This window comes from Cupressus sempervirens, chromosome 3, assembly GCF_028749045.1.
Source record: "Cupressus sempervirens isolate cs-2001-9-10 chromosome 3, ASM2874904v1, whole genome shotgun sequence".
NCBI classification, from domain to species: Eukaryota; Viridiplantae; Streptophyta; class Pinopsida; order Cupressales; family Cupressaceae; genus Cupressus; species Cupressus sempervirens.
In genome coordinates this window covers 819007294-819295651 of record NC_143120.1, presented here as the reverse complement: position 1 = coordinate 819295651, position 288358 = coordinate 819007294, and the positions used below count along the sequence as shown (strand labels likewise).

The window sequence follows — 288358 nt, the reverse complement described above, 5'->3', positions numbered from 1 at the left end:
ACAGCTCATTGAAATGTTGCAAGACCATTACATAGACAAAATGCTAAAAAAAAATATACAAAAGTACCCCATGGGCACATGAATCTGGTTTTGTCTTGGTCTTTAGGAGCAATGCTGATTTGATTATAGCCACTATACCCATTTAGAAAAGAGAAATACTTCTTGTTAGCTAGAGTGTCTAGAACTTGGTCTATGAATGGTAAAGGAAAGTGATGCTTTTTAATAGCCTTGTTCAATTCTCTATAATCTACACAAATTCTCCATTTTCCTCCCTTTTTAGGCACTATTACCATGGCTGAAACCCATCTACTATCAAATATAAAATAAATCAAACCAACATCAAGCAATTTTTGCAATTCAGTTTTAACTATTTCTCTAAGGCTTGGATTTATCCTTCTCTGGAGTTGATAGAGTGGTAAAAACCCTTCATTGATGTATATCCTATGAGTGCACAATGTAGGACTCAACCCTTTCATATCACCATAGTCCCATGAAAAGACCTTTTCATGCCTTTGAAGCAACTCTTGTAACTATTCCATTTGTGTGGGTGTTAATTTTGGATTAATATGGAGATTATGACCTTAAAATAGTTCAACAATAGTGGTAGACTCTATCATAGAAGCTTTAGAGATTGGACTTTCTTCCAATTCGCCTGGTAAGAGTTGATGAAGAATATCAGGTTCTTTGAGCAGAGTACAATTCTCACCACATTCCTCATATGTGATTAATTCCAACACAGAACTTTCAGATACATTTTTTTCTACCACACAACTATTAGTAAGAATAATTTTAAGTATTGAATCTTCCTCCTACATCTTTAGAAAGGGTTTTATATGTAATACCATGAGCTATTCTATATAATTTAATTCTTCTTCTTCATCCCCTAAATATGGCAAAACAGATGTGCTCAAATTTGGTAATGGTTGTACTAGAAAGTATAGATCAAATTTCTTTATTTCTTAGCCATTGGATATGGTCATATTCCCTGATCGACAACTTATATTTGCATTAGCTATAGCTAACCATGGTCGACCTAGTATGATAGGGTAACCAAATAGATTAACTTTGGGGGACAAAATCATGAAGTCTACAGGATAGTCTAGAGAGTTTAAGGTTACAACTATGTTTTCTATCATCCCATTAGAGGTGATAGTAGAACTGGTTGCAAGTTGTAGAATTGTTGGAGTAGCCCTTAATCCCTCTATTTTAAGCTTCTTCATAGTGTCTTTGGTCATGAAATTTATAACAGTTCCAAGATCTATTATAGCATGTTTAACCAACTAAACATTTATACTAACATCTACAACTAGACTACCTATATCAAAATATTTTGGTGTGATTAGTTTTCCTAACATAATGTCAGCCAATTGTCCCACAATATGGATTATGGTGGGGTCCTTTTTATTCCTTCTAGGCTTTTTCAAGCAGGCTTCTCTAATGGCTTTTTCATATATTGGAACATCTTTAATGAATTAGAAGAGTGGTATTTGGACGTGCATGTTCTTCAACTGATCAATAATATCAAAAGGTTGTTCCTTTGTTTGTATAGGTTTCCTTTGTATAAGATTTTTTGGAAAAGGAGGTAAAGGAGGCTCCACTGCTAATTGAGCTTGGGTTGAAATAGTAACATTCATTGGGTCAACCACTTTAGCAACTAAGGAATCTAATGCTAGATGAGTATTTAGTATTTCAGTTATAAGAGGTGATTTAGGTGTTGGTAAAGTTGTACCAGATCTCAAATGTATGTCTACAATATTCAGAGTGTAAGTAGGATATTGTTGAGCATCATCACAATACATGGGTTGCTATGGCTATTGGCTACTTTGATTTGGCTAAGGTTGTGTAGGTAATTGTGTCTATTTTTGAGGTCCAAGATTTGTAGGTGGTGGCATTAAAGTAGGTTATTGAATTGGAGGTGGTAATTGTGGAGCATTGGTATTTTGATTAGGCCACTATTGAGATCCCCTTCATTAGTTTGTAGACTACCAATAATTCCCTTGTGGTTGTTTCCATTCATTTTGCTAGTTTTTCCAATAGTTTTTTTGGTTCTACCATTAGTTATTCTATTGGTTAGGCTAGGATGGTTGGGAATTCTAAGGCCATTGGGGTTGTTGCAGATTGTTTTGTCTAGCATTATTACAATTAGGTTGGTATTGTGGAGGACCTTGGGAATTATAGTTTTTCCATTGATTACCATATGAATTTTAATTTTGCAAAGCGTCCTAAGGCATACCTTGATGTTGGGCCCATGGCTGGTGTTGAGCAATAAAAAATACTTTCTCATCATCTCCATCTATCACGAGGTACTCAGTTGGAATATGTTGGTTCTCCATGCTTGCAACCAATTTGCATTAGCAATCCTTCTTTTTCTTCCAACACGGAAGTCATTATTTAGCTACTTGTAATTTATCTTTTGCATGCTTCTTCTTTGTAGCCATTGTGTCCAGATGTGTAGCGACATCATTTATAATGTCTTGCTTCAAATCTGACAATAGATTAGATATCTCGAGCTTTGAAATACCTTGACTAATTCCTTTAGTGACTGTAGAATGAGGTCCTTGGCCTTTCTTCATAGTTGACCTTGAATATTTTTGAAAAATCTTCTTGAGGTCATCCTAGGAAGCTTGATATACATCACCACTAGCCATCAGGTCCAATGCTTCTGGATAGTCATCATTCACACCTCTCAAAAAGATTAGCATTTGTGAATCCTTAGATAACACATGCTAAGGGTTTTTATACAATGTATACAAGAAATGTGAAACATAGTCTTCTAATGTTTCTTCCTCCTTTTGTGATATCCTAAAGACATCATCTCCTCTTGAACCAAATGCTTTGCAATACTCCTTATATTTATCTACAAAAAAAGTTTGCATTTCATTCCAAGTTCTTATTGTACTAGCTCCTAAGCTGATAAACCATCATAAAGATGACTCTTTTAATGTTGTTAATTTGAGCTTATGGGCATCACTATTGTAGTCAAGACTATGAAAGAGTATATGAAACTCAAACAAGAAAGTATCAGGGTCTTTAGTTGCAAGGCCATAGAACTTTGGGAGAATAGTTGGAGGTATGTTTCTAAAATTAGCATTGGTTACAAGGCTTGGAAGAGGGAATGGAAAAGTAGGTTGTGCCATTACTAGAGGTATTAGATTTTGAGTTTTCTATTAAAAAGGAACATTGGGTATTGGGTTATTAATAACTGGTGGATTCAAGGCAGTGTTATCAAGGAAATTGGCCAAAATTTCAGCAAAAGGTTGAAGACCACTTGTATCTATAAGTTTTTCTCTTGAAGATGATTCTATAGGAAAAATAGGGCTTACATCTTCAAAATGTAACTCAACTTCTTCTTCTTCAATTTCTTTATTCAAATTAACAGACTCACATGGAAGAAATCTGCCATACTCATCTCATTGTCTTCCTCTTCGATGCATGCAATTGAGTACTTCACACTGGTGAAGAAATATTTAAAACTAGAAATTTCTAAAAAATTGATCTAAGAACTATGACACAAGAATGCTCCTAGCTTGACACCATCCCCAACAACGATACCAAAAATGATCTGCCTCACAACAGGTGTATAATAATCATGCTCTAGGCCATGGTTAGGAATAATGTATTCAATCTAAGGATTATTTTTCTCACTATGAGGGGCATTTAATCTTTTCAACCCAAGGACGTATACTTGAAATGGTTGGCACAGTATGTGCACTGGGTCTCTTAATGAGTCATTATGCTTATGTTGTAGGAAAGTAAAATGTAAGGAAAATAACCTACACTATTGCTGTAGGAAATTAACTCACTTAACTACAAAAAATACTAGAAATGTAACAAAATGTTAAAATCTATTTCAACTCAATTCATCTACTATAACTATTCTCACAAATGTTGTAGGAACATTCACAAAGTATGATACTATAGGAAGCAACTTACAACTTCTACATGCAATACTAGAAATGCTTGAAAATAAATTTGTACTACTCTAATCTAATCTAATTCACCTCCCAAGTGGGCCCCCTTGGTTGGCTTCTTCTAATCTACTAACATAGAATACAAGCCAAAAAATATTTCATTATGTTTCAAAAATTTAGTACATTGGAACAATACATAGAACTATAAAAGAAACAACTCACTACAAAAGTTAATAGTTCTTTGTCATAAACATTCTCCTTTTAACTAAACTAACACACATTTTTTGATCCCTATAAATAGAATATGGACATTTATTCAAAAATAGAAAAGTACACAACCTAGCTATAAATCTACAAGAGAGAAAGAAGGAAAATAATAACTTGAGGTAGGAATAGAAGATAACAACTTAAAGTAGGAATAATAAAGTTTGGATGACCACTTTGACATAGCAATAAACATAGAGAATATAGAAAGTCTTCACGGCCCCTTTATACTTGTAGCCATGTCCTTTGGTAATATTATGACTTTTCCACCATGGCTAAACTTCAGTTCCCTTCTCCTTGAATGCTATTGGCTATCTTCAACATTCATCTTTGAATTATACCAATCATCTTTAGCTTTATTGCTAAAAAGTTAGTTATAATGAAGAGATATTTGCAAATAAGTATTATCAAATTAAATTCAAATAGAAGAACACTCATTCGAATAATTATATGAACTATTGCATCATGTATATGATATTGGAAAAAGATGACATACTATCTACCCATAGGTTAACCACTGGTTTAGTTAAACATAAGTTCACAAATGTTTTGATGAAAATGAAATAGAGTATTTAACAAAGTGTTTAAAAACTATCATTAAATAGACCCAATAATTAGCCTCAATAAGTTGTATTAGATCAAAGCTCTATTGTTACTCTCTAACAATTGTATTAGTTTAGGATAAATCCTTTGGATTAAGGTTGATCTAAAAGTTATTTGAAAATTGTTTAACTAGGTGGAATTCTAGGTGAATGGACTGAAGTTCTCTAACAAGGCTCACTTCTAACAGGGTGATTGGAATCCCTTAACCAGGTCACATTTAATAGTATGTATTGTAACCTTTAACTGGGTTGGCCCTTCACAGGGCATCACTTCAGAAGAGTGAAAAGGAATAACATGTTACTAGTGGTTTTTCCGAAATCGTGTTTCCATGTTAAATCATTGTGTCAAGTGTGTTGATGAATATTTTACATTATATGTTTACATTTCTATAAGTTGATTTAGTAGTAACCTACAAGATATAGTGATAAGCTTGGATGCATGCACAAAGATGTATGTTTTATGAATTCACTAAGCCAAGTGAAAAATTTTATTTATACATCTAGACCTTGAATAACTAATTCACCCCCCACTTAGTTATTCTAAAGAATTCTAATAGGTTGAGTGATCCTTCATGTGTTGACTAAAATTGATATTTGTTGATGCTTAGTAACTTCTTTAACAAAGTTTGTCTATGATTGGTTCTTAGTGTGATCCAACTTATGTATTTAATTTGGATAATGAATTTAATGTAAGGATCTTGTCTTGGGTGTTGATATCTCTAATTCTTGTTGTCTATTAGTGTCAAACACTTATTCACATATAAGGAAGAGTTAGATGGTAATCACTATGACCAAGCTAGTCTATATAAGTTATGTCATGTAAAGATTTATAAATAATCATGTATGTGTTGAGCTCTATAGGAGCTAAGAAAGTCTTTGGTCATCGAGTATTTTCATTATAGGTTGAGTATATAGATTTTGAGTTATATAGAATGAGTGAAGTATAATTAAGGCTGAGCAAAATAATGAAGAATATTTATAACTGAGCATCAAAAATAGTGTGTTGAGTAACACAAAGTGAACATGAAAGTCTAGAATGATATAATTTTTAAGGAAAACCACTTCAAGCTTACAAGGACATGACATTTAATGATCCTAGAGTTTTTTTTAATAGAGGTTGTTACATATTTTGACATGGATCACTGATCCCTATGAGGAATTAACAACCAATTAGATGAAGAGGAAAAATAAGAAACATGTAGAAGACTCCACAAAAGTTTTTAAATAGGAAGATCAAAACCCTTATTTTATGTAGAGGAGTAAGGTAATGTAGAAGAGATAGTAAAATGTGTGAAGGAAGAGAAGAACATAAGTTTTGGATGCCACATGCATGAGAGAATTGTGAAGAATAGAGCATAATGATCTTATGAAGTGATAAAGGACTAAACAAAGCTATATCAAATCAAAGATTAGAAAGAGGAGATCTATAATAAAAATTTATAGTGTAGACCAAAGGATTATGTACTGAGTCTATTTTAATAGATTAAATTATGGAAAATCTCTTAACATAGTGGTTTTAATAGACCTTTGTAAATCTCCTTACAAAGTCCTTACTTCATTATAAGTGAAAAATCCTTTAATAAGGTAAGATCTAATAGTCTTAAATGTCTTTAGTAGGGTAGGACCCTAATAGGGTAGATCATCAGAAGTGATCAAAATTTTAACCCTAACAGGTCAACTCTATTACTGTAGTAGTGAAGATTTATGGGTGTCATCTCCACCCTAGTTTTACCTTCACCTTCGAGGATTTTTGGGTAACCAAACATTTTGTGTTATGTGTTTACATTTCATGGATTTCATTGATAATTAGATCTACTTATTATGAAATTTTATTTACAAGTTATGTTAAGCATAAACTAGATCTGAGAAGGTCAATATTGTAAATGTAGTAAAGTTTTTTTAAGGATTAAAGTTTTATAGATCCTAATTCACCATTTGCCCCCCGCCCCCCCCCCCCCCCCCCCCCCCCCCACCCCCCACAACTGTATTAGTTTAGGATAAATCCTTTGGATTAAGGTTGACCTAAAAGTCATTTGAAAATTGTTTAACGAAGTGGAATTCTAGGTGAATGGACTGAAGTTCTCTAACAAGGCTCACTTCTAACAGGGTGATTGGAATCCCTTAACCAGGTCACATTTAATAGTATGTATTGTAACCTTTAACTGGGTTGGCCCTTCACAGGGAATCACTTTAGAAGAGTGAAAAGGAATAGCATGTTACTAGTAGTTTTTCCCAAATCGGGCTTCCATGTTAAATCATTGTGTCAGGTGTGTTGATGAATATTTTACATTATATGTTTACATTTCTATAAGTTGATTTAGTAGTAACCTACAAGATATAGTGATAAGCTTGGATGCATGCACAAAGATGTATGTTTTATGAATTCACTAAGCCAAGTGAAAAATTTTATTTTTGCATCTAGACCTTGAATAACTAATTCACCCTCCACTTAGTTATTCTAAATAATTCTAATAGGTTGAGTGATCCTTCATGTGTTGACTGAAATTGATATTTGTTGATGCTTAGTAACTTCTTTGAAAAAGTTTGTCTATGATTGGTTCTTAGTGTGATCCAACTTATGTATTTAATTTTGATAATGAATTTAATGTAAGGATCTTGTCTTGGGTGTTGATATCTCTAATTCTTGTTGTCTATTAGTGTCAAACACTTATTCACATATAAGGAAGAGTTAGATGGTAATCACTATGACCAAGCTAGTCTATATAGGTTGCGTCATGTAAAGATTTATAAATAATCATGTATGTGTTGAGCTCTATAGGAGCTAAGAAAGTCTTTGGTCATCGAGTATTTTCATTATAGGTTGAGTATATAGATTTTGAGTTATATAGAATGAGTGAAGTATAATTAAGGTTGAGCAAAATAATGAAGAATATTTATAACTGAGCATCAAAAATAGTGTGTTGAGTAACACAAAGTGAACATGAAAGCCTAGAATGATATAATTTTTGAGGAAAACCACTTCAAGCTTACAAGGACATGACATTTAATGATCCTAGAGTTTTTTTTAATAGAGGTTGTTACATATTTTGACATGGATCACTGATCCCTATGAGGAATTAACAACCAATTAGATGAAGAGGAAAAATAAGAAACATGTAGAAGACTCCACAAAAGTTTTTAATAAGGAAGATCAAAACCCTTATTTTATGTAGAGGAGTAACGTAATGTAGAAGAGATAGTAAAATGTGTGAAGGAAGAGAAGAACATAAGTTTTGGATGCCACATGCATGAGAGAATTGTGAAGAATAGAGCATAATGATCTTATGAAGTGATAAAGGACTAAACAAAGCTATATCAAATCAAAGATTAGAAAGAGGAGATCTATAATAAAAATTTATAGTGTAGACCAAAGGATTATGTACTGAGTCTATTTTAATAGATTAAATTATGAAAAATCTCTTAACATAGTGGTTTTAATAGACCTTTGTAAATCTCCTTACAAAGTCCTTACTTCATTATAAGTGAAAAATCCTTTAATAAGGTAAGATCTAATAGCTTAAATGCCTTTAGTAGGGTAGGAACCTAATAGGGTAGATCATCAGAAGTGATCAAAATTTTAACCCTAACAGGTCAAATCTATTACTATAGTAGTGAAGATTTATGGGTGTCATCTCCACCCTAGTTTTACCTTCACCTTCGAGGATTTTGGGTAACCAAACATTTTGTGTTATGTGTTTACATTTCATGGATTTCATTGATAATTAGATATACTTATTACAAAATTTTATTTACAAGTTATGTTAAGCATAAACTAGATATGAGAAGGTCAATATGGTGAATGCAGTAAAGTTTTTTTAAGGATAAAAGTTTTATAGATCCTAATTCACCATCTGCCCCCCCCGCCCATCTTAGTATCTTAGTTTGCCAATTAAAATTCTAAAAATTGGTATCAAAGAGTTGGTTCTCTTGAAGGAAGTCTAACAGCTTGTGAGTTTAGATCATGGAGATGAAGGCTTATACATTGGGAAGGTTATTGATAATCAAGTGATTGACATCTAGCTCATACTACATCAACTTGATATAGCAAGAGAGGACAAAGGAAATACCTTAGAAAGATAAAGGATATGATCATTCAACATAATGACACACTTTACAAAGAAGTTGATACACAAGGATTCTTTGACACTTGAAATTCTAATGAGAGTGATGCAACCATTGCATATCTCCTAGAGAAGAACATTATCCTAAATGAAGAAGTCAAAGGAATGAAAAGAGAGCATGAAATATAGTTAGTAAGGCTATGTAAAGTGGTCAAAGAGAAGAAGAAAGATGAAGAAGACAAATTTTTAGCTTTGGAAGACAAAAGACAACTTACCATTAGACTTGAAGAAAGGTCATTTGATGTGAAAAATCTTACAAACACTCTACTACACATGATGAATCAATTGATTCTTGCAAATTAGGAATTAAATATAAAATACATTGAGATAGAAAATTATGAGATCACAAAATATCCTCTTGAGAAATGAGTTATGATCTAAGAAAGAACTTGTGGAAAGAATGAAAAAGCCCACTGAATTATTAAGGTACTTTGAATCTAACTTATGAAATTACCTAGCTCATTTGGCAGAAGTTTAGGAATAGGACATACAAGGAAACATTCACCTACTAAAGAAAGAGAGTAATACAAGAGAGGAGAGATGAGGAATGTAAAGTCAAAAGATAAACCTACATGTTGTCATTATGGTAAACTTTGACACACTACAAACATTTGTAGAAGTAAGACCGATATGAAAAGACCTAATCCTAAGTTTATTGGGTATTGCTTTTACTCCAAGAATCAAGGACATCAAATACATGAGTGTAAAAAAAGAATAAAAAATGCACCCACTAGACCTAGATTTGAGGGATATTGTTACAGTTGTTGAAATTTTGGACATAGAGCATATAAATGTAGATCATAGGAAAAAACCTACTAGAAAAACATGAATGCACCTAAAAGAATTTGTTCTAATTGTCACAATATTGGACATGTGGAAAGAACTATGGGACCCAAGCACCAACACCAAATAAATAATAGAACAAGGATGAAAGAAAATTTGATTTTGATTAGACAAAGAAGGAGATGAACCAAATATGGAAGAAAAAGGTAGAAGAAGGAAATAGTGGAGAAAACGAAGTTAAGGTCACCGAATCCAATGGAGAAGGTGATCACACCATCTCAAACTAACAACAAACTATATATTTAAATTTTTATCTTACATCATTTCCTAACAGAAAATGTGCCAAAATTTCATATCAACATGGAAAAATATGCATAAGAATAGATCTATGGAAAGAATAGTGCAAAAGAATCATTTATACAATAAGTGTAAAACATTAGTAAAATTATCTATATTGACCAAGTATTGCAATATGGACCAAGTACTCCAATGCAACATTGATGTATAGGTTGACTAAGATGAACTTGATCAAATTCCACCTAACAACAATAATAAAAATTTAATTAATGGATATCCTAACTTGAATAAATGGAGGTATACATCAATAATTTGAAGATACTTTACACACCTTTCATTCAAATTTTGAGAGCATACAACAATTTGAGAAATTTATAAAGCTAGTTTAAGGAAATTGGGAGCAAACTACCAGTGAAATAAAAATTTAGTTTTAATTTTTAGTTGTGCCAAATAGTTTGTAAATAATTTTTTTAGAACCCTAACATGAAAATATGGCTTCTCCATCATCTACAATGAAGAACCAACAAGTGGAGGTAAGAAATGTTCAATTGGTCATGAGTGATGCTTTTCCTCTACCTAAATTTCATGTTATTCAAGACATTACTATGAAATGAGATTCAATGCATGTATTATCATTGATACCACCTAAGGCACTTATGATAGATGAGGTATGTTACATGTGCAAAATTGGCAAAGTTGGTAATTATGAAATTTGTGTTATGTGTGAGAAATTATTTGATGAAGGTATACTGAAGGATAAGTTAAAAATTGTTGAGAGGAAAGGGTTAACTTATGGCCTATATTTTCCAAGGAAATTTAAGATTAAATCATTTAATGTTGTTCTGAGTAGAATTCATGACAAGAAGGATTAGAAAATAGACCTATCAAGATTTTGAAGAAATTAATTAATATTATTATAAGGTATCCAACAATGGATAAAAAGAAGACCATGTGTTTCCTAAGTCCATAAGAAATTGAGGATAATGAAAAAATTGAATGGAATGGACAAGGATTTTATATTGCAAACATTATAGATCTAGTGATTTAGTTTGCAATGATAATCATCTCTCACAAATCTTATCAGTCAAGTAGACTAAATAGTGTGCCTTATATGGAAGTCAAACAAGCATGAAAGATTGTGATGAAGAATCAAAAATATGATCTTGCCAAGTTGCAAATGTCACAGTTGGAAGAGAACCTAACATTAATCAAGAAGGAAATAAACTTGATATGTAAGTTTGGATTATTAATTATGTACATTTTCTTCTTTGTTCATAATTATTTTCCTATTATTGGAGATCTAGTTTCAGAGCAACGCAACCTTATTATAGAATAGATTAGTGATTACATAACATAGTTGGGAGAAAATTTTGAAAATATTATGGATAAGTACTTTGAGGAATTCAAACAAAAGATGAGAAAGAGAATGGGAATCCCAACATCTTTACTGATGAAGCATTACAATAATGTATATTTTCTAGTAGATATTGATAATACATTTGTATAGGTAGTTAATCATAGGAAAGCATGGCTTAAACCTTTTGATTATGAAGTTGAAGGTAATAATATGAGTGCAAGAATTGATGCACTACTTAAGAACAAACTTGAGATAGATGTTGAACCATTTTATAAGTATGAGGAAGTAAAGGTTAGAATTATAATTGATATCAAAATTGCTTGTATAGATAAGAAGAGAAAGAAAACAATTGAAGACCTAGAAGAGAAGCTAGGAAAATAGAAGAAAGGAAAATTATCTTTAATGCAGACTCCAGGTCTTGGATAGAATGAAGAAAATAATAGTGGTGATGAGGAAGAAGAAGAAAGTGTAGAGGAAAAGGGAAAAGTCCTAGCACCAGTCCCCCAACCAAAAAAGAAGGCTTAAATGGTAAAAATCACAAATCTTAAGGTGAAGATGTGTTATGAGCCCTAGTTAACATTTGACTATTGTTAACCATATTTTCCTCTCACCAAAAATTTAAATTCAAATACTTAAGCCCACCCAATGGTCACTTTCCATATTTAAGTATTCAAAATGCCATGGAAATACGAAAGTAAATGAAATCAAATCTTTCATGATCTATGGTGGGCACTTTCCTGCTTTCTCAAAATGCACTACCTTTACCTAATGTGGGCAAGGGCCTTTATGCCACGTAGCCCCTGCTAACGTTCAAACCTCATTGTGCCATGAAAGTTCTTTGTTGTTACAAGTAGTTAGACCTATTGTAGAGTTGTCAGTGTTCCTCATGCACATTTTGAATTTCCTACAATGCCATTGGTTCGTATTTCAATGATATTAATACTTCATAGTTCAGGCGTTGTGATCATTCATTTAGCAAAGATCAAGGGTAGGCACAGTATAATGAAGATTTTTCATGATCATTGATCTTTTGAAGATCAATGATCAACACTTTCATGCATTATGAAGATGCAAGGATGTTAAGGAATGTGGGAAAGTGCCTCATTGTTGCTTGTCTTTGTGAGGTCAAGTTGATTTCATAAGCCGCAGGGTGAGGCCAGGTGGGGCCAGGTCATGCTAAGGTGTATGCTAAGTGGTTCATGGGCCCATAAGTATTAAGGGCAGGCACAATATAATGAATATTTTTCATGATCGTTGATCTTATGGAGATCAACGATCAACGCTTTCTAGTATTATGAAGATGCAAGCTAATTAAAAAATGCAGGAAAGCACCTAAAGGAAACATGTCCTTATGGGCTTGGCTAAGGCATTAATAGTTAAGGCTGATGGTTATGTGACATTGCGGTTAAGTTGGGAAGGTGGCTCAGTTAATTGAGAAGATGTGGTCAACCATGTGGAAACTTTACAGGGTGGCAAAATGAAATGAAATTATTGACCCGCATGGCCCATTTTGGTTGCAATATTTAGTTGACTTTTGACATTGCTGAATGATGAGCCAAAAATGAAGGAAATCAAGTTTTCTTGCATGATTTGATCCTCACGATCAATTCCAACTAGTCTTGAGTGAATGTTGAACCTTGTAAATAGTAGGAGAACACTCCACCACCCTAGTTTATCCATCTACTTGGTCAGAATGGTTTAATGTTGTTATTTCTATTAGGGCCCTATTTCAACAAAATATCATATTTCATTGTATTTGAATCTATGCCCAGATTAGATTTTCTCCAGATCTCTAAAGACACTTAATGGTAGTGGTTGTGGAGTAACTTCAGTTAGAGAAAATCTTAGTTATGCCTAAGCTATAAAGGTAATTTTTGTAGATTTTTTTGAGGGTGACTCTTCTCTATTTTCTCTGATATTGCTTTGCAATTTCAATGTAAATCCCCTTTGCCTCTAAATTGTATAACATTCTTATCTCCTTTAGCTATTGATTGAAGTACAAGAACTATTTGCCTCTCATTGGTATATTGTAGATATCTACAATCTTGCATGACTATATCTCTTTTGGCCTATGAATGGTATAGAAGTGAATCCTCTCCTTCCTTGTGTCATTCATTTGGGTTTTTCTGATCTCCATGTGATTGTTAGATTAAAATAAGTCTGGACGTGTATTTTTTTGGTGTTATGATGGTTCAATAGTGCATGTATGGGCAGAGATTGGTTTGAACACTCTATTTTTGGTGCATCACCCCACTTAGGTTAGAATAGGTAGATTTGCTTCTATGCATTCCTTCTCCCTTTTCCTCTCCAAGAGTAATTAGGTGCACCCTGATAGTAAAGGAAGCCAACCTTCTCCAGAGACTCAACCTCATAGTTCAAGTCCCATAGCTTGGAGGTTGTTTCCATGTTTCACAAGGTTGTCCATAGGTAAAAACTTTGGACAAGGGTGCAAACTTTTGTAACAAAAAATATATAAAATATACTTTAAATATACATTTATATATTATTTTCAAACTTTTTGAATCCCAAATATCATATATTAATAAGATAAGAATGTATATGGTTGTGAATTAATGTTACCTATATCAAATAACTATAAATGCTAGGAAAAATAGTAAATAAACACAAAATTAAATGAACTACATTATCTAAATTAAACAAATTATTCAATAAATATACCAAAACTATACAAAAATTTAAAAAGGTTTAAATAAACAACTAATTAAAACTGAACCCTATACATTTATAAACTTTTGAAGGGACATAACTACTCTAACCAACTTGTATAAATGAGTAGGGAGGATGCCACGTAAGGAGGATGGAGATAGTTTTTTTTATGAATGTTGGTGGAAGATCAGAGCATAGAGATCGTACAAGTTTATTGGGACATGGACAAGTTAGGAAAATTGCAATAATGCATACAAATACATAATGCATGTTAAAGACCCTGTTACTAAGGTATGACAAGATTCCACATAGATTAGGCATTGGACAGTACAATGTAGAGGTGGCCAATATGCATGTGTTCAAAAGAAAGGGATGAGATTTATAAATTAAGTTAAAACATAGTACTAAGAGCCATAATCTATAAGGAACATTTGTCATATAGCTAGGAAAGAAGAAACTTTGGTATTAAGGTATTAGTTTAAGCATCAATGTACACCAAGTATTCATCAAGTATTTCTTGTACCGAGCCCATTAAGGTAACTATTTTAGTTAAGCTTCTATTCATATATTTGTAATATATTATTCATCAACACTTATATATTAATGGATATATTGGAGGTATTATCTCTCTCTCTCTCTCTCTCTCTCTCTCTCTCTCTCTCTCTCTCTCTTCTCTCTCTCTCTCTCTCTCTCTCTCTCTCTCTCTCTCTCTCTCTCTCTCTCTCTCTCTCTCTCTCTCTCTCTCTCTCTCTATAAATATGTGTGTGTGTGTGTGTGTGTGTATAAATATATATGTATATATGTATAGGATAATGTTTAAAATAAATTAAGTATAATGTTCAATAATATGAGACTTAATGAATTAACATTATTATTTGTTAAGGTTTAATTGAGATATTTCAAGATAGGCATGAGATTCTAATGGATCTAATTAGTTAATTAAAAATCTTTAGTGCCAGTGTAGAAACTATGCTCATCTCTATATGAATGGTTGTATGCCAATATAGAGATTGAGGGTGTTTCTATATGAATTACTAGATGAGTAAATTGAATCTCATAGTGCCAGTATAGAAAGTGAAATCCTTATATGAATGGCTATCATGCTAGTACAAGGGATGAATAATATTATATGAATGGCTAGATGAGAAATTGTTAGAATATTTTAATGGTGTCAACACATGCATATGTGAACCTTAAAGGTGCACTCTAGAAAAGATAGTTGAATAGTTAAGGGTTAGGTAACATGGTCTAGAGATGTCTTTAAGGATGGCTTAGGATAGAGGGTAAAATAGTAAATATATTTTTTTATTGTATAAATTCTAACATTGGTTTTGCAGGTGTTAATGTCCTAGTTAGTGGAGACATTACAAGATGGTTACAAATAAATCAACAATGATGCCCGGCTCTCCTTCTGCACCACAAAGACCAAGGAATAGGGTGGAAACAACAGTAAGTGTTGAGCCAAAAATGAAGAGGAGTTGTGAAGATCACCAAACCTAGTGGAACCAATGCAAAAGAGAGGAAAGTGCTAGCTAATATAACCCAGACAAAGTGGAGAAGGCTAGTAAAGAAGAAATAAGTTGAAGAGGAAGATGCAGAGAGGACCAAGTTTGATGAACTTGGACATCACCGAGTCATTGTACCTACAAAGAAAAGAAATATTCATGAGGTATGTTCCAATAATAGAAGCTCTATTGGTCTATCAAGTTTTAGATTTGTGAAATATGATATATTGAGCAATGATGAAAAATCTAAGGTACGAGAAGCCATGATAGATATGATCGCTAACAATAAACTTTCTCCTATTAAATTGGAGAAAAAGATTCCAAGGAATTTGTATAGTGCACTAGAAAGAAGATGGATAGAAGCAAGAAGTTGTTTCTCAATTCCATGGAAGTTCACGAATTGAGATCATGGTCTTCTAGAAACGAGTACTCGTTTTAGGCTCGAGTGCTTGATTAAAAATATAAAAACTGGGCACCCATTTTTTATTTTCAAAAAATGGGTATAGAATTTTGAAAATATAAAAAATTAAATTTTTTAAACATGGATACCCATTTTTGAAAAGTAAAAAATAGGTACCCATTTTTTACTTTTAAAAAATGGGTGCCTATTTCTAAAAATTCAATTCTTTTTTTTGGGGGAGAATTTTATGTGCTAATTTGAAATTTTCAAAATGGGTACCCATTTTTTGAATTTAAATAATGGATTCCAATATCTTAGAACATTGGGCAAGATTTTTTCCTCCTACCTCAGATTTTGATTCGGGATAGGCTGAGAGACCAAGCCTATGTTTTGACCTCTCATGATTTAGCCAAGGCATTGAACTAGCAAATTCACGCCTTGCCATAATTTTTAGAGGGTCTTCCCAATCAAATTTTTCAATGAAACAAAAACCCATTAGAGCTCTCATCATCCTAATTTCAGAAATATTATTTTTATAGTGCTATGATTTTATTTACTATTTTTTCTTTATTTGTTAATGAAAGGTGGCACCTAAATGTAAAATAGTGAAGTTCACTAAAACTTTAATAACCTTTTTATTATATAATTTTTCTTAAATTAATTTATATGTCATCAATCTCCACACAATTTTTTTGAGGTTTAAAAAGAGAATTTTTGAAAAAAAAAAACTTTGTTCAAATGATGGTGTCCGTACATGAGACGTTTTGGAATTGACCTTTATAGCCAATTAATAATTAATAATAAAAAAATTATTCAATAAAAAATTAAGGGAAAATATTGTTGCCAATATTAGGTGTATTAGGTAACTCCCTTTAAAAGGATTTATGAAAATTCATTTATCTATGTCAAATTATAGTGTTTGTACATAAGTGTGGTATGGTCCTGAAATAGGCATTTTGAAAAAGTGGATTTTAGAGATTCATACCATAAATAAAATCTATCATATGGGTACACAAATAAATTACATATTCAAAAAGTAGATTCCTAACTCTAAAATTTTTTTTTTAGAAGTTTTTCTATATTCAATATCTAAATGAATCAAATTTTGACATCAATTGACAAGAAATTTCAAAAATAGGAAAAATACTTTCACTTTTTGTTATGATTAACCTCAGATAGAAATAATAATTACATGCAAATACAAATAATATCATAAAATAATAAATTGCAAAGAAGAGAACACAAGACACCAAGCTTTAACATGGTTCATGGTAACCCTGGGCTATGTCCACCAAACAAAAATCCCAATATTATTATGATCTAGTGATTACAACCTAATTACAATATGTAATCCCTTATAGCTCAATACCACTATAAGAAGCAAATTGCATATCACACATTATCTGATAGATACCTAACCCTAAGCCCTTTTATACAAGTATTTTTACCAATTTAGGGTTACAACACATTGATCACATGTTAGCCATACACTAGCCACAACATCGTCCATGACCCAATTTTTCTTCGAACTGTGATGTATAGCAATTCCCTAATTAGTCATCACAAACTAACAATCTCCCACTTGGGGACTAATTAGGCTCCATACTAAAATACACAAGATTACACCTAAATTATCAAAGAAATATAAAACAATTTTTTTGGAGAAGCATAGGAATTGATTTGTTCCTAAATTTAGAACATTCATGATTCTACAAAATGAGATTAAGGCTATTGTACAGAAAAATGAATTGCTATGGAAGAGTATTTTTGGATTAACTACTAAAGTAGTTGATAGGAGATAGAAGTGGAAATAGTGACCATTGATGATGATCAAAGTGATGAAGAAATATTAGGTGTATTGAGTCCACAAGGAAACATATCACATATTCATGACACCACACCTAACACTCCTACTAATGAACAAAATAAGACCTCAAAAGTAGAGGAAAAAGAAAAAGAAACCAATATAGAAACATCTACTATAGCTCAAGAATAACCACATGTGTTAAGTCCTCAAGATGAGGAAATAAGGAGACTGAACAAGATGGAGAAAAAATAGAGAATTTAGTGCCAAATGTTACCATTGTTGTTCCAGTTATTGAAGTGCAAGAAAGCTCAAGTGGTGACACCCCATCACCTACTCTTACTATAGCAGTGTCAAACAATAACCCTCCAAAGAAAAGTAAAGGGGAAGATATAAAGGGAAATTCTCTAGATAATACTGGTAGTAAAGATAAAGTAATTGATATACTAGAATGGGATCTATCTAATATCACTTTTGCACAAACTATCATCTTATAAGGCATATTAGTAAGAAAGAAGAAGCAAGCAAAGATGAAAAGAGAACAACAATAGAAACAAGTGTTACGTGACATTAAAGACATATTTGTTGATTCTTTTGATATTCAAACCATCAATGAGAAAGCCCCCATTATCTCTCTGTTAGTGGAAATTAATTAAAAATGTCAACACAAAAGATATTGAGACAAATGAGAAACTAATGGCTTTGTCTAAAAAGAAATTTGAAAAGAAAGTATTGGAAAAAGTTTCTACTACTATTGCAGTTAGAAAAGTTGAGATGCATGCACTTGTATAGAACATAGAGGAACTTGTAAAGAAAGCACAATATTCATACAATATACTTTTTGAAGTTCCTATATTTATGAATGAATTTTAAAAAAATATATAGAGGATTCCAGTTGACATGAACCAATTAGGAGGATCAATCTCTCAGCTAGATGAATCAAACTAAATGAACTATGACAAATTAATGCTTTCACAAGGGAAGTTGGTTAACATAAAAGTAAAGGATAGTAGAATGAGGGCCAAATTTATCTTTATACAATCAATGTTGATACTAGTTGTGGTTTCACATTGCATGCCCCATTTTGCTTAGAAATGGGGACTGCCAACTTTTTTTTTTTGGCTTTCCAGATCCCTAGTTTGGGCTTTGAGTCTTTTTTTAGGGTTTTACATAATGTCTTTGGTTGAATATGGGTATTTTCCTAAAATCCTAGGTTCTAGGATTAGAATTATAGGGGAGAAATTCATTTTGTGCAAATAAAGTGTGCACCTAGTGCATCTTCCCAAGTGCACTAGTGTGCTTCTCCCCAAGTGCACTAGTGTGCTAAACATCAAAGTAAAGCACTTTCTCTTGGAAAGTGCATAGCTGCACATCGCCACCCTTTCTCACCTTCATTTCTTCCCTTGAGCATCACTTCTCACACTTACACAAAAGTAATAGGTGTGATAATGTGCCTCCACTCTTTCGCTTCACCTACACACACTAACAGAAAACATGTTAAACACCAAAAATGCACACGTATTTAGGTGCACAATTGTAAATATTTATACCTTATAGAGACCCTTTTTGCACCTAAGTACCATAAGGGTACATATCAAGTGCACCCCATGAGGTTCTCTAGTACACACTCTCATATACTAAGGTTTACCAACAAAAAAAGGTGCATTTAGTGCACCTCAAAGGTGCCCTAGGTGCATTCCTTTTTGCATATCAGGGTTAATTTGAGGCTTTTTAATGTTTTTTTAGCACTTGAGGCCTCCATTTTTTATTTTTATCATCATTAGGATTTTTATTAATTAATTATTTTCAACTCTCCAGACTAATGTTTCCTTCTTTGTACAGATAAAAAAGGCATCCTTAACTTGTTGGGGTCATAAATTTTGACCTAGAGCTCAATTCAAAACTATTTACACCATTGGAAAGAAGAACTAAAACTCTAATTTTAGTTCCTAAAATAGGGAACCTCTGGCTAACAAATTTTAGGGACTGGTGAAAGTTTCAACTTGAAATTTTGAGCAGAAGACCTCCAAAAAAGCCAGTTAAGAATGCCTAGAAATTTTTGTTAAAAGATATGAAAAAGTTTTAAATATTTGATCATTTTAGATAATCTAGATCTCTTGCTCTCTCACTAGGAAGGATAGGGTAGTTGGAGAGAAAGAAAAGATCAAAGATACAAAGATTGGACACATAAGCTAGAATAGGTTCCTCATCATATGTAACTATTAATGACAAGATTCAACATAGATGCCTTGGGCTTTTAGATAGAAGAAGTAGGAGTTCAAATGTATGAAAGGTTTTGGATATAAAGAGGGTATAGATCATCAAAAATATCAAAGTAAGTACATAAAAGTGATCTAAAACTCCATTCGAGAAAAACCTAGAAACCATTTTCAAAACTGAGAACTTTGATTTTTTGGTCAATTAAGCACCTTGCACAAATTTCTCTGAGGTGTGCTAGTGTGATGCTATGCTAAGTGCATAAGTGAACTTTATCAATGATGTTCTAGAAGATTTTTAAGAATTTGTAGGTATAGTAGTTCACTATTTCTCTAGTTGACATGCTTATTGTGAGGTGCATTGATAGTTAATTGCTAATACTAAAATTAGAGCTTTCCATGCATTGAAAACACATTCTGATAGTAGCTTAACTTTGAAAGACACCTAGTGAAGATGGAGCTCCCACTCCTACGTCAACCAAAGTCTCTCCTTATTTTCTCATGTTTTCTTTGTTTTAAGACATGTAAAGGCTCATCCATCCATTTAATGATATAAATATGGATGGATTCCTACTTACCACCAGTGAGAGAGTCACTTTGTACATAATTATATTTGTTTTATCAGTGTAGATGCATATGTTTACAGAAAGAGATCTCTTAACCTCAACACAAATTGAAGACAAGATTTCTTTTAAATTTAGGAATGTAATATGTATTCCTAGCCACCATTATTTTGATGCAATAATGTATGTTGTTGGTGCTCGCATTTGGAGTGTAGTGATTCTTGCCTGAGTGTGTTATATTTTGTGAATGTATCTCCATGAAGTATAACTGAGCTAATGGTTTTATTGCATTGTTCTATTTGTATTATGTTTTAATTCTAGTGTTTGCTATAGGTCTACAAATTTTTCTTACGTACTTAGTTAGATAAGAGATCATCATATTATTCCAGCATAGCTTTTCATCTCACATGAGTGCACTTTCCATGGCCTTGTGATTTGATGAAAAGTGAAACATCTTATGGTTTGAATTCCCATCAATGATTGCATTAGTGAAATTAAGGAAGCACTACTCCTATTTTCATTGGTTACCCATCAATTATGTCCATTAGGAGTTTTACTTTCATGTGATTTTCTTAAACTTTTTGTTATCTTATCTTTTTTATTTTCTTTACTAACCCCCTTTATTAGAGTAGGAATTCATATAGTTGCATTGTTAAAACTACATTCATTACAAACAAAAAATACCAAAAAACATATCTCTTTTGTGGTTAATTTTGAAACAACAAGAAGATTGATTATTTGATCCAAAATTGGTTCAAATCAGCAAAGGCCTCCTCATGAAAAAACACATTTATATTCAACTGAGATGATTATAGTCGGTCACAAGATCACCCATAACCTTGGAGTTGATCTAAGATCAACTTTTCAAGAGAGGAGTTTGAAGGGATTTATGTCATTAAGCACTATGCAAAATGACAACCCAACAAAAGTGGCACTAGAAGGAGGGCCTAAAAACCATTTAGCTCAAAAAACTTAAGTTTTTGTTTGAAAATTCCACAAAAAAAAATTAAGTTTTTGAACTTTCTCAAAGTGCATAACTGCATAGGTGTGTTAAGCGCACGAGTGTGCCAGGTGCACTGGTGAGCCAAGTGTGTTAGTGCACTAAATTTTGAAGTGCACCATAGTTTTGTGAGAAAGTGTACTTCTATAGAGGTGTGCTTTTTCTAGAACTGATGCAAGCTAGAGGATCCTAATATAGAATCCCCATTTTAGTGAGCTTTAAGGTCTTTGCCAAGTGCACACAAGTTCCTCAAGCTTAGTCATTTTCACAAGCATCACAGTGATAAAGGGATACCAATAACTCCACCCACTCACATTACAAATTCCATCATCATCATCTTCTCTACATTCTACTTTACACATTTCCATCATTATGCACCATGTCTTTCTTCAATGCCCAAAGTTCACCTTTGAACCTAACTGGACTATTACATGACTTGCCCAAAAATCCTAAAAATTTTTTATGATGTTTCATCTATGGAGAATCACAAACAATAGAAGATCATATTAAAATTTTCAAGGAGATCCGTAATTGAAACTAGATTCAACATATGGACATGGTATGCCACCTTTTTCCTTACATTTTCGGTGAAATAGAAATTCAATTGGTACCTCAATCTGCCATTAGCATCAATAAGTGATTGGAACTCTTTTGAGAGAAAGTTTCTACAATAATTCAAGATCTATATTGATCCAACTCTCCTACATCATTAGTTAATTTCAATTAAGATGGATCCTCACAAGACTATTTCATAGTTTAAACATTGCTTCTATAGGATGTATCAAAGAATGGAGTTTTCATACATTGTACCACAAGAGGTTGTCATCCAAGTCTATTTTGGGATGATAAATTCATTAAATTCTATTTTTATAAGAAGGCTCCCACCCAGAGACATTGATACCATTGAAAAGTTCTTCAAAGAGGCTATTGCATTCATGAAATAGGTTACAACTACTCCAATGCCAACAATTACATATTCAGGGTATGAGTCTCAAAAGACTACTTTCCTTGAGTAGAAGGTAGCTACATCTATTGAAGGGTGAAAGTACAATGGTGTGTCACCTTTTAGGCTAACTTATTAGAACAATTGAATTTGAGTACTTCTATCTACAAATTATATTTTTTTTAGACATATGATCTAGATAAATTCATTTCCAATTACTAATGAAATAAATTTATTTTAGAAAAGTAGCGTTTAATAACTCTTACTATTTTTTATGATAATTTTTTAATTACATATGAACAATATTTTATAGAGCATAGAGTCAAGAATATTCTCATATAGATTTTGTAGTGTTTTAATTAGATATAGTATATTGTAATTAAAAAATTCTATAAGAATGCATTTTAACACTCAAAAAGATGTCAGTCTTCAAATTTTTTAAAAAAAATTCATATCATAAAAATATAAAAATTATATGATGGTCTAGAGGAGAGAGTCCTATTCTAGAATGTAATTTTTCTCCTAGTTAGAATAGATTTATTTCAAAAAATGTGGTGGGAGATGAAAACTATCAATTTTAGGTGAGTCAAAATTTCAATTATTATAAAAGAGAAAATATAGGTCTAAAGTAAATTTTTTTTTTGATTGTTATAGACATATATGTTATCTATAACATAGTTTGAGATAATAGGAAAATAAGTTTATTTCCATATTGTTTTGTGGTGGGAACTAGACCCCTAATTTTTGGCATTTTTCAGTAGATAAAAGATAATCTATTAAAATTAAGAAAATATATCAATTTTTATTCCAAATAATTATTAAAAATTATAATCCTAAACTTCATCCATTTCTACACATTCCATTAGTTTACTTCATTTTCAAATTCAAAACAACAATACCAATTTTATGTCATTGAAGGTGAATAGTTATACTTTTGTTAGCCTTTTCCTTTACAAAAGGGTGACACAGGTTTGCACTTTTACCCTTAAAGTAGAAAATAATATGGCTAGAGAATTTAAGGCCATGAAGGATATGATGTCTCTTTTATCCAATGAACTCATAAAAATAAAGTTGAATTCCCCAAGAAATCAAGGAAATCATCCAAGACAATTTTTTGCCCAAAATAATTATTCTCAAAATTAGAGTGGAAATTTTTTCCTTTATAGTAACATCAACAATGAGAATAATGGTATTATAGGGGTATGAGACCAAGTAAAAATGGATATAGGTACAATTATGATTCGGATGAGCCTCCCCAAATCATGGAGGAACAACCTTTGCAGTTTAGTGTAATGATGTTTGAATCATATGATAAGTCTACAGGAGGACATACTGATGAAGATGATCAAGAGGAGTTTTTATTCTCATTCAATGAAGAAATTCTTCCAACTATTAATGTTTCAATAAGTGTGGATATTCCAATATATTTTGACGATGCAAAATTTTTTGAAGTTCCAAAACTTCATGGAGTTGCAAAAAGTGATGGAAATGCAAAAAATCCTGAGTTTGGTGAGATTTTTGAATCATCATCAAGAAGAAGATACCAATTATTTCTATTATGATATTGATTCCCCATTGGGTAATGATAAGATACCTCCCTCAACACAAGATTTTTCATTAGAAGAGATGAGTAGAGTGCTCAATTTGGTCTCAAGATTGACCGAGGTAATGTTTATTTGTGGGTGTTCTATACATATATCAAACCATGCAATAACTAAGTCATGTAGAATCCATCCTTTTGGGTTCAATTCAAAAGAAATTTTTCTTGATTTCTTATTAGCTTGGGAGATCGCAATGGAGGGAAAGTATGATTTTGAACATGCTTCTTTGGGTTATGAGTCAGAAAACATCTTGATCAATGATATTAATGAACCTTCTAAGTTGAAAGGAAGGCTAATGATTGATTTTTGTAGTGTAAAGGAACCTAAAGTGTTTCCATGTGAGTGTAAATTTGTGTACCATGAGATAAGACCACCAAAGGAGACATAACAAAGTGTGACTGTACCCCTATGGTGGGAGACTCGCTAGATTAGGTGAAATTTTCCCATTATCCCTCTTTGTTCGATGATTTTCAATTTAAATATGATGCTAAAGGTAAGAGAACTTGTTTATGGATTAATCATGGTCATGGAGAGTTACCACAACTTTAGATTTTGTGTGACTTGTGCTCAAAATTTGAATTGAGATTGTTCAAATTTTATTTTTTTGAGTACAGAGATAAATAAGCTTTTCTTAGGGTTATATGGGGTCATTCATTAGTATTGCATATCATGAGAAATCTACTAACAACCACCCCACATTCTTATTATTTAGGGTTTTTTATAGAAAAGTTTTTATTTTTTTTCTTAGTCTTTATAGTCTTTCAAGTTAGGTGTTAGTTTTCTTTGAGTCAAGTCTTTTGTTTGGGTTTCATTTCTTTTTCTTTCAAAATTGCATGAGTCTGGGGTTTAGGTGCACTCAAGATTTTATCTTGATGTATCTCATTAAACCACTTTTTGTTTTTTTTTGTTTTGGGGAAGAGGTATTTCCTCTTCAAAATATTTTAATGATTTTGTTTCTTATACCAACTGAGGAACAAATGCTACTTATAGTAATTTGGGACTTTCGGTCTTGTATTCAAAATTGCAAATCATCAAGTTTTCAACACTTTGCAAAACTAAAGATTGACTATCTTAGGTATTTTCAAACCAAGGTCAATGATAGCAAGGGATAGTCTAAATCCTACCTGATCAAATAGAAGGGTCTTCTAGAAGGAATTGCTAAGGTTTTTGTTTAGGGTGAGAGTTGTTGAAGTTCTTAAAAGAGGGATGTAAGGGATGTTCACAAAAGATTGAATTTGACAAATGAAACAATGTCTTGCTCACATAGTCTAAGTAGGGTAAGATATAGAAGGAAAATAAAAAAGAAAGAAAGGTGTTAAAAATGAAGGATTCTACAAAGTCTAAGAAAGGTAATTTGACTATAGGTATATGCACTCTAAATAAGGTATCTAGTATCAAATCTATTGCTTCATCAAAGAATTAGATGGTGACATTATGAGCTACATGAAGCAAGTATTCAAAATATTACCCAAGACTTCAAATCAAAAAGTGATAACCTACTAAGAGCCCTCAAAACTTATTCTCTCATCTAGTCAAACAAATGATTTATAAATAGCTTTCAGGAAGATTCGTGAAAAATGGATTAGATGGGGTGAAAGATTGTTTCCAAATTGTCAAAAAAAATTGATAGATTGCATTCTGAGATTTTGAAGGAAATGGATACATTGAACACACACTAAACTTGGAGATTCGAGATTCAGAATTTTTGATTGTAAAGTGACTCAAAATACACTTGGAGTATTCAGGATTTAGTTGGTGTTTAACACATATCTGAGGAATTTTTTCTAATGAAAAAATCCCTTTGTTATTTCTTTCTTTTGTTGGGGCTATTTTTTGTGGTTTCAAAATGCACACCCCATTTTCCTTAGAAAAAGGGATCCCCTACTTTTATTTTTTGGCTTTTCGGATCCGTAGTCTAGGGTTTGAGTCTTTTTCTAGGGCTTTTCATGATGTCTTTGGTTGAATCAAGCTCTTTTCTTGAAAACCTATGATCTGGGATTAGAATTCTGGGGGAGGAGTTCATTTTATGAAAGTAAAGTGCACACCTAGTGCACCTCCCTAGGGGCACTAGTAAACTAAACATCAAAGAAAAGCACTTTCTCTTGGAAAGTGCATAGCTACACACGTCTAAGAGATGTGCACCTCCACCCTTTCTCCCCTTCATTTCTTCCTTCAAGCATCACTTCCTACACCTATGTAGCAACAAAAAGTACACTAATATGCCTTGCCTCCTTTGCTTAACCTACATGCACTAACAAAAAACATTTAAAAAAAAACAAATGTGAAGCTTAGGTGCACAACTACACATCTTTATACCTTTGAGAGACTCTTTTTGCACCTAAGTAGCATAAGGGTGGACACCAAGTACACCCCATGAGGAGCACTTGTGTGCACTCTCATATATTAAGGTTTGCTAACAAAAAAATGCGCACCTAGTGCACCTCAGAGGTGTACCAAGTGTGCCCTTTTTTGCATATCAGGGTTAAATTGAGGCTTTTTGATTTTTTTAGCACTTGATGCCTCTAGGTTGTATTTTTGTCATCATCAAGATTTTTCTTAATTGAGTATTTTCAACTCTCTAGGCTAACATTTTCTTCTTTGTGTAGGTGAAAAAGGCTTATTTAACTTGTTAGGGTCATAAATTTTGACCTAGAGCTCAAAATTCAAAACCATTTATAGCACTAGAAAGAAGAACTAAAAATATAATTTCAATCCTTAAATAAGGATCCTTTAGCTTCCCAATTTTAGTGATCAATGAAAGTTTCAACTTGAAATTTTGAGCAAAAGATCTCCGAAAAAGCTATTTAAGAATGCCTAGAAAATTTGTTTAAAAATATGAAAATAGTTTCAAACATATGATCAATTTAGATGGTTTGGATCACCTGGTCTCTTAGTGAGAAGGATAGGGTAGTTCGAGAGAAAGAAAAGATCAAAGATACAGAGATTGGACACATAAGACAGATTAGATTCCTCATCATACGCAACTATTAATGACAAGATTCAACATGAGTGTCTTGGGATTTTAGATAGAAGAAGTAGGAGTTCAAACATATGAAAGATTTTGGGTATAAATAGAGTATAAATGATAAAAAGGTTCAAAGTAAGTACACAAAATTGATCTAAAATTCCATTTGAGAAAAACCCAGAAATTGTTTTCAAAACTGAGAACTTCGATTTTTTGGTCAATTAAGCACCTTGCACAAATTTCTTTGAGGTGCACTAGTGCACTACTATGCTAGGTGCACAAGTGCACTTTTCAATGATGTTCTAGAAGATTTTTTAAGAATTTGTAGATGCATTATTGTGCTACTACACTAGGTGTACTTCTTCTAAGGTACACTGAAAATTAATTGCTAGTTCTAAATTAGAACTTTCCATGCATCAAAAATGCATTCTGAGAGTAGCTTAACTTTGACAAATGCCTAGTGAAGATGGAGCTCCTATTTAGCACTTCCAAGCACTCCTAAATCAACTAAAGTCTCTCCTTATTATTTTCTCATGTTTTCTTTTTTTTAAGACATGTAAAGGCTCATGCATCCATTTAATGATATAAATATGAATGGAGTCCTACTTAGCATCAATGAGAGACTCACTCTATACATAATTAGTTTTTTTTTACTAGTGTAGAAGCATATATTTATAGAAAGATATTTCTCTCTCTCAACACAAAATGAGGACAAGATTTCTCATAAATTCAAGAATTTAATATGTATTCTTGGCTGCCATTACTTTGATGCAATAATATATGCTTTTGGTGCTCAGATTTGGAGTGTAGTGATTCTTGCCTAAGTGTGCTATATTTTGTGAATGTATGTTCTTGAAGTATAATTGAGCCTATAGTTTAATTGCATTGTTATGGTTGTGCGATCTTTTAATTTTGGTGTTTTCTATAGGTCTAAAAATTCGTTGACATACTTAGTTCGAGAAGAGATCATTATATTGTTCCTTCATAGCTTTTCATCTCACATGAACGCACTTTCTGTGGCCTTGTGATTTGATGAAAAGTGAAAGATCTTATGGTTGGTGAATTCTCATTAATGATTGCATTAGTGGAATTAAGGAAGCACTGTGATGTAGAGGTAAACTCAAGGGAAGCAAAAAAAAAAGGAACCAGCACCAGTAAGAGATAGATAATAAAATTCTTCTAATTTATTTATCAAAAGAATAGTATATACACTTGCTCTCCTACAAATTTCTTCTCCTGATAACTTCATATCCAAAAAACTTGACTTGAACCTAAACCTAAAAAATCTATTTATACTTGCTAGAGTAGTCTACAGAACACTCTAGATTATTACAAAATAGGAAGAATAGCCTACAAAATACTCTAGATCAATATAGAATAGGGAAGAATGACCCTACACTGATCTAAATGAATCCCAAGAAAGGATCTTATCCTAATGAAAAAATCAGAATAAATTCCTCAAACTTTCTCGTATAGAAATAACATACAAAATATTTTATGTGGGTGCTCCTACACCACACTGCTCCTATTTTCATTGGTAACACACTAATGGTTGAGGGAGGGAGTCATAGTCACCTGCTAGTTAAGATCTACATGATACACCACTTCCCACCATTTCCTATTTAGTTTACAATATGTGTATATGCACATGCTTGGATTTTATGCAGACTACAAGTACTGGGTATCAAATTCCCTAAATTACCAGGATGAGTGTACCCTATTGCAATATCTCAATGGTAATAGAGGGGAGATAACTCTTGAGTCTAAATCCTATCCTTAAGCCATTGTCCTAGAAAGTAGGACAAGTACCTAAGTTGTTTACCCTTTTGAATTTGTCAAGTGACATTAAATTTGTGATTATAACACTTGAGTGTGAACTAGTTTTATGTGCTTTATAATGGGTTTTCATTTTTAGTTTTGTGGGTCTTTGGTGATTTTCTGTTATAATTAAATCAATTTAATGTAATAATTAATGATTTAATTTAATGGAAATTTTATGAAGGAAACTTGATATTTAATTATATTAAATAATTGAGAAATTAATTAAATTAAATAATTAAATTTAACTATTTAGTTAAAGTCTAATTCTGGGCATAATAATATTTATTTAATTTAATGATAATATATTTAGGAGTTCATTTTTAAATAATTGCTAAACATTATTATTACTTAAATTAATGAACTTAAATTAATAGATATTTTTATCAAAAATGTCTAAATAATTAATTAAGGAGATAAATAATTTTATTTTTTTGAAAAAAGGGGGTGAAAATTTATTCAATCAAAGACCAAATGACAGAGAAAATGACAAAGGACCACACACCACTACATATTCTTATCTTCCAAAATTAACTGCTCAAGGATCTCATAATACTTCAAAGGTAACTCATCCCTACCACTATGATCCCACCTAAGCACGTTTTCTAAAGCCCACTTTACCAAAAAAATTGTCACTTTATTCCATTCATAGGGGATATGACAAAAGGAGATAGAGTCCAAGGAACTACAAAGACTTAGAATTTGTCTAGCCAAAGAGGCAAGTTGTCAACTAATATTCTGTAAACTCTGATTATTTAGCATATCCAAAACAATCTAAGAATCAGACTCACAAATGATCTTCTTCCATGCTGAAGAGCATCCTCGCTCAATAGCAATCTTAATAGCAAGGGCTTCCATTAGATTATTGGAATATTGACCCTTGTAAATAGAGAAGAGAAAAACCTCACTGCCATCATTACCTCTAGCTATAGCCCCAATACTAGCATGGCCAGTGTTCCCCCAAGAAGAACCATCTGTATTAATATTCAAGATCCTAGCCAGGGAAGGAGTCCACCTCCCATATCGAAAAACTCATTGCTTACCCTAGCAAGGTCTTTTTCCAAGAGTGCATCCTCGATTATTATCCCTCAAGTTCAGATTCCTCACAATAACTTGATCACCAGGATCTATAAATTTAGATACAGATCACACTTTACAAAAAGTCTCATGAAGTCTACTAAGAATCATCCTCCACAATTGAGAGCTTCCTTATTTGGAGTCACAAAAAATTTTGGGATTCCTTTCCAGTCAAAAGGTTCCAAATAATGAAGATCAGCCCAATCGTCCAAGCAACCTGCAAGAAGGAAGTCTTCATTGGAGGTTTGCCCAAGCTTTCCAAAAAATCAATTAGAGAGGTACCATGAATACAACCATGACACCAAGCCTCCCACCATCTATGCCATATCTCTCTCAAAAAAGGGAAAAGAAAAGACAAGTGGGAGGTACACTCCTCATTGTGTGAACAAAGGGAGCAAACAAAATGTTCCTGAAAACCTCATTTGCAAAGGTTCCCCCAAGTGAGGCATTTCTTTTGAGCCAACAACCATAAGAAAAAAAATTACATTTGGGCCAAGAAAAGTTGCTCCAAACCTTCTTCCACTAGTGTACTTCAATTGGACCATGTAAGTTCCTATCAAGAATAGCATAAAATTGACCCATAGTAAATTTACCTTTTGGGCTAGGACTCCAAGCCAAAATGTCCCTCCCATTAAGGGAGCTACAAGGCATGTTCTTCAAAACTTTAGAAAGAAGGGAAAGATCCTCATTAGAGCTACCCATAGGCCATTCTTGGGGATCCTTCTAGCAATTCAACTCAACCTAACCCAAACAATTAACAGTCTTAAAATGCTCTACCTTAGACCATCCAGCATTGGTAAAATATGGAAAAGAGGTTGAAGCTAGGGAAAGAAAGAGAGAATGGGAGGGTGGCCATCCCAAGAGTCCTAACAAAATAGAGCATTCGAGACTCTATTACAAATCTAGAATAGACTAGCCTTAACTAGTTAGGCTCCCTTCTAAAGTGTGTCCCAAATACAAGAGCCTTTACCCACCAAAGCAAGTCGTGGCACATCCAAGCAATCAACACTAGGAAAGTACTTATGGGAAAACATCTTGGCCTAGTCATGATCCTAATTGTTACACCATTGCCAGTACAACTTGGGAGCTAAAGAAGTGACAACAAGAGCCATCGATCTAAGAGTAATGCCTCCAGCATGCTTTGGCATACACATAAACTCCCACTTGACCAGGCTTCACTGTGAGGAAAGAAGACTACTAGACTAAAGAAATTGTTGAGATAAAGCATCAAAGTCCCTCATGAAATTAGAGGGGGAGACCTGGACACAACACCTATAAATTGGGAGAGATTGCACCACAACCTTTAGAAGAACCACTCTCCCAGCTGAATATAACCATCTATAAGTCTAGTGACTAACCTTACTCCAAAATTTATCCCCTACCAGTAGTCCCTCCATTGAGAACCTAAAGAAAAAGGGACCCCATGGTACATCAAAGAAAGAGAACTAATTTGAAATCTAAAAATTATAGAAATCTTGCTCTGAATAAGTCAAGGATTATTAAAGAAATCATCATTAATTCTTTGACCTAAGGCTTTCAAATAGGTATCCAAAGCTTTCCCAATATTCATTGCCTCACTAATTCTAGCCATGCCCATCAGCTCGATGTCATCCACAAACTGAAGATGAAAATAGGAAGGGCAATGATTATTCTAGCTCCAACCTTGGATAAGACCCTACCTCACCTAAGATTTTAGAAATCTACCAAGACCCTTCACCATGATAATGAATAAGTAGGGAGATAAAGGGTCCCCTTGGTGAAGTCTTTGAGAGGCACCAATCAAATCTAAAGGTTATCCATTAATAAGAAATAAGGAGGATGAGGTCATGCAACTAAGAACCCAATTCACCCACTCCACATCAAACCCAAAAGTCAAAAGAAATTTCTATAAGAACTCCCAACTCACCTGATCATAAGCTTTAGCCATGTCAAGTTGAATGAACACAATTTTCTCCTTAGAAGTAGCCATAGAATGAGTTTCCTCCATTGCAATCACAACCCCATAAAGAATTTTTCTTCCTTCAACAAAGCCACCCTATTTAGCAGATATCAAGGAACCAAGGAATGCTTTGAGTCTCTCAATAATTAATTTGGTGATGATTTTGTAGAAAACATTACATAATGCTATAGGCCTAAATTGATCCAACCAATTAGCCTCATCCTTCCTAGGTATGAGAGCCAAGAAGGTAGATAGAAATATTTTAGCATCTATTTATTTCTATGTGATTCCTAGACCATGTCTAGGAGATCAAACTTTATTATCTCCCAAAACTCTTGAAAAAACTCAATCGAGAATGCATCTAGGTCTGGGGCCTTACATTTCTTCATATTGAACACAACATTCTCCAATTCAAGTCGAAAGATAGGACTTAAGAGAGCCTTATTCATCTCTATAGAGACAAGGTGGGGGATACAATCTAGGATGGCCCACTCCTTAGTCCTAGCTATAAGATCCTGCCTAGTAAAGAGATTGGAAAAGTAATTGACAACTTCTCTAGAAATTTCTTCCTGAGAGAAGATTCAAGCTCTGCCAATTGAGACAAGAAAGGAGAAAGAATTCCCTTGCCTCCAAGCCTTAACTGAGTTATGAAAGAAAGCAATGTTCCTATCCCCCTCCTAAAGCCAACCAACATGAGATTTCTACTTCCAAAAGATCTCCTCACAAAACTCCCACTCTTCTAGACCCTTAAGGGATAAGGCTTAAGCTTTACTCAGATCATGAGTCAACACTTGGTCCTAAATCTAGTGAGTAATACTATCCAACTTGGTCTAGGAAGCTTTCTTCTTAGCATGTACATTCCCAAAATATTGTTTATTCCATTTCTTAAGTTTGTACTTCACATGTTGAAGCCTCTTGCTAAAGGTAAACATGGTTGTCCCATGGGTAGACATCCTGTCATACCACCAATCTAACATAAGGTCTAGAAGAGATAGGTCTCTTAAGCACATTAACTAAAATTTGAAATAGGAATTTTTGGTGACCATATAGGAGGTGATGGAGAGCCTAATATGCTAGTGATTAGAGCCTCTCTAGTTAAGAATCTCAAAATTGATGATTTACTTGTTGTTCATCCAATAGCAGGACACCAAAAATCTATCAAGCCTCTCTAAGATAGCTTCAACCCCACATCTATGATTATTTTATGTGGACACACCATTGGTTGGCTCTACATCAATGAGGTTCAGGAACCAATCATATCCCTAAGTAGCTTTGAAGATGGGTCCAACTTGGCTATCCCGCCTCATTTCTCATCTAGGCTAGTAACAACATTAAAATCTCCAGCCATAATCCATGGGAGAAATTGGTCCAGGGTTCGGATGAATTTGATATGGGCCCATAAATGAAACTTTTCTAAAAATTAAGTAAGAGCACAAATATTAGATAAAAAACACCTTTCTCCAGTCTAAAAAGTAATCCACCATAAGGGGGAAACTTTCCTCAGGTTCTAGAAGCAAGCCACCCCCCCAAACTATTCAAAGCACCCAACCCCTGCCAATAGCCTTGGGGCTAGATACATGGAGCACAATTCTCCAAACCTTCCATTATAAGCTTAGTTTATGAATAAAAACCACATCAAGAGCATAAGATTCAATTAACTTGCTTAAAACCTTTTGTCTATGGATACTATTCAACCCCCTTATATTCCATGACAAAAAAATCTTTTATAGGGATGAGAGAAATTGGGATCAATGGGTTTCACAAGCCCAAACTCAACCAAAGTATCACCCATGATCTTCACCTTCTCTTGATCAGTCTTCTTACTACACTTTACCTTTTTATCTACAGTCCCCTTTTCGAAGGATTTTTTTTGAATGCCCAAAATAGGAGGAGCTTTAATACCCTTTACAAAATATAATGTCCCCCTATGAGTAATGGGTTCAAGAACACCCAAAGGTGATCCCTTTAGACCCTGTGACCCCCAAAGATCTCCAGAATCAAAACCTTGATGAGGCAAATTGATATCTAACTATCTAGCTTGTTGGACCTATGAAAATAATATTTGATTCTCCTTCCAGACATCTTTAACTTGTACCTCATGCTGACCTATAGCCTCAAAAGAGAGCTCAACTAGAATACCTTCCTCTTGGACCAAGTCACCAAGAGCATCAAACCTGTTAAAGATTCCCTAAGTCTATCTATTCATCCAAGGCCTCTTCCTAAATTTTCCTTTGTTACAAGACTTAACCCAAATAAATCCCTCACTATCAATAGGTCTATTAGATAAAGGATCCTTCCCCTTATCCTCCCTAGAGGCTCCTATAGGGAGTTATTCCTCAGGCATCTACGATGTAAGTGCCCATATTCATGAAAAAATTTGCATCTAAATGGAAAGGTCTCATAATCCAACCCTTGGATCTAGGAAGATGATCCCATACAAATCTCCATAGAATCTGGCAATGGATTATTTAAATCAACTTCTACACAAATATGGGCAAAAGAAGTTACCTTTTGATCTTGAGTCTATATAGCCAAACCCATAGGTTTTCCAAGAAGCAAAGAGATTGAGTGAAGAACATCCACCCTCTAGAATTCTAAAGGAAGTCTTGGCAAGTTAACCCACACCAAAACTCTCGAGGGAATATCCTTAGTAGAGTTGAAGCCCATTTGCCATGGCTTGATGAATAGCCCCACCTAGTTAAAGAAATAAAGGCCTCCATCAAACACCTTGTTGGTGTTTAAAAATACTAAACAACAAAATTCTCAACATCAAAATGATAATACTCATACAATCTAAGGGTTAGCCACTTCCTATTAACTACTTTATATGCAAATCATTTGGGCCAACTTCAACAAAATCAAGAATTTTTTCCTACTAGTTAGGCTCTACAAAAACAAGGTAGGTTCACCTAGGGGATGCCTTAGATAACCACTGTTATGTGATAATTATATTAGTTTCATTCTTATTCTCATCTCTAATTTCTAACACTTACACAATTTATCCAATTTTAGATACTTTTAGACTAATATGCATCCCTTATAAGTAGATTTGGTCCTAATTCTCCTTAAGTTTACAATTATTTCTAGGAATAGCAGCTACCTAAGATCAAAAAATAAAATATAAACAAGTGTTGAACAACATTATAACTTTAAAAAAAATGGAACATGAATGATTTTGATTTTGTGAATAATTTGATATGGAAAAGCAAAATTTACCCCAACCCACTCCTGATTCATGAGACCAATGTCTTATCCATTGGGAAAAAGACTATCTATTGGTAGGAGATCTAATTCAATTAACTTGTAAATGAATTAATCAATTGTAGTCACCTATTTCCATTCTTATGATTTATCTAGTTTATAAACTCATAAACCTCACTGATCTATTGAAGCATTTATATAATTCTTTGAATTAAAAGCAACAATAGTATTAGCATACAACCCATCTAGATTGCAGTCAATCAATTGAACCTTATTCAAATGACATCAAAGTAAACAAACTAGTAAAATGGAGATAGAAATTGATGACACAAATCTAACGCAAATACCCCTTTGTATTATCCTTTTAGATGACTAATATAATGACTAATAGAAATTCAATCAGAAGCCTTGAATATCTTACTAATGTTATCATTTGTATGTATTATCAAAGAGTACAATTTTGATAGTAAATTCAACACATCTACAAGCAACTAGACCAACTATATCTTTTTGAAAAAAAAAAAGATTATACAACTTTTTGGACCCTTTGTCCAGCCCTGGGATCTCACTTATATGATGTGAGATGCAATAAGCTTTAGGCTTAGAGAAATTGACAAGTGTACAAAAGAAAAAACTTAATATAATAGAAAGCTAACACATCAATATATACATTGGTAGGTCCCATTTCTCTTACATCATATCAAGCTACTGGCTCTTTTGATTTTCCACCACTATTTTGACTCTTCTAAATATGTAGCTACCAAGCTGGCTAGTGATGAATCTTATGGTAATGTTTGCAAACCAACTTCTACTTGTGGGTTTTCATTATTTTGATCTTGAACTGACAAAACCATCTTTTACCCTTAATTGATCTTCTATCATGTCCACATTTTGGGTCTCTAAGCCTATAACTAGAACTAATTGGTGACCTTCATCTTCCTCATCTTTTGGATCTAGTGCTATTGTGTCAATAATCCACACCTCATCCTCTTGTACCTCAGCATCATATATACTAACCTCTTCTAATTGCTCACCAAAAGCAATATTTATCATTCATCTATCAAATTGTGCATCATCTGGCTAGTTGAATTGTAGAATATCATTTTGCTTCTTAATTATATAGTCAGCCTCATTATCAATACTAACAAATTATTGTTTCAAAGAATCAAAAAATAACAAGACTTTCTCCAATTCCTCTATGATGGTGGCCCACCAAGCATGTCCTTTTTCATTTATAACCTTATTCATCCACAGATAGAATAGGTCATCCAATTCCTTAGCCCATTCATCCTTTTTTTTCAATTTATTCTTTCTATCCAAGGCATGAGGAAACAAATCAAATTTTTTATTCTTATATTTGCTTAAATAAGAAACAACCTTTAGTTGTAAAGCAACTCTTTTGTTATCAAAATCTAAAAAATCATTAGCAATATCATGTCTTCTTAATATGGTCATGGGATGACCTTATAACAGAATAACATAAAAAGGTAATTTCTTTCTTTCTCTTTCCTACTTATTAACAATAGGCTTCAAGGCTTCATCATAGGTTTTCAATTCTTCTCATATACTTATTACTTTTTCCAATTGATCATAAAATAGGGGCCATTCAATTTTAGCTACCAAGTATATTAGAGACTTTTTAAGTTTATACTCATCTTACACTTCCATCTCTACATGTAATGCCCAAAGTTTACATTTTTCTTCCTCAAAATATTCTACTGTATAATATTGAAGCCTCTGTGGGGTGTCTAGCATTTCTATAAGAGGAGTGGATTTAAAAGGCTCCACTGGAGGGTGAGGATATGTTATTTTTGGCCTAGTAGACATTCCCATAATTTTATTTTCCAATTCAATCCACTTTTGAACTTCTTTGTTGTATGTTTCTAAGAAAATTTCATACTTATTTTGTAATTCAAACATGGCCTTTACTTCCTTTTGAGTAGTGGCCAAAAGAAATTGAGATGAACCTACATTCTAGTGTGCAGCCTACACATGAGAACTATCAGCTACTCTCCTTACAAATATACTTCCCATCAAACTAGAATCATCTAGTTGTGATGAGGTGGCTCTTGATCCTCTCCTTAATGGCCATATGACTAAAGCAGCCTAGTCTTCACTAAAAGCAGTGCCCTAGAAGTCTTTCTTACTATGATCTTGTAAATCAAGTTTATTTTAAATAGAATTAAACACTAGAGCATCAATAATGTTCCAATTCGATAACAACAAAAGTTTTGATGCTCTGACCATCTATCTTCCTTGCTTAGGGCTTATACTCTAAAAATCCTTCATCATCTCCTCTTTTACTTGATTTTGCATGGAAGTTTCATCCATTTCTGGATGCTCTATTTTCAATTTATTACACCTTTCTTCAAATCTGCCCATATTACCCTGCCATGCAACTTGGAGAAAAGCCCTAGATTTAACAAAACTATCATTAAAAAAAAAAATTGATGACTAGCCTATTCTAACAAAGGGTCCAATTCCCTACTGCTATAATCTGCAACTATTAAGTCCAAAATTGGCATAGGAAGCTCTTGAGGGTTTCCCTCATCTATTTATGCATGGGTGATAAATACACCTCCTTGTAACCCTATTTGCTCAATCTACTCTCCAGTGAGCTATTCTTCTCCAATCCATAAAGGGAACTGAGTAGGTGAATATTCCTCAACTTGAGGATGTAGTTCCTTTATTATCTTCTACCTCTTGGGAGAAGGTTCACCAGGTCTCTCCTCTAGGACTGTACTGGTGGATCCCATTATTTTCTTGCCCATATCCATAGTGGCCTTTTTATTTTGAATTACATTATAGCTTGGTCTCTTTTGAACAATCATTTGACCAGTTCCTATATTAGGAGTGAAAGGTAACCTCCTCATGACCTCTTTCGCCTTATTAGGGTATGAATAAATAAAGAATTGTTTCTTCTCATTCATGGCTTCCATTATTTCAGGGAAAGTATTCGTGAGCTTATTTATTTTATTAGACTCTATATTAGCATTATCTAGAGGACTATATTTTTTTATCAAAACAATGAATGAATTCTAAAACCCTGGAATAGACCCTCCACCTTTCCTTTTTGGTTTCTTGTTCTTGAAATGAGAATTCATTCCTTATGATGTCCTCTAGATAATATGAGTCACATTTGACCTTTCCCAATTTAATTCTCATTCTCAAGGTTTGGTTATAAAACCCCTCAGTATCACAAAAGAAGAGATGAGAAACAACCATTTTGTATTGATCCAAAATTTTATGTACATAGAGCTAACCCCCTTTAGTAATTACAAACTAATGGTCCATAGTATAAGTAGGGAAAATTGACCCCAATTTCCTTTTCAATAGATACATCTCTTCCAATCCCCCTAACTGCCACAAAACATCAGCCATTCCTACCTTTAAATGTACTTGGTAGGGAAACACATGAGGGCTTCCTTTAAAATCATAAATTCTAAAAATAATAGAAATAGAGTATAGCATGATATCTCCCCAATTGTGCAAAACTTTCAAACCACTAGGATTGTCCATAGGCCTAATGAGATTCATTAGTGCCTTGGGGATTCTAGGATTGTCACTCAATATGAGGCATCTCAACTTAGAAGAAAAATACCTATCAAACTTTAAAAAGCTATCCTTATCTACCTCCAAGGTCATATCTACAGTCCATAACTAGATTGGTAGTGCTTCCCCATCCTCCTTCTTGTTCAACTCCATTTCTTTACCAAAATATGTTACTCCCTTAAATAAGAACATATGCATCAAAAGAGAATAATGGCTAGAAGTTTTCTCCACTTTCCCTTTTGCAATTCCAACCAAACCAATATGAATTTATTTAGCCAAATGAGAAGAAAAATAAAAAATAACATCTACACCAAAGGAAACAATTAGAACCATCATATACATTATGCTGATGAGCATGAAATTATGTTCGTCCTTGCCAAAAACATGAAATAGGGTCCTGTATATTTCTATAGCCCGAGAAGTGAAGAGATCCTTTTTAAACAATTCCTTAGAGGCTACAGTGATTACTGATAATGTTCCAATTGTGCCAATATCTTCCCTCAGTGTGCCTCCCCTAATCACATCCTTCTTTTCCTTGTATTCATTTTCTAATTCTTGCAGATTAATTGGCACATGATAATATGTTAATGGCTCTAGGCAAAAAACCTCTCTAATTTCCTCAAGACTCATTGAGACTAGAGGCACACCATCAGTTCTTCCCACCACCCTAATATCTTGGTCATAATTCTTTGCAATGGCTTCAAGAAAATCATAATCCATGAAAACACTTGAAACTACTAGTTTTCCCAAATAAAAATTCTAGACATTAGCATGCGGGGCAAACAAATTCCTCTCTAAAAACCACTTTTGAAACACAAAAATGACCAATTTGTGAAGATGTTGCATCCCTAACCCAATTACCTTTATCATATAGGCCATCTTGAATTTTAAGTCTAGGGTTTAAGGAAGTTAATTTCTTAACCTACACAGTCTGAATGGTGGACTCTAGGAGTAACTCTAACAAATCGTCATGAACATTTCTTTTCATATAATTCACTTGCCTAGGAAACACTTTCTTTGGAGGCATCCTAACTTTAATTCTCAGAAATTAAAATTCTATAGAGGTTATAGTGTCTAAGTACTTGCTTGTAAGCTTGTTCTTCTCTAAACTTCTACAATAGCTCATGAACAAATGGGAAACTACTTCATATTTTTGCTAGGCTTAACACAATATTCTCAGTAGGCTCTTGTGCTTAGAAAAATTGAAATCTTTGTTCATGTGACATTAGAACTAATGAAATCTCATGTATTATACTCTATTTTTCTCACACGTGAAGCTTACATTCCTCATAAATGCACAAAATGGAAAAATAGAGTGGCATCACCTTCTTATTTAATTTGCACCATTGATCTTTGAAAAATCCTACAATCCAGGGATAAAAATAGGGTTGAATCATCTTTCTTCTCAACACTCTAGCACTCAAACCAATGAAATGCTTCCACTTGTACCTTTCCTTCACTGTTGGTGCTTCAAAATGGACCCACTATCTTTTGAGGACATGTGTCGATGAATCGCTGCCTACCTATGAATAAAGAGTGAGAATATTGCCATAGCAAGGAAGCGATAATCCTTGATCTAATCTTAGTCTAATGGTAGGCATTATACTACATTCTCATTATGATAATGGTGGGTCCATCCTATTATAATTATGATATATTTTTCATTAGTCACATATTCGATTCTGAATGCTTACCAAGCTCATCACCTAGTCTATTGTTCACACCGAGCATTCAACAATTACCTTATAAAATTTGCAGGTAAATAGTTGATACCGAGCAAATAGTGATCACCGACCAGAATAGTGTTCTCTGAGTAGATAGTGATTACAAAGTAGAAAAGTGTTCTCCAAGTAGTTAGAGGTTATCAAGAAGAATAGTGTTCTCTGAGTAGTTAGTGATTACTGAGCAGAACAGTTGATATCGAGCAGTAATTAGTTATCGAGCAGAACAATGTTCTCCAAGTAGTTAGTGATTATCGAGCTTCGCATTATTTACCAAGCAGACAGTGCTCATCGAGTCATCAAAGGAATCAGTTTTTACCGAGTAAAACAAGGTAAATGAAGGAGTCAGTGTTTATCGAGTAAACAAGGTAAATGAAGGAATCAGTGTTTACTGAGTAAACATGGGAATCAGTATTTACCAAGTAAAGAAGGTTATCAATGGATTCAGTTTCTACCGAGTGACACACAATTCACCGAGTCACCAATGGTTACCAAGTTTCGAGCTACTTAGAATGATTAGTATGGACCATGCCTCTACTCTTACCAAGTACATGACGATGTAGAGTATTGAAGTGGATGTCGAGTATCAGAAGGTCACCGAGTCAGTTTGTGGAACCAAATTTTTCTACCACTTGGCCGACTCAGTATTGTTTGTTCACTTGTGTTTTGGCCAAAATTGCCAGTGTAAATATTGGAATGTTATATCATTTGAAACAATGAGATGCAAAAACAAAAAGAAAAGAAGGAATCATAGTTGAGTGTGATATGTTGCAGCAATTTGAGAAGAGGGAAAGTGAATCACCAACAGAACATAGGAATACAACAAGGTCAACATTGATGTAGAAAAGATATATTTGTCACATTAGGTGATTAGAGCACAAGGATCTTATTAGCAATCAGTTGCAATCAGATTCACTACTTCATCCTAATAGGTGAATCAGTTTTCTAAATCCTTTAACTAGGTAGACTTAATAGTCTTTTGAAAATCTCCTAATAGAGTGCATACTTCATTGTATGTTTGCAAATCCTTTAACAAGTTGGATCTAGCAATCCTATTTGCTCCTAACAAGGAAGATCATCAGAAGTGATCATTGTAAGCCTTAAATGACCAACTTTATACTACAGTATTGAACTTTTGTGGGTATCATCCCCACCCTAGTTTTACTTTCTAATTGGAAGGTTTTTGGGTCACCAAAATCTGTGTGTTCATGTGTTATAGATGTTTATCTTTTCATACATATAGTAGATTAGATGGATGAATGGTAAAAATATTATTATGTAGAAATTGAATTAAATTTTTAGAGATACTGATTTACCCCTCCCCTCTCAGTAACCTTGTTAGTCTTGATTATTTCTAGCAATTGGTATTAGAAATTTGTGGTTCTTATGATAAAAGTTTGACAACTTGAGTAAAGATCAAGGTCAATGGAGATATTTAGACTTGACAAATCTATTGAGAATGAAAAACTAGATCTAGAAATGGCCATGAATCAATTCAATGAAACAAAAGAGCATCTTTCTCAATCCCTGAAAAGAGGGAAGGAACTTGCAAGAAAAATGAATGATTATCAGTATGTTGAAGAAAGGATTGAAGAACTTTTACCATCATACAATTCAAATGAAGCTAATGAAGCAATCAAGGAACTCCTAGCAAAGAATGGTTCTCTGTAGGAAGAAGTAAGAAAGCTCAAAAGAGAACAAGAAGTCCAATCCATCAGGCTATGTGAAGTTTTGGAATAGAGAAACAAGGCAAATAAAGACTTAGAGGTAGGAAATAATCTATCCCTTCAGCATGAAGATCTTATAGGACAACTATCTAATGCAAATGAAGAAATTATGATTCTAAGATCTGAGAATGAAAGTTTGAGAAATGATTTAATCACTGAAAGACAAATCAATGTAAGTTTACAAAGTGATCTGAGATCTGAAAGACAAAACAATGAAAGTTTGAAAAATGACTTAAATGTTGAAAAACAAGTCAATGAAAGGATGATAAAATCTCAAGCAGATATGGATCAATTAAATTTGCAAAATGAGCAGACTCTTCATAGACAAAAAGGTAAAGCAGGCCTTGGATACAATGAAGAAGGTGAATCTTCAAAACAAGGTACTCAAAAGAATCAAAAACCTACTTGCAATCACTATGGAAAGTTAGGTCATACATCTAACAGATGTTGGAGCAATGGTAAAAGAAAATTCAATGGTCAATGCTACAATTGCAATCAACATGGTCACAAAGCAAACGAATGCAAGGAAAAACCAAAATTTGAGGGTAAATGTCACAAATGCAAGAAACAAGGTCACAAGGCATCTGAATGTAGATCAAAATCATTCAATCCAGCAGAATAGGTTATCAAAGCATTATTTGGTTGGGACTACAATACTTGGTGCAGATGTCACTATTGTGGAGAATATGGACACATTGGAATAAACTGTGCAAGGCATCACCTAAGGAAGAAAGATACTACTATAATATGTTATACATGTACCAAACTTGGTCATATATCCAAGAATTGCATGAATATAGGAAGAATTGAAGATGAAAAGAAAGTCAGAGCTAACAACATTCAAAAGCAGATGAGACAACAGTGGATTCCAAAATCTAATGAGCCAAAAAATTCAAATAATGGCTATGTCACTCACAAAGTGGGTGACTCCACCATTTCTAATTAGACTCATCAAGAAGGATCAGGGACTGCATCTTCAAGCAATATCCTAAGTAGTTCTAGAATATAGAAGTGCAAAAGACAAATTAGAATTTCAGATATTAGACATATTTAATTGTGATGCATCCACTGAGCAAGGTTGATTTCAGACTTAACCAAGCTAGGTCGGTAATGTGAAAGGTTTTAGTTTGTTTACTGAGTTGCAAGGTTTATTGAGTAAGTCGATGACTATCTGAAAAAACCCTAGGTCATCTCAGCTACCTTCGTACCTAAGCATTAATGGCAGATTTTTCATCAAAAGGGCAGAATTTGATCTCATTTTTCACTGCAAATTCAGAATATATAGAGCGAAGATTTTCCAAGAGTGCGAAAGAGAGTTCAAGAAATTTGAAGTGATTTTTAAATGAAAAATTTTTCAAACAAAATCATTCACTCACCAAGCAGCAATGGCATCCCCAAGCACCAGGAGCAGCAAGCCAAAAAGAGGTTCTAAAATGCTTGTGAAGGGAGTAGAATGGAAAGCACCCAGCTTCAAGCTCGTTCTCACCATAGCTAAATTGCTCGACCCCAATGGAGCTCAATCAAAAATTCCACCAAAGGTAGTACTTATAAATGACATTCATACTCATTTTAAATGCACTTTTTAAGAAATAGGGACACTAGACATGGATAATGCCCTAGGCAAGTTGTGTGTGAATGGAACCTTAAAACCTGAATTCAAACATCTAGAAACAAAAGGTTTGACCCATATCCTGCATTTGCCAAGGAACTTCCAAATGAAATGGATAAGATACATTTTAAGCTGTGTGCATAATGGTCAGTTGTGGTTGGAGCAGCCCATCTTGATAACAAAGAAAATGATTCATAAGATCACGGGTTTGCCAATGTTAAGCAAATAAAAAACCACTAAAACCCTAAGTCGGGATGAACTTCAGAGGTTAACCCTAGCCGAATGGGATGGCAGAGGATTGAAACCTAACAATGTATCTGATGCAGAGTTAAGGTTCAAAATCTATTTGATTGCATATAAGATGTATAGTTCCAGGAGATTGAACAGCGTGCCCTGTGAGGCTGTAGATTTAGCCTATAAGGTTGTGAAGAAAAATATGGAGTTTGACCTAGCAGATGTGCTGCTTAAACAATTTAATAAAAACATGGACAATATAAGGACCTCAAAAACCAACTCTTGTAAATTTGGTTCCTTTTTGGTTTGTTTATTTTTCTATGTACATAAATTTTTCCCTTCAAAAGGTATAGTTGTATGGAGGAAAGATATTCCAGTTTTATATCAACTAAATGAGTTTTTAGTAGAGATGGGTGAAAATTTTGATACCATTATGGATAATTATTTTGAAGAATTCAAGGAGAGGATGAATAATAGGTTCAGAATTCCTCCTAAGCTTGTTGAGGATTACAGAGATGATCTATGTTTCATAGTGGACTGTGACAAGGTTTACATCCAGGTAGTCAGACCCCGAGTTGCATGGGTAAAACGTCTTCCTTATGAGTTAAATATTGATGAAACCAAAGACATCATAGAGGAACTGGTAAATGAGCTAGTAGACCCAAGGCAACCAATTTTTGGAACCTATGAAGAAGCTAAGGCTAGAATTGAGCTTGAAATCAAGCTACCACAGGCCATAAGCAAGGGCAAGAGGAAAATAGAAAAATTGAAAACCTCTATCGGTCCTCTTATGCTCACCAAGGGAAAAGGTGAAGATGAAGAAGGTGAAGAAGAAGGAGGAGAAGAAGAAGGTGAAGAAGGAGAAAAAGAATCTACAAAGGAACAACTAAAGAAGAAAGGTAAGGTAATCATTACCAAACCTAAAAAGAAGCCTACTGTAGTATTCACCAGAAGAACTAGGAAAGGTAAGCAGGAACCTATACTAGTTAGGCCTGCACCCACTTTTGAGCAAAGGCTCAAATAGTTGGAGGAAGGAGCTAGCATCACAAATTTCAAAGCATTGAAATTTGAAACTAGAATTGATGCAGAGAAAATGCAGATTGAGGAACTGGTACTCAGCAAGATGGGTAAATGGAAATACTCCCCAGACCAGATTGCACCTCAAATCTCAAAAGAACTACTGGAGAGATTGCAACTGAGATGGGAGTTAGCCACCCAAATGGTAAAAGATATTTATGAGCAATCTCTAAGGAATCTCCAACCAAGTCTCACTGGAGCAGAAGTAAAAACTAAAATGAAAAACCATGAAGGTAAAATGATGATCAGATTCCACACTTGTTTGATTTTGATCAAAGACATTGAACATGTTGTAAATGATGCTACAAACATGTGGAAAAATATCTATCATCTACATAAGCCTAGTGTAGACCCAGTAAAAATCAAGGATGATGACAACGATAGTGATGATGAGCTTGATAACACTCCATCTGTCACAGTCTCACCAGGATAGCTACATGCACTAATGGAAGATAAGAAGGAAGAAGACAAGGAAGAATAAGCTGAAGAGGAAAATAAGGAGGAAGATGATCTGGTGAAAATTACAGCAGCAGTTATTGCATCACTTCCTCACTCTCCACCTAAAACTGTAGCATCATTAAGGTTGGAGTCAGCTTCAGAAGGTTTGGTCACATCTACATCAGATATATCATCAGCACTTGCCATATCTTAGCTCGAGGTATCATCAATGGAAGTGTCTACCACTTCATCTATCGAGTTGCATTCCTTTTCTTCAGTTACTGAGCAAGCCTTCTCAACTCCATCATCACCAACCGGAATAATAGTAAGTTTCACAATTTTATCAATTCTAATTTGTCCTACAATTTTTTCAGCAATATCTATATCTACTTCAAACCTAGTTAGTTCATATACTGCATCATTGAGTGTATCACCATTTGTGGCAAGTACTTTAGTTTTTGACCTGACATATACTCCTATTTGCACTCCACCCTCAAGTATCCCAGTTTTTGCTGCTAGTCCTTCCATCTCTACCATTGTGTCTATTCTCAAGGTCAAACCAGTCATCATAGAAGTCAAACAAAAGCAACCATTAAGACTTATGATCACTGGAAAGGAAATTCCTGAAAACATTGACCTAGACACTGAGATAGTAATTCCAAAGATTCACTATGAAAATGCTACCATTGAAGAAATGAGGTATGCTAGTCAACTAATTGAGATGAAGGCTACACAAAAGCAGCTAAGGTCTGAAAGGGATAAGGAATATAAAATAATCGAGAATGCCCAGAATATAATTACAGAGGCTATAGGTGTTAATGTAGATTCTACTCAACACATTTTGATCTAGTTATAAGAGGCAGTTAATAAATTCAATAAGGATACCTCTAGTTAGGAAAAGTTGATGGAGAAGGAAGAAAAAAAAATTTATAATAAGGTGCTTGAGCACATTGCTCAGCACATAGCAATGAAACAGGTTGAATTAACCTTAGTTTTGGCTAGTATTGAAAATTCTTCTAATAATGTAACATATCTTTTTGCTAAGCTTTGTGATGTTACCGAGTATACTAAGGAGATAAGAGAGCAATTAAATAAGATAGATGAGGATTTGAAGGCAGGCGCACAAAATCTGAAGCTTGACCCCAGTTCAACCTCATCTCAGCACCTCAGAATCAAATTTTTGTCAAAAAAGAAAGCAGAATTGCTAAGAGAAGAGTCAAGGATCTGATCTACATTGCTAGATATTCAGACTATGATCCTTCCCATCATGGACACAATGCAAAAGCACATTGCCCATTCAAAAACATTGATCCATGACAACAATTTCTCCATTGCAGATCATGTGATTGAACTTTCTGTAGAAGTTCAAATAGCTCTATCCACATGCAAAATACTACAAGAGAATTGGGACAAGACTCTACAACTCATTCTTCAAGTACATTCAGAATTTCTCTCACATTTTGGTGTTTCCATGTAAATACATTCTTTTTATTCTTTGGCATTATTGTCAAAAAGAGGGAGAAAGAGATACTCAGAAAGAGTTATTGGTGAGATAAATGTACAAAATAGATAAAAGTGAGATACTATTAATAAAAGTCATATAGCTCATATAAATACCTTGTGTATATTGTATGGGGGAGTCATATGTAAGGAAACTATGTATATTTAGCAGAATCAGGTGTCAGTATGTCAGATTTTGTATATAAGTTTTGGCTCATAAGTGTTTTTGTCACTAATGCCAAAGGAGGATATTGTTGGAATTATGATATATTTTTCATTAGTCACAACACTTATTTGATTCTGAATGCTTACCAAGCTCATCATCTAGTCTATGGTTCACACCGAGCATTCAACGGTTACCTTATAAAATCCGTAGGTAAACAGTTGATACCGAGCAGATAGTGATTACTGAGTAGAATAGTGTTCTCTGAGTAGATAGTGATTATCGAGCAGAACAGTGTTCTCTGAGTAGTTAGTGGTTACCAAGCAAAACAATGTTCTCTAAGAAGTTAGTGATTACTAAGCAGAACAGTTGATACCGAGCAGTCAGTAGTTACCGAGCACAACAGTTTTCTCCAAGCAGTTAGTGATTACCGAGCTTCCTAGCATTTACCAAGCAGACAGTGCTCACCAAGTCATCAAAGGAATCAGTGTTTACCGAGTAAAACAAGGTAAATGAAAGAGTCAATGTTTACCGAGTAAACAAGGTAAATTAAGGAATCAATGTTTACCAAGTAAACAAGGGAATCAGTATTTACCAAGTAAAGAAGGTTATCAATGGATTCAGTTTCTACCGAGTGACACAACATTCACCGAGTCACCAATGGTTACCGAGTTCCAAGCTACTTAGAATGATTAGTATGGACCATGCCTCTACTCTTACTAAGTGCATGACAATGCAGAGTATTGAACTGGATGCCAAGTATCAGAAGGTCACTGAGTTAGTTTGTGGAACCAAAGTTTTCTACCACCTGGCCAACTCAGTAATGTTTGTTCACTTGTGTTTTGGCCAACCTTGCCAGTGTAAATATTGGAATGGTATATATAATTTGAAACAATGAGATGCGAAAAAAAAAGAAAAGGAATCATAGTTGAGTGTGATATGTTGCAACAATTTGAGAAGAGGGAAAGCGAATCACCAACAGAACAGAGGAATACAACAAGGTCAACATTGATGCAGAAAATATATATTTGTCACACCAGATGATCAAAGCAGAAGGATCTTATCAGCAATTAGTTGCAATCAGATTCACTGCTTCATCCTAACAGGTGAATCAGTTTTCTAAATCCTTTAACCAGGTAGACTTAACAGTCTTTTGTAAATCTCCTAACAGAGTGCATACTTTATTGTATGTTTGCAAATCCTTTAACAAGGTGGATCTAGCAATCCTATTTTCTCCTAACAGGGTAGATCATCAGAAGTGATCATTGTAAGCCTTAAATGGCCAACTTTATACTACAGTATTGAAGTTTTGTGGGTATCATCCCCTCCACAGTTTTACTTTCTAATTGGAAGGTTTCTGGGTCACCAAAATCTATATGTTCATGTGTTATAGATGTTTATCTTTTCATGCATATAGTAGATTAGATGGATGAATGTTAAAAATATTATTATGCAAAAATTGAATTAAAGTTTTAGAGATACTGATTCACCCCTCCCCTCTCAGTAACCTTGTTAGTCTTGATTATTTCCAACACCTCCTATATTTTCCTTGTTCGCTATGTTGCTATGCATAAAAAGTGAGCAACTTTCAATAGTGAGGTAGCAACCATAATTGGTTCCCTTTTCATGAAGAGGAAGACATTCAATGTATCATATAATATAAATATGGTGGGCCCCATCTTTATCTGCTATACTCACTATGTCATTATATATAACCCTCGAGCAACTCACGATAGCGAGGTAGTGATTATTGTTGATCTCATCTTGATTGAATGATCTCAATTCTCTACCTGGTTTTTGACTTGGAAATGGGTCCACATTTCTTGGTGACACTAAGCTATCTTGACATGCTATCATACATATATTATTTTAATCCTTAGTGACATCACTTCTTCTTGATTTTTCCATGTTTCTTATTTTTAGGCAGATCACTACATCGCTACTAGAAAAGTGTGAAGCTTTTCTGATCATGACATAGCAACCTCTAGCGAATTCAAAGTTTTCGGTGTATAAATGCTTAGCAAGATGCCACCATGTCACAAAATTTGCACAGCTCATTTCTGATGAAGCATTCATTAGGGTCCACTTTTTTGAAACTATTTCTACATCATGACATTCTAATGAGTCGCTACATCACTAGCGATGAAAGCCATTAACTTTCTAGTCATGACATAGTGACTTCTAGTGATCCATCAAAGTTCAATGCTAGGAAAATTTTTAAACATGATAACCATAATTGATATGAATATCACAAAAATAAAAGCATACTTTTTGAAATATCTTTCTTGGGATCTTCATAGTCATTGCCACTTTCAAAAGAATGTTGTCCATTGTATTATCTGAGCAATCGCTATGTCACTACCAGTGAGGCATAACAATTTCCTAGTTGCAACATAGCGACCTCCAGTGAGAACTATATTCTGGTGACAAATAAAAGGTAACATGTCAATCATAACTACACCGATTAATATTGCTATCAGAAATAATGGTCATGTACATTCATGATACCACATGGGAATTCTGTGGTCACCATCAATTTTTAAAGGTTGCCACTTTCTTTGTATTCTAGTTAGTTGCTACATCGTCACTGGCTAGGTATATAGGATTTTTTGTAGCAACATAGTGACTCACCAGAAAAAATTAAGTTCTAGTGACACCTTTTGCAATTTTCTCCACATGCTCCTTTCTGACATTGATAACTCTGGGACAGAGCACATCACCAAATTTTTTTTAAATCAATGCACATTTCTAGTGCCAAACCTCACTTTACGATACCAGAACTCAATTTGTGATGGTCACTATGTTGCCATGATAAAAGACCTTGCATTTTGTTATAACTACAAAGTGACAACCATGGATCTAACCAAGATCAAAAAATGAGAAAGGATTTTGAAAAAGGTAACTTAGCGCAACAAGAATTAAGCGAGCAAGGAATATTTGCATTTAAAAGATTTCATGCTAGGATAATTTCAAAACTAAACAAGACCTAAGGTTTGACAAAGTTTTGAAAGGGTAACAAATTGTAAGGCCCAAAAACTAAAAACCCTAGCCTCTAACGATGGACTCAAATTTGATTATTATACCTAAAATGGGAAAAATTATCATGCAAAAAATTAGACCAACATGCCTTATTCCTATCCATCATACTTGAAAAGATAACCATAAAGTAATTATTAGCCACTAACAGAATCTCCATATCACCTTCTGGGTTCCATACCTAGTGCGCCCAAGAATCTAGCATAGGCAGAGAAAGGCAAAGGCCTAGAAATTTGCAAATAAGAGCATGATTTCTCTAGTATTTAACATCCTCTGAAACTTGCTGAGGTTGGATAACCAGAACTAGTAGGTCCTCAAATCTATGCAAACATTTGTTTACTTTTCTTAATCAAAACATCCCTTTTGGAGAGGAATCACCTTCTCTTGATAAGGGTTTACCATTTAGTTCCTTATCACTAGCATGCAACAAAGGAGATAGCTCACCCATCTCCAGTGGAAATAAGAGGAGAGGCTATACCTCCATCCCCCATTTCCCAACAAATCAAAACTAAGAAAGAGAGAAAGAAAATGGGGCAAGAGCCCCACATACGTAGACCGTCGTAGGCCTCCCACTGAGGACACATCAACCATGGTGAAAAATCAGCAAATGTCCACCCATGGGGTAGGAATATGCCAAGCTTCCTAAATGCCCATTACCTACCCAAGACAATGGAATAATGACCCCTAAAAGTAGAAAAAAGGCTCTTCCACGAGCATAAACAACCATCGCAGATTAGGCTCCCACATGCCATCCTTCCTTTACTTCCAAGAGATAAAGAAAAATATTTAATAAAGATGTTTTAATTAAATCACAAAAGGTTGTGCATGAATATTAAAATATAATAAATTAAAATATGTAAAGGGCATTTCATGTGATTGCACAATCAAAGCCCTAAATTTGGGGAAAAACTCTTTATCAGAAATTTAGATTTCAATTCTCCATAACCAGGTTTTGGAAAAGCAATTTTGGAGAAGAAGGGTTTCAAAAAAAAGGAAATTGTCTGTGTGCTTTATGCATTTTTCATCTTACCATTAAATCCAAGGAGGATCTTGTGGGTTTATTTGTATAGTGGTTCTCTATTCTTCAAATTCCTATCTTCTTCATGTCTAGATAAATCTATTTTCAAAATTTTAGATTTGGTTGAAACCCTTGTGTTGAAATTTACTATTTTACTATTCTTGATCACGTTTGCAAAGGAATTAATTAAATTGAAAACCCTTGTTGTATGTTTTAAATGTTCTTCATTATGATATTATTTGTACATGAGAACTAAGAATTTAGAAACCCTCATTTTGTTCTTTTTAGAGAATTATAATTTAATTGGGTACGGTTTGGAAATGATATCAAGATTTGAATTGAAAATATTGATTGATATTCATATTTCTTCCTATTGGATCTGTATAAGAAATTTCTTCAAAAAATATATATGTTAATAAAAATTACAATAGTAAAATATTTACTATGATAATTTTTATCACATATTTTATATTAAAAAAAGAAATTGTGAAATTGTGTTTCAAGGAGGGACAATGGTTAGTGATTTCAACCTTTAAAATGCCTCCCGTATGTTTGGGGTTAGTGATTTCATATCACTTTTTAAATTTTGTTTTAAGATTTGTTTAAATTAAATTAACTTAATAAATTTTAAATTATGTTGATTAAAATTGATGTTATTTAAATATACTAAATGTTATTGAATACTTAATATTAAAAGTTATTAACATTAATAAGATTATTGTTATTATTATTATATTAATGTTTCTTTTTTGTTAATTTAATAATAGTTAATATAATTTTAATAATAATATTTAATTGTGAAGTTGTAAATATATTTGGAAAGTAATTTTGAAAATGGTAATTGGTGAACTGATTATTTTAGTAAAACTAGGGTTATTTTGTGATAGTTGAATATTATATGAAAATGATTTTTGGTATTAGGAGAAATGTATTTCAACTTTTGATAATTTAAAAACCTTAGTAATTTTGATGCATTGGTAAAGAAAACTTGAACCTTACTATTAACTCAAACTATGTGCTTCCAAAACCAAACAAAACTATGAAACTACACTACTAGAATTGTATGTTTTCTTATGTGTTGGGATTGGAGTTGACTTAGTTGTTTGACTAAATATGAATGTTTACTAGAGGCATCAAGTTTGTGCTATGATGTCATGATGATGGTTTGTGTATGATCTTTTATACCCAACCTTGGTGATGTGTCATGTATTTCTACAATGAGTTTGATCTATTGGTGGTTATTGCTTTCTAGTGTTATTGTATGGAACTGAGGTGAATGGTGTGACTTTTTTGATATAGCCTTTGAGTCTTTGATCTATTATATTTAAATTTCTTGCTAGTTTCTTGTATAGTATTGAGGTGATTATGAGTTATGGTTTTTAGGTGATTTCATGGTTTTGTTTATGTATACTTGATTTGGATATATATTATTAGGATGATTGTGTTGGTGAAATTTGTGATTTTGATTAGTGATGTTTTCAGTACTTTCTAGTTGCTTATCTAAGAATTTATGTGTGCTTTATAGTTCTCTGAGACCTTCTTCTTTTACTAAGATTAGAGTAAGTTATATCTATGTCATGTTGGGAAGTGGCTGATAATGGAGGCCGGAGCCCTAAAGAGGTTGCCTAGGTAACCTATTGTAGGTTATTTTAATAAGTGATAACACTACATTAAATGACAGTAAAATAAATTATTAAGAGTCATTATTTTTCCTTGCCCATGCCTCAAGAGTTAGTACAGGCTAGGATGGGAATAGAGAGGGTCCTTGGTTGTGACCCTACTCCATTAGTATGCCTTGTCAATACAAAAGGATACTATTGTTGCATAGAGTCACTAGGGGGCAAAGTCTAGTCAGGCTGCTAGGGTAACCTTAGAGTTGGCTCATGCGATGAAACCTGCCCACTTACATAGTAGATTTCCTACTAGTCATTGTTACCTCTAGGTTTAGATGTCATTTGTGTCTTGGTAACTTTGAGTTAGATTGCTTCAAGGATTTCCTTGACCTAGATATTGGATTTAACTTTTTTTGTTTGATATCCTATTTGGGACTTGAGACTATCTCCTTAGTGTGGTAGGAGTGGACCATTTAGGTCTAATGAGGTCGAATCATAGTGCTTTTTACTTTTACCATTGAGATCTGAAAATTCAATGTCATTGTTGGAGTTCCATGTTCTAGATTATCTTTCATTCTATTATTATGTTCTCTGATGGATGGTTGTACTATTGTATTTTATTTGATTTCATATATCTTTTAAGATGATGTAATCTATTTTTATCATGTATATTCTCTTAGCCTTTCATACCCTGTGACTTGTACAATGGATGATTGTGTATTATGATTATTGTCAAGTGGCATTTGAGATAATTGTATATTATTTAAATGAATTTTTACTTGTAGTTATGCTTTAATGTGGATGTGTTATATATTGGTTTTTTTATTAATTAAAATTAAATGTTATTCAACATCATGGGACCCTTAAGAATTGTAATCTATTTTATGGTATGTGTTTATGTTTATGTTATTACTTCCATTATATTATATATGTTTTTGTTGTATATTATCTTTCAAAAAATGTTTGACAAACTTACTAAAAATTTAGGTTAATTTCTTGTGGGTTCACTAGCGGGGCATTACAATGAAAGTCTATAATGATACAAATTTTGAGGTAAACTATTTCAAGTTGACATGAACACAACATTTAATGATTGTAGAGTTTTTTATAGAGGTTGTTACACATTTTGACGTGGATCACCGATCCCTATGAGGAATAAACAACCAATCAAATGAAGAGACAAAAGGAGAATCATCTAGAAGACTCCTCAAAATTATTTAAATAGAAAGATCTAAGCCCTATTTTTATATAAAGGAGTGAACTATCATGGAAGTGATTGTGAAGTGTGCAAAGGAAGCAAAGAAGTTAAGTTTTGGATACCACATGCATAAGAGAGCTATTGAAGAAAAGTGTATAGTGACATTATGAAGTAATGAAGGATAGAGAAAAGATATATTAGATTCGATATCAAATCATAGATTGAAAATAGAAGATTTGTAATCAACAATTATACTGTAGACCAAACGATCAGATACTGAGTTAACATAATGAATTACGAAAAATATGTTAATTCTTTTAATATACCTTTATAAATCTCCAACATAGTCCTTACTTCATTGTAAGTGTAAAATACTTTAACAAGGTAAGACCTAATAGTTTTAAATTCCTTTAGCACGGTAGACCCCTCACATGGTAGATTATCAAAAGTGATAAAAAATATAATCTTGATAGGTTAACTTTGTTATTATAGTAGTGAAGATTTGAAAATGTCATCCCCACCCTAGGTTTACCTTCACCTTGGAGGGTATTTTGGTAACTAGATATTTTGTGCTATGTGTCTATGATGCATTGCTAATCTAGATGTACCTCAAAATGAGGTGATCTAGAAAACCAGCAAACAAAAACACAATAGAAAATGAATAAGAGAAATGAGATTTAGATTTAGGGAGACAATATTTCATAAATTTATATCAAAAGGTTTACATACAACATGCTTGGCTATACAACCTTCTAAGTTATTACCATTACAAAGAAAAATACATCTTTCAAATAAGAATAGATACCCATACCCAAATATGAACTTCTACATCAAGCTACTCCACCTAGGACTCCTCCACCCAAAAATAATAACTAAGACTCTACCCTAGATCCCTACTTATACTAATCTAAGCCACAAGTCAGTATAGAATGCTAAAAACTAAAATTAAATACTTGAAGAGCCACAAGTCAACCTCCAATAGTAATTAAATATCCAAAAATTGATGTCCCATAAAAATCTTGATATCTCCTAGCTCCGATTGAATTAGAACTCATCTATTGAACCGAAGGGTATTAATTTAGGTCCTCTACAACTCCTTAAATGTAGAAGGATTTTTCACCAAGGAAAAGTGTGCATCCATTCCAAAAGTCAAGAATAGAAAATTATTGTGCAGAATTGCTAAAAATTGATAATCTAGGAGAAGTGCCAAATCTCCCAACTTATGAGGAATTAGAACTTTCACCTTGGATCATAGATATTAACCTAGACCCTCTTCAATCCCTAAATTTAGAAGCCTATCATTCATTGATGAAAATTAGTTACATGGTCTACAATAGGCACCCAAAAACTAGAAAACACAATTTCAGCAAAATATAGTTTCAGCAGCAAGGTAAAAACTAAAAACATGCAGGATAGTAGTGCAACCTAGGATGCTCCTATGTTAGAAAACTAGGGTTGGAAGAAATAATTCTCTTGAATCATTAAGATGTCACAACCTAAGCTAAATCAAAATCATATTGAGAAATGTATGAAGCATATTCCATACAATTGTTCTTCCACTTCACTAGATATTCATAATAATCTTTTCCCCTCATGCTCTTACCAACTCTCTAGTCCAATATCTATTCAAATTCTTCAATCTGCTTCTTAGGATAATATTTTAATATAGAATCTTCATCATCAAACTCATGATACTTATAAAAATTAGCAATATTGAATATAAGAGATATATCCATGTCATTAGGTAACTAAACTTCATAAGCATTACTGATGTCAAACTTCTTCAAGATTTTAAAAGGTCGAAACTTCTTCATCTTTAGCTTACTGTATGTTCCAATAGGAAATCTTTGTTTCTTTAGATGAAACATCACCTCATTACCAACTTCAAAAACGTGATGTCTTGTAGACTTATCAACATTCTCCTTGTATTTCTCATTACTTTGTTCCAACTTTAGCTTCTCTTTCTTATGCAAAGACTCCATGAAAACAAAAAATTCTTCTCCAGTAGCACTTCTCTTTTCTTTAGTAGAAATATTTCTCAAATTTTATACTCCTCTAAGCTTCATTCCAATAACAATCTCGAAAGGTGTCTTCCATGTACTCCTATTCAAAGAATTATTATATGCAAATTCAGCTTGTGCCAATACCATCTCCCAATCACTTGGCTTTTTCCCAACTAAACATCTCAAAAAATTATCCAAGCTTCTATTCACAACCTCTATATATCAATCTATCTATGGACAGAATGTATAACTTCAATTCAATAGCCATCTTCTTCCACAAAGTCTTCCAAAAATAACCAACAAACTTACTATCTCTATCATAAATAATACTTCTTGGTAATCCATGCAATCTCACAATCTCTTCAAAGAAAAGTCCAACAACATACTTAGTATCTAATTTCTTCTTACATGGTAAAAAATGAGCCATCTCAAAAAAAATTTCCACTACATCAAATATGGAATCATACCCCTTCACTATGTTAGGTGATCCAAGAGAAAAATTCATACTAATGTCACTCCAAGTTTTCTTAAGAATAATAATAGGTGTATACAAACTGGTATTTTGACTCACTCCTTTTGCAACTTGAAAAAATCCACAACTCTTTACAAATTTCTAAAAATCCTTATACATTTGTGGCCAATAATAATTCTCTTCCAGCAAATTAAATATCTTATCAATTCCAAAATGTCCAACCAATCCACCACTATGCTTTTCCTTAATTAGATTCAACCTCATAGAGCTTCTAGGAATACACAAATGAATACCTTGGAACAACATACCTTCTTGAATGAAATACTCATCATACTTACTTATGTGATGTGTCAAATTTGGTGCTCTTCACTCTTAGCATGCCTTAAGAAAATCAAGATCAACATCTTACAACTTTTTCATTTTATCAAAACCAAGAATTTCAACCTTCATTTCAATAAACAAAGAATGTCTTCTACTCAATGCATTAGCAACTTTGTTAGCAACTCCACTCTTGTGCTTAGTGACAAATGTAAAAATTTGCAAGTACTCAACCCATTTCATATGTCTCTGATACAATTTATGTTGAATTCTGAAGTATTGTAAAGCTTTATGATTAGTATATAACACAAACTCCTTAGGAATCAAATAATGTCTCCACTTCTTCAAATTTAATAGAACAAATCTAAAAATCAGCCATCTTTGCTTCATCCATTCAAAAATTAAAATCCCATCCAACCAATCAACATACAAACTTAACTAAAAATTGCAATGCTCCATCTATAACTTATCATTAACATCATCCTTATACATTAAAACTAGATCAGCAATAATCTATAAACTCAGATCCATCATAGCAAAAGAATATAAATTCATAACATAGGAATCTTCCACAAAATCAATATAAAATGAATCCATATTAGAAACATGCAACAATAGCCCTATGTCATCCTTATTCATAACAATATATATTCATTCTTCCAATAGCATGTAAATCAGTAGCATCATCAAAATCCACATTACTAGTAACTTCCATATCCTTTAGTATCTCAATAGTAACATCTAAGTTCAAATCCATATTAGCAACAACAACATCATGTAAATCCACATCAATAACACCTCTAAAACCCTCAACCATATTACAAGCAAGTAAATCGATCTTCTTACCGCAAGCAACATCCAAATCAACATCATTCATAATATAATAAGCATATAATATAGCAATAGATAAGTCATTAATCACATCCATTTCAACATTAAAATTATTCTATATAACAACATCCAATTCCTTACTGACATAAGTGAAACACTCCTCTTTAGCAATCTCATTGTGCACAACTAGATGCTTCATAATTTCCATGTGAGATCTATCCATTTGCTCATGAAAACCAAAAGATACTTCCTCCATTTTAGTAAAATCATCATGTACTTCCATGATTTTTCTTCTTCTCTTCATAATCTCTTTAACTAGCCAAAAAACCTTCTTTCTAATCCTTATATGCCAACTCAAATTAGGCTTTTCCAGATCATCAATCCTTCCATGTAAATCATCCCAAAAAGAATCATACTCATCAAGATGTCTTCCACGATTTTGCACTAACTCAATAGCTTCTACTCTGATTGCAAGTTTCCTCACCATGTCCAATAACTCTAGATCAACATTTCTCATTCCTCAAATCATCATTACACATACAAATAATAATCAAATAGTGAGTCCTCTGCATGTGCAGGCCAAATCCGCAGAGCTGCCACCCTACACCAGATTGCCAACTAGCTAGGACTTCCAAAATAAAAACCCTTCTCTAATAAAATTTTCCCAACCAAGATCCTAGTACAAACTAGCTCTCACTTATACAATCTACTTGTACACTCAAGAACAACTAAGCTTTGATACCAACTAATTTAGTGCTAATCTAGATGTACCCCAAAATGAGGTGATCCAGAAAACCAGCCAATAAAAATATAGTGGAAAATGAACAAGAGGAGTGGGATTAAGATTTAGAGAGACAATATTCTATAAATTCATATCAATAGGTTTACATCCAATATGCCTAGTTATATGGCCTTCTAGGTTACAGCCGATATAGAGAAGAATACATCTTATAAAGAAGAATACATCTCCAAACCCAAATACAAACTTCTGCTTCAAGTTACTCCACCTAAGACTCTTCTACCCAAAAAAATTATCAAGTCTCTACCAAAGATCCCTAACTATATTAATCTAAGCCAAAATTCATCCCTTAATTCTAAAAATTAAAACTAAATACTTGAAGAGCCACAAGTCAGCCTCCAGAAACAATTAAATATCCACAAATTCATGTCTAAGAAGTATATGGATATCTCCTAGCTCTGATTGAATTATAATATGTTCTTTTAAAAAAAAGAATTAATTTAGGTCCTCTAAAACTCCTTAAATGATCAAGGTATTATTCAACAAGGAAATGTGTGCATCCATTTTGAAATTTAAGCACAAAAAATTGACACGTAGAACTGCTAGAAATTGATGCTCTAGGAGAATTGTCATATTTCCCAACTTATGAAGAATTATAACTTATGCCTTGGAGCATAGATATTAATCTAAGCCCTCTTCAGTATCTCAATAAATAATCCTCTAATTCATTGTGTAAAATTAGTTGCATGGTCTGCAACAGGCACCCAAAAACAAGAAAACATAGTTTCAACAAAACACAATTTTAGCAACAAGGTAAAAATTGAAAACATGCAGGATAGCAAAGCAACCCAGGCTGCTCCTACATCAGTTTAAATTTCATGTATGTGATTGAAATTTAGACCTAATTATTATAGAATTTTATCTACAAGTTATGTTAAGCATAAACTAGATATGAGAAGGTCAATATGGTGAATGTAGTATAGTTGTTTTGCAGGATAAAACTTTTATACATCTTGATGCACCCCCCTGCCATTATCTTAGTCTCCCAATAAACCTCCAATATTGGGATGTGTGTAGACAATTTTAAGTTCAACCTTTTATTATGTAATAATCTAGAATATTTTGTAAGCCATTTTGGCAAGCATAAATAGGGTTATTTAGGATTAGGTTAAGGGTCACTTAGCGAGTTTCAAGAAGATGATCATGGAAGAGTTAGTTTAGAGTTATACTAATAGAGATCATGGATCTATAAATCAAATATTTTCTATTCAATTGTAATGCAAAATGTCGTACATGTAGGCATGTAAGCTGATAATTTGGTGAATGAATAAAGTAGTTAATGTTTCTTCTCTCCTTGGTGTTTTTCTTTGTGTTGTTTTCCTTCATTGTGTTTAATTAGTGAGGTGGGATAGTTAGGTGTACCTTTGGCCCTAGATTTTTTATCCTCCTTGCATCAAATTTTTCCAATGGTAACTCTCCTAGATCCATCTAGGATTTGACAAAATTGAGGTCGAATATTACATCATACCCATCCACAACCTCCATGAAAAGAATGAGCCTACTTTCTCTTAAATCCATCGAAGTGCAATGTTTCATAGAATAATCCTCATTTCTTGATAGCTTAATATGAAGTATTTCCCCCCATTTTTGAGCCCTACTTAGAATTTTGAGAAACCTCTAGATTGGTAACTTTTGAAAACTCTTGAATTTTTCATAACCTTAATGAAACCATTAGCTCAAATTTATTCACAATAAAATTTGAATTATGGTTGTGACAATAATTACAAGATATGTCTTCAAAAATCCCATCCCTTTGGTAGTCAAGATCCACGTGTGTACCTTCATCCTTGTATTCCTCACATATTCACCTAAATTGATAAGTATCATACTTCCAATGGAGATTTGAAAGTTTCAGTATTATGTAATAAATATCCTCTATTTGATTAAATCTCACATAATCTCACAATATCTCCTTTAACATAGATTTTCCCTTTATAATTATCCCATCATACTCTTTCTAATGACCACAATTAGTAATAAAATAAGAGTAATTGTCATTTTTTTTGTTTGAACTCCAACTTGGGTTCATGCCTTGTCCAAATAAAATTACCATCCAAAATAGCCAATAAAATATATTAATTTTAACTTACTCATCGCAAACCATGTATAGGAGTCTTTTCCCTCTCAGTTAGAGTATGAATCTTAGTTGAGATTCCTTCAATTTTCATCTAGCATCATAAGCCTTTGACATGTAAACCCATGGTATCCATAGCATATATCACTAAATTTCCCTCTTTGTAAGTGTATTGTAGGTTGTAACAATCTAGCTTAGTGAGGAAGTGCAAAATGTCCCCCAAAATTCCTCTTTGTGCCCACCCTAGAGTAAAACTACCTTTAATTGATTCCACCATTAGCAAGCAATCTCCTTCAATATTGATGTAGTTCCATCACGGATTAGATTCCAACTAGAGCCCATAGAAAAGGGACATCACTTCAGCCACTTTATTCAATATATTTACCAACTCCTTGCCATAGGTGAAAAGCTATCTACCAACACAATTCCTAATGATACCGTCACCCATAGCATACCCATTTCTTGTTGCACTACTAGAATTGAGCTTCACTTTAGGGGGTTGGATAGTTTCCATTTTGTATTTATACATTTTATTTGTGTTGAATTATCAAACTCATTAACCATCTCTTAAAGGTGTCATTGGATAGCCACCTTCTACCTAGCTAGCCCTAGGGGTTCCTGTGGAATTTTCTACTTGGTGGTGTCCACATGCTCCCTCAACAATCTAATAATATTGTCCCTAAAAATATCCTCATTCATCTCCTCCTCCCTAAAGACCCAATTGTTCCTTTCCTTCTAGATCCCCTAGCACATGTGGGGAGGAACCATGTTCCATAAGATTCTTAGTAGGAGATGCATATAGGGGCATTCCTAGCTCAATATGAACTATTGTAGATCAAACTAAAAGATCTGCACAATTTGGATTTTTTTATAAATATGGTGCCATATCCTCCTATCAAATGAATAATGGATAAATATATGGTTTATATCATCTTCATCAACTTGACATAAGTAGCATCTATTAGGCATTTGAAATCCTCTTTCTATTAGGTTATCAATAGTTAAGATCTTACCATGCAAAGTAGCCCACCAAAAAAATGATTTCTGGTATCAATTAACTGCTCCAACATTTTTTTTAAATGGTGTAATGTTGTCATGATAAGATAACATGTTATAGGTTGAATTCGCCAAAAAAGACCCATCAAAGTTGTGATATTAAATAAAGCTATCATCTTCAAGTCTTAAAGTGGTTCTGTATAACTCTAGATGCTCTTTTAATATGGCTACTAAAGCTTCCAAATTTCTTTGGATGGCATCCAAAATTTTGTTTAATGTCTCAACATTTCCTTTAGTTGATGGAATTTTCTAAGGAAGAGGGGTTTTCCTCCTATCCACTTACCACACCAAAATCTAATTGCCCTCTTCTCACCACTCACCTCACCCCTTTGTTCAATATTTTATTGTTTTTATTCACATTGTGGGTAAGTGTAAGAAGTTGGGTCACAATTCTATAGAAGTGAATTCTGTAGAATGAGACATCTTCAGAAATAGGTACCCAATTTGTTAGAATCGAGTACCTATTATGGTTCAGGTGCCTGATCTGTGTTAAAACAAATTGGGTGCCTAATTTTTGAATAAGGATTGGGCACTTGAACTGTAATTTAAAGATTGAGCACCTAATTTTTTTAATTGGGTACCCAATTTGCAAAAAACATATAACCCATTCATTGGGGGGTTTTTTGTCATTTTCATGCTCACTATTGAATGGGAGCACAATTTATGCTTGGAAAAGGGAGCCCATTTTTTATTTTCTACTGACACCTGGCTATTTTTTTTACTCTATCGATTATTTTTCTTTTTATTATTATTATTTAATTTTATTGCTTTTAGTTTTTTCTCATTTTTTCATGTTTACCAATTTTCCATATGTAAAATTCTATATTTCCATTGCCAATAGTTTTATATTTAGATTATTGTTAATTTAAAATCTTCACAACTTAAAATGTCATCTATTTTTATAGTTAAATGTTCATTTAAGTTTTTGTTTTGTTGATGTTCATTTAAAATTTATTATTTTAGATGCTTTGATGTATTTAATTTATATGACGTGTAATTAAAGTTAAAGTGATTGTTGATTAGATAGATGCATTAGATGTTTAGATTGTTTAAACATTTATTTACATTGATGTTTTAGATTTATTTCAACTAAATAGTAATTGTAAATTAGTTTGTTCTACATATTAAATACATGTTTATGAAATATTTTTCTAACTCTAATATATTAACTTATTACCCTATTTTTATCCCTAATTCAACTATATAATCCAAATCCTAGGTAACTATAATCCCTAGAGTTGAACTATAATCCTAATTTGAATGCTAACCATGTAATCCAATTTTAACTAGAGCCATAGTAACATTGACCTTAATTTATGTACATCCTAACTGAACCGTACAGAATACACATAATCTAAATTCCTTACTTCAAACCTACATCTAACTCTAAACCCTAAATGCCTACCTCTAGATAATAAGTTAAGTTTCAAACCTTATATTCCTAACCCTACCATATAGACACTAAATTCTAAATGTAAATGTAAACCATGACATTAGCTACCCATATCCATACCCTAACACTAAACCTAACCAAGTTTTATGAATTCATACCCTAATACATTATTTTTAAAATTTAACCTTGTAACCCTAATCTTGTAGTTTAAGGTGATGTATGTATATTTGAATTAAATGTGAGTTTAATATTTTATGGAGATATATTAAATTTATAAATTGGTAAGTGTTGTAGTCTCTCAATTATTCACATATGTTCACATGTATGAATTGATAACATTATATGAAGAAATCAAGTTACAATTTATTTTAATTTTTAAATAGCAAATAATCAATCTTTTGTGTATTAAAATAAATTCCAAATGATATATCAGATAATAGATAGAACTAATTTACATTTATATCAAATGATCTAGAGCTATGTACATGTATATATGTATATCAAAACAACAATTTAGTTCATATTCAATATATTAAACTTAAAAATTTCCCCTATCACCTCAAATAGGCCCCTAGGACTTGGTAAGACAATATAGATCTATGAACCTTTATTTTTTTTGGTTTTTCTAATGTCACAAGTTGATCTTATTACCTATATTTTATATGTAACATAACAATGGAATGTTTTTTTTCACTTGATATATACTAAATAACTAACATGAAAGTTTTACTCAAAGGTACAATTAATTTCTTTTGGTGATAAGACTAGCAATCACACCTTTGCAATAGGTATGTCAAACATATATTGAAGGTCAACTAGAAGAAAACATTGATGAAGGTCAATTGCAAATGAAAAAAAACATTGGTGTATTCTTTTGTGTACATTTGTACAACCAAAGGATTAAAAAATCTCTAAAATTAGGAAGATCTAGTCATGCCCTATTACCATAAACCTTAACCTTATCAAACCCTATCACAAATATTAAATCATAATGGTAATCAAGGTACAAAATCTTAATACTAGAATCATGACATAGACGTAAACCATTATCCTAAGCCAAACCCTATTAAAAATTGTAACTTCCACTATAAAACTAACTACATTCCTAAGTCTAACCTCAACCTAACCACAACTATACAATAAAAATCTAAACCCTAAACATAAAACTAAGTATAATATGCCCCTTTCCTTAAAACCAAAATTTTAACTCTAAACCCTAGATTCATTTAATAAAATACCTCCAACATAAACATTATCCACACATAATTATATTTATTAAAAAAAAGACATATTACCATAAATATTTCTTTATTCAAAATGTCAACCCTTTTTCATAATTCTAAAAGTGAAATTATTTCCACTCTTCCTTGGAATAAATATTTATAAATTTATAGTTCTCATGTATTTTGAATAGAAATTTATAGAAAATTGATATAACTATTGTAACTATTATTAAAAACTTATTGCTTGAATCAAATTTCATAGTGAAAAACTACATGCATTATTCCTAATTTAAAAATACTTGTGAGCTTGCAATTGAGTGCATCAAGTTCTACCCTATTTATCTCATGTTAAATATCCTTGGCCCAATAAATGACAAATGATAAAAATTTAATGCACTAAATTGTAACCTTAATTCTAAATGGAAATTTTTTAATCAAAGCTATTAAATTCTAAATCTTGACCAACATATATTAATGCACAATCTAGTAAAACCTAATTTTGTAAATGTTAACACTTTAGAACACTTTAGTAAATTCTATGCATAATTATAACACTAACCTTTTTTTAAAATAATTCTAATCCTTCTAAGCCTAATCTCGACCATAGTCTAAATATAATTTGAATCATAATCCATATCCTAACCTTAACCTATACTTTATAGCTATGTATGTTTATGATGTACACAATGTCTTTTTAATCCAAATATATTGTCTCTGCTTTTTGATACTTTCAAGTAGTTAAAGATGTATTAGATGTAAATTTATATGGTTTTAAAGATGTATTTATATTGATATTTTAGATTTATTTTATTAAATAGTAATTTTGTGAATTTCTATGTTGTTTACATATATGTAGATTATATTTGATGGACCCATCCCACCCCCACCCCCACCTCCACCCTGACTCCCACGCGCTCCATCTCCACCCCCACCTCCACCCTCACCTCCATGACCACCTAGTCCTCCTCCACCACCTACCCATGATGATTTGTATGAGAGCATGTGGCCCATCCTGTGTGACCTCATGCAAGATAATTAGACTATTAGGTGTGAGGCCTATCCCTCCACCTACTTTGCCTTGCAGGTAAAATGCAAGGCATTTTACACTTTATTGAGCATTTAGATAGTAATATAGATAGCTTAAGACTATGGAGGAAAAACATGTGTGCCTTCTATTATGATGACCTATTTTATAAAGAGGTCCATCAATCTTAATTATTAAAATAATATTTTAAAAGATATTTTGCAAACCCTAAGACAAGTCTTGAGGTAAGTGAGAAGAAGCCTCACATATCTATTAGATGGTGCACGCATCCTCATATATCATAATACTTATGGGAGTGGTGGTGATGCTATTTGACCATCCACCACATGCAAATCATGAGGTGCCCATGTACTTTCTTAGGAAACTATGGTTGAAGTTTGAATTGGGTTTGAAACCCAATTATTTTAATATTCGATAATTTTAGGTGGTTGGTGGAGGAATGCCTTAGGCTAGGCCTAAGGAAAATCTCAATGATAGTATGAGGACTCGTAGACATTGTCAGCCTCTTATTCCTCTTCCTGCACTAGTTATCCAAACAACTCTCGTTCATCGAGTACTTGTTGTGGTGTCCACAACACACGCCCCATTCCTCACTAGGAATGGGGACCCCCTACTTTTTTTTTTGACTCCCAGACTCACAATTCGAGTCAAGAGAAGAATTTTTGTTTAAAAGTTGATTCAAAAAATCACAAAAAAAATCAAAAAATTGAAAATAACCACAAAATTTTTTAAAATTTTTTTTTAAAAATAAATAATAATAATTAAATTAAAAAAAAAAAAATCGAGTTGCCACACACTGGCACTGCCATATGTGCATGCACCACTACCCACTCTGCCATGTGTGTGCCACTGTGCTCCACCGTGCGTGCACACTATAGCATGCATCGCAATGAGTGCGCGTTGCACCATCAGAAGCATGCGCCACGCCGTCGCTGTGTCGTGCCTCACCCTCACACGCTTAGCCACAAGTTTGTGCCTCGTGCGCATGCTCTAATGCATTTCATATGCATGTGTGCATGCAAGATAAGGTGCCTCATGCACATTTGTGTTGTGCACTCCCAAAGCACCATGTGCTTGCCAAGTGGCCCTTTCACCTCTTGTTTTTCTTGAGTAGCCATAAAAGAGGTTTAAAATATATCATTGAAGTATAAGTTGACGTATATTTAATTCCTTATACTTAAGATATATTTTAATATATGTGACGAATCTTTTCAGATATGTTTTAGACCTCTCGGAGATAAGATAAAGATTTTAGGAAATTTCAAGGCTTCAGAAATCCAAACTTAGCCAAATTTTAGGGATTCAAGATTTCAGACTTAGCCAAATTTCAGGGCTTTAGGATTTCAGACTTAGCCAAATTTCAGGGCTTCAAAATTTCAAACTTAGCTAGATTTCAAGATTCACCTCCAATTTTGTTTCAATGGGTAGTGTGTCTTTACTATGCATTGTTAACTCTACAGACTAATGTTTGCTTCTTTTGTAGGTAAAAATGGTATTCTCAACATGTCGAGATCATAACTTTTGACTCAGGCCTCAGAATTCAGAACTGCTTACACCATTGGAAAGAAGAACTGAAGATCTAATTTTAGTCCTAAAATAGTGAGCCTTTGACTGCCCAATTTTAGGGATCGACAAAGGTTTCAACTTAAAATTTTGAGCAAAAGACCTCCAAAAAGGTTATTTAAAAATGCCTAGAAAATTTGTGAAAAAAATATGAAAAAGTTGCAAAAATTTGATCATCTTGGGTAATTTGGATCACTTGGTTTCTCATCGGGAATGATTGGATAGGTGGAGAGAAGACAAAGGTCAAAGATATAGAGGTTGGACACATACAACAAATCAAGTTCCTCATCTTATGCAGCTATTGGGGACAAGATTCAACGCAGGTGCCTTGAGATTTTTTGATTGAAGAAGTGGATGGAGTGCAAGTTTATGAAAGTAATTGGCTATAAAGAGGGTGTAAATCATCAGAAAGGGGCATCAAGCATATACAAAAAGTGATCTAAAACCTCATTTGAGCAAAACCCAGAAACTATTTTCAAAATTGAGAACTTTGATTTTTTGGAAAATTGAGCTTCGCAAGTCCGCAGGTCCCCAACTGCACATTTTCATGTAGCTCTGCAATTTAGAGGTGTGCTGAAAATTGACTGCCAGTTCCAAAAATAGCACTTTTCAAGCATTGGGAGCGCATTTTGACGGCAAGTCAACTCCAACACACATCAAGTGAAGGGCCAACTTCTATTTTTGGTGTCTCTGTGCACTTCTACTTTGACTGATGGCTTCCTCCTACTTTCTCTCTCATGTTTTCTTTATGTTTGACGTGTAAAGGGCTCATGCATCCAATTAATGAATAAAATATGGATGGAGTCTCTCCAAGCACCAGTTAGATTGTCAATTTGTATATATTTAGTTTGTTTAAATGTTTTAAAAGCATTTTATTGCATCAAGATATCTCTCACTCTCAACACAAATTGAGGAGATGATTTTTATAAATACCACATTGTAAAATGTTAAAAGGGCCACCATTATTACGCAATAAAATTATGCTTTTGGTGCTAGCATTTGGAGTGTAGTTATTCTTTCCTGAATATGTCATTATTTTGTGGATTTTATTCATGAGATTGTGATTGAGCCAAAGATTTATTGCATTGTTTCTGGTTGTGCAATCTTTTAGTTCTGGTGTTTGCTATAGATATATGAATTTTGTTGACATAACAAACTTGAGAAGAAATCACCCGATTGTGTCTACATAGCTTTTTGTCTCGCATGAGCACACATTTCATGGCCTTGCGATTTGATGAAGAGTGAAACATCATTCAATTTGTTAAAGATACTCACCGATGATTGCATCAGTGGATTCTAGGAAGCACTGCTCTCATTTTCATTGGTTTCTTACTAATTTCTTTGAAGGTTTAACTCGCAGCGTCTTGTGTTCTAAAGCTTATGTTTGTATAAGAATTTCAATTTCAAGTCATTTGATTTCATGTTATTTGCTTGCAATTTCATTATTTTCTTTACTAACCCCCCTGTTAGAATAGGACCTCATAGTAGCTGCATTGTTAGAGTTGCATATATTGAAAAATAGAAAATGCAAAAATATTGTTCTTTTGGTGTGATATTTTGAGACAGCGAATAGATTTTACTTGATTCCAAGGTAAAAGAGTTTTTTGGAACCAGCAAAGGCCTCCTCGTGAACACTCACATTTATCTTCTACTGAGTAGATTTTGGTATGTTGCAAGACAAACACTGAACCTTGGAGTAGATCCTTAAAAAGATTTTCTTTTCAAGAGAGGAATTACACTATGGATTCCTGCCATTGACCTCATGCAAAATGAATGCCCAATAGTATTCTCATCTACTCTTACTTCATTGAGTGCCCTTTCAAGAAATTTAGGAAATTAGTGCATGCAGGTGACAAATATTCATCCACTTGGAAATGTTTGTACAAATTGTGGAGGTATATGTAGAGGACCTTAGAGTGATGCTGATGTAGAACAAGATGACCATGATGCCAAGGGTGTTGATTTTGATGATGAGGCATACACTGCTTATTGTGGTGGTAGTGATGAGATTGATTTTGAGTCATTTGTTGACCTTCTTTGTGGAGAGGGAGATAGTCAGGAGAAGTAGGTAAAAATTTATAAATTACATTGGGTATGTGCAGGATCATGGTGTGCCAAAAAGTGGCGATCTGAAAAATATGTAGTTTTGAAATGCCTCAAAGAATTTCAAAATCTATTCCAACTTTTTTCCCACCCATCCTGATACTAAATGAAAAAAATTAATACCTTTATAATTCCTACTATATCTTTCGATACCAACCTTATATGGTCATCTTTAAAACATCCCGAAAATGTGTTTTTTGCATGTTCTTATGTGTTTTTTACTTCAAGCATGTAGTTGACGACTTTTTTTAAACCAAAATTTAATGTAATGAAAAGGGTTTCTTAAGAATGTTCTTAGATTTTCATAAATGTAAGGTTTGTCAAATTATGAGTTTAGTAAGTAATTATTACTTATTTCTAATGGAGGTAGCTACAAAGTGTTGATTGACATACTGGTTGAAAAATAGCTATAACTTTCAAATCGTATAAGATTTGTGAAATCCAAAAGATGCATCACATTCTATGCTTCAACTAGTATAAGAAGAAAAAAAAAAACATAATTTTGATTTTTTTTGAACTAGTTAAGGTGGTCAGACATGAGAGTTTTTTAATTCTGAAAATAGTATAGTAGAAAATTCATAATTAATTATTTATTTGGAATAAAAATTCCCAAAAATATGCATCACATATAGGCATGAGTGTAATTTTTATATCTAAAATTATATTTAAAAATATTATCATTTCATTATGATTAAGGTGGTCAGACATACACCTACCTTTTATTTTCACCCTGAAATTTTTGTAGTACTGCATTAAAATCCAAACTTTTGACCAATCAAATATTTTTTCTCCAAATAAGGCCTTATATTTTAGAAACTAGATTCAATTTTCTACAGATTATTTTCTTACAACTTTTTGATATAAAGTCTAGAACCACTTTAAAATTATGTGTCAAGTTGACATAACCCTGATTTGCTAGTTTTTCATTGCCACTTAAGGCCATAGTTATGGTACACCATGATCCTACACATACCCCATTATTATTTAATTTCTACATATATGTATAATTCTATTAACTATATTAATGTATTTTGATTTTCAATTAATAGAGGATGGATGATATTGTTCCTCTTAGGAGATAGTTTAGTCTTTTTTTGAGACCTTCAGATGTTGGAATCCCTCATACAGTATGCACTTTGAATTACACTATAAATAATGTACATTGGAACTCAAACTTAATAACATGTGCTCATGTATTCTTTTTATCTAATTTTGTAGTGACTTTCATCTATTACATATTTTGATTCTTGTATAGGTATTGATCCATTGCCCACTAAGGCATAGCCTCAAATACCTATGGTATGAACTTTCAAAGACAAATAATTCATATTATTTTTATGTACCCATTGCTATTAACTTATCTTCAACTTTGATTCATGTATAATATTTTATTTTAGTTTTACAAACATGAGATGGATCATACATTTCCATATAGGCCTTGGTATAGACTTTTTTCTATTCCTTCATCTTTTGGCCAATTTAGACATGTCAATGATCATCATGGTAGCATATCTCTAGACACATTTGTGACACTGGCTACTACTCAAGTATGATAAATATGGTTTTTATTTCAAAAATATGTAGTTTAAATTATTTAATTTTTAATTTATGTACTCTATAATTCATGTATATATAATTTTGACTCAAGGTTTATGTATTCATGATTTTGAAATGCTCCACTAACAAAGATAAAACTAAACCATGAACAAACATAAAGAATCATAAAAAAAATTATTTTATTTTAATCATCATATTACTAGAACAAGTACAATGACTGAATCATTCTCAATTCGAAGACCTCAAAATGAAAGATTATGTCATCTAAATAAATTTCCATAAAGATGTCTATACATAATGAGTTCAATACAATAATGATGAATAGTGTCATTCAAAGACGCCTAGGTTCAACAAATGGACTTTACAAGTATCAAATTCAATTTGAAGAAGTATCTTCAATAGTCTTCCTTAGCACTAGTTATTCAACTTGAACACCTAAAACATACACAAAAATGCAACACAACACAAAGAGGGCTCAGTACACACTGAGTTGAAAAGTGTAGTCCACCTGCATACATGTCAGAATAAACATATACAAAAACACTATTCAGATATCTGAACCACATATCATACTGCAGTTCTAAATTTACTATGCAAGAAGTAACATCTTCTAAAAAATGAAAAATTAAACTCACACTAAGAATAACCAGTTAATGAACCATATATATACTGAGGTGTCATCACTATGGTGCTAAGATACTGCCTTCGTATATGGTAAGCCCATAGACAAAACATAGTGGGATTCTCTATAGTACTCGTGAAAAGATGCAATAGAGACTTACCTTGTTCTCCGTACTTAACCTTACTGGTTTAAGTCATAGGTAAGGAAAATTATATTTTATTTATAATTAACCCTCCTAGTTCATCTTAAAATTTTCACTGAATTAATTAACTAAATAGGAAAAATCGATATTGAGCCACCTCGATATACATTCATTACAGCTATCCTCAAAATACACATCAAAAAAATTTACAAAAGAATGTGCATGCAACAAATATAGACCTTCCTTGTAGACCCTTACAATGTAGAGATGATGGAGAAATCCATTAAGGCAAACAAGACCGAGATATTCTTAATTCTGATCAAGGATGGTGTTAACGTTCCTACAAGTTTTGATGAGAACATCCTATTTACTCAAATCAAGAAAGGTGGTGCTCCCTTAGCACCTAGTTCAAGTGAAATGCCAACATCAAGAAAAGGAAAAGGACCTACGGTGACAACTAGTGCAATTCCCACATCTAGCACTTTACCACAACCAACGCTTCAAACCAACCCTGAAATCTTTCAACAATTTATCAATGCTCTATCAAATCTTGCCACATATGCTAACACTCCACAAAACATCTCAACATCTTCAAATGTAGGAGGCCTTAGTATTAGTCAAGCACCAACTCAACCAATGGTCATTTCTATACAGCCTACACCTTCACCACAGTTGCATGTGCCTACAATCATGGTAACAACATCAGCGCCAAATGCAATGAGTGCATATTGACAGGGTGGTTCAAATGGAGCAACTCCACCACCCCAGCAGTCACAAGCAAAAACAAACTCTGAAGTAACACATCTCACTCAAATGTTTCATGAACTACAAAATGAGGTGCGTAGCACAAACAATAAAGGGGTAAAACACTTGTCTCTTGATGAGATTTGTCCTTTTGATAAATCTGTTCCTGTTGCTCCATTCCCAGTTGGTTTTGAGATTCCAAAGTTTGACAAATATATGGGAAAAACATGCCCTATCGCACATGTAAGGGAGTTCTATATTTTGTGTCAAGAGGTGGCATACAGTGATGATTACTTTAAGAGACTCTTTCCACGAAGTCTCAGAGGCCCTTCATTTGAGTGGTTCATAAATCTACCTAAGGATTCTCATTCTACCTTTGATGAATTGGCAAATAAGTTCATAGCACAATACTCTTACAACACGAAAAATCAGGTTTCATTAAGTGACTTGTGTAATACTAAGCAACAAAATGGAGAAACTTTTGCCAATTTCTTGCAAAGATGGAGACATCTTGCTAGTCGTATGCCATACAAAATTGAGGACTCTCACCTTGTAGATATGTTCATCAAAAATTTGATACCTAAAATGTCCTTTCACTTGAAAATGGTGAGTCCTGAGGACTTTCCTACTCTAATCAAAAAGGGAAAAAACATTCAAAGTGGACTTTTAGAAAAAGGCACCATCAAACATTATAGTTCTTCATATTCCCATAGTGAATCGAACAATGATAACAAGCCTAGATCATGGTCTAAGAATAGGGGTGTTACGCACAATGGTGTTACAGATGTCAAAAGCCTTCGAGGAAGTAGCAACAATAATTACCGCAACTGTAACAACAATAACTCAAATCAAGACAACCAGGGCAATCAGCAAACTCGATTCTTTTCACGTAACAATTACAATCATGATTATGATTGAAATAGGACATTCACCAACTTTCGTGAACCATTGGAAGCCATCTTTCAAAAGGTGGTAGATCATAACTTGATGGTGTTTCCTAATACGTGTCCTTTTGATGAAAATCAACCAAAACCTAGGTGGTATCAAGAAAATGAATATTGCAAATACAATCGCGTTAAAGGACATGATACCAATAAGTGTTTCAAACTTAAAGTGTTTATCCAAAACCTTGTTGATAATGGAGAAATTGAAGTGGAAGGAGGTCCTTCCTCTAAGAATGCTAAGTTGAAAATATTTCAAAAGCCATTTCCTCATCACAACGATGGGAAAATAATACGAATCAAGCCTCCACATCAAACGTTGTACCTTATGATTACTCTACTAACCACATATCAGGGTTTGACTCCTTGTGTGGTAAAATAGATAACAACGATATATGTGGTTTTGACTCCTTATGTGGTCACATCGAAGGGGTAGACGCCCATGTCAATACCCTTATCTTACAAGTAGCTGATTGTGATGCAACCACTCGACATGGAAGACTCACTTTGCAAGAAGCTACTCCTAATAACAGTAATTCACCAGCTCCACATGCGCCTGTTGCGCCATCCGCTCCACAAAGGCCCACTTCACGCTATGATGTATTATCCCAACTAGGTAAGACTCCTGCACAAATATCCATCCTTGAGCTTCTTACCACCTCGCCTGTACATAAGGAAATCTTGGAAAAGGCTCTTTTAGAGTCCCGTGTCCCTGATAATATTAATGCCGCCCAATTCACTTCCATGATTGGAAACCTTGCTGCTCAACAACATTTGGTCTTCACAGATAAAGATTTCCAAGCTCCCAATCCCAACCATAATATGTCACTCCATATTGAAGTCCTCATACAACGACATAAAATAAAAAGAGTCCTCATAGACAATGGATTTGGTCTAAATATTTGTACATTAAAGATGATTTGTTTCCTAGAACTTCTAGAGGATCTCCTCGATTCTAGCAAAAGAATTACTATAAAGGCATATGATGAAAGAGAAAGGGAATCAAAAGAAGTTATTATGTTGCCTCTCAAAGTTGGACCAGCCATTATCAATACTGAATTTCATGTCCTAGATTTAGATTTTCCATATAACATCTTGCTTGGTAGACCATGGATACATACTCTCAAAGCAGTGCCTTCCACATATCACCAATGTTTGAAATTCCTGCACCAAGGATGAGAAGTTACAATTCTGAGGGATCCTACACCTTTTGAATTTTGTAGAAGATTGGAAGGTACTTCAGCAAATCTTTGTCCCATAAGTGAGTTTTCTACAATCATACCTAAGCCTCTTGTCATTAAAGAAACTGATTCCCTTACAGTACCAGAAGCAGCCCATGAGAGTTCAAATTCCTGTAAAGGAAAAGAGAAAGTTGAAGATGCTAAAGTTAGCACTATAGGGAAAAAGACCACCTTTACTGACTTGGGAATGGGAGAGTATAAGTTCAAAAATACCTTGTGTACTGGACAATTACCACTCTCTCCTCGTTCCCTTGGAAAGCCTTCACAATTGCCATCCTCTACTAATAAGGAAACCATGCAAGTTAACAAAATGACATTTGAACATTCGGGTTCGCTTAGTGATGAACACATGGAAGATAATATTTTGGATTGGCTATATTATGATGGCAAAGATGAACTTGTGGAGTTTCCTAAGGACAAATATGTCAAAGCACTTCCCATTGTTGAAAGTATGGGATATCATGGTACTGGTCTTGGCCCAAATGAAAATGGAATTAGACAACTCTTAGAAGCTAATAGCTATCCTAAAAGATGTGGTTTGGGTTCCCTCAAACCTAGGGTTACCTTTGCTGACAACTATTTGGCCGAACCTGAATCTGAGACTGAAGAGGAGGAATTCTTCAAAGTGCCTTCCCAATACGTCAAAGATGACCTAAATAATCATGTCCATATCATTACCGCAAATCACCTTTCATCCATTGATCTACCTCTCACTAACCCTGACATGATAGACTGGGACCTTCAAGATACGCCACCAAGTTTGGACATTTGTAAGTCTGATGAGGTAGTGATGGCACTCTTTGGCCTTAAGAATCTTCGAGATTATGAGCATGAGATCCAATATGATGAAAAAGCCTACTTTGGTAGCCAAATCAACTCTCTTAGTTGCAAAAATGAAAAGGAAAAAAAAAATAAAAAAATCAAAGAAACATCCTCTAGTGAAAACCCTTCTAGGGCGCTTTTGGATGATAAAAAAGATAAAATAAAGGACGCATCGTCTGGTGAAAACCTCATAGAGGCACCAGAAGAGGGAGAGTTGAATTTTCCATTCAGATCCTTGCCACCAGAAAAGTCATCCATTTTGAATGAAGATACTATTCCAATAAACTTGGGAACAGAAGATAATCCATAGATTACCTACATTGCTGCCACCTTGAGTCCAGAAGAACAAAAAGCTATGACAATATTCTTGAAAAAAGGAAAGATCAACTTTGCTTGGACCTATAAGGATATGCCTGGATTGGATACATATTTAGTAGTACATCATTTGACAGTTGATCCCAAAATCAAGCCAGTAAAACAAAAGTTGCATAAAATGCATCCTAAGGTAGCACTTCTAGTCAAGGAAGAATTACAAAAGATGCTAGAAGAAAAGTTCATTCGACTCATTGACTATCCTGAGTGGATCTCTAATATTGTTCTTGTAGGAAAAGTGTCTGGGGGCATTTGTGTTTGTTCCGATTTTCAATACTTGAATCTCGCATGTCCTAAGGATGATTTTCCACTACCCAACATAGACATCATAGTGGATCTGACAGCTAGACATGAGATGTTGTCTTTGATGGATGGATTTTTTGGTTATAACCAAATCAAGATTGCAGAAGAAGATCAACATAAGATGACATTTATCATGCCTTGGGGAACCTTCTATTATCAAGTCATGCCCTTTGGTTTGAAAAATGCCGGCGCCACATATCAACGCGCGATGACTACCATATTCCATGATCTTCTACACATCATAATGGAGCACTATGTTGATGACATCTTAGGAAAATCCAAGACTAGAGAAGCCCACATTGATGTCCTTACTACTATTTTTGAAAGATTGGAAAAGTACAAAGTGTGCCTTAATCCAAAAAAGTGTGTATTTGGGGTCAAATCTGGTAAATTATTAGGTTACATTGTATCCAGAAGAGGAATTGAAGTAGAACCTGCAAAAGTAAAGGCCATCATGGATATGCCTCCTCCTTCCACATTAAGAGAGCTTCACAGTTTTCAACGAAGATTACAATCAATCAGAAGATTTGTGTCACAGCTAGCTGATAAACTTCATCCCCTTCAGCATTTTCTTCGTAAAGGAAATTAGTTTCAATGGGATTGCTTATGCCAAAAAAAATTTGAACAAATCAAGGCATATTTGACTAATCCTCCAGTCTTAGTCCCTCCAGTAGTAGGACAACCATTGATCTTGTACATTTCAGCTACTTCAGTTACCTTAGGAGCACTCTTGGAACAATTAGATGATAATGGAAATGAACAAGCCATTTATTACCTTAGTCGAACACTAGTTGGTTATGAGTTGAATTACGCTGCTATTGAAAAAGAATGTTTGGCCATGGTCTTTTGTACATAAAAAATACGCCATTATATGCTTAATCATACTACATTTCTCATTGCCAAAATTGATCCACTCAAATACCTATTGTCAAGAGCCGCCCTCATTGGTCGAGCAGCAAAGTGGGTTTTAATCCTAAGTGAATTCAACATTGTGTATAAGGATCATAAAGCTATTAAGGGACAAGTAATTGTAGATCAGTTAGCTGAAGCACCTCTTCCAGGAAGTCACCCTATTGTGGTAGACTTTCGAGATGATACCATTATGACTATAGCCCCTAGTATATCATGGAAACTATTTTTTGATGGATCCTTCACACAAAAGGGATCGGGGGCAGGAGTTTTGTTTGTAATGCCACAAAGGGATTTAATTCCTAAGTCCTACAAAATTTCATTCCCTTGCAAAAATAACATAGCTAAGTATGAAGCATTAGTGATAGGAATGCGTCAAGCCATTAAATGGAATATTAAGAATCTTCTTGTCTTTGGAGCCTCACAACTAGTTATCAAACAAGTGACTGATGAATATCATACCAAAGATGAGAAGTTGTTGCCCTACTGCCGAATACTTGAGAATCTTAAACAAAACTTTACAGAAATTGTCTTTCAACAAGTTCCAAGGGCTAACAATAAAGTAGTAGACACCATGGCCACTATTGCTTCTATGATTGCCATGCCTGAATATAGTCCAAAATGTGAGTTTCTCGTTGAGAATCTTGTTACTCTTGCTTATGAGTAGAATGATTCTGAAGTGGGGTGCGAGATTGTTGGTCCTGAGTCTCCATGGTATGCTGACATTTTTGCCTATCTACATCATAAAAATATTCCCATAACCCTCACTCCAAACCAAAGTAAGACCTTTATTCGTCGAGCCACTCGCTATACCATTATAGGCGATACCCTTTTTCGAAAACACTTTGATGGAACCCTCCTCCGATGTCTCAATTTAGATGAAGCTAAAATGGTGTTAGAAGAGGTTCACCAAGGGATTTGTGGTCCCCACTCTAGTGGCTTTACGTTAGCAAAAAAGCTTCTTAAGATAGGTTATTATTGGCCCACTATGGAAGCAGATGCATATCATTTTGTGAAAAGATGTATCCCTTGTCAACAGCATGGCGATTTGATACACGCTCCCACCCAAGACTTGTAACCTACCATCACACCATGGCCCTTTTCCCACTAGGGATTTGATCTTGTTGGTCAAGTGTATCCTAATTCCTCTAATGGCCACAAGTATATTATTGCCGCAACTTAGTATTTTACGAAATGGGTTGAAGCCATTCCCTTAACCTACATCACCGGCAAGCAAATTTCTAAATTTATCCTAAACTATATTATTTGCCGCTTTGGTATACCTCAAGATATTATCACTGATAATGGAACCCCGTTTAAAAACTAAGAGGTAGCCACATTATGCCAAAAATTTGGAATAACCCACCATTTCTCCACCAGATACTACCCTCAAGGCAATGGCCAAGCTGAAGCCACAAATAAAACCCTCCTGAAAATCCTAAAGAAAATTGTTGATGTAGCTGGCCGTAATTGGCATCTCCAGATTGCTCCCGCACTTTGGGCCTATCGAACCTCCATTTGCACCCCCATAGGAGCCACTCCATTCTCCCTCGTCTATGGTTCTGAATCCATATTACCCATTGAGATTGAGTTACCCTCCCTTAGAGTCTCTCTACAAAACCTCATAACCGATGAAGAATACCGAGTTGCTCGCTTGCAAGAGTTGGCACTCCTTGATGAGAGACGCCTCCATGCCCTTAACCACCTTTGCGTGTATCAACATTGCCTCCAACTACAATATAATAAGAAGGTCCAGCCAAGAGAATTTGAAGTGGGTGATCTAGTGCTACAACATAATATGAGGAATCTCCAAAATCGTGAAAGGAAAGGAAAATTTGAGGCAAATTGGCTAGGTCCATTCGTTGTTACAGCCAAATATGGTTCTGGGGCATATCAGATTGCTACACCAAAGGGGGATCTGCTCCCTGAACCTGTAAATATTCAGCATCTCAAGCACTTTTATGCTTGAGCATTTGTAGATCTTGTACAGTCTTTAAAAGTCCTGAAAAAACCCAAAAAATAAATAAATAACATTGAAAAAATGCCAATCCATTGTCTATCCAAATCATTCCTTTCATGTCCTACCATTATTCCTTCTTTTTCATTTGTGTAGGGTAGTACTTAGTCTTTCGCTTGTTGCTAAATTCAACAAAAGACCTCTTGTCTGTGAGGCCTCATTTTCATTTCCATTCTTGCATGCTTCCTGTCAAATGGTTGTTTAAATGCATTCTGTTGCACACTCTTATGATAGTGACCACACTTGGATACACATAAAATTACCTTTTAGAGGCTTAATGATTCAGGAAGTTCATTTGTTTCACAAACCCTGCCGGAATCACATAATCATATTATCACAAAACACTTGATTCAACATTTCCCCGTAGGTTGAGTCCTTCCTGTAGGTGATATGGGGACTTTCACTTTTCCAGACTTAAGGCTCTTGGCAGGAACTGTGAGATAAATGACTACTTGGTCATGAATTTTTTTTTGTTTGGTTTGTCGTATTTTCTTTATGTCTTTTATGGTTTTACTATGTGTGTGTCTCGGATATTAATGGCTGCTGCAATGGGGGCAATTACGCAAAGGAGCTTTATCATTTATGCTTCTATAGCATATAATGCATAAACTCTTTTGCAAAATAAAAATAATGGTGTGCTCTCCACATAAACACAACAGAATCCCTTTATTTCACTTAGTTAGGGTCCATGTAATATAGGGTTTCATTCAAGTCATGCTTGAGACAAGGTTCTATTTATGTCCTCCTCCTATGCTATGCTCCTGGATCTTTATAGGTGATGATTCTGACAGATATTCATTAGGTTGCATCTTTAGATGGAGTGTTCATTTTTCATCCTTTTAAGTTACATTAATTGTTCAGTGTAGATTGCATTAGTTTACTCGTCAAATTACATTTCTTAGTGCTCATTAGATAGTCTAGTTCATTTTAGCATTAGCATTACATTTAGGGGCACATACATATCATAATGCATAAGTCTCATAATTGCTAGCCAATTTGCATCACACAGGTTAAGCATCATATAATATATAGAAAAGTTACATCACATCCTACATCATAAATGTCAGTCTCATAAGCATCACATAAAATCCATACATATGCATCATAAACGCTCGTACACATATAGAATCATCGACTCATGTCATGTATATATATCAAAAGAATCAATGTCTGTACAGTCCAAATACATGTAGAATCATATAGTACAAATGCATCATCTGCACATATCTGTCAAAATATCGGATCTCTATACAAAATCCAAGAGCCATGCTATGAGGGTCCTGCTCCTCCTGTGTCACCCCCTCGAGGTGGTCGGCTCTGCCCTACTGACTGCTCTGATCTGGCTCTATCACCCGTGGTCCAAGAACTAGCCCCTCTCTCAAAATCAGGCTGCCGCTGGTCGACAAGTATGGCATCATGATACAATAACCTATAATAGGCTGCCTCTCGTACTGCTCGTGCCTCAGATTGCCTAATTGAGATGGCCTCCTGCATCACTGTCACACTGGTCCTCGGCATAACCATCTATCTCGCTATGTCTCACTGCCTGCGATACTCATCGACCTGAGCCTGATATGTTGCCCGCTCGGCATGCAAGGTAGACACCTCTCCTTGTAACCTCGCTAGCTCCTCAGCGTCAGCATGCATTGCCATACCCGCAAAATCCCCTGCATCCACCCATGCTTGTAAGTCTACTAGTGTCTCCTGTGTGCTATCTGCTCTGACTCTCTACAGCTGTACCTCTGTCTGTAGCCTAGCAACCTCTGCCCATAGGCTATCCCGCTCAGCCCTAACTATGTGCAGCCCCTCTCCTGGTACCTGTCTCTGTGGAGGCACCTATGGTGGTACCTATGCCTGTGCCTATGCCTATACCTAAGGTCCCCTTTGTGGTGGTACCTGTGCCTGTGCCTGTGCCTGTATCTAAGGTCCCCTCTGTAGTGGCACCTATGCTGCTACGACACCCCTCCTAGCAACTGCCCTGTGACCATGTGGTCCATGCTGTGCTCCTTGTGCTGGCACTACTACCATAGTAGCCTGTCCCCCATCTCCTGCACCATCTCCCTCTCCCTGTGCCTGCTCTGCTGGTGGAACTACTCTAGGCACTATCAGTCTGATTGGCTGGTGTGCTGCCCACCACTGCGCATATGCCGATGTCATGCCAGCATCTCCCCTGTCCTGACCATGAACCCATGGCACTCTATCCATTAGTAACCATGATGCCCGGGCAAATTGTAGCATCATCCCTCGACCCCATAGCTGACCATACTCGCGAGTCACTCTAGGATATAGGAATCTGTCTGGAACCACATCCTGCATATACCCAAACTATTGTCGCACCCGAGAAGGCATATATCGCATGATCACATGAGCGGATCGACCAATAATATAGCAATCGATCTGTGTAAATGAGAGATACATCTGATCCTCTATATCATCCTCCCCCCTGCTGCCTATACTCTCCCCCAGTGCTCCACTCCATCATAAGGAGTCCAGTCAAACATGATAATCTCATCAAGGCACCTGCGCCAGAATCCCACTGACTCTATCGATGTATACTGGATAGGAGGCTGATATCTACATGCATATGGCTCTTCAAGCTGCCTGGTCTCTCTCTGTGTGATGGGTTGAGTAACCCTGATGTGCTCCCAAGACCAGACCATCAATAGTGTCAGCCCTGGTCCCATCGTGTGTTGTGTCCGTTATGCACACATATGTAAATCATGATACAACTCTACTAAGATGGTCTGTCCCCAGCAGTAAACCTCGCCATCCTCCTGTAGTAGGGTGCTCAACACCCATGCCCAGCCTATAGGCCACCCATATCTTGCATGATCTGGTAGAATTCTCCATATCAAAGAGGCTAGGAATACTGCCAATCTTGGTAATCTCTGCTCCAAGGCTCCCCTCTAAGATAGCCAGGATCGCTCTACTGGTAGTCTCTGTCGTCGCCTACCAATGCACTCTCTCAAGAAGGGATCAGCTCCCTCACCTACATACTTTGGATATGTGCCTCTGATAGGCACTTTAAGGATCTGCCATACATCCAGGAGAGTGATGGTAGCCTCCCCTGTCGGTAGATGGAAGCTCCCTATGGGCGTATGCCATCGCTCTATGAGAGTCGATAGCTGTGCTATGTAAGCTCTCAAGTCTGGCCACTCGTGGACATGCTCTAGTCTACACAGTCACACGTGTCCCCAATCTGCGTCTGTGAGTCTCTCCTATATAACCATAGTCAGTGGATAGTGCTCCCGTGACCTAAAAAGCACCGTGCCCTCTACAGCATGGACATGTAGTAAGTCAGTCATTTCATTCCCAGGAAATGGGGCATTTCATGCTCACCATTTCTCATTTCTGTTGCGTTAGGCGAAGATGCTGATCAGCAGAAATGTTGATCAGCGCAGATGCAAATCTGCAGAGACGCTGGTTTGCGCTTACACAAAACATGTGTTGTCGTCTCTGCCCTGCTTTCGAAGATGACATGGTAAGTTCTATCATCTTCGACGCTGCTGACCCTTCACGCAGATGATAGACTATGGTTTGTCATCTTTGTTAGTCTTGTCATAGTCTTAGCGTCTGCGCAGATGACAGGATGTACCTTGTCATCTCTACAGGCATCGTATCCCTCCTTTGTCATCTGCGCAGACGACAAGGTGGAGACTGTCATCTCCACATGGGATTAGTTTTCACCACATTTAGGGCATCATAAATGCCTCTAACCTAGTCTAGCTATCAAATTACCAGGAGGATCAAATGACTCACCGGTGCCCCCATCGCGGCTAGTCTCTGGTGCTCCTGAATGTGCTCACCAAGCTGCAATCTCTCAATCGCGTCCATAGCTGCTCTAGATGCTCTTCTCGTGGTGTGACAATGACCTTCCCATGGGTCCCTTGGAGGCTTATGTAGGCCTCATGGACCCCGTTTGCGCCCTTCTCCACTCTGAGCCGTGTCTGTCTCATGATTTCTCCATATTTTCATCCTGTTTTTCTCATTTCTTTCTTTCCCATCTTTCTGTTCCAAGACCTTTTTACGAAAATTTCCCAAATTTGTATTTCTTGCACAATTTTCGTGAGGGAGCATCAAGATTCTCCTTTCTTCTCTGGGGCCACCTGCATTTTATTTTATTTGATATGATGTCGTGCCGACACCACATCAAAGAGGGGCAAAATGTAGACATTAAAAATTGTCCCGAATGACTTTATTAATTTAATTAATAATGGTCACATTCTTCTACTTATTTAATTAGAATTATTTTAATTAAATAGGTTCATTTTTGGCCTAGGTATTTAAATTTAATTTAAATACTTCCTAGCCTTAATGTGTTAATTTAAATTAACACATGAGTCTCCACATATTCCTTTTTTTTAAAATAAATTTTATTTATTTAAATCCTCCATATCCTATTAATTTCTTCTAGACCTAAATTAAATTAAATTTCATTTAATTTAATTTTTATCCTAATCTATAAGCCTAAGAGTATGTGTACTCTTATGAGTTGTCATCATAAGGGTTTACATTTCTTTTTAAGCACATGGTGTCTACAACTTAAGAACATTCTACACACATGTGCCACCTCGTCATTTTATCCTCCCAACTAAGGATATGATATAATGAGATAAGGTGCTTAATTGTTAATCCTTATCCTTATCTTTTAGACACCCTCTAAATGTTTCCTAAGAGTCTTTCAATAGAAGCCTTGTCTCAAGCATTGCATATAGAGGATTATTGGATTACATTGACATGCCGTCGCTTTGAGTCTAGAATCACCACATTGAGAGCTTGCATTATAGCTACATTTCTATATGGAGTTCATAGGCTACATATTAGTGATTTGATAGTTGGTAAGATTTACATTTTGTATTGCATCTTAGTTTTTGTTGTGCATTCATATTTAGTTTACATTCTAGATTTAGTTTTCATTCTAGTTATAGCTTGAATCCATAGATAGTTTTAATAATTTCATGTTCATTGCATCATAGAGTACCTTTGAGTATGACTTCCTCCATAGTCATATCTTGAAAGTATTCTTCTTTTCATATAGTCTAGGATCATATTGCACATTCACTTTGCACTCACACTCACATTTGTACTTCCACACAAGGGGTTCATCCATTGTTGTATTTGTGAGAGCATACCAAACACACTCTCCATCAAGGATACACCAACAATGGCTACACATAGCTGCCCTTGTTGAGTAGTAGAGGTGGTTGGAATTTTGGTTTGTTGGTTGCTTTTGTGAATTTCTTTTAAATTAGCTTGATTCTTTAGGCTTCCAGCAATTTGCACATTTTTCCAGCGCACAATTTTAATCAATTTTCATCCCTACACCATCATGTTTGACAAAACTACTACTCAGATCTAAGTTGCATATCAACAAAGGAAAACTAAAATTTCAACATCATAAAATACTTCAAAGTCATAATCATATTAAGATTCTCAATTACACAAGGTAATGGCTATTCTATTAACAATTTTCCTATATATGGATGACCAAAATAACTGTGCTGACAAAATAGAAATACAACTATGTTTTAAAATTATAACAATATTTACTATCATAATGTCCACAACTGGTATTACAGGACAACAACCATTTAAATAACCATATATCGTATAACACTATAAAAAATCGTCAAGTGATTCAAACCACAACCTTCACTCACAAAAAACCAATTCAAATTGCCTCCTTCTTCCTAAAGTTTTCTAAAGCAAAGAAATAGGTCCAAATCAATGACTCTTAATGCATATTTAAGAAGTCAAAACACAGGTCTAAAGGAATTTGGTAAAATGACAATGCTTAATGACAATTATTAAACCCCAAATACTTATCAACAGGTATTGACTAATTTAATTCCCATCGTAACACTCTACAGATCATGCTAATTTAACATAATTCAAATCTTACGCTAACTGTTCGATAGAATGTCTTGCTTCTATACTAAGTAGAACAATATTGTTAATTTTTCAAGTCAACTGTTTGACATAATGTCTCGGCTCTCGGCTGTGGTCTAGAGCTCATTATTTAAATTGAACTCGAGACAAAGGCCAAGCCTCTCACATTCTTATTACATAAGAAAGATTTGGTACATGGGAGCTCACAGAGCTCGATATTTTTTTTTTTAAACATATATGTTATAACCAAAGCCGTCAGTATGCTAACTATTATGCGCATGCATTTCTCACACAGCTCGGCTCAAAGGAAAGACATGGGTATAAAATATAACCCATTCCATATAAACCAAAAACACAATTATATATGTCTAGAAACCATTTTAACATACAGACCAAATTCAAAAATATAACCAAATCCATTATGTAACTACATCGCATGTTGTAAGCCATCTATATGACATAATCTCGACATCAAACATAGAGAATAACACAAAAGAGTTCCTCAAATATATATGTAACTTGAAATGAAAAAACCTAATTTAAACACACACATTACATGAAAATACACCTTACCCATAGCCAAATATGAATGTTTATAGACCTCGACACTTCAGATGCCCAACCTTGCGAACTCCCATACTGGGGCATCGATAAGCATGTATTCTTTTAAAACAAATATCTCTTATTTCCTTCATCAAACTAACACTACAAGAATCAGTAAAGGATTTAAGATAGAAAATGCCTCCTACTTGTAAAACTTAAGATGAAAGATTGCTCTTCAATCCAAATTGATGCCAAAACCCCAAAAGTTGAATCCAAAATTGGCAAGAAAACTCTAATGGAAATCTCCATCAAGCTTAACCACATAAGCAAGTTTCCCTTCCAACCAACACCATTGCAAATGTCGATACCTTAGGAACAAGAACACAAATGTAAATCAAACAGAGTAATGCGGTCCAGTACTCGCCCCATAATCTACAAAAACTAAACTCACAACATGAAACGGCCAACTAAACCATCGATGCCATAAATCCCCATGACAAGCATTCATTACACCATATGAATCACAGTGCCGTGTATTCGGCAGTACCAAGTCCACCACCATGAATTTGGCTTCCAACAAAATGACTAAGTTTTCCTTCTTCCTTGCTATTGATACCCATTCAGGGTTACCTTAAATGCTTTAGTGGTAATTAAACCCCCTTCTTCAAACAAAAAGAAATATATATGCCAACTTCCACTTAGGGTGTTAGACCCTTTTAACAAAAAAAACATACACATTTATATGAAAGCAAACGGCAGTTATAACAAATTAATATGAATCGTAAAAATGAAACTTTCTCAAGGGTATACACAATATAAAAATTTAATCCCTTTACAGTCATGTGTATGAGAGTACAATGAAGAATTCTGAAAGCCTACAGCATATTACCATCTAAATATATTTGCAATGTCAAGTTAACATACAATATGAAATAGAATGCAGAAAACAATGAGTTAAAAACATATTAAACATAATCGATATTCTATCAACATGCAATCATTAATATGCCAGATTCAAATCATAAAATCCTAATTCACATTTAATGCTAAAAACATAGTTCTACATAGAAAATACATTCAACATTAGTCTCATGATTCAAAAACAATAATATAACCAAGTTGTTTAGAAAATTCAAACATAACATCTGAAAGAAATCTTATAATAGCAAGGTCCTAATCTGCAGAAAAATCTGAAGTAGTGGTCAAGCATGACACCTTCCCCCACTAGGTTTCAACTTTCTTCTGGAAGTTAGTAAACAAGAACAGATGAGCTGCTCTCATCATTTTAGTGTCCTCACAGGTAGCAAATGTTTCATCATTGGGGGTCCCATAGGACCTTTACTTGCCTTATTTCTCTCCCTCTTAAACTCATAGTTCTGCTTTGAATGATCTGCACTAGTTCCAGCATGATTTGTCAATAAATAATCTGCAAATTTTTCCAATCAAGAATGTGAGCAATACCAGGTATATACTTATGCAAAAATGAAACATGAAATACATTATGAATGTGTGAAAGACTCAGTGGCAAGGCAAGTTTATAGGAAACTGGTCCAACCCATTCCCAAATTTCAAATGGACCCACAAATAAGGGTGCTAACTTGGATCCCTTTCCATAATGAATTGGACTGTTATGCGGTCTTACCTGGAGAAACACTTTATCACCTACCAAGAATTGACGGTCAATTCTATGCTTATCAGCATATTTCTCCTATCTATCTAGAGTACTAATAAAGTGCTCTTTGATCCTTTTAACTTGTTGCTCCAAATCTTGCAATATAACAGGTCCTAAAAAAGTCATGTCCTCCAAATTATCCCAACTAAGAGGCATCCTACAAGGTCTACCATAAAATGCTTGAAATGGTGCCATACCTATGGAACTGTGATATCCATTATTATAAGTGAATTCTACCAAGTGTAGATACTCCTCCCATTTATTCTGTCTATCCATTACGTACATCCTAAGCATGTCTTCCAAAATCTGGTTGACACATTCAATTTGTCTATCTATCTCTCGGTGATAAGCTGAATTGAAATTCAGCTGAGTACCTAACTCTCACTGCATGAATCTCCAAAGAGAAGATGTATACACTGGATCCCTATTAGAAATAATCTTCTTAGGAATACCGTGTAACTGAACTACCTACTCCATATATATCTTGGCAACCATTGCTACATTATAGGATGATCTAACTGGGATAAATTTGGCAACCTTAGAAAAATGGTCCACTACCACCATTATAGCGTCATGCCTACGAGTTGTAATAGGCAATCCAGTAATAAAATCTATAGAAATGGTGTCCCATTTCCATTCTGGAATATTATGTGGCTGCAATAATTCCACAAGGTGTTGGTGTTCAACCTTAACTCCCTGACACTCCAAGCATCGAGCCACAAAATTTGCTATGTCTCTCTTCATTCCAGGCCAATAATAATGCTGCTTAAGCTCAGCATGCATTTTCTTGACACCCAGGTGAGCCGAATATGGTGCTTTGTGGGCCTCAAACAAAACCAGATTTCTCAAATCACCCGACTCAAGAATGTACACACTCCCTCTAAAAAGCAGTAAACCTTCATAATTTACTAAATTCCCCTCAAAACACCCTTCCAAGATGCTGCCATTGTCAATAATAGCTTTAACATCCTAAAACCAATGATCTAAGGAAAGGTTATGCAAAATCTTATCCTTAAGATCCACTGTTAGGATCAAAGAAGATAATTCATGTCACCTTCTGCTAAGTGCATCAGCAACAATGTTCTCCTTCCCTTGCACATAACTAATCCCGAAGTCATATTCACACAAGAATTCCATCCATCTTTTCTATTTAGCATTGAGGTCTGGTTGTGTGAATAGATACTAAAGGCTTTGGTGATCAGTATGTAACTCAAATCGTTGACCCAAAAGAAAATTCTACCACTTGGTCAAAGCATGCACGATCGTTGCAAGTTCAAGATCATGAGTAGGATGATTCATCTCATGACTCTTAAGCTTTTTGGACTCATAAGCTATAACATGTCCTTCCTGCATCAACACTACCCCTAATCCATCCAATGATGCATCAGTGCAAACCACAAACTCCTTAGCTGAATCAAGAATTGCCAGAACTGGTGCACTAGTCAAACATTCCTTAAGTTTCTGAAATGCTACCTCAGACTCCTCTATCCACACAAATTTCTTCCCTTTTTTCTGAAGAGACATGATAGGATGCACTATTCTGGAAAATCTTGACACAAATCTGTGATAATAGCTTGCTAAGCCCATGAAACTTTGGACCTCGAACACATTCGTAGGTGTTGGCCGATCAACAATAGCTCAAATTTTGGATGGATCTATAGAAATTCCATCCCCTAAAATGATATGACCTAAGTAACAAATCTCCAATTTGAAGAATTTGCACTTCAAAGGATTGGTAGACAATCTATTCCTACGAAGGCACTCCAAAACTTGCTTTAAATGTTGGTCATGCTCCTCAGCAATGTAAGAATACACTAAAATATCATCTAGAAAAACCACTACGAACTTATCTAGGAAAGTTCTAAGCACACCATTCATTAGGCTCATAAAGATAGAAGGTGTATTTGTTAACCCAAAAGGTACTACTGTGAATTCATAGTGCCCATACCTGGTGCAAAAAGTTGTCTTATCAATATCAGCTTCCTGGATTATAAGTTGATGATATCCAAATTTCAAATCAATCTTTGAAAAGACTCAAGCACCCTTGACTTGATCAAACAAGTCATCAATTCTAGGAAAAGGATACCTGTTCTTAACATTGACTTTGTTTAACTATCTATAGTCTATGCAAAGTCTCAAAGAACCGTCCTTCTTCTTGACAAAGATTATTGGAGCACCCCAAGGTAATACACTAGGAAAAATCAAACCTTTCTCCAAAAGCTCCTCCTACTAAAATTTAAGTTCAACCAGCTCTTGAGCTGTCATTTTGTAAGGAGTCTTGGAAATTGGTTCTGTTCCTAGCACTAAATCGATTTGAAAAACAATTTCTCTTCTCGAAGGTATTCCCAAAATTTCTTCAACAAATACATCTAAAAAAATCTGCAAGACTAGATGATGGCGAGAAAAACCTTTATCCATGGAATCATCTAAGTCATTTACCATTATGGAAAACAAATTTCAGCCTTTTCAAGCACACCTTGACATTTTCTTGGTAGAAATTATCCACAAAGAGATGGGTCTCTTGATTCAAACAATAACCCTAGCTGATCCAACATCATCCAAACAAGTGATTGTCTTATCCTTGCAATCCATAATAGCTCGATGTTGTTCTAGCCAATCCATTCCAAAAACTATATCATATGATCCTAAAGGTATAACCCTAAGGTTCGCTGAAGTAGTAAAAGATTTCATTTGAATCTTATAGTCAGGAGAAACTATATCAGTGTTCACCCTACAACCTAACGCTAACCCCACTTGCCATCTATTCCTTGCCTTAACCATAGGAATTCCACTATATGCAACTAAAGAAGAAGAAATAAATGAATTTGTAGCTCTAGAGTCAAATAAAATAGGTACTTTCATACCTTGAGTATTACCCTGAGCTTCAATAACTATGTTCTGATGTTCGTCCTGCTTCTGATCTAGGGTAGCAAAAACATGGTGGTTCCTACCAGAATCACCAACTATCACTTCAAACCTAGCAGGCTTAGGTCCAACCTTTGGCTTATCCTAATTAGGGCATTGAGACTAGTAATGACCTATCTGACCACAATGATAACACTCAACAGATTTTTGAAATCCCATATTCTGACCAAAAAGACTAGGAGATGGATTATTACTCTGCACACTTTGAGGTGGTTGAGATGCTCTTGACCATTCTGAACCCTTGGAATTCTTATCAAACTTCCTCTTCTTGAATTTTCCCAATGAAAAACCTAATTTTGAACTATTCTGACGAGGCTTTTGATTCTTACTGACATTTAGGGTAGGTAGATCCATGCTAGTTTTGTATGAAGTCCCATGATATCCAAACTTCATCTCAATTAGCTTTGCTCACTCTGAAGCTTCCTGCATAGACACAGGTATTAAAGTTCTCACTTCCTCCCCGATCTTGGGCATAAGCCCCCTGATGAAATCTTGTATCATGGCTTTATCATTTTTTTCCCAGTCAAATTTTTTTTAAGCTCATAGAACCTATGTTCATAAGCTTCCACTGTAGAGCCAGACTACATAATCTAAAAGAACTCCTTTGCATGGGCCTAATGCCAATATTCTGACATGAACCTCTCCATGAAATGCTCTACAAAGAGCTCCCAAGTAACTAAAGAGATATCAATGCCAAGCTTCTCCAACTCCTGTTCCCATCATAAAGAACCAAATCCCCTCAAATGCATAACCATCCATCTTACTTTCACGTTACTCAAGTAACAATGTAAGATAAAGTACCACTCGATATTCAACAACAAAGCCTCTACTACAGTACCCTGTTTCGTACCATAAAATAGCGGCCCTTTAACCTTGGAAATATCCTTGAGCTGAGCTCTAGCCACTAGATCATCCTCTATAGGAAGGTTAATACCTTGCTCAAGAGGTATCCTAACATTTGCACTCCCACCAAGAATTTGGTTGTTAGTTTCAATATTATCGAGACATTCCAGTATCCATTGAAGTACCATAGCTTGATCTGCCTGGTTATCTTGGTTGTTTCCAACCCCAGCATTTTGATCAAACTGATCATCCGCAACATTTCTTTGGTTCCTAGGACCTCTACCACAGCCCCTGCCCCTACCTCTGCCTCTATCAACAAGGTTATCTTTAGGAATACTGCGACCTCGAGTTCCTCTTGTGACGAGAGGCATAATAACAACCTAAAATTAATTAACAGTTAATAATGCATCGAAGATGAGAAATACCCTAGAACCCAATAGTCCTAGTTATTCTAACCATGCTCTGATACCAAATGTAATGCTCCACTAACAAAGATAAAACTAAACCATGAACAAACATAAAGAACCATAAAAAATTTATTTCCTTTTTAATCATCATATTACTAGAACAAGTACAATGATTGAATCATTCTCAATTCGAAGACCTCAAAATGAAAGATTATATTGTCTAAATAAATTTCCATAAATATGTCTATACATAATGAGTTCAGTACTATAATGATGAACACTATCATTCAAAGACACCTAGGTTCAAAAAATGGACTTTACAAATATCAAATTCAATTTCAAGAAGGATCTTCAATAGTCTTCCTTAGCACTAGTTATTCAACTTGAACACCTGAAACATACACAAAAATGCAACACAACACAAAGAGGGCTTAGTACACACTGACTTGAGAAGTGTAGTCCACCTGCATACATGTCAGAATAAACATATACAAAACCATAATGCAGATATTTGAACCGCATATCATAGTGCAATTCTAAATTTATTATGCAAGAAGTAACATCTTCTAAACAATGAAAAATTAAACTCGCACTAAGAATAACCAGTTAATGAACCATATATATATTGAGCTATCATCACTTTGGTGCTAAGATACTGTCTCTGTATATGGTGAGCCCATAGACAACACATAGTGGGATTCTCTATAGTACTCGTGAAAAGACGCAATAGAGACTCGCCTTGTTCTCAGTACTTAACCTTACTAGTTTAAGTCATAGGTAAGGCCAATTATCTTTTATTTATAATTAAACCTCCCAATTCATCTTAAAATTTTCATTGAATTAATTAACTGAATAGGAAAAATTTATATTCAACCACCTCGATATATGTTCATTACAACTATCCTCAAAATACACATCAAACAAATTTACAAAAGAATGTGCATGCAACAGATATAAATCAGTATACAACATGATACTACATCCTTTGATCTATTTGAAACATTTCTTATTCTGCCAATTTCAAAAGTAACTTAGGTTACTATAACAACAGGAACAAAACTATAGCATTAAGATCTCAGAAATATAATTAACTGACATATCACATTAACGATATTTACCAAATCTTAATACTACAAAATTGAACCCTGCTATCATAATAAACTCGATTACCAAACACTGCCATAAAATAGTCTTCTACAGCAGCCAATTAAACAATAGTTTAATCATTTCCATTGTTTTCACAAAAACATTACTAAATCTATAATGCTAAGTTATTATTTATCTTATTTCAAAATACCAAATTGTAATTCTATTTATGACTAGCATAAAGATTTTAACCAATTTTCAACCCTACACCATCATGTTCTACAAAACTACTACCCAGATCTAACTTGGATATTAGAAAAAGACAACTGAAATTTCAACATCATAAAATACTTCAAAGTCATAATCATATTAATATGCCCAATTACACAAGGTAATGGCTATTCTATTAACAATTTTCCTATATATCGATGACCAAAATAACTGTGCTAACAAAATAGAAATATAGCTATGTTTTAAAATTGCAACAATATTTACTATCATAATTTCCACGACTGGTATCACAGGACAACAACCATTTAAATAACCATATATCATATAATACTATAAACAATCATCAAGTGATTCAAACCACAACCTTCACTCACAAACAACCAATTAAAATTACCTCCTTCTTCCTAAAGTTTGCTAAAGTAGAGCAATAGATCCAAATCAATGACTCTTAATGCACATTTAAGAATTCAAAACACGGCTCTAAAGGAATTTGGTAAAATGACAACGCTTAATGACAGTTCATAAACCCCAAATACTTATCAATAGGTATTGACTAATTTAATTCCCATCGTAACACTCTACAGATCATGCTAATTTAACATAATTCAAATCTCATGCTAACTATTTGATAGAATGTCTCGCTTCTATACTAAGTAGAACAATATTGTTAATGTTTCAAGTCAATTGTTTGACATAATATCTCGGCTCTCGGCTATGGTCTAGAGCTCATGATTTAAATTGAACTTGAGACAGAGGCCAAGCCTCTCACATTCTTATTACATAAGAAAGCTTTGATACATGGGAGCTCATAGAGCTCGATAAATTTTTTTTTTTTAAACATATATGTTATAACCGAAGCTGCCAGTATGCTAACTGTTATGCACATGCATTTCTCACATAGCTCAGCTCAAAGGAAAGACACAGGTATAAAATATAACCCATTCCATATAAACAAAAAACACAATTATATATGTCTAGAAATCATTTTATCATTCAGACCAAATTCAAAACTAAAACCAAATTCATTATGTAACTACATCCCATGTTGTAAGCCATCTATATGATATAATGTCGACATCAAACACAGAGAAGAACACAAAAGAGTTCCTCAAATATATATGTAACTTGAAATGGAAAAACTTGATTTGAACACACACATTACATGAACATACACCTTACCCACAGCGAAATATGAATGTTTACAGACCTCGACACTTCAGATGCCCAACCCTGCAAAAACCTATACTTGGGCATCGATTTAAGCATGTATTCTTTTAAAACACAAATCTCTTATTTCCTTCATCAAACTAACACTACAAGAATTAGTTTACGATTTAAGATAGAAAATGCCCCCTACTTGTAAAACTTAAAATGGAAGATTGCTCTTCAATCCAACTCGATGCCAAAACCCCAAAAGTTGAATCCAAAATCGGCAAGCAAACTCTGATGAAAATTTCCATTGAGCTTAACTGCATAAGCAAGTTTCCCTTCCAACCAACACCCTTGCAAATGTCGATACCTTTGCAACAAGAACAAAAATGTAAATCAAATAGAGTAATGCAGCCCAGTACTCGTCCCATAATCTACAAAAATCCAACTCACAACATGAAATGGTTGACTAAACCATTGGTGCCATAAATCCCCATGACAATCATTCATTACACCATATGAATCACAATACCATTTATTCGGCAGTACCAAGTCCACTGCCATGAATTTGGCTTCCAACAAAATGACTAAGTTTTCCTTCTTCCTTGCTATTGATACCCATTTAGGGTTACCTTAAATGCTTTAGTGGTAATTAAGCCCCCTTTTTAAAACAAAAATTAATATATATGCCAACTTCCACTTAGGGTGTTAAACTCTTTTAACAAAAAGAAACATAAATATTTATATGAAAGCAAACTGCAGTTATAAAAAATTAATATGAATCGTAAAAGTGAAACCTTCTCAAGGGTATACACAATATAAGAATTTAATCCCTTTACAGTCACATATATGAGAATACAATGAAGAATTCTGAATGCCTATAGCATATTACCATCTAAATATATTTGCAACATCAAGTTAACATACAATATGAAATAGAATGCAGAAAACAATGAGTTAAAAACATATTAAACATAATTGATATTCTGTCAACATGCAATCATTAATATGCCAGACTCAAATCATACAATCCTAATTCACATTTAATGCTAAAAACATAGTTCTACACAAAAAATACATTCAGCATCAGTCTCATGATTCAAAAACAATAATATAACCAAGTTCTTTAGAAAATTCAAACATAACATCTGAAAGAAATCTTATAACAACAAGGTCCTAATCTGGAGAAAAACCCGAAGTAGTGGTCCGGCATGATAGATTTTAGGACTATTTCACCATGAGTGTTGCTAGGACTATAGGACTAAGCTAGATGGAATTATAGATATCATCCTTTCAGATCAATATTATGATTTATACATAGTTCATTATTACCTTTATAAACAATTAAAATTTATGTATTCTATTATAGGATCTCACCACTGCCATGGTAGCTTTGATAGTGCACCTCCTCCTATTATAGATGGATACCTATCTCACATGGTGCTATTTTAAATAAGTCTCGAATATATTAATTTATTTGCAAGCTAGATTTTGAAACTCATTTCAATTAAGATTCTACATATTTTCTTCTCAAGATGTGATACACAATTCCCCATAGGATGTCCCACATGATGAGACATGTCATGTTATGCTAGATAATCCATCTGATTCCTCTTTGCATGGAGTAAAGAGGATTGTAGATGAAATGGGTTAGGTCTTTTGGCACCTTTAGATTCTGTTTTTATGACACATATTGTTTATTCTAATACACTTTGTACTAGGACAATTAACTATAGTATATATATATATATATATATATATAGAGAGAGAGAGAGAGAGAGATCATGTTATGACATGTTAGACCATGTTATATATTGTTACGACTTCTTATCATGCTAGTGCATCTATTATAGATTATGATGTTATCATGTTGTAATTATGAACCATTTTCATTATTGTGATATATTCTATTCATGTTATGACACATTTTGTTTAGCATATGGTCCATGAACAATAATTTTAATAATTTTACCTAAATATAGAAACATTAATTTAAACATGGAAAAATATAGGAGGTCATTACTTCAATTGACAAAGAAATTAATATCAAGTTCACACCTTTAACTTTCAAATAGAAGCGAACTCATATATTTTACAAAATTAAACTCATATGCTATTAAAAAAAATGAAGTTGTATAAATTTAAAACAAGTGAATTCATGTATATGTAATGCAATGTGAAGGACATAAATATAAGAAAATTCCTATTTTTTAATGTTTACAACATGTTTTAATTTCAAAATAAAAAATTTGTTCAACACATTTCTTCAAATGAGGTCTTGAAAAATAAAATTTGAAAAGAAAAAATGCAATCTAAAATGTTAATCAAACATAAATCAATAAGAACTTTTTGTATTATGTAAATATGTGTAATTCTTGTAAACACTATGTGTGATTGCACAAGATTTTGATGTTGGATTCACCTTAAACATTTAAACTTGCATAAGTTGTACTTGAGACTTGAATAATAGGTATATATAAGTTCTCTAATTTTCTATTAACAATGCATGCATACATTTAAATTATATAAGTACATACATAAAAAGAGCACAATAAAGAAAAAAAACTTATATGTTTGTATTTTGTAGTCACCCCCCGTACCATTTACATCATTTCTCTTTTGAAATGCATCTATGATTGTCTCATGCTCATCCATTGAAATTCTCCATAATACCTTATTGGTGGGTCTCCCTTTGTATCTTTCTAATTTGATATTTGTTGCCACAAGAAAATGAGAATGGTGTAAAATCTTCTTTTCTGATTGGTAGTCTCCAAATATTGATAAAGCATTTCTTCTTGTTAGGTATGTATATAATCAGGTGCCAGCTACAATGATAGACACAATTGGATACTCAAAACCATCATCATCTACTTGATGGAATATCAATGTTTTCTTAGGTTCCACACATCTATCTAGACAATACTTAGTGTGTTCATTGTTATCATTATGTGCAATAACAACATAAACATGTCCTACAAGACAAGATAAAGTATGTGTAAATAATTTAATCACATGTCTACATAAATAAAAATATATTTTAATGACATGTAGTTGAATAATATTTATGACATGTACACAAATAAATAATATAAATTGAAGCATGATCACAACAAAATTTTATTAAATTGTGTTAGAATATAGTTCACTAATATAATGTCGGGCGGGGGGGGGGGGGGGATTAGTTATCCAATTGTTATCCAATTATCAACTGTAAACAAACTTAACCTTGTGAGTAATATAAAATTTAATCACAAAAGTATATTCATACATAATAACATGAGATATGTTAACTAGGGAAACCCTTGATGAGAGGGAAAACCTCAGTGGGGATGGTACCCAAAAGGTGATGTACTTTAATATAAATATTGCTTGTTAGAGGATGGACCCTATAGTAGTCTATGAGTACATTCAGTACATATGAGTCCCTATTAGGAGACTTTGAATCACTGTTAGGAGATTCCAACTCTATTAGGAGTAATGGAAGACAACTAGACCCACTGCCCAAATAGCTTCAAGGGTAAGACCAATGAACCCACTATCTAAATGATCTCTATATTATTCCTTGTAGAATAATAGAATTGTACTATATTTTCCCTTCCTCTTTCTCTATCATGTCAACCAGGTCTTTGCTCCTTCTAATCTTGTAACCAGATCACAAATCTCACATTCAATAATCCCTTGGATCACTTACATGCATTCCTCAAGCACACTATTCCTTTTAACACTTTTTACTTCATAAAAAAATCATCATAAATTAAAGATAAGGAAAAAAATATTTCCTTTAAACCATATCTTCAAAATAATTCCTTGAGTCAACATTGAGGGTTTCCCAATTAAAATTATAAACATCAAGAACTGCTTTCCTAATACTTTGTCTCTAAACCGCTCTCTGTAAATCAAATACAACTTTTGTACATCTTAGACTTAGAATTTGTGCACTTGACCATGTCATTAGGACACAATGTCAAACATGTCCATAACTATGCATCACTAGACAATCAAACCATTGTTTATACCATTAAGATCTATGTCTGCTACTTAGCCAGTCTTTACAAAAACCATGTCATTTTGACATCAATGACAAACATAGTCATGAATGCAACATGTCAATACTCTTCAATGCTTAGTATACTACGCTAAAGTAGTATCATTAGTATTAATGATAAAAAATTGTGTATACTAGTGTTAGAATTCTTTAGAATAACTAAGAGGGATGGTGAACTAGTTATTCAAGGTCTAGATGTACAAATGAAACTTTTTCACTTGACCTAGTGAATTCATAAAACATTCATATATGTGCATGCATACAAGTAATCACTAAAACTTGTAGGTTATTATTAAATCAACTTACATAAATTTAAACATGAAACATAAGAAAATTATCAACACACTTAACACAATGATTTAACGTGGAAACCCAATTTGGAAAAAACCACTAGTAACATACTACTCCTTTTGACTCTTCTAAAGTGATGCCCTATGAAAGGCCAACCCTATTAAAGGTTACAAGACACACTATTAAATGTGACCTAGTTAAGGGATTTCAATCACCCTACTAGAAGTGAGCCTTGTTAGAGGACTTCAAGTCATTCACTTGGAATGCCACCCAATTAAAGGATTTTCAAATGAATGTTAGGTCAACCTTAATCCAAGGATTTACCCTAAACTAATACAATTGTTAGAGAGTAACAATAGAGATTTGATCTGATACAACTTAAAAATTCTCTTGCAAATTATAGATCAGTGTTCAATCCTCAATTTTTCTAAGCTTTCATACTTTTCATTTCTAACAACTTGTTCATCATTCAAGCATATATCCCCTTCAGCCTTCTTTCTTAGCACACCAATGCATTCATCTTTTAGGTCACTTGATGATGTAGAGTCCTTGACTTCCTATCATCCTTCTTTTCTCTATTATTTTTCTTATCTTCTTTGACCTTCTCCTCTCATTTTACTTCATGACCAGATATTCCAATAAATAGGATTTTCCATTTATACTTTTTCATTTTCCATCATCCATTTTAGGGTTTGGATGGATTAGGTAGGATATAATGTATCTACCTCATATTCCATCTTTCTTCTAGAGACTTCTTCTAGAATCCATTTGAATCCACCTACAAATGATTTATATCAATTTTTTTTCCAGCAACTCATCAACCTTATCTTCTACCTGGTTCATAGACTTCAAGGAAACAAACTTGTTGGCTTACATTTGACAACTCTTTGATCTTTCTAATAATGTAGCAGCTCAATATTATCAATCTTCTAATGCTTGTCACATATTGTGTTACTTGGCATCAACTATGAATTTACTTGGCATACGCTAAAGTTTGTTGATGATTGACACCTACTGTGTTTCTTGACATCAATTGTGAATTTACTTGGCATACACTATAATTTTCTTTTACTCAGTTCTAATGATTTTCTGCTTGGCTTGTACTAAGTTTCAGTGTAGTGCCTACCCCTAAGTTACATTTTTTTGTCATTGTCAAACTCTTTCAGGACAATATTATGGTTGATGATTAGTGACATTATTTTGGGATTATTAGATATTGCATCATATTCAGCTTATTATATGATGGGTTACTTGGTTCTTTATATTTCATGTATGCATGATAATTATTACAGTGTTTGCAATTATTAATGATGATTAGTTAGATAGTTTACTATCACATGTGTTTTCTTATGAATACTTACCCCATACTTGCATGTGTATGGTGTGCGTGTTTGTTTTCTTTGTGTATGGCATGTCTAATGTGGTTAAGGGAGTCATAGTCACCTATTAGTCAGGATCTACATGATGCACTACTTCCTAACATTGTCTATTTAGCTTAGTATATATTGTGTATGTACATGCATGGATTTTATGCAGGTTTCAAGTATCGGGTATCGACTTTCCTGAATTGCTAGGATGAGCATACCCTATCGCATTATCTCAATGGTAAGAGAGTGGAGATAAATACTCAAGTCCAAATCCCAACCCTTTGAGCCATTTGTCCTAATCAAAAATTAGGACAAGTATCTAAGTGGAGTACCATCCAAATGTGTCAGATGACATTATTCATGATATTAACCCTTTTGGTTTAATTTTGTATGTGTTTTGCCATGATGGATTTTTGTAATTTACTTTATGAGTCTTTGGGGTATTTTCTACTAATTAAGTCTAATTAAAAGATTTAATTAAATGGAAAACTATTATGGTATTTTAATATTTTATTTTATTTTATTAATTGGGAAATTAATTAAATAAAAGAATTAAATTTAGAGATGAAAGTTGTAAGTTTAAAATAAGAACATGATAATATTTATTAATTTAATAATAATATATTTAGAGCTCATTTTTATTTTATCAAATAAGTTTCAAAAATAAATTTAAAAAGTGGAAAAGATATTAAAATTATTAAAAGATTCTAGATCACATGATGCCTACATGTGATTAAAATATATAAAGATAAAACAAGTGGATTTAATAAAGTGAGTGCATGAGATTTAAAATTAATAAATTAATTTAAAAAGAAGTCAAATGAATATTAAATAAAGAAATTTAATAAATTAATGTGTATTCTTTTAATATTTATTCGCATAGGAGTATGCAAACTCTTGGGAGTTGTCATGTTGACAACACAAGATTTTTCACTCTAATTATGCACGCGTTGTCTACACTTAGGAGTTAGCACATTATTTGAGCACATGGTGTCTACAACATTCTAGACACCTCATCATGTTTATCTTCTTATCATGGAAGTTATGTGCTTAGTTGTCATACTTATCTCGTAGTTTTTTCTAGACACATTCTAGATGCATCTTAGAGGCCTTTATATAGAGGTTCTCCTAGTGTGTTTGAACAAGCTTACATACATTTGAGAAGCACATATGCTTCTACAAGCACTTCTAGTCACTTGGGGGTTTCAATTGGTTTGATTCTTTGAGGAATGGTGAATGCTAGAGAAGGAAGGGATTTTTCTATGGACTTCTGAGGCATAGAAAATTAGCATCAATATCTAGGTGCTCTCGTGATTTTTGCATATTCCATTTGCACTCTTTCTCTTCCTATCTTCATCATGTCTATTATATGTGTTTGAATATACTCTATGAATGAATCTTCAATCTTGAAATTGGAATCTAGATATGTATGTCAATTTTTATTTGGTTGTGAAGAAAACATTAGGAAACCCTAGTTTTATTTATGAAGGAAATTCATCACAAACTACCCTGTCGCTGCCCCTTACATAGACCCGAAATCAGACATTCATAAATTTTTATCTATACCAAATTTATTTGATCGCTCCAGTCAGATTTGGTGCAACTTGGCCCTCTCCAACATATGTCAAATTTGGCTTGATCCAACAGTTCATTAGGGAGATATGGCCCCCGAACTAGGACTGTTTTATTCAATGACAATCATTCCTCCATTTTCCATAACCAGGAGTTCTTTGAGCTTAAACTTTAAAAAAAAATCTATTAAAGCATGAAATGAATTAAAAACTAAACCAACATAGATCTAAAACATTTATACTCAAGATTTTGTCCAAATGAGAAGTCTTTTCAATACAAAAAGAAAATTGTGCCCTTATGGCAGCAAGCTAGGACTTTGCAGAGAATTTAATTTGGTATTGTATGAAACATTATTAAGTGACCATTGTGGACTTATTACAATAAAATGACCCTTCAAGGTCATGTTCATCCTTTTATTCCCCTAGGATCTATTTAGTGACCCTAGTTCCTCTAGGCCTTTTGTCCTTGGCCCTGGTGCTCATGCACCAGTTAATAGTAGAAGAAGTGTAATTAATTATTAATCAATTTAAGTAAATGGATTTTTAAATGAGGGAAAATTTTTAAAAAAAGTAATTTAGTGTTTAGTGGAATTAAATAATTGAATTATTAATGATATTGATTTACTTAAAGTCAATGAAGATTATTTTAAAATAAATGATTATCCTTGAAGTGTTTAAAGGAAATTGTAAACTAGTTATTTGAAAGTTGATAAGTATTATTCTAATGTTTTGAATAATGTGAATGATTTTATCTAAAAGTCAATGGGAAATAGTTCAATGATTTAAATGAGTAAATAATTATCTTATGATTATTTTGGAGAATTGTTTTAAAATAATAGAGGGATAATTCTATGTTTTATTCAAAAAAATAAATGGGTTGAGATGTAAATTAAATAAAGAATCTTATACACTTGAGATATACCTGAAACCAAAACTGAAACCTCATATTTGACTTAACCATGTGATTTCAAAAGAAAACTAAAACATGTGTTTGTATATTGTTTCTCTATGCTATATGTGTTTGGGTTTTTTGGGATTTGTCCTAGTTTTGACCAGTCTTAGATTGTTACCAGAGGCTCAAGGGTTTATGAGATGTGATGGCATGTTGATCTTATTTGGTCTCGATCTTTTATCCCAACCATGGTAATGTGATGGTATGCTCTATGAGATGTTTGTATTTACTGATTGTTATTTCTTTCCATTTTTCTTGTGTGAAGCTAAGATTTATGTGTATGAGACACTTGACTTAACCATTTTGAGTCATCGATCAATTATACTTGGATTACTTTCCAGTCACTTGATGGGATTGAACTGTTTATCTTATCTTGATGATGTCATGTTGTGAAATGTTTTGACTTGACCATTTGTGTAGTCTTCAATTAGTATTATTTTGAGATACTTTTTGGTTGCTTGTTGAGAACCAATGGATATTGTGATTATCATTGATACCTTCAGTTGCCAATAGAGAACCACTGTGGTCATGATTATCAATGGATGCTTTTAAGTTTCTCATGGAGATTTGATGCTTTTATTGTGGATTAACTTTTGGTTTTTTTTTTTTCTAGTCGCTTGTATAGGACTATGGTGATTTTGAGATTTATGATTCCATGAACTTAGGGTAGGTTATCTACTTGTAGTGTCAGGAAGTGGCTTGCAATGGGGGTCGGGGCCCTAAGTGTCTACCAGGGTAACTCATTGTAAGTTTTTTTAATAAGTGAAAATATTTACACTAAATGGTGACTAAATGAACCTAATAAGATAATTGTATGTTCTTGCCCATGCCTTGAGTGCTAGTATAGACTAGGATGGGAGTAGAGAGAATGCTTGGCTACAACCTTGTATTCTGTAGTATGCCTCATCAGTACGAGAGGATACTAGTGGTTACATAGGGGTCACTAGGGGGTCGAGATCTATTGAGAGACTACCAAGGTAACTCTAGCATGATCTGTGCGATGACACTTTCCCACTTGCATAGTAGGTTTCCTATCTGGAAACTAGATGTTAGTCTGTGTATTGAAATTTTTGAGTTAGCATACTTTTAGGATTCCTAGACTGAGAGAGTTTTTTTGCTATGTGATTTGATAGCCTATTTGGGACTTGAGATTATCTCCTCAGCGTGGTGGGAGTGGACCATTTAGGTTCCACGCAATCATATGGTAGTGCTTTTTCACTCTTACCATTTGAGATCCATCTAAGACATCGTGGCTAATGCATTCCTTGTTGGCATCTATATTCATTCTATTCTTGGATTATGATGATGGAAATGTATCCTTATTTGATGATTAGCATATGATAGATGATGTTGTTTACTTATCTTATCCCTTATTTTGCTTGATTAGATTTCTGATGCATATGTTGTAGCATGTTAGATTTCTTTTTGCATATGATGTAGTATGTTTTAGAAGTGATATCCCTACTATGATAATATCGATGATCTCTTAGGTGACTTGGGATGTTATGCATGGAGGGATGGCTAGGGCCCATGATGGTCTAATGATGTTATTTATGGTTGGGAGGAACCACACACTTAGTTAGATGTGTTTTATGATGGATAGTTATCATGGTTGTTATATCTTTATTGCTGGATGGATGTATCATGTATGTTATTGGTTTCATTTACTTTATTAAACTTGTATCATGGATTCAATGAGGAAGACGTATCTTTATTTTTACAAATGTATATTCTTTTAAGCCTTTCATACCCTGTGACATGTATAGTGGATAATTGAGCATTCCGAATAGGCATTTCGAACAAATGTATAAAATGGACATTGGACTTTCTATTATTCTTTCATGCAGATGTGGTAGTTGTTAGACTTAGTGTTAATTAGTTTAAATGTGACTCAATGTCTTGCAATACTTAAGGAATATAACCTGTTATGTATGTTTTTAGTTGTATGTATGTTATTACTTTCACTACTATGTGTTTGATATGAATGGTTTATCTTTCATGTTTTAAAAAAAAAAGTTTGGAAATCTTAGTAAAATTTTAGGTTAATTCTTTTGGATCCATTAGCAGGGTGTTACATTTAGATTCAACAACTACTATTAGATTGGTCAAGCTTGGTAGACAATCTTTGCGCAACTTATTCTTCTAAAGTTTCTAAGTGTTACCAACCTTTGTAACCTCAAGTAGATTATCAATACATCATTTCATCATTCTCTTAATTGATCCTTGTACTTCATTACATAATCATAACTCAAAGTTTCCTCTAGGTGCTATTGTTGCATGTTATTTATCAAAATGTCTTCATCAATAAACTATGTGATAATACTTGAATCTTACAAGTACTTGTCTTACTAGTAAAATAGTAGGTTTGACATTAGTGACAAAACAATGATTGAAACACATTTTATACTTCAACAATCTCCCTCTTTCAATAATATCCCTCAGCAATGATCCTTTCAATTAGATCTCAACAATCTCTCTCTTTAACATTGATGGAAAACCAAATTGATCAACCAAGTCACCTAAGTGGTAAAACACTTTGTTTGACCAAATTGACTAAGTTAAAATAGAAAGGAAATACCAAAAAGAAATCTTGTATCAAAATTTCTCCCTCTATCAACAATTTCCATCTTTTGATTAGGTTACAAAATTCTTTCTTATGACTCCCTCTGAGTTTCTTCTTATAATTACCTCTTACTAGGTAGATTAAGAGTTCTCCCTCTTCAACAACATTAACAATTAACTCCTTCTAGGATAGAAATCTCTTGATATCTTCCTCTGATATACTTTCTCCCTTCTAATTAGTGGAATATCTCTTGTAACTCCCTCTCATGATGATATGTTTAATGCTCTTTCAACCTCTTTGACAACAATGCCAAAGACATGTTGTCTTTTCATCTTAACATTGTTAGATTGTTAATACTTGTTAGCGGTTTAATACTTGTATAAAAAGGGCTTAGGGTTGGGTATTTTTATGTGTGGTGATACGAAATTGGTTCTTGCGGTGGTATTGAGCTGTAAGGGATTACGAATTGTAATCAGGTTGTAATCACTGGATTGTAATAAGATCGGACTTGCTGTTTGGTGGACGTAGCCCAGGGATTGGGTGAACCACGTTAAATCTTGGTGCCTTGTGTTCATTTTTGTGTGTTCTATTATTTTTGTTATTGGTTATATTTTCATGTAGTTTTTTATTTCTATCCGTGGTTTATCCTAACAAACATGCATATGTAGAATTTTGCATTATCTCTAGTTTCTCCCTCTATCACCTTATTTGTGACTATTTTTGGAGTTTTAGTAGTTTTATTACTTTAGGACCTAAAGTAAGATCCTTTGCATCAATATGTGACATTTGGTAATCAAATTTTTTGATGCAAGGCATTTCTCATGTTATTTAGATAGCCTTTGATAGGGATATCACCCCTAATTTACATCTTAGATATTAATGTACATCCTTAGGTAATGGTTTTGTGAAGATATCTACAATTTTTTCCTTTGTATTAACATACTCCATCTTCACTTTGTGAGGTCTCTCCTCATATGTACTTATTAAATATGAATTTCTATATTAAAATCAGTATATGAGATTGAAATGGATATCAAGTAATGTTCTAATGAAAATTGAGATCAATCGATACATCCATATTTTAATACTCAATGATTCAAGAACTACTACACAATCTTGACTATTTAAACGTTAAAATTCACTAATAATGATACAATGTGTTTTCACCTAATGATGACGATATTGATTTTGGTACCACGATGATTAGGTTATATGCATTCAGATGGTTTAGTATGCCCTATTGGTGATGTTATGACATTTAGGTATATGCATGCCTAACAATGAGTATTCTCCTATTTTAATATGAATTAATAAATAAAGTAATGTTATATTGATTATGTAATTACTGATGACTAAATGTGTGTGTTGAAGTTAGAAAAGGTTATTTAAATGAAAGATTTATGTGACTATCCAAATAATTTTTAAATATATGCATGTAATTTTCTCGAGATACTGATGTGTGAAATGAGTGTGCAAGATTTATTAGCTAGGAAATCTAACCAAGAAATATAACTAAACCCTATGTACCATTTGTAGAAATTAGGGTTGAGTCTACTAAAAGATGCCAAACCTATTGTTCGTGTTTTATTAGTATCATGAATTGAATGAATGTATCATTCTATAATCAATAAGTGTTGATGTTTTGTAAGTGATTTTATAGTGTAGCTTTACACTCGTGATTTGTATATGCATTTCAACATGATAGTTAGGGTTAACCAAGTGTCATGCCCAAAAAGTAAGGGCCAGTAACACACACACACACAAATTTTTTTTTTTTGAACAATAAGATGATGGGGTCGACAAATGTTCACATGATTAACTGAGATTAAGCAAGACAACGGGGTCAAAAATTTTTAGGGTCTAACTATAATGGAACTAATTGTGATTAATTTTTATGACCTTAAGGATGCTCTAATAACTAGGCTCTCCCTACTAGATTAATAACTATGTTGTCGCTACATCTTTAATCCATTGCCCTAGGCTTAATGTCATAAATCACTACTTTCAACTTCATTCAAATTACCCTTTTTTTTAAAAAATTTTAATCCAAAGTCTAAACTAACCTAAATTTTTCTCCAACTTACTCATAACCATCTACTTGATTAATTTATTGTTTACCATAATAATTGATAACAAGAATGAATTCAATAAATGTATATTTTAATCTAAACTTTGTTTGAATTATTTGCAATTTAAGTTCATATTAAAATCGATCTATAAAGCTTGTAATAGAATAGATCTAATGAATGAGACATCGAATTACAATATTCAATTTCGGAAAGATACCTTTTTACTAGAAACCAGTTCAATATTCTAACATTTAATCACTTACCTAGTAATCGAAGCTAATCCAAATTTTGAATTAGACATACCTCTAAAACTATCTACACATAGACATTAATTAGAACGTCCATGACTAATTTAATTACTACCAAAATAAATTGACCTAAATTAAATTTTCAACTAACATAATCTAATACTAAACTAAAGATATGAAAAAACTGAATTAAATTTCCAAGTAAAATAATACTACTCAACTAATGCTTAAATTTAACACAACTTAAGCTAAACTTAAATAATAAATGAACTAAAAACATCAACTACTTTAAAATAAAAACTTATAATAATAAAACTACAAATAAGAAATTGCTAACATACTAACTAAAAAGAGACATGGCTAACACCAAGCTAACAACAAAATAATATTACTAACTACTAATCTAATGTGATGATTTATATAAATAAAGAAAACTAATAACAATACTAACTAATATTAATCCATGATTAAATGTTCATGATAAAATTCCACCAATTTTTTTTTTAGACTAAAAATTTAAATGACAAACAAACTAAACTAAAAATAAGGTAGCCAACATTCTAACTTAAATGAATTTATTCTAAAAGTAGCCTAACATCTAATCCTACTAAAACAAATAACTAAACTAACAATTCCTTAACTTAGACTAGGTAAAGGGGACAAGTGGACTGTCCCATCCACTTTCCCCATTCTCCGATGAGAGAATCACGCCACCCTAGGATGCTTGGCACACTACACAGGGAGTTGGAGCGCTGCCCAAAACCGTCCACCTTAGGGAATGTTGAAGATCCCAACAAGGAAGGTGGTGTCAGCAAATAAATCATTAACCTTTGCTTGGGTTGAAGGTTGCCCCACCCACTTGCCTTGGACGTCCACCAAGGAAGTGACACACTATCCTAGGACTGAATTTCGTAGCCCAAGTACACTCTCTCCAAGGAAGTACGCTATGGATGGTAGAGGGGTGAATGAAAGAGTTTGGAATATTAATTGCACAACATTAATGTCTTTATCATTCAAATTGCCATATCTCATGGTCAAGGCAAGGAGGTTGACAAGAATTCGCTGGCTATGAGGAGAGTTAGAATTAATTGCATTGTCCTGAGACATACGTCTAGCCTTTCCTCACAATTTTATCTTTGTATAGACATAGAAGTCTAGGGTCACAAGGGTTAATAGCAATCAAGTCTAGTGATTAGTTTTAGGATATCTATAAGGAGGTAGTGAATGCATAAAGTTTTGTTGGTGAGGGGTGTCACAAGATGCCCATATGATATCTTAATTATAAATGCATTTTATCTATAATCCTTTTTAAAAGCTTAATATTAGATTTTGAATGCAACCAAAGGAATAAAATAAGAATATTCTCTGTGGCCTAAGAGGGAATTAAATTGTTTTCCCATACATTTTCTAGAGAGGTCTTTTAAGCCTGGAGGTGCACATTTTGTTAGAAACCAATTTTCACTAAGAAATGGCATAATGTTTTCTTTACTATAAATTCATTTTATTCTCAAGAGTGCAAGGGATATAACTAGTTTTACATCTACTAAATTATGTCTTAATTGTTCATTATGCCACAAGGTGAATCTTCCTTCTTTTCTGAATTCAAGAAATACATGATCTCTAATTCAATTGATTATATTCAAATGGAACTTAGCAATGAAGGTGTTAACTTTGTCATTGCAAAGTAGGATTTCTAATTCATCTAATTACTTAACCATATATTGCAACATCAATATCTCAATTTTCATTGTATTAACAAAATTGGAACTTGGAGATTTATAATTTAGTGTCAATATCTATCAATTTATTTTCTCACATGATATGCAAAATTTGAAACCACTTAAGATCAATACAAGGGGGAATTCATGATTAATTTCTTTCTCTATTATTCATGCTAGTTCAAGGTGTTAGGATAAACCACAGACAGAAATAAAAACTGCATGCAAATATAACCAATAACAGAAAATAATAGAACACACAGAAATGAACACAAGGCACCAAGATTTAACGTGGTTCACCCAATCCCTGGGCTACATCCACCAAATAGAAAGTCCGATCTTATTACAATCCAATGATTACAACCTGATTACAATCTGTAATCCCTTACAGCTCAATACAGCCTCAAGAACCAATTTCGTATCACAACACTATGAAAAATACCCAACCCTAAGCCATTTTATACAAGTATTAAACCACTTTAGGGTTATAACATGTCGGTCATATGTCAGCCATAAGATGTCGACTACCATGTCGGCTACTGCCCAAAAAAACTTTCCCTGATATGTCGGCTAATATGTCAGCTACCATGTCGGCCATATGTCGGCTACCATGTTGGCTACCATGTTGGCTACTGCCCACTATTTATGAAGTATGTACAGTACTTTCCTAATTAGTCACCACAATCTAACAATCTCCCACTTGGGGACTGATCAGGCTCCACACTAAACAACAATCTCCCACTTGGAGACCGATCCTGTAGCAATACCACTACCACATGGGGCTCCCACTGGATCAAACCATCCTGGACTCTACTGTTCTTTTATTCATATTCAGTCTAAAAGACCAACCGAAGCTGAAGAGGAGTTCAGCTTCTCCCTTGTTAAAACCTTTGTCAACATATCTGCTGGATTGTCATTGGTATGGATCTTCTCCAGCTTTAACTGTCCATCCTCCAAAACTGACCGAATGAAATGGTACCACAACTGTATGTGTTTGGTCTTAGAATGCAGAGCTGAATTCTTAGCAAGATGAATGGCACTCTGACTATCTGTGAACAAATAATTATCCTTCTGAGGATGTCCCAATTCTTCCAAGAAGAACTGAAGCCATATCATCTCTTTGGCTGCCTCTATAGCAGCAACATATTCTGCCTCTGTAGTGGAGAGAGCATTAAAATTTTGTAACCTAGAAACCCAGCTCACAGCTGCCCCACCAATAGTAAAGACATAACCTGTAGTACTCTACCTGGTATCAATATCCCTAGCCAAATTTGAGTCAACATAGCCCTGTAAATCAGTAGTAGAGCCCCCAAATTGTAAACACTTATTGGATGTTCCTCACAAATATCTGAGAATCCACTTGACAGCATTCCAATGCTCAAATCTTGGATGACTCATATACCTGTTAACGACTCCCACTGCATGTGCAATATTTGGCCTAGTGCATACCATAGCATACATCAAACTTCCCACAGCTAAAGCATAGGGTACCTTGGACATCTTATCCTCCTCTTCCTGTGTCTTGGGACACATCTCCTTAGTCAATTTCAAATGACCAGGTAAAGGTGTGCTGACAGCTTTAGCATTCTCCATAGAGAAATGTTGCAACACCTTCTCAACATAATCAGCTTGAGATAGCGTCAATGTTTTGTTCTTCCTATCTCTGCAAATCTTCATACCAAGAATTTGTTTTGCTGCCCCCAAATCTTTCATAGTAAATGCATGTGCTAATTGGCGTTTCAGCCCCTTAATATGACCCATGTTAGACCCAGCTACAAGCATATTATCAACATATAAATATAAAATAATGTATCTATCATCATCCAACGTCTTAAAATAAACATAGTAATCTGAATGACACCTATTATATCCATGCTCATGCATAAAACTGTCAAATTTCAGATACCATTGCCGAGGTGCTTGCTTCAAGCCATATAAACTTTTCTTCAATTTGCACACTAAGTTCTCCTTACCTTTGACCTCAAAAAAATTGTGGCTGAGCCATATATATTTCTTCATCCAAATCACCATGAAGAAAGGTTGTTTTAACATCCATCTGCTCTAAATGCAAATCTTCAGTAGCCACAAGACTTAAAACAGTACGAATAGAAGTCATTTTAACAATAGGAGAAAATATCTCATCAAAATCAAATCCCTTTTTCTGTGCAAATCCTTTTACAACTAACCTGACCTTAAATCTTTTCTTACCTCCTTCCTCTTCTTTCAACCTGTAAACCCATTTATTCTGTAACGCCTTTTTTACCTGCAGGCAACTTGCACAAATCCCATGTCTTATTTTTCAGCAAAGAGTCCATTTCATCTTTCATTGCAGACTCCCACTGAATCTTAGTATCCACCTACATAGCTTCATCATAACTTTCAGGTTCACCAACATCAGTAAGTAAAATAGAATACAAAGAGGGAGAAAACCTTTGTGGAGGTCTAATTTGCCTTGTTGACTGTCTAACATTTAGTGGTGTGTGTGGTATTTGTTGTTGCAGTTGTTGCACATCATGAGGAATGGCTGGAACATCAGCTTTTGGAGTATCATCCAACACTACATAATCATCTTCTTTCTTCTCATGTTGCTGCAACAGATCTTTGTACAACACTTTCTCATTGAATATGACATCCCGACTTCTAATAATTTTAAAATTTTCAAAATCCCAAAGCCTATAACCAAATTCATTAATGCCATATCCAACAAAGACACATTTCTTTGATTTAGCTTCTAGCTTGGTTCTATTTTTAGAGTCTATATGAGCAAAAGCTTCACAACCGAAGGTCTTGAGAAAAGAATAGCTCACCTTCTTACCAGTTCGTGCTTCCTTTGGAATACCACAACCCAAAGGAGTAGAGGGACCTCTATTAATTAAATATACTATAGTATTGACAGCCTCCACCCACATGTGTAAGGGCAACCCAACATGCAACCTCATGCTCCTTGCACGCTCCATTATAGTCCTGTTAATGCGTTCAGCCACTCCATTTTCCTATGGAGTCCTTGGAACAGTTTTTTGTCTATGAATACCATTAGTGGAGAAATAATCTTCAAATTCATGACTGCAATACTCACCACCATTATCAGATCTGAGACATTTTAATTTCTTACCAGTCTCATTTTCAACCAAGCATTTCCATTTCTTAAAAGTTTGAAATACATCAGATTTATATCTAAGGAAATAAACCAATACTTTTCAGTTGCATCATCAATAAATGTTACATAATAATGAGAGCCACCAAGGGAAGATACTTGAGCTGGTCCCCATACATCTGTATGCACAAGCTCTAATTTCTCCTTTTTGTTTTCCTTCCCAGTCTTTACAAAACTCACTCTCTTTTATTTTCTATACACACAACTTTCACAGAAATCCATATTCACACATTTTAGACCTAGTAAAACTTTCCTTGAATGAAGTACTTCGATACCTTTCTCATTCATGTGCCCAAGTCTATTGTGCCACTACGCTGTATCAAAATCTACAGCAGCTATTTGTTCTCCCTGCTCAACTGCAGTAATTGTTTTTGAATATTCATTTTTCTTTGAAACAATCAAAGTAGAAGGAACAATATGACCTGTACAAAGATATATGGTGCTGAAACACCAATTAGCACATGCATTTGCTATTAAGGATTTGGGGGCAGCAAAACAAATCCTTGGTATGAAGATTTGCAGAGATAGGGAGAATAGAACATTGACGCTATCTCAAGCTGATTATGTTGAGAAGGTGTTGCAACATTTCTTTATGGAGAATGCTAAAGCTGTCAGCACACCTTTACTTGGTCATTTGAAATTGACCACAATCTAACACAAGGCTCCATCAGGAAAGAACCAGTAAGAAAAGCTGATGTCTTTGCCACTACATCAAATTCAATTACAATTTACTCAATATTACAATTCAAGGAGATTTCTTCAAGGATTCCACAATAGAACTTTTATCAACTAACTTCATTGCATCAAGAGTCAACATGGGAAAATACAAGAAACAACATGGAGATAACATCACAAGGAGATAAGTAAAATGAACATACATTCCCACCCGGTTGCATAATAGGTCCAACAATGAACCAATATAGGGGAAAGGTGGATTTTTTCAATAGGAGAAGTCAATCACCATACCTTCACTTAGCCTTTTTGGGGCTTAAAACTTCAAGAATTTCCATTCTTTCTCAAGGCCCTTTTTAGGCTACATCCATAAGAATTTTCATTCTTTACCATATTCAAGAATTCTCAATAACAACAAGGTATGGGATGACAAGTAGGGGCCCATACACCCTACCCTTTCTCCCTCCTCCCTCCATGAGAGGAGACTCTACACTATTGAGGTCCAACTAATGCCCTTTCCCCAAGCATGGACACTTCTTCCCTACCCAAGGGTGAGTGTTGCCAAATACATCCCCATGAAAATTGCTCAAAAACAATCAACACACCAAGAAGGCATAAGAATAACTTCAAAGAAAACAAGATAAAATCCCTCCCAATACCACCCTCAACACACAAGCAAGAAATGCATATCTACACATTGTCTCCAACATGATTCAACAAGATTCAAAACATGAACACACACAAGGAACCATTCATGGAGTGAAGAACTCCTACCTTCAAAAAAAAAGGGTTATGGCAATGGTGGTTTGAGAAGAGCTTCCTTTTCTTCCTTCAATCTTCAAGACTTCCTCCAAACTAGAGGATTGGGTGACAAAAAAAAAACTAAAGTTCCCCCAAAAAAGGCCTCTAAGTATGGTCCTTAACTCCATTAGGATTCAAGTAACTCAATATGGAGGTTGGTTTTACTAACCCAAGTAAAGGACAACCCATTTTCGAAATCAGCCTATAATAGGGTTTTTAAGAGACCCTAAGAGTCAACCTAGGAGGCTAGAGGGTTGGAAAGTACCCCCACCCATACCCTTATCCATAGGGGTGCTTAAATTTAATGTTGGTAAGCCTTAAAGGTTTATTAGGAACAATTTAAAAGTTAGGAGGATAGCAAGATCAATTTACAACCTTTAAAGAATTACAATATAAAGTTAGCACAAAATTAATAAGTAGTTTAGCTACGCTTTTCCGTTGATTTGTCTTGGCTAATTTTCCTACACACTCATTGCACACATCAGTAGGTCCAAAACCATATGCATAATGTGAATTACATATTAGAGGGATTATATAAATTAAAGCATCCATTTCTAAGAATTAGTTGTTCATCTAATTCTACTCATTTTTCTAACCTTCCGACTTGCATAACCAAATGTGTTAGCGTTGCATACATTTTCTTTCATCATTATACATATTTATAAACATTAAATGGCAAAATCAAATAACTGAAGTAAGCATCATACATCACAAAATAGCATAACAATGTTTAGTGTATCCAATAATGTTCTAAGATGTTAGCATGAGTATCAAAATAACAATGTGTCATCGGTGCTAGGATGGGTTGGGGTGAGGCCTCACATCCTCCCCCACTAGGCATGAACTTCCTCCTAGAGTTCATCAAAAAGATAAGGGTACTGTGCTTGCATCTGCACTGTATCCTCCCAAGAAGTTGTAACCTCATCGTAGCAATCCCACTGGACTCTAACCTGGTCTAGCTCTAGGCCTCGAATTGCTAGGGTCCATCAGGCAATAATACGGATGGGTTGTAGTGCTAACTGGCCGTCTAACTCCACCTGCAAAGCATCCCAATCTATAATATGAGTCTCATCATAAATATATCTTCTGAGTACAAAAATGTGAAACACATCGTGGATACGTGACAGGCTAGGTGGTAGGGCTAAACGATAGGCAACTGGTCCTATCCTCTCTAGGATCTCGAACGGTCCAACAAATCGAGGTGCCAACTTAGAGCCCTTTCTAAATCGAATCGAAATCTTATGTGGCCGCACCCTCAAGAAAACTCTATCGCCAACCTGATATTCCCGATCTATCCTCTTCGCATTTGCATACTTCTTCTGTCGATCCTGTGCCTCTCACAGGTGCTATCTAATCAGAGTCACCTGCTACTCCATCTCCTTAACCAACTAAGGGCCAATAGTTACTCGATCCTCGATCCTATCCCAACTCAAGGGTGTCTTGCATAGTCTCCCATACAAAGCCTCATAAGGCGGCATACCTATGGAAGAATGATGCCCATTGTTATAGGAAAACTCAACAAGATGTAGGTATTCCTCCCACTTGACCTGGTGGTCCATCAGATACATAGGCAACATGTCCTCCAAAACCTAATTCACTCACTTGGTCTGCCCGTCAGTCTGAGGATGGTACGCTGTACTAAAATTGAGCCTAGTGCCCAAAGCTGACTGCAACTCTCTCCAAAATGAAGAAGTGAACAAAGAGTCTCTATCAGATATGATCTTACGGGGAACACCATGAAGTCTAACAATATCTCGCAAGAACACCTGAGCTATGTCTCATGCTGTGAATGTAGTACGCACGGGTGAAAAATGGGCAACCTTGGTCAATGTGTCAACTATCACCAAAATGGCACCATGGCGACAAGATGACATAGGAAGACCAACAATAAAGTCCATAGATATAACATCCCACTTCCACTCTGTCATCTCGTGAGGCTGAAGGAGCCCATCGGGATGCCGATGCTCCACCTTCACCCTCTGAAACTCGAGGTATCTCGCAACTATGTTAGCAATCTGCACTCTCATGCCTGGCCAGTGGTATAACTGCCTCAAATCTGCATGTAACTTCTTAACATCGGGGTGTGCTGCATAAGGTGCTCTATGAACCTCAAGTACAATGAGCTTGCGCAAACCCCCAATGGAAGGTACATACATACGTCCCCTATGCCACAAAAGTCCATCAAACTCCGAAGAATACTCTAAAATCCTCCCTTCCAAGGGTTTCTGAGAATGTACTAACTGACTTACTTCTGCATAAAGCTCATCAGCTGGTAAGTGCTCCAAGATCTGCTCTCTCAAGTCAATGCATGTATTCACAGATGAAAGCTCATGGCATCGTCTACTTAAGGCATCTGCAACCACATTATCCTTTCCCTTGATGTAATGTACATCAAAATCATACTCACACAGGAACTCCATCCACCTTCTTTGCCTAGCATTAAGGGTCGGCTGAGAAAATATGTATTGCAAGCTCTGGTGATCGGAATGAAGCTTGAATCTATGACCCAGAAGGAAATATCGCCATCTCACCAAGGCATGAACCACTGCCACTAGTTCTAGGTCATGCATAGGATAGTTGAGTTCATGAGTCTTCAATTTCCTAGACTCAAAGGAAATAGGGCATCCTTCCTGCATAAGAACTGCCCCTATGCCGTCCAAAGATGCATCAGTGCACACCACAAAGTTTGCGTATGGATCTGGTACTGCAAGAATCGATGCACTCATAAGGGCTCTCTTGAGCTCTTGAAAAGCTCTGTCGCACTTCTCCATCCACTCATACTTCTTTCCCTTCCTTTGAAGAGATGTGATGGGATGTGCCAATCTAGAGAATCCTGCAATAAAGCATCGATAATACCCTACTAGTCCCATAAAGCTCCTCACCTCTGTGACACTGGTGGGTGCCGGCCAATGCATGATGGCCCTAATCTTCGATGGGTCTACCGAGACACCATCGCCTGATATGACATGACCCAAGTAACGTATCTCAGGTCTAAAGAATGCACAATTCAACAAGCTGCCAAACAATTGGTTCTCCCACAATTCCTACAATACCTGTCTCAAGTGCTCTTCGTGTTCCTTCTCGTTACGTGAATATATCAAGATGTCATCCAAGAAGGTATGAAGTACCCCATTCATGAGGCTCATGAATATAGCTGGAGCATTCGTGAGGCTGAATGGTACCACAGTGAACTCATAGTGGCCATACCTAGTGCGAAATGTAGTCTTAGGAATATCACTATCCACAATCCTCAACTGATGATAGCCTGACTTGAGATCAATCTTTGAAAATACCCGAGCACCCTGTAACTGATCAAAGAGGCCATTAATCCTAGGAAGAGGGTATCGGTCCTTGATGGTCACCTTGTTCAATTGTCGATAATCAATACACAACCTAAGTGACCCATCCTTCTTCTTAATGAAGATCACTGGTGCACCCCAAGGTGACACACTAGGTCAAATATGCCCCTTCTCTAAGAGTTCCTCCAACTGGATCTTTAGCTCACTAAGCTCATGAGTAGTCATCCTGTATGGTGCTCTCGATACTGACTCTGCCCCTGGCACAAGATCAATATGAAAATCCACTGCTCTAGGTGGAGGCCTACTAGGAAGCTCTGAAGGAAACACATTTGCAAACTCCTGAAGGATTGGAAAATCATCAAGGGATGGTTCCCTTTTTGAATCTTCCTCCCTGTCACTAATAGTGATAGAAAACAGCTAACAACCCTTTCGAATGCACCGTCTAAGCTGCATAGCGAAAATCATACGAAGGGACACTGGCCTCTTCACTCCGAAGATCTCCCTAGAGATACCATCGTCATCCACACATTCCACCCTCTTTTTTCGACAATCCATCCTGGCATTGTGGGCATAAAGCCAATCCATGCCAAGAACAACATCATAAGAACCTAGAAGGGTAATGCGTAGATCGGTCCTAGTGGACATGACTCCAATCTGCATCTGAAAACTCCGTACCATGGAACTGACTGACACTTTGGCTCCTGAGGCTAACTCTACCTCCCAACTAACATCCTGACCAACTGCCACTAGCTCACAATGCTCCAAAATGAAAGGAGATATAAATGAATTAGTAGCTCTAGAATCAAATAAAACTGCAACCATATGGCCCTGTATAATACCTATAGCCTCGATAACTGTGGATTGATGCTCAGCCTAGCGGTTGTGAACTGCTAAAAAAACTCTATGGGATCTACCCATGTCACCCACTGTCGGCTCTAAAAAAGCCCTGCTCTGCCCACTGGATGCATGTCCCTGCGGGCACTCCTTAGCTATATGTCCCATGCCATCACAAGTGTAGCATGGTCCCCGAGTATAAGATTTTGCACCCTATGATCCAGACTGCTATGGGCCTCCTGACCTACTAGATCCACTAAATCCACCCCTAGAAGACTGCTGAGTCTTCGCTGGCTGTCATGGTGGGACCTGTACTCTCTGATCCTGCCTTAGAACCTGTGAATGCCACTGCTTGGGCTTGGAGCCCTGGTTACCTTGTGAGGTTTTCTTCTGCTAAGGCTACTAGCCCCTAGAGGACCCTACTATATAGTTCTGATTCCCTTTCCAAGGGAGTCTCTGCTGGGTAGAGTTTTGGTTCTGAGACAGATCTCGTGACTCCTGTCTACCCCGAGTGTCCTCTGCCACGAGTGCCATCTCAAAAACCTATTTGAAGGTGGTAGGAAAGGCCATGTGAACTGGACCCTAAAGTGAGAAATTTAGGCCCATGATAAATTGGTACACTCACAATTTCTCATCTTTCATGTACTCGACATAAGGAAGGAGCTTGAGAAACCTGCTCTCATACTGGGCCACGGTGAGACCCCTCTGATGTAGTGAATGAAATTCCTCTATCTGCTTCTGCCTGAAATGCTCAGACATATACTGCTCCCTGAATCTCTCTAGGAATGACTCCCAGGTGAAGGTATCCATACTCACTCCTCCAATGGTCTCCTCCCGATGCCACTAATTGGAGGCATCACCTCTCAATTGATGAACTGCTAGTCATGCCTTTAGATTACTCCCATATGGACATAACCCAAAGCATCGCTATAGACTCTGTAACCATGCCTCTGCTACTATCCCCTAAGTGGAACCGGTAAATAAAGGTGGCCTGAGTCAAATCAACTCCTTGATGTCATCTCCTATATGCTTAGGAGGTCTGTCATGTGGGGGTCCTCTCTGGTGTATTGACTCTTCCTCGTGCTCACCCTATCCCTCTAATTGTCTAGGTGGGGGACTCCTAGTCCTCTCTCGAACTCTGGGTCCACCTCCTCTAGGTCCGTCTGCTTCCACTAGTGGAATCTGCTGAACTGGCTAAACTACAGGTACCACTCTTTGCTGAACTACACTAATCAAAGTTTGAAGTACATCTATAATGTCTTGGTTTGAATTTGGTGGTGGTGGAAGCGAAGGTGGTGGTGGAGGTGGAGGTCCATCCTCCTGTCCTGCTCTACCACCTCTCACCCTACAACCTCTACCTTGCCGGTTGCTCCGAGTAATAGGAGGCATCCTACACAATTGAAGTTTTTAGTTAAGTTTAGAAGCATAATGGTTTTAGGTTCCTAGTGTCGAAACATGGGCTCTGATACCAAAATGTCATGCCCAAAAAGTAAGGGCCAGTATAACACACACACACACAAATTTTTTTTTTGAACAATAAGATGATGGGGTCGAAAAATGTTCACATGACTAACTGAGATTAAGAAAGACAACGGGGTCAAAAAGTTTTAGAGTTTAACTATAATGGAACTAATTGTGATTAATTGTTATGACCTTAAGGATGCTCTAATAACTAGGCTCTCCCTGCGAGATTAATAACTACGTTGTCGCTACATCTTTAATCCATTGCCTTAGGCTTAATGTCATAAATTACTACTTTCAATTTCATTCAGATTACCCTTTTTTTTTTAAATTTTAATCCAAAGTCTAAACTAGCCTAAATTTTTCTCCAACTTACTCATAACCATCTACTTGATTAATTTATTGTTTACCATAATAATTGATAACAAGAATGAGTTCAATAAATATATATTTTAATCTAAACTTTGTTTGAATTATTTGCAATTTAAGTTCATATTAAAATCGATCTATAAAGCTTGTAATAGAACAGATCTAATGAATGAGACATCGAATTACAATATTCAATTTCGGGAAGATACCTTTTTACTGGAAACTAGTTCAATATTCTAACATTTAATCACATACCTAGTAATCGAAGCTAATCCAAATTTTGAATTAGACATACCTCTAAAACTATCTACACATAGACATTAATTAGAACGTCCATGACTAATTTAATTACTACCAAAATAAATTGACCTAAATTAAATTTTAAACTAACATAATCTAATACTAAACTAAAGATATGACCAAACTGAATTAAATTTCCAAGTAAAATAATACTGCTCAACAAATGCTTAAAATTAACACAACTTAAACTAAACTTAAATAATAAATGAACTAAAAACATGAACTACTTTAAAATTAAAACTTATAATAATAAAACTACAAATAAGCAATTGCTAACATACTAACTTAAAAGAGACATAGCTAACACCAAGCTAACAACAAAATAATATTACTAACTACTAATCTAATGGGATGATTTATATAAATAAAGAAAAATAATAACAATACTAACTAATATTAATCCATGATTAAATGTTCATGATAAATTTCCACCAATTTTTTTTTAGACTAAAAATTTAAATGACAAACAAACTAAACTAAAAATAAGGTAGCCAACATTCTAACTTAAATGAATTTATTCTAAAACTAGCCTAACATCTAATCCTACTAAAACAATAACTAAACTAACAATTCCTTAACTTACACTTGGTAAAGGGGACAAGTGGACTGTCCCATCCACTTTCCCCATCCTCCCATGAGAGAAACATGCCACCCTAGGATGCTTGGCATGCTACACAGGGAGTTGGAGCGCTGCCCAAAACCATCCACCTTAGGGAATGTTGAAGATCCCAACAAGGAAGGTGGTGTCAACAAATAAATCATTAACCTTTGCTTGGGTTGAAGGATGCCCAACCCACTTTCCTTGGACGTCCACCAAGGAAGTGACACACTATCCTAGGAATGTATTTTGTAGCCCAAGTACACTCTCTCCAAGGAAGTACACTATGGATGGTAGAGGGGTGAAGGAAAGAGTTTGGAATAATAACTGCACAACATTAATGTCTTTATCATTCAAATTTCCATATCTCATGGTCAAGGCAAGGAGGTTGACAAGAATTCACTGGCTATGAGGAGAATTAGAATTAATTGCATTGTCCTGAGAGATACGTCTAGCCTTTCCTCACAATTTTATCTTTGTATAGACATAGAAGTCTAGGGTCACAAGGGTTAATAGCAATCAAGTCTAGTGATTAGTTTTAAGATAGCTACAAGGAGGTAGTGAATGCATAAGGTTTTGTTGGTGAGGGGTGTCACAAGATACCCATATGATATCTTAATTATAAATGCATTTTATCTATAATCCTTTTTAAAAGCTTAATATTAGATTTTGGTTGCAAGCAAAGGAATAAAATAAGAATATTCTCTGTGGCCTAAGAGGGAATTAAATTGTTTTCCCATACATTTTCTAGAGAGGTCTTTTAAGCCTGGAGGTGCACATTTTGTTAGAAACCAATTTTCACTAAGAAATGGCATAATGTTTTCTTTACTATAAATTCATTTTATTCTCAAGAGTGCAAGGGATATAACTTGTTTTACATCTACTAAATTATGTCTTAATTGTTCATTATGCCACAAGGTGAATCTTCCTTCTTTTCTAAATTCAAGAAATACATGATCTCTAATTCAATTGATTATATTCAAATGGAACTTAGCAATGAAGGTGTTAACTTTGTCATTGCAAAGTAGGATTTCTAATTCATCTAATTACTTAACCATATATTGCAACATCAATATCTCAATTTGCATTGTATTAACAAAATTGGAACTTGGAGATTTATAATTTAGTGTCAATATCCATCAATTTATTTTCTCACATGATATGCAAAATTTGAAACCACTTAAGATTAATACAAGGGGGAATTCATGATTAATTTCTTTCTCTATTATTCATCCTGGTTCAAGGTGTTAGGATAAACCACAGACAGAAATAAAAACTACATGCAAATATAACCAATAACAGAAAATAATAGAACAAAAAGAAATGAACACAAGGCACCAAGATTTAACGTGGTTCACCCAATCCCTGGGCTACGTCCACCAAATAGCAAGTCTGATCTTATTACAATCCAATGATTACAACCTGATTACAATTTGTAATCCCTTACAGCTCAATACGGCCGCAAGAACCAATTTCGTGTCACAACACTATGAAAAATACCCAACCCTAAGCCATTTTATACAAGTATTAAACCGCTTTAGGTTTATAACATGTCGGCCATATGTCAGCCATAAGATGTCGGCTACCATGTCGGCTACTGCCCAAAAAATATTTCCTGATATGTCAGCTCATATGTCGGCTACCATGTCGGCCATATGTCGGCTACCATAATATGTCGGGTACCATGTCGGCTACTGCCCACTATTTATGAAGTATGTATAGTACTTTCCTAATTAGTCACCACAATCTAACAATCTCCCACTTGGGGACTGATCAGGCTCCACACTAAACAACAATCTCCCACTTGGAGACTGATCCTGTAGCAATACCACTACCGCATGGGGCTCCCACTGGATCAAACCATCCTGGACTCTACTGTTATTTTATTCATGTTCAGTCTAAAAGACCAACCAAAGCTGAAGAGGAGTTCAGCTTCTCCCTTGTTACAACCTTTGTCAACATATCTGGTGGATTGTCATTGGTATGGATCTTCTCTAGCTTTAACTGTCCATCCTGCAAAACTGACCAAATGAAATGGTACCACAACTGTATGTGTTTGGTCTTAGAATGTAGAGCTGAATTATTAGCAAGATGAATGGCACTCTGACTATCTGTGAACAAATAATTATCCTTTTGAGGATGTCCCAATTCTTCCAAGAAGAACTGAAGCCATATCATCTCTTTGGCTGCCTCTATAGCAGCAACATATTCTGCCTCTGTAGTGGAGAGAGCATTAATCTTCTGTAACCTAGAAACCTAGCTCACGGCTGCCCCACCAATAGTAAAGACATAACCTGTAGTACTCCGCTTGGTATCAATATCCCCAGCCAAATCTGAGTCAACATAGCCCTGTAAATCAGCAGTAGAGCCTCCAAAGTGTAAACACTTATTGGATGTTCCTCGCAAATATCTGAGAATCCACTTGACAGCATTCCAATGCTCAAATCTTGGATGACTCATATACCTGCTAACGACTCCCACTGCATGTGCAATATCTGGCCTAGTGCGTACCATAGCATACATCAAACTTCCTATAGCTGAAGCATAGGGTACCTTGGACATCTTATCCTCCTCTTCCTGTGTCTTGGGACACATCTCCTTAGTCAATTTCAAATGACCAGGTAAAGGTGTGCTGACAGCTTTAGCATTCTCCATAGAGAAATGTTGCAACACCTTCTCAATATAATTAGCTTGAGATAGCATCAATGTTTTGTTCTTCCTATCTTTGCAAATCTTCATACCAAGGATTTGTTTTGCTGCCCCAAAATCCTTCATAGTAAATGCATGTGCTAATTGGCGTTTCAACCCCTTAATATGATCCATGTTAGACCCAACTACAAGCATATCATCAACATATAAAAATAAAATAATGTAGCTATCATCATCCAACCTCTTAAAATAAACACAGTAATCTGAATGACACCTATTATATCCATGCTCATGCATAAAACTGTCAAATTTTAGATACCATTGCCAAGGTGCCTTCTTCAAGCCATATAAACTTTTCTTCAATTTGCACACTAAGTTCTCCTTACCTTTGATCTCAAAAACCCTGTGGCTGAGCCATATATATTTCGTCATCCAAATCACCATGAAGAAAGGTTGGTTTAACATCCATCTTCTCTAAATGCAAATCTTCATTAGCAACAAGAGTTAAAATAGTACGAATAGAAGTCATTTTAACAACAGGAGAAAATATCTCATCAAAATCAATTCCCTTTTTCTGTGTAAATCCTTTTACATATAACCTGGCCTTAAATCCTTTCTTACCTCCTTCCTCTTCTTTCAACCTGTAAACCCATTTATTTTGTAAAGCCTTTTTACCTGTAGGAAACTTGCACAAATCCCATCTCTTATTTTTCAGCAAAGAGTCCATTTCATCTTTCATTGCAGACTCCCACTGAATCTTAGTATCCACCTACATAGCTTCATCATAACTTTCAGGTTCACCAGCATCAGAAAGTAAAATAGAATACAAAGAGGGAGAAAACCTTTGTGGAGGTCTAATTTTCCTTGTTGACCGTCTAACATTTACTGGTGTGTGTGGTATTTGTTGTTGTAGTTGTTGCACATCATCAGGAATGGCTGGAACATCAGCTTTTGGAGTATCATCCAACACTACATAATCATCTTCTTTCTTCTCATGTTGCTACAACAGATCTTTGTACAACACTTTCTCATTTAATATGACATCCCAACTTCTAATAATTTTAAAATTTTCAAAATCCCAAAGCCTATAACCAAATTCATGAATTCCATATCCAACAAAGACACATTTCTTTGATTTAGCTTCTAGCTTGGTTCTATTTTCAGAGTCTATATGAGAAAAAGCTTCACAACCGAAGGTCTTGAGAAAAGAATAACTCACCTTCTTACCAGTCCATGCTTCCTCTGGAATACCACAGCCCAAAGAAGTAGAGGGACCTCTATTAATCAAATATACTATAGTATTGACAGCCTCCGCCCACATGTGTAAGGGCAACCCAGCATGCAACCTCATGCTCCTTGCACGCTCCATTATAGTCCTGTTAATGCGTTCAACCACTCCATTTTCTTGTGGAGTCCTTGGAATAGTTTTTTTTCTACGAATACCATTAGTGGAGCAATAATCTTCAAATTAATGAATGCAATACTCACCACCATTATTAGATCTGAGACATTTTAATTTCTTACCAGTCTCATTTTCAACCAAGCATTTCCATTTCTTAAAAGTTTGAAATACATCAGATTTCGGTCTAAGGAAATAAACCAATACTTTTCTAGTTGCATCATCAATAAATGTAACGTAATAATGAGAGCCACCAAGGGAAGATACCTGAGCTGGTCCCCATACATCTGTATGCACAAGCTCTAATTTTTCCTTTTTGTTTTCCTTCCCCGTCTTTACAAAACTCACTCTCTTTTATTTTCCATACACACAACTTTCACAGAAATCCATATTCACACATTTTAGACCTAGTAAAAATTTTCTTGAATGAAGTACTTTGATACCTTTCTCACTCATGTGCCCAAGTCTATTGTGCCACAGCGCTGTATCAGAATCTACAACAGTTATTTGTTCTCCCTGCTCAACTGCAGTAATTGTTCTTGAATATTCATTTTTCTCTGAAACAATCAAAGTAGAAGGAACAATATGACCTGTACAAAGATATATGGTGCTGAAATACCAATTATCACATGCATTTGCTATGAAGGATTTGGGGGCAGCAAAAAAAATCCATGGTATGAAGATTTGCAGAGATAGGGAGAATAGAACATTGACGCTATCTCAAGCTGATTATGTTGAGAAGGTGTTGCAACGTTTCTCTATGGAGAATGCTAAAGGTGTCAGCACACCTTTACTTGGTCATTTGAAATTGACCACAATCTAACACAAGGCTCCATCAGGAAAGAACCAGTAAGAAAACCCGATGTCTTTGCCACTACATCAAATTCAATTACAATTTACTCAATATTACAATTCAAGGAGATTTCTTCAAGGATTCCACAATAGAACTTTTATCAACTGACTTCATTGCATCAAGAGTCAACATGGGAAAATACAAGAAACAACATGGAGATAACATCACAAGGAGATAAGTAAAATGAACATACATTCCCACCTGGTTGCACAATAGGTCCAACAATGAACCAATATAGGACAAAGGTGGATTTTCTCAATAGGAGAAGTCAATCACCATACCTTCACTTAGCCTTTTTGAGGCTTAAACTTCAATAATTTACATTCTTTCTCAAGGCCCTTTCGAGGCTACATCCATAAGGATTTTCATTCTTTACCATATTCAAGAATTCTCAATAACAACAAGGTATGGGATGACAAGTAGGGGCCCATACACCCTACCCTTTCTCCCTCCTCCCTCCATGAGAGGAGACTCTACACTATTGAGGTCCAACTAATGCCCTTTCCCCAAGCATGGCCACTTCTTCCCTACCCAAGGGTGAGTGTTGCCAAATACATCCCCATGAAAATTGCTCAAAAACAATCAACACACCAAGAAGGCATAAGAATAACTTCAAAGGAAACAAGATAAAATCCCTCCCAGTACCACCCTCAACACACAAGCAAGAAATGCATATCTACACATTGTCTCCAACATGATTCAACAAGATTCAAAACGTGAACACACACAAGGAACCATTCATGGAGTGAAGAACTCCTACCTTCAAAAAAAAAGGGTTATTGCAATGGTGGTTTGAGAAGAGCTTCCTTTTCTTCCTTCAATCTTCAAGAATTCCTCCAAACTAGAGGATTGGGTGACAGAAAAGAAAACTAATGTTCCCCAAAAAAAAGGCCTCTAAGTATGGTCCTTAAATCCAATAGGATTCAAGTAACTCAATATGGAGGTTGGTTTTACTAACCCAAGTAAAGGACAACCCATTTTCGAAATCAGCCTATAATAGGGTTTTTAAGAGACCCTAAGAGTCAACCTAGGAGGCTAGAGGGTTGGAAAGTACCCCCACCCATACCCTTATCCATAGGGGTGCTTAAATTTAATGTTGGTAAGCCTTAAAGGCTTATTAGGAACAATTTAAAAGTTAGGAGGATAGCAAGATCAATTTACAACCTTTAAAGAATTACAATATAAGGTTAGCACAAAATTAATAAGTAGTTTAGCTTCGCTTTTCCGTTGATTTGTCTCAGCTAATTTTCCTGCACACTCATTGCACACATCAGTAGGTCCAAAACCATATGCATAATGCAAATTACATATTAGAGGGATTATATAAATTAAAGCATCCATTTCTAAGAATTAGTTGTTCATCTAATTCTACTCATTTTTCTAACCTTCTGACTAGCATAACCAAATGTGTTAGCATTGCATACATTTTCTTTCATCATTATACATATTTATAAGCATTAAATGGAAAAATCAAATAACTAAAGTAAGCATCATACATCACAAAATAGCATCACAATGTTCAGTGTATCCAATAATGTTCTGACATGTTAGCATGAGTATCAAAATAACAATGTGTCATTGGTGCTAGGATGGGTTGGGGTGAGGCCTCACACCAAGGAACCTAAAGATCTAAGTTGGACTAGGTTAGTGACCCTTTTTCTTATCAATTTTTAATTGAGATTAATTACCATAATGTGGATTAGTGATTAGTTTGTATTTCTTAGGGTTGTTAGGAAGTCCAAAATTTTCTAGCATTTTAATAGGTCCTTAATTAGTCCTAGAGGACAAAAATCATGAAATGTAAGAACAGAAGGGGTATGGATATGAGTTGGGGGAATTTTCCACCCCTCTAGCCTCTTTTGTTGACTTTTATGCTCACCCAAATATCTCTTCATTAGTTTGTTGCTAAAATTGAATGTTTCTCCATGAGTTGGATGAGTTAAACTCCACCTTGAGGTTAGCCTTATGTCAAATTGAGTTAGAAGACTCTACAATCTTTAGTCAACTGGGGAAGTTTTTTTTTTTTTGAGGTGGTTAAGTTAATATCCTATTTAGAAGCAAATTTGAGAGAGGAAGGGTGTTTACCCAACCTCTAGTTTTAGCAAGCAATTCAAAATTGAAGGAGAAGGAAAAAGGAAGGGAAACTCATCTCAAATTTTTCAATTGCCATAACTTTATTGTGAACATAGGAATCCCTCTAGGTCTTTTTGTTCATGTTGTGCTTCATGCTTAAATACATTTTTTTTGCATATGTATGTTAGTGTGTTTGTTGAGTATGTTTGGGATGAATTGAAATGGATTTTCATAAATGATTTTCCTATTTTTTTTTGTTAATATTTTGAAGGGATTCTATGGGTTGTATTGGTATTACTCACCCCTAGATAGGGTAAAAGTGGCCATGTACGGGAGGAGGTCTTTAGTTGGACTCTGACAATGTAGAGTCTCTTCTTAGGATGAGGAGAGGGAGATAGAGTAGGGTGTTATGGGCTCCTACTCATCAGCACAAACCATGTTTTAAGTTTTGGAATTTAAGAAATAGAAGAAAATTAGTTCTTGTGATTATAACCCCAAAAGGGCACTTGTTGTGGTGTTGTGACCAACATCTCCTATTGGAAAAATCCACCTTCTCCCTAGTCTGGTTCAATGACAAACCTATTGTGCATACCTAGATGGGAATGAATGTTTGAAATTGTCTACATGTTAATATTGGTTGTCTGCTAGTTAGTTTTTATTCTCTTCATGATCATCTTGATGTGTTGTAGACTTTGTAATGGTTTCCCTATTGTGGAGTGAAGAAGGAAATTGAAAAATGTTATTGAAATTCAAATATGTTGAGAGATTTCTCCTTGGGATAGTAATCCTGTGTAAAACTGTTATTTTTAAACTTATTGTGGAAATGGCTATGATGATAGGTTTGCTTCCTCATTCTTTCCTAGTGGAGCCTTTAAATTAGGTGGTAAAATTAAATAAATGAGAAGTGGTTGGTCCACGTATGTTGATAAAAAAATTGAGTAGTATTCTTGCATATGAGATTTTTTATATTTCAATTTTCTTATATGTTTACTTGAAATTAGATGTGACAATGTTTACCTTACTGTGACATTATATACTTTGAAATTGCATTCATTTGATTAATGATAATTGGAAAAATTGGTGAAATTTATAAATTTATAAAAATTCAAAACCAAACTAAGTTAAAGAAAATTCATATTTGAATGGTACTTCAATTTTGTAATTATTCATGAATATAAGGAAGTTAAATATTTCTATTCAAATTCTAAGGCATTACATTTAACGCTATGTTATAAATCTGATTAGAAAAAAATATACCTCATTGTCATAAAAAATAAATAATTTGCATTCAAAAAATTAACACTAGAAAAAAATATGGTCTTAAAAAATAAATAACCCCTAAAGCAAATATGCTCTCTAGATTTTGTATGGGGAGAGAAATTAATTGTTCTCTTGAACAAAGAATCTTAAAGATTCTCTAAATATCTCTTTAAACATAATAAATATTTAAAAATTGAAAGAAAAGAAAAATATTAAATAAAAATAAAAATATATACATAAAAATCTATTTCTAAATATCCTACCCACTAAACATTTTACTATAACTACCTTTCTCTTGAGTCTTCATCTATCCCCCCTTCCACTTGGCACTTAGTAACCAACACATGGGACATTCCACTCATTACTACCCAACATGTTTCCCATGCATCAGTTTGAAACAAAGGGAGAATGGAGTTTAAAAAAACATTTAAGTCAATGTTTTTAATGCAAAGCTATACCTTGCCCATCTTTGATTTGACAAGGGGCTTTTATCTTAAATATCTCCCCTCATGTGAATTTTCTAACTAGAAAACATATTGTTTTGGCATGAGACCACGTGGCCAATAACTAACATGATAGAAGTGCTTACCAATGGTATTAAGGGACAAGTTGAGGGTGACCAAGGTTGTATTTAAGTTCAAACTTTTCTCACCTTTTCTTAATTCCTCCTTGCCTTCCTTGGCCTAGGGGAACTCTTCTTGGAAGATCCTTTGGCAGCATCTGCAGACTTGGGGAAATGCCCAAGTGCTTTGGGAAGGAGGGGAGTAGACATGTGGTCATGCGGCCTAAGGTTTAGGGTATGGTTAGGAAGGTTGGGGTTAGTTTAGTGGAGTTAGGAGATTTTTTTTGGTAAGGTTAGGTAGTATGTAGTTTAGTTATTAATTTGTTTATGTAAGTTAGTTTTAGTATTTTAAAAAAAGAAGTGTTAATTAAGAGTTATTTAATTTAGTTTACTATTAGTTTAAGTGTATTTTTGTTAGTTTTTTTTTTTTTTCTGGTAATTTAAAAAATATGTTTTTTAAGTACTAGAAAATTTAAAGTATTTCCTAAATTAAAGTTAATAGTAGATATTAATTAATTAGTTTATTTTAATATTAGTAATTGTATTATTTTTAAATTGCAAGTTAGTGTTATTTTATTTTAAAATATTTTGAGACTAGTACTTGGTTATAAAGTTAAGTTAGATTTATGACTTCTTTTAATATGTAGGTTTAAGTTGTGTTAGTTAATTTATTAATTTTAAAATAATTAGATTACTAGATTAAACTTAAAGTGTTGAATAGATAACTATATTTAATTAGTATGTTTAATGTAGACAATGTTGTATTAAAATACGATATATGTTAGATTTAATAAAGTTTAGTTGCTTTTATGTTAGGTGTTATATCCGTTAGTCAGTTCTTTGATTTTAATGTTTCAAATAATTAGAATTATAATTATTTAAATTATTATTAGAACAATTGAATTATATTTTATTAATATTTTGATTAAATAATGTCATATCATTCATATTAATACTACTTTAGGGTAGTTGTAGATTTTTTTTTTAGTGGGTCTAGTATACTATTGTTTTGTGAGTATAGTATTTCAAAAGTAAATAAAAGTAATAATGTGTTAGATCTTTTAATTAATTGAAATTGGATTGTTTAATTTAATTAATTGATTTAATAATGAAAGTTTAATTTAATGATTAACTCTTGGATGATGATTATAAACTTAATTTGAATCTCAGATTATTGATAGGAGATCCTGTTATGTCTTGCAATGTACCTATGCTTTAACTTATGAAACAAACTTATCAAATTTAGTGGATTTAATTTTTCTTTTTAAAAGAAAAAAAAAATTATGTGAGTTTTTGCCTGGTATTTTGGGCATGAAAATTTGATATAAGAGCCCAGTTTTGTGACACTTGGGCAATAATGGGTTCGTGTTAAGTGTGGACATTTAAATTTTACTATACAAATCAGGGATTTCCCCTTGTAGAAATTTGATAAACAAATGTGTTCCTTCTAAATTGTGACACCAATAATTAAAACTTAAGTAAAATTTAAACTGGTATTAACGAATGTAAATGTTTCACCATATCAGATAATGCGGTCTTAATGACTCAAAATGAATGATTAAATACAAGAATATTACATTTATATTAAAGTGGATTATGATCTCATAAATAATTCAAAATTATATTGAATATGATCACCTCAAGAGAAAACTAAATTAAGAACCCTAAAACATCTTTTAATCATGTTAGTAGAAATTATCAAATAACCTTTAAGTCAAACAGAAAGTGTTTCTCAACATCTTTACTAGAAGTTAGATTTTGTCTGACTTGATCACTCATGTGAACATTGTAGTTTATATCAAGTACAAAGTTGATCTAGTAAACTAGTATTGTTTTAAATTTTTCAAACATGAGTAAAAGAAACCTACAATCTTCATAATCTAATTTTGTACCTTCAGATTAAAATATTGAATAGATAAAATGAATGGTGAATAATTAGGAAGGTAACACATGAAGAGTATAGCATGTTACTAAGTTACTAGGATACCTATAACCTATTACAAATTTAAAATGTATTGTTCTAGTAATCCTCAAAAGAAAAAGAGAGGTAAATTGGAATTTGCAAGTAACCTTTGGAACACCTCAAATGATAGGATTACTAATGTGAGAAGCTATTCCATAAAGGAGATTTAGTTAGGAGTGAGCAAAGACTATGAATATCTTAGTCTACTATAGGGAATAAAACCCTAATCCAAGAAGAAATCTATCTAAATATGGTGGTAAGAATGAAATTTGTTGGAATATTCAAATGGGAAGACTACTTTTGAGAGGGGGGTGAATCATAAGCAATGCATTTTATCCATTTAAACTTTTAACTAAAAACAAACATGCTACATGTAACATAAAGTAAAAATATGCATCAAAAACACATAATACCAAAATTTGGTAACCTAGAAACCCTCCAAGAATAAGAAGGTGAAATTGGAGTGGGGGTGATACCCACAAAATCACTACAGAAATAATTATTTGACAAGTTCTGATGATTTGCCATGTTAAAGGATTTACACTGTGTCAATAGTGACCTAGTTAAAGGATTTAAAACACTTTGAATGAAGTGTGACCCTATTAAAGGATTTAATTACCACTTCAAAGGATCTACAAAATAGTTGTTAAGGTAACCTATCATCATAGGATTTCACTATATAATACAATTGCTAGATAGTATTAGAAAAGCTTTTGACCTGGCTACTTGCAATCTTCAATTGCTGATATAGATCCTTATTTTGCTCTATCACTCTAATCCTTTCCTGATCTGATATGTCACTCTTTCAAAGTTCTGATGCTTTGTTCTTCAATAATCAGATGCTATAATGCTGCTCTGTTCCTCTAAGTCTTTTACACTTTCCTCTAGATTTCACTATAGTTTTCCATTACACTACTCTCATCCATACATATAATGAGTTTCATCCTCCTTTTAATGATTTTGAAGACATAGGATTAGGTATGCATCTACGATCCATATTGAACCTTTAATTCCCACTCATTCCTTGCACTTATCTCATTTGTTGCATGCCTTTTCCATTTTTCTTATTGGCTACATGTTGATTGCATAAGAAATGAAAAAGATTCATTCTTATCCTTATTATCCTTCGAGATTCTTCTATGTCAGCTCAAAAAATGGTTTAGATTTGAGTTTATATGAAGGTACAAACTTATCTATTAATCCTATGTTACTTGTCACATACTAGATTACTGGTGCTCGACACATATTTGAGTCTAGTTTTCTTGGCACCTATTACATTCTGTCTTGCTCAGCACATGCATAGTTTTGGCTCACTCGACACATGAACCATTCTAACTTGCTCGACATCAAATATGACTTGGCACCTATATATCACTCAGCACATGTATAATGCTTGGCACTTGAAGTCACTCAACACCTATTGAAATTCTTGCTCAACATATATTGTAGCTCAGCATATATAGAGTACTTGATTTCTATGTAGAAAGTGGTTAAGTGTGTTGACACTCAAATGTCAAAACCATTATGAGACCAACAATCTCCCCCTTTGACATGAGTGTCAAAAACACTTAACTAAAACTTCTTGATTTGACCTTATGAGTACATTAATAATTATACTCTGCATATGTACAAAATTTAAAAAAATTGTTCAAAAAATCTAAAATCTCCCCCTGAACTGATTGTGCCATTTCATTCTTGCAACCAAAATTCTTGTGCTGATGTAATTGTTACTCTTTTTCTTTGCCCTGTTTCTATTTCCTATGCTTTCTTGCTGAGCTATTCTATTTGTTCTATCTACACTTGCAAGTTTTATTAATATCTCCCCCAAAACATTATTTCTCCCCACACTATTTAGACATTATGTCTAATCTCCCCCTAAACATTATATCTATCTCCCCCTTTTTGAGACTTATGTCAAAAGGTTCTAAGGAGTAATACCATATTTTGCTAAAACTATGTTGTTTACCTCCATGATTATTTTGAGAGTTGCATCTCAATTCTCCAAAGAAATTTCAAGTGACTTATGTTGAATGGTAGTCTCTGCAGCAAGATGTACAAGTCCATAAAGTGTAGAAAGATTAGGATATTTCTTTAGAACATTCTCTGCATAGCCTTTCTCTTTGTGGAGGACCTCCAAATGTGGGGTTATGGAGGATTGTATCTACATTAATTTAGCCCTAATATTGGCCTCTTCACTTGCTAGTATAGCTAATTATTTTTTATTGTGAAGTGATTGAGAAAAATGCTTCTCACTTTGGTTTGGATCTCTTGGTAATTGCATGCTAGAAATCTTAAGATTTCTCTCCAAGCTCATTATCCTTTGGCCTGTCTCTTGTGTGAAATTGGAAAATTCACAGAACTTTTTGTACAATGAGAAGATATTCTAAAGTATAGTTTTGATGGTTTCAATTGTTTTGGCCAATTCAACATGTTGAAGTGCTATGCCACTAGATATTTTCTCATTTACTTTTCCTTGAAACTTTCTTTCAGACCAATCCATAAGTTTGACATTAGTATCCTGGTCTTCACTTGTTACCTGGTCAATTATATCTAATAATTGTTCCATTATAGGATTTGACTTATCTAATGACTACAAGTTAAAGTCTTCCATAAAGATTTCCTTAATCTCATGTGGTACTTGCTTATGTTTATACTCTTTTTTGAGTATTTCTTGTCTTCTCCTTCTATTTAATGCATGCTGCATCATTGTAATCTATTCAATGATGATAGTATTTGAGTCATAAGAAGGTATTACTATCTCTTCATCTAGCTCAAGGTCTCCATAGTGAAGTACCCTGGTCACTTTGGTTGAGCTCAAGCCTAATGTAGAGATTTGCAAAGGTATCATCTCAGTGCTTGGTTTGTGAAGAGTTTTTATAGGAGTGCCTATTTTTTGTAACTCTACTAGTGTCTGTATTGCAGCCTACTCCTCTTCTTTTGATTTATCCTCCTTTTTCGCTTTAGACTTCCCTTGATCAATGATAATTACTTGGGGTGTACCTTGGAGTTGTACTGTAGGATTAGATGTATCAATCTATCCTATTGGCCCTATTTTTGTATCCTTCCCTTCTTCTACACTTCACTTCTGAATGATGTCACCTACTACTGATGTGTCAATTGTTACAATTGTTGGAGATGGTGGTGGAAGCAAAAAGATTTGAGTATTAGTAGTTGTAGAGATAGAAAGTAGTTCTTGTGAATTTACCTTCTCTCTTGAGGAGTAAGCTATTATCTTTTGTAGCTCATCTACATTGACCAATATATGATTTGTGCATAACCTAGCTTGTGTTGATTGGTCAACGATCTTGGAGAGATCCTCTACAATTAGGGGATTAATGTTCTAAAATGATTTTTTGGTAACATCCTTGATAGTTATTGTGTTTGCGGGTGTGATGTTTACATGAGGAGGGCTAGGAGGTGGCATTTGTGTGTCATGCACACTATCTTCCTCTTACTACTGTTGCTCAGTTGTTGCCACTACATCTCCCTTTTGTGTTTCCTCCTCTCCCTTTTCCTTATCCTCTTCCTCTTTCTTTTCTTGTTCTCCTTTCTCTTCCTCCTTCTTCTCTTCTTCTTGCTTCTCTTCCACTTTCTTTTCCTTTATCTTCTCCTCGACATTGGCCTTTGCCTTATTTTCTTCTTCAACCTTGTCATTAGTCAACTTGTAGATTGTCTTCCACAATTTTGTGGACTTATTTACTACATCCTCAATCTTATTTTGTAGGATTCTAAAGGATCTATATTTAGGTGCAAATTTTCCACCATGTTTCTTATTAGCCTTTTTTATTTGACCTCTTGTCAGGTCAGGCATCATTTGTGCTAGTGTTGATTCTCTGATTTCCTTCTCCATTTTTAGACAATAATGCCATTTGTTTTCAATTATCTCATATAATTCCCTAGGCATGGCATTGTCTAGTTCTAGAGGTGTGTTTTTAAACTCTTCCATCATGGCATACACTAATTCCTTTATCTTGTTTTGGTCCTCTATACTTAACTTATTAAAATCAACACTTTTCAAATCAGTAAAATCTGCATTTTTTCTAACATTATCATAGATTTTATCTATGGTTGATTTGGGAGGATGACTTACCACTTTGAATTGGATGATATCCTATGATTTTTTTCTCTCCTCGTCATCAGTGTCTGGCTGTACTACATACTTTCTTCTCTTCTTCTACACTTCACCAGTCCATTTAGTGGCCTTCTTCTTTTCTTTTCTTTCCTCCTTGGCCTTTTTTGAAGATGCCCTTGTGGTAGCCCTTGTTATAGGTATCTTTTATTTGGCTTGTGTAGGCTTTGTTACCTTCTTGGGTTTGGGCTAAGCTAGAGGCTCAATTTTAGCCTTTCTCTTCTTTTGCTCAACTTATGTTGGTGCTTCCTCGACTTCTTCTTCCTCGACACCTTCCTCCTTATCTTCTCCTAATCCTTGGGTCAATTCCATAGGGCCTTTCCCTTATTATTATTCTTCACTCTTACCTTCTTTTTGTTCTTCCTCTTCAACACCTATTGCCCCTTCAATTTCTACACCAATTTTTTTCTTTATCTTCTTCACCAGTTTATCTTTACTTTTGATTATAGAGGTTGTCTTCAACTCTGTTTCTACCTTGGACTTGAAAACATCATAAGTATCAAATGGTTTTGCAGCTTTATCTATGTCTTTTGCAAGTAATTCTTGATCCACTTCTAGTTCATAACCTAATAGTCCGAGCCATCTGACCCTTAAAACTACTACTTAGATATTCAATGTCTCCTAGGAGGCATATATCATTGATATATTTTTCCACTGGGGAAAATGGTATCCTAACCCTTTGCTTCATGGATTTCTTAAAATCCTCAAAATAGCTTATCATTTGGGCTTCAAACTTGTCACCCATCTATTCTATGTACTCATTGATTTGTGTGATTGCAGATTTGTTTGAACTCCAATTTACCTTTCCAATAAAAAGAAACCCTTGCAAGACATAGAAAAATATGTAGACAAGGATTGAACAAACTTGCATTAAGCACCTTTAGACCTTCTTATTTCTCCTAGGTTCTCATTTATCTGCTAAAGCATTAGTTTTGCTAGATCATATGTATTATCTTTCTTTACAAGCTTGTAAACTACATCAATAGCTATACATGGTACACTATTCAATTTTTTGGATTGATAGAATTTTTTGAAATTATTCTCATTGTAAAATCTAGAAATGGATCTATTATAGTATCAATGGTCATACCCCTCTTGTTCCAATTTTCCACCGTGTTTCTTTCAATGACCTCTTTTGAATCACTTCTTAGGGTCTTAGGCTGATATAGGGTTGGGAAACTCATAACCCTATGTACTATCCTCTATGTTATCTGCACGGGTCCTCCTCTAACCATAAGCATCCATTGTGTATCTTGCTTTAAAAATTTCTTATCCACTCTATTTTAAAAGCTATAGGGTAAACTAGGGCATGGGTTAAACCCTTTTTCTTGACTATTTGAAATTCATCCTTCAAAATCCTATTGTCACACAACTTTTTATAGGCTTGAAAAATTTCAAGGTCTCTAATTGAACCTATCTTGTAATTGTAACATTTTCTCACATCTTGCACCATGACAACTTTGGGTGGAATAATGGACAATGCACCAACAGGGTCATTTTTGTAGGTGACTTCTGGGATTGGCCTAAACTCAGGTTGTTTGACCTCATTACTGACTAACTAGAGCTCATAACCTTCCTGATCCTTTGGATTCTTGGAACTAGACACTAGTATACCAATCTAGGGTTTCAAAGGTTTAAACTTTTAAAAATTGCATAACTTGGAACTTGATAAATACCTTAGATTGACAAAGATGTTGCTAAATCACTGTTGCAATCGATGCAAATGGCTTCAAGGTTTCTCTTTGATCACTTTTGTGCTCTTATCATCTTTTTTCTATGTTCGAATGGCATAAAAATGATAAAAAATTGACCTTATACTCTTTAAAACCTAGATTTAAATCCATAATGCATACAACTGTAAACTTGGCTCTTGAAGGTTTCAACTTGACTTGGCTTCCATTGGATTTTATTCACTCGGCTTCAACTATATTTCCAGTTCACTCAAATTCCATTGACATTTCTCAACTCAGCATCAACCATCAACTTGATCACTACTAGAAACTCGACATGCACTGGAGCTTTACTCAACATTTGAGGACAACTTGGTAGTATTTGCAAAAACATCAAATTTTGACTTGACATATTTGGTCATGCTGATTTCTTCTTTGTAGTAATTCTTTGTCTTAGAACTAATGTATGATATAACTTTGTATATCAATCCCATACACCTATTCATGCTTAGTTGGATGAGGTGTGATCACTTGACCTCTTAGGTGAAGTGATCCCTTCATTTGATGTGTTGGACTCATCTTTCTTCTTCCAAGTTTTGTTCATTTTCCCACTGATGTGTTCAACATCTACCTTCTCCTTTCCTTTGTTGACTTCTAACTTGGGTGCCTTTGACTTTGGTTGGCAATACCTATTGATATGTCCAGTCTTCAAGCAACTAAAACATGTGGCTTAGGTTAATCACCTATTTTAGTTCACTCTAAAATGTGTTCTAATGTAATTCTTAAGAACATGCCCATCCTCTTGACAATAGTGATAGATTTTCCTAGTATTATAGTCCCAATTGTAGTGGTGTCCATAATTATTTCTCCTTTCATGCTGGTTAGATGTCCACATAGTTTTTGATCTACATTCAAAAGCTCTATGTCCATATTTCTTGCAGTTGTAGTAGTGACCCTCAAATCTTGATGTTCTGATAGTCCTAGTCCTACATTCATGTGCTTGATGTCCTTACTTTTTGCACTTGTGACAAAAGCTTTCATTTTTAGGCTTATCATGTTGATCGGAATTCTTTCTCCTACATACATTAGAGATATGTTCCTTTTTACCACAAAAATAACAAGTAGGTTTAGTGTTCTTACATTTGTTTCTCCTTTCTTTTATAATCTTGGATGATTCTCCTTATTTAGTGCTGGTGTAATCAAGTCCTGAAGTATCATTATTGGACCTTGGTGATTTCAATAGCTACTCAAATTACTTGATAGCCTCATTGGGTTTGTTGAAGCTTTTTGCATCTTCCTTCTCTCTTTTTTGGTCATTTTGTAGTTGCTCATTTTGTATCTTCAATGTAGAGATCTCAATATCTTTCATATTTAGCTCATGATGTGCATTCATCATCTGGCTTAAGGTGTCAAGCTACATGTTTGAGATTCTTTCAAACTCAATTGTCTTCTCCTCTAGTCCATTGGTAAGATTTCTCTTCTCATCTTCTATCATAAAGTTGTCTTCAATGGCTTTCTTCTTCTATTCAGTTACTTCATAAAGCATTATGGCTTGTGATTCTTGTTCCAGCTTGAGTATTTTGATTTCTTTTACTTGAGCTCTATTCTTCTCCATCAACTCTACTATTGCTGCATCAAACTCTTTATAATCTCCATTGGCAAACACTTTTTTGGTATCAATCTCTTTGTAGTGTATCTTATTTTCAGCTATGGCTATATCCTTCCTTCTTTTCAAGGATTTTCTCAATTCTTCTCTAGCTTGCTCTAAGTTGTGTAGAAAAAGTTGCACATCAATCACCTAATTCTCTATAATCTTCCCATTTTTGAAGAGTTATAAGTTGTTAGGCTTTTCCTTATGAGAACCAATGCTCTGATACCAATTGTTGGAATATTCAAATGGAAAGTGTAGTTCTAAGAGGGGGGGTGAATTAGAAGTAATGCATTTTATCCATTTAAAATTTTAACTAAAAATAAACATCATGCATGTAACATATCAAATAAACATAAAGTAAACACATTCATGAACAACACATAACACCATAATTTGGTAACCTGGAAACCCTCTAGGAATAAGAAGATAAAACTGGGGTGCGGATGATATCCACAAAATCACTACAGCAATAATTTTTTGACCACTTCTAATGGTCTTCCTTGTTAAGGTCCTACATTGTTAAAGGCTTTACAGTGTGTCAATAGTGAGTTGGTTAAAGGATTTAAAACACTTTACATGAAGTGTCATCCTATTAAAGGATTTAATCACCTCTTCAAAGGATCTAAAAAATAGTTATTAAGATAAAATATCATTATAGAATTTCACTATCTAATACAATTGCTAGAGATTATTAGAATAGCTTTTGACCTAGCTACTTGAAAACTTCAATTGCTGATATAGATCCTTATTTTGCTCTGTTACTCTGATCCTTGCCTGATCTAATATGTCACTCTTTCAAAGTTCTGATGCTTTGTTCTTCAATAACCAAATGCTGCAATTCTACTATGTTCCTCTAAGTTTTTCACACTTTACTCTAGATTTCGCTATATTTTTCCCTTAGACTACTCTCACCGATACATACGATTGTTTTTGTCCTCCTTTTAAGGATTTTGAAGACATAAGATTAGGTATGGATCTACGATCCATATTGAACCTTTAATTGCCCCTTTCACTTTTCTCATTGGTTGCATGCCTTTTCCATTTTTCTTATTGGCTCCATGTTGATTTCATAGGAAATGAAAAAGATTCATTCTTATCCTTATTATCCTTTGAGATTCTTTTATGTTGGCTCAAAAAATAGTTTACATCTATGTTTGTGAGGGCACAAACTCATATGTTAATCCTATGTTACTCAATACATATTGGATTACTGGTGCTCAGCACATATTTGATCCTAGTTTTCTCGGCACCCATTACATTTTGTCTAGCTCAGAACATGCATAATTTTGGCTCAGTTGACACATGAAGTGTTCTGACTTGCTCAACATCAGCTATGACTCGGCACCTGTATAATGCTCAGCACCTAAACTCTCTCCGCAGCTATTGAAATTTCGGCTCGGCACATACTATAGCTCAACATATGTAGTGTACTTGGCCTATATGTAGGAGGTGGTTAAGTGTGTTGACACTCAAATGTCAAAACCATTCTAAGACCAACATAAATTAAATGGTGAGAAGTATGTAACATATAGCATTGAACCAGTAAGATATAAAATACAAACTTGTGAGTTAGAGTTATGAGAGTCTAATTATGTTAACAAACTTATTGTATAAGCATGAGTAATACCAAATTAACTATCAAGTGAATACTCGTAGACTCTAGCATTGAAATTCTTGCATCAATTATTGTAGAACAAGATTTAGTGTGCAAAGAACATTAACAATAAGAGAAACATTCACAAACAAAAACTAAATTCACATATAAGCTTTGACAAAGAAAACAAACAAAAAGTGCAAACCTCAATGGAGAAAGCACTCCATGCTTCCTTGATTTTTTAGATGTGTCCTTTGATGTGGATGTATGCTCAATTGCTTTCCCAATTGCTTCAATGGTGGAGATGGGTAATGGCAAATTGGTAGCCTTGTGAGCTCTCAATTTGGCATTATAAGGTTAATATTGATGACTTTGGTTTTCAACATAGCATGGTAACTTTAGCTCAAGGATTGTGATGAAATGGATTGGGAGGGGATTCAATTTATAGACCAAGGGGTAGAGGGATGGAGGGCTAAGATGCTAGGATGGAGATATGGTTAAGGAGGGCTAAGATGTACTCAAAGGGGAGCACATGGATTGTGCTTGTTTAGCACCAATGGGAAGGTGACACTTGTCACAAGGAGGATGAGTGTGAGAGGATAGGATAAGGGGTTGGTTAAAGGCATGATGAGGGAGATTGAGTATGGAAGGGGGATGTAAGAGTCATGAGTGGGCTTGTAAGAGTCTTTTATGGTTTGTAAGAGCACTCATGGCTTTGTGGTTGGGATATTTTTGAGAGGGGACTTTGATTTGGTTTAGGAAAGTCTTAAACTTGTTTAGGGAATGTGGCAACATTAGGGGGTGGATTAGGCTTGGGTTAAGGATGTTAGAGATGTTCAAGTGGATGGCATTAATGAGGGTGGGTGAGTTAGTGGCTAAGCTTGGTTAGTGTGGGTGGATAGGGTGGAGTAGGCTGAATGGAGGATTAGGGATAGGTTAGGGGTTTTTAGATTTGAGGATTTTATTTATCAAATAGATTTATTTAATAAATGGGGATTTTTTGGAATTAAATAGGAGAAAAGGATTTAATTGATAAATGATAGATTATTTGATTTATCAATTTAGGACTATAGATGATTAATTAAATTAATCAGCTAGGGGATGGCAAAGGATTAATCAAATAGGAATTTAATTAATGATTCCTTCAGAGATAATTAAATAGGATTACTAAAATAGTGTAATCAAATTTAGGTGTCTACATTTTTTCCCTCTTTGACATAGTGTTGAGACAATACTATTTCAAAGAAGTTCGAGTGAAGATGACACGAGGAAGATGTTTTAGCAATAGGGTTGCCCCAGTCTTGGATAAGAAGAGGAGAGACTAGACTTAGATGATGCCCCCTCAAGAAGGAAGAAAAGAGAGAAATGAGGCTCAACGACTTCTTGAAAAGTACAAGAAATTGAGATGAGCCGAGACATGGATTGGCAAAGAGGAGGGGCTGAATTAGTTCAAACTCTCACTACGGGAGAATGATAAAGGAGAATCAGAGGCACAATAGTAAAGCAAGCTTAAGACTTTCCAGGATTAGGGCGGAGGATGGAGGAGTAGAGTGCTATAAAAGGAATCCATGGTAGGGAGATGGATGATGGAATGATAAAGTTGATGCAATAGGATTTCAAAGAGTCAGATTGGCAGAAGATGGGTTTTGGAGATCCCTAGGACTAGGATTGTGGATCTTGAAAGATGAGGCTCGGTGGATTGATTTGATTGGTGGATCCCTAAGACTAGGATTTTAGATCCCTAAAGCTAAGCGTGAGGAGTGATTCAAAGAGATACTGATGCATAAGCTAGGGGAGGAGTGACAGATGCTAGAGATGGATGGGGGATAATGGAGATGAAGGTAATCCATTGAAGCTTTTTTGAGCGGGGGGGATACTTCAAAGAGAAGTACCACCATGTAGTTGAGCACTAGATTTTCTATAGGACTATTGGTTAATTGCCAAGGTTACCAAGAACATCAAGGCCTTTTCACCAACCGTCCACAGGACTAACGAACTGACTCAAAACAAATACACAAGGATTGCCCCAGTATCACACATGAATCCCAAAAGAAGCAACGTGGAAACTACACTAGGTAACCCACAAGCAGAAAGGAGAACAAGCAAAAGACATGATCAAGACCTAATGCTCAGATTGCCCCATTCACAGTATACCATGATATGGAAGATCGTGGCAACCTTGAGGAGGGAACAAAAGGATTTCTTGGAAAAGATATTTCAAGACCCAAAAGGGAAGATTCCAAATCAAAAGAAAGTGAAAATCCAAAAGAGAGCCATTTGCCAATGAGATGGGTAGGATGAGGTACTAATGGACCAAGATTAGACATGAGGAAAGCTATATCCTGTAAGGATCTATCAGAGAGCACCTATGCTGATGGATCTAGATGAGTGATGCATCTGGCAAGCTGAACTAAGAAGGATAACACTTTGGTGATAGGAGATCTAGCTAAAGGATGCATTGGAATAGCTAACCAAGATGTGCAATGTGTGCAACATGCTGATCAAAGACGAACTGACACGAACGCTAGATAGATATAATGGTACTAAGCTAAAGAGGATGTACAAGCTGATAGACCAAAATATGTTACACATGTACAAGGTTTTGTTCATGTTTTGGTTTTATCAGATGGAAATGTTTGTGAAGGGTGAGATGTTTATAATAGTTGATAGGTGGATAGGTAGATGTTTTGCAAAAAGCTTAAGTGAAAATGGGATTCTTTGTGTGCATGTGATAGGATACAAGCTAGGATATAAGATTATTTACAAGCTAGAATATGGTACAAGCTTTGGACAAGATTTAGATATACAAGCTATGGTACAAGATTTACAAGGTATAATACAAGCTTTGGTACAAGATTTACAAACTGAGGTACAAGATTTTACAAACTGTACAGGAGGTATTTACAGGCTTCATTAGATTTTGGAAATTTGGTTAGAACACCAAGGGAACAAGCAGGTGTTTTATGAGATGGTGGATGGATGGATGAGGGATAGGATAGTGATAGATAATGATTTAGTCTTAGTACACAAGGTGCTTTAATTACGAAGTTTTCACCAAGGTACCTATCCAAGGTGCTTGAATTGTCAAGTTTTCACCATTGGACGCTTATTTCTCTTTACTTTTTTTTTGTATTTTTCAAAAGTTGGGTATACCAAGGATCTTCAAGCATAGAACTTCTTGAGATGAATGATGTTAGTAGGATCATTCAAGAGTTCTCCTTCTAGTGTAGATAGCTGATAGGCTCCGAAGCCAAAGGAGGCAGTGACAACATAAGGACCAAGCCAGGTAGGTTCAAACTTGCCTTTCTTTTCTCGATCTGCTTGGACTTTCATGTTTTCTTTGAGGACCATGTCACTTGGCTGAAAGTGTCATGGAAGCACCTTCTTGTTGAAATTCTTTTTGAGACAAGTTTGATAGATTGTGAGACGATCATAAGCTTGTTGTCACTTCTCGTCTAAGAGATCTAGCTGGGTGAGTCGAGCTACTTTCTATTCTTCATCTGATATTTTCCCTCGCAAAGATATGCGCAATGAGGGAAGTTAAACCTCTATGGGTAGTACCACTTTGGCACCATAGACTAAGGAGTATGGAGTTTCTCCTATTTATGTACGGAAGGAGGTTCGATAGGCCCATCGAGCTGGATTTATTTGTAGGTGCCAATCGCAGCTGGAATCATTGACAACTTTCTTTAGGATTTTGAGGAGGGTTTTGTTAGTTGCCTCTACCTGGCCGTTACCTTGTGGGAAATATGGGCTAGAAAAGTGGTGATGGATGCGAAGGGAAGTGCATAATTCTTCCATGTTGAGATTTTAAAACTTACCTCCATGGTCGATGAAGATGGTGGATGGGATGCCGAAGCGGCAAACAATGTGGTACAAGATTAACTTGGAGACCTGAACTCCTATAGCTAAGACTAGGGGGACTGCTTCCACCCACTTAGTGAAATAGTCTGTAGCTGTTATTATCTATTTATGTCCATTAGATGAGAGGGGTGTAATAGTTCCAACTAGATCAAGGCCCCAACAAGCGAAAGGCCAAGGTGGTGCAATAGGCTATAGATCCTATGGTGGAGCATGCACTAGATTTACATGCAGTTGACATGGGAGACACTTTCTGACAAAGTTATAGGAGTCTTCTTCAATGGTAGACCAATAGTAACCTACTCTAAGGATTTTTCATGCTAGGACAATACCACTCGTGTGGGCACCGTAAAGTCTAGAGTGTACTTCTTTTAATGCCATTGTGGCCTCGTTTTCATCTAAACAACGAGAGAGAGTATCATGATAACCCTGATGATATAGCGTATTGGCTATGATAACATAGTAGGATGATTTTTGGATGAGGTTCTAGCATTGGGTACGTGTGAGGTGGGGGGAAATGATACCATCATTAAGGTAAGCATTAATTTCATGGTACCAAGGGGATTGGGGACCAACCAAGATACAAACACTGTTTGAATCCTCATTCACATAGGCAGGTGTGAGGAGTTGTTTGACTAAAAACTCATACTGCGTAGCTACTTGGGGAATTTCTAGGAGCGAGCCTATAGTAGCCATAGCATCTACTGCTTTGTTCTGTATTCAAGGCACTTGTGTAAACTGAAGCTTTTTAAAATGCTGGGTTAGCTAATCAACTAGCTCTTTGTAGGGTAATAGCTTTTCATCTTTGGTTTGATATTCATTTAGGACTTGCTTGATGATGAGCTAAGAATTGCCAAAGATTTCTAACTCAGTGATGTTCCATTCTACAGCTATCTTTAATCCTACTACGAGAGCTTCATATTCTGGTATATTTAGTTGGTGCTAGGGAATTGTAGCTTGAAGGCTTTTAGAATGTAATCTCCCTGAGGTGTAACCAACAATATTCCTGCCCCTAATCCATGAGATGTGTATGAGCCATCAAAATAAAGTTTCCATGGGGGTTGTTCTTTAATTAGACAGATATGCTCATCTAGAAATTCTATGATCAAAGGATATGCATCTATTAGAGTTGCATCAACTAGGTGATCTGCTATAGCTTGCCCTTTGATTACCTTTCTGTCCACATACTGGATGTCAAATTCACTAAGGAGCATAACCCATTTGGCCAAACAGCTTGTAAGTGTTGTTCTAGAGAGCATATACTTCAGAGGGTCAATCTTGGAGACTAGTTGGATGGTATGACTTAGCATGTAGTGGCAAAGCTTTTGAGTTGAGAAAACAACTGCCAAACAAGCATTTTCCATAGGAGTATAATTTAGTTCATAACCAACTAGGGTTCTACTGATATAGTAGATGGCTCTTTCTCCGCCATAGTCATCAAGCTGTGCTAGAAGTACCCCTAGAGTAGTAGGCATTGCTGATATGTACAAAATCAAGGGATGACCAGGAACTGGTGGAACCAAGATAGGGGGATTGGTGAGATACTTCTTGAGCTTATCAAAGCTGTGTTGACATAAAGGATTCCACTTGAAGTTTTCACCTTTCTTTAGTAAATGTGAAAATGGCATACACTTATTTGCAAGCTGGGAGATGAAGCGCCGAATAGATTGAAGCTTTCCCTAAAGAGAGCGAAGCAGTCGCAGTATCTGGGGAGGAGGCATGTCTAAGATAGCCTTGACTTTCTTGGGGTCAATCTCTATACCTCGTTTAGAAACTATAAAGCCTAGAAGCTTGCCAGATGTGACCCCAAAGACACACTTCTTGGGATTCAGCATGAGATGATATTTGGCTAACTTATCAAAGACTTTCTCCAAGTTAGGAAGATGATCCATGAAGGTATTAGATTTGACCAAGATATCATCCACATAATCCTCCAAAATACTATGGATAAGATCATGGAAAATGGATGTCATATCTCTTTGATAGGTAGCTCCAGCATTCTTTAGGCCAAAAGGCATCATGTTGTAGCAAAAGGTTCCCCAAGGGGTAGTGAATGATGTCTTATGTTGATCCTCTTCTGCAATCTTGATTTGATTATACTCAAAAAACCCATCCATGAGGGACAAAATTTCATGTCCAGCTATAAGATCTACAATTATATCTATGTTGGGCAAGAGAAAATCATCCTTTGGACAAGCTTTGTTAAGATCTCTAAAATTAGTGCAGATTCTGATGTCACGAGAAGGTTTAGTGACAAGGACCATGTTGGAGATCCACTCTGAGTAGTTGATAGGTCGGATAACCTTAGCAGCTAACATTCTTTCTAATTCAGCTTTGACCAGTAATGTCACCTTATGGTGCATTTTTCTAAGCTTTTGTCTGACGGGCTTGATCTTTGGATCAACTGCAAGATGATGAACTACAAGCTTTGGATCAAGCCCTGGCATGTCCTGATATGACCATGCAAATTGGCCAATATTCTCTCTTAAGACCTCAAAGAGGAGGTCAACTTGGTCTTGTGATAGGGATGCAACAATGCGAACAAGTCTGGGGATCTCTAAGGAACCGATGTTGACTTCTCTAGTATCCTCAATTATAATGGAAGACACCTCTAGTCGATTATCTTGAGGAGGCAATGCTAAATCCTCATGTTCTGCTTGTGACTCTGGATTTTCTTGCTGAGGGGCTTTCTTCACTGCCTTAGCTAGTCTCGGATTCACCCTAGTTCCTATTTTGGGTGTATCGAAACTAGGTTGGGGATTTTCTCCAAAATACCCCTTGGGATCTAACTTATAGATATAGGAAGAATCTAGCTTTATTTTCTTGTGAGGAGTTTCAGCTCCCATGAATCTCAATAGTGCTTCCTCTGATGTGAACTCATCAATGTGTATGACGCTTGGTTGGTCCCAATCTATGAGTTGTGGATGGGCAAGTGGTAGGTCAATGAGGTGGATGGATAGTTCTTGGAGGATAGAGTCTCTAAGGGAGATTTGGTCTAGGAGATCATCGTAGGCTGTCTTTTCAACTTCCTTAGGAATGTCTTCGATTTTGACAAGGTTACAGTGAATGTTTGAAAAAGCATGACCGTCCGTATTGGTGCCCCTAGTTGTGGGTATGCCAAAGCCAAGACCTGACTTTGATTCCCAATTGTGTGTGTTGATGGGGCACTGCATGCCTCTTTCTTCTGGTCCTAGACCAGCACCTTGATAGTTCCATTTTTCAGTGATGAGCTTATGTTCTTGGGGATAATTCTAGCTGAAGTGATCAAGGCGTGCTTGATTTTTTAGAAATGCATCCTTATGTAACCAATTGTTGATATCTAGAGTGAGCTCCTCATGAAGAGGGATTTTTGAGGATACAAAGGTTGTTGGGCCAAATTTTTTGTATCGAGGAGGTGGAATCTTCTTAGCCTTGTGATATGTCAGTCGTTGATGGGCATGTGGATCATGTGGGAGTGCCCTGACAACAAATGCATCTGACAGACTATACTCTCCATAGCCTTTGTTATTAATCTTCATGATAGATAGGGTGGAGGCGAGGATGGTTTCTGGCTCATTACAAGTATGGGATGAACTGGTGATGGCTATGTCGATATCAATTCTAGGGCAATGGTTTGTATATGAAGCTTCAACTGCATTGCAGTAAGAAAAGGATTCTGGATTGCCATGGATGGTTACCTCAGCACGCCTTGATGCAAAAATTTGATGCACTGATGGTAAGTGGATGGAACAACTTTCATGGCATGAATCCATGGGTGACCGAGGAGGATGTTAAATGGTAGGTTTAGATCCATAACATGGCAAACTATAGTTCCTTTTGTGGTTCTTTTCAAGTTGTCATAAGCTTTGTTGGTGATAACCTCACTGATCATATTTGCCTTAGTATACCCAGCTTGTTTTATGAATTCTAGGGTGCAAATATTCAAGGTTGATCCATTATCTATCATTACTCTTTTTATGGAAAAATTGGATACCATGATGGCTATGCGAAGTGGGAGGGTGTGATCTAGCTCGACCAAGGGTATGTTGGTGGGTTTGAATGATAGGGCACATGAGGAGGATAAGTGTCCAACGAGATTACAAAAATCAGTAGCGTTGGTATCTGAAGGGACATGAGATTCTATGAGAGCACTATCAAGGATGTCTTTGTACAGAGGACTAGTATGGAGAAGGTCTAAAATGGAGATTTGGGCTGGCATGTTCCCAAGGCATTCCAAGATATTGTATCGGCTTTTTGATGGAGCTGATGGTGCTGATGAAACTGGTGGGCCTGCGATGTTAAATCGTGCTCTTTGAGTGGTGACTGCACACTCATTGTCTGGTCCTCGGATATTGATAACATTGATAGAAGGCTCTTTCTTGGATATACAACCTATGAGCCTACCATAGTCTATATACCTAATGAAGTGTGGTCATTGTTCTTCCAAGGCTATTGGTTTGGCTAGCGGTTGTTGGTGTTGTTGATTTTATTTTGGATATGTGCTTTTTCAAGATTTTGGTTATTGTGAGGAGGAAATGCATTTTGATAGATCTGCAACCTTGCATTGGGAGAGGTTTGTGCTCGAACTATGATTTCTTTTTGATCAATGAGGTCCTGCACATAATCTTTCAGTTTCATGCATCTAAGGGTGGTGTGACCTTTTACCCTATGAAATTTGCAGTACTCATTGTCTTTGTACCATGTAGCTTTGGATTGGCCTGGATCAATTTGCTGGGTAGGAGGAAATTGGATGAGGTTTTCCTTGACTAATTTCTCAAAAATGACATCCAATGGCTTGGTGTATAGTTTCTAGGTGCAGGTTGGAATCTGGGCTTTTTCCCTGCAGCTACATTGATGGCATTAGCTTGATTGCTAGATCCTTGGAAGTTGGGTCTTGGATTGTGGTTTTGATAGCTTTGGTTACTCTACTGTTGGTAGCTAATAGCTTGTTGATTGTTTGGTTGATATGGTGGGTTGGACTAATTTTGAGAAGGACCAACAATATTCACATGTATGGTGTCAGTGAAACTATCTGTTGCAACGTGCTTGTTTTTGTTCCAATACCTAGACTTGTCATTGGAATGTGATTGATTTTGGTTGGTTTCCTTGTAAATCTTGACCACACCATCTTTAATGAGTCCTTGCTCAAGGATCATTTCTTTCTCTTTGATATCTTTGTAGGTCTATAAACAGTTCATGGTCATGTGGTGAGCCAAGCTTGAATGGGCATTATCAATAAACATTTTCACCAAATGGTGCTCTGGCAAGGTGCAAGATATGCGGGTGGTAAGGGTTTTCCATCTTTGCAGATATTTGAGAAGGCTTTCTCCACCTTTTTGCTTAGTGTGGACAAGATTAACTACTGATAGCTCTATTTCAACAAGATGGGCATATTGGGCTACAAATGCCTCAGACAATTCAGCAAAATTTTTAATTGTGCCATAGGGGATTCTATAAAACCATTCAAGAGCTGGTCTAGCCAAGCTTTTGGGAAAGAGACACAAGAGGAAGACATCATTGCATGCCACTTCTTGGCAGTGCATGTAAAATTCTTTGATATGTGTGACAGGGTCTCCTTTTCCTCTAAATTTGTCAAACTTGGGTGTCTCAAAATGCTTGGGAAATGGTGTCATGGTAATGGCTCTGTCAAATGGGTAAGGATACACATTCTCAAAATTGAAGGTTTTTGGATCATTTCCTTCTTGGATGTTCTTCAAAGCTATCTTCATGGCTTCCCATTCTGAATTAACGGGTGATGGCTAGGGTACCCCCAATGTAGGAGTGCCTTGAGGTAGGTATGTCCTAGATGGGGAAATGGAATATGGATGGATTTTAGGTATGGGCTGGTAGGGATTGTACATGGCTTGGGCAACTGAATGGTGGTTGATGGGTTGCTGAGGTGGAGGGGGCACATATTGCTGCATGTGTTGTGAGGCTTGCTGTTGATATTGGATTTGAGGTTGGGATTGAGGAACATAAGCTAGCTATGGAATAAATGGATTTCTTTGTGGAGGTAAGGTATAAGATCATTGTGAAGCTTGGGGAAAGGATCGAGGAGCTTGTAGAACCTGGCTTTGGATTTGAGGAATTTGACCAATTTATTTAATAAATGGGGATTTTTTGGAATTAGATAGGAGAAAAGGATTTAATTGATAAATGATAGATTATTTGATTTATCAATTTAGGACTATAGATGATTAATTAAATGAATCACCAAGGGGATGGAAAAGGATTAATTAAATAGAAATGTAATTAATGATGCCTTTAGAGATAACTAAGTAGGATTACTAAAGTGGTGTAATCAAATTTAGGTGTCTACAATTATAACCCTACAATATAGAGAAAGTAAAGTCACAATGAGGTCATCAACCTAATACAATTTAAAGGTTTAATTATCAAAATTAACTAATAAGTAGATTTCAAGCCATGGGGCATGATAAGAACAATGATGATGACCTATACTGTCAGTAAGGAGATAGTTGTAAAAATGAATGAATAAACATTGGTAACATCCTAATAATGGTTCTATACCTACCTAGTTGTGAAGCTACAACCTAAGGGTGAATTTATAAGTCATTGATGAGTAGGAGACATGGAATATGGAATTATAGATAAGAACAATAGCATTCAGTACATTCTTGGATGATAATTAGAACTTGTGTAAATGATGGAATAACACGAGCAGTGATATTTATGTATACAAGATCATACCAAATTTGGTGAGATTGATAAGACAACTTCAACTAGTATATTGTGATTAAATGTTGACCTAAGAAAGATTATGGGTGGGAACCCTAATTTGCAAATATACTAAATTAAGGATATGAGATTTGGTTTTGTAATTGTAACTCAAAGTACAACTCTAGTGACACTAAAGTTCTCACATGTTTAGATTCTTTGAAAAGAAACCAATGTAACAACAAGGCGACAGAAAGGGACTCATTCTAGTATCCTTGCAATTACACTTATAAGTGAGTTCTGATCAAGACAAGCCCCTTATTATAGTAAACCCTAATTGTAGGGAAATGTCGATAAACATGGATATGTAGTTAGTATGTGGGAGCAATCATAATTTGAGCAAGATGGTCTTTAGACCGCCATCTAATTTCAATTCAAGATCCGTATAATGTATTTTAAAGACCTAAGGTTCCTCATTTTCCTTAGTGACCCTAGTATGGCCATATTATGTTACTAAATTAAATTCTATGAGTAATTGGATTTATTTCCTTATTTGTCTATTTTAGATATTGGTATTTTAATGTTCTTTTATTTTTGCTAATAATGTGATGTGGTGCTATTTAGCCAATTGTATTATTGATGATGTTATTTTGCCTCTAGGTCATGTCTTTATTTCTTGATTAAAATTATTCTATTATGGCCACTCTTTATTTTTTTTGTTTCAGACTTTTGCATTGGATGTTTCATCCTTGATGTTGAATTTAATTTTAATGCATTTTCTTTTGAATTTTATTGGCAAGGTGACATATGATGGGCCTACCAAAGGGATTCCTGACAATTAAGTGCATGTAAAATTCTTTGATATGTATGACAAGGTCTCCTTTTCCTCTGAATTTGTCAAACTTGGGTGTCTCAAAATGCTTGGGAAATGGTGTCATGGTAATGGCTCTGTCAAATGGGTAAGGACACACATTCTCAAACTTGAAGGTTTTTGGATGATTTCCTTCTTGGATGTTCTTCAAAGCTATCTTCATGGCTTCCCATTCTGAATTAATGGGTGATGGTAGGGGTACCCCCAATGTAGGAGTGCCCTGAGGTAGGTATGTGCTAGATGGGGAAATGGAATATGGATGGCTTTTAGGTATGGGCTGGTAGGGATTGTACATGGCTTGGGCAACTGAATGGTGGATGATGGGTTGCTGAGGTGGAGGGGGCACATATTGCTGCATGTGTTGTGAGGCTTACTGCTGACATTGGATTTGAGGTTGGGATTGAGGAACATAAGCTAGCTATGGAATAAATGGATTGCTTTGTGGAGGTAAGGTATAAGATCATTGTGAAGCTTGGGGAAAGGATTGAGGAGCTTGTGGAACCTGGCTTTGGATTTGAGGAGTTTGACCAATTTATTTAATAAATGGGGATGTTTTGGAATTAGATAGGAGAAAAGGGTTTAATTGATAAATGATAGATTATTTGATTTATCAATTTAGGACTATAGATGATTAATTAAATTAATCAACTAGGGAATGGCAAAGGATTAATTAAATATAAATTTAATTAATGATGCCTTTAGAGATAACTAAATAGGATTACTAAAGTGGTGTAATCAAATTTAGGTGTCTACAATTACAACCCTACAATATAGAGAAAGTAAAATCACAATGAGGTCATCAACCTAATACACTTTAAAGGTTTAATTATCAGAATTAAGTAATAAGTAGATTTCAAGCCACGAGGCATGATAAGAACAATGATGATGACCTATACCGTCAGCAAGGGGATAGTTGTAAAAATGAATGAATAAACATTGGTAACATCCTAAGAATGGTTCTATACCTACCTAGTTGTGAACCTACAACCTAAGGGTGAATTTATAAGTCATTGATGACTAGGAGACATGGAATATGGAATTATAGATAAGAACAATAACATTCAGTACATTCTTGGATGATAATTAGAACTTGTGTAAATTATGGAATAACACGAGCAGTGATATTTATGTATACAAGATCATACCAAATTTGGTGAGATTGATAAGACAACTTCAACTAGTATATTGTGATTAAATGTTGACCTAAGAAAGATTATGGGTGGGAACCCTAATTTGCAAATATACTAAATTAAGGATATGAGATTTGGTTTTGTAATTGTAACTCAAAGTACAACTCTAGTGACACTAAAGTTCCCACATGTTTAGATTCTTTGAAAAGAAACCAATGTAACAACAAGGCGATAGAAAGGGACTCATTCTAGTATCCTTGCAATTACACATATGAGTGTGTTCTGATCAAGACAAGCCCCTTATTATAGTAAACCCTAATTGTAGGGAAATGTCGATAAACATGGATATGTAGTTAGTATGTGGGAGCAATCATAATTTGAGCAAGATGGTCTTTAGAATGCGATCTAATTTCAATTCAAGATCCGTATAATGTATTTGAAAGACCTAAGGTTCCTCATTTTCCTTAGTGACCCTAGTATGGCCATATTATGTTAGTAAATTAAATTTTGTGAGTAATTGGATTTATTTCCTTATTTGTCTATTTTAGATGTTGGTATTTTAATGTTCTTTTCTTTTTGCTAATAATGCGATGTGGTGCTATTTAGCCAATTGTATTATTGATGATGTTATTTTGCCTCTAGGTCATGTCTTTATTTCTTGATTAAAATTACTCTATTATTGTCACTCTTTATTTCTTTTGTTTCAGAATTTTGCATTGGATGTTTCATCCTTGATGTTGAATTTAATTTTAATGCATTTTCTTTTGAATTTTATTGGCAAGGTGACATATGATGGGCCTACCAAAGGGATTCCTGTCAATTAAGTGGATATACAAAATTAGGGTATGGGACCTTATTAGTGAGAGTATTCATGCCCCACTCTCTTCAAAAACTTTGAGAATAAGATTAGTGATGCCTATGGACTATTATAAGCAATGGATTCCACCCCAATATACAAATGGTTAAGGTTACGAGTTAGCCTAATGGATTTTTAGATGCAAAAGGTGCATGTGTAGTGATGGACTTGTTGTTTGGCATATTAAAGAATCAATATGTCATGGAAACTCTAAAGAAAAAGTGATTAACCCTACATAAAGAGCCAAGTTTTATTATAAGAAACCTCATTTAAGGGAGTCTCGTATAGTTGTTACCCAATGAGTAGGTGTGTGGAATATGGAATATCTATGATATTATTATTATTAGAGACTCTATAGGTATATTTATATTAGATTAAAAACTTATTTATATGTGACCATTATGTTTTAAGGAGTGTTTGACCTTGGAAAATGTAACCATGTCAGGGTTTTGGATTGAAATTCACTATTAGTAAGGACAATTAGACAAATATGTTATTATTCATGAGTATGTATGTGAGTTATTAATCATTCTTTTAATAGGAGTAAATTTTGGTACAAGTTTAGACAAGGTCTATCCTGGAATGAACATTTTAGTTGAGCGACTTCTAAGAGGAAGTCAAAGGCTAGTTGGGGAGGATGTAAAGTCTCTCCTTGTATGTACTTATTAAATATGAATTTCTTTGATAAAAACATTATAGGAGATTGAAATGGATATGAAGTAATGTTTTATGTTGTGAATGTCCTAATGAAAATTGAGATAAGTTGATACATCCATATTTTGATACTCAATGATTCGAGAACTACAACATTATCTTGACTATTTAAACATTAAAATATCACTAACAATGATATGAGGTGTTTTCACCTGATGATGAGGATGTTGATTTTGGTACCACGATGATTAGGTTATATGCATTCAGATGGTTTAGTATGCCCTTTTGGTGATGTTATGATGTTTAGGTATATGCATGCCTAACAATGATTATTTTAGTATTTTAATCTGAATTAATGAATTATTTTAGTATTGTGTGTGTTGAAGTTACAAAGGGTTATTTAAATGAAAATTTTATGTTTTGATTTATGTGACTATCCAAATAAGTTTTAAATATATGCATGTAATTTTCTCGAGCTACTAATGTGTGAAATGAGTGTGCAGGATTTATTAGCTAGGAAATCTAATGGAGAAATGGAACTGAACCCTATGTGTCATTTGTAGAAACCTAGGTTGAGTATAATAAAAGATGTAGACCCCGTTGTTCATATTTTATTAGTATGGTGAATTGAATGAATGTATCATTCTGTAATCAATAAGTGTTGCTATTTGGTAATAGTTATTTTATAGTGTTGCTTGACACTCATGATTTGTATATGCATTTCAACATGATAGTTAGGGTTAACCAAGTAACCTAAAGATCTAATTTGGACTAGGTTAGTGACCTTTTTTCTTATCATTTTACAATCAAGATTAATTGCCCTAATCTGGATTAGTGATTAATTTGCATTTTTGAGGGTTGTTAGGAAGTCCAAAATTTTCTAGCATTTTGATAGGTCCCTAATTATTTCTAGAGGCCAAAAATCATGAAATCTAAGTACCTAACAGGTATGGCTATGGGTTAGGGGCATTTTCCACCCCTCTAGCCCCTTTGTTGACTTTTATGGTCACCCAAATATCTCATTTTTGCTTTGTTGCAAAAATTGCATGTTTTTCCATGAGCTAGATGAGTTAAACTCCACCTTGAGGTTACCCTTATGTCAAGTTGAGTTAGAAGACTCTAGAATCTTTAGGCAAGTGGAGAAGTTATTTTAGTTTGGAGGTGGTTGAGTTAAAATCATATTTAGAAGCAAATTTGAGAGAGGAAGGGTGTTCACCCAACCTCTAGTTTTAGATAGCAATTCAGAATTGAAGGAGAAGGAGAAAGGAAGTGAAACTCATCTCAAATTATTCAATTACCATAAACTTTTTGTGAAGGTAGAAATCCCTCTAGCTCTTTCTGTTCATGTTGTGTTTCATGTTGTAATTATTTTTTTTGCATATGTATGTTTCTATGTTTGTTGAATATGTTTGGGAGGGATTGATATGGGTTTTCATAAATGTTTTTCCTTTTTTTTTGTTGATTTTTTGAAGGGATTGTATGGGATATATTGGCATTACTTGACCTTGGATAGGGTAGAAGTGGTCATGTATACGAGGAGACCTTTAGTTGGACTCTAATAGTGTAGAGTCTCTTCTTAGGTTGAGGAGAGGGAGAGAGAGAGTAGGGTGTTATGGGCCCCTACTCGTCAGGAGAAACCATGTTTTGAGTTTTGGAATTTTAAAAATGGAAGAAATTTTTTTTTTATGACTATAGCCCTGAAAGGGCACCTGTTGTGGTGTTGTGACTGACGTCTCTTGTTGGAAAAATCCACCTTCTCCCTAGTCTAATTCAATGACAAACCTGCTGTGCATACCTAGATGGGAGTGAATGTTTGAAATTATCTTCATGTTAAGATTGGTTATCTGTTGGTCAATTTTCATTCCCTCTGTGATTATCATGATGTGTGGTAGACTTTGTAATAGTTTCCCTATTGTGGAGCCAAGAAGAAAATTCATAAATGTTATTGAAATTCAAATATGTTTAGGGATTTCTCCTCAAGATAGTAATTCTATGTAAAAATGTTACTTTTAAACTTATTGTGGAAATAGTTATGATGTTGGGTTTTCTTCCTAGTTCTTTCCTAGTGGAGCCTTTGAATTAGGTGGTAAAATAAAATAAATGAGAAGTGGTTGGTCCATGTATGTTAATAAAAATATTGAGTAGTATTCTTGCATATGAGATTTTTGTATTTCAATTTTTGCATATGTTTACTTGAAATTAGATGTGATCATGTTTACCTTACTGCAGCATTATATACTTTGAAATTGCATTCATTTGATTAATGTTCATTGGACAAATTGGTGAAATTTATAAAGTTATAAAAATTCAAAGCCAAACTAAGTTAAAGAAAATTCATATTTGAATGGTACTTCAATTTCATAATTATTCTTGAGTATGAGGAAGTTAAATATTTTTATTTAAATTCTAAGGCATTATAGATAACCCTATGTTATAAATCCAACTAGAAAAAAATATACTTCCTTTTCATAAAAGTAAAATAAATTTGCATTCAAAAAATTAACACTAGAAAAAAAATGGTCTTAAAAAAATAAATACCCCTTGGAGAAAACATGCTCTTTGGATTTTGTATGGGGAGAGAAATTAATTGTTCTCTTGAACAAAGAATCTTACAGATTCTCTAAATATCTCTTTAAACGTAATAAATATTTCAAAATGAAATAAAAGAAAAATATTAAATAAAAATTAAATATATACATAAAAATCTATTTCTAAATATCCTACCCACTAAACTTTTTACTATAGCTACTCTGCTCCTAAGTCTTCATCTACACCACCCCTCCCCCCCCCCCTCCCCCCCCCCCACTTCCCCTTGGTGCTCTGTTCCCAACACATGAGACATTCCACTGATTACTAACCTACATGTTTGCTAGGCGTTAGTTTGAAACAAACAGAGAATGGAGTTTTAAAAAAAAATTGAAGTCAATGTTTTTAATGCAAACCTAAACCTTTCCCATCTCTGATTTGACAAGGGACTTTTATCTTAAATATCTCCCCTCATGCGACTTTTCTACCTAGAAAACATATTGGTTTAGCTTGAGACCACATGCCCCATGACTAACATGCAGAAGTGTTGACCAATGGTATTAAGGAACATGTTTAGGGTGAGTAGGGTTATATTAAAGTTAGTAGTAGAGATTAATTAATTAGTCTATTTAAATATTAGTAATTGTATTATTTTTAAATTGTAAGTTAGTGTTATTTTATTTTAAAATATTTTGAGATTAGTAGTGGTTATAAAGTTAAGTTATATTTATGACTTGTTTTAATATGTAGGTTTAAGTTTTGTTAGGTAATTTTTTTAGTTTTAAAATAATTATATTATTAGATTAAACTTAAAGTGTTGAATAGATAACTATATTTAATTAGTATGTTTAATGTAGACAATGTTGTATTAAAATACTATAGATGTTAGATTTAATAAAGTTTAGTTATTTTTATGTTAGGTGTTATGTCAATTAGTCAGTTCTTTGATTTTAATGTTTTGAATAATTAGAGTTATAATTATTTAAATTGTTATTAGAGAAATTGAATTATATTTTATTAATATTTTTATTAAATAATGTTATATCGTTCATATTAATACTACTTTAAGGTAGTTGTAGATTTGTTTGCTAGCAGGTCTGGTGCACTATTGTTTTGTGAGTATAATATTTTAAAAGTAAATAAAAGTAATAATATGCTAGATCTTTTAATTAATTGAAATTGGATTATTTAATTTAATTAATTGATTTAATAATGAAATTTTAATTTAATGATTTACTCTTGGATGATGATTATAAAATTAATTTGAATGACAAGTAATTGATAGGAGAACCTGTTATGTCTTACAATGTACCTATGCTTTAACTTATGTGTGGACATTTAAAATTTACTATACAAAACAGTGATTTCCACTTGCTAAAATTTGATAACCAAATGTATTCCTTCTAAACTTTGACACCAATAATTAAAACCTAAGTAAAATTTAAACCGGTATTAACAAATGTAAATGGTTCAGCATATCAGATAACCTAGTCTTGATGACTCAAAATGAATGATTAAATGCAAGAATATTACATTTATATTAAAATGGATTATGATCTCATAAAGAATTCAAAATTATATTGAATACGATCACCTAGAGAGAAAACTAAATTAAGAACCCTAAAACATATTTTAATCATGTGAGCAGAAATGATCAAATAACCTAGAAGTCAAAGAGAAAGTGTTTCTCAACATCTTTAATAGAAGTCAGATTTTGTCTGACCCAATTAGTCGTGTGAGCATTGTATTTTATATCAATTTTGGAGGTGATCTGGTAAACTACTATTGTTTTAAACTTTTCAAACATGAGTAAATGAAACCTACAATCTTCATAATCTAATTTTGTACCTTTAGATTAAAATATTGAATAGATAAAATGAATGGTGAATAATTAGGAAGGCAACACTTAAAGAGTATACCATGTTACTAAGTTACTAGGATACCTCTAATGTATTACGAATTTAAAATGTATTGGTCAAGAAATCCTCAAAAAGAAAAGAAAAGAGAGAGGTAAATTGGAATCTGCAATTAGCCTTTGGAAAAGATTGAACGATAGGATTACTAATGTGAGAAGATATTCCACAAAGAAGAGTTGGTTAGGAGCGAGCAAAGAATATGAATATCTTAGTGTACTATAGGGAATAGGACCCTAATGAAGGAATAAATCTATCTAAGTACGGTGGTAAGAATGAAATTAAATGGTGAGAAGTATGTAACATGTAGCATTGAACTGGTAATATATAAAATGAAAACTTTTGAGTTAGGGTTATGAGTGTCTAATTATGTTAGTAGGCTTATTGTATAAGCATGAGTAATACCATATTTTAACTATCAAGTGAATACTCGTATACTCTAGCATTGAAATTCTTGTATCAGTTATAACCCTACAATATAGAGAAAGTAAAGTTGCAATGAGCTCATCAACCTAATACAAACTAAAGGTTTATGTATCAAAATTAAGTAATAAGTAGATTTTAAGCCATGAGGCATGATAAGAACAATAATGATGACCTATATTGTTAGCAAGGAGATAGTTGTAAAAATGAATGAGTAAACATTGGCAACATCCTAATAATGGTTCTATACCTACCTAGTTGTGAACCTACAACCTAAGGATGAATTTATAAGTCATTTATGACTCAGAGACATGGAATATGGAATTATAGATAAGAACAATAGAATTTAGTAGATTCTTGAATGATAATTAGAACTTGTGTAAAGATGGAATAACACAGGCAGTGATATTTATGTATACAAGATCATACCAAATTTGGTGACATTAATAAGACAACTTGATCTGGTATATTGTGATTAAATTTTGACTAAAGAAATATTATGGGTGGGAGCCCTAATGTGAAAATATAGTAAATTAATGATATGAGATTTGGTTTTGTAATTGTAACTCAAAGTATAACTCTAGTGACACTAAAATTCCCACATGTTTAGATTCTTTGAAAATAATCCAATGTAACAACAAGGGGATGGAAAGGGACTCATTCTAGTATCCTTGCAGTTGCACTTATGAGTGAGCTTTGATCAGGACAAGCCTTTTAGTATAGTAAATACTAATCATATGGAAATGTCGATAAACATGGATATGTAGTTAGTATGTGGGATCAATCATAATTTGAGCAAGATGGTCTTTAAACTGCCCTCTAATTTTAATTCAAGATCCTTGCAATGTATTTGAAAGGCCTAAGATTCCTCATTTTCCTCAGTGACCCTAGTATGGCCGTATTATGTTAGTAAATTAAATTTTGTGAGTAGTTGGATTTATTTCCTTATTTTTCTATTTTAAATGTTGGTATTTTAATGTTCTTTTCTTTTTTCCAACAATGTGATGTGGTGCTATTTAGCCAACTGTATTAATGATGATGTTATTTTGTCTCTAGGTCATGTCTTTATTTCTTGATTAAAATTATTCTATTGCAGCCACTATTTATTTCTTTTATTTCAAAATTTCACATTGGATGTTTCATCATTGATGTTGAATTTAATTTTGAGGCATTTTATTGTGAATTTTATTGGCAAGGTTATATATGATGGGCCTACTAAAGGGATTCTTGACAATTAAGTGGATGGCATTCTTCTTTAGTAGGCATTCCTTCATAAAATTATAAAAATGATTTGTATTCTTCTTACTTTTTCATAGGTTCAGTACCATGTACTTTTGTATATTCATCAAAAGTCACATTTGCACTTTCCACAATTTTGTTTGTGTTAGTATTCAAAAACTTGTATGCTTTACTTCTTGTGGAGTATTCAAAGAATATACCTTCTTCACTTTTTGCATCAAGCTTACCATTTCTAATATCTTTAAGAATGTAACATTTTCTTCGAAATACTTTAAAGTATTTTACATTAGATGAGTATCCATGGGTATGTGTAGGATCATGGTCAACCAAACTATGCCCTTAAGTGGCAAGAAAAAATTAGAAAATTAGGGTTATGTAAACTTGATGTGCAATTTTCTACTTGTTATTAACTTTATATCAAAAAGTTGAGAGAAGAATCTCTAGAAAATTGAATCTAGTTTCTAAACTACTAGGACTTATCTCAAAAAAATAAAAATTGATTTGTCAAAATTTTGAATTTTAGTGCAATATTACAAAAATTTTAAAATAAAAATAAGAAGTAGATGTATGTCTGACAACCTTAGTCAAAATCAAATGATAATATTTTTTAATAATATTCAAGATATAAGTAGTAGACTCATGCCTAGATGTGACACATATTTTTGGGTATTTTTATTCTAAATAAATAATTAATAATTAATTTTTTACTTTAGTATTTTTGGAATAAAAAAACTCTCATGTCAGATCACCTTAACTAATTCAAAACTTTGTAAAATTCAATTTTTCATATTTTTTCCTTATAGTAGAAGAAACATAAAATGTGATGCATCTTTTGGATTTAAAAAATGTTATATCATTTGAAAATTATAGTTGTTTTTCAAGTAGTGTGTTAGTCAACACTTTATACATAACTCCATTAGAAAACAAGTAATAATTACTTACTAAACTCATAATTTGAAAAACCTTACATTTATGGAAAGATAAGAACATTCTAAAGAAACCCTTTTCATTTCATCAAATTTTGATGAAAAAAGTCATCAGCTACATGTTCGAAGTAAAAATGACATAAAAATAGGCCAAAAGGACATTTTTAGGATGTTTTTAAAGTTGACCATATAGGTTTGACTTATCAAAAAATATAGTAGACCTTATAAGGATATTAATTTTTTTCATTTAGTATTAGGGTGGGTGGAAAAAAAGTTGGAATAGATTTTGAAATGGTTTGAGATATTTCAAAACTACAAGTTTTTCAGATCGCCACTTTTTGGCACACCATGATCCTGCACATACCCCCATACCATAGTTCAAAAGGTATTGAATTAGTACCTTTCTTGATTTGTACATGATTTAGGGTATAGATAGCTGTTCTTATAGCTTCTCTCCAATGTTTTAGAGCAACATTCTTTTCCGTCATAAGTGTCCTGGCATAGTCTATTGTTAACATGTTACTTCTTTCAGCAATTCTATTTTGTGGAGGGGTTCTAGGTGCAGTTGACTATCTGTTGATTCCTCTATCATTACAGAACATTTCAAACTCATTTGATGTGAATTCTCCTCCTCTTTTTGATCTCAAGCATTTCAGACTTTTAGCTATTTCTTTCTCAAATCTTGCCAAGCATTCCTTAAACATTTGAAAAACATCATATTTTTGTTTTAGAAACATGATTGTCATCATTCTAGAATAATCATCTACAAATAATAGTATGTACTTGTCTCCCTTGTAGGTTTGTACATCAATTATTCTACAAAAGTTAGTATGAACAATCTCTAATATTTCTTTAGAGGCATAAGTTTTTCTTTTGAAACTTGACTTTATCATTTTTCCTAACTAACATTGTTTACATATCACATTATCAGGATTTTTCAACTTGGGCAGACCTCTAACTTTCTTCATGTTATTGATACTAATCAATTTATCAAAGTTTAAATGACATAACCTTTTGTGCCATAGCCATACATCATCAAATTTCACAACAAGACAAATAAGATCCTCTATATCAAGGTAAAATAGATTGCTTCTAGTTTTGTCACCTTTTCCAATCAATTTCCCATTTGTGTCATATATCTTAGCAGTCTTGTTTCTGAATTCAACCTTGCAACCCAAATTGTTTACTTGTAACACACTTAATAGATTATAATTTATTCCTTCAACATAGTAAGCATTCTTACATGAGACCTTATCTATTATTTTGATGGAACCTTTTCCTTTTATCAAACATGGAGCATCATTACCAAATCTTACAATATTTCCATCATAATAGTTTAAAGTAACGAACTTACTTTTATCTCTTGTCATGTGATATGAGCATCTACTTCTTGCCTTTTTCTTTGTAATCCTTGTTGTCTTCATTTCTTCTACCTTTGTATTTATCACTTCCTCTGTATTTTTTCTTCTCTAGACTAGCAACAATTCACCAATCTCATTGTGATCAAAACAAATGATAGGTAACTTACCTTTGAACTTGCCTTTTCCTTTGTGGAATCTTCTTGCCAATAGTGCTTCTAGTTGTTCAACATCTTCTTCATCTATATCACTATCACTAGACACATGTTTTATCTTTTTCTTTTCTTCTTCTACTTCTTCTCATCAGAATATTTCAATAACAACTTAGTCTTGAAATTAGATTCGAGACTCTTTAGATTGTAATTATCAAAGTTACATAGCTTAGAAGTAGTGAGTCTGCCTACAAGACCTTCAATTCTTGGATTACATCAACTCTAATAGCATGGAAATGTAGTAGTATTCTTAATACTTTTCTTAGAACTATATCATCATCATCTATATGACCAGTAGCTCCTTTTATTGTACTAACAATTTCTTTTATTGTAGCAACATATTGAGCAATATTCTCACCTTCTTCTATCAAGTTTACCTCTGAAGCTCTCAAGTTTGGCTCTTTGAAAATTTTTTTCTCCTCCATAGATGGTGTACAAGGCATCCCACATTTTTATTTGCAATATCACATCCTTTGATATCATCAAATTCTGCATAGACAAGGGCAGAGGCAATCTCCAACAATGCATGATTGTGTTCTTTCTTTTCTTCATATCTTCAGCAGTTGAGACTCCAGTAGGATCAACATGTTCCACTTAGATGATGGATTGTGCTTGATCTCCTATTCCTCAAAGATGTTGCTTCATTAGAATTTTTCATGCAGCAAATTTGTCTTTGTTAAGCTTGGGTACTTCTATTTTTGACATCTTGATCTTTGTTCTTCTAGTACCTTCAAAGTAGTCCTCTTTAGCAGATGGCTCTACTACCAATTGTTTGAATTTTTTAGAATAACTAAGAGGGGGGAAGAATCAGTTATTCAAGGTCCAGATGTACAAATAAAACTTTTTCACTTGGCCTAGTGAATTCATAAAACATTCATATATGTGCATGCATAGAAGAAATTACTAAAACTTGCAGGTTACTATTAAATACTCTTGCAAAAATGTTAACATGAAACATAGAAGATTCATCAACACACTTGACACAATGATTTAATGTGGAAACCCAATTTGAGAAAAACCATTGCTAACATGCTACTCCTTTTCACTCTTCTCAAGTTATGCGATGTGAAAGGCCAACCTTGTTAAAGTTTATAACACACACTGTTAAATGTGACTTGGTTAATTTGGATTTCAATCACCATGTTAGAAGTGATCCTTGTTAGAGGACTTTAGGCCATTCACTTGGAATGCCACCCGACTAAAAGATTTTCAAATGACTATTAGGTCAACCTTAATCTAAAGGATTTATCCTAAATTGATACAATTGTTAGAGAGTAATAGTAGAGACTTGATCTGATACAACTTACAACTTCTCTTGTAGACTAAATATCACTTTTTAGTGCTCAATTTTTCTTGGCTTTGATACTTTGTAGTTTTGACAACTTGTTCACCCTTTAAGCATATATATATCTCCTTAATACTTCTTTCTTAGTATGCCAATGCAGTCATCTTTTAGGTCACTTGATGAAGAAGAGTCCTTGACTTCTTGTCATCCTTCTTTTCTCTGTTATTTTTCTTGTCTTCTCTGACCTACTCCTCTCATTTTACTTCATGACTAGACATTACCATAAATTGGAAATTAAGATACTTTTCTATTTTCCATTGTCCATTTTTGGGTTTGGGGAAATTAGGCAAGATACATTGTATCTACCTCATATTCCATCTTTCTTCTAGAGACTTCTTTTAGAATCTATTTGAATTTTCCTAGAAATGGTTTACCTCAAATTCTATTCCACCAACTCATCAACCTTATCTTCCACCTGGTTCAGAAACTTTTAGAAAATAAACTTCTTGGCTCAAATTTAGTGAATCTTTGATCTTTCGAATAATGCAATAGCTAGACATTATTAATCTTATGATGCGTGACACATACTATGTTGCTCGGCATAAATTATGAATTTACTTAGTATCAACTAAAGTTTGTTGATGCTTGACACCTACTGTGTTGCTCAACATTGACTGTGAATTTACTTGGCATACACTAGAATTTTCTTTTACTTGACTAACTAATTTGATGCTCATCTTGCACTAACTTTTCTTAGTAGCTACTATCAACTTAATCAAGCTTGCCGAAAAATCTTTGTGCAACTTATTCTTCTAAAGTATCTAAGTGTAACCAACCTTTGCAACCTCAAGTAGATTATCAATACATCATTTCATCATTGTCCTAACTGATCCTTGTAGTTCATTACATAATCATAACTCAACCTTTCCTCTAAGTGTTATTGTTACATCTTATTGATCAAAACCTCTTCATCAATCAACTAAGTGATAACATTTGAATCTTACAAGCAATTGTCCTACCAGTAAAATAGTAAGTTTGACATGAGTGATAAAATAATGATTGAAACACATTGTCTACTTCAACAATCTCCATCTTTCAATAATTTCTTTCAGAAATGATCTTTTCAATCAAATCTCAACAACCAAGTTGTATGAGGTTTTAAATATGAGCATAGTCTTTTGATGAAAATATAACATTGGGGCCTTCATTTACTATATCATCTTGAAAATGTGTGTCAGTCGGTGCTAATGATTTATGTGGTCAATTTTCAGCCCATTTGTATTCTCTAATTCTTCCTATTCATGTGTAAGACAAAACTAACAAAAACAACCAAGCTCCCTACTCCGTATAGTCCAAGTGTTAGAATCTAAACTCCTAAATGAAGGTCATTTAGTTGACCCACTAATTGTATCATAGTCATACATAGAAAGGATATTCTTCCCTTCAACTAGGAAGAAGAGATTTTTTATTGTAGAGTTCTGACTTGATCCTGTGTATAAATATTTGTTACACCATTCCACAATCTCATGTGCATTTTTGAATTTGGTTTTCTCCTTAAATTTTAATTTCTCTCTACAAAGGGCTCTCTTCACACATGCACCAGCATCATCATGTTCTCCTTTACCATGTCCAACCTCAAAAAATCTACAAACATGTTGGATATTAGTTTTCCTATGTATCCTACTCAACAAATAAAAAATTCTAGCATTCTTGAATTATCCTATAAAATTATATGACCATATCCAACATTGTGTCATTTGAATTTGTCTCTCTTTTAAATTATCATAAAAGACTTGAAAACAATATTGGACAAACTTAGATGAATGATGTTTATTATCAGTCATATAGAAATCATACTCTCTCAACATTTTTTGACCCTTCTCTATACTATCAAGTCCATGCCTATAAAATATATGAAAAAAACAAATTCTACTTGCACTAAATTGTAATATTGTGCATGTACCTCATCTTGTGGTGGAAGTGTGTAGTTCTCTTGTGATAAATTGTGCTTGTATTCTTACATTTGGAAAATTATCCATGATGCCATCTAGCATATTGAGAGTGTTTAATATATTTTGGTATGATCACACTCTTAAAATCATCCATAAATGAATGACAACTAACTTTATCTATAACTAGAACACACCTTCTTCCAATCTTCTCATCCTTTAATGGATATTCAATAGTTTTGAATCTTTTTACATCATCTCATTTTTGTCCAAAATTAGTCAAAGAATTTTCATACAAATCTTCATCTAACAAAGAAAGATTGCCACACATACCACATATATCTAAACGACATGCATTGAAAAGAAAATATTGCTCATTAGGTGGCTTACAAAACAAACCCAATATGAAATCCTTTATAGTTTGAGGTGGTATTTTTATAGTGCATTCCTACAACATTTATTTACTATGTATGGTACCACATATAGATTGAAATACATCATAATCGTAACAAAATAAAGCATGAGTTTTACAACAACATGTGATTCTTTCCTTGTTAATCCTTACATACCATTGTTAACAGTTTTTAGAATATTTTTTACTAATGGTCATAGTTAACACAGGTTATTGTCTAAAAAGTTTATGAACACTTCAATTTGAATCATGTCCAAAAGGTGTTTATGATGTGGATCATGTATTTTTGAGCCAACTCTAAATTTAAGAACATCTATTAAATTAGGTGACACTCTTGTATTATCATGCCATAACATTTCAACCACTAGAAGTCCACAAACTATTTGGTGGATCACATTCAAAGTTAACCCTTCTCTTTACAAATCTCTATAAAGTCTTATGATTCACAATATGATATCCACTTATTCTTGGGTTTTTCATACAATCCTAACTTTTTCATTATTTTTCGCATTTTAGACATTTTAATTAGTTGCACCATCAACTGATATTGAAACCCAAATTTATTACTATAAAAAAAGTCTATATAATCTAGTAGGATGTGTCCTAAACTATCTCCACCAAACTAATCCATGAAGATTATCTACCACATCATTAGAAAAATTTCTCTTTCCGATAACATCAAAGGCACTAGGAAAAATGTATTTAACTTGTTTCAAAGACTCATTTTTATTCTTGGGTTTTGCATACAATCCCAGCTTTTTCATTACTTTTTGCATTTTAGACATTTTAATTAGTTGTAACATCAACTGACATTGAAACTCAAATTTATTACTATAAACAAATGTCTATATAATATATTAGCATGTGTCCTAATCTATCTCCATGAAACCAATCCATGAAGATTATCTAGTACATCATTACAAAAATGAAAATTATGTTCATGCACTTCAATATCATTCAAACATGTTTGTTCAATACTTGGACTTTCCATTTCTACATTCATACCATTGTTATTTGCAATTGGCATTTCATTTTCAATGTTATTTGGAATTTGAATGTCATTTTCATTTTTTCGTGGTATTTCTTTTGAGGCTTGCATTTTTATTGGAATTTTTTTTGCATGATCATTTGATAATTATTCTCATGAAGAAAACTTAAATCATTTAAATCGTAACTTGCTTCTAAAAAATTGCCAATTTTATCATGCAAAAGTACTCATGTTTTGGAGACACCCCTCTATTGAATATTTGATTGGAATGTGGACCTAAATCTCCTCGTATTTGGTTCTCTTCTTCAACCTCTTTATCCATCATGGTATCCTCAATGTCTTTATCTTTAGAAATATTTCCCAACTCTCTAATTTTTTTTATTCTCTCATTGATGTTGTGCTTCATTCTTTTTGTTTGTTGCAATCTCATCATTTGTCAAAAATTTTATTTTATTCTTTCTTCATTGTTTTTATCCCTTGTTTGCACCAATTTTTAATTGAAATCAATAGCTTCCACATTGTAGAAGATGACAATAAAATAAAATAATTTTGATACAAATTCATTGTTACAACTTGAAATTCTCAATCAATCATTATAGTGATTGAAATGTGCTTTTTTGGGCCTCTTTTGGGGCCCAATAGGTACTTAAGAATATGGTAACCAATTTTAAATTTGGCGCCCAATATTTAAACAATAGAGTACCCAATTCTAAATTAGGTGCTCGATTTGTAAAATGACTATATTAGAATCAGGCACCCAATTTTTGAATAGAAAATCAGGTAGAAAATTGGAACCCTAATTCTGATGGCATGGGTGAGAATTTCCCTTTGGCATCACGTTTTTCCTTGGGGAAAGGCATGGTATAGGCTTGTTGAGACCAAGCCTATGCCTTTATATATCAAATCTTGAGTAAGGCAATTAATCAACAATTTAAGGGATTGTCATAGTTTTTATACAGTCTTCCCCATTGATTTTTTCGACAAAATGAAAACCCATTATAGGTCTTTGTGTTCTAATTTTAAAAACGTAAATTTTATAATGTTATGAGTTCATTTGATATTTTTGCATTATTTATTAATCAAAAGTGTCTCTTAAACATAAAATAGTGAGATTCACTAAAACTTTAATATTTTTTTTAATTTTTCATATTTCTTAGATTAACTTACATGTCATCAATCTTCACACAATTCTTTTGAACATTAAAAGAAATATTTAAAAAAAAAATTAAATTATGGTGTCTATACATGAGAGTTTTTAGAAATTATCTTAATTGTCAATTAATTTTTTTTTTTTTATAATATTCAATAAATTATTAAAGTAGGTTATTCTCATCAATCTTTGGTTTTTCAAGTAACAAAATCTTTTTAAAGGATTCAAAAAAAATCATTTAGTTGTGTCAAATTATGGTGTCCATACATGAGTCTAGTACAGTCCTAACATTTACATTTTTAAAAGTAGTTTTAAAGATCCCTGCCAAAAAAAAATCTATCATATGGGTATACAAATAAATTACATATTCATAAAGGAGATTCCAAGCACTACAAGTTTTATTTCTTATTTTTTTTTAATATTTAACCTCTAAATGCCTAAAATTTTGGCATTAATTGACAATATATTTCAAAAATAGGAAAAACACTTCCATTTTTTGGCCAAAAGTGAGACCCAACTTCTTGCACTAACCCTTGTCCCAAATCTCAAAATCTTGTAGCCAACTAGTCTCTAGAAGACAATAAATATATAGGGTATTTCCTAGGTACTTGGCTTCTGTAATATTACTCTACCCAAACCTATTCTTAGTGAGCCTCCAACCAACCTTAGTAAGGAGATCTTTCTTTAGGTCCATTATTATTCTTACCCATAACCCTTCTTTATCTTTGGGCTTACAGACAATTTCTCAATTCATGAGACTAAGTTTGTTCCTCTCTTCACTCCCTATCCACAAAACATTTCTTTGGAGCTTCTCTTATTTCTCCTTCATGATACTAATGATTTTAAAAAGAGATAGAAAGTACACTAGGACAACCTATAGAGAGGCAATGAGTAGTTGAAGCATTTCTTAACTCTTTCCATTCTAGCCTGCAAGTCTTTTCTACATTCTTTCTAAGATTGAGTTCCAAAATTGGTTACTTACCTCCTTCATTGTCAACAAAAGACCAAGGTAAGTAGTTGGGATATCAGCTAACTAATAGCCTAAAATGTTATGTATCGACTACTAGAGATTTTGATTAGTATTAAAGAAATAAATATTACTTTTTTTAAGTTTATATGTTTCCTTGAACCCTCATCTTAATCATTCAATAAGTTCCTCCATATTTTAGCTTCTACAATAGAAGCATATCCAAATAAGAAATTGTCATCAATGAATTATAATTATGGGAATGGTGGTGGCATCTTTAACACCAATGAGTGTTCCCAAATCTACCATCTTAAAAAATGATCTACGCAAGACCTTAGCAACCATGATAAATAGATAGGAGGAGAGAGGGTCACCTTGTCTAAGACCTCTAAGAGTCCTAAAAGACCCCTATGGAGTACTATTAATGATAAAAATATTGCTAATAGTCTCCACCATAACCTTTATCAACACCACCACTTTGTGATTAAAGTCTTTTTTTTGCAAAACCAAGTATAGGAGTTCTCAATCAACCTTATCATAGGGTTTAGAGATATCTAGTTTAAGATCCATACTAGGAATTCTACTTTTTTCAATAGAATGGATAACCTAATGAGTAGCCACAATAGCATTGAAAAAAATTCTTTGAGGGACCAAGCAATAAAACTCTCCAATAAAGGTTTGGTTCTATTAACCAAGATCTTAGAGAAAATTTTATAGACCATATTATATAGATTAATAGGTTTAAAATTCAAAGCCTTTTAGGATCTTGGATATTAGGAACAAGAGAAATGTTTTTTTTATTGAATCCCCCAAGCATCTTGCCAGTTCTAAAAAAGTCTCTATTAGCCCTAGTCAAATCCACCTTGAAAATATCCCATAAGTATTGAAAGAATGTCGGGGGGAATCCATGTGGTCCTAAGGATTTATAGGCTTTCATAGAGAAGAAAACATTTTTACTTCCTCTTCAAGTACTTTATGATTGATGAGATGATTATCCTCCTCACTAAATGTATGCTAGGGAGATTTTGTATGAGCTCCTTCTTGTTTGTTCCCACATTCATATTTATCCCCTATAAGAAGTAGTAAAATAAATTACTTTCGATCTTCCCATCTCCTCCTTATCTTCTAAAGTATTATTGTTTTCATCTTATAAGGAGGTGATAGTATTTATTTTTTGGTGTTTGGAAGTAGATCTCTAGAAAAAGTGGTATTTGTGTCTCCCTCCATTAACCATTAAATTATTGATCTTTGCTCGTATTATTTTTTCTTCATTTGAAGTGATGTCCTTCCATTGATTCCTGTAACTTTATTTTTCCTTGTTTATTTCCGTAGAAAGGTCCCCCTCAGCCATGGCCTTCTAAAGTTCCTCTAATTTTGATTGAATTTCTTGCTTCTTCTTAAAGATATTTCCAAATGAAGATATTCCCCATCTAGTGGGTGGTTCTCCTAACATTATCGAGTTTGGTAGCAAGTCTAAGTATGGTAGTACCCTCAATCTTGAAATTTCACCATTCCTCCACACACCTTTTAAAATTTGGATGTGATGTCCAAATGGTTTTATACTTGACTTGGTTAGGTCTACTAAAAACCTCATCTAACTAGTTAAATAGTAGTGGAGCAAGATCAAAAGTTATTCTGGGGAGGGAAGTTAAAGTGGAGGAGATCAAGTGCTCCCAATTCAAAGAGACAAGTATTATATCTATTTTAGCTTGTATAATCTCATGATCTTTCCTATTTTTTGACCAGGTAAAAGGGGGACCCTTCTATGTCCACATCAATGAGGTCATTTTGATTGATAAACTATGTTAGGTCCTACATACTTTTTTGGAATTCATTTAACCCTCCCATATTCTTAGAGGGGTAGATAGGATAATTAAACTCCCCCATACATACAAGAATGGTGTCTCTATTATTGTCCATAAAGGTGGTCAGGCTCTCCCAAGTATCACACCTCTAGGTCCTCATATTTGGAGCATATATATTTAAAATATACTAGCTAACAATTTAGTGACAACAATTTTTTTACCTTGTAAAAGGAGTCTCCTAGATAAAATGTTTGGGTTCCAAAGTGTGGCCATCCTTTCTGAAGCCCCATTAGATTTATTATAGCTAGCTATAACCCTTAGTCATAGTTTATCAATAACTTTGATAAAAGATATGGAAGATATTTTAGCTTTCTAAATATGAAGAACACTAATTATTAAAGAATATACAACATTCTTTAGAGTAAATTGTTCTTGAAATCCATTCATATGCCTCATATTCCATGATAGTAACTTCATTTCTTACCTTGAGAAACCCCATCAAAGGTTGATTTCTTACCATTTTCAATCTCCCTTGCCATTTTCTTAGTTTTGGTGCTCCTATTATGTGGCCTTCCTAGCATCACATCCACTTCTATGTCTACTTGATTTCTTACTCTACCTCTTTTCTCATGAACCTACCATTCTCCCACATCCTCATCTTGTTATGAACTGGGTGTAGAGAATATATAAAAAAATGGGGCAATTTTTCAACTCCTTAAGTGGTAGAGAAAAGCACTTCATAGTTACAATACTCTTTTTTTTTTTTTTTTTTGTCTGAGGGGGTGTTGAAATCACCCCATTTTTTAGAGGAGTTACTAACCCATGAGGCTCCTACCCCAATCTTACCTAACTTTCTTCCTATGGTTTAGATTTCACCTTCTTTTAAAATGGTTTCTTTCTTAGCATCATTCTTCCCCACCTCCTTATGTAAGGTGTCACCAATATATCACCAATCCCTTGTAAAAAGGGGTTGTGATCCAACTTATGACCTTCTACTTCCACTTGGAGTTCTACTCCAATATCTCCTTCCTCTTGTATGTCATAGCTTATAAAGATGGCTTCTCTAATCTCCTTTTGTTGTAATCCTAGCAGAGGAACAATTTTTTCTCCCTCTCAAAGGGAGAGGGAGTTCTCTGAACCCCCTCATCTTTTCCATTCTTCTCTCCCTAGGGTGGTTGAGTTGAAGATTCCCCCTTCTATGAATCTACCATCACAATCCCAAGAGATCCCATCTTCTCCTTATCATTATTTAGTTGAACCTTATGATCTACTACCACATTCCAATACTTCGAATACTTTTCGAAGCATAGCATGACATTCTCATATGCCAGTGGTTGTTGTCTCTTTCCCTATTTTGTGTTCAGTATCACAAAATTAGGGAGAGTTTTGTTAACCGCAATAGTAACAAAAATCTGAGCATATATCAACCTTGATTTTTGAATGGTTATAACATCTTCCAAGCTAAAAAAACCCAAAAGAGTTTCCAATCTAATAAAATGTTTTCTTATCCTATACTTCTAGAGGTAAAATAGGCAGTCTAACCTAAACACAATAAATTAAGCATAGCTTTGAAGTCGGGTCAAACCCAAGGTTCCATTTAGTTATTACTAACCAGTGCTTTCCATAATACAACGTTCCCAAAAGGGTCATCACAAAGCCAAGTTCAGCCATGAACATGAAAAGAAAAAGGCTATTGAGAATAGAAACTACACTAATATTCCCCTTCAATCTCCATTTCTAAGGAACCTATTTCTTGACCATATCAATTGATATCCTGAAGGATATAATTCATCCCACTACAAAAATTTGTAGGGATAATGTTATGTTGTCCACAATACTATTAGGGAGGAATATTTCCATCCCATCCACTCCAAGAAAGACCTTGGGATACTCTGAAGTGGGGCAAGAGTGTGTTTTCCAAACAACACCCTTACAATCAGCCACCTTCATAGTAGTCCCCTTTTCCTTCACATTGTTACCATTAGAAGCCAATATGAAGAATGTCAAATCATCCTACAGGATCTCCAATAGGGTCTTAAAGAGGAATTAAAAACTAGTTGCAGATTTGGGCAAATAAAAGACCCAAAGTTGGATTTTGGCCTATCTTCATGGACCATGCACATTCAAAGTTCAAATTCTATGCATAACTTGGATAGCTATGCAATATTTATTTTTTTGTTCTAATATATTATGTCTTATAATGATTTTATTAGTTTATTGTAGTATGAATTATTTTTTTGATATTTTCATTCTTACTCTAAACTCACAATTTTGAATCTTACACATGCTCAATTTCCCATCACTTTTTCATGTTTTAACAATATACATCTCTTACTTTGTGATAAATGTGTGATTCAATTCAAAGTTCATAGTAAACTCATCACCTACATGTTCTTATGTGTGGATTTTCATAACATATAAACTTATGAACCATGTTCACTTTGAATAATTGAATGTGACTAATTGAGAGAAAGGCAGGGCCTCCTATATTTTAAATAAACACCTCTTTTGGTCTTTTTAAATATGGTATTACCATAAGATAAATAAAATATTTATTAGAAGATGTATGAACTGTTGGTTTTGAATAATTAGTTTTATCATTACCTCACTTGGAGATGGTACTGTAATCAAGTCTATCTTCTCAAATATTTGATATCTATTCTATGTTAGCAAATACAACATCTTCATCACCCATCTAGGATAGAAATAAATGATATAACACATTATTTTATTTTATTTTTTCTAAAGATATAACTTTCATTTGTGTAGATGGCATGCAATTCTCCATGCCTCTAGAATAATTCACATTGAATCCAAAATCTAGAGTTGTTCTTTTCTTTCTTGTCTCCATTAACTTCTACTAGATAATTATTCTTTGAAAATTTCATGTTGTTTATGTATTATTAAAAGGTCCAAATACAAAGTGTTACATCTTCTAGCATAGCTACCCTCTACTTGCTTCATCTTGATTAAATGGTTTTGAGAAGACTAGGGACCATGATAGGTTGATTATAAGGTTACACTTATGTATGGTATTTATTAACTCCTTCACACTACTTTTTTTATAATGGGGATTTTATCCTATGCAGATTAGGTAATATTAATATGTAGGATCTAGGGCCATGACTTCACATTTTTTATGTTTATTAGTTTAATTTTAAAGTTAACACAACATATTTTCTATGTCATTTACCCTCACAACCATTGAAAATCTTTGAAAAAATAGATGATCTTGGAAAGAATAGATGATGTGTTAGATATATCAACTTCATAGGTTATTGGGTACATACATAAATAGGTAAAGGTTTTATGAGAGTTTTTGAAATTTCTTATAATTTTTATTGATAGTTATTTATGATGATACTAACATAATAGCTCTTAGTGGAGTCTTTCTAGAATCAATTAGATTGTGCTCTACACCCATGGCCAACTCATAGGCATTATTATAGTTATTTCAAGTGGCTAAATATCCATTTCTATATCCAAATTAAATTCCTTTTATTATAATACATAATCAATATTAAATAGTGGATGTATATTAATATAGATTTAATGACAAGTCTTGTGGAAGTTGTTGTTAAAACATCTAAATTTTTCTTGGCATGCCTTTTTGATAGTGATTGCTTTCTATATCGAGCATAAGTGATTACCCTTCTGAAAGAATTTATTAAAGAACATGTTTCCCAATTCATTAAAAATAATTATAGATTGTGGTGAGGAATGTATACAAATCATGTGTTTTTCATTTAAGGGGACTATTAATAACCTATGGGATACTTTTTCTCCTATTTTCTTCCTATAATATGGTGCCTTATGCACATTTTTGAGATATTTTGTATATACTCTATGGGAATTTTTAGAGTCCTCTATACTGAAATTTTGTATTCAATTTAGAGAAGACATAAATATATGAGACATAGGAATAAGATCAATGTTCACACATAAATATACAAGAAGAAATAGTAATTGGGTATTTCATTAAGAGGAGACACAACTATACAAGATGACATAGGAATTAGATATTAAAGACATCTTGTATATACTATCTAGTAAAATAATATATTTCATTGATAAAAGACATAAATATACAAGAATCCTTATGAATTGCGATTTTTAGACATCTTGTATATACACTTTAGCAATTTTTTCATCTCTTATAGTAAAATTAGTTATTTCATTAAGAGAGGATATAAGAAGAGAATTAGAGTTCATACAAATTGTAGGAAACATAAAAGAGATTCCTCTATCCCAAGTAAGAAAGTTACAATCTATAATTGTTGAAATTCTTTATTACAACTAAGAGGGAGGGGTAAATCAATTATTTAAGGTCCAAATGTATAAATAAAACTTTTGATAGGTTAGTAAACCCATAAAACATTTATCATCATGCATGTATCCATAATATTATGCAATCAATTAAAGCTTGTAGGTTGCTGTCAAATCAATTTGCATAAATGTAAACATGAAACATAACAGATTTAGCAACACATTTGACACAATAATTTACGTGGAAACTCAATTTGGAAAAAATCATCAGTAACATGCTACTCTTTTTCTCTTTTGAAGTGATGCCCTATGTAAGGCAAACCCTATTAAAGTTTACAATACACACTGTTAACTATGACCCTATTAAAGGATTTCAATCACCCTATTAGGAGTAAGCCTTGTTAGATGACTTTAGACCATTCACTTGGAATGTCACCCGATTAAAGGATTTACAAATGACTGTTAGGTCAACCTTAATCCAAAGGATTTACCCTAGATTGATATAATTATTAGAGAGTAATAGTAAGGCTTGATATGATAACAACTTACAACTCTATTTTCATATCACAAATCTATGTTTTAGTCCTCCATTTTACTTAGCTTTCACACATTTCAGCTCTGATAGCTTGTTTACCCTTCAAGCATCCATACCCTAAAGCCTTCTTACTTAACATGTGAATGCAAAATCTCAATTAGGTCACTGAATGAAGCAATACCCTTGACTCCTTGTCTTTCTTAGTTTGTCAAACATGATAACCCTTTCTTCTAACCAGCCATACCTATAGATAGAGAATTAATTGATCTTTTTTCATTCATTCTCTATCATCCAATTTAGGGTTAGGACATAATAGGTAGGATTCAATGAATCTACCCCTCATTCCATATCATTTCTAGAAAATTCTCCTTCAATCCTCTTTTAAATCACCTCAAAATAGTTTACCATGAATTATATGCCACTATTTCATCAATCTTATCTTCCACTTGGTTCACACAATCGAAGAAAACAAACTTGTTAGCTCAGATCCATTGAAGTCACAGTCTTTCTAATAATGTTGACACTTGACATTAACTTTCTTTTGATGCTTGACACATACTATATTTCCTAGCATCCTCTGTAAAATCATTCAACACGAACTAAATTTTACTAGTGTTCGGCATCAACTAAAATTTACTCGACATCCATTCTTTTTCTTGTCATACACTAAAATAGGCTTTCACTTGACTCCATCTAATTTTTCACTTGGGTTGCACTAACTTTTCTTGACACCTACTATCCATTTTCTCAAGCTTGGCAAGAAAACTTTGTTTAACTTATTCTTCTGAACTCGCGTAGTGTAACCAACCTTTGCAACCTTAAGTAGATTATTAATGTACTATTATATCACTATCTATGTTAATTCTTGTACTCCTCTTTATATCATAGCTTAATCTTTCCTCTAGATGCTATTGTCACATCTTTTGATCAAATCCTCTTCATCAATCAAATAGCTAATAGTACTTAAGTCATATTTGTAGTTGTCTTACCAACAAAAAGTAGGTTTGACATCAATGAAAAAAAAATGATTGAAACACATTTATCATACTTGTCTCAATCTATTTTCAACAATATACCTCTTTGACATTGATGGAAAACCAAATTGATCATCCAAATTGACTTGGTTAAAACAATAAGACCAACAAAATACCAAAAAAATTAATCCCTTGTATTGAAATCTCTCCCTCTATTAATAATTTTTTTCTATTCTGATCAACAAATAATCAACAATTAATTCATCTTTATGACTCCCTCTAAAGTACTTCTTATATCTCACTTCTACAGTATTTACTAGATACACTTTTCATCTTAGCAGTTAGCATTTCTCCCTCATACTATTTGTTTGGATTTCTCCCTCTTTGTTCAATCTCTTGTACTTCTCCCTCTTTGACACAATGTCAAAGACTTCTCATCTTAATATGCAGATATAAACTTCTTCAATTTCTCCTATGTCACCTTGCTTGTGACTGATTTGTAGTTTCATCTCTTTGATTACTTTAGGTAGCTGCTAAAGTAAGATTGACTACATCAATTTGTAACATATGGAAATCATCTTGTTTGATGCAAGACACTCCGTTTATTACTTAGATAACCTTTGATAGGGGTATCACCCCTAGTTTACCTCTTAGATATTCATGAGCATCCATGGGTAATGCTTTTGTGAAGATACCAACAATTTTATTTTTTTTGTTAATAGATTCCATCTTCACCTCTTTATCTTGAACTAACTCTCTCAAATAATGATACTTGATTACAATGTGTTTAGTCCTTGTGTGCATCACAAGATTTTTTGATATATTTATAGCACTTGTATTATTACAATAAAGTACCACTGTTTTAGTGATCTCTTCCTTCATACCTTTCAGTAGTTGTTTGGTCCATACAATGTTTGTACAATTTATAACTGTAACATCATATTCAACTTTGGAAATAGATTGTGAAGTGTAGTTTTTTTTCTTACTAGTCCATGTAACCAGCCTCTTGCCTGAGAAAAATGTTCGTCCACTAGTGCTTTCTGTAATCAATGTTTCTAGCCCAATCAACATTAGTATAGGCTCTTAATTCAAATGTCTCATTTTTCTTATAGTATAGACCATATTCCTCTATTCCTTTCAGATATTTTGAATTATTCTCTGTACTGCCATCAAATGATTCTCCCTAGGATCAATAGAGAATCTTGCAACTATCTCTATAGATAATGAAATATTAGGTCTACTATGTACTAAATATTGTAATTTCCCAATCATAGACCTGTATAATGTTTAACTCACCTTAGCTGAATCATCATTCTTTGACAATTTATGTCCTATCACCATAGGTTTACTTACTAGTTTGGAATTCTCCAATCCAAAAGTTTTCAGTATCTCCTTGACATACTTTGACCGAGTGATGTATATACCATATTTCATCTAATGTACTTTCAATCCCACAAAGAATTTGATCTCTCCAAATATAGAAATCTCAAATTCTTGCTTCATTTCATTTGTAAAGGCCTTACATAAAGCATCTTGACCTCCAAATATGCTATCACAACAAAAACTTTAGATAAAAAAATTCCTTTGTCTTTCTTTGCCTTCATGTATAGATTGTTCTTATCATCAGTCCTTTCAAATATAATCTTCACAAGATAATTATTAAGTCTCTTGTACCATTCTCAGTGTAAACTTATTCCTCTAATATGCCATTTAGAAATGCATATTTAACATCTATTTCATAAACTTTGAAACCTTTTTACGCAGAATAAGTGAGCAGAGTTCTTACTCCTTCTAATCTAGCAAAAGGAGAAAATGTTTCTCCATAGTCAATTACTTCTTCTTGTGCATATCCTTTGAAAACTAATCTTTCCTTATTCCTTATGACCTCACCAATTTCATCTAGCTTATTTCTGTATACCCACTTGGTGTCAATCACAGTTTTTGTCTTTTGGTCTAGGAATTAGAGTCCATGTCCTATTTTTCTCAATTTTTAAAATCTCTTCTTCTATGGATTTACTCCAGTCCAAATCTTCTAAGGCATATTTTACTATTTTAGGCTCTTTTATTCTTAGCGAGCATGCATCATTTCTCAACATTTTTTTTTCTTATTGAACTAGCATCTTTATATTCATAGCATGTGACTTGGTAGTTACTAAAATGTTATGTTGGTTTGTAGCTTGATTTGTAGCATCTTCTTTAGCGGGCATATCTTCATAAAATTATATAAATGATTTGTATTCTTCTAGTTCTTTTATAGGTTTAGTTTTATATACTTATGTATATTAATCAAATCTCACATTTACACTTTCCACAACTTTGTTACTATTAATATCTAAACAATTATAGTCTTTACTTCTTATGGAACAACCTAGGAATATACCTTCTTTACTTTTTGCATTTAGTTTACTATTCCTGTAATCCTTAGAATACAACATTTTCTTCCAAATACTTTAAAATATTTTACATTGAGTGAGTATCTATACCATAGTTCAAAAGGTGTTGAATGAGTACCTTTCTTGACTTGTACACGATTCAAGGTATAGAAAACTATACTTACAACTTCTCTCCAGTATTTCAAAGCAACATTTTTCTCCATCATGAATGCCCTAGCACAGTCTATTATAGACCTATTCCTCCTTTCATCAATTCCATTTTGTAGAGGGGTTCTAGGAGAAGATGTTTGTATTTTGATATCTTTGTCATTACAGAACATCTCAAACTCATTTGATGTAAATTATTCTCCTCTATTAGATCTCTAACATTTTAGACTTTTACATGTTTCCTTCTCAACTCTTGCTAAGTACCACTTAAATATTTGGAAAGCATCAAAAGTTTGTTTCAAAAACATAAGTGTCATCATTCTAGAATAATCATCAACAAGTAGCATAGTGCACTTATCTCCTTTGTAGCTTTCCATTTCAATTGGTCTACACAAGTTAGTATGAATAATCTCTAGTATTCTTTTAAAGGTATGAGTTTTACTCTTAAAATTTGACTTTATCATTTTGACTAACTAAGATTATTTACACATTATATTATCAGGCTTCTTCAACTTAGGAAAACCTCTAACTTTTCTCATGTTATTGATACTAAAGAAGTTATCAAAATTAACATGACATAACCTTTTGTGTCATAGCCACACATCATCATATTTTATAATTAGACAAGTAGCATCCTCTATATCAACTTAGAATAGATTACTCCTAGTTTGATCACCCTTGCTAATCAGTTTTCCATCAATATCATATACTTAGCAATCTTGTTTTCAAACTCAACCTTACATACTTAATTATTCAATTGTGACACACTGAACAAATTATAGTGAAGTCCTTTAACATAGCAAGCATTGTCACATAAATTTTTATTTTTTTGAGTTTGATAGAACCTTTTCCTTTTATCAAGCATAGTGCATCATTACAAACCTTTAACTATTTCCATCATAACAATTCAAGTTAATAAACTTACTTTTATTTCTAGTCATGTGATGTGAACACCCACTGTCAATGATCCATCTATCATTCTTATTCACATAAGACACAAGTGTAGTTGCCTCATCTTTATCAGATTCATCCTTCATTGCAACATACACCACTTCAACATCATGTTCATTAGATTCATCTTTTGTTTCCTCTTCAACAATGTAGCAAGACATCTTGCCTTTATCTTTGTAATCCATGTTGTCTTCATCTATTCTAGTTTTGTACTTGTCACCACCTCTATAGTTCTTCTTCTCTGGACATCTAGTAGCAACATGACCAACTTCATTGCAATTGAAAAAAAGATAGGTAATTTACCTTTAAACTTTCCTTTACCTCTTTGAAATCTCCTTGCCAATAGTGCTTCAAGTTGATATACATCCTCCTCATCTATATCACTATCATTTGACACATACTTTTTATTTGTCTTCTTCTTCTTATCAGGTTCCTTCAATGACAACTTTGCTTTTAAAGCAAATTCAATATTTTTAGGTTTGTAATTATCAAAGTTAGATAGCACAAAAGTAGTGAGCCCACCTACCAGTCCTTCATCAGATAGATTATTCCATGGTATACATCTCAGTTCTTGTATTGCAAAAATTTTAATAGCATATATGGCCAGTAGTGTTCTTAAAACTTTTCTTTGTACAATATCATCATTTATTATACCAATAGTTCCTCTAATTGCATTAATAACATATTTTATCCTTGAGAAATATTGAGTAATATTTTCACTTTCTTGAATTCTTATATCATCAAACTTACTTGAATTCTCCATCATCCAATTTAGAGTTAGGACAGATTATGTAGGATTCAATGAATCTACCCCTTATTCAATATCACTTCTAGAAACTTCTCCTTCAATCCTCTTTGAATTTGCCTCAAAATGGTTTACCATGAATTTTGTGCCACCAACGCATCAATCTTATCTTCCACCTAGTTCATACAATCCAAGAAAAAAATACTTACTAGCTCAGATCCATCTAATTCATGATCTTTCTAATAATGTTGACACTCGGCATTAACTTGCTTCTAATGCTTGACACATACTAAGTTTCTTGGCATCATTTATAAAATCACTCAACATTGACTAAAGTTTATTGGTGCTCGACATCAACTAAACTTTACTCTGCATCTACTATTTTTCTCAGAATACACTAAAATAGACTTTTACTCAGCTCCAACTGATTTACTACTCGGCTTGCACTGACATTTCTAAGAATCTACTATCCATTTGGTCAAGATTGGAAAAAAACTTTGTCTAACTTGTTCTTCTGAACTTGCTTATTGTAACCAACCTTTTTAACCTTAAGTAGATTATAAATGCATTATTATATCACTATCTTAGTTGATTCTTGTACTACTTTTTATATCATAACTCAACCTTTCCTCTAGGTGCTATTATTACATCTTTTGATCAAATCCTCTTCATCAATCAAATAGGTAATAGTACTTAAATCATATAAGCCATTTTCTTACAAGAAAAAGCACGTTTGAGTTTAGTGAGAAAACAATGATTGAAACATATTTACCATACTTGTATCAATCTATTTTCAACAATAACTATAGTGTGTAGTGGTGGAGGTCATAAGATGTAGAATATAAATTACCAAACCTTATAATGAATAACAGTGATAGTATGAATCTTTGATTTTTGTCCCATTGTAACCTCATGATGGGTATGTGGTTCACATATTCTTAAGACAATGAAATAAAATCTAGCTAAGGTGAAACATCATGAATTAGATAGGTAAACTCTCCAAAAATAAAATTATTCCTAGCATACTACAAAAGTTATAAGAAAAACTCTAAAAAAAGTGAGACATGATTCTATAATTAACCAAATTAATAAATATTTAGAAACTCTAGATGTACAATTTATTTTTTATTATATCAATAAATATATTATAGATTCATAAATAATTTTATATAATAAGAGATATTACATGAAAATATTAGACATGGATATATATATTAAGAACTAAAATGTCTACACTAGGATCCAAGAAATCCATACATATTACACATCCTACTAAATGTATTTTAACTAAAATATTCTTGAATAATGATAATAAAAAAATATAAAGAATAATTACATACGTATCGCTTGTAAAAACTATCTTTCTATATATTTTCGAAATTCTCACTTTTTTCCTTGGGATGCAATTACAATTGCCGTAATAAATCATCATCCTACCTAGTACAATATTCCAATCAAAAGAAGTTGTTTCCAAGATACGAATAAATGATTATATCCACCTTAATGGATGAAAAAGGTGAAGATCACACATATAGGTATAGAAAAAAATTAATAGACCATGCGTACTCAAGAAATAACACCCTTCAATAGGGTCTAAAGATTATCTTGGATGCACATACGGCAAGATAAAAAAAAATTATTGACAGGGAAAAGGTTGAATCCCACTAATGTTGGATAAGAATCGAAGGCTCCTTGTGTTAGCATAAGAAAATCTAAGAGAGTCTTATGTGAACCACAACAAGAATCGCATAAGGGATGCTTAGACTCCTATGATGATAAGGGTGCCAAAAAATAGCATTTTCTACTACAAGCTGAAAGATACAACAAAAATGTAAGTTGGGACAATTATTATGGTAGATTAAATCTAGTGTTAATATTTCATAGAGAGTGTAATCTTAATGCAATTGACATTTGTGATCATTTTGAAAATTGGCTTTATTTATTTGGAGTTGACCTTGTTTTCCTTATACATTTGGGATGTGGCTAAGCTCAAGACAAAATGTACCATTGACAAAAATTCAAAAAAAAAAAGAAAACACCATGGATGTTTCTAAATTTTTTAACATTTCTTCTTCATGGTCTGCAAACTTTGTGAGAACAAAATGTTAAAAAATTGTGAAAAAATCACTTTGTTTTTATGAATATGAAAAAAAAATGGTTTTACTTTTTTCTTCTTTGAGCATTTTGTCTATTGCTTAGCCAACACCATACATTTTTTAACCTCTATTTTTTAGCGAAGGACATTCTATTTTTCTCTTTTATTTTATTGTGCAACTATTTACACTAAATGACCTTAAGCATTTAACTTGTAACTTGATTTTGAGAGGCTTTCGTCATTTCATTCTTAGTTTACCATCTACTTTCGAAATTCATTGAAAAATATATAATGTGATTTAGGTATAGAGGTGAAATATTTAAATAAACATAAATTTTTTGGTGGCTTAAATTTGATTGACATTTTATACAAAAATAATTATGTGTCCATTAGCTTTGGTTAAAACATGTTAACTTCATTTTTTACTTGCCTTTGCACAATGTTTGTAAAGTCTAAATTGTAGGGAGGTCTCTAATACTGGATAAAGGGAGTTCTATTTTGCATCTTGTCTGTTAAGTGTTCATTAACACTTTCTTCTTCATCATCAATTTGTTAATTTGAAAAAAAATAAGACAATGTGGTGCTCGTTTACATATAATCATGAATTGGAATACAGATAAACTATAGTTAACTAGTTCATTTCTTGCCTAAACAATGATTTTACCAAATAAATTTTAATCTAACTTTAGAGAGCTATTTTTTCTTTAAAATAAGGGATACTAGATAACCAACACAAGTGTGGTTTATTATACTATCCCCTTATAGGTTTCATTGATCAAAATGATAAATATAAAAAATGATTTGTTTAGAAAGAACTTGGCATGTGATATATTTTACACATATAGAGTATATTGATCATCCTTTCATTTCATAGAGGGTAGTGACATAATAATGGTTTCCACTTTCCATCATGAAGAAATCAGATGGAACGTGGGAATGTTGTATTTTAGAAGCTTCAAATGAAGCCCAACTTTTGAATGAAGAGCCCTATAGGCTTCATTTGAAGCCCCTAGTAGAGAGGCTTCAAATCAATCCCCCTTACCAATGTTGATAGGGGGGCTTCGAATGAGTGGACAAAAAATTTTAAATTCACCATTTTATCTTTTTTTTATCATTCTTACTTATATGAGTTGGTGGACTAGGGAGCTTAGAGAAAAGTTCATGACATCATAGCTTACATCAACCTCTCCATCTGCCATTTTTTTGATCTCTTTGGAGTATTTAGGTATGTATTTTCTTTGTTTTTGTGTTTATGAATATTTAATTATTTTAATGAATATTTAGTCAATTTTAGTAAATGTTTAGTTGTTTTCAATGAAAGTTTGGGTTTTTTTTAATGTACCTTAATTAGTTTTATGTTTACATGTTGAGGTAGTTAGTTTTATGTACATAGATAAGTATTTTTTATGCTAGATAGTTTTTAACAAAATAATAGTTAAAAATATATTGAAAAAACATAGTTCAAACTGTAATTGGAAAAGAAATAGGCTTAGAAAATTAAAAACTCTAGGTCGACAAAGAAAAAAATACAAATCTAGTACTAGGTGGATAGAAAGAAAAAATTAATTTAACTCACATACTCTCTTTCTTTACTTTCTCTAAGCTCCCCTCACTCTTCTCACTTGAATATCTCTTCTCACTCTCTCTCAAATTTCTCTCTCCTCACTTTCTCTCTCCTCTCTTTATCTCTTCTATCACTTTCTCTTTCCTCACTTCTCACGCCCCATGCTCACTCTCTCCTCTCACTCCCTCTTTGTACTTTCTATCTTCTCACATTTTATCTCCTCTCACTTTCTCTCTCCTTGCTCTCTTTCTCTTTAATTTCTCTCTCCTCACTCCCTCCTTACTTTCTTGCACCTCACTTTTTCTCTCTCTCATCACTCTCTCTCTCTCTCTCTCTCTCTCTCTCTCTCTCTCTCTCTCTCTCTCTCTCAGGAGAGAGAGAGAGAGAGCGAGAGAGAGAGAGAGAGAGAGAGAGAGAGGTCCATCTATTTCTAATTCTATCTCCCTCTCAGGTCTCCAACCTTTTATATATCAGCATATCACTCTTCATTTATTAATCTTATTTTATGTTCCTTGCTCTATGTTTTATATATCTATATTGCACTCATCCTCTAAATACTCAAGTATATCTCCCTCCTAATTTTTAGTCTAAATATTATATATTAAAAAGATAATTATTTATAAATTTAAAATCTAGGAGAGTATTATTGTTTTCCATGTTTCAAGATGTAAACTTAGAAAATCAATAAATTCTTTTGACATGAAACATGTAGTGTTAACTAATTGTTTACTAAAATTATATTTGAAATATAAAAAAATATAATATTATAGGTTGTATATGAAATGGTGTGCTATAAATTCAAAATACAAAAATAACATTTTTGTGTTCCAATTTAGACCCTTAATATAGATCATTTTTTTAAAAATGATAGTACTTTGAAAGTAGATTTGAAGAACTATAATAGTTTCTATTGCCATGTCTTGAGTAATTTTATCATTAATTATATTTAATTTCTTATCTAAACTCATTCATTGTTATTTATTCAAAATGAAAAGAGCTCAGCTAAGATCCCTCTCTTGTTCAATATTTACATGCTCTAATGATACCCTTGGACATCTAGGTTGCATTCACATACATTCATTCATGATTCCGATATTCCATTTCCTTTTGTTTGGATCGTCGTGCTATAAAATTCAAGACCGAATTCACATTGCTTATATCTAACTCTAAAATTGAATTTTGACACATAAACACACAAACTCCTACCATTTTTTGTTACCATTGGTAGGTTACTTTGCAATGTCTATGCAATGATCCATCTAATTGTGGCATTTTAAGATATTGAGGTTTAAATTAATTCACTTTAAAGCAATTGTTGACCAATAATTCATATTTGTAATGAACATTAGAATATTTTGATTTGACACATTAAATAGAATTAAAGTATTGCATTACAATCAATACCCACATATCTTTATGGCGAGTAGACACCTATTTTTCTTTTTAAAAGAGTTCACACTAGAGAATGTGGACCTTACATTTAGTTGTCTTTCTAGAGTATTTCTAAAAACTTGGAGTCTTTGACAATCAATAATATGTAATTTAACAAATAAAAGGGAAAAGGGTTTACAATATGATAAATACGATATAAGATTATATATTAGAAATATATGCTATTAAACCATTATAAATCAACCTAAAACCATTTTTTAAAAATCGGATAAAAAACATATTAAACGATAGTACATAAATGAAATATGTAGACTTTATCAAGATTATCTCAATCAATACTTTAAGAACAATATCATTTTTTGTCTGTACCTTTTATTCACGCATGATTTCACTATTCTCAGCTTTCCATTTTTTTCAATGTAAATGAATTTCTGCAACATGAATTGAATTTATTGATATATTTGAAATTTGGGAGGTGTATTATTCAGAAATTTCTCTGAAGTAATGAGAGAATCTCGACGTCAAAAGAGGGCAAAATAAGTGAGAAGCTTTAATTGAGTCATGTGGTGATGATGGTTCGGAAGCTAGAGAGTTAGAACACCCGCATTAGCAGTGATGGAAGGCACATAGGAGGAAGGCCTTGCCTCTATGCTCGAAGCTTTGGCATAGTTTGACATCCCCGTGGCTCCCGATTCTTTGAAGAATGCCCCATTTAACATCATATCTCCCTCTGATTTCCAATTCCCCGTTGAATCTTGCCGGTGTGTCACCTGCACATTTATATACTTATATTAGTCCATTTCTACGTCTGAATACCTGCATTAGATTATAACTAGTCACACGAACACGTGATCTTTCTAGTCTAATTACCTCCTTGTGGGAGTCGGAAGCAAGGAATCTGTTCCCCTGGCTGTAGATTGTGGGATTTGCACTTCCACCAATTGCGTACATCTCCCACTTTGTGTAATCATTGTTCACCACATGAAAATACCCATGTCGGCATCTGCATCACAATATGAATACCACACTCAGATGGATAAAAAGCCCCTCATCTAGTTTAAGGAAGATCATTTTGTTCAAACCTGGGCATGCGCTGAACAAGCCCTTCTCCAAAGTGGTTGAATGCAACTGTCACTTGCATTTTGACGTCTTGGGTATACTCGTCGCTGTTTCCTAGGAGAATCGCCTGGAAAAGAAACCAATAACTTTGAGATAGACACAGCTTAATATATAGTATTTACAAGTGTTACAAGTGTCAAAGAAATTAAAGAGAATGATCTATTTGCAGCAGCACCTTGTCATGTTGAGTGAACAAGTTGTTTGAAATGGTGATAGCAGTGGACCCCATGACTGCATCGATCAGCCCATCTGCGCAGCTTGACAACGAACAGTGATCCACCCAGATTGATCTTGACGAAAAGATGTTAATCCCATCTCCATCAGCCATAGTTCTAAACCCATAATGTGTGGGTGAGCTCCTCACATTTGCATTTCCCGTAGGTTTGCAGTTGTGGATATGGATTCCATGAATGATGATGTTATTCACATTCTGTATTGTAATGCAAGCTCCATTGGCAATATGGACTTTGGCTCCTCTACCGTCAATAGTCTTGTAGCTGTTCATGATCAGCTCCTGCTTCAGCTGAATATTCATATCTCTCTCGAAAATGATCCAGAGAGGCTCCGTCTGGATGACAGCATGGCGCAGAGTGCCGGGTCGAGGATTGATTGGGTCGTCATTATCGGGATCAGTAACTCTGTAAATCTTGCCATTCTTACCTCCAATGGCGTTTTTGCCAAATCCGATGGCACACTCAGCAAGCCTCTTTCTGTTCTTAGCCCACTCAGAATCGCAACGCCAACAGTCGTCAATGGGGTTCCCCGCTCCGCACGACCCCACCTTTGATCCATTCAAACTCCTGCTTATATTGAAGTTAAATCATTTAGATGCTCTGCACCAATATATATATATGGTAGCTATATTAAAAGGAAATAAATAATTCTAAAACATGCTAACCTTTCTAACATTTGAACTACGTGCTCTTGCTTCTCCATACCATTTCCAGACTCATGCGTCACATTAATTAGTACATGAGAATTCTCGACTGATCTCGCCACTACTATTTTGGACTCCAAGGAAAATAAATACATTATTAACACGAGGGAGAGCTGTAAAGCTCGAGTAGCGGCCATCTTGATCTTTATCGGTGAGAAATTAACTCCCGATGGTTAGATCGCATGCTATGACTTTGAGCTCTCTTATATAGATATTAGATAGCGACTCCTCTCTAAATTTAGGTGATATAAGTTCTCAGTTTGACCTAGTTTGTGCCCATACAAGTACACCATAAAACAAAAGATTGAAGTATCAAGATATGAATGCAAATGAAGATATAAACTAATCTAAATGATAATAATGCAAAGCAATGCAATAAAAAAAATCTAATCGATGAAATCAAATATGACTATAAGATAATATGAAAATGTAAGGATGAAACCTGGTGATTGAAGCCATGGATGCAAGAGAGACTAAGACAAGAAGAGGGAAGTTGCAATGAAGCCCCAATGTCCAAACCCTAAGGCTGAAACTTCTTATCACTCTCTAAACTTGTAGCATAATAATACTATAGCAACAAACCTCTCTCTCTCTCTCTCTATATATATATATATCTTTCTTTATGTTGTTCTTCCTATATGAAAATAAAAAGGAGAGAGCTCCTTATAAAGGAAAATGTGGAAGTGGCAACTTTTCACAACCAATATGGGAAAATAGTTTTTGATCCATGCGAGATAAAATCCCACCAATTAGAAAAGAGGAGTGTTTGAAAAGAAAGTGTAAAGAGGAATCTAATTTAGAGATATGTGCATTTAAGTGTAGAGAAAAATAAGATTTATTTATTTTCATTTAATTTATTTCCTTTTTCAAGTGGTATTTCATTTAATTAAAGGGAGCAAGCTCTTTTAATTAAATAGGAAATGTGAGATTTTATTTAATTAAAAGGGAGCAAGTTCTTTTAATTATAAATAAATATTTAATTAAATTAAAAGAGGGGCTTTTTCTCTTAATTAATTAAATGTGGATTAATTACTTAATTAAAAGAGAAGTTTTTTTTAATTAAATAAGACTTAGGATAAAATGATTAAACATCTAAGAAATATTGAAATAATTAAATTAATTACAATTTGATCAAAGAAATTGATTTGAATTGATTTAATAAAATACTGCAATGCATTGATTCAAAAAATTTCATAAATTAAATAATGAGAGCTCATAGTCTAGGTGACCATTTTAGGGTGCATACATCTTATATAGATATTAGATAGCCAACTCTCTCTAAATTTAGGTGATATACCATTCATGTGCGAATATTAAGGTGATGGGATCAAGCTAGGATTATCATTTAGTAGTTGATTTGCACCACTGATTATTGTAGCCATGTGTATCAATATGATACAAAAAATATCAGTTGTCATACAATAAAAACTAAAGAGATCAGCCTCTAACTATAAACGAGATTTTCCACATGAATATCTTCTTATGGTTACATGGCATGCTATGTCGTTCAACTCTCTTATATAGATATTAGATAGCCATCCCTCTCTAAACTTAGGTGATATATTTGTGTGCGAATATTAAGGTGATGGTATCTAGATAGGATTATCATTTAGAGGTTGATTTGCATCACTGATTAATTGTAGAGAGTAACAATGTCAGAGAATAATTATAGGCTATCATACAATAAAAATTGAAGAAATCAGCCTCTAACTTTAAATGAGACTCTTCACATTCTAAGCCCACCGATTCATCAATCTCAGAAGTGAAAAAACATGCGTCGTAGAGGGAATTTCTCCAAACTCAATGGAGAAGCATAAATTTAAAGAATTTCTAATAGATGTATCATAGTGCAATTTATAAAGCTTGGAAAAAATGTCAACTTTGACAATTTAACACTTTTGGTCTAGGAATTAAGCTTCGTGTGTGATGTTTAAGCCATTCCAAAACACACAACATTTAGATTTTTGTAATTGAAGGAAAATGGGTCCTTATGATTTCACTTTATAAGACTAGAGTGGGTAGTCCTAGATTTTTACAGAATATTTAATGGTGAAGGGTCTTATGAATTTTCAAATTTATTTCATCTTAAATAATTATGTTCTTAAATTTAAAAAAGTTTCTATGAGTTATAGAGTGAGAGTAGCATGAGATTCTAAATTGATTAATTAGCTCTTTAATGAAAAAATAAAGGAATTCTTGACATGTGACAACAAATTCCCTAAGCTTATGGGTTATTTCTAGGCCCACCCCATTTCCACCCATTCAAATTGAGTATGCTAAAAAGTTGGAGCTCCCATTTTGTAGGAAAAGATTATGAATAAACCTTTAGCCCCCCATCCAAAAATTATCATAGAGTCACCTGCTACAAAAAAAATAGAGCCCTACCTCCCGCCATGGAACTTGTAGCTATTCAGTTTGTTATATATTTAGCATACAAGCATCTTAGATTAGCACTTGTTCATTAAAGTTTTCTATTAATTAAATTAATTATATTTTAAATATTTTTTTTAGTAGTTGATAATAAAACATTAGTTATATTTTACAAAGCATTAACATAATAAACATTTTACAAAACATTAGCATAGAGTTTAGTAGTTGATAATAAAAAATTAGTTACATTTTACAAAACATTAACATAGTAAACATATATGTCCTAAATAACATTACATACTACAAACCTATTAGTTACATTTTACAAAACATTAACATACTAAACCTAGATGTAATAAATAACATACATGCATATTTTTTATTCGCATACATGAGCTATATGTACTAAATAACATGTGCATATTTTTAGTTACATTCAACTTTGTACAAATTTATATACATACATGTTTTAAATTAAATTTAACTTTCAATTTTATATGTACTTATGTATGTATATCTTAACTCTGCATTTATAGATATCTAGATCTTTGCATATATCATTATGGCATCCGATACTACTAGATCACCTATGTCCTTAGGTGAGGCTAGTGTTCATGGAGGGGATCCTAGTGCTGAGTCGGGCACAACACATAGACTGACATCATCTATTGAGGAGAGACAATGTTTATTTATAGATACTATTGCTAGATTATGTCATGCTCTCAAGTATCTTGATTCTACATTGTTAGCTTCTACCACTCTCCCTAATAGGGAGAAGGTTGTTTCTATTAGAGATGAGTTGTGCCAGATAATCGAGATGATCTCTAGGTACAACCCATTTGATGATATTAGTATTGAGACATTTTACTCTTCCCTTTCTCATAGTGTCACTAGCACTGTGAAGTATTCATAGATTAATAGTCAAGTATCCATCGCTATGGTGAAGACCATGTTTCCCTTGTATATAGATAGTGCTAGGGTTAGAGGTTATTTAGTGATGAAGTGTGTAGATTAGCTTGTAGCTCCATTTATATATCCTCGGTGGTTAGCCATGCATCACAAGTGGCAACAAAAGGATGAGTTTCCCCTTTATTTCTCCAAACAATTGTTTACAAAATTTTATTTACATCAAGATGTTGAATATATAGATTTTCTAGGTCATGTTGGATAGGGTCAAGGCCAACTGTCAGAGAGATATAGACATGTGGACACCCCTGAGCCTATTAATAAATGGGCAATGGTGGGTCCAAACCTTTTGATCATGTCAAGAGGTCCATAGATGACTGCTATGGGTTTAAGTGTTCTTGATGATACATTAAAGAATTAGATATATTCTAGCATTACCACAGTTGTCACATAGTTATAGGAGATATCTTTAGATAGATGTGGTAGATACATGTTACGATCTCATGGCCCCATTTTGATAGGTGCATGCTCTAGCACAAGACCAGATGATCTATATGAGATGGTAGATCTACCATTGCCACTAGAGGTTTTAGCCATATTAGATATGGATGCATTGCACCATATGACATCTTATTTAGTATCTGATCTTCTTGGAGCATATCAAGCATTATCAATGATCATGGGGATTCCTCTTCATGACATTGGTGGACACATCAGCCATATTTTTTCATGCACGGTAGGACCATAGCCCTCACAAAGACAAGAGAATATCCTTGCACATTCTACAACACTTGCTCCTATAGAGGGACATAAAACTCTTTCCCCTACAACACCTATCCCCACACCTACTTTGGATCTTGTAGCACCTATTCCTACTCCTACTCATGCACAACCTAGCCTTAGAGCACCTACTTTCTGTGATTCAGAGGTCACTCTATCACTACATGACTCAAATATTAGTCAAATTGGTAGAGCATTACATGATGCTATGGTAAATATTGTAAATTTATAAATGTTTCTATTTATTTGTTACTATAATTTACACATGTACATATTCTTGAGTGATTCAATTCAACTTGTGTATACATACATGTGTGTTCTATAGGGTCTTAGTCATATTTTGTTGCATTTTGAAGATCTTTAGACCTCGACAGATCCTTCGCAACATGAATCATAGGTATGTTATGTATTTTTATTATATATTTGATATATATATATATATATGTATATATATTGTACACATATGATAATTAATACATGCACGTATACACATGAATATGTATAATTTTATAATTTTACAATTTTCTTTCATATGACACAGGGCACAGATCTAGATCGTAGAGCCTTTTGGAGTCAAGGATCAGGAGGGGGACATGATTGATGTTATTTTACACATGTATCTATTTCATTGATGTTGCTAGGATATTTTATATATATGTAGATTTCATTTCAAATACTTTTATATCTCGAGATGTATGTTATCTCAGATACATGTGTTACTTTACATATGCTTTTATATGGATATATGTATGTTATTCTAGATCCATTCCTTATTTTAGATGCTTTTATATGGATGTACATGTTATTTTAGATGCATTTGACACATGTGATATTTTAGAAATATTTGATGTCATATTTTGGAGACATTTTATATGGTATTTTGGATACGTTTTACATGGGTATGTATACATTATTTCATAGATGTGTTATTTTACATAGATGTACATGTTATGTTCATGTTGAATGTATGTATATTTTCAATATTTATGTAAATATGTATATGTTATTGTTTTTAATGCCTTAATCTAAGTATAATTAACTATATTTAATGACATGTCTTAAGGGCAACATATACATGTACATGTAACATATAAAGAGTATAACATAGAATATAACATAAATACATAACATCATTAACAATCATATGTAAGAAAACATAAACAATGTATATAAATACATACAAATACTAAAGGGGTTGTCTTAAGGAGAGGTCCTAAAAGGTGGTACTAAGGGGATGTCCTAATAAGTGGTCTTAAGGGGAAGTTATAATAGGTTGTCTTAAGGGGAGGTCCTAAGAGGTTGTCTTAAATGAGATATCCATGTCTAATTTAAATAAAAATAACACAACATGTCTAATTTAGCATATCCAAGATAAATGATCCAATGTATACAAATTTATAAAACAAATATCATTTCAATGTTAAATGTGAAAGTATAAGAGTTATATAGACATAGCTAAACTAAAGCTCAACAATAATTACATAAGTAAACTAGAGCTCCACAAACAATGTATTGTTAGGATCCTCTCTAGTTTTAAATATCTCTAGAAGTTTTTCATGTTCTTCAATAGATAGTTTCCACTTTTGATTTCCACGATATCCTCTTCTTTGTATTGCTTCAAATTGTTACTTGGTTGCTATAACATGGTTACTATAATGTAAAACCTTTCCTCTAGGCTTGTATTCAATAAATTCAATACCACTATCAGTTACCCTTGTTTGTTGATAATATGTTCCTTCAATAACAACTAATCCAATTAGGTATGACTATTGATTAGCATCTATAGTTCCTTCTAGAAAATTGTGTTTTTCTTTTATGCATCTTAAAACATAATAGTCCACATTTTCTACATATATATAAAAAATTAGATAAATATAAATTAATTTTAAAATGACTAGACATGTATATTAATTTATATATATGTATATATGCGCACAAACCTACCATAGTTAAATCAGAAAAGTGCTCATAATCAGTTGAATATACAAGATCATGAATGTCAATGTTAATGTTAGCATCTTCAAAAGGAGGCTTTCTAACTATCTCCTTCAAATTCCAATGTGAAACATATCCATTCACAATATTTTCACATGCACTCACTGGATTGTCCTTAATGCAATCATCACAAAAATATGCTGTCTCTCTTACTTTAATTACTGGAGTTTTATGGTTTCCTATAGTCATCACTTGATGCAAACTTCCAATACCAAGGATTGTTTGACAATTGTAAAGATTAGATTGATCTATATCTATTACAAATATATTAAAAATAATTGTCGTATTTCAAAATATTTATATTTAATATAAAACTGAACAATTTTAAAAATACATTAAAAATAAATATAATTTAGTTTACCTTTCACTTCCCAAAAGTAATGCTTATTGTATTCAACATCTTGAGTAGCAAAATGAACTTTGCACCATTCAACAATTTGATTTGCTTTCTCTATCCTATTCCCTATATGTACATACAATATGCATATATAAAATTTAAAAGTATATATGCTACTAGTATTAAACATGCACATCAAATTCATATATTTACCTACAAGTTCATGTTATCGAAGCACATGCTTTATACATGGTCCTGCTCCATCATGCTCCCCTTTTCCATGTCCACTTTCAAAAAAATTCCATAAAAACTTAACATTGGTTCTAGCATGTTGCATTGCTAACCAATTAAATGTTTTTCCAGATTTGAATTGTCCTATGAACATGAAACATGATAAGTATCTACAATTATCTATGTACATGTATCAACTCAAAATATGCATGTACAAATAAATGTAAGTTAAAATAAAGTTAAATAAATGTGTAAGTTCATGTATACTAGCCTGCACATCCATCAAAACAAATCCAGTGCTCTAAAACATTTATTCATGATTTCTAAGATCTTGAGAGAATATTGCAAAAAAATGATCCACATAACTCCTATCATTAACTCTATCATCACTAATATAAAAATGAACCTCTTTGATGATGATGCATTCATTTTCGTCCAATGTTTCTATCTAATCCACCTCAAATTGTGCATGTCTATAGGTCACTTGCATAAATATTGCTTGACTTGTTTAGAATGATAAAATTTCCCTTGAAGCTCTATTTGAGGTGTGAATGTATAATTCTCAAAAAAATCTACAATTGAAAGTATACAACTAGGTGGAAATTTTTTTTTGGAATCACGAAACTATTTAGCTTTCCATCGTGCACCATGCCAATGTTGGATATGTGGATATTTCAATGGATGAAACTTGGTCATAAACTCATCATGACATAATTTACTCTCCTTGAATACATTTTTTCTAGATTCATCTTCTATCTTATTTTGGTATGTCTCATATTCATATCTCATCCATGAAATTGGTGTGGATTCATTAATATTCTCAATTTGCATTTCAAAAAATTTGCATAAATCTCCATAATCTTCACACTGATTTTTGATGCATTGGAATTTGAACTCGTCTAAATCTTCTAATTCATCACATAATATGGACTTCACAAATTGTATTGTACTGCTAGGGATGACCAAATTAGGATCAAGTACTACCATAACTTTTTTATATGATTTCAAGTGTAGACCAAATTCAACATGATTTCAACAACAACAAGTTTCACATATCTTATTTATGCGTACAAAGGAAGGATTAACACTCTCAAACATTCTCTAACATATTTTGACATTTCAAAATTCTTGCTTGAATGTTTTAAATAATTCACTTTGAGTTATATCTATGAAATGTTTTGGATGTTCAATTTTGGCCCTTTTCTCTTGATCTTTAATTTGTATAGTATCATGCCTATTAGAAGAAACATGAGAATGTGCAGTCTAAAATTCAATAACTTGAATTTTCACATCTACAAAATTTTTTTCTTTTCAAGAACTCTATAAATATTCACTCAATTATTCTCAATGTTATCATCTAGCATATTTCTCCTCTTGATGTATCTCTAAATAGTTCTTTTGGATATATGTAGTACATCAGAAATTGCACGTACCTATTTTCTATGTGTCAATTTTCTACTAGATATAGTAGTCATCAATGCTCCACGTGCATTACTCAAATAACCTCCTCGATTTGTTTTGTCAATTTTTCTATAAGCATTTTGTAAATTTTCAACTACTATTTTATTAATATTATGTGCATGGATTTTCCTGTTATCAACACCCAACAGCTCTAAAATAGGTCTTATATCTTTTCTCCTAAATAACTTAAAAAATAATTGTGCCTATCCAAATATACTTTTATCTTTAAAATATTCATCCCACATGTTCTGACAATTCTTTCTAATAGTGCTATCATTTATCATATCTTTAGATGGAATTTGGTTAAAAAGAAGTTCCTAATCCAAATCCATCAAATTTGTTATGCCTTCTAATTTGTTTCTATTAGTAGAAGTACCAATTTCTTCCTCTTCTTTACTTTCATTCTCTTCATGAATCTCATCCTATTTAGGAATTTCAGTAGGGTGGTTTTGGTTATGTTTAGTATGACCTTTCATTTTCTCATCTATTTTCCTATCATATTTCCTTGATATTTTCATTTTACTGCCCATTGAATATTTTTATGTATAGAAAAAAAAAAATTTAGATTTTGAACCCTAAATACCAGCTAATGCTTCAATTTAGAATACATAAAAATAAAAAAATTTGAATGGGAAAAACAACTTTAAAACATTTAATCCTTTGCAATTCTAAGGAATTTCACAAAATAGTTGCTGAAAATGGCTTAAAAAATTGTTGTCTTCTAAAAATGCTCTTCTACTTTTTTTTGTTTTCTATATTTATTAAAATAAAGAAGAAAAAAAATCTTTTTTTTTACATGAAATAGCTTGGAAACTAACTTATTTCATACATGAAACTGCCAAACTAACCGCTTGCGATTTGTTGGGCTAACAGGGGTTTTGGTCGAAACTATTTCACCTAAAATAGTTTCGGTAGGAATGATTTTGGTCGGAACTACCTATGTGGCATCCTAGGTGGTAGCCACACAATAAAAAATAAGAACTTCTACAAACTTCTCACTTTCAATGCCAATTTGACCTACTAAATTGAAGTTTTTTAAAAAACTAAAAATATAGTTTTAAAAACTAAAAATATGGTTTTGTAGGTCTCAAACTCAAGATTATGATCATATTATTTTATTATTATTTTGATTATGGAAAATATGTTATAATTTGAAACTATTACAAGTAGGTATTTTAAGATTTAGGAAGATGTCTATTCAAAAATAAGAAAAAAATAGTAAATCATGTTTAAAAATTATTAATTTTTAATGTTGCACTAGAGGAGAGAGCCTTCTTCAAGAATATGTAAATTTTTTTAAAATATATATAGATTTTATAGAAAAATTTTGACGGGAGAAAAAAACTATCAATTTCTTATAACTTTGACTTTGACTATTTATAAATTGAAAAAATTAGCCAAATTTCAATTTATTTTTTTCGGTGCACTAGGTATACGTGTTGACTCTAATATATTTGAAAATCAGATCAAAATATGAAAAAATGCATTTATTTGTTTGATAGGAAAAATACTCTATATTTTCAACATTTAAAAAAAATTTTAAAATAGACATTAAAAATTAAAAAATAGATAAAATTTGCACTCAATTTTCAAAAAAAAAAATTATAGACATAAACTTCATCTAATTTTACACATTCAATTAGTTTACAACATCTTCAAATTCTAAGCACAAATGCTACTTTTATGTCATTAAAGTTGGAGACTTTAAATTCTGACGTCACTTTTCCTTTATAAAAGGTGACACAAGTTTGTGCTTTTACCCTCCAACAAGACTCCCTTAAGAGTTACCCAAATAGAAAAATAGTTTTCTTTGTGTAACCAAATTTGTCAAGTTCACTCTAGGATACTTTATTGGATAGATAATCAAATTGATAAGAGGGAAAAGGTTAGATTACAACTTTATAACCTTACCAAAAATGTCAATTAAAGATAGCAAAACAGTGAAGAAAATTACATCAAAAAGTTAAGTACAATAGGACTGAAACCCTTTCCCTCAATGTATGGGTGTGAAAACATATTGTCTAAAGCCTTGTTTCTAGCACATGTTTCCCTTAAGAATTAAGCAAAAAAATAGTTTTCTTTGTGTAACCAAATTCATCAAGTTTTTTATAGGATAATATATTGGATACCTATAGATAATGTTGGAATTAACAAGTAGGAAGATTTACTTATGAGTGGAGGGGGGTGGTGAATTAGAAGTAACTAACTTTAACCTTTTCAAATCCTTTCAACTAATATTATCCACATGCATCTACTTCATCAAATAAACATGAAAGTAAAAGACATGCATGAAAATAGATGACACACAAATTTGGTAACCCAAAAATCCTCCAAAATGAGAAGGTAAAACTAGGGTGGGGATGACACCCAAAAAGTATCACTGTAGCAATATGTACCTTGTTCAAGGTTACAATGTTTTACCACTTCCAATTATCTGCCTTGTGAAAGGCCTATCCTGTTAAAGACTTTACACCATATTAAAAGTGACCTGGTTAAAGGATTTCATTACCCTGCTAAAAGTAGGTCCGGTTAAATGACTTTAGTACATTCACTTGGAATGCCACCCTATTAAAGGATTTACAAATGGCCACTAAGCCAACCTAAGTCTATAGGATTTCCATATCTAATACAATCGCTATGAATTATTCGAAGATTTTGATCTAATAACTTGCAATCCTCAATTACTGATTACAGATCTTTGTCCTGCTTTGACTGATTTGATCCTTGCTTGATCTGATATGCCACTCTTTGAATAACTATTCCTCTATTCTTAATCAACTAGATTCTATAATGCTACTCTATTCTTCACTAAGTCTTTTTACCTTTCTACACTTCACTATAATTCACCCATATGCTTCTCATACACACATATCCTCTCTCTTGCACAACGGGGCTTTGTCCTCCTTTTAAAGATTCCTAAGACTTAGGGTTAGGTATGAATCTATGATCAATATGAAATCTTCATTTCCCACTCATTTCTTCTATTTTTCCTATTGCTTGCATGCCTTCTCCATTTTTCTTATTGGTTGCATGCTGATTGCATAGGTAATGAAAAAGATTTGATCTTATCTTCAAGATCCTTCAAGTTGCATCCTATGTTAGCTTCAAAAATAGTTTACATCTAAGTTTGTGAAGGCAGAAACTCATGTGTTGATTCTGTGTTACTCAACACTTACCAATTGTTGATGCCTAGAACATATAGGAAAACTAGCTAACTCAACTCCTATAGTAATTCTATTTCACTCAAAATCTATAGTGACTCGGCATCTATACTTTGCTCAGCACTTGAACTTTACTAAACACTTAAAGATTTATGAGCACCTAAAGTTCACTCAGAACCTATTGAATTTTTTGGCTTAGCATACACTATAGCTTGACTTTTGTGTTATCCTCAACATCATCTTGAGAATTTCGTTAAATGTGTTGACACTCAATTTTCAAAACCAATCGAAGACTAATAATCTCCCCCTTTGACATGAGTGGCAAAAACACTTAGCTAAAAATTATGAATCTAATCTTTGTGAGCATAATACATATCATATTTGACATATATATATAAATTTCAAAAATTTGTTCAAAACTGTGTAGTAGACTATATACCTTCAAAAATTTCTAACTCCCTCTAAGCTAATGTGTCATTTCTATTCCTATAACCAAAATTTGTGTGTTGAATGTGTCTCATGTTAATTTATCTAATACTCTTTGCCTTGTCTGCCTTTGTTTTTGTATCTATGTATCCTGTTTCTACTTCTTATACTCTATATCTATTTTTCGTTTCACATCTTCTTGCAATTTTCTATCCTTTTTTACATTTTTTACTTCCTCAAAATTTCAATATCTCCCCCTTTGGATATTCATTATTTCCATCAAAAATGTATTATCTCCCATTCTGATTCTCATCTCCCCCAAAACATTATATCTCCCCCCTTTTGAAACTTATGTCAAAGGATCATAAGGATGAATAGAATATTTAGCCAAAAATGTTTAATTTACCTCCATAATAATCTTGAGATAAGCATCCCAATTATCTAAAGCAATTTCCAATAACTTGTGCTAGATAACTATCTCTGCTACAAGATGAACAAGACCTTCTAGTGTAGAAAGATTATGGTATTTCTTTAGAACATTCACTACATAGGCTTGTTCCTTATGGAGTACTTCCAAATGTAGGGTAATGGAAGATTGAATTTGCATCAATTTGTGCTTGATATAGGCCTCTTTTTCTATCAATACAGTTAACTCTTTCTATGTGTGAAGTGTAGCTACAAAATGCTTCTCACTCTGAGTTACATCTTTGGGTAGTTGAGTGCTAGAAATCTTGAGATTTTGTTCCAATCTCATTATCCTTTCACTAGTTTCTTGTGTGAATTAAGATGAATCACACAAATTGGTGTCCAATGAGAATACATTCTCAAGTGCTTTCTGCACTTTTTCAATCTTCTTAGCAAATTCTACTTGAAAAAGTGTTATTTCACTTGATATTTTCTCATTTTCTTTCATCTAAAACTTCTTTCCTGACCATTCTAATAGTTTAACATTAGTGTCAAGGTCCTCATTCTATACCTAGTCCACTATGTTGGACAATTGCTCCATGATGGGCTAGGTTTCATTAGGTACTTGTAGGCTGAAAGCATCAAGAAATATATCTTTAATTTCCACTAGTGGTTGCTTCTGCCTATACTCATTTCTAAGTATCTCTTGTTTCTTCCTTCTTGCTAGTGCCTCTTGCACTTCATTTATCTATTGTACTTTCATGGTTCTTAAGTGATAACTAGGTATGACTATTTCTTCATCAAGTGCATGGTCTCCATAGTGAAGTACCCTTGCAACCTTGATGGAGCTTGAGCCTGGTGCTAAAATCTACAATGGTACCACATCAGTGCTTGGCTTCTTAGTAAGGGTCCCTAAGGTAGGAAAGTTCACCAATGTTTGGATTTCCTCCTACTCCTTAGGGGTTTTCTCCTCTTCTTCTCCTCTTCTCTACTACCTTGCTAATAATGATGATTTTAGGAGGTGCACCTTGAGTGTGTGTTGTAGGAAAATCTTGCCCTATTTGTTCCTTTGTTAGCTCCTCGATAGTTGTTGTAACTATAATTGTATCAACAACCTTAGCAACTTTTTCATGTGCTTCTTTCTCTTTATGTTGATCAGCTATAGTTGTGGGAGGTTGTGCAAACGGTACTTGAATGTTTTCCTTCTCCCTTGTTATCTCTACTACATCCTTTTGTAATTCATCCACACTCAAAAAAATTGGATTAGTACATAGTTGTGATTGCAATGTGGTTTGTTGTTCAAGGATCTTTCTAAGATCCTTTGTAGTGAGTGGATTGATGTTCTGACCTGTGGTGTTAGGAACATCCTTAACTATTACTATTTCTATAGATGTTGTATGTGGAGGACTTGGCAGTGGTAGTTGGGTGTCATGGACACTCTATTCAATCTGCTACTCTTTAGTTGTTGCCTCTTCACCTTGTGTCTTCTCCACTATCTCCTCTTCTATCTCTTTTCCCTCTTCCTCATCTTTTTCTTTCTCTCCTTCCTCATATTTCTCTTTTTCTTCTTCTTCTTCATCATTTCTACCTTCAAATGGGTATTCCTTCCCTTTTTTCATAGTTATCAATCCATAAATTAGTTTCCAAATTTTTTTGGACTTTTGCACAAGATCTTCAATTTGGTTTTGCAAAATCTTAAAGGCTCTGTATTTGGGTGCAAATTTTCTCCCATGTTTCTTGGTAGTCTTTGTTATTTGACCTTTTTTAAGGTCTAGCACTACATGATCCAATGTTGACTCTCTTATTTATTTCTCCATATTAAGCTAGTAATGCCATTTATTCTGAACCAATGAGCTTAGCTCCTTAGGCATTGAGTTGTCTAGTTCAAGTGGAGTGGTCTTTAACTTAGCCATCATAGTGTAGATGGACTTTTCCACTATTTTTTTTTGTTCCCTTGTCAACTTATTGAAATAAATGGTCTTTAGACCAGTTAAATCAGCATTGTCTCTAATATTATTGCAAATTCTTTCCAATTTAGATGTGGTAGAATGGCTTACCAATCTGAATTGATCTTCATCAGACTCTATCCTTACTTCATCTAATTCAGGAGGTGCAACATACTTTTTTGTTTTCTTTTTCTCTTTAGTCCTCCTAGTTCTATTTCCTTCTATTTCTCTTGCTCCTTTGCCCCTTGAGTTGTAGCCTTGGTGTCAACTCTTGTAGTTGGATTGGCTAGGCTTGGCTTTGTAGCCTTCTTCTTTCCTTTTTGCTGGGCAACTGGCTGTTTTTGAGCTTTTCTTTTCTTTGGCTAAGCTTTGGGTGCTTCCTGATTGGCACCTTCCTCCTCATTTGCATACTCCCTCATACCTTGGGTTAAGGAAAGTGGCCCTTGATCTTGTTCTTCTTCATCACCCTAGCCATCTTCATCTTCTTCTTTTGTTGCTTCTATAGTGCCTTCCCCAAATTTGGCCTTTAGCTTCTTACCAAACTTATCCTTCCTTTTCAAAATGGAGACAGTCTTCAAATCCATATCCAATTTTGATTTCACCATGTCATAAGTTGCAAAATGTGGTGCTTCCTTTTCTATTTCCTCTGCTAATAATGCAGTTATTGTTGTTAATGCTTCATCTATATTTATTTCATACCCAAGAGGTATTAGCCATCTCACTCTTGGTATGGCAGCTTGAATGTATATATAGTCTATATCTTTAAGAAAACATACTTCATTTACATGTTTCTCTACTAATGAAACTGGAATCCTTATCCTTTGCTTCATTTTCTTCTTAAAGTCCTCAAAATAGCTAGTTGTTAGGGTCTCAAAATTAGCTCCCATCTACTCTATGTATTCATTGACCTAAGCTATAATAGACCTATTAGTTTTCAATGCCACTTTACCAAATGAAGAAAACTCATTCTAAACATAAAATAATATACAAATAAAAATGGCACCAAATTTACATTGGGCTCCCTTGGTTCTCTAGATAGCTACTAGATTCTCATTTATTTCTTGTAGTTGCAGTTCTGCAAGATCATAGGTATGATGCTTCTTCACCAATTTGTATCCTACATCCACTACAATGCATGGCACACTATTGAGTCTACTAGATTGGTAGAATTTGTGTACAATTAATTTGACAACAAAATCAACTAGAGGATCTTGAATGCTATCAATTTTCATCCCTCTCTTGTTCCACTTGGCACTAGTATTTTTCTCAATTGCTTCCTTTGCATCACTCCTAAGTGTCTTCGATAGATCTAGATCAGGTATCCTATCACTCTATGCATAATTATTTTGGTGATTTTTATTGAGCCATCTTCCAACCATAAGCTTCCATCATGTATTCAGCTTAGCACTAGTCTAATCCATTCAGTTTTGAATACTATGGGGAATTCTAGGGCATGTGTTAAACCCTTTTTTCAACACTCCATTTTCACACAATTTTTCATAGGCTTCCCTCATCTCCATATCTCCTACAGCTCCAATTTTGTAATTATAGCATCTCCTTACATCTTGAACCATTACAACCTTAGGGGTTATGATGGATAGGGCTCTAGCTAGGTCATGCTTATATGCAACCTCTTGTATTGGGTAGAAATTGAGTTGTTTGACCTCACTGGAGACTAGCTAGACTTTGAAGGGTTCCTTCTCTTGATTTTTCCTAGACCTAGAAGCCATTTTATCAATTCTAGAGTTTTAACATGAAGAAAATATTAAACTGTGTAACTCAGCACAGATGTAAATAACTCAAGATCTATGAAATCATGCTGGAATGTTGTTGAGTTCTACTTAATCGCTAGAATCTCTACTTTAAACTTGCTCTGCACTCTTTTATTTTCTTTTCTCTTTGTTCATAATGAAGAAAAAAGATTGAAAATATGGTAATATAACCTATTTTTACTGCATTTAGTGCTTAGTGTAGTTATAGCTATCCACTTGGCTTTTGAAGGATTTTGCATTACTTGGCTTCCATTGGCTTTTCAACACTAGGCATCCATAGGAGTATTGTCCACTTGGCTTCAATTGAAAATTTCTTCTTCACTCGACTTCCTCTACCAAATCAACTCTAATTAATCATTCGACTCCTACTATTTTGACAATGAACTTGGCATATACTAGAATTTTACTTGGCTTCTAAGGGCAACTCAGCAACACTTATGAAATCTTGAAATTTTAACTTTGCATCTTTATTCATGTTGATCACTTCCTTTTAGTACTTGCTTATTTAGGAATTGATGTATGATAAAACTTTTTAAATTAGTCCTCATGCCTTCTCTTTTCTTAGTTTGATGAAGTGTGACCACTTGACTTGTTAGGTGAAGTGATCCCTTCATTTAATGTGCTACACCCATCTTTCTTCTTCCATGTCTTATTCATTTCTCCTTTGATGTGTTCAACATCTACCTTCTCTTTACCTTTGTCATTCTTTGATTTGGGTGCCTTTGACCTTGCTGGACAATTCCTGTTGATATGACTAGTCTTCAAACAACTGAAACATCTGGTTTAGTTTAGCCATCTACTGTAGTTCCCTTTAAAATGTGTCCTTATTCAATTTTTAGGAATGTGTCCATATTCCTAAGAGTAATTACAACTATACCTGGTGTTGTAGTCCTAATTGTAGTGATTTCCATGGTTATTTCCCTTTGTTTGATTAGGTGTCCACATAGGCTTTGATCTACACTCAAAAGATCTATGTTCATACTTCTTGCAATTGTAGCAATGACCTTCAAATCTTGGTGTCCTGATAGTCCTAGTCCTGTAGTTATGTGCTTGATGTCCTTACTTTTTGCACTTATGGCAATAACTTGAATTCTTAGGGTTGTTATGCTGATGGTAATTCTTGATCCTACATACATTAGAGGTATGTCCCATTTTACCACAAAAATGACAACTAGGTTTATTGTTCTTACCTTTGTTACTCCTTTTTTCTGTAGTCGTGGATGACTTTCCTTCTTTAGTGTTCATGTATCTTAGTCCTGAAGTATCATTGCTAGCCCTTGGTGATTTTAGTAGCTACTAAAAGTACTTGATTGCCTCATTGGCTTTGTTGAAGCTTTCTACAATCTCCTTTTCTCTTTCCAAGTCATTTTGCATCTTCATTGTAGAGATCTTAATATCTTTGACATTCAGTTCATGATGTGCATTCATCATCTAGCTCAAGGTGTCTAGCTACATGTTTGACAACTTCCAATGGTCTAGCTACAATTTTTGACCACTTCCAATGGTCTTCCCTATGAAATACATGTCCTATTAAAGACTTTACACCCTATTAAAAATGACCTAGTTAAAGGATTTCACTACCTTGCTAAAAGTAGGCCTAGTTAAAGGACTTTAGTGCATTCACTTGGAATGCCACCCTGTTAAAGGATTTACAAATGGCTACTAAGCCAATCTAAGTCTATAGGATTTCCATATCTAATACAATTGCTAGAAGGTATTAGAAGATTTTGACCTAATAACTTGCAATCCTCAATTGTTGATTACAGATCCTTGTTCTACTCTGACTGATCTAATCCTTTCTTGATCTAATATGTCACTCTTTGAGGTTCTAATACTCTATTCTTAATCAACTTGATTCTACAATGCTATTCTATTCTTCACTAAGTATTTTTACCCTTCTGTACTTCACTATAATTCACCTATACACTTCCCATACACATATCCTCTGTCTTGCATAATGGGGCTTCATCCTCCTTTTAAAGATTTTGAAGACTTAGGGTTAGGTATGAATCTATGATCAATATTAAATCTTCATTTCCTGCTCATTTCTTGCACTTTTCCTATTGGTTGCATGCCTTCTCCATTTTTCTTATTGGTTTCATTCTGATTGCATATGTAATGCAAAAGATTCGATCTTATCTTCAAGAACCTTCGAGATTCATCCTTTGTTGGCTTCAAAAATGGTTTACATTTGAGTTTGTGAAGGCACAAACTCATATGTTAATTTTGTGTTACTTTGTACTTACTGGTTGCTAATTCTCAACACATATAGGAAAATTGGCTCACTCGGCACCTATAGTAATTTTGTTTCACTCAGCATCTATAGTGACTCAACATATATACTTTTCTCGGCACTTGAACTTCGCTTGGCACCTAAAGATTTCTCAGCACCTGAACACCTATTGGATTCTCTGGCTCGACATACACTGTAGCTCGGCTTCTATATTATGCTTGGAATCATCTTAAGAATTTTATTAAGTGTGTTGACACTCAATTGTCAAAACCAATCTGAGACTAACAGATAATCAAACTAACAAGAAGCAACAAAACTTAAGAATCTTACTAGAATTGTCAATTAAAAATAGCAAAAAGGAAAAGAAAATTACATCAAAAAGTGTAATTTAGAAGGACTAAAACCCTTTCCCATAATATGTGGGGGTGAAAACATGTATTCTAATGCTTAGTTTCTAGCATAAGTGCCACTTTCAAACATTTTCTTACTATTATGAAGCTTAGGCCTCAAGTAAATTGAAGCTTAGGCCAATTAAATTTTTTTTTAGTTGAAATCCTCATTTTAAAAAAATTGGATTTAAAATGTGAATTAAAACAAGAATTCCAAATAACAAGTATTTTGAAAGAATTTGGAATTCTTATTTTGGGGGTCAAATGGGGATACCCGATTCTACTTTTCCCAATTCCAATTCTGATTGTGCAGACCTAAACAATGGATTAGAATTCTTTATGAATTTTGAATGCCAATTCCATTCTAATTCTAGCTACCAAATGGGCCCTAAGGGAATCATACATGCCTACTTGAATGATGCCTACCTAAACTAGATCTAGCTCATATAATGGTGACCCTTTTACAAAATAGACATCTTGGAACATTCCAACACAACCCTATTCAAAAACAACTATTTCTATGGGATGTAAGGTAACCACAGATAGATTTGGTAGATTAGATATTCTAAGATGGTTAATCTAATAGAAAATGTTGATTGGCCATTTTTCTAGAATATGAAACAAAATATGTGGTACATTCAGCTCGATTGTTGACATGGTTCTGGAACACAAGTTTTCCATTATGGCACTCACCCTTCATTCCAGGACTAATGGGTCAAGTTTCTCCCACTTTTGTTGTGGTGGCCAATTTAATATTTTCCACCTTATATTTTCCACCTTAGTATTGAATAGACTAAAACTAGAATAAGTGATGTGCATCTAGGTTCTTCATATGGCCTAGCTAGAGCCGTCAAGTTGAAACTTTGAATTTTGAAGCAATGACTAACCACTTCAAAAAGAAACTCTTCAAAATAAAAGCAAGGAAAAAATATCACTAGACATACACCCTACTTAACCATTTGAATATTGCTACACCCAGTTTTTAGATCTAGTAGTAGAGACTTTAAAAAATTAATTGTCATGTCTTTTCTTAATTAAAATAATACTAGAAAGTTAGGAAATGTTTATTTTGGTCATGTCTTACAAATTTAATTGTGTAGTCAATCATACCTATACATTTTTTTTATAACATCTTGATTTTTATTTCAATATTCTCTTACTGTCATCTACACCAAATCTTGATCCATCTTACTAATCATTTTTTATGCCTTAAGTCATTTGTGTATGTCTATCATTAATTTTTCTACATAGCTCTAAGAGGTTGATAAATTTATTTGTTCTCATCAAACTCTAACTTCTCTTGATGACATCTATGTATGAAGTTGATATTTCTTGTGACAAACAACATCATATCATTTCCTTATATCATTATGCCCACTCTATTCAATTTTGTATTTTTAACTAAACTAGACATTGTCCTAAATCTTATATGGCTCCCTATATATCATCATTTCTTGTCTTTATTATTGTCATAGTGTATAAATCTATTTGCCTCAATGAAAATTCACCGTGGATGTATTCCGAAATCAACATCTTCCAAACCTTATATTTATTTTATGGTAGTATATGGTGGCTCATCTTACACATGTCAATGACATCACTTTAGAAGAAATATGTATGAATTTATTAAAAGAACCATTACTAGGCATTCGTTGGGGGATTCACCCACTCTTTTTTTTTTAAAGACAATTGTAAAACTCATTGATGCTAATGTACAAGTTTATTGGAAAGTTAAAGACAACCAAGCTTTAGGAATTATTAGGAGTTGTGTTCATAGATATCTCTTCTTCTACATTTCTAGCTTTAAGGATGCCAAGGGTGCTTGGGACAAACTTTAATGGTTGTATAATAAGGTGGATGAGGAAAAGGGACCCCAAATTGAGGATGATCTACTTCTCTTGGATCCTAAGAATTTTGACACAATTCAAGACTATGACAACAAATCCAATGAATTGAAAGCACTACTTAAGGATTGTGGTAATCCCATGAGGGATGATAGATTGATTCATCACATCTTTATGAGGCTACCTTTAGAGTATGCATCTTTTGTTTTGAGTTACAACACTCACAAGTTGACCATGGGAAGTGCCTTAACTAAGCCTTCATTTGATGCATTTGTAGATATGTTAATGTTTGAACAATCAAAGTTGATAGGTATGGTAATTCTTAATTCATCAAAGTCTAAAGCATTGGTGGCTAGTAATAAGAACCAAACAAATCAAGGTCGAAAAAGTTTTACCAACAGTAAGAAAAAGAAATGGAAGCCAAAATCATAATTAGAGACATAACAATCTTCATTCTCACAACAAGGCAATTCTTCTTCCAACAAGAAGGGGAACAATAACAAGAAGGATAAAATGTTTTGTGCATATTGCAAGAAACCAAATCATGATGATTGATATGAGTTTGAAAACTTACTTAGGAAGAAAAAAATCAATGTGTCAAATGCTTCCAAGGATTCAAATCCATCCACTTCAAAGGAAAAAGGTCAAGCACTTATGGTAAGTTTAAGTTCTTCAAGGGAATGGATTCTTGACGCGAGTGCCACACATCATATGGGTTCTTCAAAATGACATTTTTCTTCATTGGAGCAATTTAAGGTACCTCACATATTTGTAGGGAATGATACACAAGTGGAAGTTGAAGGGAAAGAACAATTTGAGATGGAAAATGGAGAGTTCAAAGATGTTCTCTATGTTCCTCACCTTAGCACTAATCTCCTTTCAATTTACCAAATCACTCACCATGGAGGTGGAAATAAAGTTGGGTTCCTTTCAGATTCAATAATGGTGTGAAATCTTAAGGATGATTCATTGGTTGCAATGGGTAAAGTTAATCATGACACAAGGCTAAATATTCTTTCTCCCACTTTGTGCCTAACTCTCATGTACATGCCTTGTTGACATATTCACAATCACAAAGTAAATGGCATGAGCGGTATGGATATCTTGCCTTTTGTTATCTTCATCAACTTAGCCCAAAAAATATGGTCAAAGGTCTACATATAATCAACTTTTCTATAGGTGAATGTTCAACTTGTTCAATGGATATGCATATAGAAGAGAAGTTTAACAAAGGGAAGTCTTGGAGAGCATCAACTACTCTTGAGTTGGTTCACACGGTTCTAGTAGGCCCTTTTTCAGTGACATCAATTAGCACGGGTTACTATGTTCTCATTTCATTGATTACTTTTCACGCTACACATGGGTCTACTTTCTTGATTATAAGAATGAACTGTTTGATAAGTTTCTAGCCTTCAAGAGTCATGTTGAGAAGAAATCAAGTAAAGTCATTAAGGTTATTTGTATAGACAATGGAAGTAGATATGTGAACTCAAGACTTAGAGACATTTGTAAACTTGAGGGTATTGATCTTTGAAATCTTGTACCATTTAGTCCATAAAAGAAAAGTGTTGCAGCAATGAGGATTAGAACTCTTAAGTCAATGGGATGTTGCATGATTCAAGCTAAGTCTCTTGATCCATCACTTGAGGTAGAAGCTATAGGTAGTGCCAATCACATCCTTAATAGATCTCCTCATAATTTCCTAGATGGAATGACTCCTTTTAAGGCATGATATAGAAGAAAACTAGTTGTGAAACACTTTAGAGCTTTTGGTTGTCTAGCATGGGCACACATATCTTCAAGAGATTGCAAGACAACACCACCAAGGCCTTGTACTTTCATTGGATATGAAGAAAGTGTTAAGACATATAGACTTAAGGATCCTGAGACTCTTGAGATATTCATAGAGAGGAATGTTCACTTTGAGGAAAGTTCACCTAGCTTATCCTCTAATCCTCTCCATACCTCATAGATTGTGGAAACTGATAGTAAAAATAGTGATAGTGATTCAACAGGGTTAGTTGTGGTGGATTCTTTTGATAGATGAATAAAAAGGTACAACATCAACACATTCCACATTCATACATTGCTATAGTGATAGGTCCATGTAATTCAATACAATTGGGTACACGTTGTCTTCTAGTTCCAGCATCAAGGGATGACAACTTGACAGATATTTCAAGTTTTTTTGTGGAGTCCTACATAGAAAATTTGGGAGATATTATTTATAATATACATCTCTTTGATGAAGAATATCCTTCTTCAATTGTTGCAAGGGAACACTCTGACCCTCTTTTCCATTCTCTACATGATCAGTCTTACAAGGTTGATATGATTGTTGATCCTTATGTACAATAGTTTTAGGAGGTCTCTTTATCATTTGAGGAGACTGTTGGTTCTTTGGGATATGTTCTACATCCATCCTTTCTAGATGAAAACTTGTTCTTTTCAGTAGTGTTGGAAGGGGCGATCATCAATATTGACATAGGGATAGTTGAGCAATTTTTGTAGATACCATTCATCTTTAGGATTCTTGGTACGCATTAGGGAAGCATCTCATATGTACCTATGACATTGTTTTTTCCTAAGGGGAGGAACATTATTCAACAGTCATGGATCAACTTCTAAATTCATCTTGGAGCAACTATCACTGATGGGCATTCTATATTGGGGGGGGGGGACTACCTTCTCTCTTTTCTTCTTCTCTCCTTTGGGGGGGACCTTTACCTCTTCTAGGATTTTTTCCTTCTCATACTTCTCTATTATATATACACTATGTATGTTGTAATCGGGGGTCTTAATTACTCCATCCATCCATGCATCTTGTTTCTTCATCTCTATTTTTGGGGGAGGGTTTTTCCCATGAGATTTTCTCTCTTTCTCCACTTTATGAGAATGTGCATTCTTTTTTGTATTTTTTACATGGCTACCTAACATGGCCTAGTAGTTGGAACCCCTCTTGCATTATCATCTAGCTTCTATGAACTTAAGTGCATTTCCCTAATTTGCACTTAAGGGTAGAGGGGGGTGTTGCAATAAATAAGTATTTACTATTAACACTTTACTTAAGTTAACTTAGGTTAATTCATTAAATATTAGTTGTCATATAGACACTTAGGAGTTTGCATATTCACATGAGTTATCATGTAGAAAACATAGTTGTTTTCACTCTAATTGAGCACATGTTGTCTACTACATCTCTTTATGAGATACACCTTTGCATTCTTATCATCTCATTGTTGTGCATACATTCATGCACAATGAAAGATAATCCACTCTTGGTGAACATGTGTTAGTTGTTATGCTTATCTCTTTGTTAACTCCTAGCCATATCAGTTGCCTTTATATACAAGGCACTTCTTTAATGTCTTCATCCAATTATCTAATATCCAATCATATGATGTCCATTCTCATTTGATCATCATTTTTCTCTCTTGTGCTATCTACTAAGCTTCTTGATCTTGGAATTGAATTATTTCCTTAGGAAAATTATTACATTGTATTATAACTATACCAAATTCTTAGAAGTGAGAAAGTATATGAAGAGAAAATCAAAACAACCAGTCACATTCATATCCCTAAGGTGCACCCACCTTGGTCCTACTGAGCATAAAGTGTAGAGAGTCAAGTGTACTCTATTGAACTTTGTCTAGAGATGAGATTAATCTTGTCGAGTATAGGAGCTATCTAATCCTTAGGCTTATTTTCATCTTGCACACCCTGATATTGGGTTTAGAGTAGCTAGTAGTCCAAGAAAACAACAAAAAAATGTTGACTCTATCAGTGATAAGGTTGTAATAAGCCTTGTTAAAAGGAAAATAATTTCTTGTGTAGATTGAATATCTTAGTCCTTACCTTATCTAGGACAATAATATCTTTGAGAGTTAAACAAAAATTGCATTGTTACTAGTTTTTCCATCAACACTCAGTTCAACTAAGTAATTATCTTCAAAGTACTATTGTAAGTTTAGATCAAGAATGAACAACAGGTTTTGTTCTCCTTTATCAAGATTGTAAATCTACAAGAGTGGTTTGATGATTTGTGTTTTTCTTGGAATTGATGGTTGGTCTAAATTTTTCGAGTGACAAATTATGTTTTTATTCTCACAAATGTGTATTGTGACTCTATATCTATGTACCAGTTTTCCTAGATGATTTCATAATATATATTTTAAAGGACTTTCACCTTGTGTAGGAAGATTTGAAACTTTTGATAGTGATTCTAGGAAAAGAAGTGATTAATGTTAGGAATAAGGTATCTTAACCTTGGATAATTCCTATTCTTTTTTTTTTTTTTGTAAATGTATTTTTTGCAAATAATATAATTAAGTGTGACTGTAAATGTCTAATTGACATGTTGATGTGTCACTCCACTTGCATGTGTCAACATCTTGAGTTGTGCATAAGGAGGTCATGACTAAAATGGTTATGAAAGATTCCTATGATGTGTAAGAGCTATCTCTAGAAGATTTGATGATGGGTAAAGATTTTAATACATGTGGCGATTGATCATTTAATACTATACACTTGAGTCTCCATCTAGTGCATGGGGTTGAAGGCATCAGACTAAATTTTTTTTTGGGTTCCTACTTTTCTAAAGAATGGTAAAACCCTAATACAACTTTTCTTTGGAAGTTTCTCTAAAAAAAAGGAAAGCACATGATATAAGAATTTTTAGGGCTATAGATAGGAGAGAGTGGAAAGTGTATTGTTGGTTGTTATTGTATCAATCTTCTATGTCTTGAAAGAACTTGCACTACAAGTGTGTTGTAATCTTTGTGTTGAAGATAATATATTGTGGAGGTTTTGGAGGGTTGGGGATACTTTACCAAAAGGTTTTTTCCCACCAGCATAACTTTGTATTTATGTATTTTCTTTCTCTATTTCTTTTCTATATTCATGTTTGACTGCAATATTATTGTTTACATAATATTGAATTTAAAATTTTAAGAATTTAATAGGAATTTGCATAATACTTTCCTTAAGTGATTAGTGTAGGAAGTTGTTTTTGCACCTAAGTTTAATTACGATTGATTGTTGATTTATAGTATTCAATGTTGTATGAATCTTTTGTTCTAAGAAAAATGATTGTTTGAAAGTAAACTGTAGTTGTGATTTCTCTATCCTATTCAAGGAGGTGGTGACTCTACATGGTTTTCATTGATGGTGTGAAAGAGTTTTAGTTTGCACCCATGAAAAATCAGTAGAGAAAAGTTTCATTCATCAACACTAAAAGGTATTTTTATTTTCATGAGTTTCCTTTTCATGGAATGTCAAATGTTAGAAGTGTTTTCCTCTATTCAGTGAATATTAGAACTAAGGAAAGAGATAGTGAGAAATTTTGTTTTAAGGTGGAGTTAGATCTGAGATCTGAGGTTAGTTTGAAATTTTTTGAAAGTTTGAAAACTATGGTTAATAATATTGCTATGTTGAGGAATGTTATCTGAAGTGTAAATTAGAAATAATTAAGATGACTTTTCTCTCTAGACCTGAAGAATCTTCCTTGCCTAGTATTTTCCTAGATATTCTTGTGCCTGATTCAGTTAACTGGCCAACACTTGTAAGATGGTACAAGATCTTTTGCAAGCTAAGAAATTTATTAAGAAGATGGAAAATCATAACAATAGAGTATATGTTGTATCTTCTAATGATGTTAGTCAATGTAATGAATCTATAAATAATGATAATCTATCTTCTGAGTAGAGAGATGAATTCAACTTTTAATGAATTAGATGATTGCAGTCAGCATGAGGAAGACGGAGATGTAATGAAAAATGAATCTTGTGATAGTGAATATAAAGTTGAAGAAGTGTATAAAAATTGTAGAAGTATTTCTTTCTAAGATGAAAATGACTATAGTGAGGCTTTTGAATTTTCAGAATTTACTACTAATGTTTCTATTATTGTAAGTTCTTCATGCCATCTAGATAATAATCACAACCAAGAGGAGAAGATTTGTGAGGTAGTCTTCTTGAGCCTTGATGAAATTACAGATTTGTTAGCTCATGATTTTGAAAAATATGTAACTGCTTCTAAGGATGCTCATATTTTCCCTTATGTTGTTTCTTTATTTAGTGAAGTCACTTCCCCAAAGTTTGATGTGGAAAAAGATATAGAATCTGAACTATCTTTGTAATATTTTGGAGGTGCATATGAGAGTACCTAAAATGTGTATGCACATGACAACTTGCTAATTGTAGTGGTTGTGGTTGAAGGGATATTTCATATTTATTTAGATTCTTCTCATGTGTGTGATAGTGCTACAATAAATTTTGATATATCATGCGATGAAAAAAATAGTGAAAGCTATATTGTCGATTCTAAGATTTTCTTTCATGCTAATGGTTTTGATCAACATATTTTAGATCAATACTTTTAGGATAGTTTTTCAAGCTTGGTGACTAATAGTTGTTGAGTGTGAAAAAGGTTTCAGCAAATGAAAAATCTGATTTGATGAGTAATGAGACTACAAGTGAGAAAGGAACAAGTTTCACAAATTCTTCAGACCCAGATGCATACGGTGAGTTACAATTTCTAGACATATGCAACTTTGTGAATAGAGTGAAATATGAATACTTTGTGTTTCCTCTTGATAGCATGCATCCATCATATGTTCAAAATGGTTTTTAGTTTGATGTTAGTCTATCTGAGCATGTTGATATGCATTTTCATAGTGAGAAAGATGAATAAGTAATTCAAGTTTTTATATGCACTATGAGAATGATTTTGTTTCACCTAATTAGCTAATGATAAAGTATGATGTGTGTAGTGAAACTGATGGAAATAATACTTATATCTTACCTTAGAGAGATGTAAATGAAAATCATGTGTTTGATAGAGGTAAGAAGTTTTAAGAAGTTTTGATGGCCCAAAGCCATCATCTTGTATAGTTAGTTTAGATTTGCTACTTTCAATAAGTTGTTCAAGATTTTTGTTGAACTGGTCTCTTCCTCCACAAAAGGCATGCATCCATAAAAACATCTAGTGATGGGACTCAAAATTGCAATCTCATTTTGAGTAACATTTCAAAATTTTGAGTCATTTTGAGCCCTGTAAGCACATTCTAATGCATGCATACCCGACTGTTATTTGGAGGCCTATGAGGTGTTTTATGTTTCTAATGCCTTGCATTCAATATAACCATGTTTCCTATGCCCATATGAGATTTGGTGCAATAATTTATAAGGATTTCCAAGATGTGGCATAAAGGTCAAAAGTCTGTAGATTTTTTAGTTTTATGTCATTTACAATCCATCCATTTATTTTTATTGTATGAATGCATTCAGACTTGTAAACTAGAAGATATAATGGATATGAATGATCTAGTTGTTTAGTTCAAAGTTATATTTTTATTCTATATCAGTATTGTATTCATTTTTAGAGGAAATCAATACAAAAAATGTTTTGTATATCTATGTATCTGATTTTTATCTCCTTTCTTGCATATTTTTCATCTTAAGATTCAAGTGAACAGTGTTCTTTCAATTTAATGCAATTTAGATAAATTGTATGTCTCTTATTGATTGATTTTGGTTCAAAGAATTAAGTAATTGATTTTAGTGAGTGATAGGGATTTGGGTATGTGAGAAGGATATGATAAGAACAAGATACATAGTTCATTGATGAAAAATTTAATTACAAGTCAATAAAATAGGTCTAAAATTGTTGGTTTTGACTCTATATGACAATGCATAAGGCACATATCGATTAATTTTAGTTGCAAGTTGATGGTTCTTATGGTTGCAAAATACATATATCAATCAAAAGTCAATTTTCCATTTTATATACTAAAGAACTAAAGTATTTGGTCAATACTTATATGTCATAGCTTTCCTTTTGGTTATAAATAGCTATTGCAATCAGAAAGTCTATTGCAAATCCAAGAAGAAATTGTGACCATTATTTGTTATAAGGGATATTTTTTAAAGAAGAAATATTAGTGAGAAAATATTTGAAGAGAAAATCAAAATAATCAGTCACATTCATATCCCTGAGGTGCACCCACCTTGGCCTTATAGAGTCTAAAGTGTAGAGAGCCTAGTGTACTTTGTTGAAGTTGGTTTAGAGCCAAGATTAATTTTTCTAAGTATAGGACCTAGCTAATACTTAGGAATTTTTCATCTTGTGCATCCTGATATTGGGTTTAGAGTACCTAGTAGTCCAAAAAAAATACCAACATGGTCTTTCATGAAGTTCAATTTTAGATTCAATGTCACTTGTCTATCAGGTAACTCGACATTCCTATCATGTAAATTGATCATAGTATCAGAATGTACTTCAGCTTTTGATTCCAACTTGACTCCTAAATCCAACTTGACATCCATTATATGTGACTCAATAGTTACTGATTCTTGTTGATTGGCGCATTGGTTTGCAAAATTATCAACACTATTAAACATGTCTTCATAGTAGTAGATTAAGATTCTATAATTTTTAGGTTCATTCTTTGGTTCATCCTCATGAACTTATGTATATTCATCAAACTTTATATTTTCACTTTCCACAACTTTGTTAGTGTTAGTCTTTAAACATTTATAAGCTTTACTTCTTATGGAATATCCTAGGAATATACCTTCTTCACTTTTTGCATCAAGTTTACCATTTATGTTGTCCTTAAGAGTGTAACATTTTCTTCTAGATACCTTATAATATTTGACATTTGGTGGGTATCCATACAATAATTTAAAAGTTATGAAATTTATACCTTTCTTGATTTGTACTTGGTTCAAGGTATAGACAACTTTACTAACAATTTCTCTCTAATATTTCAAAGAAACATTCTTCTCCATCATCAATGTTCTAGCACAATCTATTATAGTTCTATTTCTCCTTTCAACAATCTCATTTTGTGGAGGTGTCCTAGGTGAATAATTTTGTCTCTTGATTCCTCTATCATTGCAAAGGTTTTTGAACTTATTAAACTCTCCACCTCTATTAGATCTTAGACATTTAAAGCTTTTACCATTTTCCTTTTCAACTCTTGCTAGATACCATTAATTTTTTTGAAAAGAACCATATTTTTCTTTTAAAAATATTACTGTCATCATTATTGAGTAATCATCAACAAATAATATAATATACTTGTCACCTTATATCTTTGCACATCAATTGGTCCACGTAAATTAGTATGAACTAATTCTAGAATTTCTTTTGAAGTATGAGTCTTACTTTTAAAACTAGACTTTGTCATCTTTCCTAACTGACATTATTTTCAAATCACACTATCAAGTTTCTTTAATTTTGTAAAGCCTCTAACTCTTTTCATCCTATTGATACTAACCAAATTGTCAAAATTTACATGACATAATCTTTTGTGCCATAGCCACACATCATTAAATTGTACAATAAGAGAACTAGTATCATTTATATGAAGATAAAATAGATTACTAAATAGATTACCTCTAGTCTGATATCCACTTTCTATTAGTTATCCATTAGTGTCATAGATATTAGGCTTTCTATTGTCAAATTCAAATTTATATCCTAAATTATTCAATTGTGACACACTCAACATATTATAGTTAAGTGTTTTGACATAGTAAGCATTATCACACACGATCTTAACTATCAATCCTATTGATTCTTTACCTTTTATCAGACTAGGTGCATCATTACCAAATTTAACACTATGGCCTTTGTAATACTAAAGGGTAATGAACTTACATTTGTCTCCAGTTATGTGATGTGAACATCCACTATTAATTATCCATTTGTCACTTTTTCTCACATAAGATATTGTTGAGATCAGATTGAAAAAGATCATTGTTATGGGAGATTGTTGAAGAAGATTGTATGTTTCAATCATTATTTTGTCACTGATATCAAACCTCCTATTTTCTGGTAAGATAACTTCTTATATGATTTAAGTACTATCACTTAGGTTACTGATGAAGAGGATTTGACCAAAAGATGTAACTGTAGCACCTAGAGGAAAGGTTGAGTTATGATTATGTAAAGAAATACAAGAATCAGTTAAGACAGTGATAACATGATGTACTAATAATCTACTTAAGGTTACAAAGACTGGGAAAACAAAAAAAATTTAGAAGAATAAGTTATAGAAAGGTTGTTTGTCAAGCTTGATTGAGTAAAGAGTAGGTGTCAAGCAGAGTCAATATAAGCCAAGAAAAAAATTAGTTGGAGCTAAGTAAAAGTTCATTCTAGTGTATGCCAAGAAAAACAATAGATGTCAAGTCAAGTTTTCTTGATGGAAAGCACTAGTAAACTTTAGTTTGTGTCAAGAAAATTCATAGAGGATATAGAGAAATGTAGTGTGTGTCAAGCATCATAAGCTAGATAATAACGAGTGGCTGTATTATTTAGAAAAACATGAATTTGATGGATCAAGGCCAACAAGGTTTTTTATTGAATTTGTGAACTAGGTGGAAGATAAGATTGATGAGCTAGTGGCACAAAATTCAAGGTAAACCATTTTTAGGTGAATTGAAAGAGGATTCTAGGAGACATTTCTAGAAGAGATGTGGAATATGGCATAGATTCATTGTATCCTACCTAATCCATCCTAACCCTAATACTAAATGATGGAAAAAGAGCAAGAAAAGATATTAGTTTCCTATTTATAGGAATGGTTGGTCAGAGGCAAAAGGAGGACAAAGAGTCAAGGTTTCTACTTCATCAGGTGACTTGAGAAAAGAGACTACATTGGCATGCTACGAAAGAAGGCTTAAGGATATAAATGGTTGAAGGGTGAAAAAGTTGTCAGAGCTAAAAAGTAAGAAGGTCAAGAAGAATTGAGGACTAAAATAGTGATTTGTAATCTATAAATGAAGTTTTAAGTTGTTATCAGATGAAGCCTTACTATTACTCTCTAATAATTATACTAATTTAGGGAAAAACCATGGGATTAAAGTTGACCTTATAGTCATTTATAAATTCTTTAACTGGGTGAAATTCCAAGTGAATGGTTTGAATTCCTCTAACAAGGATCACTCCTAATAGGGTGATTAAAATCCTTTAACGGGATCACATTTAATAGTGTGTGTGTGTTGTAACCTTTAGTAGGGTTGGCCTTTCACAACACATCACTTTAGAAGAGTTAAAAAGAGTAGCATGTTATTGATCATTTTTTCCAGATTAGGTTTCGATGTAAATCATTATGTCAAGTGTGCTAATGAATCTATTATGTTTCATGTTTACATTTTTGCAAATTGATTTGATAGTAACCTACAAGTTTAAAGTGATCAAATAATCTTATGGATGCATGCATGATGAAGATAAATGTTTTATGAGCTCACTAAGCTATGAAATTTTTAATTTATACATTTGGACCTTGAATAACTGATTCACCCCCCACTCTCATTTATTCTAAAAGTATTCCAACAATTGGTATTAGAGCCATCTACTTAAAGAAAACTAGTTTGAAGGTACTAGAAGCACAAATATCAAGATGTCAAAAAGAGAAGTACCAAAGCTCAACAAAGATAACTTACCTATATTGAAAAGTTTGATGAAGCTACACCTTGGAGGACTTGGAGATCATGCACAATCTACCATTACCATTGACCATGTTAACCTTGTTGGAGCCCCAACTATTGAGGATATAAGAAAGAAGAAAGAACACAACTAGGCAATGTTGGAGATTGCCTCTGCCCTAAGTTATGTTGAATTTGATGATGTTAATAGTCTTGATAGTGCAAAGAAAATATGGGATGCCATTTTCACCATCTATGGAGGAGACATCAATGTTCTTATAGCCAAAGCTAAAAATCCTAGAGGTAAGTTTGATGAAATAAGAATGGAAGAAGGTGAAACTATTGCTCAATATGTTGTGAGGATAAATGTAGTTAATGCAATAAGAGGAGCTAATGGAAAACTAGATGATGATGTTGTGTTAGGAAATTTTTTAAGAACACTACTTCCTTTCTATGTTATTAGAGTCTCTATAACTCAAGAACTAAGATGCACATTAGGTAATGATCTATCACTTGAGGAACTGATAGGTAGACTAACTACTTTTGAGTTATCTAAATTTGATAATTACAAACCTTAGAGTATTGATTATTCTTTCAATGTTAAAGTTTCATTGAACGAACTTGAAGAGAAGAAGAAGAAGAAGAAGAAGATAAAATATGTATCTAGTAATAGTGATACAGATCAGGAGGATGTTGAACACCTTGAAGCATTACTAACAAGAAGATTCCCCAAAGGTAAAGGTAAGTTCAAAGGTAAATTACCTATCATATTTTTCAGTTGTAATGAAGTTGGTCATATTGCTGCTAGATGTCCAGAAAATAAAATTACAAAGGTAGTGATAAGTAAAAGAGTAGAAGAAATGAAGATAGCAAGGACTACAAAGACAAAGGTAAAAGGTCATGCTACATTTCTAAATAGGAAACATTTGATGAACATGTTGATGATGTGGTATATGATGCAATGAAGGATGAATCTAATGAAGATGAGGCAACTACACTTGTGAATTGTGTGAACAAGAATGACAGGTGGATCATTGACAATAGGTGTTCACATCACATGACTAGAGACAAAAGTAAGTTCATTACCTTGAATTTTAATGATGGAAATAGTGTAAGAGTTGGTAATGATGTACCATGTTTTGTAAAAGGAAAAGGTTCTATCAAGCTTACAAATAATATTTTATATGACAATACTTAATATTGTTGAAGGACTCAACAATAATACTTGTCATGTCAATTTTGATAACCTGGTTAGTGTCAATAACATGAGAAAGGTTAGAGGATTGCCTAAATTGAAGAAATTTGATAATTTAATATTCAAAAAATGTCTGTTAGGCAAGATGTTAAAGGAATGCTAGAGATTGTTCATACTAACTTGTGTGGACGAATTGAAGTGGAAAGCTACAAAGGATATAAGTATATTATGTTGTTTGTTGATGACTATTCTAGAATGATGATAGCTGTGTTACTAAAAAAGAAATCTAATGCCTTAAAAATGTTTAAGTGGTACTTTGAAAGAGTTGAGAAGGAAATGGGTAAAATTATTAAGTGTTTAAGATCTCATGGAGGAGGAGAATTCACATCAAATGAATTTGAGATGTTCTATAACGATAGAGGAATCAAAAGATATACATGTACCTTTAGAACCCCTCCACAAAATGGAATTTCTAAAAGGAGGAACAAATCTATAATGGAATATACTATAACGCTCATGATGGAGAAGAATGTTTCTTTGAAATACTAGAGAGAAGTTGTAAGTATAGTTGTCTATACCTTGAACCACATACAACTCAAGAAAGGTACTCATTCAACACCTTTTTAATTATGGTGTGGATAATCACCCCATGTAAAGTAAATTAAGGTATTTGGAAGTAAATGCTACATTCTTAAAGATTTTAGGAATCGTAAACTTGATGTAAAAAATGAAGAAATGTATATTCCTAGGATATTCCATAGGAAGTAAACATTAAAAGTGTTTAAATACTAACACCAACAAAATTGTGGAAAGTGCAAATGTGAATTTTGAATGAATATACAAAAGTATATGAGGTTGAACCTATGAAAGAACCAAAAGAATACAAATCATTTGTATACACTTATGAAGGAATGGCTTCTAAAGAAGGTGTTTCAATTCAAGTTACAAACCAACAACAAGTGTTAATAACTACCAGGTCATAGACTATGAATGTCAAGCTACATTTAGGAACTGAGCTACATACAGAAGATGTGTTACAAAATGAAGAAGAAGCTCATTAATATTCTGAGATTAGTAGAGATGCTGAGTTACCTGATAGAAAATGTACAAACTAATTCTGAAAATGAAAGACCAAATGAAGAAACAAGAGTTGAACCAAGATTGTCTAAATATGTCAAAAGACATCATCCCACTTCACAAATTATTGGAGATAAACATGATAGACCAATGACAAGAAATAGATTAATAAATAATACATGTTTGCTTAGTATGAAGGAACCTAAATTAGTAAAAGCTGCATTAGAAGATGGAGATTAGAGTAAGGTCATGGAAGAAGAGATAGAAAAAATTGAGAAAAATAAGACATGGACTCTAACTCCCAAACCAAAAGACAAGAATTTGATTAGCATCAAATGGGTAGTCAGAAAAAAAACTAGATGAAAATGGTGAAGTAACAAGGAACAAGACAAGATTAGTCTACAAAGAATATGCATAAGAACAAGGAATTGACTATGGAGAGACATTTTCCCCTATTTCTATATTGGGAGGAGTAAGAACTTTATTTTCTTATTTTGCATAAAAAAGGTTTTAAATTTTATCAAATGAATTTCAAATTTGCATTTTTGAATGGCATATTAGAGGAAGAAGTTTACATAGAACAACCAAATGGTTTTGTTGATGTTAACAATAAGAACATGGTATGAAAATTACATAAAGATCTATATGGTTTGAAACAAGCACCAAGAGCATGGTATGAGAAACTTCATAAGTATCTTGTGAAGATTGGATTTGAAAGAATTGATGATAATGACAATCTATACATAAAGACAAAGAAAAGCAAATGTATTTTGTTATCTGAAATATTTGTTGATGATATCATATTTGGAGGTCAAGATGCCTTATGTAAAGCTTTTGGAAATGAAATGAAGAAAGAATTTGAAATTTCTATGTTTGGAGAAATCAAATTCTTTGTGGGTTTGCAAGTATATTATATGAAATATGGTATATACATCACTCAATCAAAATATGTCAAATAAATACTAAAAAGTTTTGGATTGGAGGATTAAAAACTAGTGAGTACACCTATGGTGACATGACTCAAGTTATTAAAGAATGATGATTCAACTAAAGTAAATCTAACACTGTATAGGTCTATGATTGTATAATTACAATATGTGGTACATAGCAGACTTGACATTGCATTATCTATAGGGATAGTTGCAAAATTCTCTATAAATCTCAGGGACGATCATTTGATGGTTGTGAAGAGAATAATGAGATATGTAAAAGGAACAAAGGAGTATGGTCTACACTTTAAGAAAAATGAGAAATTTGAATAAACAACCTACACTGATGCTAATTGGGCTGGAAACATTGATGACAAAAAAAGAACCAATGGAGGAGAATTTTTCTTAGACAAGAGACTAGTTACATGGACTAGCAAGAAACAAAGTTGTACCTCACAATCTATTGCTAAAGTTGAATATGTTGTTGTTGCTATAAATTGCACAAACATTGTATGGATCAAACAACTACTCAAAGATATGAAGAAAGAGATCACAGAACTAGAGATACATTATTGTTATAATACAAGTACTATCGATATATCAAATAATCTTTTGATGGACACAATGACTAATCACATTGCAATAAAGTATCATTACTTGAGAGAAGTAATTCAAGAGAAAGAGGTGAAGATGGAATATGTTAACATAAAGAGAAAACTGTTGACATCTTCACAAAAGCATTACCTATAGATGCTCATGAGTATCTAAGAGCTAAACTAGGGGTGATACCCCAATCAAAAGCTATCTAAGTAACAAAGAGGAGTTCCTTACATCAAATAAGTTGATTATGTTAGAAATCGATGCAAAGGATCTTACTTTAAGAGTTGCCTAAAGTAATCAAAGAGCTAGAACTTCAAATTAGTCACAAGCAAGGTGGTAGACAGAGAAATTGAAGAAGCTAAAAACCTTATATCTGCATGTTAAGATGACAATTCTTTGGCATTGTTGTCAAAGAGGGGGAGATTTATTGATGAAGAGGAAGATATCAAGAGATAATTACCCAAAAAGAGGGAAATATTGCTGATCAAAGGAATGATAATTGGAGAGATTAGTGATCAAAGAAGAAAATTGATGATCAAGAGATATACAAAACAAGAAAAAGAGGAGAAGAGTTACTAAAGAGGGAGAGATCCTAATCTACCTAGCCAGAGGCATATATAATAAAAATATTTAGAGGGAGCTATAAGAAAGAGTTTTTTAACCTATTTAGAAGATGGAAGTTGCTGATAGAGGGAGAGACTTCAATAACAAGGACTTAATTTTCTTTTTAGTATTGTATAGAGGGAGAGACTTCAATAACAAGGACTTAATTTTCTTTTTGGTATTGTTTTACTATTTTAACCTAGTCACTTTGGTCAATTTGGTTGAACAAAGTATTTTTAAAAATTTGGTTGATCAATTTGGTTTTCCATTAATGCCAAAGAGGGAGATTGTTTAGATCAGATTGAAAAAGATCATTATTGAGGGAGATTGTTGTGATTAGATTACAAGAAGGAGATTGTTGAAGAAGATTGCATGATTTAATCATTATTTTTTCACTGATGTCAAACTTGATATTTGATGGTAAGACAACTACTCATATGATTTAAGTACTATCAATTAGTTGATTGATGAAGAGGATTTGAACAAAATATGTAAAATTAGCACCTAGAGGAAAGGTTGAGTTATGATTATGTAAAGAATCACAAGAGTTAGTTAAGATGGTGATAACATGATGTATTGATAATATACTTAAGGTTACAAAGGTTGGTTACACTAAGAAAGTTTAGAAGAACAAGCTATACAAAGGTTGTCTATCAAGCTTGACCGAGTGAAGAGTAGGTGCTGAGAAAAATCAATACAAGTCAAGCGTAAAATCAATTGGAGCCAAGTAAAGTTTAGTTCATGCCAAGCACCAGTAAAGTTTAGTTTGTGTCAAGAAAATTTATAGAACATGTTGAGAACTGTAGTGTGTGCTAAGCATCAAAAGCTAGACAATGTTAAGTGGCTACATTATTTAGAAGATCATGAATTTGATGGATCAAATTCAAGAAGTTTATTTTCTTCAAATTTGTGAACCGGGTGGAAGATAAGATTGATGAGCTGGTGGTATATAATTCAACGTAAACCATTTTTTGGAAAATTCAAAGAGGATTCTATTGGAAATATATAAGGAGTAACAAAAAGGGGGGGGGGGGGGGGTTGAATTAGTTACTCCTAAAATAAATCCCAAATTCCTTAGATGTCAACAATAAATTTGGACTGAGAAAATTGATTATTGTTGTTACTTAGTAAACATACTAAAAATGTTGTAATTAGGTAAATGAAGAGTATGAATTACTTTTAGTAGATCTTAGGAAATTTAATAGTAATTAATTTTTAAACATGAGAGAAATAACATGAACACATGAGACACTAGATTTAACATGAAAACCCAATATGGAAAAATCCACCAATGTAACTAGTTACTATTTTTGACTCTTCTAAAGGGAGCCCTATTAGGAGCCAACTGAGTTAAAGTTTGCAAAACACACTGTTAGGTGTTACCCTATTAGAGAATTTAATCACCCTTTTAGGAGCGGCATTGTGAGAGGTCTTAAAAAAATTCAATGGAACTATCACCTTGTTAGAAGATTTACAAGTAGCTGTTAAACTAATTATGTTAAGAGATTTTAGATCACTGCTACAATGGTCAAAGAGTAACAATGAAATGAGATGATTGTGATGCAACTGAATTACTGATTATAGATCTCTATTTTGCTTCATACTTGATCCCTCCTTGATCAAATAACACTTTTTTGCTCCACAAGGATACCTGTTTATCCTTCAAGTTCACTCTGACTCTTAAATTCTTAATTCAATCAACACACTTGCACACACATGAAAATCACAACTTGACCTTATATTTATATCATCTAGATTATCAAGTTAGCTCATTACAAATTAGAATAACTAATAATCATTACCATAGTCAACTAGAACCAATACATAAAATAATTAAGCTTCTCATTCCAAAACAAAAAAATCATTTATTAGCCAACCCTACTCAATAAACATTAGTTTTGAGACAATTTCCTATGTTAAACAACAGAAGCTCGATTAACACTATGAACTTACCAAAATCCTTTAGTAACATAGTGAACTCGATTAACACTAACTCTGTCCAACTTTCCCTTTGTTAATAATGTGAACTTGGTTAACACTATTTCCTGCCATAATTTCCTTTGACACCCAAGTGAGCTTGGTAGACACTGTCTTCGCAGAGTAAACTTTAGGAATGCTCAATAAATAAGAAAAACTGTCTTGCTAACTATGTGAGCCTAGCAAGCACTAGCTAATAATTGATATGACATTTGTGTAACATCAAAGACAACACATAATCAGACAATTGTATTCAACAATCTCCCTCTTTGGCATTGATAGCAACATAACATGTCACAGCATAATGAAATTTGAGAACAAGACTTTCTCAAATAGAAAATTTCTCCTTCTTAGATTTTTTACAAATATTTTTCACAAAGAACTTCTTCTTTCATGTAGTAATCTCCCTCTTTGAAAGAATTACATAAATTCTCCCTCTTGAAATGATAAAAACAAATTTCATAAAGATGTGACAATAATCATCCCCCTCTTTGAGAACACATGCCAAAGACAACACATACCAAATTAGTATCAATGTACCTTGAGTACTGATTCAAATGCAATATTCTCTTGACTATGCTACACCAACTAATTGATCTTTAGCTTGGTTCCTATTGATACATCACCAAAACTTTATTTAGTGAGCTTTAGATAGGGGAATGACCCCTAACCTACCTCTTAGATACAAGAATGAATCCTTAGGTAATGGATTGGTGAATATGTCTACAATATGCTCTTTTGTACGAACATATTCCAATATGATTTCTTTGTCCTACACCAATTCTCTGAAAAAATGATATTTCATAGCAATGTGCTTAGTTTTGGAATGCACCATTGGGTTCTTTGATATGTTAATTGCACTAGTGTTATCACAATACATGACAATTAGTTCTTTGATCTCAACCTTCATTCCTTGTAGCAATTGTTTAAACCAAACAATGTTAGAACAATTCATTGCTATTGCAACATATTTTGCTTTTGCCATGGATTGGGATGTACAGTTTGGCTTCTTGTTTTTCCAAGATACCAACCTTTTACCAAGAAAGAATGCTCCACCACTTGTGCTTTTTTTGTCATCAAGATTTCATGCCCAATCAGCATTAGTGAATACCTTTAGGTCTAATGTTTCTACAAGTTTGTACCATAAACCATAGTTTTTAGTGTCTTTCAAATATCTCAGGATTCTTTCGATTGCAACCATATGATTTTCTCTAGGCTTTTCTTAGAATCTTGCCACTATTCTAATTGCTAAAAAAATGTTAGGTCTTGTGTGAAATACATATTGTAATTTCCCAATCATTGATCTATTTAAGGTCTAATTTACCTCTTTGGAATCATCATCTTTTGTAATCTTTAGTCTACTACACATTGGGGTACCAACTAGTTTAGAATATTCCATTCCAAACTTCTTGAGTATCTCCTTGATATACTTAGATTGAGTAATGTAGATACCATTCTTGTTCTATTGTATCTATAATCCAATAAAGATTTTTATCTCACCAAACATGGACATTTCAAACTCTTTTTTCATTTGTTCTAAAAATTCATTGCATAGATCATCATTCCCTATAAATAGAGTATCATCCACAAATATCTCTATGAATACAATCTTGTTATAGAATCCTTCCTTGATATACAAACTATTTTTATCATTAGTTCTCTAAAAACCAATCTATATCAAGTAGTTATGTAGTCTTTCATACCATGCTCTAGTAGCTTGTTTCTGACCATACAGTGCTTTTTTTAATTTTCAAACCATGTCCCTTTTGTTTGGATCAACAAAACCTTCTAGTTTTTCAATGTAGACTTCTTCATCAAGAATACCATTTAGAAATGTAGATTTAACATCCATCTAATATACTTTCAATCCTCTGTGAGCAATAGATACAAGTAAAGTCATAACACCTTCTAATCTTGCAACAGGAGAAAAAGTCTCACCATAATCGATGTATTTTTCTTGAGAGTAGCCTTTGCACACTAATCTAACTTTATTTCTTGATACTTTTTCATCTTCATTTAGCTTAGTTCTAAATACCCATTTTGTTCCGATCACATTTTTATCTTCAGGCCTAGGAACAAGGGTCCAAGTTTTGTTCTTCTCTATTTGTTCTATTTCTTTATTCATTACCTCAATCCAACTTTCATTTTTCTATAGCATCCTTAACACTTGTAGGTTCAAAATCATCAAGTAAACATGTACCTTTCAATATTTTTCTTTTCATATTACCTTCTACTTTATCTCCAATAATTTGATTAGGGGCATGACGCCTTCTGACATATTTGGCCAATACAGGTTCTTTTCCTTTTGAATGAATTACACTGTCTTCATTTTGATTTTCAACTTATGTCTCACATCATTTAGACTCGGTAGGCATGTGCTTGGTAGCCTTAGAATGTGACTTAGGTCCTTGTGACTCAATTTGAAGTTCTTTCTACTTGGTAACTATAGAAGACTTAGGAGGTGAAGTCTCCTTATTGTTAGATGTGCCTGGAAATGTATCAAGTTTGAAATTAAAAAAAACTTTTGTTATCTTCTAGTTCTCTTTTTCTTTCTTCTTTAGTCTTTTCTACAAAATCATCAATTCTCACATGTGCACTTTCTATGATTTTATGAGTAGACAAATTCAAACATCTATTTGCTTTACTTCTACAAGAATATCTTAAAAATATACCTTCATCACCTTTCCCATAAAACTTTCCCTTTCTAGGCTCTTTCAAGATATAACATTTACTACCTAATACTTTTAGGTAACTTGCATTAGGTTTGTAACCATACCATAATTCATAGGGAGTTTTGTATGAGTCCTTCTTCAACTAAACTCAATTCAAAGTATGGATTCTAGTGCTGATGGCTTCCTTCTAGTTTTTGATAGCAACATTATTTTCAATCATCAGAGTTCTGGCACAATCCATGATGGATCTATTTCTTCTTTTAGCTATTCCATTCTGCTTAGGATTACTAGGGGCTGATACCTATCTTTTAATTCTTCTTTCAGTGCAAAAATTATTGAATTCATTGGAGATGAATTCAACACCTCTATCTAATCTTAAGCATTTCAATCTTTTCCCTGTTTCCTTCTCTACTCTTGCCAAATACTATTTGAATTTCTCAAATGCTTTTGACTTTTCTCTTAGATACATAACAGTCATCATTCTAGAGTAGTCATCAAAAAAAAGAATAAGGAATTTTTCTCCACTATAAATTTCTATTCCAATGGGTCTACATAGGTCGGTATGCACAATTTCTAAGATATCTACAGATTGATAGTTTTTGCTCTTAAAACTAGTCTTTCCCATTTTGCCAAGCTAACAATTTTTGCATAAACCAACATCTGGTTTCTTCAAACTAGGAATACCTCTTACTTTTATGAATTTACTTATCTTGACCATATTATCAAAGTTTACATGACATAGTCTTCTGTGCCATAGCCAACTTTCTTTCATTTGGGTAGTAAAATATGAGAAATCACCAAGATCAAGATCAAGATAAAATAGGTTACCTCTTGTTCGTTTGCCTGATCCAATCATATTCCCTTTGTCATCCAACAGTCTTGCCTTTCCATGCATAAATTCTACCTTGAATCCAATGTTGATTAGTTGTGGTACTCTTAGTAGATTATGTTTTAGTCCTTCAGCCCAATAAGCATTGTCACATACAACTTCATTGGTTAATGAGATTCGGCATTTACCTTTTATAAAATGAGGTTCATTGTTTCCAAACCTTACACTACCTTTATCATAATGTTTAGAGTGTTCATATTTTTTTCTGTCTCTAGTCATATGATGTGAATATCCACTATCTATGATCCATGTATCATTTTTACTAACATGAGAGATAAGTTCCATCTTATCTTCTTATTCATTAGATTCATCTTTTATAGCAATGTATACTACCTCATCTTCACTATTATCAGAATCTTTAGCAATACAGAAAGTTTTCTTACATTTTTTCTTTTATGATTTGTGATTTTTTAAATCCTTTTTGCCTTTGTACTTGTGACTCTTCTTCTCATCCTTTCTCTCTTTGCTTGGGCACCTGGCAACAATATGAACAATCCCTTCACTTTAAAAGAAGATTAAAAGAACTTTACCTTTGTACTTTCCTCTACCTCTAGAATATTTCTTTGCAAGTAAAACTTCAACAACTTTAAGATTATTGTTAGAACTTTCCTCTATTTCCTCTTCACCTTTAGATTGATTTTCCTTTATCTTCTTGCCTTCTTCTTTGAGTGAAATTTTGGCCTCAAATGCAAATTCAATATTTTTGGAAGCTAGAACATAATTGTCAAGGTTGTCTAGCTCAAAAGCTATCAATCTTCCTACTAAGGCATCCAAACTTAACTTGTGATTTGAATAGAAGATACTCTAATTTCATAGATAGGAGGAAATGTTCTGAGAACTTTACTTACAATAGTTTCCCCCTTGATTTCTCCTCCAAAAGCTCTAATTGCACTAACACTAGCTTTGATTCTTTCCACATATTTGACAACAATTTCATCTTCTCTCATTCTCATCTAATCAAATTGTCCTCTAAGGCTTTTTTCTTTGGCTCTCCTTAAATTTTCATCACCACCATAGATGTCCTTTAGCTTGTTCTACATATCAAAAGTAGTGTTTGATCTCATCAAATTCACCATAGCTAAGAGCAGATGCAATGTCAATCATCATGATGTTATGGTTCTTTTTCTCAGCAAGATCTCCAACAAATAATGTACCAATAGGAGTTTTTCATTCTTCATCAAGGTATTTCAAGCTTGAATCACTAATGGTGGCTAGATAAAGTCTCATGACTCCCTGCTATGTTACAAAGTTGTCTTTATTTAGCTTTGGAATCTCTCTCTTGTAAGACATCTTAATCTTTAGCTTAGGTCCTTGAAACCTTTCCTACAAGCACCAAATGCTCTGATACCAATTGTTGGAAAGATAGAAGGAGGAACTAAGAGGGGGGGTGAATCAATTACTCCTAAAATTAATCCCTGATCCCTTAGATGTCAACAATAAATTTAGACTGAGAAAACTAATTATTGTAGTTACTCAATAAACATACTGAAAATGATGTAACTAGGTAAATGCAAAGAGTGAATTACTTTTAACAAATCTTAGGAAATTTAACAATAATTAATTTTCATTCATGAGAGAAATAAAACTAACACACGAGACACTAGATTTAACGTGGAAACCCAATATGGAAAAAACTACCAATGTAACTAGTTATTATTTTTCACTCTTCTAAAGTTAGCCCTATTAGGAGCCAATCCAATTAAAGGTTACAAAACACACTGTTAGTTGTGACCCTATTAGAAGATTTAATCATCCTATTAGGAGTGGATGAGAGATCTTAAAACAATTGAGTTGAACTGTCACCTTGTTAGAGGTTTACAACTGGCTATTAAACCAACTATGTTAAGAGATTTTAGATCACTGCTATAATGGTTAGAGAGTAACAATCAAATGACCTAATTGTGATGCAACTGAATTGCTAATTATAGATCTCTATTTTGCTTCATACTTGATCATTCCTTGATCAAATAACAATTTTCTACTCCACAAGGATAGCTATTTATCCTTCAAATTTTCTCTCACTCTTTCATTCTTAATTCAATCAACACACTTGCACACACTTGAAAATCACAACTTGACCTTATATATATATATATATATATATATATATATATATATATATATATATCATCCAAATTATCAAGTCAGCTCAATAAAAATTAGAATAACTAATAATCATTACCATAGTTAGCTAGAATCAATACTTCAAATAATTAAACTTCTCATGCCAAAACAACAAAATCCTTTATTAGCTGACTGTGCTCAGTAAATAGTGGTTCTAAGATGATTTCCTGTGTTAAGAAAAAGAAGCTTGGTTAACACTATGAACTTGCAAAATCCTTTGGTAATCAAGTGAACTCAGTTAGCACTAACTTTGTCCAACTTTCCCTTTGTTAACCATGTGAACTCAGTTAACACTATTTCCTGCCATAATTTCCTTCAATGCCCAAGTGAGCTCAATAGACGCTATCTTCACAATGTAAACTTCAAGAATGCTCGGTAGAAAAGGAAAACTATCTTGCTAACCAAGTGAACTCGGTAAGAACTAGCTGAAAATTGATATGACATTTGTGTGACATCAAAGACAACACATAATTAGATAATTGTATCCAATAGATTCTAGGAGAAGTTTCTAGAAGAGATGTGGAATGTGAGATAGATTCATTGTATCCTACTTAATCCATCCTAACCCTAATATTGGATGATGAAAAATAAGCAAGAAAATATCTTAATTTCCTATTTATAGGAATGGATAGTTAGAAGAAAAAAGGGGGATTAAGTGCAAGAACTCAAGGAAGACAAGGAGTCAAGGTTTTTACTTCATCAAGTGACCTAAGAAAAGAGACTATATTGGCATACTATGAAAAATGGCTTAAGGATATAAATGCTTGAATGATGAACAAGGTATAAGAGCTAACAAGTAAGAAGGCCAAGTGGAACTGAGGACCGAAATAGTGATCTGTAATCTACAAATGAAGTTGTAAGTTGTTATTAGATCAAGCCTTATTGTTACTTTCTAATAATTGTATCGGTTTAGAGTAAATTGTTTAACTGGGTGAGATTCCAAGTGAATGATCTAAAGTCCTCTAACAAGGCTCACTCCTATAGGATAATTGAAATCCTTTAATAGGGTCACATTTAATGGTGTGTATTATAACCTTTAATAGGGTTGGCCTTTCATAGGCTGCTAGTTCATAAGAGTAAAAAAGAGTAATATGTTACTAGTGGTTTTTCCCAAATTGGGTTTGCACATAAATCATTGTGTCAAGTGTGATGATGAATTTGTTATGTTTCATGTTTACATTTTTGCAAATTGATTTGATAGCAATCTATAATTTTCAAGTGATAGCCTAATCATATGGATGCATGCATGATGAAGATAAATATTTTATCAGCTCACTAAGCTGTAAAAAATTTTGTTTATACATCTGAACCTTGAATAATTGATTAACCCCCCTCTTCGTTATTCTAAAAGTATTCCAATAATTTGTATCAGAGCCATCTACTTAAAAAGGACTAGTTTAGAGGTACTAGAAGAACAAAGATCAAGATGTCAAAAGAGAAATACAAAAACTCAATTGAGATAACTTTCCTGCATTGAAAATTTTGATGAAGCTATACCTTGGAGGACTCAAAGATCATGCATAATCTACTATTACCATTAAGCATGTTAACCCTTCTGGAGCCCCAACTACTGAGGATATGAGAAAGAAGAAATTACACAACTAGAAGATGTTGGAGATTGCCTCTATGCTAAGTTATGTTGAATTTGATGATATTAAAGATCTTGACAGTGCAAATAAAATGTGGGATGCCCTTGTCACCACCTATGGAGGAGACACCAATGTTCTTAGAGCCAAAGATGAAAGCCTCAGAGGTAAGTTTAATGAAATAAGAATGGAAGAAGGTGAAAAATATTGCTCAATATGTTGCAAGGATAAAATAAGTCATTAATGAAAAAAGTGGAGCTAATGGCAAACTAGATGATGATACTATGTTAAGAAAAGTTTTAAGAACCCTACTACCTATTTATGCTATTAGAGTCTCTGGAATTCAAGAGCTAAGATGCATACCAGGGAATGATCTATCACTTGAAGGACTGGTGGGTAGACTTACTATTTTTTAGCTATCTAACTTTGATAATTACAAACTTGAGAGTATTGAATCTTCTTTGAAAACTAAAGTGTCATTGAAGGAACCTGATGAGAAGAATAAGAAGAAGAAAAGGTTAAATATGTATCACATCTATGGTAAATCCTTTGGATTAAGGTTCATCTAACAGTAATTTGTAAATTTTTTAACTAGGTGACATTCCAAGTGAATGTCCTAAAGTCCTCTGAGAAGGCTCACTCCTAGTAGGGTGACTGCAATTTTTTAACAAGGTCACATTTAATAGTGTGTATTGTAACATTTAACAAGGTTTTCATTTCATAGAGCATCACTTCAAAAGAGTGAAAAAGAGTACCATGTTACTGATGGTTTTTTCTAGATTGGGTTTCTATGTAAATCATTGTGTCAAGTGTACTGATGAATCTATTATGTTTCATATTTACATTTTTACAAATTGATTTAATAGTAGCCTACAAGTTTTAAGTGATTGCATAATCTTATGGATGCATGCATGATGGAGATAAATGTATTAGGGGATCACTAAGCTATGAAAAGTTTTGTTAGTACATTTGAACCTTGAATAACTAATTCACACTCCCTCCCCTTGCCTCTCAATTATTTTAAAACTATTCCAATAGATATCAATGCAGTTGTCTCATCTTCATCAAAACCATACTTCTTAGAAACACAAAGAAGTTCACCATCATGATCATTAGATTCTTCTTCAACAATGTTACAAGTTTTCTTTCCCTTTTCCTTAAATCCTTTGTTACTAACATCTTTTCGATCTTTATATTTTTCTTCATTCTTATTTACTTATTAGGAAATCTTGCTACAATATTACCTACCTCATTATAATTAAAGCATATGATGGGTAACTTACCTTTGTATTTTCCTTTGCCTCATTGAAATTTCCTTGCTAGCAATGCTTCTAGTTTTTCTAGCTCTTCAACGTCTATATCACTATCACCAACACCATGTTTGATCTCTTTTTTCTTTCTTATCTTTAGTTAATGTCAACTTAGATTTGAAATAATATTCAACATTCTTAGATTTGAAATTATCAAAATTTGAATGTTCATAAGTAGTTTCTACCAATGAGTCCTTCAAGGGTCATATTACTACAAGGAGTACACCTCAGTTCTTGTATACAAGAGTCTCTAATAACATAGATATGAAGTAGGGTTCTCAATAATTTTCTAATCACAACCTCATCTTCAATCTATCCATCAAATCCTATAATTACATTAAGAACATCTTTGATTCTTGTACAATACTAGACTATAGTCTTACCATCTTGCATTTTCATTTCATCAAATTTTCCTCTAAGACTTTCAGCTTTGTCTCTCAACACATTCTTTTCTCCTCCATAGACCTTTTGTAGGGCATCCCAAATATTCTTAGTAAAATGACATCCTTTGATGTCATAAAACTATGAATAGCTTACGACATATGCAATCTCCAACATTGCCCAATTGTGTTCCTTCTTTTGTTTCAATTATTTAGAAGTTGTGGCACCAGTTGGATTAATATGCTTAGTGATTATAGTTGACTATGCATAATCTCCAAGACCTCTTAGATGTAGACTCATCAAAATTTTCCATGCAAGAAGGTTTTTCTTGTTTAACTTGGGCACCTCCTTTCTGTAATTTTGATCTTTAGCTTAAGTACCTTCAAACTTTTTTACAAGCACTTGATGCACTAATACCAATTCTTGGAATGTTTAGAATAAATAAGAGAGTGGAAAAAGGTGAAATAGTTATCCAAGATCCAAATGTACAAATACAATTTTTCAGTACTTCTACTTATACTTATGCATGAATTGATCATTCAATATCATAAACTTTTGCATATTTTTGTCCTGGGTCAAAATAAATTTGCAAAAATGTAAACATGGAATTTCACAAAATCAATCACACATTTTGACAATAATATTTTATGTGGAAATATAATTTGGGAAAACCCATGAGTAACATGCTATCGATTTTCACTCTTCCAAAGTGAGTCATGTGAGGAGCTAACCCTATTAAAGGTTACAATGCACACTATTAAATATAAGCTAGTTAATGGATTTCAATCAAGCTATTAGGAGTGAGCCTTGTTAGAGGACTTTATAAAATTCCATTAGAATGTCACTATGTTAAAGGATTTACTCATGACTATTAGGTCAACCTTAGTCCAAAGGATTTATCTAGACTGATACAATTATTAGAGAGTAATACCAAGACTTCATCTGATAATAAAACAACTTAATTAAAAATTATAGATCTCACATTAAATCCTCAATTCTACTTGACATTCATCCTCTTCATCTCTAATAACTTTTTTTCCCTTCAAGCCTTCTTTCTTAGTATGCCAACTATAGACTCTTTTATTTAGCCACCATATGAAGCAATGCCCTATACTTCTTGTCTTTCTCAAGTTCACACTCTTGGCACATTTCTTCTAGCCTGTTATCTTCATATATAGACAATTTAGGTCTTTTGTCACTTAACCACAATCATCCATTTTAGGGTTAGGTCAGATTCATTGAAACTCCCAATCTTTTCATTGTATTCCCTTGTAGAAACTCCATTTAAAATCCTCTTTAAATTCATCTCAAAATGCTTTCTCTTTAATTTTGTACCACTAGCTCATCATAGTTATATTCCACATCATTTACAAAGTTCAAGAAATCAAATTCATTGGCTCAAATTCATTAAATCCTTGATCAAACTCATTTTATTGTCACTTAGCAATAACAAGTTGTTTGCTCAACAAACAATTTCTTCTAATGCTCAATCAATACTAGATTGTTTGGCATACACTAAGTTTCACTCAGTCACTACTGCCATCTTCTGACGCTTGACACATACTAGATTTCTTCACTCGACACTTACTAGATTTCTCTTTATGAACTTACTACTCAGTTTCAACTAAGGTTTTCCTTAGCCTACATTGACTTCCTCAACTTTCACTATTTTCTTGGTCAGGCTTAGCAGAGACATTTCTTTACGTAGCCTTCCTCTAGTTTTTTCTCAAGTATCCTTTCATTATTGCCCTAAGTAGATAAATAATACACTATATCATTGAAGTCTTTCTTGGTCTTAGAGCTCCTTGTATAAACCATATAACTCAACCTTTCTTTGGGTTCTCTTGTTATCCTTTCTTTTCAAATCCTCTTCATCTCTTAATCGAATGATAGCATTCAGACCAAAGTAAGAAATTGTCTCACCAATAAGTAGCAGGTTTGACATCATTGAAAAAATAATGATTGTTCCATGATATATTTCATCAATCTTCTTGACTTCAAAAATATCCTTTCAACAACCAGTGTAGGAAATGTTGTAGAATGATTTTATTAGAGAAAGCTTGAGTCCATGTTTTATACTTGTTGTGTTAGCACCTAAGAAAAACCAAGAATGGAGAATGTGTACTTATTCTAGAGCTATCAACAAGATCATAGTGAAATATAGGTTTCTTATGCCAAGGATGGATGATATAATGGATTGTTTGAGTGGAGTAAATTATTCTACCAAGATTTATTTGAAGAGTTATTGTCATCAAATAAAAATCAAAGAAGGTGATGAATTGAAGACTTCTTTCAAGAGAAAATATGGTTTGTATAAGTGGATGTTAATGCCTTTTGGTTTGAATAATACACCAATACTTTTATGAGGTTCATAAATGAAGTCCTAAAAAGATTCTTGAGTAAGATATTGATTTTCTATTTTGATGGTAATTTGATATTTAGTAACACTAATGAAGAACATCTTGAGAATGTTAAATAAGTATTATAGAGATTGAACGCGGAGAAGCTACTAATTAATTTGAAAATGTGTTCCTTTACCCAAGAGGAGATTATGTATTTGAGATTTTTTATTTTAGTTAATGGTTTAAGTGAGAATGGATCCTAAGAATGTTAAAGCAATTTAAAACTAGCCTATATCTAAGAATGTGGGTGAGGTAAGATTATTTCATGGTTTATTTAGTTTATATAGAAAGTTTATAAAGAACTTTAGTTTAGTTTGTAATGCTATGACTGAGACTATGAGAGGAGATAAAAAAGGATTTCAAGTGGACACATGGAACTAATAAGAGTTTTGTCACTTTGAAAAACAGGTTGTAGATTTACCTATATTGGCTTTTTTCGATTTTAATAAGGTATTTCAAGTTGAGTGTGACACAAGTGGTAGTGTTGAATGAAGAAGGTAAACCTATTGATTTATTTAGTGAGAAATTGAAAGATGCTAAAAGGAATTCTTTTGTGTATGATGAAGAGTTTTATTCTACTTTTCAAGCCTTGAAGAAGTGGAAACTGATGTGGGAAGAGAGACAAGAACTAGGGCCAAAGGTACATCCATGCAATCCACCCTACAAGAGTTAACACAATGGAAAAAACAATAAGGAACTATATATGTGAAAATGCAGGCTATGCTAACACACACACTTCAACATGGTCCTTATTTGTGAATTCATCCCAGAATGAACATTGGATTGTTCATCCAAAAATCAGCCAGCAAGGTGACCTATTGGCTTCTATCTAAAGGGATTTTTCTTGTTAGATATCCTTAGATTTGAGGTTTTAAGCAACTAGACCCTCTAAGAATGAAGAATTTAAAAGAAAATGTGACTAATCTATATGATATGCAAGTAATCTAGATGAAGTGCAAGAAATTAATCTAAGAAATAGAAGGCATTAATCTAAATGTATGCATTGTTATTTTAAATGAGAATGTAAGTGCAATAACAATATGAAATCTAGGAATCATAGCAATTCAATACTATTCAAATTCCAACCCCCGTAATGAGGAAATGAGGGTCTCTTAAATAGACTTTCCTGGAATCCATCAACAGTTGAGATCGATTTCAATCTACAGTCAGGATTGAAAATGAAGTTCAGTCATAAAGGAAGATTCCCAAATCAAAGGGAGTTAACTGGCTCAGATATGAGTGTAAGGTTCAGTCAACTTAGATAGAATTTAGTGTAAAAGCAAGTGATCTGAGTCATTTCTAATTTGATCAGCAGTAAACTAGAAATTTCCCTTTTTTGAATTGAAGAGAGATTATGAAGAGATATTTAATTTAATAAAATGAGATATGCTCTCATAATTACCTTTTCTTATTAATTAAATAATTCTATTTAATTAATTAGAGACACTTTTCTTATTTAATTAAATAACTTCATTTAATTAATTAGGAATGGCTTCCCATTTAATTAAATAATTTTTCTTAATTAATTATAAGTAGCTTCTCCATTTATTTAAATAATTTTGTTTAATTAATTAAGATAGGCATATTTATTAACTTTAATAAATTTAATTCCATAGTATATTAGCCTTAGGAAAGAATTTAATTTAATTAAAGTATAAATACTTTAGATTAAATTAAATTGTAATCAGTAGGTCTAATGTGACTAATATGAATCAATACTTTAGGAATTAAATAAAGAGTATGATGAATGCAAATTTAGGTTTTCTGCATTGGACAATTAAGTCAAGTAGTGAGTAGTAGAATGAGAATTGCTTGGTGACATAAGACTTTAGAATTGATCAAAAATAGACCAAAACTGGTTGAGATGGCAATGATCCAATTTTGGGGTATTACATTTTTCCCTTCTTTGAATGAATGTGCAAGCAACACGTTCAATTCAATGAAAAATTAGAAAGCGTGATGCGAAGATGAGATTGATTTCGAAGTTGATGACACAGAGACTAATTGATAAGCTTTTAAGGACCATCTCTAGAACAAGGCTTAACCTTCAAGGATCTACATAGAACACCTGGATACCTGAGATTGATAGCATTTACAAGATCATCTCCAGAATAGAGCTTAACCTTCAAGGATCCAGATAGAACACCTAGATACCTGAGATTGATAGCATTTAGAAGATCATCTCCAAAATGGAGCTTAACCTTCAAGGATCTAGATAGAACACCTAGATACCTAAGATTGAAAGCATTTAGAAGATTATCTCCATAACGGAGCTTAACCTTCAAGGATCCAGGTAGAACACCTAGATACTTAAGATTGAAAGCATTTAGAAGATTATCTCCAGAACGAAGCTTAACCTTCAAGGATCTAGGTAGAACACCTAGTTACCTGAGATTGATAAGATCCAATTATGAGTCACAGACTCATCCCCAAAATGAGGCTTGATCCTTAGGAGTTGGGGTTTAGACTATCCGAATACCTATCCATCGAACTTTGAGAAGAGTTGTTATAAGGTTGATCAATTTGATGAAAATATAAGATAGATGGCAAAGATGCTAGATAAGAGGGAGTAAGATGCCATGAGTGATGAGATGCCCCAAGTGATAAGGACATAAGATGGGAACAAGATTCCCCAAGTGATGACAATTCAGATTGATTTGAAATTCAAGTTTAATGATGTAATCATCCTGCCCCCTCGGGAGCAAAATCAAAAGCTGACACACCAGAAATATGATGTGAAGTAGTATATCATGAGATATAGAAGAAATAATATGAAGAGATCAGAACAATTTGAAGAAATTTGAAAATTGATACGAAGTGATTTGGAGGTCCAAAAGACCAAGTTTGACCAATAGTTGACTAGAATTAAGCAAAGTTGACTTGAGTTGAAGATTTTCAAAATGAATTTTGAAAATATGAAGAATTTAGAATTGAAAGGATTTTAAGAATCCTAAGATATCAAATAAATTCAGACTGCACAAGCGTTTGATTGTGTTGGTCCCCAAAACTTTAAAATGTATTTTTGAGGCACTTAGGTGTGTCAAATTTTGAATTTGATCCTAAAAGTAGATTCAAAATGGTCAAATTAGCCAGGGGTGTGATTTTTGCACAAATCAGAACACTTTGAAAAAATTGGTCAACAACTATATAAGGGTCTAAGGTATCATTTTCAAACTCATTTGTGCTTTTTTCTTGTAGTGATTTAGAGCTCTTAGAGAGATATGGAAGTGAACATGAGATACCATCATTTTGAGCGCTGCAGACGACATAGTCGGCCAACATACTACGAACCACCGGTGAGTCATCAATTTCCCATCTTCGTACTTTCACTTTCATGCTTTTCAATGTCATTTATTGCATTTAATAACATATTTTAGGATTATCCAATCAGTCTTCACATGAGACCTATCTCTTTTCATGTGAAGATCTTTTTCCTTCGTGCAAAGAAATAGGGTGTGCTATTTCTTCATGCACAAGGCGGATCATCACATGGGAGACACTATGTCTTGCATGAAGAACAAGATTCTTCACACGAGTCTATTCATTTCTCACATGAATAGCTCTTTTCTCATGTGGACATCTCTTTTTTCGTGCAATGACGTGATTCTTCGCACAAAGAAAGAATTTTTTTATGTGAAACTAAGAGAACTTTGTGTGAGATTTCATGAATTTTGCTTGAAATCCCATGACAATCATGTTTAAAAGTTTTATTTTCACACTCAAAAATTGCATTTTAATTTGTTTTGATGCATTGTTTCGACTTGATACTAATTTTTTTGTGTGTTGCTTCTTGTTGTGCATGCAAGAGGTCTTTGGTGATGTTGCATTTATATTGCATTACCCACCATATGGGGAGTTATTGTGGAGTTTTGATGACACTAATCGGGCACACATTGTGCAATTGGGTATGTCTTCACTATGTCAAATTCCAGCTATGATGGTGAATCACGGCCTTCTTACTAAATTGGTAGAGCGTTTCCATTCGAAGATGAACACATTTTATTTTCCAATGGGTGAGATGATGATTACCCCAAAGGATATATGGAGGATCCTAAGGATCCCATTTCATAGTGCCTAAGTCATCTATGATACAGTACCCCGAGCAGGGACACAGGCACTATCTATTATTTTTGAGAGAGAGCTATTGAGAGGTAGGGCCATCAGCTAGGATGAGCTGATGCAGAGCTATGGACCAACGCACAGGCTTGCATCTATGGTGGCTATATTTTTTAGTTGTTTCTTATATCTTGATAGAGGACAACATGGTTTGGAGTGCGGGTGGGGATTCATGCTCCACAAGATGTTGGAGGCACCCAAGATCTTTGGGTGGAGTCAGTGCATGTTGGCCCATCTTTTCCATGAGATGCACAAGGTCATCTTCCACGAGAAGAAGACCATGGTAGCTGGATTATATGTGTTGTAAATGTGGGCTTGAGAGCATCTTTTCATATGCAAGCCAATTTTTGAGGATGCTAGAGAGCCAATGGAGCCATATATATGCAGATATTGAGGGCACATTACCTAGGTCCACCTAGGTAAGACTGAGCATTGGCAGACACATCTTGATGACCTAGTCTCTATTGTATGGCAACCTTGGTGAGGGATAGAGGACTAGGATGATGCCCCCAAAGAGCTACCATGGATGTTCAGTTCTCAACCTCTGGTGGGTAGGACCACATCAGTGATAGAGAGATTTGTGATCTCACAAGTGTGGCGATAGTATGGCTGACCACATGACATTTTTGCTGAGTATTATGCCTATGCTAGGTTGTAGAAGGAAATTGAGTAGGGATGGCTAGCACGAATGGACCCAGGGTGGTCCATGATAGATATTCGCAACCTAGCTACATTTCAGTGGGACTACCTACCAGAGGTAGTAGATGCAAGGATGATGCCTGCATATTAAGCATTTTTTATCAGCCATCTATTCTCACACTTTACAAATCCACTAGGGATGGCAGGGTAGGGACAGAGGAAGGTGTCCTAGTAGTAGCAAGCATAGCCACAATTGGCAAGTTAGCTACAGTAGCAGCCACAAGTCCAGCATTGGGTACAATAGATGTCAATTCCCCCATGTCAGATGGGATCATACTCGAGTATTAGGGGTAGTGGGACTGGACAGAGTCAACACCATAGGTAGAGGGTAGAGGAGGAGGCCCCTCAATAGGAGGCTCCACAATAGAAAGAGGAACCACCACAGTGGCAAGCACCAGAGATACTAGATGAGGATATGCCGGATTAGCTGGCAAGTGGGGTGTAGGATATTGTATGATGGTATCGAGAGTGGATCCGTCAAGCCTCCCAATAGTTGGGGGACCTACAAATTTCAATGGTAGCCTAGGATGCATAGTTGGTGGAGAGACAATGAGAGATAAACTGAGTGAGAGAGCATGCAAAGACTGCAGAGCAAAGATTAGAGCTGGCACAGGATGAGGTCCACTTCCAATCAGCTTGGGTAGTGTACTATTATGCTACATACATGAGTACAGTACCTAATGGGACACTTCAAGTTTAGCACTTTTCTCAGTATGCCCGAGAGTCTGGAGGCACACAACCTTTTTTCAAACCAAATATGCCACTGCCATTGCCACCTGTTACTCTTGCTCCTCTTGGAGGTGATGGTATAGGACAGATTTAGACACTCTATGCCTGATCTCTAATTTTGATCCCCAACTATGTATCAATTAGTGTGCTAGCACCATATGTATCATCTTTGATCGATTGCACTTGAGTAGCACCCATTTTTTTTGTACTGATCCATTCTTTCGATATATATATATATATATGAGATATTGAGCCGAGTATCCTTGTGTACATGTCCTTGTCTATGTTTTCTTTAATTTGATGTACATGAGATGTCAATATGATGATGATGAGATGTATGTTGTACTTTGATATGAATGCATATGTATGGACTGACATCTCATGCAGTGTTGCATATTTTTTACTTGATAGTAATAGGTATTCCATTGAGGAGCATGAATCAATGAACCAAATGCTTGTGTAGCCATGGAGGAACCAGATACATGTGGAGATTCCCCCAATCCTTAATCACAAAGGGTAGGAATAGAATGACCATTGAATTGTGTGCTTATGCAAGTGAAGAATGTAATGCAAGACTAGGTGAAATGCAACCCTAGGTCTGGTTACCAAGCCTCAATATTTAATCGTCACAAGATATAGAACAAAGCTCATAGGTCATACAATTCCCATTAACATTGCAATCGTGGAAATATGAATGTAAAATATGTTATAAGTTTTTGGGATGGAATGTAAGCATTGGAGGCACAAGAAGCCAGAATGACCAGAACATTTGTCCCTTTTAATGTACAAAGTTAACATAAGCATCAAAGCATAAATGCTAGGATGACCTGAATGTTTCTTACATAAAAAACACACCAAGCACATAGGAGATCCATCTTATGCTAAGTATTCAGTATTCATTCTGTCCACAATGACCATTGCATTCGTAACCTAAGACATAAGTGTGCTAGATATACTCGTAGTGACCCATACTTCACTTAGTAGGATGAGTATTACTATTTACTCTAGAATGAAGAGTTCACTCCAAAAAAAAAGGAGAAGAACCAATGTTATTGATGTATCCATACAAAAGGAGTCAAGGTACACCCAGCCATCCAATACGAGATGGAGGCTCTTATAGTGGACACCCCTTTTATAGGAATGTATCAAATTGTTGGAACTAAACCATAGACAGAAAGCAAGGAAAAGATCATGCCCCATTCATTGCTTCTCGCCCCATTCATTGCTTCTCTCGTCAAAGATGACATCATTGAGTTGCTCAAGGAGATATGATAAAGCAAAAAAAAGTAAACAAAGAAAATGCTCAACATATCCAAACAAGTATATCATTTTTTAGTTCAATGTTTTTGAGATTGATGTCAAGTGTTAGTGTCTAGAATATGTTTGAAAGAAATCTCTTTTAGTAGGGTGACAACAGTAGACAGATGCAGTCAGAATGACTAGTGACTAAAGTCAGAGAGGAATCTTCATGATGAAGATCTAAAGAAGGATTGAGCAATAGTAGACAGACATAGCTAGGACAACTGGTGACTGACGCAAGAGAGATCTTCCATAAAGGAATCTAGAGAGACATAACCCAAGAAATAGTAGGTAGACACAACTGAAATAACTAGTGACTATTGCAAAAGAGATTCTATGAGGAAAATATTGAAAGAGTGATAGTGGGGATAGTAGGCAGACATAGTGAGGACCACTGGTGACTATCATGAAGAAGATTCTATGAGGAGAATCTCAGAAAGAGTGATACTAGCGACCATAGGAAGACACAATGAGGACCATTGGTGACTGTCACAAAGGAGATTCTATGAGGAGAATCTCAAAAAGAGTGACACTAGCAATAGTAGGCAGACACGGTGAGGACCACTGGTGACTGTCATAAAGGAGATTCTATGAGGAGAATCTCAAAAAGAGTGACACAAGTGATAGTAGGTAGATGCAGTGAGGACCACTAGTGACTGTCACAAAGTAGATTCTATGAGGAGAATCTCGAAAAGAGTGACACTAAGGGGGAATGCCCCCAAGCTATAACAAGACTCAATCCTTGGATACATGAGCAAAAAGCAAGAAAAGCAAGAAAGTGAAAGCATGAAAGTAACTATACAGAATAGCCAAAAGATGTGCTGCAAGATGGAGCATTGGGAACAAGAGGTGCCTATTTACCAGGTTTTTACCTTCTCGGTAGGATTTTCCTTTTTTATTTTGCTACCATGATGCCTGTTTCAAGGTTTTCACCAATGGCACTTTTTTTTTCAATTTTTTTGGTAATTTTCTCTTTTGAATTTTTTTGTATTTTTGATATTTTCAATTTTTTTGGTGTTACCGAGGCGCCTATTGCTAAGTTTTCACCAGGGTAACAATTTTTTTCAGGACTTTTTTTGATTTTTAGGTTTTTTTTTCAGGACATATAGATATGTACAAAGAGCTTGCTAAGATTAAATCAACTGTAAAATTGCTTCAGGTGGAAAGTGTTGATAGGCTGTTTAAGCACTTCTTTGGTTGTGGAAAGATGATAGATGCTAGATCCATAGACTGCAATAATGATGTATGGACCGAGTTAGTTTGGTTCAAACTTTCCTTTTTGTACTCACTGTTGTTGATTCTTGGGGTTATCTCTAAGGACGAGATCACCCAGCTGGAAGTCATATGGCCCGACCCTTTGACTGTAGTTTCTAGCCATTCTTTGTTGATATGGTTGTAGATGATCACATGCCACTTGTCATTGTTCATCTAGTAATACAAGCTCTTGAAGTCGAGCTATTATATAGTCATCATTAGTGATAAGGCTTTTCATAGAGATTCTCAAAGTAGGAATTTCAATCTCTATTGGAAGCACAACATCTGCCCCATACACCAATGCAAAGGGAGTCATGCCCGTTGGAGTTCTGATGCTTTTCCTATATGCCCACAGGGCTGGATTGATCTAGAGATGCTAGTCTCTCCCTGACTTACTAATTGTGCGATGAAGAATTTTGAGGATCACCTTATTGGATGCCTCAGCTTGGCCATTACCCTGGGGGTAATAAATGGAAGACCAATGTTGTCTGATTTTGAATTTCTTGCACAATTCCTTGAGGTCTTTGTTCTTGAATTGTCCTCCATTTTTAGTAATGATTGAGGATAGTACATCATATCTACAGATGATGTAGTTTGTGATGAAAAGTGTTATAGTTTTTCCATCAACAAGTGTGAGAGCTACTACCTGTACCCACTTCGTGAAATAATCTATAGCCATGATAATGAACTTCTATCCATTAGAGGAGGTTGGGTGGATCTATCCCACCAAGTCAAAGGCCCATTGTTGAAATGGCCATGTTGTAGTAGAGGGAATCAGCTCTCTGGCTGGAGCATGGAGGAGATTCCCATGTAACTAACACTGCTTGTAGGACCTAGCATACTTGATAGCTTCTTGCTCTATTTTGGGCTAGTAGTAACTAGCATGAAGGAGTTTGTGAGCTAGTGTCAAGCCATTAGAATAAAATTTGCAAATGCCCTCATGAATGCCAATTAGCGTGCATTTGGACTCTTTTGGTTCTAAAGACCTAAAGAGTGTTTCATCGGGACCTCTCCTATATAGATTGTCAGCAATAATGACATAATGTGAAGCATTACAAATTAGGTAACATTTCTCATTTTGGGTTAGACCTTCTAGAATGGTTTGATTACAAAGGTAGGAATAAATGTGATGGTAGCAAGATTATTTTTGTCCTATAATGGAATAGATCATCTTAGAATCAGGGTGTCATAGGCTAGGTAGTGTAACACTTCCACCAAGAACTCATGTCGAAGATCATTTTCAGGCATTTGTAGCAAAGAGGCCAAAGTGGCCATGGTATCAGCCGCTTTATTATCTACTCGTGGAACTTGCTAAAAGGTGATTTGTGTAAAATACTTCTTCAAGTCATCAACCATGCACTTGTAAGGAATTAGTTTCTCATCCTTTGTTTGATACACATCATTTACTTGGTTGATAACAAGCTGAGAGTCACCAAAGATGTCTAACTAATCCACTCTCCATTCAGCTGCAATTTTTATGTCATTGATCAAAGCCTCATATTTAGCAATGTTATTTGTACAAGGAAATAGGATCTTGTATGCTTTGGGCAATGAGTATCTCATGGGTGTAATAAAGAGTAATCTAGTACCTGATCCATGTTGCATGAAGGACCCATCAAAGAACATAACCCATGTACGGTTCATGAGTGTCAGAATTGACTCATCTGGGAAATCAATGTTCATTGGTAGAAGACTCTATATGGGTGCCTCAACCAGCTGGTTTACAATTGCCTTTTCCTTTATAGCCTTGCATTCAACATATTGGATGTCAAGCTCATTGAGTATCATGACCCATTTAGCCAATCTTCCTGTGAAAGCTGCCTTATTGAGCAAGTACTTTAGTGGATCTATTTTAGCCACAAGCTATGTAGTGTGGGAAAGCATATAGTGTCTTAACTTTTGGGAAGCAAAGACAACTTCCAAGAAAGCTTTCTCAATAATGCTATAGTTCTTCTCATAAGAAACTAGTGTTTGGCTCAAGTAGTATATAGCTCTTTCTTTTTTGTCCTTATCTTCTTAAGCCAATAGGATGCTCAAAGATATTTCAGTGGCTAAAATGTATAAAAGAAAAGGCTTCCCATGAATATGAGGCATCAAGGTGGGTGGATTGACAAGATATTTTTTGATCTATGTTAAGCTTTTCTCACAATCCTGGCTCTAATTGAATTTCATTCCCTTATGTAAGGCCTTTGTGAAGAGTTGTGATCTATCCACCAATTGTGAAATAAACCTACAAATAGATTGAAACCTTCCTTGTAGCCCTCTCATCTGACTAATGTTCCAAGGTGGTGGCATGTCCATTATTGCTTGTACTTTCTTTGGATCTACTTCAATTCCTTTTGCAGAGATAATGTATCCCAGCAACTTCTTTGATGTGACACCAAATGCGCATTTCTTAGGATTGAGCCAAAGATTGAATTTTTTAATATGATCTAAGATGGGTCCTAAATCTTGCAAATGAGTATTGTGTGTAGCACTTTTGACCAAGGTATCATCGATGTAGTCCTCCATTTTTTTATGCATCATGTCATGGAAAATTTTAGTAACAACCCGCTGATATGTAGCACCAGCATTCTTCAAACAAAATGGCATCACATTCCAACAAAAGATTCCCCATGCACATGTGAAAGTCATTTTCTCCTAATCTTCTGGCACAATTTTTATCTGATTGTATCTAAAAAAACCATCCATAAGTGAGTACATCTCATAGCCAGCTGTCATGTCCATGATCATATCAATATTAGGGAGCAAAAAGTCATCTTTAGGACATGCTAAGTTAAGATAATGGAAGTTTGTATGAACCCTGATAGATTTATCATGCTTGGAAATAGGAAAAATATTGGATATCCATTTAGCATAATCAATTGCATGGATGAAATCAGCCTTTAGAAGTTTCTCCAATTCTTCTTTGACGAGCAATGCAATGTGAGGGTGCATTTTTCAAAGCTTTTGTTTAACCGATTTGATGCCTAGTGTTATGGAAAAATGATGCATGATAAGATTAGGATCCAATCCTAGCATGTCAGAGTATGTCCAAGAAAATTTTATTTTCTTTTATTTCAAAAAAGCAATTAATTGTTCCTCCTCTTCAGGTCACAGTGACTATGCTAGATGTATCATATAAGGATGTTCTTCTATGCCTAGGTTAATTGGCTATGTCGGCTCTATTAACACTAATGATCTCTCCTAAAAGTGACTGGGAAGGACATCAAATATCTCATCCACAGGCACCTCAAAGAGGTTTTCACCCTTGGATACGTCTTTTGTTTTTACTTTTTTGAGATCCAACACTGCCACAATGTGGTTTTCACCATTAGACCTCTTGCACTTTTTCTTTTTAATTGTATGATTGAGATATTTGATGTCAGCCTTAGTCATGTTGATACTCTACTCATTGGTGGAAGATGTTATAGGTTCAATAGCATTTAGGTAATAGGCAAGAGCATAGTCATTCTGCAATATGGGGACTTTGTTAGATGCATTGGGGTTCCAGTCTATAAGCTTGGGATGTGTGAGTGAGAGAGTAGTGGCTGGTTCAATTGTGTTCACAATATAGTCATTAACTACGTGGACCAACAATTTGAGACCTACATCGACTTTGTCCACAGGTGTTTTCAAACATCTCAGAGTATGAACATTAGTAATTGATGATTCTAGGACACTAGTTTAATCTGACCCATGTAACCTAACCCTAGATGTTTCACCCACTTCAATTTGGCTTTCATAGACATGCACTTGGTCAATGTCTTTATTAGTAGTCACTTCTAAAAGAGATTCAAACTCATATTCCTTTGAATTATTGCTACATGGTGAGAGATTATAGAACTCCCAAATTGTGATAGGGACATAATCACCTTCATCCTCTGGGTTCTTACACAAATACTCAATACGACATGACTGATTAGGTTCTCCTTTTTCTGAATGATATTTGAGTTTCTTAGTGTTTTCCTCATAAGAATCACTAGTATCATCCATATTGCTAACATGTGGTACAAAGTCATCTGGTTCAGCAAAGAATTTAGTGAGATCATAACGGATAGGATGACAATAGGAATCCTCGTCATCAGATTCTTCCTCTTGATTATCTAACTCAGCTTGTGGCTCCTTTTTAGATGAACTCTCAGGTTTGGGGATGAATTTATTTGATCCCAAATTGAAAGGGACCTTCTTAAACCCTAGGCTAGTTTTAGTGCCTACCCTCGCTCACATCTTTTTTGGACATTGTTGTTGTTATTATCAAACTATGATAGACTAGTTTTATGTTGATGGATTAGTGGTATTGTTTTGAGACTATCAGACATTATGTTATGGATTCAGTGGTAACATGATGAGATCATTCAGACTTTACATTTCATGTATGCATGATGATCATTATATTGCTTTTAGTTACTGTCGATGATTAGTTAGATGGTTTATTATCTCATGTGTTTTATTATGGATACTTACCCCATACTTGCATGTGTATAGTGTGCGTATTTTATTATTGTATGGTGTTTCTGATATGGTTAAGGAAGGGAGTCGTAGTCACCTCCTTAGTCAAGATTTACACGATGCATCACTTCCTGCCATTGCTTGTTTAGCTTAGCATTATATATATTGTATGTACATGCATGGTTTTTCTACAGGTTGCAAGTATTGGGTATCAACTTCCCTGAATTGCCAGGATGAGCGTACCCTATTATACTATCTCAATGATAAGAGAAGGGAGATAAATTCTCAAGTCCAAATCCCAAACCCTTAAACCAATTGTCCTAGTGAGGTAGGACAAGTATCAGGATATTTTACCCATCGAATGTGTCGGATGACATATTTTGTGATTTTTAACCCTTTAGACTGATGCTGTGTCAATTGCTCTATGATGGGTTTACATATTTTATCTTGGAGGTCTATGGTGAATTTTCAATTAAATAAGTCTTAATAAATTATAGATTTAATTAATTAATTAATTATTTTGGAGAAAATTAATATAAAATATCATGATATTTGATATTTTGATTATAACTAATTAAATGTGAATTAATTGAGAAAAAAGGATTAAATAAAAGAAAATTAGAAATTAAAATTAATAATAATTATAAATAATAATAAAAGTAATAAATAAATAATAATAATAATAAAAGTTATAAAAATTAAAATGAAAGTTATAAAAATTTAAATAGAAATTATATAAAAAGTAAATTGGAGTTATAAGTTTGCCTAGGAGTTAACACACCTTTCTATTTCTCTTATGTCAAGAACACGGAGGTTAGTGCATCAATTAAGCACATGGTGTCTACAACCTTATATTTGATCTAGAAGGTTGGAAAAGACACATTCTTAGTTGGTGATACCTTCTAGCTATTTCTAAAAGTATTCTAGGTGTTTCCTGAGAGCTCTTTATATTCAAGCATTCCTAGAAGCTTAGACATAGCATTTGGAGAGCAATTGGAGCATTGGAGGACTCCAGAACTCTGAAGAAGGGAGGAGCTTGCTCTGCAGGTTTTCTAAGGAAGAGTGAATTAGCATCAGAATTCGGGTCGATTCTTGTGATTTTACTTGTGCTATTTCTGCATCTTGCATTCCGTGTCTTCTTCGTGTCTTCCATATGTTTTCTGAGGATTTTTCTATTTAATTGTATGGGCTCTCAATATGGGTAGTTACATTTATTTGAGAATCTTATATTCATAGATGGAAAAGAACATGAGGCTAGGGTTTAAATTGTAGCCAAGCCATTAGATAAATTATTTGATAAATTTGAGATCAAAAGTTTATAGAAAAATTCTGAAAATTGGAATTTTTAAATAAACTGTGTATATACATGTTTATATTTTTGAATCTACACACACACACACACACACACACACATATATATATATATATATATGTATACATGTTTATATGCTGTGATGTTTTAAAAAAAACTCTGCATGTATATATATAGACACACACACACACACACACACACATATACATATATATACCTTAATATATATATACATACATATGTATATATACATATATATTTATTTAATTAAAATTGAATATCATACCATTGATCGAATATGTTTTAAAAATGTTAAACTTTGTTAAAATCGAAATCGCATATAATAACCGACGAATGAAATTGCTTATGCAATTTAAAAAAAAAGTAATATGCATAAAATGGGGGGGATGAGACCCACACCCCCGTGCCGACTGCGATCGTAGTGTACCAGCTGTCGCAAGTACTGTGATGACAGGGGTATACAATACCCACTGACGTCCCAGGCCCTGCGACCGCAGGGTCCTGCGTACTGCCGGTGGTACATATATATATATATATGTGTGTTATAATAGTCGTTTGATATGAAATCGATTTTCATTGTTATTAAATTTTTAGATGTTATATTGTATCAATCAAAATTATTAATTCGATTTTATAAAATGTAATAATAATAATTATTTATATATGTATGTATATATATATATATATATATTTAAATATAAATAAAAATATATATGTAATATGTAAATATGTTATTAATAAATTTGAATTATTATTATATAATTGATACATGATTTATATCAAAGGTTCATTTTTATAATGGTGAACTCTTGTATAATTTTAAACTATTAAGATTTAATTAATTGTTTTAAATTATTAAATAAAGTATATGAAATTTAATTGATAGTTTGGTGGGGGACGTTTTCAAACAAATATTATAATTAGAAAATGAATTTTATTTCTATTGAGGAAAACTTTTATTCATCCAAAACAATACATGTGTTAGGAAAAAAAAATGGACAAAATGTTCCTCCATTCATTCTCCAATCTTGGAAACATAAACTGAGACCTCTACATTTAAATTCAAGTTTGTAAATTTAGCAAAACAAAAACATGTGTTTTCATTGTGTATTCTTTATGCTACTATTTTTGATTTCTGGGTTGACTAGTGTTGACCAGTTATAGGACATCTACCAGAGGCTTGGGGGTTATGTGATTGTGATGTCATGATGATGTTTTAATCTCAATTTTTATGAACCCAACCATGGTTATGTGATGGAATGCTCTATGAAATGTGTGTAATTACTGATTGTTATAGTTGAGATTCTTATGTATGAGACACTTGACTTAACCATTTTTGGTTCTTTGATAAGTTATCCTTGGTTATTTTCTAGTCTCCATGATGAGACTGTAATGTGGATTTATTCTTGATGATGTCATGTTGTGACATGTTTCAAGAATCAACCATTTTGGAGTCTTCAATCAATATGATTGAGATATATTTTTCTTATTGAGAACGAATGGATATTTTTGATTATCAGTGATAATTCAGTTGCCAATAGAGAGTTGTTGTGATCATGATTTTCTATGGATGCTTGCTCATGGAGATTTGATGCTTTTATGCATATTTGATGATTTTATTATGGATTATCTTTTGGGATTTTGAGATTTATGATTCCATGAGCTTAGGGTAGGATATCTACATGTAGTGTCAGGAAGTGGCTTGCAATGGGGGCCAAGGCCCTAAGAGGCTGCCAGGGTAACTCATTGTAAGTTGCATTAATAAGTCAAAACATTCAAACCTAATACTAACTAAATGAACCTAAAAAGATAAGTGTTTTGGTTCTCCCCCATGCCTTGAGTGCTTGTATAGACTAGGATGGGAGTAGAGAGAACACATGGTTGCGACCTTGCATTCCATAGTATGCCTCATCAGTATGAGAGAATACTAGTGGCCACATGAGATCAGTATAGACCTGTGGAGTTTAGCTAACTGCCAGGGTAACTTGTATGTGATGAATGCGATGACACTTTCCCACTTCCATAGTTGGTTCCTACATGTCTTTGTGTGCCTCTAGGATTAGATGTTAGTTTTTTGATTGGATCCTTTGAGTTAGTATACTTTTAGGATTCCTTGACTTATAGAGATTTATGCTGTGTTATTGGACAACCTATTTGGGACTTGAGATTATCTCCTCAGCACGGTGGGAGTGGACCACTTAGGTACCATGTGGTCGGGTGGTAGTGTTTTTCCACTCTTATCATTTGAGGTTTATTGAGACATCGTAGCTGATGCATCCTTCATGATGGTGGATATGTATCCTTTCATTGATGATTAGTATATGTTAGATGATGTTATCTTATGCTTATATTTGCATGTTAGATTACTTTCTGCATATGATATAGTATATGTTAGGAGTGACATTCCTACTATGTTAATACTAATGATCTCTTCGATGATTTGGAATGTTATGCACGGAGGGATGGGTAGGGCCCATGATGGTCTAATGATGCTATTAATGGTTGGTAGGAACCGTGTACATAGTTTATTATGTTTGATTTTTATGAAAAAAAATGCTACCAAATTTAGTGAAATTCTAGGTTAATTCTTTGGATTCCTTGGTGGGGCATTACAGTTGGTATCAAAGCCTGAGTTTCTACATTGGGAGCTCTGGGTATTTTGGAACAACTAAAAACTTTGAACTATTAAAGTGTATCTCTTCAACTTGAAACTAGGTGAACTGAAACAGAACCTGAACTATTACTTGTACTTCAATACTTGGTTTCAAAACTGGAAATCTTACTTAAACCTAAACATAGAATTGAACATAGTCTATTGCAAACATGTGCCTTTGATTGTAATAGTACCTTGTACTGTTGTAGGATGGTATTTGGGACTAGGTTTTTTGTTAGAGGCCGTGGTAGAGGCCGTGGTCATGGTAGAGCTATCAGTGTCCATGAGTCTGCCCATGAGGGATCAGCTCATGAAGAGAGTAGAGGAGAGCATGCTAGTAGGCAACAAGAAGAGAGCCGTAGAGAGGACCAAGATGAGTCTGAAGAGGTTGGTTTGAGATAGATGATGCAGACTATTCTGGAGCGTCTACCTCCTATTCAAGAACAACCCAAAGCACATCGGACAAAACAAGAGCATAGACCTAGATGTAGGAGTCCTCAAAAGGATCATCAGAGGTCAATTGTGTCCACTCAGATGAAAGATCTTTCAAGATCCAAGGTTAAGCCTTTCAATGGGCAAGGTTCTGGTTATGTGGCCGAGCAGTGGCTTATTTCCCTCAACAAGATTTTTTTCATGCAGGATTTCGACAATAATGTTAAGGCAAGATTTGTGATCACTAATTTAGAGAATTTTGGGGCCACTTGGTGGATAATTGAGGAGAAGAAGCTAGGAATCGATATGAGCAGTGTCACGTGGGAACTATTCTTAGAGAGTTTTTGTGAAGGATTCCTACCAGAGGAATGGAAATAGCAAAGGGAAAATGAATTTCATAATCTTAGGCAATACACTATGTCAGTGACTGAGTATGAGCATAAGTTTTATGAGCTCATGTCTTTTTTTAGGGTTCAGTGAAAATTTAGCTTGGTTGACACAACATTTTATTAGGGGTTTGAATAACCGTATAATTGAGGGTGTCAAGGTATTTGAGCCAAAAACCCTCAAGGATGTCATACGTTGAGCTATCCTTATTGAGAAAAGTGTCAACCTTGGTCAAGGATGTTTTGTAGGAGTGCCAACAACATTAAGATCTAAAGGCAACTACAATTCAGGTGGTAACAAGAAGTCTTCTTTCTCTAAGGGAAATAGTATCAGCAGTAGTCTCAGTAGATACAACAACAGAAGGGATCGAATTCTCAGGCTCAAGGTGGTGGCAAAGGTTCTAACACTAAGAACAACTGCAATGCTCAATGCAATAAACAAAATTAGTCCAATTAGAGAGCTCAGAGTAGCCAGTCTTTTGTTAGCAAGAACAGTCGTCAGCAATCAAATGTACCACCTATGGGTAGAGGATCTGGCAAAAATACAAAATGTTTTTCATGTGGTCAGATTGGACATTATGCAGCTTAGTGTCCACAATGAGCACCTTAGTTTTTAGGACCTAGGCCTATAGTTTTAGAGCCTATAGTGGGTGATGTAGGTAGAGCCTATAGAGTATTTGTAGCAGTAGATCACCGTCAGGCAGATCATCAGGGAACAGTGGTTGAGACCACAGGTGCTATTCGAGGTATATCTCTTTTAGTATTGTTTGATTCAAGAGCTACAGATTCATTTATTTCACCATCTAAAGTTTCTAAGTGTAAGCTAGATGCAGTGAAGCAAGTTCATGGTTGGCAAGTGGAACTAGCCTCAGGCATTAAGGTCTCCACAGATTCTGTAGTTCATAAGTGCGGGCTTAGCTTAGGAAGCTTTGATACTGCAGTGGATCTTTGAGTCATACCCCTTGGTTCCTATGATGTGGTTTTAGGCATGGACTGGCTTGGATCTCATAGAGCCAGTATAAATTGGAGGAAGAAGATTATTATGTGAAAAGATGACCAAGGGAATGAAGTGAAGATAGTTGGGATACCAAGGCCTAGATCTCTACAGATGATTTCTGCTATGCAAGTGAAGCGAAGTTTTAGTAAGGGATGTTAGATATTTTCTATTATGGTAAATGATCTTGATGAGGAAGATCCTATGAGGAAGACTTTAGATCACTCAATTTTATAGAAGTACTTAGATGTCTTTTCAAGTGAGGTTCCAGGCATGCCTCCAAAGAGGGAAATTGACTTTAGTATTGATCTAATTCCTGGAGCCGAGCCTATCTCTAAAGCTCCTTATCACATGACTACATAGGAATTGGGTGAGCTACATCTTCATCTTGAGGAAATTTTGGCCAAAGTGAGCATTCAACCTAGCCTATCACCATGGGGAGCTCTAGTGCTCTTTGTGATGAAGAAAGACTGTTCTTTGTGCCTTTGTATCGACTACAGACAGTTGAATAAGGTGAATATTAAGAATAGGTATCCCCTGCCTAGGATTGATGACTTATTTAATCAGATCAAGGGAGCTACAGTATTCTCCAAGATTGACCTTAAGTTAGGATACCACCAGCTTCATATTAAGGAAGTCGATATTCACAAGACCACTTTTTGAACTCACTATGGGCATTATGAGTTAATAGTGGTACCTTTTGGATTGACTAATGCTCCATTGATTTTCATGAGTTTGATGAATGATGTGTTCTTATCTTATCTGGATAGGTTTGTACTTGTGTTTCTTGATGACATATTGATATATTCTAAGACTGAGAAGGAGCATGAGGAACACCTACAGTTGGTATTACAATGTTTGAGAGACAATCAGCTTTATGCCAATGCAACTAAGTGCGAATTCTTCAAATTGAAGATTCAGTATTTAGGGCATGTCATTTTAGGTGATGGTTTTTTAGTGGATCCTACAAAGTTTAGGTGATAATAGATTGGCATACACCGACTAATGTGTCAAAGATTTGTAGTTTCATGGGTTTAGCTAGTTATTATTGTAGATTTGTCCAGAACTTCTCTAAGATAGCACATCCTATCACTTCTCTTTAGAGGAAAGGAAAGAAGTTCATATGGATAAATAAATGTGAGGAATCTTTTCAAAAGCTCAAGAAGCTTTTGACTAGTGCATCGATTTTAGTCGTACCTGATCCAGAGGGTGATTTCATGGTGTGTACAAATGCTTCTCTTGAAGGGATTGAGGCAGTGTTGATGCAGAATGGATGAGTGATTGCGTATGAATCATGCAAGCTCAAGGATCATGAGTTAAATTATCCTATGCATGATCTTGAGTTAGCAGTAGTAGTTCATGCTTTGAAAAGGTGGAGACACTTCTTGTTGGGGCACAGATTTGAGCTACACAGTGATCATCGCAGTCTTTACTACATTTTCACTCAGCCTAATTTGAACGCTCGCCAAAGACGATGGATGGAATTTCTATGCTAGTATGATTTTGAGGTTTAGTACATTCAGGGTAAGGAGAATGTGGTGGCAGATGCTTTGAGTCACAAGAGACATGTGGTATCATCTATGATTCTTAGTGTGGATTTGAGGAGCCAAATTCTTTAGGCACTTCCTACAAACTTTTGGTATCAGGAAGTGTGTAGAGAGATGGATTCAGGAAGACCATTCGAAGGTAAGTTTGCAGGTTACATTCAAGAATCAGATGGTCTATTGAGATATTTGGGAAGAATTTATGTGCCATTACTGGATGAGCTTCGCACCTGGATTCTAGTAGAAGCCCATCGTACACCTTACTTAGCACATCCAGGTGTCAAGAAGATGCATGCTGATTTGAGATGTTTGTTCTTTTGGTCTAGGATGAAGTGAAATATTGTTAATTTTGTGGCTAGGTGTCTTGAGTGTTAGGGAGTTAAGGTAGAACACCAGCACCCAGCTAGACTTTTGTATCCAAATCCCATTCCTTCTTAGAAGTGGGATATCATCTCCATGGACTTCATAGTGGGATTACCTATGACTGTTCGACGTCATGATGCTATCATGGTCACCATTGATCAGTTGACTAAGGTGGCACATTTCTCACTAATCAGGTCTTCCTACACAGTAGCTTCTATAGCTAATGTCTTCATGCGTGACATTGTGAGATTACATGGTGTTCCTAGAAAGATCATTTCTAACAAGGATCCTATATTTACATCTGCATTCTAGACATCATTGCAGAATGAGCTTGGAGTGCAATTAAACTTTAGTTTGGAATATCATCCAAAGACTGATGGTCAGACAGAGAGGGTGAATCAAGTTCTGGAGGATATGTTACAGATGTATGTGATGGATAGGCAGACACATTGGGAGGACTATCTCTACCTAGTGGATTTTTCTTACAACAATGAGTATCATAGTTCTATTGGCATGGGACCATTTTAGGCATTATATGGACATCCTTGTCATACAACCTTGAGTTGGGATAGTCTTGAGGATCACATCTTGTTGGGTCCTGAGATGCTTTGTGATATGAAGCAACAGGTAGTGCGTATCAGTGAGCACTTGACTACGATATAGGATAGGCAGAAGAAGTATGCTGATGCTCATAGGACTGATAAGCATTTTGTTGTGGGTGATAAGGTTTTCTTGAGAGTACGTCCACAAAAGAGTATGATCTGATATGGAAAGGGTTCTAAGCTAATACCTTTCTTTGTGGGACCATTAGAGATTTTGGAGAGGATTGGCCCGGTTGCTTACCGCCTTGCTCTACCGCCCAGCCTAGCTCACATTCATGATGTTTTCCATGTTTCAGTGCTTTAGTAGTATATTCTTGATATTGTACATGTTCTTGATTTGAATGCATTGCAGGTAGAGGACGAGTAGCTGGCTTTGGAGCCAGTTTGTATTCTGGAGCAGTGAGAGTTGACCCTCAGGGGTCAACCCATCGAGCAGATAAGGGTCCAATGGGACCCTACTAATGATTCTTCAGCTACATGGGAGGATGCAGTTAGATTATGGGAGTTATATACCTACTTGTTTGTAGGCTTCCACGACTAAGCCTAACCCAAGGGGGGGTGGATGTAGTGCCTACCCTCGTTCACATCTTTTCTAGACATTGTTGTTGTTATTATTAGACGATGATAGACTAGTTTTATGTTGATAGATTAGTGGTATTGTTTTGAGACTATCAGACATTATGTTATGGATTCAGCGGTTACATGATGAGATCATTTAGACTTTACATTTCATGTATGCCTGATGATCATTATATTTCTTTCAGTTATTGTTGATGATTAGTTAGATGTTTTATTATCTCATGTGTTTTATTATGGATACTTACCCCATACTTGCATGTGTATGGTGTGCATGTTTTCTTATTGTATGGCATTTATGATATGGTTAAGGAAGGGAGTCATAGTCACCTGCTTAGTTAGGATCTACACGATGCACCACTTCCTGCCATTGCCTATTTAGCTTAGCATTATATATATTGTATGTACATGCATGGTTTTTCTATAGGTTGCAAGTACCGGATATCGACTTTTATGAATTGCCAAGATGAGCGTACCCTATTATACTATCTCAATGATAAGAGAAGGGAGATAAATTCTCAAGTCCAAATCCCAAACCCTTAAACCAATTGTCCTCGTGAGGTAGGACAAGTATCTGGATATTTTTCCCACTGAATGTGTCGAATGAGATATGGGTATGTGCAGGATCATGGTGTACCAAACTATGGCCTTAAGTGGCAGTGAAAAATCAGCAAATCAGGGTTATGTCAACTTGACACATAATTTTAAAGTGGTTATGGACTTTATATCAAAAAGTTGTAAGAAAATAATCTGTAGGAAATTGAATATAGTTTCTAAGCTACAAGGCCTTATCTGGAGAAAAAATTATTTGATTGGTCAAAAGTTTGGATTTTAATGTAGTACTACAAAAATTTCAAGGCGAAAATAAAAAGTAGGTGTATGTCTGACCACCTTAATCATAATCAAATGATAATATTTTTAAATATAATTTTAGATTAAAAAATTAGACTCATGCCTGCATGTGACACATATTTTTGGCAATTTTTATTCCAAATAAATAATTAATTATAAATTTTCTACTATATTGTTTTCAGAATTAAAAAACTCCCGTGTCTGACCACCTTAACTAGTTCAAAAAAATTCAAAATTAAGTTTTTTTCTTTTTTTTTCTTATAATAGTCGAAGCATAGAATGTGACGCATCTTTTGGATTTCACAAATCTTACACGGTTTGAAAGTTATAGCTATTTTTCAACCAGTATGTTAATCAACACTTTGTAGCTAACTCCATTAGAAAATAAGTAATAATTACTTGCTGAACTCGTAATTTGACAAAACTTACATTTATGAAAAGCTAAGAACATTCTTAAGAAACCCTTTTCATTACATCAAATTTTGGTTTAAAAAAAGTCGTCAGCTACATGCTTGAAGTAAAAAACACATAAGAACATGCCAAAAACACATTTTCGAGATGTTTTAAAGATGACCATATAAGGTTGGTATTGAAAGATATAGTAGGAATTATAAAGGTATTAATCATTTTCATTTAGTATCAGGATGGGTGGGGAAAAAGTGGGAATAGATTTTAAAATTCTTTGAGGCATTTCAGGAACTAAATATTTTTCAGATCGCCACTTTTTGGCACACCATGATCCTGCACATACCCATATTTCATGATTTTTAACCCTTTAGACTAATTTTGTGTGAATTGCTCTACGATGGGTTTTCATATTTTATCTTGGAGGTCTATGGTGAATTTTCAATTAATTAATTCTTAATAAATAGATTTAATTAATTAATTAATTATTTTGGAGAAAATTAATATAAAATATCATGATATTTTATATTTTGATTATAATTAATTAAATCTGAATTAATTGAGGAAAAAGGATTAAATAAAAGAAAATTAGGAATTAAAATTAATAATAATTGTAAATAATAATAAAAGTAATAAATAAATAATAATAATAAAAGTTATAAAAAATAAATTGAAAGTTATAAAAATTTAAATAGAAATTATATAAAAAGTAAATTGGAGTTATAAGCTTGCCTAGGAGTTAAGACACCTTTCTATTTCTCTTATGTCAACAACACGAAGGTTAGTGCATCAATTAAGCACATGGTGTCTACAACGTTATGATTAATCTAGAAGGTTGGAAAAGACACATGCTTAGTTGGTGATACCTTCTAGCTGTTTCTAGAAGCATTCTAGGTGTTTCCTGAAAGCTCTTTATATTCAGGCATTCTTAGAAGCTTAGACATAGCATTTGGAGAGCAATTGGAACATTGGAGGACTTGAGAACTCTGAAGAAGGCAGGATCTTGCTCTGTGGGTATTCTGAGGAAGAGCGAATTAGCATCAGAATCTGAGTGGATTCTTGTGATTTTACTTGTGCTATTTCTGCATCTTGCATTCCCTATCTTCTTCGTGTCTTCCATATGTTTTCTGAGGATTTTTCTATTTAATTGTATGCATTCTCAATATGGGTAGTTACATTTATTTGAGAATCTTATATGCATAGATTGAAAAGAACACAGAGCTAGGGTTTAAATTGTAGCCAAGCTATTAGAAAAATTATTGGATAAATTTGAGATCAAACGTTTATAGGAAAATTCTGAAAAATGGAATCTATAAACAAACTATGTATATACATGTTTATATTTTTGAATCTGCATACACATATACATACATATATATATATACAATTATATATATATGTATACATGTTTATATGATGTGATGTTTAAAAAAAAACTCTGCATGTATATAGACACACACACACACACACACACACATATATATACATATATATACCTTTATATATATACATACATATGTATATATAGATATATATTTATTTAATTAAAAATTGAATATCATACCATTCATTGAATAAATCTTAAAATTGTTAAACTTTGTTAAAATCAAAAATCGCATATAATAACCGGCAAATGAAATCGCTTATGTGATTTAAAAAAAAGTAATATGCATAAAATGGTGGGGGACGAGACCTGCGCCCCCGTGCCCACTGCGGTCGCAATATACCAGCTATCATAGGTATTGTGACAACAGTGGTACACAGTACCGACTAATGTCGCAGGCCTTGTGACTGCAGGGTCCTGCATACTGCCGGTGGTACATACTTATATATATGTGTTATAACAGTCATTTCGTATGAAATTGATTTTCATTGTTATTAAATTTTCATATGTTATATTGTATCAATCAAAATTATTAATTCAATTTTATAAAATTCAATAATAATAATTATGTATGTATGTATGTATGTATGTATGTATGTATGTATGTATGTATGTATGTATGTATGTATGTATATATATATATATATATATATATATATATATATATATATATATATATATATGTAATATGTAAATATGTTACTAATAATTTTTAATTATTATTATATAATTGATAAATGATTTATAGAAAAGGTTCATTTTAATAATGGTGAACTCTTGTATAATTTTCAACTATTAAGATTTAATTAATTGTTTTAAAATATTAAATAAAGTATATGAAATTTAATTGATAGTTTTGTGGGGGATGTTTTCAAACAAATATTATAATTGGAAAATAGATTTTAGTCCTATTAAGGAAAACTTTTATCCATCCAAAACAATACATGTGTTAGGAAAAAAAATGGACAAAATGTTCCTCCATTCATTGTCCAAACCTGGAAACATAAACTGAGACCTCTACATTTAAATTCAAGTTTGTAAATTTCGCAGAACCAAAACATGTGTTTGCATTGTGTATTCCTTATGCTACTATTTTAGGTTTTTGCGTTTACTAGTATTGACCAGTTATAAGACATCTACCACAAGCTTGGGGGCTATGTCATTGTGATGTCATGGTGATGTTTTAATCTCAATCTTTATTAACCCAACCATGGTTATGTGATGAAATGCTCTATGAAATGTGTGTAATTACTGATTTTTATAGTTGAGATTCTTATGTATGAGAAACTTGACTTAACCATTTTTGGTTCTTCGATTAGTTATCCTTGGTTATTTTCTAATCGCCATGATGGGACTGTAATGTGGATTTTTTCTTAATGATGTCATGTTGTGACATGTTTTGACTCAACCATTTTGAAGTCTTCAATCAATATGATTGAGATATATTTTGGTTATTGAGAACCACTGGATATTTTTAATTATCAGTGATACTTCAGTTGCCAATAGAGACCTGTTGTGATCATGATTTTCTATGGATGCTTGCTCATTAAGATTTGATGCTTTTATGCATATTTGATGATTTTATTATGGATTATCTTTTGTGATTTTGAGATTTATGATTCCATGAGCTTAGGGTAGGATATCTGCATGTAGTGTCAAGAAGTGGCTTGCAATGGGGGCCAGGGCCCTAAGAGGCTACCAGGGCAACTCATTGTAAGTAGGATTAATAAGTGAAAACATTCACTCCTAATACTAACTGAATGAACCTAAAAAGATAAGTGTTTTGGTTCTCACCCATGCCTTTAGTTCTTGTATAGACTAGGATGGAAGTAGAGAGAATGCATGGTTGTGACCTTGCATTCCATAGTATGCCTCGTCAGTATGAGAGGATACTAGTGGCCGCATGAGATCAGTATGGACCTGTGGAGTTTAGCTAACTACCAGGGTAACTTGTACGTGATAAATGCAATGACACTTTATCACTTGCATAGTAGGTTCCTACATGTCTTTGTGTGCCTCTGGGATTAGATGTCAATTTTGTGATTGGAACCTTTGAGTTAGTATACTTTTAGGATTCCTTGACTTATAGAGATTTATGCTATGTGTTATTGGATAGCCTATTTGGAACTTGAGATTATCTCCTCAGCACGGTGGGAGTGGACCACTTAGGTACCACACGGTCTGGTGGTAGTGTTTTTCCACTCTTATCATTTGAGATTTATTGAGACATTGTGGCTGATGCATCCTTCATGATGGTGGATATGTATCCATTCATTAATGATTGGTATATGTTAGATGATGTTATCTTATGCTTATATTTGCATGTTAGATTACGTTCTGCATATGATATAGTATATGTTAGGAGTGACATTCCTACTATGTTAATACCGATGATCTCTTCAATGATTTGGAATGTTACACACAGAGGGATGGCTAGGGCCCACAATGGTCTAATGATGCTATTAACGATTGGGAGGAACCGTGCACTTAGTTTATTATGTTTGATTTTTATGATAGATGTATATCTTCTATGATCATGTATCATGTGTATCATGTGATTATCTTTACTTTGACGTATCATGGATTAGAATAGGATGATGTACTTTATTCTACATATGTATATTCTTTTAAGATTTTCATACTCTATGACATGTATAGGGGATGATTGAGCATTTGGAAATGTAATGTATAAACATTGGACTTATCATTATTATTTCATGTGGTGGTTATATTAGATGGATTCAATAATGTTAGTTGATTTAGATGTAATTCAATGTTAAGGGATCTTAAAGAATGTAATCTGTTATGTATGTTATGTTTACTTTTAGATGGACATTGTTATTGCTTCCGTTATTGTGTTAAGTTATATGTGGTATTTATTTCATGTTATTTAAAAAAAAATGCTACCAAACTTAGTGAAATTCTATGTTAATTCTTTGGATCCCTTGGCGGGGCATTACACTAGTTGTATCATTGTTGTTTCAAGATTTTTCTTTGATAGGATTAATTAGGCCATTGTTATTGCACCCAATAGGGCCAGTTCCTTTGTAACCAAAATGCTTCATAAGCCTAAGACTAGGTCCATATTTCTTAGGATTTATTTCTCAAGCTTGTTCTCTTAAGTCCACTGGAGCCTCTTCTCTGTAAAGCCATGTAGCAATGGCTCTATTTTCACTTTCATCTTCTAAGGGAACTGTAGCCTTGACAAAAGTGCCATTATACTTGGTCTGAAGTGTCAGCACGAATGGATTCTTTGCTTCTAAGGGTCTCCCATAATGTCAAGAAGACTATAGGAGAGACATTAATGACAACACTGGTTCAATGTGGTACTCTCCCATACTAGTTTCTTTAAGTTTGAATGACTGCTCAATTTGTTTCAGCTTATTTTCATGATAATCATTAGACTCACAGTTAGCAAGGATGAAAGTTTCAGCAACTTTGAGCATATTGCAAGTGTAGCTAGTAGTGGCAGGAATAGTAACTTCAAGGCCATGAAATGGGAACTTGATGCATTGGTGGTAAGTGGATGGCACAACACGCATCTCATGTATCCATGGCCATCCAAACAAAATGTTGTAAGCTAAGGGAATGTCAAGCACCTGATAGGTGACATCCCTCTCTACAGGACTGACATGAATGGGTAAAACCATAAGGCGTAGAGACTTTCGTTCCACTTCATCATATGCTTTGATAGTGATCTTTCATTGAGGATCAATAGAGTCCTCAAAATAATTCAATTGTCTAAGAAGAGTAGTAGAGATAATATTTAGGCTAGTGCCATTGTTAATGAGTGCCCGACAAACATGTGTCTGGTGGATCATAACCTCAATGTGTAGAGGCTAATTGTGTGGGTGATTCAGTGAGTTTTCATCCTCCTCAGAGAAGTTCATAAGATAAGGTGAGGTCAGGTGACCTACCATGGATTCAAATTGCTCAAGATCAAGATCGTGAGGAACATTTGCCTCAGCAAGGGTTTTTTCTAGAATCTACCTATGAGCAGGCAAGATTTTAAGTAGCTCAAAGATGGAAATTTGAGCATTAGTTCATTTTAGCTGATCGAGAACACTATAACTGGTTGCAGTCTAGTTTTTTGTGGGTTTCACACCTTTACCAAATGGACCAGCAAGGGCTTTGTCTTTGTGTTGTTCAAGATTTGAAATAGGAGGTGCAGGGCCTTTGAGCACCAATGTGGCATGAGAGTGAGTAACAACATTATCACAGTGTTGTGAAGGTGTATTATCCATTTTATCAGAAGTAGGGCCCCTCAAGACAAATGGTGTCTTGGGTTTGTCATTATCTTGCTTGCCCTTATTGGTAATAATGTCACAATATTCAAAATCCACAAGTTCAACCATGTGAATGACATTGTCATCATTGGAATATGTATAGTTGACCTTGTTGTAGGGTTGTGGTTTCAAAGTCTCTCCTTTTTCATAAGCTGGGAAAGGTCCTTTGAATGCCTTGTAATGCGAGTTTTTGTTATGTCCATCCACCACAAGATCACAAGCATCAATCATGTCCTAGACTTTATGGCACAAGTTTATACAATTGTTAGTTTTGTGTCCCTTATTTTGGTGATACTCAAAAAATGAGCTATCATTCCATCATGGTGGATGTGGTTGTGGATCATAGGGACAAGGGTTGTCCATTGGTGAAATAAGCTTATGTTGTAGCAATGTCTTGTAAACCACATCGAAAGGTTCTCCCAAAGGTGCATACTCTCATTTGGGGCGTGTTTTCCAAGAGTTTCTCAAATTTTTCCCATATGTCTTATTGTCAAGAGGAGGTTTCTCAGCATTTTTGGCTACTTTGAGGCCATCTATGAGATTAAATGTAGCTTTAGTAGGTTTAGCTGTGACATTGTCAACAACTCCATCATGTACAACTTCTCAGTTCTTGTTGACATGTTTGGTTTTATCCTTGTTGGAAGTGGAACCTTGTTTCGTGTCTCTCTAAAGAGTAAGTTCCCCTTTTTTGACCATAAATTCTTTGATAAAAATAGCCTATGTAATCATGTCTTCAAAGGTATGAGGACCTTGTAGTTGGACTCTATACTCGAAATTAGGTAAGAGGTTATCAATGAAAATGTCAATTTTCTCCGTTTCTGGGATTTTACGACAATATTTAGTGTATAGTTGTCTCCACCTTTGGAGGAAAGTGAGAAAAGGCTCACAAACCTTCTATTTAAGGTTGCATAGATCTCAAATATTGACAGTGTGTTGTATGTTATGAGAATATTACTAAACAAAGAGATTGGTAATTTCATCAAACATCTTGATACCAGGAACTAAATGTGAGAACCACTCCAAAGCTTGACCACCTAGGCTTCTAGGAAATAAATGCATGAGGTAGGTTTGATCATGTATAAACTCCATAGACAAAGCACCAAATTCCTGCAAGTGATCTTGGGGATTAGTAATATCAAAGTACTTTTTGTATTTGGGTAGTTCTATGCCTTGTGGAAAAGGTGACATGTTTATGCTTTTGTCAAATGGAAATGGACAAAGAACGTCTAATGTGTATGTCTTTGTGGGTTTCTGTTTCCCATGCTTCATTTGAGCCAATTGGTCTTGCATAATTTTTAGTTATTTTTGGAGTTTAGAAGTCTCATTTTTTTCTTCAGGCGTGATAATGGTTTCCACATTAAAATGAGAAGGCAGTTTAGCTCCCTTGTAGGAAAGTTTGAGAAAGTACTTTTCTTTCTCTTCGTTGAGTAGGATTCCCATGACCTTTTGGAAGTTTTTGTCTCTTCAACATTTTGCTATGCGTTCAAGGAGTATTTCCACCTCTTCCTATTCTTCATCATTATCATAGTCTTTGTCATTCTCTTTGTCATTTTTAGGTGTGTCTTGATGTCGACTATGACTACCATGTTTAGGTTCACGATTAGTCATTATAGGAACGTGTTTAGTTTTAGTGTGTTGTGTTTCAAAAGATCCTTTGAAAAAAGGATCAGACATCGTGTTTGGTAATATAAGATATCTGCCTATCTCAGTATCCTCTTTGTACAAACGATTCCTAATTTTTTGCAGGTTTATGGATAATGTTCACTAACTCCGAGGTGACCTGGTAGGTGAGGGGGATCGTGAAGATGCCTCACTAGTTGAACTAGATGCAGAATGTGTAACGAAAGGTAAGTGACCTCTGCCATGATTACGACCCCTGGCATGACCACATCTAAGTCTAAGAGGATAAAACACGTTGCTACTTCTGGTTGCAATTATCATAGACAAGGATAAGAAGCTAGAACCTAGACAAGGAATACACTTAATACTGAGTCTCAAAAATGACAAGATAATAGAAAGAATGTTGTACACTAAGGCACAAATGGTCTAATTTAAAGGCTAGAACAACCAGAGATTATGACCAATGTGACACAAAGTGTGACAAGCATTAAGAAGTGAAGACAAAAGGTAACTTAAGAGATGAGACCAGTCAAAGTACAAGACACAAGTCTTTGGCTAACCAAAGTCTCACTATTTTAGGACTGTTTGCTAATAGAGAGTGACAAACAGATGTAAAAAAAGATAGTATGCAAGCCACAGATAGCTAAAACAAACCCAAATTGGTAATGCTAACAAAAAGTCTCACGCAAAAAACTTTACAAGCCATGCGAAGAACTTTTATAGGCCACGCAAAGAAGTTTTTTTGATCGCATGAAGGTCAGTGACAGTGTTTTAATTTCATGTGAGAAAGTTCACAGGGTTGCACAAAGACTCATGACAAAAGTTTAATTTTGCTTGAGGACAGAATGATTTTGTGCAAGGACCAGATGATTTCATGCGAGACTGAAAAATTTTTCGCACGAGAAAGCAGACCATTTTTACAACAGTGACTGAATTTGACAAGGTTTTTAGACTTTTTGGACAGATTGGGCAGATTTATCAAGGAGATTTGATTGGACGGACAACAAGGTTAATCTAGTAAGATGTTTGGACAATGTTTTGAGTTACCAATTTTAAGCAAAGTGTTCAAAGAAGATAGTGGGAAGAAAGCAATAGTAAAAAACAGTCTTGTTGAGGACAAGGCAACTCAATAGGATAGGAGATTCTTGACTTTTGTTTGTTGTAAAAAGGTTTGGACTTTGTTGATGACTCGATAACAAATAGGCTTTATCTCTAGAAAAAAAAATTGGTAGAGAAGGCAAAACCTTTGTCCCACATCTTATTTGCATGCGTGTACCTCACACAGCCGTGTCACCCCCTAGAGGGTGCTCGTGTTTTTGGTATATTCAAAGGACTCAATCATATATGCTAAATGAGTGCCCTTGTGGTAGGGGACGAGCACGTATACCACCTTTGAAAGTCTAGTAGCATGCCTATGGTGAGTTCTATAGGAGAGATTCTTCCTCCTCCTTGCACAAAGGTTATGCCTCCTTTCAGAGGTGAACCGGGTAGCTTCTAACTAAGAGGTTTTTACTTGGCTTCCATTCATATTAATTCCTGGTGGCTTTGCAAGCAGTGTTGAGACCAGCAGCCCAAAAAAATATCTAAAAGTGCACACTACTTGCTTAACAAGCAAAGGGTTGCTGCTGACCAGTGCACAGATAGAGCCTCCTCTTGATATGTGATATATCAAGGGGAAAAAATTAATCCAACTTTGTAGTCTTTTTCTCTACAAAGCATCTTCATTATAGCGAGTTGGAATCTCTGGCAAAAGGAGTGTTCTCACTTGGGTCATTCCTGAAGGTTGGATAAGTCTGGCAGGCCCTCTAAAGGATTGGCACAGATTGGTGGTTTAGATCTAAGGGTCTGAGTTTCTGATTTCCCTCAAGGGGAAAGAGCATAATCCTCTACCTTATTTCTTCGCCCAAACATGCAAGACAAGTTAATTATCGACTTGTCTTAATCAATCCAAACTCATTCTTCCCTAAATATTTTGATTCCCTAAAAAGAAATCATTGTCTTATCATAGAAGAGAATAAGCATTGGAGAACCACCAAGTTGTTTGCCTCCCTCAAAATGTTGTCTTTCGAAAGTGTCTAGGTTTCTGATTCACTCTTAGTCATGACCTCTAAGAAGTGAAGAGAGTATTCCCCTATTCTTCCATCTTGCATCCCAAGCAGTTCACAAGCCCTAGTTAATCTAATTTTGAAAGCAAGAAAGGAAGACACACATTATTTTGTGGGTTTGAAAATATTGATCTTTGACAAGCATATCTTTCAAAGCATCCTGCAAGAAAACTGTTAGTCTATTTTTGAGTGGATTTTAAAAGGAATATTTGACAATACGTCCTACAAACAATGGTTAAGCTACAAGAAATCTAGAGAAACAGATCAAGACAAGTATGTTAACAAAATCAAATAAGCTAAAGATAAAAAATTCTCAAAAAACAAAGCTGTTGTTACAAGATCTCGCACGAGATCTCTGACAAAGCCATGCAAAATTGTTTTAGGCTTATGTAAAATTCTATTACGGCTTGTGCAAAGAAAATAGGTGTCACACAAAGTTTCGCACAGTCAAGCACTTTCTCGCACGACACATAGAGAATCTTCACACAAAAATAAATAGTCTCACATGAAGATTCTCAATTCTATACGAAATCATATGAATAGAGAACTTAAAATTTGATTTAGAGAAATGAAAAGAAGCCTTGAGAAATTGATTTTCTCGATCTACATGTTGGGCGCCAGAAATGTATATGTGAAAATGCGGTCTATGCTAACACACACAATTCAGCATGGTCCTTATTTGCGGATCCATCCCAGAATGAACATTGGATTGTTCATCCAAAAATTGGTCGGCAAGGAAACCTATTGCCTTCTATCTAGAGGGACTTTTGTTGTTAGATATCCTTAGATTTGATGTGTTAAGCAACCAGACCCTCTAAGAATGAAGGATTTAAAGGAAAATGTGACTAATCTATATGATATGCAAGTAATCTATATGAAGTGCAAGCAATTAATCTAAGAAATAGAAGGCATTAGTCTAAATGTATGCATTTTTATTTTAAATGAGAATTTATATGCAATAACAATATGAAAGCTAGAAAGTTGAGTACTCAATTCGACAACAATTCAATACTATTCAAATTCCAACCCCCATAGTGAGGAAATGAGGGTCTCTTAAATAGACTTTCCTGGAATCCATCAATGGTTGAGATCGATTTCAATCAATGATCGGGATTGAAAATGAAGTTCAGTCATAAAGGAAGATTCCCAAATCAAAGGGAGTTAACTGGCTCAGATTTGAGTGTAAGAGTCAGTCCACTTAGATAGACTTTAGTGTAAAAGCAAGTGATCCAAGTCATTTCTAATTTGATCAGTAATGAACTAGAAATTTCCCTTTTTTGAACTGAAGAGAGATTATGGAGAGTTATTTAATTTAATAAAATGAGATATTCTCTCATAATTACCTTTTCTTATTAATTAAATAATTCTATTTAATTGATTAGAGACACTTTTCTTATTTAATTAAATAACTTCATTTAATTAATTAGGAATGGCTTCCCATTTAATTAAATAATTTTTATTAATTAATTATAAATAGATTCTCCATTTAATTAAATAATTTTTTTAAATTAATTAAAATAGGCATATTTATTAAATTTAGTAAATTTAATTCCATAGTACATTAGCCTTAGGAAAGAATTTAATTTAATTAAAGTATAAATACTTTAGACTAAATTAAATTGTAATCAGTAGGTTTAATGTGACTAATATGAATCAATACTTTAGGAATTAAATAAAGAGTATGATGAATGAAAATTTAGGTTTTTTGCATTTGACAATTAAATCAAGTAGCGAGTAGTAGAATGAGAGTTGCCTGGTGACATAGGACTTTAGAATTGATCAGAAATAGACCAGAATTTGTTGAGATGCCAATGAGCCAATTTTGGGGTATTATAGGAACAACACCAAGGAAGGAGATAACATGATTCTTTATTGACTCATTAAGATATCATCATACATGCCTAGGTATAAGGCCTTCTGGGTTATGACCTTTACAAAGAAGAATAGATCTCTAAACTCAAATAAAAACTTCTACCCTTAAGCTACTCCAACTAAGACTCCTCTACCAAAATTATTTCCAAAAGATTATTATTAAATCTCTACCCAAAATCCCTATTTATACTAATCTAAGCCACAAGTTGGCCCAGAATGCAAAAAGCTAACATTAAATGCTCAAAGAGCCACATGTCGGCCTCCAACAGAAATTAAATGTCCAAAAATTAAGGCCCAAGAAAAATTGTGATATCTCCTAGATCTTATTGAATTAGAACTTATGCTTCAAAATAAAGGTATTAGCTTAGTTCCTCTACAAGAACTTAAATTTTCAAGGGCTAATTTTCCAAGGATAAGTGTACATCCATCCTAGAAGTCACATACAAAAATCCATAGTGCAAACTAGCAAAAATTGATACTTTAGGAAAATTTCCATATCCCCCAATTTATAATAAATTAGTACTTTTTCCTTTGATAAAAAGGAGTACTCTAGGTCCTCTTCAATTGGTAAAATTTTTAGTCTCTAACTCATTGCACAAAATTAGTTATGCAGCCCATAATAGGCTTCAAAAAACTAGAATAACACATCTCTAGTAACAAGGTAAAAATGGCTCAAAAATTGAAACATATAGTATAGCAGTGCAACCCAAGATGCTCCTGTATCAGACAACAATGGTTGGAAGAAATTATTCTCCGTAATAATTGAGATGTCACAACCTGAATTGAACTTGAATAAGATTGAGAAATCCATGAAGCATCTTCCATAGGTTTGTTCTTCCACTTCACCACATATTCATAATAATCTTTTCCCCGTGTGCTCTTACCAACTCTCTGATCCAATATCTGTTCAAATTCTTCAAACTTATTCTTAGGATAATCTTCTAATACAATAACCTCATCATATGACTCATGATTTCATCAAGTAATTCAATTTCATAAGTGTTTCCACTATCAAAATTATTCAAGATGTTACAAGGTCCAAACTTTCATACAATCAAAACATTCTTCTCCTACAATATTTCTCTTTTCTTCACCAGTAATATCCCTTAAATCTAATACTCCTCATGATTGCATTCTAGTAATAGTCTCAAAGAGTGTATTCCTTCTACTCCTACTCACAAAATTATTATATACAAATTTAGCTTTTGCCAATACTATTTCCCAATTACTTGGATTACTCCTAACTAAACATCTCATCAAATTACTCGAGCTTCTATTCACAACCTTTGTCTATCCATTTTTCTATGGATTGAATTTAAAACTAAACTTTAACTCAGTACCCATCTTCTTCCACAAATTCTTCCAAAAATACCCAACAAAATTATTATCTCTAGTAAAGCTAATACTTCTTGGTAATCCATGCAATCTCACAATCTCTTTAAATAAAAGTTCAGCAACATGCTTAGCATTTCATATCTTCTTACATGGTATGATATGAGCCATCTTGGAAAATCTATCCATAAAAACAAATATGGAATTATAGCCCTTCACTATTTTAGGTAACTCAAGAACAAAATCCATATTGTTGTCACTCCAAGGTTTCTCGGGAACAATAATAGGTGTATACAAACTAGTATTTTGGTTTAATCCTTTTGTAACTTAAAAAACTCAACAACTCTTTACAAATTTCCAACCATCTTTATACATTTGTGGCCAATAATACTTCTCTTTTAACAAACTCAATGTCTTATCAATTGCAAAAAAATTAGCCAATTCACCACTATGATTTTCCTTAATCAAATCCAACTACATAGAACTTCTAGGGATACACAACTGAATACTTTTGAACAAAATACCTTCTTGAATGAAATACTCATCATACTTATGTATGTGATCTATCATGTTTGGTGCTCTGTACTCTCTCCACACCTCAGAAAAATTAGGATCAACATCATAAAACTCTTTCATTTCATCAAAACCAAGAACTTCAACCTTCATTTTAGTCAACAAAGAATGTCTTCTACTCAATGCATCAACAACTCTATTAGTAACTCCACTCTTATTATTAATTACAAATGTAAAATTCTACAAGTACTCAACCAGCTTTATATGTCTCTCATTTATGTTGACTTCCGAAGTATTATAAATCTTTATAATTAGTATACAACACAAACTCCTTAAGAATCAAATAATGTCTCCACTTCTTCAATGCTTGGACAATATCATAAAAGTATTGATCATATATAGAATACTTCCTTTTAGCATCATTGAACTTTTCACTAAAGAAAGCAACATGTTTACCTTCTTGACTTAATACAACTATTACATTCCCATTTGTATCACATTCAACTTGAAATACCTTATTGAAATTAGGTAAAGCCAATATAGGAAACTCAACAACCTTTTGTTTCAAAGTCTTGAAACTATTATCCATTCCATGTGTCCACTTGAATTCCTTTTTCTCTCCCCTCATTCTCTCAATCATAGCATTATAGATATGACTGAAATTTCTTATGAACTTTCTGTAGAAGCTAGCCAAGCCATGAAAAGATCTTACCTCACCCACATTCTTAGGTGTAGTCCATTCCAAAATTACTCTAACCTTCTCAGTATCAATCTTCAAACCATTAGCTGAAATTATAAATCCCAAATACACAATCTCCTCTTGCATAAAAGAACACTTTTTTAAATTAATCATCAAGTTTTCATCTTTCAACCTCATCAATACTTGTCTAATATGCTCAATATGTTCTTCCTTGGTCTTACTAAACATTGCAATGTCATCTAAAGAATCTTTTTAGAATTTTATTCATCAACCTCATGAAAGTACTAGGTGCATTAGTCAAACCAAAAGGCATAACCAACCATTCATACAAACCATCTTTTTTCTTGAAAGCAATCTTTCATTCATCACCTTCTTTGATTCTGATTTGATGATAACCACTCTTCAAATCAATCTTGGTAAAATAATTTTCTCCACTCAAACAATCCATTATAGCATTCATCCTTGGCATAGGAAACATATATTTCACTGTGATCTTGTTAATAGCTCTAGAATCAATACACATTCTCCATTCTCCATTATTTTTTGGTGCTAATATAGTAGGTATAATGCATGGACTCAAAATTTCTCTAATTAAACCCTCCTAAAATAACTCATGCACTTGTCTATTAATTTCCTCATTCTCTGTAGGTTTCAATCTATATGGTTCTTTGTTTGGCAAACTAGCTCTAGGAATCATATCCATACAATAACTTATACTTCTTACTAGGAGTAAACAATCGGGAATATCTTCAACAATGATATTTGTATACTCATTCATCAATTCTACAATTTCTTTTGGTACTCAAATACTACTATATATTGTTACTCTATCATTACTAGCTTCTGCAACTCAATCATTATTACCAACACTTGGTACTCTAGGAATTATGGAAGAATAGACTTGATTCTTCTTTACTTCTTTTTCAAATTGTTTTCTATTAACTATGCAAGCTTTTATTGCACTACTATAAGAGTTTTTTTTAGGGAAAGATTCACCTAGGATCATAGAACTCAAACACAAGCACAACTATAGACCAAAAAAGAGTATGATCAATACATAATAGCATGTCGAAATACATCACTATGTATTGTTTGTTATGTAAAAACACACTAAGATTGCTTGTCTATAAAGGCCTCTCAAGAAGCACTTAGAATGGTTGTAGAAAGAACCATGAGATAAGATAAGAATGCAACTAAGTATGTAAATCTTATCTATCATTGTAAATGAGAAGATAAGAATGACAAGGTGTATCTCAAGTGGAGATGTTTTAGACACCATGTGCTTAATTAGTGTTCTAACTCCTATTTTGTACACATGATGTGCATAAAAGAGATGCAAACTCCTGTATTGTCAATATGACAACTCACAAGAGTATGCATACTCCTAGGTGACTAATAAATAAATAATAAAAATATGCATTAACCTAAGTAAACTTAAGTAAGTGTAAATAGTAAATACTTATTTACACCAACACCCCCCCTTAAGTGCAACTTAGGGGAATGTACTTAAGTGTACAAAAATTCAAATGAAATGGATGATGGGTCCTAGCTACTAGGCCATGTTAGATACCCATGTACATAATAAAATGTAATCTCTCATAAAGTAGAGAAAGAGGGAAAGGAAAAACCCTCCCCCAAAAAGAGAGATGAAAGATTTATGAATGGATGGAGTAATCAAGAACCCCCCCATTACAACATACATCGAGTATATACAAGAGAGAAATGGGAGAAGGAAAAAACCCCTTAGAGGAAAACGTCCCATCCAAAAAGGAGAAAGCCATCCAAAAAGGAGAAAGAGACAAGATAGTCCCCCCCCCCATCCCCCAAAGGTAGTGTTTCAATCAGTGAGAAATGCTCCAATATAGAAGCTGGTCCATGAACACTAAATGATGTTCCTCCCCTTTGGAAGAAACAAATGCAAGGGTACAAAGGAGATGTGTCCCCTGTATGGAGAAAGAATCTTGATGATGTAAGTTATCTCTAAAACTTTTTCAAGTGTCCTTGTGCCGATACTAATGATGGCTCCCTCGAAGAGTGCTGAGAAGAAGTGTAGATCGAGCAAGGAGTGATGTTGAACTTGTTTCAAGGAACCAACAGTCTCCTCAACTGATAAAGAGACCTCCAACAATTGTTGTACATAAGTATACACAATCATATTAGCTTGTAAAGATTGATCATGTAGAGAATGGGCATGAGGGTCAGAGTGGGACCTTACAACAAAGGTAGAAGGGTCGTCCTCATCAAAGAGGTCCTTCAAATCTATTGTGTATGACTCTACAAAGAAACCTAAAATGTTACTCAAGAAGTCATCACCTAAGGTTGGAACTAGAAGAAAAAGTGCACCCTACTATGCTTAAGTACATGAATCTATCACTATAGAAATAGATGAAGAATTCACCTCAAAGAGAAAATGAATATTAGCTAGGATGTCTCCCACATCTTCAATGTGAGACTACACGAATAGGCCTACAATGGTAGGAAGGAAGTCATCACATGAAGGTAAAGTAGGAAGACACGAAGGGTCCTACTACACTGAAACTAAAGCATCTGTGGCTGGAACAAGATCAGTAGGAGAAATATGAGCATCTGGAGGTTCAATCTCATCTAGAGAGGATGTAGTTGCAACTAGAGGTATAAGATTCTTTAGGAATGGAGGAAGGTGTGGATCTCTATACATCTCTCGAAGATGAATCTAGTGAACATATGGATCAATTGCCTTAAGGTTAATAAGTGAATCCAAAACCTCCATATGTACATGTAGAAAGAGAACACTACAAATGAAGGAAAAAGTCTCAATATCATATGTAAGTCCTCTCGCATATTGTAGTCCATTGTGCAGACTGAGATATTTGATAGCCAATTGACTCCATTCCTAATAGTTTTATAGTGTCAACTAAATTAAATCTTCCTCTTCCATGATGGACTAATCAATGTAACCCCCAAAGAATCAAATAACCCCCCCTAATGAATGATTTAGTGCTTTATAGGTGGTGCATGTACAATATGCCACTTGTCAAAATGAACAAGATGGACTTTTGATTTTGCTAGTTACAACTGCCTTTTGAGGCCTAAATCTAGAACTTTGCACTGTAGCTTAGATATACAACAATTATGAAAAGTAATATAATGTAGAAAAGGCCCTAATGCTAAAAGTGATATTTTTGTCCACATAACCCTATTATCTGAATGCAGATATGGAAAGCAGACAAAAAATTAGGTACTTTCAAAAAAACATAACCTATTTTTGAGTCCAAGTGAGCTCGTACAGAGCATTTCAAGTTGCAAAATGTAGGATTAGATAGGTATAGCCACCAAAAGATGCAATTTCTGACAAATCCATGCACCAAAACTAGAAAAGAATAGTACCAATGAAGATTTCATGGAATTCTACCCAAAATTTAAAAAATCATACCTAATTTGGAGTCTGCATCATTGAGTTATGGCCTCTCAAAGTCAGGCTGCCAAATCAAAACTGAATTTGAAGAGGAGTCTAGGCAAAAGAATGGGAGCTTAAATTTGATGTTCAAAAAGTCATTATAGTAGTATACGATTGGCATCAATGAAAAAATAGTTTCTTGGATGATGTGGCATAATAGATTACTAATTGGGTGTGTTCATATAGTATAGTCAATCCATGTGGAAAAATGTACGATCCACATGGTGGGCATACGATTGGTATAAAAGGGTGATTAGGCAGATCTTATGTGGTTGAGTCACTGATGACATGTACAATTAAGCTGGAGGTACCCATAGCTAACTGGGGATCCACATGTAGGTATTTGAAGTTAACATGTTTGCTGATGCCATGCGTCACACAATAGGGCAAGGAGTCATTATGACTGGGCAAGTGGAGGTGACAATTTTTTTGAAAATAATGTCATCATTAAACTTTCACTGGGAGAGGATAGTAAGCCACATATTTAAACATGTTTCTATGAACTAGTTTGGTGAGGGCTAGATGTAGTCTAATAGTGGGCTGGACATACTTCATTATGGGCTAGAATAACCAATGCATAGGCTAGAAGAAAGGAATGCAATTTGAAAAGTTGATGTTGCCACCAACGGTGTTCAGATTTAATCCCACATTACCTATGTGGCTATCTTTGGAGTAGTTTAAAAGACACAATGATTTTATAATGAGTAACAAGCAAGGCCGACTAGATGTTATGTGTTCAGTTAGATTTGGTAAAACTATCATGTTCCATCATTAAGTGGAAGCTAGACTATAATGTGATGTCCTTTGAATGATGTAAGCTCCCAATTGATGAGGAATATTCTAATAACTATAAATATTCCTTGTGGGAGCCAGGGTTTCACTGCCTGGTTACTACAAAAATAAATTCTTTGAAGGGTTGCCTGGCCAAAAGAAATTCAAAAATATATAGGAAAATAACAAATATTGATATGAATAAAATAGAATTGCAGATCTGAAAGATGATCATACCAAGATTGCAAATCGAGCCTTCAGGTGCTAATTTGCAAAAAAAATTCCCCGCGATTGACTTTGGCCTAGGGTAGCTGAATTTATTGTTGACTTTTGCTGAATCAATATTCTAGATGCAATGGTGAGGTCAAATCTAGCTTTAGCCAATCCCAATGATAGTGATAGTCTAGATTCAAGCTACAGTGTTGAAGCAAGAAGATGGTCTTGAATGACTATGTGAAGAGAGATTCTCCAAGAGCTCTAATACAATGTAAGAATTTTCCTTATGGGAAGATTCACCCAAGATCATAGAACTCAAATACAAGCACAACTATAGACCAAAAAAGAGTATGATCAATATATCATGGCATGTCATGACACGTCACTATGTATTGTCTATTATGTACAAGAACACTAAGAGTTCCTGTATATAAAGGCCTCTTAGGAAGTACCTAGAATGGTTCTAGAAAGAACCAAGAGATAATATAAGTATGAAAAATAAGTAAACATCTTATCCATCATTCTAGATAAGAGGATAAGAATTATAAGGTATATCTCAAGTGGGGATTTTGTAGAAACCATGTGTATAAAAGAGGTCTGAACTCCTGTGTTGTCAACATGAAAACTCACAAGAGTATGCATACTACTAGGTGACTAATAAATAAATAATAAAAATATGGATTAACCTAAGTAAACTTTAGTAAGTGTAAATAGTAAATACTTATTTACACCAACAAGTACAACTAACCTCATCTATACTTTCAATCAAAGGCAACAATATTTTCTTCTTCCCATTTACCCAAAGAGTATATTGATTCAATCTTCAATCATGTACTATAAATCTATCATATTTCCAAGGTGTAACCAAGAAAATATGACAACAATCCATAGGCATAATATTACAGAAAACTTCATCAAAGTAATGTCCAATCTTGAACTTCATAATACATTGCTCACTTACCAATATCTTATGCTCATCTTTGAGCCATGAAACATGATAAGGTTTGGGATGTTTCTGCCTTTTCAACTGCAACTTGGTAACAAGCTCTTTTCATGCCAAATTTTTAGAACTTCCACTATCAATGATTACTTTGCAACATTTTTGAGCCATCTTACATCTAGTCTTGAAAAGACTTCTTCTTAAAACAGGTGTCTCAACGCTTCCCTTATTACTTAAGGTTCTTCTCATTATCAAATTTTCACTAGCCTCAGGTCCACTTGGTGAACTCTCAATGTCTTTTTGAATCAAAAAATTTCTATTATCTTCCCACTTTTAGAATATCTACATTCAAAATATTTATGTCCTTCTTTACAACATCGAAAAAAATTACCATAAAAACCACCTCCAGGATAAGAATTACCTTTTCCTTGGTAAAAACTAGTACCTCCTCAATAAGAACTACCACCTTTCCACTCAGTCTCATCTTTTTCATCATTCTTCCATTAATATTTTTCTTTATCTTGCACAAAACTATAAGATCTACCACCTTCTCCATAACATCTACCTCTGCCTCTTTGGATTCTACCACCTTTACCTCTTCTTCTTTTTCCATGCTTCTTTGTCAAGATCTCCTCAGCTTCCAAGGCATAATTATATGTTTCTTCCACACTTTCCAACTTCACAAAACTTATTTCATCTTGAATTCCATATCTCAATCCATTTATGTACCTTGAAATTTTCTCAACATCATCATCCACATGTCTAGACTTGATGTCCAATCTATAGAATTCCTCGGTATACATTTTCATAGTCATGTCCTTTTTTCTCAAATTTTTCATCTATCTCAACAAGATAACTTGGTAATCACTAGGAAGGAATTTTTTCTTTACCTTGTTCACCATCTTCAACCAAGTTCTAATCTTCTCCTTTCCTCTCCTTTATCTATCAATGTTCAAATGCTCCCACCATAGTGAAGCATGACCTTTCAACCTAGTAACTGCAATCTTCACCTTCCTATTATCAAGAGTAATTCATACTCAAAGAAATTATCCATATCAAAGATCCAATCCAACATGGCATTGGCATCCAATTTTCCATCATAAGGAACTACTTCTATAGTAGGCTTTGAATTTTCCCTAGACAACACTTTCAATAGCCTTACTTCATCTTGATCTTCTTCAAATTTTGGATTATGGTTTGGTGCTACTACTTCATCATCACTCACATCCTCAAGATTCACTCCTCTCCTCTAGGTTTTCTCCACAACATCTAATCTAGCTATAACTTGTCTTAATTGATCAAATATAGCATTATCGTCATTTCATCTACCACTAACCATGTTTACAAACTAGGTTCCTACAATATCATAACCCTTTGCAAGTTATAGTTTAAATCTATAGATCTAAAACCCTACAACCAAATCTAAAACAAAATTCTACATGATCCAATTACCACAAGGATGAACCTCAAGCTCTAGTACAACCTACTGTAGGGAGAGAAAGGAAAATAATGGCTAAAGTCACACCCAAGTATCCAATCCACCCTCCAAGAGTTAACACAGTGGAAAAAAAAAATAAGGAATAGCACCAAGCATGGAGAGAACAAAATTATTTATTGATTCATGAAAATATCACCATACATGCCCAGCTATAAGGCCTTCTAGGTTATGACCTTTACAAAGAAGAATAGATCTCCAGACTAAAATACGAATTTCTACCTCCAAGGTGCTCCACCTAAGACTCCTCTACCAAAATTATTTCCCAAAGATTATGATTAATAATTGACCCAAGATCCCTACTTATACTAATATAAGCCAAAATTCAGCCTAGACTACTAAAAATTAACATTAAATGCTTCAATAGCCACAAGGCAACCTCCAACATAAATTAAATGTCCAAAAATTGATGCACAAGAATAATCCTGATATCTCCTAGCTTCAATTGAACTAGAACTTGTGCTTTGAATTGACAGTATTATTTTAGGTCCTCTATAGCCCCTTAAATTTAAAAAGGTTGATTCACCAAGGATAAGTGCATGACCATCCCAAAAGTCACACATAGAAACCTATTGTGCAAACTACCAGAAATTGGTACTTTAGGAGAATTTCCATATCTCTCAATTTATAAAGAATTAGGACATTCTCTTTTGAAAAAATGGAGTACTCTAGGTATTCTTCAATTATTGAAAGTTTCAACCTCTAAATAATTCTGAAAAATTAGTTAAACAGCCCACAACAAGCATCTAGAAATCAAAAAAATAGAACTCCAACATCAAGTTAAAAATAACTCACAAACTAAAACATGCAGGATAGAAGTGCAACCTAGGATGCTCCTACATCAGAGACATCATTTAAAACCTAAGGATTTTTAGTTATATACTAATTATAAAGATTTACATTATTGTGGAAGTCAACATAATTTCAACAAGAGACATATTAAGTGGGTTGAATATTTGTATATTCTCACATTTGTCATGAAGCATAAGAGTGACATTACTAACTAAGTTGAAAATGCATTCAGCATAAGAAATTATTTGTTGATCAAGATGAAGGTTGAAGTTCTTAGTTTTGATGAGATGAAAAAGTTGTATAATATTGACCCTAATTTTTCTATGCTGTAGAGAGAGAGTACATAGTACCAAATCTATCAAGTCAACTAAGTATGATGAGTATTTCATTGAAGAAGGTATGTTGTTCAAAGGAATTTAGTTTTGTATACCAAGACATTCTATGAGGGTGAATTATATTCAAGAAAATAATTGTGGTGGATTGGTTGGATGTTTTAGAATTAATAAGAAATTGAATTTTCTTAAGGATAAGTATTATTGCCCATATATTTAAACGGATGTTCAGAATTTTGTAAGGAGTTGTGCAATTTGTCAAGTTGTGAAAGGAGTGAGTCTGAATATTGGATTGTATACACCTATTTTTGTTCCTAAGAAACCTTGGAGTGACATGGGTATGGATATTTTCCTTGGATCACCTGAGATAACAAGAGGGTATGATTTCATATTTGTTATTGTTGATAGATTTTCTAAGATGGAACATTTTATACCATGTAAGAAGACATTATATGTCGTTCATATTTTAAAATTTTTTTCCAAGAGATTGTTAGGTTGCATGTATTGCAAAGAAGTATTATTTATGATAGAGATAGAAATTTTTTGGTTATTTTTGGAGGACTTTGTGAAAGAAGATGGATACTGAATTGAAGTTTAGTTCTCCATTATTCCTGTTGGAAATATTCAAGATATGACAAGTTATTGAGAGGGGAGGGGTGAATGAGTAACTTCTAAAATTTCAAACAATAAAACTGTATACTGATATATTCATCATTCATCCAAGTAACCTATTGTAAGCATGAAACAAAATCATTTGCAACACTTGAACACACAGATTTGGTGACCCAGAAACCTTCCAAATAGAAAGTAAAACTGGGGTGGGGATGAAACCCACAAGCTTCGTTACTGCAGTATGAAGTTGGCTGGTTAAGGCTTACAATGACCACTTCTGGTGATCTACCCTATTAGGAGCACAAAGGATTGCTAGATCCACCTTGTTAGAGGATTTCCAAACATACAATAAAGTATGCACTCTGTTAGGAGATTTACAAAAGACTGTTAAGTCTACCTTGTTAAAGGATTTGCAAAAACTGATTCACCTGTTAGAATGAAACAGTGGATCTGATTACAACTGATTGCTGATAAGATTCGCTATGCTCTGATTCACCTTGATGTGATAGATAAAACTTTTCTGCTTCAAAACTAGACCTGCTGAATATGTTCACAATTCAGCCCACATACTTTCGCACGCATGTATTTCTTTCGCACTTTCACACATTCACACTTTCACATTTCCACTCATTACCATTTGCCATAGCTGTTATTTGAATGATACAATACATTGCATATATATACTATCCATATAAATAATACATGCAAGGTCGGCTAAACAATACATGCAAGGTCGGCTAAAACAACAAGTGCAAATCTCTATACAAAGTCAGCCCAAGGTAAAAACTCAGGTTCACTGAACTGACTCGGTGTCCTTCTAATACTCGGCGTCCACTGCATTACTCGGCATCGTCATGCACTCGGTAGAAGTGAAGGCACGGTTCATACTAAACACTTCGAATAGTTTTGAACTCAGTAACCACTGGAGACTCGGTAGAAGAGATGTCACTTGGTGAATACTTCTATCTGAACTGTTGCTCGGTGATCAAAGAAAATACTTGATAGAACCTTGTGACTCGGTGATAGTTAGTTTCCTTGATATCCGTCTGAGCTCGGTAAAAATTAATTTCCTTGATAACCTCAGGAGCTCGATTATCATGAAGTTCTCGGTTACATCTTAGTACATCTCTACTCGGTCAAAACTGATTCCTTTCTTTATCTTGAACACTCGGTAAACACTGATTGCTTTGTTCACCTTGATCACTCGATAAACACTGATTGCTTTGTTCACCTTAATCACTCGGTAAACACTGACTTCTTTGTTCACCTTGATTACTCGGTAAACACTGACTTCTTTGTTCACCTTGATTACTCGGTAAACACTGACTTCTTTGTTCACCTTGATTACTCGGTAAACACTAAGAACTAGGTAAAGCTTGGTTTCCGGTGTGAGCTCGGTAAGCATTCAGAATCCAATAAGTGTTGTAACTAATGACAAAAATGTATCATAATGCCAACAATCTCCCCCTTTGGCATTAGTGACAAAAACACTTATGAGACAAAATTTATCTGACATGCTGATGACTAATTCTGAATATACATAGCTTCGTTATATACAACTCCCCCATAGAATAGCTTTGTTATATACAACTCCCCCATAGAATGTACATACATTATTTACATGAGCTGTATATCTCTTCCTTTGTAAAAATTTTGAAAACACTTATTCACCCATAGTATACATATCCAACAATAATCTCCCCCTTTTTGACAATAATGCCAAAGAATAAAGAATATATATACTTATATGGAAACACCAAAATGAGAGATGAACTCTGAATGTACCTGGAGAATAAGCTGGAGAGTCTTATCCCAATTCTCTTGTAAAATTTTGCAGGTAGAAAGAGCTATTTGAATTTCAGCCGAAAGTTCAATCACATGATCTGCAATGGAGAAGTTATTATCATGGATTAATGTCTTTGAATGTGCAATATGCTTCTGCATTGAATCCATGATGGGAAGGATCATGTTTTGGATATCTATCAATGTAGATCGGATCCTTGCCTCTTCCCTCAACAGCTCTGCCTGCTTCTCTGACAAAATTTTGATTCTGAGGTGATGAGATGAGCTTGAACTGGGGTCAAGCTTCAAGTTCTGTGCGCTTACCTTTAGATCTTCATCAATTTTATTTAGTTTTTCTCTTATTCCTTTAGTGTATTTGGTAACATCACAAAGTTTAGCAAAAAGAGATGTTACATTATTAAAAGAATTTTCCATATCTGCCAAAACTGAGGTTAATGCAACCTGATTTATTGCAATGTTCTGGGCAATGTGCCCTAATACCTTATTATCAAATTTCTTTTTTGCACACTCAATTAGCTTTTCTTGTCCGGAGGCATCTTCATTGAATTTATTAACTGCCTCTTCTAGTTGAATCAAAATGTGTTGAGAAGTATCAACATCAACACCTATAGCCTCAGTAATTATGTTTCGGGCTTCCTCAATTATCCTATATTCCTTATCCCTTTCTGATCTTAACTGCATCTGAGTAGCCTTTTTCTCAATAAGTTGACTAGCATACCTCATTTCTTCAATGGTAGCATTATCAAAGTCAATCTTTGGAATTACTATCTCTGTGTCCAAGTCAATATCTTCAAGAATTTCCTTTCCAATGATCATAAGTCTTAATGGTTGCTTTTGTTTGACTTCTGGGATGACTGGTTTGACCTTTGGAATAGACACAATAGTAGAGATAGAAGGACTAGCAGTAAAAACTGGGATGTTTGAGGTTTGAGTGCCAATAGAAGTATGTACAGGGGCAAAAATTTGAGTGCTGGCCAAAAATGGTGATACACTCGGTAATATAGTATCTGAGCTCACTGTGCCTGAAGTAGATGGCAACAAAATTGTAGAACAAATTTGAGTTGTCAAAATTTGAGAACTTACAGCAATGCCAACTGATGATGATGGAGTCGAGGAGGCTAACTCGGTAGATGAAAAGGGGTGCAGCTCGGTAGACGAAGAGGGATGCAGCTCGGTAGATGAAGTGGTAGTCACTTCCACTGATGATACCTGGAGCTGAGATATGGCAGGTGTAGATGGTAAAACTGGTGTAGATGAACCTGCTGAAGCTGACTCCAACCTTGATGATGTCATAGGTTTGTCTGGGGAGTGAGGAAGGGATGCAATAACTGCTGCTGCAATTTTTACCGTATCATCCTCCTTATCTTCCTCTTCAGCTTCTTCCTCTTTGTCTTCTTCCTCCTTTTCTTCCATCATTGCATGCAACTCTCCTGGTATAACTGTGATGGATGGAGTGCTATCTGATTCATCACTGCTGCTGCTGCTGTCATCATCCTTTATTTCTACTGGGTCTACACTGGGCTTATGTAGATGATAGATGTTTTTCCACATGTTTGTAGCATCATTTACAACATGCTCTATATCTTTGATCAAAACTAAACAAGTGTGGAATCTGATCATCATTTTACCTTCATAGGTTTTCAATTCAGATTTTACCTCTACTCCAGTGAGACTAGGCCGAAGATTCTTCAGGGATTGCTCATATATATCTTTTACCGTCTTGGTGGCTAACTCCCATCTTGGCTGTACTCTCTCCAGTAGTTCTTTAGAGATATGAGGAGCAATCTAGTCCGGGGAGTATTTCCATTTTCCCATTTTGTTAAGTACCAGTTCCTCAATTTGCATTTTCTCTACATCAGTCCTTGTCTCAAATCTCAATGCCTTGAAATTTGCAATGCCAGCTCCTTCTTCCAATGTTTTGAGCCTTTGCTCGAATGTAGGTGCAGGTTTGACCAATACAGGTTCCTGAATACCTTTTCTCGTTCTTCGAGTGAATACTGTAGTAGGCTACTTCTTGGGCTTGGTAATGATTACCTTGCCTTTCTTCTTTGCCGGTTGCTCTTTTTCTGATTCTTTTTCTCCTTCTTTTTCTTCTTCACTTTCTTTATCTTCACCTTTTCTCTCGGTGACCATAAGAGAACTCATTTCAGTTTTTAGTTTGGCCATTTTCCTTTTACCTTTGCTGATGGCCTATGGAATTTTGATTTCTAGTTCAATTTTGGCCTTTGCTTCATCATAAGTACCAAAAATTTGTTGCCTTGGGTCTACTGGCTCATTTACCAGTGCTTCAATGATATCCTTGGTTTCATCAATATTTACCTCATATGGAAGAGGTTTCACCCATGCAACTCGGGGTCTAACTGCCTGTATGTATACCTTGTCACAGTCAACCATGAAACAGACATCATCCTTATACTCTTCAACAAGTTTTGGAGGTATTCTAAATCTGTTGTTCATCCTTTCCTTGAAATCTTCAAAATAATTGTCCATTACTTTGTCAAAATTCATACCCATATCTACTATGAATTCATTTATTTGATACAAAATTGGAGTATCTTTCCTCCATACAACTGTACCTTTGGATGGAAAGAATTTCTGTACATAGAAGAATAAACAAACTAGCAAAGAACCAAATTTACAAGGGTTTGTCTTTGTAGTCCTTATGCTTTCCATGTTTTTATTGAATTGTTTTAATAATACATCAGCTAGGTCAAACTCCATATTTTTCTTTACAATTTTATATGCCAAATCTACAGCCTCGCAAGGTACACTATTCAGCCTGCTGGAACTATACAGTTTGTATGCAATAACATAAATACCAAATTTCAGTTCTATATCTAAAACATTGTTGAGTTTTAAACCTCTGCCATCCCATTCGGCTTGGGTTTTCTTCTGTAACTCATCCCGTCCTAGGGTTTTGGTGGTTTTGGCTTTGCTGAGCATTGGGAGACCCGTGATTTTGTGAATCATCTTCTTGGTTATCAAAACTAGTTGTTCCAACCACAACTGACCATTATGTACTCAGCTCAAGATATACCTCACCCATTTCACTTGGAAACTTCTTGGCAGATGTGGGATATGGGTTAAGCCTTTGGTTTCCAATTGTTTGAACTCAGGTTTTAGGGTTCCATCCATGCATAACTTAGCTAGGGTGCTATCCATATCTAGTGTCCCTATTTCTTGCACAGTACAATTGAAATGAGTACGAATATCATTGATTAGAAGTACCTTTGGAGGAATCTGTGATTGAGCTCCATGCGGGTCGAGTGATTCAGCGATGGCAGGAACAAGCTTGAACGTCGGTGCCTTCCATTCTGTTCCCTTCACAAGCATTTTGGATCCTTTCTTCACCTTGCTACTGCTGGTGCTTGCAGAAGCCATTGCTGCTCAGTGAATAAGAAGATTTCGTAAGAATACTTCGCTGGAAAATTTCTTCAACTCACTTGAATTCGCTTGAAAGCCCTCTTTTGTAAATCTCGAATTTGCGGTGAAAAAATGAGGTTGAAATCTGCCCTTTTGATGAAAAATTCATCATTAATGTTCATCACGGAGGTAGCTGTGATTAACAGGCTGTCATCCACTAGCTCGGCTTAAACTTCGCAACTCGGTGACCAAAAGAAAATAGGTTAATCCGCCCTTAACTTGGTAAGAGAAGAACCAACCATGCTCGATAAGTGCAACTTGGTGAAAGAAGCCTTATTGCACCCGACTGAGCTCGGTAAGGTCATGTACCGACCATGATCCTGATGTATCTGAAATACTGATTTGATCATATTTTCATTCTAGGACTGCTTAGGATATTGCTTGTGGATACAGTCCTGGTCTTATCCTGATGAGTCTTAATTGGAAATGGGAGAGTCACTCACCTCTTGAGTGATCATTCCATTACTTGAATTATCTGGCTCGGTAGACTTTGGAATCCATTGCTACTTCATTTGTTTCCGAATATTATCTACTTTGATTTTCTTCTCATCCTCGACTTTCTTTATGTTCATGCAGTTTTTAGATATATGACCAAGTTCTGTACATGTATAACATCTTACAGTGGTATCCCTTTTTCTTAGGTGATGCCTTGCATAGTTTATGCCAGTATGACCATATTCTCCACAATAATGACATCTGCACCAAGTGTTGTAGTCCCAACCAAATATTGCTTTGACAAGTTGTTCAGCTGGATTAAAAGATTTGAATTTACATTGTGATGCCTTATGACCTTGCTTTTGGCATTTGTGACATTTACCTTCAAATTTTGGTTTTCTTTTGCATTCATTGGCTTTGTGTCCATGCTGATTGCAATTGTAGTATTTTCCATTAAATTTGCCTTTTCCATTGCTCCAACATCTGTTAGATGTATGACCTAACTTACCACAGTGGCTGCAAGTAGGTTTTTGATTCTTTTGAGTACCCTGTTTGGAGGA

General features: G+C 33.9%; 1 protein-coding gene across 1 annotated transcript; it reads right to left on the bottom strand.

Annotated features, from left to right (window-relative positions):
- Positions 1 to 186158: 186158 nt before the first annotated feature.
- Positions 186159 to 187767, bottom strand: LOC149569300 (putative pectate lyase 22). The gene is made up of 5 exons (XM_089816884.1): positions 187592 to 187767; positions 186869 to 187493; positions 186657 to 186760; positions 186445 to 186577; positions 186159 to 186344 (listed from the first exon to the last, which is right to left on the bottom strand). The coding sequence occupies exons 1-5, from the start codon at positions 187765 to 187767 to the stop codon at positions 186159 to 186161; spliced, it is 1224 nt and encodes a 407-aa protein (XP_089673010.1).
- Positions 187768 to 288358: the final 100591 nt, after the last annotated feature.

What these genes read in the sequence shown, in the direction of transcription:
- LOC149569300 (XM_089816884.1), bottom strand. Translation starts at nt 187,767, where the DNA reads ATGGCCGCTACTCGAGCTTTACAGCTCTCCCTCGTGTTAATAATGTAT. An exon ending in GTAGTTCAAATGTTAGAAAG is followed by an intron (nt 187,494 to 187,591) that starts GTTAGCATGTTT and finishes CAATATAAGCAG; the next exon opens with GAGTTTGAATGGATCAAAGG. An exon ending in TGTTCACTCAACATGACAAG is followed by an intron (nt 186,761 to 186,868) that starts GTGCTGCTGCAA and finishes TTTCTTTTCCAG; the next exon opens with GCGATTCTCCTAGGAAACAG.